This window comes from Phocoena sinus, chromosome 15 (genome assembly GCF_008692025.1).
Source record: "Phocoena sinus isolate mPhoSin1 chromosome 15, mPhoSin1.pri, whole genome shotgun sequence".
Taxonomy (NCBI): Eukaryota; Metazoa; Chordata; class Mammalia; order Artiodactyla; family Phocoenidae; genus Phocoena; species Phocoena sinus.
Genome location: NC_045777.1, coordinates 68,733,242 through 69,021,599, shown reverse-complemented (window position 1 = coordinate 69,021,599; position 288,358 = coordinate 68,733,242). Strand labels below are relative to the sequence as shown.

The 288,358-nt window shown below is 44.7% G+C and overlaps 5 protein-coding genes, 1 non-coding gene and 3 pseudogenes across 23 annotated transcripts; 4 read left to right on the top strand and 5 right to left on the bottom strand.

The window, feature by feature from the left end:
* The first annotated feature begins 15,820 nt into the window (after nt 1-15,820).
* Nucleotides 15,821-15,893, top strand: TRNAG-CCC. Its single transcript has one exon. It is a non-coding gene; the product is annotated as a tRNA-Gly (tRNA).
* A 4,965-nt stretch (nt 15,894-20,858) lies between these two features.
* Nucleotides 20,859-36,309, top strand: ZKSCAN2 (zinc finger with KRAB and SCAN domains 2). Of its 2 annotated transcripts, XM_032603796.1 has the most exons (8): nt 20,975-22,023; nt 23,053-23,239; nt 25,686-25,777; nt 26,109-26,235; nt 29,138-29,821; nt 31,742-32,233; nt 34,524-34,564; nt 35,657-36,267. In XM_032603796.1, the coding sequence occupies exons 1-8, from the start codon at nt 21,619-21,621 to the stop codon at nt 35,780-35,782; spliced, it is 2,154 nt and encodes a 717-aa protein (XP_032459687.1). In that variant the 5' UTR covers nt 20,975-21,618; the 3' UTR covers nt 35,783-36,267. The 2 variants fall into 2 exon arrangements, with proteins under 2 accessions (XP_032459686.1, XP_032459687.1); XM_032603795.1 differs by having other exon boundaries at nt 20,859-22,023; nt 34,524-36,309.
* Nucleotides 36,310-46,053: 9,744 nt separating this feature from the next.
* Nucleotides 46,054-54,463, bottom strand: AQP8 (aquaporin 8). The gene is made up of 6 exons (XM_032606423.1): nt 54,437-54,463; nt 54,044-54,297; nt 51,229-51,355; nt 48,941-49,155; nt 47,364-47,498; nt 46,054-46,128 (listed from the first exon to the last, which is right to left on the bottom strand). Exons 1-6 carry the CDS (start codon nt 54,446-54,448, stop codon nt 46,080-46,082), a joined length of 792 nt encoding a protein of 263 aa, XP_032462314.1. The 5' UTR covers nt 54,449-54,463; the 3' UTR covers nt 46,054-46,079.
* Nucleotides 54,464-66,195: 11,732 nt separating this feature from the next.
* On the bottom strand, nt 66,196-121,306 carry LCMT1 (leucine carboxyl methyltransferase 1). Of its 3 annotated transcripts, XM_032606746.1 has the most exons (12): nt 120,990-121,249; nt 101,517-101,608; nt 99,329-99,450; nt 98,627-98,659; nt 92,536-92,612; nt 91,574-91,635; nt 82,169-82,271; nt 77,805-77,925; nt 74,294-74,395; nt 72,781-72,872; nt 69,202-69,299; nt 66,196-66,417 (listed from the first exon to the last, which is right to left on the bottom strand). In XM_032606746.1, the coding sequence occupies exons 1-12, from the start codon at nt 121,094-121,096 to the stop codon at nt 66,395-66,397; spliced, it is 1,032 nt and encodes a 343-aa protein (XP_032462637.1). In that variant the 5' UTR covers nt 121,097-121,249; the 3' UTR covers nt 66,196-66,394. The 3 variants fall into 3 exon arrangements, 2 of the variants coding, with proteins under 2 accessions (XP_032462637.1, XP_032462638.1); XR_004345954.1 differs by lacking the exon at nt 98,627-98,659 and having other exon boundaries at nt 66,198-66,417; nt 74,485-77,925; nt 120,990-121,251; XM_032606747.1 differs by lacking the exon at nt 98,627-98,659 and having other exon boundaries at nt 66,198-66,417; nt 120,990-121,306.
* A 7,552-nt stretch (nt 121,307-128,858) lies between these two features.
* LOC116740482 lies at nt 128,859-133,779 on the bottom strand (annotated as a pseudogene).
* LOC116740481 lies at nt 133,776-134,783 on the bottom strand (annotated as a pseudogene).
* Nucleotides 134,784-135,923: 1,140 nt separating this feature from the next.
* Nucleotides 135,924-227,089, top strand: ARHGAP17 (Rho GTPase activating protein 17). 8 transcript variants are annotated; one of them, XR_004345609.1, is made up of 22 exons: nt 135,924-136,130; nt 171,164-171,203; nt 174,882-174,986; nt 180,536-180,609; nt 181,871-181,982; nt 182,215-182,291; nt 187,219-187,330; nt 190,513-190,581; nt 190,740-190,821; nt 195,769-195,896; nt 197,336-197,447; nt 197,998-198,079; nt 200,498-200,578; nt 202,455-202,568; nt 205,272-205,363; nt 206,494-206,653; nt 208,338-208,571; nt 210,902-211,065; nt 217,742-218,347; nt 219,491-219,538; nt 221,310-221,358; nt 225,351-225,489. XR_004345609.1 is itself a non-coding variant. In XM_032603810.1 (21 exons), the coding sequence occupies exons 1-20, from the start codon at nt 136,078-136,080 to the stop codon at nt 221,315-221,317; spliced, it is 2,505 nt and encodes an 834-aa protein (XP_032459701.1). In that variant the 5' UTR covers nt 135,924-136,077; the 3' UTR covers nt 221,318-221,358; nt 225,351-225,489. The 8 variants fall into 8 exon arrangements, 5 of the variants coding, with proteins under 5 accessions (XP_032459701.1, XP_032459700.1, XP_032459703.1 ...); XM_032603810.1 differs by lacking the exon at nt 219,491-219,538; XM_032603809.1 differs by lacking the exon at nt 221,310-221,358 and having other exon boundaries at nt 225,351-225,476.
* Nucleotides 183,572-186,828, top strand: LOC116739509 (annotated as a pseudogene).
* Nucleotides 227,090-232,858: 5,769 nt separating the features above from the next.
* SLC5A11 (solute carrier family 5 member 11) lies at nt 232,859-284,853 on the bottom strand. Of its 8 annotated transcripts, none has more exons than XM_032607135.1 (16): nt 284,716-284,853; nt 274,618-274,776; nt 270,531-270,602; nt 265,748-265,852; nt 264,487-264,546; nt 256,208-256,312; nt 254,974-255,079; nt 252,216-252,296; nt 248,627-248,832; nt 244,355-244,490; nt 238,219-238,326; nt 237,728-237,878; nt 236,028-236,196; nt 235,188-235,403; nt 234,340-234,508; nt 232,859-233,161 (listed from the first exon to the last, which is right to left on the bottom strand). In XM_032607135.1, exons 2-16 carry the CDS (start codon nt 274,750-274,752, stop codon nt 232,956-232,958), a joined length of 2,025 nt encoding a protein of 674 aa, XP_032463026.1. In that variant the 5' UTR covers nt 274,753-274,776; nt 284,716-284,853; the 3' UTR covers nt 232,859-232,955. The 8 variants fall into 8 exon arrangements, with proteins under 8 accessions (XP_032463026.1, XP_032463027.1, XP_032463028.1 ...); XM_032607136.1 differs by having other exon boundaries at nt 234,340-234,415; XM_032607137.1 differs by having other exon boundaries at nt 235,293-235,403.
* Between the last annotated feature and the right edge of the window lie 3,505 nt (nt 284,854-288,358).

The following is a 288,358-nucleotide window of genomic DNA, read 5'->3' as shown; positions in this document are numbered from 1 at the left end:
AATTAATTAAGAATAAATAAATAAATGTTTTAAAAAAAGAAAAGAAAGTTAGGGTCTAAATATAAAGCCAACCTAAGTGTGAAGTGATTTTTGAGCAATTGATGGATTCTAAGATAATCCACTTCACTTTGAGGCCCTGGAACACATACCTTCAAGCACAGAGGTTTAGCAACATAAGATCATATTTTCCTTTCTACAAGGCCAATCATACTACTTGGCTCTGAATTGAAAGATATTTACATTATCATAATATTTATAATATCATAATAATAGGTAGTATTTATTCATTTTCGATTTCTATACTGAATCAATTAGCAAAGTGTAAATATTATGAACTTGCAATGCACAGAAGTTGGGAGGCAGAGGAAAGTGAAAAATGTAGGAGTACTAATTTCTACATCTTTGATAATATCAAAAGATATTGTCTAAAGTTAATGGAACAATAAAGTTCATAGATCATATTTACTTTATAGGAATAATTACAAGAACTACAAATAATAAAGTAGCTAGCTAAATTTGGAGGTGGGACTTTTAAGTAAGACTACTCCTTTTTTGTTTTGTTTGTTTTTGCAAAGATTTATTCTCTTTATTCCTTTGTCTAAAGAAATTTTCTATAGGCTTGACAGTATTATCATCAGTTTCACAAAGACATTATGGCACTTCTTTTTTTTTTTTAATCTGGAAATATTTTACTTCTTTATTTTTTAAAATTTTTGTTTTATATTGGACTACAGTTGATTTGCGATGTTGTGTTAGTTTCAGGTATACAGCAAAGTGATTCAGTTATACATATACATATATCTATTCTTTTTCAAATTATTTTCTCATTTAGGTTATTACAGAATACTAAGCAGAGTTCCCTGTGCTATACAGCAGGTCCTTGTTGGTTATCTTTTTTAAATATAGAAGTATGTGTACATGTCAATCCCAATCTCCCAGTTTATCCCTCCCCCCCGCCACCTTTTCCCTCTGGTAACTGTAAGTTTGTTTTCTAGGTCTGTGAGTCTGTTTCTGTTTTGTAAATAAGTTCATTTGTATCTTTTTTCTTAGATGCCACCTATAAGCGATAGAATATGATATTTGTCTTTCTCTGTGTGACTTACTTCACTTAGTACGATCATCTCCAGGTCCATTCATGTTGCTGCAAATGGCATTATTTCATTCTTTTTAATGACTGAGTAATACTCCATTGTATATATGCAAGGTAAGACTATTCCTTAACTTTCAAAATAGAGCTTCAATAAATACTGTCTGTATATGATAAATTTGAAAAGTAAAAGTATAAAAATATTATTTGTTATGTAAGTATAATAATTCAAAAGGGAAATGGTTAAAAAGTAGATTACGCTGAGGAGTGGAATCAGGGGTAGGAAGTCTAGAAAAGTCTTGCTTTTCATGTTATGCCTTTCTGTATTGCTTAGCTTTTTTTTCATATTTGTGCTCTAATTTAGTAATGATTTTTTAATGTGTTAAAATATTAGGGGAACCACTGAAGAACAGAATACGATCTATAACTTCCGAAACCCAATATGGAAAAAATGAACCAAAGAAAGTCAATCAATGCAATAATATGCACGGGAATGGGCAGTGGGGGGAAGGACAAAGAACAAGGAAGTATCATAAACAGAAAACATAAAATATGACGGGGAAAAAAGATACAAAACTCTCGAAAGGCAAATGGGTCCAATGGTAAATCTATTGTATTAAAGGAAAACATATTAATTTAAGAAATAAATTGGCAAAGCGTTTGGATATATTATGTATGTCTTGTTAATAGCAATAAAATTCAAATTGTGAATGGAGGGAGGACCTTAGGGGGAAAAGACTTGAGAAGAAGAGAGAACAGAGGTTGTATATTCTTAGGTCCCCAGGAGTGAGGTGAGTGAAAACCACAGCTGAGTCCAGCCAGGTTCAGCCAGGGGGTCCAGCTGTGAGTGAATGGGGGCCAAGGCCATGTCTGACCACTCAGAGAGTGTTATGGGCTGAATTGTGTGTCCCCCCGCAACAAATTCATACGTTCAAGTCCTACCCCTAGTACCTCAGAATGTGACTATACTTGGAGATAGGGTCCTTTAAGAGGTGATTAAGTTAAAATGATGTCATAATGGTGGGCCCTAATCCAATATGACTGGTATCCTTCTAAGAAGTGGGATTAAGACACAGACACACACAAAGGGAAGACCATGTGAAGACAGAGGAAGAAGACAGGCATCTACAGTCTAGGAGAGAGGTCTCAGAAGAAACCAATCCTCCTGACACCTTGATCTCAGACTTCTGGCCTCCAGAACTGTGAGAAAATAAATTTCTTTTGTTCAAGCCACCCAGTGTGTGGTAGTTTGTTAAGGCAGCCCTGGCAAACTAATACAGAGGGTCTCCTTTTCTTGATAATGATGTTATAATTAGAAAACTCACATGCCAAGAAACAGACAGAATAAACAGTAATTATAGGTAGAACAGCATGTGGTCTAGCCAGTTCCACTTTGGCAGAAGGTCTGGGGTGTAGTTTGGGAGGTTTATGAGCAGTTAGCAAAGGATAAGAGGGGGAGAGGGGCTTGGGATGTAAACTCAAGGAACTGGGATGAAGCTGGGAGCTCAGGAAATTCTTGGCTACTGCAGCCCTACTCTGTCTTTCACTGACATGGTCATAACTTAGGTAGAAAATGTTTGTACATCCATGTTGCCAATTCTTTTATCTGATGACCATTGATCAGTGGAAGGAAAAACCCACACGAGTAAAAGCAGGCTCATTGTCCTGATGGCTTTGTGAACCAGCTTACTAGCAGTCGGACAGTCATCTGCCTTGTTTGCTTTTCTTATCCCTTGCTGTTGCCAAGAAAGATTGGGCCTAATTAAAGAAATAAGGATATATAGAAGGGAGTCAACAAAGTACATCAATAACCTCCAATTAAAAGACAAAGACTCAAAGTAAGGATAGGCAAATAGATGAATGGAACGGAACAGAGTCCAGGAAGACTCACACCTACTCAATCCATTTATTTTCAACAAAGGTGCCAAGTCAATGCAGTGAAGAAAGAGAAGAATTTTTAACAAATGATGCTGGCACAATTAGAAAAAAAATAAAAGAACTTCCACCTCTGTCTCACTCCATACACAATCATGAATTTGAAATGAACCATAGACTGAACTGCAAAAGGCTCAAAGCCCCATTTTTTAAAGGGCAAAACACTTGAACAGAAACTTCATGTACCAATAAGCACAGGAAAAGGTGCTCAATGTCATTATTCATCAGGGAAATGCAAAAGATAGAGACTCTTTGTTTCTTTGTCCTGCTACCCAGCTATGGACTGTACATTCCAAAAAAAAGGAAAACTCCCTTAAAAATTATGGGATATGAAAGGGATGGAAAATCAACTCTCATTCTTCATTAAGAACATAATTGGCACAGCTTTTTAGAGAGCAATTCGGCAGAATTTAACATCATTTTATACAATCATCTTTGACCCAGTGACATCAATTGCAAGGATAATCTAAAGAAAACTCACCCCTGTGCACACAGGTGCATAGACAAAATAGTTCACTGCAGATTTGTCTGGAGTGAAAATCTGGAAACTCTCTAAAATGCCCATTAGTATGGGGAAAGGTTAAGTAAGTTATGGTGCATCCATTACTCATATGATAGGTGCAATTGTTAAAATCACAGGGTAGATGTCTATTTACTGAAATGGAGTGATCTCCAAAGTATATAGACCTATTGCTAAGTAAAAAGAAAGAAGTCACTGAACAATGTAAATGGTTCTCTTTACATTATTGAAGACATGCCTTTAAGATGCACATTTCATAAATAAAGGCAAAGATAAATTTCTGGAAGGATATACATGGGAATGTAACAGTGTCCACCTCTGCACACAGGGAGTGAGGATACCTTTCATCACTTTTTACTCTTTCTATGTTATTTGAATTGTTTATAAGTAGGATGAATTTACTTGTTACCTATGTAATTAAAATAATATAAAAGCTTCTTATTAAAGTACTGAATATTAATTAATGGAACTAACACAAGGTTATGTCCCACACTCTGTGATAAAAAGGCTTACATACATTATCTCATTTAACCTCACAAAATGGGCACTGGTACTCATTTTTTGTTACATGAGGAAGTTGAAGCTTAGAAAGTTTGTTAGTGGTGCAACGGCACCTTAAAATCATCTGAGGAGTGGTTCTAAAAAAGAAATTCTGATGACTGGACCTCATCTCAGATCTACAGAATTAGAACGTCTGTGAGTGGGCGGGGGGGGGGGTCCAAGTATCTGTATTTTGTAGTTAAAGCTCCCGAAGGTGATTCTAACGTGCAGTCAGGGTTGAGAACCAGTGATTGATATTGATTCTTATTGTGAGGTCACATTGCTTGCAAATGGAAAAGGCAGAGGCTGGGATTCAGGGCTACACTGCCACTTCATATGCAAAAGATGATAGAGAGATAGAGATAGAGATAGAGCTGATAGAGATAGGGACAGAGACAGAGATAGAGACAGAGATAGAGATGGCATAGATGCAGGCAAAGATACACATATTGAATTTTTTTCAACTATTGAGGAAGAGCATCTCAAGCATAAAATGGACCATGCACTAGTTCCTCTTCTCCCTTTTTCCAGCAACCCATCCTCTGTATCTGTCTTCTGCAGAGGTCCCTAAAACTCCTGAGGGGTGATACTTCAAATAGTTAACAAGCAGATAGCACAGGCCCTGACCAATCAGAATGGACCTGGGACTTAGCACTGGAGCAGGAGTCAGGCTTTCACATTTTGATCACTGGATCCTGAAGAGGTGAAAACAGCAGTGGGATGCCACTTAGTGAGCTCAGGACAGTAGCTGTTTACTAACTGGTATGGAAACAGTTCAATATTTTGACAACTAGCACAGTAGCACCAGTGTCTGTCTGCACCTAGATTGAGGTCTGAGGGGGGTTTTTATTAATATTTTTGAGTATTTTTTAAAGGTTGTTCTAAGATGGTCTGCCTATCAGGCAACTATTTTATGTCTCTACCCAAAGACTGCTTGTGAAGTGTCAGGAAGAAAAGGAAGAGGCTGGCACACAATCTGTGATCCACACCGGGCTGCCCCACCAGCTGTTGTGTGCCTAGCAGCCCCTGCTCCCAGCCCGACTCATTCCCAGCTCCTAGAGGCTTTGTCACTTTGCTGGTTATTGCTATGTTTCCATCCTGAAGTGGCAGCTCCAGTTGTGTTTCCCAGATAATTTCCAAGATGCTAATTGCCACCTGCTGATTTCCTGTAAACACTGTACTTTACACATGTGATTAATCAGAGAGCTGTTGACTGTTCTGAGGGAGCGTGTGTGTATGCATGTGTATGCATATGTGTGTGTGTGTGTGTGTGTGTGTGTGTGTGTGTGTGTGTGTTTCATTACTGTGGTGGATTTAAATCACAGGCAATGTTTGCTCACAAAGCTGCATAAGCAAAACGGCAGGGAAAACAAAATTACAAAATACCATAAACTGCAAGTTCACAGACTGTGTAAACAACAACTCGAGTCAGCTGACAATTCACTGACTAAATTCTAGAACCGAGCATAAGGAAGGTAGCCTCTCTAAAGGAGTCTTTGAATCATAGGTGCTTATGTTTCTGGGAGAAAACAAACCTGAAAACATTTTCAAAGGTTTTGGGGAAAGTGTATTCTCTTTAGATTCTGGATCAACCTTGTGCCAAAGCCTAGCTCTCTCAGTGACTATCTGTAACCTTCATGCAAATTACCTGGACCTTGAAACCTCCATTTCCTCATCTGTAAAACGGAGATGATAATTTCTAAGTCACCTGAGATAACATGTAAAATGCTTATTGCATATATTAGTCAGAACTGCATTGGTTGTAAGTGACAGAAATTTAATTCAAAGTGGCTTCAGCAAAAAAGAAATTTATTGGCTCAAAATATTAAAAAGACTAGGGCCTCTGTTCAGGTCTATGAGCTCAAATGATGACTTTAGAACTCTATGACACCCTCTCCACTTTTTGGCTTTGCTTTCCTCTTTCTGGACCTCATTCTCAGGTAGACTTTACTTATGGCAAGCTAGTAGACTAACCAACAGCCCCACGCATATGTCTTATCCTGTCGGCAACCACAGAGAACTGGTGTAGATTGCACCCCACCTGGGAAATGACCCACTAGCCCATTCTCAGATCACATAGTTGGGTAGGGAAGTGTCTACTCACTTAGACCTACTCAAATCCCAGAGATATGCACATAACCAGCCTCATATATGAAGACTTCTGACCCCAAAACCAAATGAGAAGTTTGAATGGCAGCCAGCCCCACTTGACATTGTTCATAAGAGGGAAAATTGGGATTCCATCATCAGGATCTGAATCCCAGGATTGATACTCAACTTTCTGTATGAGCAGATATGGTGAGTCATGAGAAAGAGAGAAGTTTGCTCAACTCAGAGGAGCCGGTAAGCCCTTCCTGCACATGCTCACATGGGATGAGTTGACTTCAGTCCTAGGCCAACACTGGAAAGTGGGTAGTTTGCAGACTCAAACCCAGGCACATTTGGCCAATGTAATCATTTGCCATTTTCTGTTTCCAAGCCTCTCTGAAAGCTTACTGCATTTCCTACAAGAAATTCTCATAGTATTCCAGGCAGCAGTCCTGGTCTTGAAGGTATAGAACACATTTTCTACCTAATCACTTAGCCCCTTTATCCTGCCCTATCCCCACAAGTGGGGCAAGATGGGGTCCTCTGTCCCTTCATTTCCATTGTCCCTCCTCCTCCCTCCCCTGATGTGAAGAGGGTCTTTAGAGTGTGATCATGTATCAAAGTTATCCTGTGAGAGTTGATCAATACTAGCCACAAGATTTCATGGTCCTTAAGTATCCTGCTCTAAAAAAATGTGAGAATTAAGGGCAAATGGGTCTTATCAGGACAGATAAAAAGAGCAGGTGCACAAGAAGTCCAGAGCTCTTGTTAGAAAAGGATAGAGGGACAGATGCCAAGAAAAAGGGGACTTCCTGGTGTCTATGAAAGGCAAACTTAGCCTGACTGAAAAGTAATGCACATAAAACAGAAAGGAAATGTTGGTAGCAGCCTCTGGACTCTGACGCCCTTCCTGACCAGCTATGATGAACATTAAAGTCCTTTCTATAATGAGCTGGGTTTATTCGCCTTTCTGGTCACTGTGGGTTAAAGTAACAGATATAGCATAAAGTGATGGTAAAGAGCACAGCCTCTGATTCACACCACCTGGATTTGAACTCAGGATCCTCCACTCCATAGCTAGAATACCTTGGGAATGTTACTTAAGTTCTCTGTGCCTCAGTTTCCTGTTGGTAAATGAGGATAATGATAGCGTCTGCCTCCCAGTGTTGGCATGAGAAAGAAATTAATTAACATCTATATAGTAACTAATTAAAACTGAACCTGGCTCATAATAAAACTGAATATATTTAGCTATTCTACAAGCAGCAACCTGGACTCCCTTCCTTCAGGGAAGTAACCTCCTTGTCTACATGTACATGGTTGATTGGGTGATACCTCAGGACAAGTGTTGGGTCTCTCTATGGACTCACAGAGGCAAAGTGGGGGTACCCATAGGGATGTGGCTTGCACCCATGGAGCTCTGATTTCCTTACAAACTGCTACTTGCTTTCGTGCACTTGATGTTCTGAGTAGGAGGGATTTTTCTTCTGTTTGGCAGTGCTGGAGCAAGCTCCTCTGTTGGTTTAGTCTGAAAATGGGAGAAGGTCAGTAGCAAACTTCTTGCCCTCAGGATGAAAAGACTTGGCACAGTCAGCTACAAGAAGTGAGGTGACTTGGTCACAGCAGGGCATAAATGGACATCAGACTTTGTTAACACCTAGGTAGCAGCATCACAATGCAGTTAACAGGTGTTATCAGAACTCCAGAGGCAAAGGCTACAGAACCCAGAAGGGTTATTATCCAGGCATCAAGATGAGGGTAGAGATTATTCAATACGCTAGCTCAAGCAAATTTTGCCTGAAGGCTTGTTTGTAGCTGTTGTAGCTCAAGGTATCTTGTCAAGGTCATCTTTCCATTCTGGTATTTCCAACCTCCCTCTTTTAAGAAATTTATCCACTCGGGTCACTCTGGTCCATTGCCTGTACTCTATTCCCACTTACCTCTAGAACCTCTTTTCTTTATCAAGTCAATTCCTGCTCATTCCTCAAGCTTAACTAAATTTCAATCCCCTCCAGAAAGTTTACTGTGACCACTTCCAAATCCTCTGAATTGACAGCTCTCATTACCTGATACAATCAGGTGGAATTATACACTGTCTTATGACACCTATTATGCTAGAGCCTTGTAGGAGAGCAAACATCACTAGTTTTACCTGTATAGCATCCTTTATCCCTTCTTCTGGGAGCAATATCCACCCTATTTTTCTCTGGGGAAAGAAGCCCTTCCAAACTCTTGGTCCATATGGCTGTTGAAGGAGGTCATCAAAAGGATGTGATCACCAGTTGACCCTTGAGCTGGCCCAGGGCAACCAGAGGCTCCTCACCCCTCTCCCCTTCCCTCGAAATGTACATTCTGCCCACAGTCCCACAGTGGGAGCCCTTTCAAGGATGCGGCCTTGAGATAGTAATGTGTTGTTGAGCCCATCTAGACTGAACACATGACTGAATCCAGTTAAGGTCTCTATATAGACTTTTTTAGGATTCTGGCGGGTGCAGACACCTACTCATCTTGTGGCCACCCAAGACAAGCCTTGTATGTAAGTTCCCTCATGTGCTCCTAGGCCCTGTAGAATGTGGAGATCCTTCAAATGCTCCTGCCCCTCATCCTGGGGAGGGGCCTGTGGCCTGTAGAGAGGGGAGTGGGGGAAATTCCCGTTGATGCCTGGTATACAGATGGGTCTAGCTGGGGCAACCCATCCACATGGACTGCAGGCGCTATCCAGCCCAACACTGGAGAGAAACAGGAATGACCTGCAGCTGCCAGAGGGCTGAACTCAGCAGTTTGTTGATCACCCTTGAGTCCTGGCCGTTAACCTTTTGCACTTTCAGTTGGGCTGTTCTACAGGGATTGACCCTACGGCTTAGAAAATGGGAAGCTGAGGGGCGGATGATCATGAATAAAACCTTGTGGGGTCAGGATACGTGGAAAGACATTTGCCTGCAAGAGCCTGGCTCAGTCCTCAAGGTCCTCCACATTCCAGCTCGGAGGTGCTGACACCCCAGGCAACCAGCAAGCTGATGCTGTGACCCAGGTACAAGCCCTAGCAGCTGATCTTTCAGTAGATACAGCAGATTGGGCGCCCAGAAAAAGTGGCTACTGTGGTGCGTGAGTGCGGTGGTACACTGCCAAGGATGCCTGAACGCCCTTGAAATACAGTGACTGGAAAATACAGTGACTCAACGCAGTAAAAGCATGACCTGTGTGTTCTAAATAATACCCAAGACAACTGCCAAAGTCTAGGGTCATCCACCGGAGTTCCCCACTGTTGAGGGACTGGAAAATTGATTCTACTGGTCCCCCGCACTGAGTGAGGGCTCTCAGTATGCCTTGGTTTGTGTGGATACTAGGTCTGGCCTAAGCCAAACTTCCCTCTGTCACCATGCAAACCAGGAAGCCACCACTAGGGGATTAGAGAAACTGACTACCCTGTGCAGACACCTTCGTCAAATAAACAGTGATCAATGGTTACATTTCAAAGGTCATGATAAGCAAGACTGGGAAAAGAACATGACATCGAATGGAGGTTCCATCTCCCCTGTAAGCCACAGGCGGCAGCAGTGGTAAAAAGAAAGACTGAAATATTAAAGCAGCAGATTAAATCACTCACAGGTAAAACCACCTTGGCCAGGTGGACTAAAGTACTGTCCCAGCCTTTAATACATTTGAATGATCAGCCAGTAGGGCCTTTCACCCCATTTGCCAGACTGGGGACCCCTGCCAAGACACTCAGTACCCTAAAGGTAGGCAGTCGCAGGAGACAGACATTGCCCTGACTCCCACTGAGGATCAACATGCTGTGCTGCTGAGAACACCAAGCCCCATCACACCTGGGGAAGGTGTTATCTACTGGAATTTGCAATGGGACGTCCCACTGGGATGGTAAATTACTTCACACCCCTGGGTAAGGGGAAACTACTCAGTCTCCACCAGGACCCTGTTGTCTTGCTGCAAGCCCGAACTGCGGAAACACTCTCTACCTGGGATGGAACACGCACCATTGAAAGAGGGGAGAAGGTGGGGTCCTGGTCTGGCATATCCCACCCCCAGTCCATCTCCTCACGCCTGACAGTCTGCCTCCCCAGAAGCACGAGCAGGTCAGGTTCCTAAAGCTGCAACCACATTAACATCCAAGGGTCAGGCCACAGGTGTAGCTCTTATAGAAAGGGAAGACCCCCCCCATACAAGTTCCTACGACATATCTGTCTTTTTGACCTTAGACTTCTGCTGCTCCTGTGGTGTCCGGTCACGGGATGGGCACCTGATGGAGATACCTTTCTACAGTGGGCCCACTTGTATGCCCAGCAAAGGAGTCACTCCACCTATGAGGTATGTGGGCAGCTGCCCCTCTCAGCTCGTCAGGACAAGCATGGTGGGTATCATCACTCCAGGGAGGGGACTGGAAGGCCCTAAAGCAGTACATTAAGAAAGGGCAAGCCAGTAGTGGGAAGCAGCCACATAGCACAGGGAGATCAGCTCGGTGCTTTGTGACCGCCTGGAGGGGTGGGATAGGGAGGGTGGGAGGGAGGGAGACGCAAGAGGGAAGAGATATGGGAACATATGTATATGTATAACTGATTCGCTTTGTTATAAAGCGGAAACTAACACACCATTGTAAAGCAATTATACTCCAATAAAGATGAAAAAAAAAAAAAAGGGCAAGCCAGGACTAGTACTCTTAATTCATCTGATATCACAAATATTGATCCAGAACCCTGGCCTGTGGCACCCACGATCAATAACACTGGGTATGGGTACTCTTTTTCAGTCACTCAAACTACACAGGCAGTCCATCAAACTGGTGACAGGAAGGGCCCTAAAAATACTACCATCAGAGCCATGGGTGGCTGCAAGCAGATTTGGGATGGGTTCATGTGGGTCACCTCAGGTTGTGGACATTTAAGCACCTGGGCAACTCTATGTTGGTAACAGAAAAATCACTCTAAAAAGAACCAACCCAATTGCATCAGGAATAGGGGATGGATATCACTGGAACTGTGTGGTCACACCACCCAGATACTTATTGGGTGGCCCCAAATGGGACCCAATGGTTGTGTGGCTCACATCTTTGGCCATGGCTTCTACCTGTGGTTGGGCTGCTGCATCCTGGGTTTTCCTGAGCCCAGGGGAGAATCCAACCACAGTAACAAAAACTGCCAACCTCTCTCTCCTCAAGGCCAGATGGGCACGTCCTGTTTTCCACTGGTACAATCATTTGGCCTCCACCTTGTCCCCTCCATTGGCCTGAAGGACATCATAGCACACATAGAAGCCCTTACTAAGTTCACCCAGCAAGCTTTCAATGACAGCCAGCAAAGCCTGTCCTTACTGAACACTGAAATGTGTCTAGTGAGAAAAGCCATCCTACAAAAGAGGATGGCCTTGGACGTTATTGCTGCCTCACAAGGAGGCACCTGTACCATTATCCAAACAGGATGTTGTGTGTTCATACCTGATGAGTCAGCTAATGTATCATCTTTATTAAACCACGTGAGGACACAAGTGATTGCCCTGAGTGATCAGACCCCCAGCTTAGGGAGGTTAACAAATCAATGGTTCAGGTCATGGGACTCTCAGTGGAAAAAAATTATTACCTATTTTGGGAATCATTTTCCTGATCTGTTTTCTCCTGCATGTGCCTCTATGGCTGCTGTGGCATCTGCCTCCAGTGCAGCCAGACAGCCGCCCAATGAGCCACCTCCATGCTAGTGACACCCTTTTGCTGACCACTCAGGGCCCACTGTGGAAATAGGGGCCGGGTGGAGTGTTGGAGAAGGTCACCAAGAGAACGTGACCGCCAGTTGACCCACAAGCTGGTCCCAGGTAAGCACAGGCTCCTCACCCACTTCCCTGTCCTTGGATCCTTGGAATGTACATTCTGCCCACAGTGGGAGCCATTTCAAGGACACAGCCTTGAGAGAGTAATGTGTTGTGTTTTTTTAAATAAATTTATTTATTTATTTTTGGCTGTGTTGGGTCTTTGCTGCTGTGTGTGGGCTTTCTCTAGTTGAGGTGAGCGGGGGCTACTCTTCATTGCGGTGCACGGGCTTCTCATTGTTGTGGCTTCTCTTGTTGTGGAGCATGGGCTCTAGGTGTGCAGGCTTCAGTAGTTGTGGCACACGGGCTTCAGCAGTTGTGGCACATGGGCTCAGTAGTTGTGGCTTGCAGGCTCTAGAGCACAGGCTCAGTAGTTGCGGCACACGGGCTTAGCTGCTCCGCGGCATGTGGGATCTTCCCGGGCCAGGGCTCGAACCCACGTCCCTTGCATTGGCAGGCAGATTCTTAACCACTACGCCACCAGGGAAGCCCAGTAATGTGTTATTGAGACCATCTTGACAGTATTCATGACCGAACCCTGTTAAAGTCTCTATATAAACTTTTAAGATTCTGGGGGGTGACTTCAGAGATCTACTCATCTTGTGGCCACCCAAGATACGCCTCATATATAAGTTCCCTTGCTTGTTATCCCTGCCATCTACCAATCTGGAGTGACTGCCTCTTTTCAGTCTCCTTGTACAGGGACCAGTTTATGAACTAGGAGTGGCTCAGAGAGCTCAGCTCCAGGAAGGGACACGAGGCCCAGGCCTGACCAATCAGGTTCTCCATCCCCCCAGTCACAATGATTGGTTCAGGAATTGGCACATGACCCAAATCAACCAACGCCATGAACGTCAGCCCCAAAGTTTTTGCTGGAACTATTGGAAAAAAAAAAGGAAGGGGTACTCTCTTTCAAAAGACCAGCAGCTACCCATATGGTGACGAGAACCTTCACGAAAATAAAGCCAACTCAGAAGAAACGAGAGCTGGATAAAGGGAAGAATCAGATGCCTGAGGGCATGATCTGGAGCTGTGGATACAGCTATGCCTAAACTTAAACTTTCCTTGGACATTTCAGTTATATGAGAAAACAAATTCCCTTCACTCAACAAATACTTATTGAAGGCCTACTGTTCTGGACACTAAAACACATCAGTTAACATTTTTTTAACTTAATATGGTATAAACCTAGATTTCTTCATTTGTAACTGAAACAGCTCTTGTCAAAACAGACTTCATGTTGCTTAATTCTTGCACTGTCATTTAACATCCTTCATGTGGATGCCTCTTTTTCCCAAGTAGATCATGAATAGAGACCCTATATTATATTTCTCTGTATCACCAACTGTGATACGTACATAGTACATAATTAACAAATTATTTGTTAAATCAATAAAAGGCTATATTTATTTGGCATTACCCCTGGTGTTGTTGACTCAAATAGTATAACTCAGAAGAAATGTCCAAGGAGACTTGCCAGTGAGTTCTGATTAGACCCTGGTGATTAGGAGGTATCTGTGCTCCCTGAGCACAAACATGGCATAATGATGGAATCAACACTGATCCACAAAAAAATAATGTATCAGAGGACTGATTCAAGATGTCAGAACATATGCATATGCCTATCTGCTCTCAGTCCAAATTCCCAGAAATGACCCAAGAAAAGATATTGGTAAATGATAAATACATAACATTAATAAAAATCAAGAAAAAGTACAGCAAAGGACCATAAATCCTGAACAGAAGGAAAAGAGCTAAAAAATGGGCAGAAAGGGGCCTTCCCTGGTGGCGCAGTGGTTGAGAGTCCGCCTGCCGATGCAGGGGACACGGGTTCGTGCCCCGGTCTGGGAAGATCCCACATGCAGCGGAGCGGCTGGGCCCGTGAGCCACGGCAGCTGAGCCTGCGCGTCCAGAGCCTGTGAGAGGCCCACGTACCGCAAAAAAAAAAAGGGTAGAAAGGGATTAGCTGTGAAGATGGGCGTGGTTTCAGGGATGGTCCACATTCAAAACAGGAAGCAGTGGGTACCGAATGGTGAATGGAGTAATCGGAGACCTGAGTTCAGAGCAGTCAACTCACTCACTGAGATTCTTATGCCACCGGGGAGTAGGTAGCAACCACCTTTTCCTACAGAATAAAGCAGTGACTCTGAACACAAAGGAAGAAGACACAGGACATTGCCAAAAGTATCTTGCAACTCCCAGGAGAGACAAGAAACATTCAAACCAGAAGAAAACTACCAGCTCACTCTACCTGGCAGCACACCAAGTCCCTTCTAACATTGAAGATAAGCTGATAAATCAAAGTCATCATCAATAGGTGAATATCAAATGTCAATCTCAAACATGGAGGGGGGACAAGAACCCCCCAAAATATTACAAAATCTAGTCCATTCTAGTTAACTATCCTCCTCTTATTTAATCTCTCGACAGCCTTTAATAAAAACGGCCACTCCCTTCCTGAAACCCCTATTTTCCTTGGCTTCCATGACATCACACTCAAGTGGTTTTCCTTCTACTTTGGTGACTTCTACTTAGTCTTCTATGCTAGATTCTTCTATTAGTTAGCTAGCTGCTGTAACAAAATACCACAAACTGAGTGGCACAGCAGGTGTCAGCAGAGCCACATTCCCTCTGAAGGCTCTGTTCCAGGCCTCTCTCCTAGCTTCCAGCATAACTCCAATCTTCATGTGGACTTCTTGCAGTGTGTGTGTCTGTTTTCAAAGTTCCCCTTTTTAGGAGGACACCAGTCATAATGGACTAGGGGCCTACCCTAGTCCAGTATGATGTCATCTTAACCTAACTAATTACATCTTCAATGACCCTATTTCCAAATAAGGTCACATTCTGAGGTACTGGGGGTTATGTCTTCAACATATGAATTTCGGGGGGACATAATTCAACCCATGAAAATTCTCCTCCTCCACGGTCTGCTAAATGATGGCATGCTCTAGGGCATGGGCCTACCTTCTCTTCCCTTCTGTACTTATACTCTTTTCCTATATGTTCTCATCAAGTCTGATGGCTTTTAATATATGATAATGACCTCCAGGTTTATAGCTCCACCCATGGCCTCCCCCTTGAGGTATACCCACCTGTCTACTTGACACATATCTAATAGAGATCTCAAAATTATCGCATCCAAATCAGAAATAATCTTTTTCCCACCACCACTCCACTCCAAAAAACAGGTTGCTACCAGTTCTCCCCACATCAAAAACTGTAGTGCCATCAACCCAAATACCCTCAAACAAAAAATCTAGGAGCCATCCTCAATTCCTCTCTTTCTCTTATGCTCCATAACCAAGCTATTCCAAGTCCTGACAGTTCTACATTCAAAACATATGGAACACATCCATTTCTCTCCACCTGTGTTGTCACTCCTAAGTCCAAGTCACCATTACCTTTTGCCAGAACTAAATCCAGAGGCCCATATCTGGCCACACTTCCTTCATTCTTGCCTCGCTCCAATTCACTCTCAACATCATCCAGGGTGATTTTGTTAAAGTGTACATCAGATCTTGTCGCTCACTCGTTTAAAATCCTTAAATGTCCACTTTGAGAATCAATTACCGTGGCCTGCTAGGCTCTCGCGACATGGTCTGGCCCCTGCCCAGCACTGCATTTCACTCTGGTCCCATCCCTTCCCTTGCTCACTATGCTCCAGCCACACTGGTCTCCTGTCAGTTTTTAGAACACTCCACACTTTCCTGCCTTCGATGGCAAGGTCTTCATTCTCTTGCTATTTCCCCTTCCAGAAATGCTCTTCTACAAGCTGCACATCTATGGTTCCATCTCACCCTTCAGACTCCAGCTCAAAAATCAAACCCTAGGGGACTTCCCTGGTGGTCCAGCGGTTAGGACTCTGCGCTCCCAACGCAGGGGGCCCAGGTTCATTCCCTGGTCAGGGAACTAGATCCCACATGCCGCAACTAAAAGAGGCGGCGCAGCCAAATAAATAAACATTAAAAAAAAAAAAAAAAAAAAATCAAACCCTAGAGAAACGTTTCATTGATCAGCCTTTCTAAAGTAACCTCTGCCTAGTTACAGTCTGTCCCATCATCCTATTTATTTTCTTCTTAGTATTTATAACAACCTGATATTATCTTGTTTACTTATATGTTTCCTTGTATGTTATTTTTCTCCTTCTCCAATCTCCATCTAGAATGTAAGCTCCTTAAGGGCAAGACTCATGTATGTCTTTCACCACTGTGTCCAGTATTCAACACTTTACCTGAAACATAATTAGCTTCTATATGTGCTTAATGGATGGGTGGATGAATAGAAAAATTAATAGACCCTAGAAATCATCTTACTCAAGTTGCTGTATGCTGGGTACTCTCTCAGCATCCTCTTTCCATAGTGGATCTAGCCCAGGAGTCTATAAGGGAGAGAACTCTCCCAAAGATACAGAGATGCCCTCACCTTCCTACAGAAATGGGCACACTTTCTATTGCCTTCATCATTAAGTCCAAATTCTCTCCAGCACGCATGCACAACTTCATCTTCCACCACTGCCTTCCCCCGTGCTAAGTTCACGGTACACTCAACTTCATACCATTACGTGAAAATACCAGTCATGCTCATGACCTTGCCTCTCTTTGGAATGCCTCTCTATCCCCCTCCTGCTAAACATCACTCAGCTTCCCTCTATAAAGCTTTGTCTGGTAGCCAAAGAGGTTATACTCTGTACTATCACAGGCCTCATGCATCCCTCCACCACCACATTTATTCTAATATATGATAATTCTATGACTAATTTTCCCCATTTTACTGTTAATACTTTGAGTAAAAGGGTTATGTCTTATGTCTCTGTCTATCCCACTAGTGCCTAGCATGGTGCCTTAGAGAGAGATACAGAAAAAAAGTGTTGACTATTATATATGCATATTAAGAAATAATTTTTTAAGAGAATTTTTCATTATTGTATTGCTCAATGGGGTGAAAAGAACTGGAACATATTAATGGTTGTTATTCTGTCAACTATCTGACCACCATTAGTGAACCAGTGGAAGAGGCAATTTTTAATTTATGAAATGGAAATTTATTTCAATTAGTTATAATGGGGTTAAGAAATCACATTTGAAAATATTTATACTATGTCTGAAATAGACACACTAATACACACATACTCAACCTTTTCCCTTTTCACTCTCAGCTTGGATTTTTTTTTAACAGAGCATAAGCACTGACAGCACTTCTTGGAACTGCTTAATGTATATTTAATGTTCACTTTTATGGTAACCCTACATTAAATCCCATTGGCCAAAAGCAAGTTATAGCTCTTCTGGTTGCTGGCCAAAGGCTGGTGGATCAGCACCATGGACAGAGGGAAATGGTGCCAAAGGTCAACCTAAGGCTACTTGTAAAATAACAGCTGTGACAGCAGATGTACTACCAACGAGAGACTGGTGTGAATGTTCCCCTGGGGATCATGGGAAGAGCGTGACATCAGGGTTGGGGTCAACTCAGAGGATGGGGTCTTAAGAAAACAACCACTCCTCCAAGATGTCTCTGAGTAGCATGATCTGCTTCATTTATTGACCCATATCGATTTCAACAATTTTTCAACCATTTGCTCTTCTGTTCCCAAGGTGCCAACATTTCCAAGCTGAAGTAAACATAAATACCTAACTAGAAACTCTGAAGGACATTTGTTCTTTTTACCTGTCCAGCATCTATGACCCTTTTTTTCCTTTGCAAACCACCTTTCAAACAAATAAACTGTTCTTAAAAGATGACACTAAGGAATTGTTCATGCTATGGGGAAGCGTTTGTGATTATATTGAAGTTATGTTTAAGATGGGAGCCCCTGTCTTTTAGCAGTACATTCTGACAGCTACAAATGAAATAATATGATGTCTGGGATTTGTTTCAAAATAATCCAGGATCAGGGGAGTAGATAGAGATAAAGGAAGACAAGTTTGGCCATAAATTGCTAATTGTTAAAGCTGGAGCATGAGAACACAAGAGTTAATTCTCTCTACTCTTTTATATGTTTGAAAATTTCTATTAAACATATACATATACATGTGTGTGCATGTAACACTGAGAGGCCACAAAAAAATAAAAATAACAATGATTCCTGAAGAATGTATAATCCTGCACCTAAGAGATAATGCAGAGCAAGCTTTAATACCCTCTACTCCAAGAGGAGCTTTAAGGAGACTAAGCTATAACTGTCCCCTGCAGACTTGAGATTTCTGTCTCGCTCAAGATCATATGATGGACTAGGGAGTTCAGATGTCTAGGGATGTTCACTTTATTCTGGAGCAAGATGTCTCAGGAGAGTAGTTTCTAAGAAATGAAACCTCTCATGCACCTCCCCTGACAAGAGGCAGCTGGGGGCAGCTTGCAGTTGCAGGGGCTGAGGCTGAGGCTGAGTGTAGGGAACGGGTCCCTGGTTGTGATGATGGGCCCACGGTCAACACCTAAAGTCTGGGGTCAGAACTAAAACAACAACAAAGCATTCTTTAAACATAAGATGGGCTAGATAAGTAGAGGGAGTCGAGATATGATGCCAAGTACATAGGGAGAGGAGCTAAAACATGAAGAGGGTGGACAGGTACAAAAGGAAGACATACCTAAATATTTCCTGGATTGGGGGAGGGGGTTGGGGGGCTTTTCATGTAGTACCCACATCAGAAGCCAACACAAGACACTGGTGGATAAAATAAGAAAGTGAATGTAAATTTGCTTCAAAATCTGTGGAACTGTGCACATATGGCAAGAATTACTCAGAGCTTATGGACAGCAGATGAGGTTGAGTGCCTACTATGTGCAAGGCATTGCTCTAAGCACCTGGCACACAACAGTTAAGTAAATAAATAAAGTGCTGCTTCATTGAGCTAACAGAGAGATAGATAAATGTATTTGCCAATTATTTAAAAGTGTGATAATTTCACCTGGCTTTTTCCTTTAGAGAGAAAAGATGGCCTCCAGCTAGAAAAGATGGCCTCCAGCTCAATGCAATCCCCACTATTCCCCATTCCCTACTGTCTTTTTTAAAAAAATAAATTTATTTATTTTTGTCTGCATTGGGTCTTCGTTGCTGCGCGAGGCCTTTCTCTAGTTGTGGCGAGAGGGGGGGCTACTCTTCGTTGTGGTGCGTGGGCTTCTCATTGCCTCTAGAGCTCAGGCTCAGTAATAGTGGCGCACGGGCTTAGTTGCTCTGCGGCATGTGGGATCTTCCCGGACCAGGGCTCGAATCCGTGTCCCCTGCATTATTAGCAGGTGGATTCTTAACCCCTGCACCACCAGGGAAGCCCTCCCTACTGTCTTATACTCTACTTCACTCAATTATGTTGTTTGCCTGAGCCCTGCAGCCTTTCGAGTTTGTGACCCCTGCCCGTCCCTGAGGTGCTTGTGACACTTGCCTCTCCTAAAAACACCAAATGGCTCAAGGAGCATATAAAAGACCCTGTTCTTAGCCGACTCAGAATCGTGGGTTGCCACTTAGTCTAAAGTAACCTTGGGCAGATACATCACCTCACTGAGCTGTCGATGTCCTTAACTCTAAAACGGATGTAATCTTACCTGTTTTATAGGATTTCTGTGAGGATTAGACCTTGCCTAGTCAGCTCTTACTCCTCCTTTGGATCTCATCCCTAGCTTTACCTCTTCAAAGAAACTTTCCCAGACCTCCTAAGTCAACTCCCTCTAATATACACAGATTCTAAGCATCATGTACTCGCCGGCAGTACCTGCCGCAGTTACAACTGTACGCTAGTTTGTAGATTATTTGATTAACACGTGCCTCTCTCACCAGACTGAAAGCTCAAAAGTGGCAAAGGATGCTGTGTTTTTTGTTTGTTTTGTTTTTCTCACCACCTATCACCATGTCTAGCAAAAAAAAAAAAAAAAGTGACCAAAGAAATGAAATAAAGGAAAGTAAGCTTGTAGACAGCTGTGTAAAGACAACTTCTGGCATGTACTAGCTGCCCAATAGATTCTCACCTAATGCCTCTTGGCTGCTAGAATTTGCATGTCAAGTTTTAACTAAGACCTTCTCTAAGAAAAAAAAGTCACTAAGTTTTATTTTTTTAATAGTCTATCTACCCGCCAACCCCAGAACTGGGATTTTTGCTTTGTCCACTGATATAAGCCAAATGCCTAAAACTGCCTGGCACCTAATCAGTAAAGGGATGGAGGGAAGAAGGGAGGGATGGGCGGGCACAGTTCTGGGGTTTCAGAAGTTGAGAGACTGGACAGCTCCTCCTGCCACCACCAGGAGGAAGCTGGGGCCTGGTCGGAGGAACCCTGAGCCAGAGATGACATCCTCTCCCAACAGTTTTAGCTACACCGACTTCCCCGGTGCCCGGGGCAGTAAGAGCCCCCGAGGCGAAGAGCAGACCCCGCTGCTCCGCAGGCAACGGACGGGGGCATTCATGGATGGGGACATTCACAGATGCGAACATTCACATATGCTCCCCCAGAGGAGGGCGGGGGGCGGCACCGTGTCCCTCCGCGAGGGCCGCTGTCCCGCCGAGGGTCGCCGCCTATAGCAGCCCTTCCAGCACGCGACCGTTCGCAGCGCGTGACAGAAACCTCCGCCAGGCAAACGAGTTCTCACACCCCGCGTCAGAAAGGACTTCGCGCCACCTCCTCATTAGCGCTCCTCAACCTCACAGTCTCTCCCCGCCTCCCAGAATCTCCGACTGACGGAGAACGCCCACTCCCCTTTCTCACACTGTTCCACAGTCTCTTGCAAAGTGCCTGCAATGCGTCCGTCCGCCCCGGGGAAGAGCCGCCGCAACCCTTCTCATTATTAAAGTGTCTCAGCAGCGCGTCGGTGCGCTGCGCGCTCTCGCGAGAGTCCACCGCGCCGCCCCCTCCCCCCAGCCCCTCGCCGACGAGGAAGCCTCTGCTGAGCCCCGCGGCGCGCGGGCGCGAGTGGCGCATGCGTGGCTGCTGCTCCCAGCGCCCCCCGCGCAGTCCGGGAACAGAGCAGACGAGGCTGCGAGGAGGATACTGCAGCCGCCAGCCTACGAATCGTTGTTTGGTCCCCGCCGCTTTTCTCCCCTTAGGGACAGGACCTATTCGCGGCTTTCCTCAGCGTGTGGAGGTTTCCTGAGGACGGCCCGGGCCACCCTGGCCCAGAAGAGCCGGGCGCTGGCCTCGGATAACGTCGGCCCCCACCAGCAACCCGCAGCGGCCTGGGCGCGCTGCCGTGCCCCGAGCCTCGAACCCGGGGTCGGGCGGGGCCTACGCATCCGGCCCCACCCACTCGGGGGCCTCCCCTCCCCCGGGCCCTTACCCGGGTTTCTGACACACCCCTTCCCGGCCCGGCTGTCCGCCCCCGCTCTCCTGTCCGCGGTCCCCTTGATTTTCTCCCAGTCCTCTAGCGTTGCTCTTTCCGACATTGCACTAAAAGATGCACCCTGGAAAACCACAACGCGGGGACACATCTTGTTGGGAGAAGAGGCTGAGTTCTTGGACCTTAGGGTACATGTTCACCTTTTCAAGGGCCTAGGGTAGATTTGATTAATCAGCCTGGGGTACCCTGTTCCTGCTGACACTGCCGTTTTCACTTCCCTGCCTTCCCACACTTCCAAAACCATTAGCAGGGAGCTCTGGAAGGTTTGGTTTCTTAGAGTCTCCTTTGAGCTAGACGTGAGGTTGACCCCCGGGTGAGAGCATGGCTGCATCCCTGGACCCTCAGATAGACGCGCCCCTGGAGGTTGAGGGATGCCTAATAATGAAGGTGGAAAAGGAGCCCGAGTGGGCATCGCAGCCCATTCTGGAAGGATCGGACAGCTCTGAGTCCGAGACTTTTCGCAAGTGCTTCAGGCAATTCTGTTATGAGGATGTGACCGGACCCCATGAAGCTTTCAGTAAACTCTGGGAACTTTGCTGCCGGTGGCTGAAGCCAGAAATGCGTTCCAAGGAACAGATCCTGGAGCTGCTGGTGATTGAGCAGTTTCTCACCATTTTACCCGAGAAGATTCAGGCGTGGGCACAGAAGCAGTGTCCGGAAAGTGGAGAGGAGGCGGTGGCCCTGGTAATACATTTGGAGAAAGAGACTGGAAGACTAAGACAGCAGGTGAGAGAGGGTTTTCCAAATGTTTGTATTTAGCAAGAAGGGGGTGGAAAGGAAGATGGGCAAGGGATGCATTGCAGGAAATGCAAATTATGGAAGGATAAATGGTAATAATGAAAGACCTTTAAAGGGAATCTACTTAAAAGGGATCAGAATTTCATATTAAATAGAAAAAAGGCTTTGGTTGAACTGTTATCTTGCAAATGACACTAAACATTATGCATCTAAGTATTTGTTTTAAATCTTTGCGTAATGTTTCCCCAAAAAATTATATGAGAGAACAGTACATTATGCTTCACAGGATTTTACTTTTGTAGCTTGATCCTCAAGAGGGCTATTTTGCCCTGCCCCCCACCCAAAAAGAAAAGGAAAGAAAGGACTTTATCAGTTACCCCAGGGCCTCTTGTAATCCTTTAATATTCCAATCCGTGTCTTCTGAAGTGCCCTCAATGTCATCATCCTTGTCGCTCTTCTCCATTTGAATTGCTGATCCTTATTTGTCAGTGGCTTTGCATGCTCTTCTAATTGTTTTTCAACAGCCCTTTCAGTAACCTCATGAAATCCTGCAAGATTTGCACTTTCACCTTGCACAGGATTTGTGTAAAGATCTGACTATTAGCAAGTTGCTGTGTTGGTCAGAAATAGACACCAGATGTCGAGATTAATTTTCTAAGTTTTCAGTGCACTAGTGAATTAATTAGTGTTCTGAGAACTTTCATTTCTCTGTGAACCTAATAGATATGAGGACTCAAATAATGTCTAGTCTGATAACAGGGAGGCTCTGTATTTCACTCCTAAGAGATTTTGCCCCTCTGTATACTAATAAAGAGCACTCTCCTATTCCCTTATGCCCAGACTTCTGGACAATACTATTATCCTGATGCCCTCAGAGGTCCCATAGGGAATGGAGTGAAATTTTCATTCCTTCTCACATCTTCTATCCTTCTTTGATATCTTTCTTGGGGGAATTTGGCCCTGATCTAGCCCTCTTTAACTCCCTTTTCCCACTATGGCACTGACTTTATTTCCCAGGTTAGCAGTCCTGTGTACTCAGAGAAGCAAGCCCCACTTGGAGCAGCATGGAAGGTGGCAGACTTTCAGCCACAGCAGGTGGAGACCCAACCCAGAGTGATGTCTCTGGAGGGAGCTGAAAGCCTCCACTCAGGACACCAGGAGCAGCTGAACCAAAAGAGGGAGCTTCGGCCCTTACCCAAGAATGGTAAGAAGAACTCAGAGCATGCCTAGTGCAGAGACCATGGCAGATTTGTTTTGTAGCCCTAACACTGTGACTTGTTCAGCGTAGCGTCCCCTCAATACATATTTGAAAGTAAATTGAATATTGGGGAGAAAGGCTTCATTAGCTTCAAGACTTGGGAATATGTGTGACATAAGTAAAAGAGATCTTAAAGATGGAATCTGAGAAAGCATAGATTGCCCAGACTGGCCTTAAGGTCTCATAGTGTTATTTAAGAATCTCCATCCTGCAATCAGCTTGTGGTTTTTAGTCCTGCTGCATGTATAAGTGTGTGTGTTCTTGGCTGACTATATGCAACTTGGAAAAACTGTTAGAGGAAATGAGATTTTTTTTTCAAAAAGTGACTGACAGTAAGGCATCACGGAAGTGGCTTATGAGAGGGATAAACAATAAGACTTCATAGAGAAGAGACAACTGGTGTTCATATCTGCCCTAGATGTTAATGAATCAAGTCAAATACAAGGAAATGAAGACCCTGCCCTTCCCAGTCCACAGTGATCTCTCCATCCTCTGCAGCATGGTGTCAGGCTTAAAGAGAAGAGTGGAAAGATCACTGAACATACACTAGAAAGACATGGGTTTATATCCTTTCTCTGCCCCCTCCCTGTGTTATCTCGGGCAAGTAATATTAATTAATCTCTGTGTATTAATGCATAGAGATTAAGAAATTACGCTTTAGAGGTAGACAGTATGCGTTCAAAACCTACCTCTGCCATTCTTTATCTGTGTGGTCTTGGTCAAGTTACTAAACTTCTCAAACTTTCCATTCTGTCATCTGTAAAAGGAAAATACTAAGGTTGTTAGCGTAGATTAAAGGAGGCATCGTAAAAAGGGTCAGTGCGTAATAGTGCTCAGTAAATGTTAGTTTCCATTCTCCCATAATGGCATGATTATTTTTAAACTTCAAATCTGTCTGACTTACAGAACCCCTCATCAAGAGGCAAGATTCACCACTTCGGACCCCACCTCCTTATCCCTCCTGAAATTCATATTATGATAGAATGCATTGCAAATATTAATGGTTTCTGGATTTTTCATTGTTTGTTCATCAGCATCAAAGTTCCCTTGTTCACATGGATTATATGCTGTCAGTTACTTTACCTGATAAATTCATGGTGTTTCTGGATTTTGCCATCTCAGGTGATAAGGAATTCCTAAAGTAAGGTGGTTTTTTCTGTTGAGGTCCTTACTGGGGGTAAGGAGGACAGAAAATTTGAGGGATAGATATCTCAGAAAGGTGAATTCCTTCTAAAAGAAGAGATAGGATTTCAGCCATGTGTGCCTAAGGGAATAATGTATTTCTAAGGAAGTGATTCAGTTTGATTCCATAGAAAGTGGTAGATCAAGCTTTTGAGTTCTTGGTCACAGTAATATTTATTCTTAAAGTTTTCCTAGATAGTGAATTCTAGAGGAGAAGTTAGACCACAGACTGCCTTATCCTATATAAGCTTATATATCTTCCTTCCACCTTTCTGGGGGTATATTTCCCTGTAGTGTTCAGTACTATGTATCTGTATACGCTAACATTTTTTAGGACAGTATTCACTCAGGGAATTAATTTGTGCTAGAGATAGCGAACTGGTAACTCACGTGACAAATCAGATTGTTTTGTTTCACCTACAAGGAGTTTTTGGTTTGGGGGTTTTGTTTGTTTGTTTTTAGTTCTCAAGGTTTAAGACTTGAGATTGTACATAAAAGTCCCGCTTTCTGGCTTCTCTTGAAAAAGTTAGAAGCTCTGGGGCTTCCCTGGTGGTTCAGTGGTTAAGAATCTGCCTGCCAATGCAGGGCACATGGAAGATCCCACATGCCGCGGAGCAACTAAGCCCGTGCGCCACAACCACTGAGTCTGCGTTCTAGAGCCCGAGAGCCACAACTACTGAGCCCACGCACCACAACTACTGAAGTCTGCATGCCTAGAGCCCGTGCTCCACAAGAGAAGCCACCACAGTGAAGAAGCCCACGCACTGCAAAGAAGAGTAGCCCCCGCTCGCTGCACCTGGCGAAAGCCCACTCACAGCAACGAAGACCCAACACAGCCAAAGATAAAATAAATAAAACTAAAAAAAAAAAAGTTAGAAGCTCTGTGCCAGGGCAAAAATCTCACAATGAAGCATAAGCTGGAGCTGAACACTGGGTGTACCCTTTCAGTGGGACAGGTGCTCTCCAGTTCCCCACAGTCCCTACCTCTCCCCTTTCACGATGTCCTTTACCTGCTTACTCCCTAAAAGCATTTGTGTTTGTGCGCCCTGCTTTAGGGTACCGTGGTTTGGGGCATTGTTCTGAATTCATTGAGAAAATGACCAATTTATATTTGTCGGTTTTTTTATACATGCACATTTCATAAAAGGAGAAGCAGCATGAATAAGATGGCAGAGCCAACAACACTAATTGTTTCTTTCTCTTCCTACAGCTCGGCCTTCTCCCTGGGTTCCTGCTCCTGCTGTTGAATGGAACACCACAGATCAGGAAGTAACAGCCACACGAGTTCCTGTTGGGTCCCAGGTAAATTGTCATTGTTCTCTCTAGCCTAACTTCCTAGGATATTCAGTCACAATGATTTCCTCAAACTTTTATACCCCCTCCAAGAGACATTTTCCCCCTTGCTCCTTTTCCAGAAGAGACTGCACCCAGCCATCTGAGTAATGGGATTCCTTGCTGGATCATCTCTCTTATGATGCTTTATATTACCTTCTGCTTCATTTGGCACATAATATACACTTGGTTCTTTGATTTTAATTTTTATTTAGGGCCTTTCTGTGCTTCATCCATGATCATTCAGCCTTCAAAAACCCATGTGGTTATCTTGGTAGTCATTACTGTTAGTGTGTTACAGGGACCACTGAAAGATGTCCACATGGCAAGAGGTTTTTCCTACAAAAAGAGTGTGCGTCAGATTCCTGCTCACAGAGACCTCTACCGGGATATTAGAAAGGAGAGTATTGGGAACATGGTCTCCCTGGGTAAGGATTCTATCCCTTTTCAAATAAAAGATTTGGGGATTTCTAATATATTCACTTCTACCGATGATAAAATAGTTATAAATGTTATCACTTTAAGGACCTCCATGGGTTGTCTAGTCATTTCTGGCCTCTAGCATACCATGTTCTCATACCTCACTCATTCCTTTCTTCCAATTTATATTATAGATTTTTATACATTCTTATAATTTCGTGATTAAAACATTGGGGAGATTTATATATGATTGTCATATTATTGAAATATAAACTTACCTACATCCACTAGACTAAAAATTCCATAAAGTCATAAGGTCTTTTTAGGATTTGTTTTTGTTTAACCCATAGTAACCCCAACACTGTGCACAGAGCCTGACATATGGGCGGCACCCAGCAAATATTCACTGAGTGGATGGAAATCTTATAAACAGAAGGAAAAAAGTAATTTCAATACAACCTTGATAGCGTGTTGTGAATTTTTTAAATAGCACAAATTTTTACAGGCACACATAACCACTGAAATGTAATTTTACAAGCAAACTTTTGAAGAGCTATATCATCTGCTTTAACAATAGGGCTAAATATGGTTCATTCATATGTAAGCTACAAGTCAGAGATTACTTATGAATAAAATTATAGGCCTAAAACGTGCACCAATACACACTATAGATACTATAAACCTTTGTTGTCTAATAGAGTAGCCACTAGCTACACGCGGCTATTTAAATTTAAATTTATAAAATTAATTAAAATTAAATAAAGTTTAAAATTCAGTTCCTCAGTGACAGTAGCTACATTTAAGGTATTCATGGGGCTTCCCTGGTGGCGCAATGGTTGAGAGTCCGCCTGCCAATGCAGGGGACACGGGTTCATGCCCCAGTCCGGGAAGATCCCACATGCTGCGGAGCGGCTGGGCCCGTGAGCCATGGCCGCTGAGCCTCCGGAGCCTGTGCTCCGCAACGGGAGAGGTCACAACAGTGAGACGCCCACGTACCGCAAAAAAAAAAAAAAGGTATTCAATAGCTGTATTGGACAGCACAGTTATAGAACATCATCATCAAAGAAAGTTCTGTTGGACAACAATACATATAGACCCTGAAGTACAGAGTTTACAAAATAGGCCATGTCAAACTGAATGAATAAAGATAAACTGACAATTGTTTATAATCAGAAAGTAATTAAAGCAGTTTAAAAAAATGATCAACTTAAGATGACACACCAGTAACAAAGCACTCTTCCCAAAACAGCAGGACCCTTGATTTTATTTTATTTTTATTATTTTTATTTTTTTTTTATATTTTGGTCACACCCACAGCATGTGGGATCTTAGTTCCCCGAACAGGGATCAAACTTGCTCCCCCTGCAGTGGAAATGCAGAGTCTTAACCACTGAACTGCCAGGGAAGTCCCAGGACCTTTGATTTTAATTTTACTTAGGATCTCTGCACTTCATCACTGATCATTCATCCTTCAAAGACCTGTGTGGTTATCTTGGTAGTCATTGCTGTTAGTGTTGTTACAGGAGCCAGTGAAAGATGGCCACATGGCAAGTTGCCTACACAATAGCTGTTTCCTAGTGTTGCCTTGGATCACACAGCATCCAGACCTAGTAAAATGATGAATTATAGGTCTTAGTAAAATCTGCCATGAGTGGGTTAGAGACCATACTATGGACATTCAGATTTAGCCCAGTGCCTCCATGTATAATAATTACATATGGAAAGGCCCAGGCCCACAGACACCTGGCTCGGTCTTTTATCATAAATTGTAAACTAAAGGCTTATGAGTTTAGCCTACAAACATATTTGGGCCTTGCACAGAGTTTTAATATAAAATTAGTTTATAAATCTGGATTTCCAGTATCTCTTAAAAAAATCAAATGTCAGGCACAATGGGCCCATCTTCTCTCACAGCAGCCATTGACCACAGCTGAGTGGAGGAGCTCGTGCTAAAATGCCAGGGCTCTCACTCCAGCCACCTCACTCCTTCACTTTGCCTGCCTGGTCCTGGTAGATGTTTGAACTTTCATTGTCCCTACACTTACTTCTCTCATGTGAAACTGAAGAGCAAATCTCCATCCCCAGGGTTCTTTCAGCAAGGATTTGATTTGATGCTGCCTCCCTAGGAGAATTCTGTGAAACTCCTATGTGTGTTTTCTATAGAAGGAAACTAAATGTTATTACATACTTATTAGGCATTGGACGCTTTACAGATGATACTTTATTTAATATTCCCAGCACCTTGTTGAATAGATTATATTATTTCCTAGGAAACTGAGGCTCAGAGAGATTAAGAAACTTCCCTGGTCAGAAAGTAAAGTAAGTGGTGGAGCTCGGATTCCAATTTAAGACATGTTGATCTCCACCATATTGTAAAGTAAAAAATTAAGTTACTTTCCTATTCTTACGTCTCTTTCCCATTAACTTCACCAGAATGTCTCCAAAAGTTCTTGACTTCTCATCTCCCATAGCCCTAGTGTATGTGTGTGTTGAGTGGGGGAGTGAGGGGATGTGGGGAGCAGGTGTAAGCACACTTTATAAGTAACGAATACTGGTTCATAGGAGCACGCTCTGAACCTAACACAATGTTAGATACTGAGAGGGAATTGAAGGTAATGTAATACGTGTTTCTTACCCTTAAAAGTTTTCCTTTAAGAACTAGCTGGGGAAGGAAGTGGTACATATATGAGAAGTGAAACGGTAGTCTTAAGTTAGTAGATGATTGTGCCAAATAACTCGTGTAAGAAACTAGTGTGCATAATCGTGATTGAGGAAGACTTTAGAGAAGGAACCGAACAAGACCTTTAGAGGATAGGTGTGAACAAGTGTTCCAGGAGAGCGTACTACAGCAGGAGATTGGGGCATGCAGTGATGATCTCTCTAGCATGAAATATGTTTCTCTTACTCTAGGAAACACAGTGTCTACAGCTAACAAGATGGCACAGTTGGAGCAAAGAAAGGAGCCATGGACAATAGGTCGACAATCCCCCAATAAGAGGAATGTCCTACAAAGCAACTATATCAAGGAAAAATCTGTTCATGCTATTCAGACCCCTGCAAGGAATGCAGGGAAAACACGGAGAGAGCAGCAGCAGTGGGGTTTGGAAGATGAAAAAATAGCAGGTGTGCATTGGAGTTACGAGGAAACTAAGACTTTTCTTACAATTCTCAAAGAGTCTCGCTTTTATGAAACACTTCAGGCCTGTCCCCGAAACAGCCAAGTATATGGTGCTGTAGCTGAATGGTTGCGAGAATGTGGCTTCCTCCGAACGCCAGAGCAGTGTCGGACCAAGTTCAAAAGTCTGCAGAAGAGTTATCGAAAAGTGAGAAATGGCCATGTGCTAGAACCCTGTGCCTTCTTTGAGGACATGGATGTTCTGTTGAACCCTGCAGCTCATACTTCATCCACGGATAAGCCAAAGGAGATTCTGTCTCTCCCCAGACTAAAGAGAATTGGTATCAATGCTAAAGAACAGACCAATCTGGTGGAGGAGGAAGAAGCCGCAGAAGAATCTGATGGTGATGGAATGGGTGTTGAGTTTATCCAGAAGTCTGAGCTTCGTGGTGCTCCTGTCTTATTTCAAAACCTGAGTGGTAAGAGTGGTGCTTTTTTTTTTTCTGGTTTGAAAATGGATAATGTGGTCTTGTGGAAAAAGGAGCAGACCAGAAGTGACCAAACCCAGGGAATTCTGTCACACACACCTTGCCACTCATCACTGTAATTGGCCATGTAACTGAAAGTACTCCCAGGTGTTTTGTTACCCCCAGTGCAGTCTGAGTAACAGCCATGAAGGGTTCTTTTTTGGGTTAGAGCACAGCATGCGTTTTGAGTATTTGGGGTCTGTGGAAGGAAGACAAATGGAGTCCAGGGTCCTAAGGATCTAACATTATCTGAGAATTGTTACAACGCAGTCGATTGTATTAGATTGTAACAGTCAAGGATACATTATTATACTATCAAGGATAGTCCATAAAGGAATATGTAACTAACAACAACAACAAAAAAAAGAATTAAAAAAATAAAGAAATTCAAAGAGAAGACAAGAAAGGAAAAGAAGAATCACAAAGTAGATGCATTAAATGGAAAAAAATCAGTAAGATGATAGATGTAAATCCAAATATATCATTAATTACAAATTTAAAAGTCTAAGATTATCAGATATATATTTTAAAACTATATTGCTTACAAGAGATACATCTTTTTTTTTTTTTTTTTTTTGGAGCAGAGAAAGGCTTATTGCAGGGCCAAAGCAAGGAGAATGGGTGGCTTATGCTCAAAAACCCAGAACCACAAGAGATACATCTTAAACAATATTCAGAGATATTGAAATTAAAAGGATAAAAAAAAGATACTATGCAAAAGAAAGATGGTGTTGAAATTTGGGGCCTGGGACATGCAGAACTAAACCACCAGTTAGTAGCTATGTGACAGCTGACATATCATATAACTACTTTGAGCTTCAGTTTTCTGTCTAAAATATAGCTAAGAGTATGAGGGTAGTTGTTAGTGTTAAATGAGATAATGTAGATGAAGGCATTCTGCAGATGCTAAAATGCAGTAAAACACTGCCTGGTGTCACAGTTATTAGTAATGTTTCTGTACTCCACTTTATGAAAAGATGATAATTTCTTAGGTAGAATGGAAAAATAAACCAGGCCGGGAGATCTGAGACTGTACTCATGACTGTACCTATTCAAAACAAACAGATCTCAGGAAAAAGATGGGAAAATGCATTATACAGGTATTCATCATTCTGGAAATCCACAGACATGAGGGTAGGTGGTTTCAAACATGGAATCCAATGATATGACTGAAAGAGACCACCCAGTAAGACGGAGGCCAGAAAAGACTTTCCTACTAGATTATAAAACACCCAAAAAGTATGTTTAGCAAACTGTCTTCATACATATCCTGAAAAGCTTAATTCTGCTATAAAAGCAGGACATCTGCCTGTCTTACAGATGGTTTCATCTCTCAAAGTAGAGGACTCAGTAACATCAAAAACTACTCTGGACATAGTTCTGCTGTTCAAAGAAGACGGGCTAAAGAAATGATAGGAAATTTGGGGGAAAAGTTCCTGCTGGGTGTCCTAGCCCATTATTCCTAACAATTTTTAAAAGACAGACAGCTAAATCCTTAAGAACCATAGCAATGACAGATTTGGGGGGCTGCATTTTTATTCTACCAAGTAAACTTTGAGATCAGTTCATCAATTTTAATTTTAAAATCATATTGGGATTTTGACTTTATAGATTCACTTGACAATTGATATCTGTACAACTTGAATCTTCCTATCCAGAAACATAGTGTCTCTCCATTCTTTCTAGTTCTTTTATGTCTTTCAATATAATGTTATAGTTATTTTATATAGACCTTCTCATTTCTTGCAAAGCTTATTCCCAGGCATATAATAGTTCCAGGGAATGGAATTTGTTTTCTTGTACTTCTTATATTTTGTAATGTATAGAGGCTTCAGACACCTTGTATCTTTGAACTTTATCCTTGAATGGCAGGTGTGCACTGGGGCTACGAGGAAACCAAGACTTTCCTTGACATCCTCCGTGAGACTCGGTTTTATGAAGCACTGCAAGCCTGTCATCGGAAGAGCAAGTTGTACGGGGCCGTGGCTGAACAGCTGCAAGAGTGTGGCTTCCTCCGGACACCGGAACAGTGCCGGACCAAGTTCAAAAGCCTTCAGAAGAGTTACCGCAAAGTGAAAAATGGTCACGTGCTAGAGTCCTGTGCATTCTACAAGGAGATGGATGCCCTGATTAACTCTCGGGCATCTGCCCCTCCCACTAGCACCCCAGAAGAAGCCCCGTCACCCTCAGTTCAAGAAAGAGAGGACATTGAGATTGAACCCCAGGAACCTACGGGCTGGGAACCTGAGGAGGACTCACAGGAGGCAATAGTTGAAGATTCCAGCAGTGAGAAACTGAGTGAGGAGGAAATTGTGCCAGAGCCAGAATTCCAGGGACCTCCAGGTTTACTGCAAAGCCCGAGTGGTAAGGATCATGAGGGGCTGTGGTCTAAAGAAGGAGGAAGTGGGATTTACTGACAGATCAGAAGAGCTGGCACATCGCTCATGAAGGTCTATTCATTAAGCAGATATTCGTGTGTCCTGTGCCATTTGAGGAAAGGGGGGAGGTATCGATGAATAAAACAGAGTCCCTGTTCTTATGGTGCTTCTCTTCAAGGGAGGAACTTGGATTCTCGTGATTTGGTTTTTGGGACCTCAGCCTCGGTTTTGGTGTGTATGGGGCAGATAATGTTTAATATCTCCTAGAAATATTGTGGGGAAGAAGAATTTGGAATTAAACGTGAGAAAAACTCAGATCAAAGAGGTGTGTCAGTAAGCTCAAAATAGAAATGTCTCAGTTATGTGTGATGTGCATGAGAAAAAGGATAGGCAGAGAGAAAAAGACTTTATTCTGGTACTGAGCTCCACCTGCGGGTTTCCCGCTGACCGCCGGATGCCCTCACAGGCGTCTCACCAGCAGTCCAGGCTTAAAAATTTCAAAATTAAAATCAGCATCTTCCTTCCCACACTATGGCTCTTCCCTGTGTCCTCCCACAGGTCATCCAGACTTAAAAGATAGAGATTCTTTTGATGCCTTCTCTCTCATTGTTTACATCCAGGCAGATGATATGTTTTTTCAGCTGTTGTAGAACTCCCATCTGCCCCCCTCTTTAGTTACCATAACCATTACCCTAGTTTAGCGTTTCTCTGTCTCTTGCCTAAACTATTGTAAAAGTCTCCAAACCAGTTTTCTCCATTAGACTTGTATTAAGATTCCACAACCATCCTTAATCTGAGTTTGTCTTTCTAACCTTACCTGTTATTATTTTCCTTCCTGTACTCTATGCTTTTATTCAAAACAAACATTAGAAAAGGAAGTTCACACATATGCTCTCTGGTAGTATTTATACAGGAATTTGTTTTTGTATGGGAATGAAAGCTGAAATTATTAACTCTGTAACTGGAACTGTTAAAGTTGATAACTTTGGAAACAAAGTCCTTCTCTTGTGAATCTTGTTTTTTAAGGTGAGCTCCAGATCTGTCATCAAATGATCAGGCTCTGTCTGAGGCAACTACTAGGCTATAACTTCCTCCAAATCCCAGAACAATGTTGGACCCAATCAGAGTACTTCAGAAGATGACATTGTTAGGGCTTTTGACCTAAGTCAGTGGATTCATTGATGGCTGCCCTCCTCTTCCAGCCCAGGACACAGCCACCCCACTTAGGACTGAGGGATGTTGGCAGTTTCAGCTCAATATGTGGAAGGAAAGTAACGTTGAAATTAGCAAGTAGAAAAAAGACAGTACAGCAAAATGCATAAGAAGGGTTTGAGAATCAAGCAAACCTGGATTGGGCCTAAGTTACACAGTTTGTGAACTATTTATGGATCAAATAATACGATGTCTGAATTTACTTCAAAATAATCCAGGTAGAGGGAGCAGAGAATGTGTGGGAATAGAGATGAAACAAGATTGGCCAGGAGTATATCATTGGGTAAGTGGTTCATAGAAGTTCAGTTTATGTACTGTTCTCTACTTTTCTGTTTAAATTTTCCATAATAAAAAGTTAATACAAAAGCCACCCAGTTAATAAGTGGCCAGGGTGGAATCATAACCAGAGCTGTCTGATTCCAAAGCCTGTGTCTTCACCACATCATGCTCTCTGTTCAGAAGACTCCTCGGCAAAGCTGGATCCGAGATGTACTGTGGGATGCAGATGAAAGAGTGAAGAGAAGATAATTCTGGTTGTCGAGCAGTGAGAATTAAGATTTGAGTTAGTGTGGTCTGTGTGTGAGACTGCCAGAAAAACAAAGTGACAGCAACATTTGAGAAGGAAGAAATACTCTTGGATAGAGTTTGACTAGAGGTTGATGAGCTTAGAAGTCCATTGAGGAATTTGGACTTGATCATTAGAATCTAAACACTAATGAAGTGTAGTGTACTTTCATTATAGATGAGAAATTTTGAAAGCAGGATGAATTGTAGTGGAATTTCAGGGAGATAAACTAAGTTGCTCCCACGTTAATCAGGATACAGATTGGGGATAATGGCTTGGATTATAATTAAATTCTGAAAACATTTCCAGAGGCCTGCTTTGTGCTGGGTATTATTGGCTATTCGTGGAACTGAAAGAAAATAAGGCCCAGTGAATCAGAAAGATTCTCCACGCCTGAGGCCAGTGAAGCACACAGGGATCCTAACAGACAAGGCCTGTAGGCCATGTTGTTTATGTTGATACATGACTGGTCTGAAATGTTTATTGTCTTTTTTTTCAGATTTTGAAATTGGAAGTAGTATCAAGGAGGATGCAACACAGGTAATATATAAGGACGTGGAGCAGCATAGGGCACTAATAGAAAAGTCTAAAAGGGTTGTTTCTCAGAATGCTGACCCAGGTAAATATTGTAAAAGGGAATGCATCTCAGGAAGACAATGGGGCAACCTTCAAGGAGTCAGACAGGGAAAACTGATGTCTCAGCCTAGAGATTTAGGGAAAGCTGTCGTGCATCAGAGGCCTTTCATGGGGAAAAGGCCCTACCGACTTCTCAAATACGGAGAAAGCTTTGGAAGGAGTGCTCGCCTCATGTGCCGGATGACCCACCAGAAGGAAAATCCTTATAAGTGTAGTGTCTGTGGGAAGTGCTTTGGTAGAAGCAGGAGTCTAATTAGACACCAAAGAATCCACACAGGAGAAAAACCTTTTAAATGTCTTGACTGCGGGAAAAGCTTTAACGACTCCTCAAACTTCGGTGCCCACCAGAGAATCCACACAGGAGAGAAGCCCTACAGATGTGGAGAGTGTGGAAAATGCTTCAGTCAGAGCTCGAGTCTCATAATACATCAGAGAACCCACACTGGAGAGAAGCCCTACCAGTGTGGAGAGTGTGGGAAAAGCTTTACCAACAGTTCTCATTTCAGTGCCCACAGGAGAGTCCACACTGGTGAGAATCCCTACAAATGTGTGGATTGTGAGAAGAGTTTCAATAACTGTACGAGATTTCGAGAACATCGGCGAGTACACACTGGAGAGAAGCCCTACGGGTGCGTGCAGTGTGGCAAACGTTTCAGTAAGAGTTCTGTTCTCACTAAACATCGGGAGGTTCATGTGAGAGAAAAGCTTCTGCCATACCCTCCAGCGCCCTATGCCCCAGAGAACCCACACAAGGGAAAGACTGATGAATTCAGGCAAACTGTTTGATGAGGATCTCTTCTCTTCCTAAATGTCCCCTTAGCCATTTTACCCTAGTCTCACTCTTGGAAGCAATCTTTTCTTAGCTATAAAGTGTAATTCCCAAGATAAGGTTGAGAATATAAATAAAGACTTGGATCCTGTCCTCACCTCTGCCTCTAACTTGATGTCTGTTCCTCTCCTTCTATGTGTCTCAACTTTTCCTTTAATAAAATGAAGAAGATACAGTGTCTGAGTGCAGAATGGAATTCGCTTCAGTACGTCGAGGCCACTGCCATGGGATCGCTAAACCCAGCAACATCCAAGATCCTTCAGTGTATGGGAGAGTTGTTATCAAGGAGATAAAAAATGCTCAAAGTTCTTTTCATTCTCTACCACATGCGATCCCGGATGCAACTTGATCACAGAGTTTCCTGTTCGGGTAGAACTTTCAGGAGCCTGATGAGGACCACGTCAGATCCATCTTGGTTTTGAAGATATTCACAAAAGGAGATTGAAGATTTTATAGTTTCCATCAGAAGTCTGTTGCAGTGTACCTTTTTTGTGTCAAGAAGTTGATCTAAATAGCTATGGTAGATTCCCTGTATTGTCACTGAAATAATGCCTTGCCCTCCATAGAGATGAGAAGCAACTGATCACCCATCGTCCTTTGTAGACTAACCGTTTCTGTACCTGAAGACTGAGAGCCTCTCGGCTGCTGTTTCTCCAGCCTATAAGTAATCCAGTTCCTGTTACTGTTTCTCCGGAGTCCCACGCTTACCTCTTAATTGTTCTGGGTGCCCTTGTCTGACTCTTCTGCACTACCATGCCCTCCTCAGACTGCATAGCATGCGTGCTCATGGTGTGTCTCATTAAAGTAGAATTTCAGACACATTCTAGTTCTGAATGTGTGACTTCTCTGGTTTTTACCTAGAATATGACTGATAACGTTGGCATATTTTATGCCTCCCAACCCCACACTTCAGTATAATATTGTATAATTTTAGATCGTTTTCTAAAACTCTGAGATAGGGAAGGAAGTGAGGTAGAGACCTGAAACATTCAATATTTATAAGATCAGTTGGACTCCTTAGACCTGCTTTAGATCAGATAGCCACCTTGGTCCAGACCAGCACTCCAGAGCTGCTTGTTAAGTTTACCGTTCTCTTCTCTGAGGCTTCTAGTCCCTGTTCATGTGGTCATAAACCTCTCTGTAGAACCCTGAGTAATTTATACAGCTCTATACCTCAATGAGTGAAGGTGGAAATATTTACTGAAACTTCCAGGCCAGAACACTTTTCGTTTTCCACATTTACCAGTTGGTCTGAAAGATGTCTTTGACAACCCCCAGCACTGGCCCGATAAATACTGAAGGAAGGGTTCAGATGGGGAGACAGTTCACTTATGGACGTTGCAAACCAGGGATTTGGTCATCCAAAGCTGTTGAACTCCAGGAAGAGGCCAGTGGCATTTATACCCTTAAGATGAAGGTAACCTCGGGGGGCTTGGCTTTGGGGAGGGAGAAGTCATAAGTTTAGTGGAAAGATAACCAGAGTCAGGGCTGTAGATCATTTTTTTGATCTTCTCTCTCCTTTCCTTTGTCAGATGCTCTCTTATTTGAAGACATCTGAGTATGTTTGAATCTTTTGAAACTTGTTCAACAAAGTACCAAGGAGGGTAGGCAGTGTAGAAGGAAATCCAACTTACGGTGCCAGAATCGGGTGTGGCCTGTTGGAAGGCAGGTGACTCAGGTAAACATTGATAAAGTGTTTCGTACATTTGTTAGGAACGTTAGGGTTGTTCACGTCTCAGTAGGTTGATTTCCTCTGTGTTGTCTGAATTATAGACTTCTAATGGTAAGTGCAGTTTCATGTTGGTAGTGTGCCTAGCACAGTGAGGTGTGTGTGGTGCCAGTGGGCGTGTGCTTGTATTGTGTCGATGTTCTGGAATTCTAACTCTAAAGATGACGCACATTAATAGAAATCACCACTTAGTAATAGGTACGCAGGATTGATCATTATATCGAAGCATGATTCAGGAAAGTAGATGATTTACTCATAAATATTTATTAAGCACTGTTATGTGTAAGGCTGTGTTCTAGGCACAGTGAGGGATATGAAAATGAAAAAAGGCATGGTGTCTGTGCTCAAGGAACTTGCAATATGATGGAAGAAGTATCGCAGCAAAACGTTATGTCAATTATGTTCATGTCAATTACGGAACATAATTAGCTTATTAATGAAAAAATCACCTTCACTTGCAAAAAGAGTTTTTTTAATTGCCTAAAATCATATTCTCTACCTCTGTCGCTTCAATTTCCCCAGTGGTAGGAAAGGCTCAAGAACCACTCCTTCTCCAGTGGAATAAACTGATTCTGTCTGTCATATGTCTGGGATCAAGCTAAGGTGAAACTTGGGTTCCCTTACCTTTTCCCAGTTGTAAGTGGACTATTTGAACTTGTATTAAATTAACTTACTGGACTTTGCTTCTGAAGAAATAGGAAGTCCTACCCACCATCTTAGACCAAGGCAGTTTGTATTTTATCCTTTTTAAGGTGGAGCATGAAAGTCAAAATGAACAGTCATACTCTGATTACTGTGTCTCATTTCACATAAATTGCCTTTATGAAGACCCGTAGGAGAAGGTTTCTTCCTAGGTCTCAGTACCAGAGAAAGCTCTGATTCTAAAGCAAAAAAAAAAAATTTTTACCTTACAAACACTGATTTTTTTTTTTTTTTACAACTTACTGTTTTTCTTTCTTCTGGCTGCTGGAACAAAGAAACTTACAAAAACAGAGCTTACAACTCACCTCAACCAACTACTTAAATCTATATTTATCTAATACTGTATTTTTTCTTTAAAAATTACCCCAAATCCTATTTTTTTAAAGTGGTGCAAACAAGTAGTCATTTTATTCTCTTACCTCTTACCCGAGGCACTTTGGAACCTGGTTGTATCCCTGCGTAGGCTTATTTTGTTACTTCCACAAATGCCGTGATTCTTACTGGCATTTTTATTATACACGTACAACCTACTTTATTCATCTGGAAGGAAACCTTAGTGTTTTTAAAGAGGAAAACTTCACAATATGCTTAAACAGTTCGGGGCAGCCTGCATGTAGAATGAGCGTTAGACCAGAAGCCAAAAGACAAGTTTCATTCTTGTCGCTACCACTTTCTGAGTGTTGCTGGACAAATCAGCCTCTCTCTGGGCCTGATATCCTTATCTGAAGAGAAGTTGAGCATGATTGCCAAGACCGCTCTGGCTCTGATGTTTTGTGAGGCCATGGGGCATCATGTAGAGAGGAAAAGATTATAAGACCAGGCCACTGCCCTGGCTCGCCACCACAGGCAGCATTTCGGGCCGCACTGAATCCACCCCATAGCTTGCTCAGTGAGGAGAAAGGACAAATCATTCATGTTCAACCGCAGGCAGCCCCTGAGTCACCTCGACAGGCAGTGGCAGGTAGCTGCAGTGGAGAAAGCCTATTTTGGGAGCTCTGGTGCCCAGTGACAGACACGATTCAACTCTGAGGGAGCTGGGGAAGCCCCAAATGCAAGGCGTGTCTGAGTGACTTGTGTAGTGATGAGCCTCTACCTCTGAATGCATTCCAAGTATAAATGTATGTCTACTCATTGTTTTGTATTAATGTTCACTTAGATGTCTTCTTGAAAACTTGTATGTGAAATAAATGTCTAAAATAAATGACTCCCGTTGGCTTTTGCCATAATTTGAAGGCTGTCTTCTATCAAGGAAAAAGGGAACTTATCCAAGGGATAATAAAAGCTGATCCTCGTAGCTCAAGAGAATTTCAGTTTCTTTCCAGCCCACTGTTCTCCCCGCAGCTAGCAGGGATCTCTTGGGAGTCCACACCTATTCCTGTGCTGCAGTCCTCTGATAGTTGTCACTGCCATTGTCCCAGAAAATGTTTGGCTCTAATTCTAGAGTGGAGTTAGTCTTGGAGGCACACACTGTGTGTGTTCTTGGAGGGGCACTCAACCACAGCCTCTGCTGCTGGAACAAGTCTTGACATGATTTCCCCAGATACGGTGGTGCCTTTGGTTTACTATTTGATTTAAAGAGTCCCAGTGGCTTCCACTTAGCCCTTCTTCCCATAACAACTCCAACTCCATGGGTCATAGAGTCAGTGTAGAGATTTTGTCACTTGCCGAGGATGTATTTCCAACTATACTCTTAGAAACTGTAAGAAGAATCATAGGATGGATTTAGAGCCAGTTCACCTAGACATGAGGTAGATTCCAGACAAAGTGTATCTCTCACCTGGACTTTATAAGCAGCCAACTGCAATAGCACCCAAGGTTCTCAAGAATTATAACTGCTCAGGGTCAGTATCTGCGAGTCCCTCTACATCTTCTATATTTTCCTTGAGTAAATGGCCGCAACATTTTTAGAGGAAACAGAGACAAAGGCTCAGAATAGGGACTTCCCTGATGGTCCAGTGGTTAAGAATCTGTCTTGCAATGCAGGGGATGCCGGTTTGATCCCAAGTCAGAGAACCAAGATCCCACATGCCACAGGGCTACTGAGCCCACGTGCCACAACTAGAGAGAAGCCCGCGCACTGCAATGAAAGATCTTGTGTGCCACAACTAAGACTGAATGCAGCCAAAAACTAAATAAATATTAAAAAGAAAACAATGGCTCAATATTCATGTGCGTTGTTACATCATAATTGTTCCACAGGATTACCTGATCTTCCATTCCTTTATAGAGATTTAAGTCTGTGAACTGACCCACGTGTGGGAGTTAGATGAGAGACTTTAAATCTCTAAGGGGAAAAAAATCTCTAAGGCTACAAATTTTCAATTCCTATAAGCCAGTTAAGGCAATTAGATTTTAAGGGAGGAGAATGAATGCTTTGTGTTTCAAACACCAAAAGGAACAAAGCTAGTCACAACCTCCAAACACCATGGTGGGTCCAGGGACTCAGAAGGGAAGCAATGGTTTTGGGTCCCAAGAGAGGCGAATGCCTGAACCCACTTTGAGGTGGTAGGACTCTGGAGGAAAATGGCAGTGTGGGGATAGAGGGGATGGGGGCAAGACCCGAAAGGCCCGGCCTTAAGAGTTGCTTGGATACATGAGCATGGAGCCGGTGGAGCACACAGGTGTGCTTGGTGTGGAAGTGGTGGAATTGTCAGTAAACAACCCCTCTTTCTAGAAACCACCCTGGCCGAGACAAGTGTGACCGACTCAGCTATAAAATGGCAGCTGCAGCGGGCACGAAGTAAAAAGTTAGAGCAGGAAGACCATGGGCAGATGAATGGATAAGGGAGATGTGGTATAATATACAATGGAATATTAGCCATAAAAATGAATAAAATAATGCCGTTTGCAGCACATGGATGGACCTAGAGATTATCATACTGAGTGAAGTAAGTTAGACAAAGACAAATATATCACTTATATGTGGAATCTTAAAAAATGATACAAATGAACTTATTTACAAAACAAGAAATAGACTCACAGACACAGAAAACAAATTTATGGTTACCAAAGGGGAAAGGGTGTGGGGAAGGATAAATTAGGATTAACAGATATACACTATTATAGATAAAACAGATAAACAACAAGGACCTACTGTATAGCTCAGAGAACTGTATTCAATCTTTTAATAACCTAAAATGGGGCTTCCCTGGTGGTGTAGTGGTTGAAAATCTGCCTGCCAATGCAGGGGACACGGGTTTGAGCCCTGGTCTGGGAAGATCCCACATGCCGCGGAGCAACTAGGCCCGTGAGCCACAACTACTGAGCCTGCGTGTCTGGAGCCTGTGCTCCACAAGAGAGGCCGCGATAGTGAGAGGCCCGCGCACCATGATGAAGAGCGGCCCCCGCTTGCCACAACTAGAGAAAGCCCTCGCACAGAAACAAAGACCCAACACAGCAAAAATAATAACCTAAAATGGAAAAGAATCTGAAAAAGTATATATATATAAAACTGAATCACTTTGCTGTACACCTGAAACTAACACAGCATTGTAAATCAACTATACTTCAATAAAAATTTTTTTAATATTAAAAGTAAAATAAAGCGATTTCCCTAGTGGTCCAGTGGTTAAGATTCCATGCTCCCAGTGCAGGGGGCCTGGGTTCGATCCCTGGTCAGGGAACTAGATCCCCATGCTGCAAGTAAGACCTGGCACAGCCAAATAAATAATTAAATTTTTAAAAAATAAAATTAAAAGTTAGGACATGAAGGTAGAAGATTGGCATACTTCCCCTTTGGATTGCTTGAACTCTCAGAGTTCTTGGACAGTCTGGTGAGGGAAGATGCGAGAACATAATACTAGGCTTCTCAACAACACAGAATATGAGGACTCAAGCCGATTCTCACAAAAGGAAATGAATCAGTACTTGTGCTCCAAGGGTATAAAGCAGCACATGCCTGCTGCAGTAGAAAAATACCCTAGAGAGTGTGTCCAAGATCCTGGATTCTAATTGAGCTCTGCCACTAGATCACTGTGTGATTATAGTCAAATTATTTAGCTCGCCTCTCTGGGTTTTGGGATTGGACAGCATGAGTGCTTCCCAACATTTTCCCCTCAAGAGGCCCAAAGATCCTTATATGAAGATAGTTGATTGAGAAAATACATGCGTGCAAAGTCCGTTTAGAATCTTCTTGCCAGAGCTCCGCTCCCTTGCCATGATTCTGATACCTGCACATTTCAAAACCTTTGATTAGAGGGACTTCCCTGGCAGTCCAGTGGTTAACACTCCACTGCAGGGAGCACGGGTTTGAACCAAGATCTTGCGTGCCACACAGTGCCGGGGAAAAAAAATTTTTGATTAGACAATAATAAATATAAGAGCTATCACACTGTCCACTTACTAGGTATGAGGCATTGTGCTAATGCTTTACAAACACTTATCCTCACAAACATTCTGAGGCAGGTTTCCCCTTTTAAGGAAACTGAGGCTGAGAGAAGTTAAATAACTTCTTCAAACTTATACAGCAAAAAAGCCAATGTTCTGAGATTTAAACTTGGATCTTTCTCAGAATCCAAACTCGTAGCAACTGCTTTTTACTACTGCCATAGAGTTTCCAGCTCTAACATCCTAAAATTCTGTGACCTCGTTGTTCCTGAGAAGACAGGAGGTGGGGTGGAGGTAAACTTAGGTGATCTGGGTCAATTTTGGATTCTCCTCTGTAGGGTCAGAATGAATCTGAGAGTCCTTAGGACCCGCCTATGCCATTCTTTCAGTCAACAAGTACTCAGTCCCTTCCGTACAGCAGTGAGCCCAATAATGTGGAATCACAAAGAGGAATTAACATCGATCTTCCTCTTGAGAGCTTGTGGTCTAGAAATGGATATGAAGAGCGGGACTTGAAATCCAATTGCAAGTTAGGAGTGAGAGGAGTTATCATACACGTGCTTCTGTCCCCCTCTTCATGGGGGACTAAGGGGCAAGTAGTCAGGCGACATACTGTTCCTTATTCAGCAATAGTAACCTGTGATGACAAAGGTCATGAACCCTGCAGTCAAACGTACCTTATATTTTGGCTCCACCAATGTACTAAGTATGTGACTCTGGGTAATGTCATCTCTTGGGATCTCCATTTGCTCCTCTGGAAAATGGGAAGAGTAAGAGTGGCTACCTGTATTCATTTCCTGAGGCTGTCTCTAGAAATGACCACAACCTCGGTGACTTAAAAAAACAGGTATTTATTCTCTCACCATTCTGGGGGCCAAAAGTCTGAAATCAGGGCGTCAGCAGTCCACACTCCCTCCAAAGGCTGCGGGGAGAACCCTTCCTTGCTTCTTCTAGCTCTTGGTGACTCCTGCTGCTATCATGTGATACCATAACTCTGCCTCGGTCCTTCCATATGGCCACCTTCTCTGTGTCCTTTTCTGTCTCTTATAAAGGACACTTTCATTGGACTTAGGGCCCACCCTAATCCAGTATGGTTCGTCTTGACCCTTACTTTACTTGGGTCTGCAAAGCCCTTGTTTCCAAACAAGGTCACATTCTGAGGTTCCAAGTGGACATGAATTTAAGTGGGGACACTATTCAACCCACTACACTACCTCATGGGATTGTTGTGTGAGGACTAAATGAAATATGCATGGAAAGCATTCTGCACAGTGCCGAGCACATAATAAACAATAAACGTTAGCTGTACACGTGTACGCATGTGTGTGTATGGGTGTGTGTATATACACGTATATATATATGTAACTATTTTGTTATTTACTAGATTTACCAAAGGTTGATTTCATTATTTCGCCAAAGGATGTAGTAACTTTTAATGTTTTTCTCTCTTTGTGAGTTTTCTAATGTGTTGTTTCTGATTTCAAACTTTTACTGAACATTTACTGTATGCTAGGTGCCGTGTTAAGTCCTTCCCATTGCATTAACTCATTGGACCCACACAATATGCCTGCTGCTGAGGAAACTGAAGCTCAGAGAGCTTAAATAACTTGCCCAGGCAGGGTCACACAGCTAGTAAGTGTGGTGAAGCTGGGATCTGAACCCAGGTTCAGCTGACTCCAGAGTCCTACTTCTTAACTGAAGTAGGTCCATCAGCGCGTACGCTGGGTCTTGAATTTGCCTTCATTGAGTTCTTTGCCTTTCCTCTCTTCACTTGGGTTCTTTGAGCACATCATTTACCATCCTTTCCTATCAGCCTATTCATTTGATCTACTGGATAAATTACAAGTTCTTACTAGATATTCTTCCAGCAAAGACTCATCCTTTCCTGACTAACCCTAACGGCTCTTCCTATTATTGCACAGTTCCCCTGTTAACAATTCTGTTTGTTCTTAACCCCATGAGTTAATGTTCGCTCTTTGTCTTTTCTTTTTTTTTTTTTTTTTTTTTGCGGTACGCGGGCCTCTCACTGTTGCAGCCTCTCCCGTTGCAGAGCACAGGCTCCGGACGTGCAGGCTCAGCAGCCATGGCTCACGGGCCCAGCCGCTCCATGGCATGTGGGATCTTCCCGGACCGGGGCACGAACCCGTGTCCCCTGCATCGGTAGGCGGACTCTCAACCACTGCACCACCAGGGAAGCCCCTGCTATTTGTCTTTAAGTGCAGCTATATGTCTTAAGATTACATGAACAGTATAAGAGCCCAGACTCTGGAGCCAGACCACTGGGATTTGAATCTCAGCTCTGCCACTTCCTGAGTGACCTTGAGTAAGTAATTTGACTTCTCTATGCCTCACTTTCCTCATATATAGCATGAAAAAAAAATAACAATAATATGTACCTGTACAGTTGTGAAAATGAAATAAATTACCACGTTTCGAACACAAAGCAGATCCTGGCATGTAGAAAGTGCTCAATTAGCGTCAGTAGCTATTTTTACTATTACCTTCACATCATTGAACACAGGTTGTCTGAGTAGCTCTTCTCTTTAGGTTTGTTGTTATTGACATTTATTATTCTCTTTTTCTCCAAAATGTCTTGGATATTTGGGTAGTGACCATTTTCTCAACAGGCAATCTCTCATTGCATTGGTAATATTCTCCAGTGAGCATTTTCTTCCTTTTTACTCAGGTGAGTATTTTGCTTGTCTGGTAGAAGTGGGTGATGTTTTTGTTCGCTGTTGAGAATTATTTTTCCCTAGCACCCCTTTGCGGTGTTAGAATGATCACCTTCCATAAATTACCCATAGCTTCTTGTAGAGAAGATACACACTCTATTTTTAAGGTGTGAACTTCAGAACGTGTCTTTTTATTCTTTTTTTATCCTTAGTTATTCACTATACTCATATCTTCCATCTAAATGCCTCTGTCTCTCCAGACCTGTATTATGCCACGTTATATATTTCCTTGGGAAATCCTTGCAGCTCTGGTCCACCCCCATACCCACCCGCATCCCCAGCTGGAGTGCCATGAGTGGGTCAGTCCATGTCCTGGATAGCTTTGGGCACTAAACCATGCCCTGGAGTCTGCACTGGGCTCTTCTGCAGGGTCTTGAGGTCTGTGATCTGGAACTGATTCTGACCAGAGTCCAAACTGGACTCCAGAATGGAGTCCCTTGAGAGACTCCATTGGCACTCCCTGTGGCACTGGCTGAGAGGGAGACGGGCTTTGGGTTGGTCTGCACTCTGAGTACCTGCCTTGGCCCTGGACTCTAAGCTGGGCTCGAGCTAATTAGACTCTGGACACCTAAAGCTCAACCCAGACTTTTGCTTCCCCCCCCCAGTGGTGTCCATTTCTGAAAGGAAAGGCCAGCCAGTGGGCACACAGAAGGAAACATTGGACTATTTATTGCAAAGCTAGATTGACAGCACAGGCCGCAAGGAAAAAGACCAAAGAAGGCCCTTCTATAACAGAGGAATCGGGGAACAAGAGAAGGAGAAAGGGGAGGAGGGAAGTGAGCGGAGACACATAAACGGCCACCTCTTCCACCCATTCTTCTGCTCCTGGGACCTTCCCTGTCAAGAAAAGCTCTTCTGTTGTGCTTGTTGCTATCTGTCTCTGGGCATTGCTGGCAACACATTCCCCAGGCTGAGGTCTCTGATGAGCACAAAGGAATTCGAAAGAACCAGCACATCTGAAAAGCCAGACCCAAGTCAGGGGAAGCATATCAGTCACTTCTCAGAGCTCTGCCCCGCAGGAAATGCAGACCTGTCTGGTCTGCAGTCCAGGACAGGTCCACTGAGGGCCCCTAGGGCAGCAGGAATTCCACCATCTCAGCTTCACCGCCCCTTAAGTATTAGGCGGGTTTTCCCATCTCCAATGAAGAACCTACAAAAAAGGTGGTCCAGTGAGGTCTCTGCATCTCTGGGAGAGACCCAACCCTCCATCAAATGTCTCCAGGCCCAGAATTCTCCAGAGAGACGCCTTCCTGAGCCTCTCCAGCCTCAAGAGCCAGATCTCCCTGGGGAGAGGGAGAAACTCTTTCCTGTTGGGTCTCTAACCCTTTTCCTGAAGATCCCCATCTCCACCATTCTGAAAGCATCAGAGAATTACTTGTGATGCTTTTCATTAATCCATAGGCTAAGCCAGGACTGCAGACAGGCAGCGATGCAAGCAGTCTAGATCAGCTCAGCCCAGTGCCTGTCCTCGTCCAGACAGCGGGCACTGTACCTACTTGTATCCCTGCACAACCTGGAGCAGAAAGGAAGGACACTCTGGATCCTTGAGGTTCACCAGAAGAGAGCTGGAGGAGAAGCAGTCAAGCGGATATTATCCTTCTGATAACACTATCAACCTTCTTACCCATTGCCCAGCTCCAGGGAGCACTGCTCGCATTGTGTCTTACGTGATTGGCATCTCATGACATGCATGCTCTTGGGGACACCACTAACATGGTGTTCTATGTGGACAGGGTCCCTTGAGTTGTACAACACCCCTGTGGGGAGCTATTTCTCCCCTACTTTCAGTCCGTACAGTTGTTCAGGTGAGGCTGACCTCACCCCAACTCCAGGATAAGATTCATGCTCCAGACATAGCCAATAAGAGTGCCTGGCCCCATGGCTAGAGATCGATTCAGAGGTAGACATGGCCCAAGCTGGACCAGTCCAACTCAGAGAACAGCAGAGCCAGGACCTTTGTAAGAGCTGTTGTTCTGTTTCCTCTGTTTCCAGCTATTAACCTGCTAGGATGTAAGTCTGGAGTGCCTGGTGGGCATCTTTGCCTCTACTGGAGAGCCTATCCAAGCATGAAATCTACCCAGAGGACAGTAGAGCCTAAAAAGACCAAGCCCTGAAGACACTGTCTGAGCTCCCACCAAAGCCAGGGCCACTTGTGAACTTTTCAATTATGTGAGCCAACAAGTTCCCCTTTATGATGAAAGCTGTGTTCAGATGGATTTCTGTCACTTGCCACCAAAGGTCCCAGAGCCATAATCTTTGCCTCTGAAGAAGGCTTCCTCTTCTCTTCTCCAAACCCAAGCGAGACCCTAGCCCTCTAGACCTGGATGTTCTAGGAACTGTCAACATGCCCACCAGATGGGCCATGACCCTGTGTCACATTCCTACCTGATGAGCACTCCTACAAGCAGGCTGGCCAGGAGCGGGCCCAGCCAGTAGATCCAGTGGAAGTCCCAATGGTTGGCCACCACAGCCGGTCCAAAGGCACGGGCAGGATTCATGCAGGCTCCAGACACAGCTCCCCTACAAACACCCAGCCACAATGGTCGGCAGAATCTCAGTCAAGGAGCTCCGACTCACCCAAGTTCATTTCCCCAAGTAGGCCTAAGTCACACGCTACCCAGAAACCCCCTCTAAGCTACCATATCATGGCGATCTGGGAGGTTCCAAAGTGAAAGGCTTGACCCCCTCCCCAGAGTCCTCCCTACAGTCTGCCACTCCCCACACACCCTTCTAGAAGAATGGGCAGCAAGTAGTGCCTGTTCAGTGATGGCAGGAAGGAAGATGGATCTACTCCTCCTCCAGAGTTGATAAGGCAAAGTAAGCAGTTTTCAGCTATATGAACTTTGGGGTCAAGCAGACCTAGATTCAAAACCCAGCCCAGCTATTTCTAGCTATGACCTTTGTTTAACCTCTCTGTGTTTCAGCTGAGATGAAAGTACATACCTCATAGAGCTCATGTTTCTCCAAGTGCTAACTCTAATCTAGCTGACCTGGTTGAGGCCTTCGTTGCACCACAAGCTAGGGACCCAGCATCTCCCGAAGAGGGACTGTTCCCCAAGAGCACCTCTCTAGTCCCGGCGTCTGTACCTTGCCCCATTCACTCAAGCTGGGGTCCTCACTCAGGCCTCACCCCTCACAGACCCCACCTGTGGCCAGCAGCCAAAGCCAACTGGATGAGTCAGTAGGCTTACAAGTGAACCAAAAGCCACTAGGAGGCATCAAAGCACTGCCACAGCTCTGCACATGCATTTCCCCAGACTCCACCTCCTGAAGGATGACTTAGGGCTGGAGGCAGAGCAGAGAAAGGCTACACTTGGTCCTGTGTCCAAGAAGAAAGGAAGGAGTTGGCCTGTAGGAAGAAGCTCCCTCATCCCCTATATTTAGCAGGGGCCCTTGTCCTAGATCTCTCATTTAATTTGCCACTTCCCAATGACCTTAAATAAGTCACTTGTGTCCTCTCTGAGCCCCAGTTTCCTCATATATAAAAGGGAAGAAATAATCCTTTGTCTCCTTAATGCCTTCCCAAGCCTACTAAGAGGCTCTAGATAAATGAGACAACGGGTGTGGAAGCTCTTTGTAAGTCTGAGGCTAAAAACTGCCAGCTGCCTGCTGGCAGGATAAACACAGTCCACAGAAATGGTTTATTGATACTACAAAAAGTAGAAAATTCACATAAAAATCCAGTCTTCTGACTTCCCTAGAACGAAATTAGAAGGGTCGCCCCAAGCCCATATTCCCACACAGCGATAACTTATCAGAGGTGCGTGGTGGTGGCCTCCTTAGATGCCACAGTCCCCACCATTCCCTGTTGTGTGCCTCCCGCCAGCCCACTTCCCCCGTTTACATTACCTGTGTGGCTTCTATTGGCAACCCTCAGGTAAGCTCAGCAGACCTGCCCTCCTCCAGGGGCGAGCCTCAGCCCAGGTCTAAGCACTGTGGTCCCACAGCCAAGGGGCACTCACCCTGCTAGGATGTCCACGGTGACAGAGAAGCCGATGGAGAATGGGGCCAGAGGACCCTGCGTCTTTTCGTTTATGGTGCCCAGGCATACAGCCAGTGCCAGCAGTGCCGTCAGGATGATCTCTGCCACCACTGCCCCCGTCACTTGCCTGGGCTCCTGGACCGTCACGAAGGCTGCCCCAGACGCGTTCCAGAACCTCTCCTCGGAACTCACCGCCTGCAGTGAGCAGTGCTCAGCCTCATGTTGCCGGTGGAGAGACAGCTGGGAGCTGACGGGAGGGGCCCCATCCTTTTGAACCAGGGAAGGGTCCTGTCCAATGTGCAGTCAGACATATCTGGACCCACATCCCAGCTCCACCAGTTCCTACTGTGCGGCTTTGCCTGAGCTATTGGACTTCCCTAAGCCTCATTTTGCTCTTCTGTAAATGGGGATAACCCAGCGGTGGCTCCAGGTACTGTAGGCCTGAAGGGTATGTAACTTATATGACCCTCTTTGAGAAAGAATACTAAAATACCTTATTTTTACAAACTCTGCAAACACACATACCCAGGTAAACACATTACCAGCCCCCTAAAAGGCCACTTCGAAGGGATGAGAAGAGCCCTGAAGCTTAAGCCCCATTGGCTTCCCAGGAAATCGGCCTTGGGGTCATCACGACACCTGGGAAGGGAAGACTGCAGTGCAGACAAGCTTCTGGACCCGGGACTCAAATCCAGGCTCAGTTGCTCCCCAGTTCATTTGAACTTGGGCAAATTATTGCCTTCTCTGTGCCTCTGCTTCCGCCTCTGTAAAGTAGGCATGGTCATGGTAATAGCCCTGGGCCCAGGTGGGGAGTGCTCTTTAAGGACTGATGCAGGCTTCTAGTCAAGTTGGAGATTAAATGAGAGGATTCTACCAAGTGCTCGGGGAGGGGGGAGGGCACCCAGTGAATGACCACTTCTGCCCCACACTGGTCTCCACCATGTTGGACAAGTTTACAAGTGACCAGGCCTGAGGGAGAGTCCCAGCACTGCTTTCCACTGGGAATCAGAGCAGCAAGGTCCGGGCCCCGTTCTAAACAGACAGGGGAGCAGGGTCTCAAATGGGGGCACAGGGAGACCAGGGCAGGGACGACAGCAAGATGGGATTCGAGACCAAAGTCTGCAATGGGCAGCGCTTAGAGCCACAGACCAAACCCCAGGCAAGCCAACAGGGTGCCCCCTTCACCCCTTCCCACCTCCCCACTCCCTCCAATCCCACCCGCAACACAAGCCAAGCAAGGCTTCCAATTTGAAGGGTCCCTGGTTGAGACTTCAAAACAGCAGGAAGGAAAGAGAGAGAAGGAAAGAAGGAAACAAGGAAGTCAGGCAGGCAAAGAGGGAGGAGGGAAGTCCTTCCATGGAGTTACGTGTAGAGCTATAGAAATTCTGTGGCTTGAGAGGAAGAGCTAGCCTTCCTACCGCAATGGGAGGATTCCAGTAATTTGAGCATTAACTCCCATTTAAGGCAGAGTAGCTCAGTTTAAAGGCAGGCAAACTGGAGAACACACAGAGAAGTCAGCTCAGGAGTTTCTCGAGGAGAATAACCCTGTGTATCCTGTACCCTCAGACAGTGCTTAGGGAGATGTTTGTAGCATGAATGAAGTGAATGAATGAATGAACGAAAAAACTAGAATTGTCTAAATCCAGAAGTGGACTCAGGAACAGAAACCTTGAGTCCTGAATTCCGCTTCCTGGTCTGTCTAGGGAGGGCTGTGTCCAGACACAGACAGAACAGGGTGGGTTTGGAGGAAACCAAAGGCCCTTTGAGTGTCCCCTCCAAGGTAGAAAGGTCCACCCAATCTCATTGGAGGCAACAGGAAAAGAACTGGACAGGACTTCCCTGGTGGCGCAGTGGTTAACAATCTGCCTGCCAATGCAGGGGACATGGGTTCGAGCCCTGCTCCGGGAAGATCCCACATGCCGCGGAGCAACTAAGCCCATGCGCCACAACTACTGAGCCTGCGCCCTAGAGCCCGCGAGCCACAACTACTGAGCCCGCGAGCCACAGCTACTGAGTCCGTGCGCCTAGAACCCGTGCTCCACAACAAGAGAAGCCACTGCCATGAGAAGCCCGCGCACTGCAAGGAAGAGTAGCCCCCACTCACCCCACAACTAGAGAAAGCCCAAGCGCGACAATGAAGACCCAACGCAGCCAATCAATCAATTTTTTAAAAAAGAACTGGACAGTCCCCACTCCTTGCCCCTCGCCCACCCCAGCAGCCCCATCAGAACAAAAGCCCCCAGCCCAGCCCCCTGGGGGATCACCCACCTTGGCCAAGGCGGCCCCAATCAGCCCCCCACACAGCTGGGAGATCCAGTAGGGAAGGAGCATGATCAGGTGGAGGCCTCCGACCAGCACGGCTGCCAGGGACACTGCAGGGTTGAAGTGTCCACCACTGTCACCCACAAAAGCAGAAGGAGTCGTGAGGCCGAGGCCCAGGCACTGGGTCCCGGCAGCCCCACCACCTCCCCAGGTGGCCTTGAGGGGCCGGAGTCTGTCAAGGGCAGCCCAGGTAGAAAACAGGCACCAAATTAAGCCCATTTTCCCTGAGGTGCCAAGTGGTGGGGGAGAGCCTGGGAGGGGAGGGCAGCACCATTCCTGTCCTACACCCAGACCCCAGGGTGGCCCAGACACGAATACGGTGGGAAACTGTCCCTCGGCTCTTTCCAGAGCCCCTAAGAGCTGCATCCAGCCCTTCAGAGCCATGGCCACAGGTCAGAATGAGACCCCAGGCTTCAAACTCACAGCCCAAGACAGGTATCCTGGCCTCCCCTTAGAAGAAACCAGGCCCTGAACAACAGCTCCTGATTGGTTGAACTCAACCAATGAAATTTTTTATTGGTGGAACTCAACCAGTAAAATTCCTATTTTTGGTCTGAAAGTGTGACTAGTGTTGCCTGTAAAATTGAGATTAGAGGTTCCTGGAAATGGCACTGGGAATCAGGATCGAGGCTAGAGGTTCATGATTAAGTTGGGATTGGGATCTGGAGTTTGGGATGTGAAGGGGATTAGACCAAGTCAAACCTAGGCCAAAGGGCTGGTTCAACTTGGCTGGTCCTTCCAGAGGTCGTGGGCCAAGAGCCTTCCTTTTCACCAAGATGCTCAACCAGTCCAAGCCCCAGAGCCTAGAGGCCCCCCCAATGCCCTGCTACCCCCATTGGCATCCCATCCAGTCCCACTCAGATGAAGGAACTATCCTGAGAGGTTGGCTCACCAATCCCGCTGGTGCCTGGGATGGACACGCCCAATAAGAGGGACAGTGACCCCAAGGCCCCCCATGTCAACCCAGATGTTTAGAGCCCACCAATGCGCCTGCCCACCCAACGGGCACAGGGCACTGAGCTGAGACTGGACAGAGGACCCTGGCTCTGGACACAGGGACTTTGTCCAACATGCTCACACTTCAGGACCAGCTGCCCCAACTTGTCAGGTGCAGCTCTGTGCACAGGCCCTTGGGTGAGCTTCCTGCAGGATCAGGAAGCACCAGCTGATCTCAGACTTGACCGGCAGGGAGAGGGGCAGCCAGGCTTACTTGGCCTCAATTCAGGTCCATGACCAAACTTAGCCTGGGCTCTGCCAAAGCAGAGAGGTGAAGGTGGAGGTGGGGTGGCCTCCTGCAGGAGGGAGACTTAGAACCCTCTCGGCCATCAGCCTCGCCACCAGGTCCCGCAGCCCAAACGGGGAGAGACACTGTCACTCAGAGTGTGGTTCTACCAGAAGGCTGGGACACTTCACACTCATTAACAGTAGAACAATCAAGACACCACCTTAGCTTACTCATCCATGGCTTGCTCAACAAATACTTATTGAACACCTACTCTGGTGCTAGGTGCTGTGTCGGGCGCTCCAATAACCTGAGTCAGTGCTGGGCACACGGTAGGTACCGAATAAATATTTGTTGACAAAAAACAGATGGCTGAATAAAAGGCTGGCATTTCAGGTAGGCAGTCTCCTGCAGCGCAAAGTGATGTTCTCTCCTGCCAGCTGGCCTGGGTTCAAACCCTAGCTCTGCCACCGAAGAGCTGTATGACCGTGGGCAACTTACATAACCTCTCTGTGCCTCAGTGATCCCTACCTCATAAAGGCTGTTGCAAAGATAATTAATACATGTTCATATAGAGTGCTAGCATATAGTTAGTACTCAATAAATATCAGCTATTATTACCATCCCCTTTTATTCCACTGAACATGGAGAGGTTCAGCTAATTGCCCTGGTCACCCAGCTAAGCAGTGACAAAGGTTGCCTTCAATCCCAGACCCCGTCGTCGAACAGAAGACTCTGTGTTTTTCATCCCACCTGCAGCTTCCCTTAGATATTTAAAGAGAAATGTTAAAGTTCTCTTTCCATTCTGCTTTTCTAGGAAACAGTATTTCAATTTCCTTACTCAGATCTGTTTTCTGTGTGAGATTAAATACAGACCAACCAGGTTCTAGAGGCCCCTGACAGACACTCCATCCAAGACATTTGTCATTGTGGTTGGTTCTCCTGGGAGCCCACGACCTCCCGGTGGAGCTCCTGTCCAGGGGAGGGCTATGCAAGGGGAACTCTTCAGGCCTCCCTGCCCCGCCGGCGGGTTCTTCTGCATAACTCTGCCTTACCCTAGGCTGGAGCAAAATGCCCCGTCCTAAAGGTAACAATAACACAGCAACCAACAGTGACTGAGCGCTTACTATAGACTAAGCTCTTCACATCATTTCATTCTCGTGCCTTCCCCAGGAGATGCTGGGTTTAGGACAGACAGCTTGGTTTGCCTCCTGGCTCTACCATGGGACTCTGGACGAGTTACCCGGCCTTTCTCCTTCATGTGTTGGCTTGAGAAATAAGATTTAGAAAATACTCCCACTGTTCGCATTTCATAGGTGGGAAGTTTGGGTTTGGGGAGTGACTTGGTCAAAGCCACAGAGCTCATAGGCTGAAGAGCCAGGATTCAAACCCAAGCAGCCTGACCCCTCGCCCAACCCACATTTTGCCCACACTGCTTTTGGGATCCTGGGCATGTGCCCAGGGGTCCCTGCCCACAGCTCTGCTCCCTGCCTGGCTCCCCAGGTTGGCACCAGGTAGAGTGCTCAGAGCTGTTCCCACCTGATACTCCCCAGCGTGGCAATGACCAAGCCCAGGGCCAGCCCATGGGCCAGTGCCGGCTGCAGCAGCCCAGTGTCGGTCCCGTTCTCGATGACCGACAGGCAGCCGATGAAGATGAACAGGGCAGAGCCCAGCAGTTCAACCAGGCAGGGCTGCACAAACCGCTCGTACCAGCACCCACGCCACCTGCCCCCCTCGCTGGGCTCCTTCACCTTGACGCCACCAAACTCCAGGTCACACATGGATGCAGCTGCCTGAAGGGGGGGAAACGGAGGGGGACACGGATGGGAGGAGAGTCCAGAAAGAAGCCCCCCAGTGCCCCAATCTTGAATTAATTCTCAGCAACCGCTTGGATGGCCAGGCTGCAGAGGAAGAGGCCAGCAGTGTACTCACCTCTGCAGACATCAGGGCGGAGGCGACTCAGGACGGGACTCTGGCCTGCGCTGGCTGGAAAACCCGCACCTGCTCTCCCGGACAGGACACTCTTATCTCCAGGACCGGGGCTTCCAGCCCACTACAGGCTCTGCCCCTTTTAAAGGGCTACAGAGGCTCCCGAGGGTGTCAAGAAAGCAATAAAGCCCAGTAGGAGGCGGCCCTGAGGCCCAGGAGAGGAAACACTGTTTTTAACCTTAGCCAGGCAGGGCAGGGGGTGGCCAAGGATTGCTGAGCTTTCTGCCAGCAAAGGCAAAAGGCGTCGGCTTCGCTGCGTCACCTGGGGAGGGCTCCAGGTCTGCCCCAGCAGGAGATGGAGGGCCCTGATCCCCAGCTCCCTTGGTCACCACCGGGGCCCAGAGGAGACCCACGTGTGTGAGTGAACACAAGGAGGGTCCCGCCAGGGAAGTAACGGTAAACTCATCTTCAGTGATTTTTCCATGGACTTCTAAGGACACCTCCTTGTGTCTGAGGCCCCGGCACCTCCACAGACTCATGCTGATAGGCTGATCCAGGACTGAGGGTATAGACGGATGACCATCTCTGGAGATTGCAGAGGCAATGGTAAAGCCTGTGGACTTTGGAAACAGGCTGCCTGGATTTCAATCCCAGCTCTTCCGTGAACCAGCTGAGTAACCTTGAGCAGTTGCTTACCCTCTCTGCACCTTACTTTTTCTCCCATGCAGCATGGATGATAGTGGTGGTACCAATGACATCGGGTTGTGTGGCTTAAATAAGTTAAGATCATAAAGTGTTTATGACAGAGTCAGACACACGATAAGCACAATACCAGTGCCTGCTGATTTAGAATATGTATTTATGTGAATATTTACTGAGCACTTTCTAAGTACTGGTCTAAGTACCTTATATGTATTATCTCATTTAAACTTCACAACAACCCCACGAGGTAGGTACTATTATTACAGCCACTTTACAGATGAGGAAGTGGAAATTTGGGAAGGTTAAGTTTCCCAGGATCACACAGCTTTTGTGATTGTGGGCTAAGTCACAAAAGGACAAATACTGTGTGATTCCACTTATGTGAGGTACCTAGAGTAGTCACATGCATAGAGACAGAAAGTAGCATGGTGGCTGCCTTGATCTGGGAGGAGGGGAGAATGAGGAGCTACTGTGTGATGGGTACCCAGTTTCAGTTGGGGAAGACGAAAAAGTTCTGGAGGTGTTGCACAACATGGATGTACTTAATATCACTGAACTATACACTTAAATGGTTAAAATGGTAAATTTTGTGTTACACATATTTTGAATTGAAAGAAAAAAAAACCTGTGGGTAAAGCCACTACACTCACAACTGAAAGAAAAAAACTTTTGTGGGTTAAGCCTTTCTAAGATGATGGATGGATGGATGGATGGATGGATGATGGAAGAAGAGATGGATGGAAGGATCGGCAGATGGGTGGATGGATGGAAAGAAAGAAGGAAAGAAGGGAGGAAGGGAAGGAAAGAGAGATGGGTTTCCTTACTCATACATTCAAAGATGCTCATACATTCAGCAAATATTTACATACCTACTGTGAACCAGCCACTGTCCTAAGAGCTGGCAGGAAATGTAGCAGTGATCGAGACAGACAAAGATGCTGTTTCGATGTTCATATAACTATTATCTGAGCATTGTATGTAGAGATAGAGAAGTAATGTCAGGGATAAGAGAATTTTAATGAAAATTTCCACCATTTATTGATAACTCATTACCCATCTAACGCTGTGCTAAGCGCTCTGCACACGTTCACAACAGCCCTGTAAGTCCTATGACTTCTTATCCCCATCTTCAGATGATAAAAATGAGGCACAAAGAAGTTGAAGAACCTGCTCAAGATCGTGTAGATGAAAAGCATCTGCTTCGGGACAGAAGTAGACGCCTCTGGACAAGGGTTTGACAGTTTGCTGAGAGCTCTTCGCAGCTCGAGGCCCTGGAACGCAGCGTCTCTATTGAACATTTGCTATCTCAGAAGGTTTTGGGGCTGCTCTCTTGCTGGTTATCTCGAGACCTGTTCTCTCCCACCTCTGCACCCACAGCACATTGTACAAGATGTTTCTTATTCCCCTCCTCCCTGCAACGTAAGATGGTTGTCCAACCCTCAACTCCCCCATCTCCCTCATTCTTTGCCCAAGTTCTGCCAAGTGCTGCTCCTGGAATATTTCTCTCCTGTTTTCACCCAAGCCTTCATCGGTTCTTACTTAGGCTCTTGAAAACAAATTAAATATTCACTATACACCTGCCAACTGCAGACCCTGCACTGGACACCACACATGCATTCCTTCAATAATTAATATTCACAATAATCTATTATTTTCCCACTTCACAGGTAGGAACTCCCAGCTGGTATTACTACAACTCCTCATCTGGTCTTCTTGCTTCAACCAATTTCTTTTTTTTTCTTTAATTGAAGTATAGTTGATTTACAATGTTGTGTTAATTTCTGCTGTAAAGCAAAGTGATTCAGTTATACATATATATATATACACATTCTTTTTCATATTCTTTTCCATTATGGTTTATCACAGGATATTGAATATAGTTCCCTGTGCTAAACAGTAGGACCTAGTTGTTTATCCATTCTATATAAAATATTTTGCATCCATTAACCCAAATTCCCAGTCCATCCCTTTCCCACCCACCCCCTTGGCAACCACAGGTCTGTTCTCTATGTCTGATGCCTCACCCAATTTCAATCCATTCCTTTAAAACTGGCAACCAGCAGGGCACAGTTTGGCACTTGGGTCCAGGTTTGGGGATCAAGCTTCTCCACCTGTGCCCCCTAGCTTCTCTCTCAGCCTCAGTTTCCTTGTCTGTAAAAGTGGGCTAATGGTGGTACCCATCCCCATAGAATTGGTGTATAGATTAAGTGAGACAATGCCCTTAGTACACTGCCCAATTCAGAGCAGGTGCCCAACAACCAGTAGCTCTTATTATGGTTCTCATTAGTCAGAGTAGGTGCGTAACAAATAACCCCAACATTTCAATGGCTTAACATAGTAAAAATTGATTCCTTGTTCACAGAATAGTCCAGAGCAGGCCCTTCATCACATGGTGACTCAGGGAGCCAGGCTACTTCCACCTTGGAGATCCACCATCTAGGTCCTCAGATCATCTGCACCAGCCAGCCAATGGGGGAAGAGAATGTGGAGGACTGTGCAGGGGGTGGTTTGTGGGGTAGGCCTAGAAATGGCAAATACCACTTCCTTCCATATTTGATTGACTAGAACTCAATCACATGGCTTCACCTGGCCACAGAAGAGTCTGGGAAACACAGTCTAGCGGTGTGACCAGAAGGAAAAAGAAAGGCATTTTGTGAACGCCCAGAAATTTCTACCACACCACATGGTGGTTGCTGTTGTTCCCCAGCCTGTCAATCTAATCCTATCCTTCCCTGACTTCAAACTTTCTAGCACCTTCTGTGGCAGTCAATGCCAAACTCAACTCCCATAGCAGCCACACAGGTCTACCCTGGACTCAACTCCTGCCACATGAACCACCATAAAGGATTTGCCAGGTGAGCCCTGCACCCTCACCCCCTCCCTGCCCATGCCATCCCCTCTGCTTGAAGTTCTCTTTTGCCCTCTTGGCCAACTTCTACTGCTCACTCAAGTCTCAGATCCAGATATTTGTCGTCCCTGACTCCTGGGCCAACTAGCTGTCAGTCCTTGCTGCATGCCCCGCCCCCGCGAGAGCCAGGATTGGACTCAGTAGCTCCAAAACCAGTGGTTCTCCTGAGAAAATCTGAATGTCATTCAAGCAAAACAATGTATTTCCACAACGTGAGATTTTTGTGTGGCCTGATGTCTCCATATGCAATGCACTGGTCTCCCAAACCACCAGGATAACCAGTACACTAGGGAAATGATGTCTTCCTAAGAAATTGTTTGACTGGAAAACTTTTCAGCCTTCCAATCCCAGGTCTGGTTGACATGACCAAAGCCTCTAATTTTTATCTTTGTTTGCACAGAAACATTTTAAGACATCTCTGCATCTGTCGGCACCTGTCTGCCATCCACCACCAGGTCCAAATAGAGTATAAAAGCAGGTTGCATCTTATCCTGGCAAACCACTCTATCCTCCTTTCTCATATTGATGGCTGCACACATGTGCAGGACATGTTCACTTATGTCATGGTCCTGGCACCCATTGCCATCATTGTCATGGGCCTTGTTAAATTGTGCCAGGGACATTCTGAGCACTTGCAGAGTACTCTGCCCTTTCTCGTACTCAAGTTGGGACACCCTTAATTTTGTAACAGAAGAAATCAAAAACCCAGAAAGAAATTTGCCCCTGGCCATTGGGATTTCTATGCCAATTATGACACTCATCTACATCCTGACCAATGAGGTCTATTACACAGTTCTGAGCATTTCAGACGTCCTTGGCAGTAATGTCATGGCTGTGACATTTGCTGACCAGACATTTGTCATGTTTAGCTGGACCATTCCCATTGCTGTTGCTCTGTCCTACTTTGGGGCCTCAACACGTCTATCTTTGCTTCATCAAGGTTGTTCTTTGATGCACGGTTGTGGGAAAAATGTGATGTTGGTGCCATGGCAGCCACCTTGAGATCATGAGGTGCAACTTGCCAGAAGTGTGGATCCTTGATGACACCACCAAGGCCCCAGACAACCCCAAGACCAGCTACTCCAGACTTCTTGTTAAATAAACGTGCACTTCCCAGAGAGCACCCTAGAGAGAGTGAATTCATAAAGTGGCTGTGGGATATTTTAAATTTTCAAGGGAAATAAATTGATGCTCAATATCTGTCAGACAGGGTGTGAATTACTAGCTCAAGGTAGTTCACAGTTTTCTATTAGATGGCCCTACATTCCTTTCAATTACATCATATCTTTGCAAACCTGGTTTTATGGGTGTTGCCATATTAATAATAATAATTAAGAAAAACACGTGCTGCATGAAAATCAGTGTGGAAAATGAAGTGAGAGTGGCAGTGTCCAATCTGACTCCAAGGCCTGAGAACCTGTGCAGTGCCCCAAAGGCATACATATCCCATGGTAAGCAACGGTAGTATTTAAAAATGAAAGTTATTAAGAATGCAATTAAATTGAGTTATTTAAGAATGAAATAAAACAGAAATAAGATATTTTTCCTTTCAATGTATGCGTATTTTCTTAAATGGCCACTAAGTAGTTAGGCCATAAATACTAAGTGTTTTTTTGGACCTAACTAATAAATACAACTATTAGGTATTCCTTTTGTCCAAGGAACACCATGAACCAAGAAAGTTTGGGAGCCTCTGAAACAAATAATACATGTCCTTCTCTTTCAGGCACTGGGGGTTGAATTTTCTATCCTTTGCAGCAGAGAACATTTATGGCTGATAAGCTCCCTCCCAATATACCAAAGACACTGGGCTTTCGGTCTAATAATTTCTTCTTAAAACAAGTCACTATTTGTAGTAATGCAGATGCTTGATAATTCAGGCTGATGCTGAGATTTGTGTGCTGTGGACAGTCACAGAAACGTAAAGCAGAACTGTTACTGACCTGGGTTCTTGGACTCTTTAATCAATAGACACTGATAAGAGGCCAGACAAGGAATTCAGGCAAGGCTTTACTGGGACTCCTGCTGCAGCAGGAGGGACGAGCTGGTTCCATAAATAGGGTGAATGCAAGGGCGCACTGGTGGGTCGGGCCAGAGGGGTAGCTTAGGTCGTCTGCCCACCCCCTTGGTGGTGCTGTGTGCAGGACCATGCTCAGGACCCTGCTTTTGCCCCCAGCACCTCAGAAATGGCAGTTGGATTTTGGTCTTTTTGTATCTTGCTGTTCATAATTTGCCCCAACTGCACATACTCACAGTTATTTTTAGTCCCATATAGTTTCTTTGTATTTTGTTGCTCCAGGAGACATTTGTCCAGGATCAAGCACTGCAGCAAAGGATCCCAGGTCCCAGCCTGTCTCAGACCCCTCACTGTCTTCTGAAACTGGTTTATTTCTATCTAAACAGCTCTGCCATTGTTTTCAATGTATGACCACTCACTTGGAGCTCAGGGCAAGTTTGTTGTTGGAAATGAGTCTAGTTTTCACCTTTCTCACTGCTCAGATCACAGGTTTAGTTTGAACCTGAGCACCTTCCTTCCTTCCTTGTAGAAGCCACCAGCACCCTATTTTCTGCCCTGCAGTGTCCAGTTCAAATGCTGATGTCTTTGGAGTCACTGGTAACCAGACATCAGACATGCTGGCTACGTCAGAACTTATTACAGCCAAAAAGTCACTGGACTGAAGGAGCAGTCCACTAAGTCTCATCAGTAAGGGCTCATTTGCTCGCCATCTGCATGTTTGGAACAACAGTTAAAATGGTAGTAATAATGTCCACTATTTACTGAAGAGCTTGTCACTATGAGCATGTTTCATATGATAATCAGAATGTTCTCATGTTGTTGACTTTTTTTTGGGGGGTCTATCATTTTCTCTACTTTTGGATAGTAATGCTTATTACAATTAAATAGCTCTACAGAAGAGGAAATCCAAAAGGTCAGCAAACATGAAAAGATAATAGCCAGAAAAAATTCAAAGGAAAACAACAGAACAGAAAATTTTAAAACATGATTAACATCCAGTACCAACAAAGAGGGAGAAAATAGGCAAACCCATGCACTTTTGGGGCAAGTGTGCATTACTACAATATTTTGCAACACAGTCTTGCAATATTTATTAAATATGTAAATTCACCTACCCCTAGACCCAGCGAGCCTTATGTTTCAAAAATCGATCCTATAGAAATAAAAACTCCAATTAGTAAGAGTATATGTACAGGGCTTCCCTGGTGGCGCAATGGTTGAGAGTCCGCCTACCGATGCAGGGGACACGGGTTCGTGCCCCGGTCCAGGAAGATCCCACATGCTGCGGAGCGGCTGGGCCCATGAGCCATGGCCGCTGAGCCTGCGCGTCCGGAGCCTGTGCTCCACAACGGGAGAGACCACAACAGTGAGAGGCCCGCGTACCGCAAAAAAAAAAAAAAAAAAAAAAAAAAAAAAAAAGAGTATATGTACAGGGACATTGATTTCATTATCGTTTACTGGTAGAGAAAGCTGAGAACTATCTGAACAGTCATAATTATGAAAACATCTACCCCAGAACGAATGTCTATTTTCAGTATCCTGAACATCCCATTGTTCTACTCAGCATCAAGCCTTTGGACAGTCTGTTTCTTTTACCCAAACTGCTCCCTAATTCTGACAAAAACTTTCTCATCCTTCAAGTCTCAACAAAGATATGATAATGTTTTTAAAGGGTGTAAGAGAGAAAGTATCATGAAAATGTGAAGCACATGCACTGGCTAGCAATTGGATGAATCTCACAAACAAAGTGAAAAAAGCCAGATGCAAAAGAGCGCATACAGTGGAACAGAAAGTTCGAGAACAAGCAAAGCCGACTGTGCTATTAGCTTTGGGAGGTCGTGACTGGGACGGGGCAAATGGAGGCTTCGGGAATCTATCACTTTCTATTTCTTGATCTGGATGCTGGCCACAGGGTGAGTTCACTGTGTGAAAATTCATCAAGCCGATAACGATGTGTGTACTTTTCTGTGTGTACATTGTACTTCAATAAAAAGTTAAAAATAAACCCAATCTATTTTAGGAAGTTACCTTCTGGATATAACCAAGAGGAAATCTGTAGGTGAACCACCGGTACCTAAGAAGAGAACACTGAATTCAATCTCTAAGTTGTCACCTGTAACATTTTATCCCCATAAAATATAAAAATGTGCTAATTTAGAAATTGCCTTTTAAAAATCAGAAAGCTTTCACTCTGCTGTTTTTCACTCCAATAGTTGAATTGTCATCAATAACAATACAAGTTAACAGTCAGCAGGCCCTATCCCAGGGCTTGTACTGAGCATTTAACAAACATCACCCTGCTGGCTCCTCATGACAGTCCTGTGAGGTGGGTGTTGTTCCCATTTCTCAGATGAGGAAACTGAAGTTCAAAGATCTAGTGACTCACTAAAGGTCAGAGGTAATTAGGGTCAGAACTGGTTTGCTAACTCCAGAGCTCATGCTTTTACAGAAAAAATATCTCTATAAGAGGTAAAGTAGCTAAAAAAAGAAAACAGAAATATCTTTTGAGAGACTCATTTGGGTTTTTTAAAATTATTTCTAAAACAGCTCTATTGAGGTACAACTTATAGACAATAAATTACCGGTCAAGTATACCACTGATGCTTTGACATGCATATACACCCATGAAACCAGCTCCATAATCAAGACAGTGACCATGTGTATCATCCCCCAATTTTCCTCATGACCCTATTCCTGTTCTCAGGCAATCACTAATCTGTTTTCTGCCACTATAAATTAGTCGGAATTTTCTAGAAATAGAATCAAATAGAGAGAGAACAAACTAGTGGTTACCAGTGGGGAGGGGGGAGAGGAGCAATATAGGGTTGGGGAATGGGAGGTACAAACTATCAGATGTGAGATAGGCTACAAGGATGTATAGTACAACACGGGGAATATAGGAAATATTTTGCAATAACTGTAAATGGAGTGTGACCTTTAAAAATTGTGCAAAAAATTAAAAATTTAAAAAAAAGAAATAGAATCAAACAGCATGTGTTCTTTTTTATCTGGCTTCTTTCACTCAGTGTACTTATTTTTGATTCATCTATCTTGTTGTATGTCCAAACTTAATTTCTTCTGGTTGCTGTGTAGTATTCCATTTTTCTATACTACAAAGCTACAGTAATCAAGACAGTATGGTACTGGCACAAAAACAGAAATATAGATCAATGGAACAGGATCGAAAGCCCAGAGATAAACCCACGCACGTATGGTCACCTTATCTTTGATAAAGGAGGCAAAAATACACAGTGGAGAAAAGACAGTGTCTTCAATAAGTGGTGCTGGGAAAACTGGACAGGTACATGTAAAAGTATGAGATTAGAACACTCCCTAACACCATACACAGAAATAAACTCAAAATGGATTAAAGACCTAAATGTAAGGCCAGATACTATAAAACTCTTAGAGGAAAACATAGTTGTTTTTTTTTTTAACAATGCCATTTCTTCTACTAAATATTCAAAAGCCTCACTAAGATTTTTGGAGAAAAGGATCATTTTTCATCAATGGCACCTGGGACAGTCCCCAACCAGGAAATAAGCCAATGTAATAAATTGTGAAAATTTATCAGAAATAATGAAATGAGACATCAGGGCAACCACACCCTCAAGGAATGGTGATGGTGGGGAATTTTTATATGCTGTCTGGGGCCAGGGGAGAAGGGATATATATAATGTAGTAGTCAAAAGCACAAGTCCTAGAGCCAACCTGCCTGGTTTCAAATCCAGTTCCATCATTTACTGGCAGTGAGGGCGTTCCAAGGAGAGAGACGGTTGCCCATGTCAGATGCTACTGAGAAGTTGAGACAGCCAAGGACAGAGAAAGGGTCACTGGGTGTGATGGTTTCAACGTCACTGATGTCCTTCCCAAGGGCAGGTTCAGTTCAGCAGTGTGTGTAGAAAGGATTACCAGAGGTTTTAGATGAGTGTGTGGGAGAACAGGAGAGGCAGCGAGAGGCAGTCACTCCAGGGGGAAATGAGTTCCAAGTCCCAATTCGAAAAGCCAAAACCACACTTTGGAATGCATGTCTCAGTTGTGGGAGGTATGGGAGAGGGAGGGCATGAAAGCTAACCCTTGGTGAGATCCTCTGCCCCTGATACCCGCTACACTCCCGTGAGAAACTGTAAGGTTTCTATAATGTTATAAGATAACCATTCCGGCATGCGGTGCTTCTCAACTTCAGTATTTCCAAATACATCACCTCCCTGATTTCTGCATGTCCATACAGTAGCTCTACCATTATTTTCTTAGTAACGGTCTTTAAATGGGCTCGCTTTTAAAATGAAATTGACAGGTACTTTAAGGGATATTTTAGAATACAACCATCAATAGTAATGGCATATCATTAGCCTTGAACAGAAGGTACTCCATAAAACTAAATGCAAGGAAAAACAGAAATGTAATTGAAGCCAAGCAAAGTTTTAAAAATTCTAGCCAAATGCTGTTGCTCCCTCAGTTGGAGAAAACGCTGTAACACTCTGACCTCCACCTGTGATCAAAACCAATGCTAAGGGGGAAGGGGGGTTGGGGGAGGGAAGTATTGGGATGTAGGGATTGGCAGATGCAAACTATTATATACAGAATGCACAAACAAGAAGATCCTACTGGATAGCACAGGAAACTACATTCAGTATCCTGTAACAAACCATACTGGAAAAGAATATAAAAACGAATGTATACATATGTATAACTGAATCACTTTGCTGTACAGCAGAAATTAACACATTGTAAATCAACTACAGTTCAATTAAAAAACAAAACCCAAACCAAAACATTAGAAACAGTGCTAACATGGTAGTGTATACACACATAAAAATGAAACAAGTTACAAAAAAAGTACTCACCCTTACTACGGACGATGTGCTATGACATTCTCCATTCTAGTCCGTATCTTTTTAAAATAAGAGACTTGATTCCCTACATGGAGTCACCATCCATTAATGGCCTAGTACACAGTTTCAAAAACAATGGATTAGTAAATATGGCATTAGTGTTAAAGACACACCAGCACCAGCTTGAGATCTTCAACTTGGACTTCTTAAGATCTGAAAGGTCCTTAAGACCTTACTGAAAAGGCAGTAACTTTCTCACCAGGTGATTCAATGTCATTTCACGCTGTGTCACCACCCGGACCCCTGTCAACAGGCGTGCTGCTGTATAACGGGGGACAGGTCACACTGTAGGGAAAGCTGATCTAGAGACTCTGCAAGTCTCTAGTAAGGGGCCGTGATCTCTCGGACGGGAGAGGGCCGGTGGGCTGCCTCACTGCCGCTCTGCACACACAGGCTCAGGTTCACAGCCCCAGTCACATCACCAAAAATCTCATTAGGTGTGGACAGGCCTTATGTCTTTGAATTGGAGGCCAGGTCTCCAGGGCCCCTTTTAATCTGTATCATAACTGTATTAGTTTCCTACTGCTGCTGTAACAAGTGACCACAAACTCAGCGGCTTACAACAACACAAATTTATTCTCTTACTGTTCTGGAGGTCTGAAATCTGAAACCAGCTTCACTGGGCTAAAGTCGAAGTGTCAGCAAGGCTGGCTCCATTTGGATGCTCTGAGATGTTCTCTTTCCCTTTTCAGCATCTGGTGGCCGCCTGTATTCCTCCACTTCCACCCCTTCCCCACATTCAAAGCGCATCACTCCAGTCTCTGCTTCTGGTGTCACATGCCTCCTTCTCCTCCGACTCTGACACCCCTGCCTTCCCTTATAAGGAAGGACTCTTGTGAGGACATCCGGCCCACTTGGAGGCTCTTGGGTAATCTCCCATCTCAAGATCCTTAATCACATCTTCAAAGCCCCTTTTGCCACATAAGGTAACATGTTCACAGTTGGAGGGATCAGGGGCTCATCATTCATCCTGCCACAATGACCAAGGTGAAGGCGGATTTAAGCAGGAAAGGGCAGAAACGGGAGCAGAGACGAGCTCCAACATCTGGTCAAGGTGCCAAGTGCAATGTCGGGTGCTGCAAACGGGAGCACACAGGAGTAAATCCCGCAACGGACGAGCTAAGTCTGACTCACAGGGAGCGAGCCAAGGTCAAGGTCGGTTCCAGCTGACACAGCTGACACAGAGGTGAACCACAGCCCACCCAGGGGAGCAAAGGATAAACAGCAGAGGACCAACACACCGGCAATGGCAACTGAGATTTATTTAAACGGTAAAAGCCGACAGGAACAGGAACTGGTACAAGCACCTCGGTCAGTGAGGTCTCTCGGCGAGCGGGGAGACTGGTAGCCGAGGCCTAACCACCACTCAGGAAACTCGGAGACTCAACTCCGGAAAGGTCAGTGGCTTCAGCTCTGGCTCAGCACGAGTCTTGAACAGATCAGTAAGTTATTTCCTTCAAGCCTGGGAGGAAACACACAGAAGCTGTGAAGAGGCTCTCACGGATTGGGGCAAACAGCCAGCGGTGGGAGAATGTGACCCCCGGATCCCAGGCCCACAGTGACCGGCTCTGGGGCACCAGCCACACGTGTGATCACCGCAGCCCCGGCCTCCTGGTTGTGTAAGATGAGACTTCACAAGGCAACAGGAGGTTGGATGAGACTGTGTTTATGGGTGGTTTTGAAGGGATTGAGAAATGTTATAAGAGTTTACGGGCTCTCTGCAGTAAACCTGAAAGTCTATCCTTTAAACGCTGAACTTTTTTTTTTCTGAATAATACTTCTCATTCAGACAACTTGTTTAAGGAGTTCATTCTTGAGTGTTCTGCTTTTTACCTTAAACATTTAAAAATTAATATTGGCCTGTTTTTGGTGAGAAAGAAGCCAAAGGGCTAGTGACTAGCCTTAGCAATTTTGTTCACCCTTTTTTTTTTTTTTTTTTGCGGTACGCGGGCCTCTCACTGTTGTGGCCTCTCCCGTTGCGGAGCCCAGGCTCCGGACGCGCAGGCTCAGCAGCCATGGCTCACGGGCGCAGCCACTCCGCGGCATCTTCCCAGACTGGGGCATGAACCCGTGTCCCCTGCATCAGCAGGCAGACTCTCAACCACTGCGCCACCAGGGAAGCCCCACCCTTTTCTCTTTGAGTCAAATTCAGTGATAAAAGACTAGAGTAGGCAATTTATTTCTTCACATGTCTAGTAATTTTTTTATCGTACACTGACATGGCAGATAGCAAGCTGACGAGACTCTGAATTCTAGTGTCTTCCTCTGAAGAGCGCTGAGTTTTGTTCTGGCAGGCAATTATCTTATTGGAGAATCATCCTGATCTTCTACAGTCTTGGCTGCAGGGTTGTTTTAGTATGAATCTGTCTAGGTTTTGTACTAGAGCCTATTCTTTAGGACTTGGCCTTTTAAATGCTGAACTTCAAGCAAACACAGTTCTTTCTTCCCCACACACATATAAGTACAGTAAGTCCCCTACATACGAATGAGTTCCATTCCGAGAGCACATTTGTTAAGTCCAATTTGTTTGTTAAGTGCAACAAAGTTAGCCTAGGTACCCAACTAACACAATCGGCTGTATAGTACTGTACTGTAATAGCTTTATAATATTTGTCACACAAATAATACATTAAAAACAAACAAAAAATAAAGAAAACATTTTAAATCTTACAGTACAGTCCCTTGAAAAGTACAGCACTACAGTACAACAGCTGGCATACAGGGGCTGGCATCGAGTGAACAAGCAAGAAGAGAGAGTTACTGACTGGAGGAGGGAGAGGAGGTGGGAGATGGTAGAAATGAAGGATCGTCAGCAATGAGACGGAGAGCAAGCTGCAATTTCACTCACGCATGACGTTGATGGAACGCAAGTTTGCATCTTTGAAAGCTCGCACCTTGAAGGTCTGTATGTAAGGGACTTACTGTATTGATACAACGAAGCAGCCAGGCGCAAAGTGGGGAAAAGAAGCCCCTTACATAAAAATGCTCAATACATCGCTACTTTACAGAAACTAGAATTAACTCTGTGCTATTACAAACCACCTATATTTTTTAAAGTGTGAGAAACTTAAGTAAATTCAGACATAGCCTCATGACAGAATATTTATAAAGCCATTAAAGTGCAAGGGGAAATGCTTAGAATATTAAGTTAAAAAGATCAGGAATCAAGGTTACATAAATAGATAAATTCAACTCTGCTAAAAACAAAACAACATCTAGAAAAAGAATGGAAGGGAAAAGCTGCCAGAGGTTATCTCTGAGTGATGGGCACACGGGTGATTTTTTTTCTTTGCCATACTTTTTTAGAAGTTTCCAAAGTCCCTACTAAAAATTACACTGTTTTTAAAAGTGCGGGAGGACAACAGTACAAAACACACTAATAAACGATTTTTTAAATAAAAAATAACTTAAATGGATTTTGTGGGCTGAACTGCCCAGCTGGGTAAATTTATAAACTAGCGGAAAGATAAGCCCAAGGGGGATGATTAACAACCTGGAATTTTTACACAGGAGACAGTTTGTGACTCTGCCAAGTTCTTTGTTTTGTATGGACTACCTGCCTAAAGCCATGTGTCAGACACATCGATAGGAAGCTTAAGGGCACCTATGACATTAAAGGCCAGGACCGAGATCTACAATGGTCTCCACTGGCTGGAGAGCCGCCCAAGGGCTATCTCCCAGGGGAAGCAAGGTCAACAAGGGGCAGCTGTAAAGGAGGAACTCGATCAAGATCAAGGCAACAAGAAACACTGAGACAAGGCTCCATGCTCTGTCCCTATGGCCCTACTCTTCCAGGCCGGGGAAATTCATCTTAAATATAAGAGAAGAGAGAAATTCAACCCACAGCTACAGGGGTGTTGGAGAGATATAATGATCTGTGTGTTTAACATCTAGTAAACCTGGTTACAAGTTGATTAAAAAGACAATCATTGGGTCCTTTTATTAAGCTGATTACAAGACTCAAAGTCTCTTACCATCCAGCTGAGAAAATTCCACAGTCTTCTAAAGGGCTGTTGTTTTTTTTTCATATATGTGGTTTATTTAAACAGTTCTCCTGGGTTTTGTGCTATAAAAACACGGAGGATATAACAGCTGATTCTCTGGCTATGTTCATGGATCGGATCCACGTATATATATACGTCCCCTAGTTCTTCCTGGGTCAAAAATTCCCGTCAAGTCTTATGTTCTCTGGAGACAAAAAAATTCCCCCTTTCTAGGTTAAATCAATACAAGTGAAGTCACCTACCCAGTTCACTTCCTCCTTTGGTGGCCCAGCAAAGGCAGTAATGCTGCATCAGTTGTTCAAGAAGCTCCATTTCATCCAGGAATTCAAGGGACTCTATTCTGTGGAGAGAATGAAGAGACAACAGTACAAATGTATCCAATCAAAAATGAAGGTCATGACCCATGCTTATAGTCATGGAAAGGTGTTCAGGATATACTATGTGAAAAGAAGCAGGCTACAGAATAGTATGCATGGTGTGGGCCCATTTTAACTTATTTTTATTGAAAAGGAGAAAAAAATGCCATAAGCAAAGTCCAAAGTGACAAATGACAAACTAGAAAAAAAATGTTTGCAATAGAAATGACAAGGGGTAGATTTCGTTGTTATATAACGAGCTGTTACACTTCAATAAGAACATCTTTTAAAACTTATTTAAAAGATGGGTAAAAGACCAGTTCACTGGCAAGGAAAAACAAGAGCTTTTCAACCTCATTTATGTGAAAAGAAATGTAAATTAAAACACATGAAATGTTTTCAGCTAACAGTTGACAAAGATAAAAAAGGCTGATACATCCTTAAAAATAAATAAATAAACATTTTTTTAAAGGTTGATATACATTTTACCAAGGACATGGGAAAGAGGTGCTCTCCTGCATTACTAGCAGGATGACAAAATAGTATAACCTCTCTGGAGGGCAATTTGACCACCTCTATCAATGTTTAAAATGTACGCCCTTTCATTCTGCAATTCTGCTTTAAGAATTCACCCTATAGGTGTTCAAGAAATCTCACTGCAGCATCACAGCTGCAATGTAGTACAGCAAAAAGACAAAACAAAAAACAAACTTTAAAGTAGAAGAGATGGGTTGAATAGATTAAACACATTCATACAATAGGATACTGTGCAGCCATATAGGGTAGGTTTATATGAATTGACATAGTACATTACTATCTATGTAAAGAAAAAGTGGGGGATATATATGGTTATACATACATGGACTAATTTTGGAAACTGCAGAAGAAAGTGGTAATGGTGGTTGTCTCTTGAAACAGAAGGTGGCTGATGGTAGTGAGGGTGAGTAACCAGGTCTTTTGTTCTGTTTTCACTCTGTACTACTTTATTCTGGTTACATTTTTTCCCCATCATCTGCTTATATGACTTTTTTCCAAAAATCATTTTAAATGTAAACTTTTAAATATATAAACACACAGAGAAACATACGAAAACAGCTCTTTAAGATGTTTTCTGTTAAGATACGCACACACTGGGGCGGTGGGGACAACGCAGGCATTTCCAAAAAGAGTAAAGAAGAAAAATAAAAGGTGATCCATATTCCACTATTTACAGCCCTGTTAACATGCTGGTATTGCCATTTGTCCAGGCTGTGTGTGTCTGTGCTTGTGCACACGTGCGTGTCCATGAAAGTGTATAGATGTACACGCTTGTGCATGTTTCTGTATTTGTGCTTAGCTCCCACCCTGGTGTGCAGGCCAAAGAGTCACATCTGAAGTAAGGATGACTGTCCAAGGAGTACTCTGGTGGCTTCCCAGCTAATCTTAGCAGAGGACCTCAAGGCAGGCTTCCTACTGTGAGAAGGAACCAGCATCACGATCAAGGCTCCATCACCGTCATGACCAAGTTCAACTATCAGGACACACTAGACTGTGAAGCTGTTCCCTAGAAGGTGAACTCCGCAAAGGCAGGCATGACGCACAGTAGGCATCTGTTAAATCAACAGGCCTGCCTCCGGTTTCTTTTCATACGGAGTATCTGGCAAAAGCCCTTGACAAATGTAGACACAAACTATGAGGCATCTGCAGAGCTGGGAGGGCTGGTCGGCCTGGGGTGGACAGACCGAAGCCTGTCCCGCCTCTTTACCCACCTCTGTTAGGACAAAGGCTGCTGTTTGCAACATAACTAAATGCCCAGCTATAGACATTACTTTTTAATTACTTTAAAATTATTATTACCAAGGAAACAACCTAGGTGTCCACTGACGGATGAATGGATAAAATGTGGTATATATACTGAGATTTACAATGGACTATTATTCAGCCATAAAAAAGAATGAAATCTTGCCACATGTGACAACATGGATGGACCCAGAGGACATTATGCTAAAGGAAATAAGTCAGAGAAAGACAAATACTGTAGGATCTCTCTTCAGGTGGAATCTAAAAGAAAACAAACAAACAAACAAAACAATTGGTAGGTGCTGGAGGTGGGCGGTGGGAGGGCAGGCAGGCAAAATATGTGAAGGGGGTCAAAAGGAACAAACTTCCGGCTGTGAAATACGTAAGTCACGGGGAAGTAACGTACAGCATGGTTATTATAGTCAATAATGCTGTATTGCATATTTGAAAGTTGTTAAGGGTAAATCTCAAAAGTTCTCATCACAAGAAAAAAAAATTCTGGGAAAGTAGTGAAGATTGCTGCCATGTCCTGCCTGCCATTTGCTGCACACGGTGGGGCGTTGCTGCAGGACCTTGCTTCAGATGTGATGGCCTGCACTATGCAACCACTGGAAACTTCTTGCTCATCATTTGCCTGAAATCTTGGCTTGTGTTCACCTTTTTAAACAAAAAATATGCACCAAAAATGCCCACAAATTCAGCTACTAAATCTCCTTTAAAGATCTTCTTTAGAAGATCTTTTATTCTTTGGACTAACTGTGAAGAAACTGATGGAAGGTTTGTTTATTATGTTCTAAATGGAGTTTTGTTTACTACTCAAAATAAAGTGGTTCTCCTTAAAAAAAAAAAAAATCCTGTATGTGCAGTGACTGATGTAACTGGACTTATTGTTATCATTTCACAATATACACAAACATCGAATCATTATGTTGTGTACCTGAAACTAATGTTGTCTGTCAATTACACCTCAATTTAAAAAACTGTTATTAATATATATCCACACATAAATAACAGGTACCACTAAACAGGATGTGGTAACCCTGAACATCTTGACATGTAGAGATAAATACAATCTATTGTTAAGCTTTTGAAAGGATGGTGGTTTACAGACCAATACATGTAATATCAATCTACTGATTCAAAAAATATAAATCTATATATTGATAAATATTTATCTTTATATACACATAGAAAAAGAATACACCCCAGCTCTCTCTGGAGGGTGCTACAGAGCTCACAACTGCTCTATACTTCATGCACTTTACACTGCTCGAAAATTGTTTTATTAGAACGAGCATGTATTTCTTTTGTAATGAGAGGAAAAGTCCACTTAAAAATCCATAAGCAGACTTTTCCCCCTTTAGGAGCCCTTGGGCAATGTCATTTTCCTGCTTCTCCAAAACACAGGGATTGTGCAAGATTTCCACTGCAGAGGTGTAACTGCTTATTTCAACTAAGATAATCTGTTTGGGCATAAACCTTATCTTGGCTAATAGCTAATAAGTTACTCTCAAGGAGCTATCAATGTTTAATCTACATTAGCAGCAGTTTACCTTGTTTCAAAATAAGTCTAGTTCAGGGTTGAATTTTTTTTTTTGTTTTTGTTTTAAACATTAAAGGATACAGACAATGATGCCTTTAATTCACAGTTATCTGCCATGGAGCAAACTCTTGCCAATCCCATACCTGCTCACTTCGGCACGAGGTAATTTGCTGTACAATTCCATCATGTCGATGGCTGATGCCGATTCCCACCCACTCGACAGGAGCCGTTCTTTCTAAAATGTGCAGTGGAGAGAAAGGGAGAGGACAACGTGCTGTCATATGACCTGAGACACTCTTCACGCACACGGAATTTCCCTCAGAGGACTCCTCTTTCAAAAGCCCACCGTGGCCACTATCACCTTTCTTTTTTTTTTTTTAATTTTCCCATTTTCTATACTGAACACGCATTGTTACAATGGGGGAAAATGCATACTAAAGTATAATATTTAAAGAGAAATAAAGGAAGAAACTTTTCTATAAGCAACAGTTTTTTAAAGTACCCCAGTGGTAATGTGACACAAGCCATGTAAAAACTAATGTATTTAAATGGGGGCAGGGGTGGGAAGTGTCACTTTAGCAAAAAATTCTCAAAGGTGGGGGAGTGCTGGGGGCGGGAACTATTACAGGTTCCAAGAGATTTAAGGGATCGATCAGTCAAGTACAAAGTGGGAACCATGTTTGGATCCTGATTCAAATACACCAACTATGAACATTTTTTTAGACGACTGGGGAAAACTGGAGATGAATTGGGTGTTAGGTGCTATGAAGGAGTTTGTGTCGACTTGTAAGGTGTGATAATGGTATCATCATTATCCTGGGGGGTAGAAGGTCCTCGCTTTTTTTTAAAATTTATTATTTTATTTTTGGCTGTTCTGGGTCTCTTTTTGCTGTGCGCGGGCTTTCTCTAGTTGCGGCAAGCGGGGGCTACTCTTTGTTGCGGTGTGCGGACTTCTCATTGCGGTGGCTTCTCTTGTTGCGGAGCACGGGCTCTAGGCACGTGGGCTTCAGTAGTTGTGGCACGCAGGCTCAGTAGTTGTGGTTCTTGGGCTCTAGAGCAGAGGCTCAGTAGCTGTGGTGCACAGGCTTAGTTGCTCCGTGGCATGTGGGATCTTCCCGGACGAGGGCTTGAACCCGTGTCCCCTGCATTGGCAGGCGGATTCTTAACCACTGCGCCACCAGGGAAGCCCAGAAGGTCCTTATTGGTAGGAGAGTCACCTGAAGTATTTATGGGGAAAATGATATACTGTCTGGGATTTGCCTTAAAATATTCCAATGACACCATCAACAAAAATTTGGAGGCAGGGGGATAAATCAAACGATAATGACAAAATGTTATTAAATATTGAAGCTGGCTGATGGAATATGGGTGTTCATTTTAACTATTCCCTCTACTCTTATGTTGTTTGAAAAACGGCATAATAAGAAGTTAAGATAATAGGGGGTCGGAAATGTAAATCTGCATCTTCTATACCAAGATGGCAGGACAGGGCTTGGATTTCCCCCAGCACGATGAACCAGTAGCCCACGTGGAGCCCTAGCTGCCTGGAGGCAGGCACTCATGAGGGACTCTCACATTCTCTTATCTGTGAAGGGAGGGTGCCCTTTCTCGGTTGGCTAACGTTACAAGAGGATGTCCTGGTCTCTGCCCTCTGACCTGAGACTCTAACGACTTGCAGGTCTCCACTCCCGCCAGGTCACACTGTCGTCTCCGCAGGTTCTCAATCATGATCTGCCCAAACCGGTCATCCATGTTCACCTGGGAAGGGACAGAGGAGGCTGGGCACTGCCACAAGGATCTCTTTGTTTGTTAAATATGCAAGATTAAAACAACATCCTATTTCTAACCAGTCAAGGCTGATAATAACAACTGCAGGTCACAGAATCTTGAGTGCCATGCTGATGGAGTAGAGCCCCTCGAAAGGCAATTGGGCAGTGTCCATCCATTGCAAACACTCAGTCTGGGATCCAACAATTCCACTGCCAGCAACCTGTCCTATAGATAGACTCACACGTGAAAGCAAAGATGCAAGCACATTTACTGCAACATTATGCATGATAGGAAGAATCTGGAAAGAACTTAAATACTCATCATTTGGGGTTAAATTAATTCTGGCATGTTCATATAATGAAATACTATATAGCTGTGAAAACAGGAAAGGAAGATAGATAGATAAACAGATGGACAGATATGAAATGATCCCTAAGATAAACTCCTGAAAAGTAAGGTACAGAGGAATGTGTATAGTATGCTTCCATCTGCCCTTAGGGAAAAAAAAAAAAAAAAAAAACTCTTTCCACATTTATATATGCATAGGAAAATTCTGGAATACAGCAAGGTTGCTTCCCAGATTAGAGGCTGAGGTCTTGGGTAGATAAGAGACTTACTTTTCTTTGTCTACCCTATCGAACTATATGATTGTTTGTTTTATTCTGCATGTGGCATTACTTTTTGAATAAAAAACTGGTTTATAAAACATAATTTATATATGTGCACAATGTCACAAAACAAAATATTATGTACATGGGAATTCCCTGGTGGTCGTGGATAAGAGTCTGTGCTTTCATTGCCGAGGGCGTGGATTCGATCCCTGGTTGGGGAACTAATATCCCACAAGCCGCATGCAGTGAGGCCAAAAAATATTTATATATTATGTACATTATTGTATTGATAGCATATACACTGTTACTTTGTCATATACAAGGTATCTAAAATTCAGCACTTTAACAATATATGAAGTGATTCCCGGATTCATAAGCCAACACCAACGCCAACGCTACAAGACAAAATCCAACGTTACTCTTTTTTAGGGGGATGCATAAGGCTTATGTGGCACTGATGATAGGATTGCACACTATTCATTCAGGATACAAGCATATTTGTGAGCACAAACGCCTTCATTTTATTGCCTAGGCTTGAATCCTGGCTTGATACTTAATAGCTGTGAGGCTGTGAGCAAGATGCCTAACCCCTTGGTTCAACAGTCCTCTTACCTGTAAAACTAGGATAGTACTAGTACCCACCTTGAGGTTGTTGTGATGATTAAATAAGTTAATATATATGAAACTCAAAGAAGAGCGCCTGCTATACAAGTCATCAGATTCAAAGAATGTGCAATAATTATTATCATTACTGAAATAACCGTCATCCGTGTGGTTTTGTCATTTAACCACTAATTAAAAAATAATACATGTTATGTGAGCAATTGACAAATGTGAGGATGATGATTCTGTACTTGTTAGGAAAGAACTGAATTAAGGTAAAAGTTTATTATTCACAAAATGAAGGTGTTGGGTAGGGTTTAACCCCATCTAAGGACAGCTGTGGTCAACATATTGAAAACTCACATTCTCAGGCCTGTTCCAAAGTGACAGTGTCTCTAGTCAAAACTCACTTAACCCATTGTCTCTCATGTGATGTTGGATAAAGGTTTGTTGAATAAGAGAATACAAAAATGAAGCAGAGTGAATGAAATGGTACACATCCGAAATGTGTGGAAACATGGGAAGTGGAATTCCTTTTCCCCCAGGTATGGTATCCTGAAAGCAAAGATAGGTCACCAGGATTTATCCACATCAATACTAAAGACCGATGAGGCCAGCTACCATTATATCCATTCATTAGGACAGAAGACTCAGTCTGAGGAATGCCTCCAATTAAACAGAAAAGGAAGAAAAATCAAACAACCAAGAACCACCTATACAGGAACCTGGACTGGGTAAGGGGTGGGAAGGAGGCCAGGAGATCAAGGTCTAGCCTTAGACTTCTTCATAGCTACGTGACATTGGGCAAGGTCCTGTACTGCCCTTATCTGTAATAAAATATAAAAATAAAATAAAATGAGGTAAAAAACAAAATAAAATCAATAAAGCTAAACTAAAATAAACAATAAAAGTAGCTAAAGTGTATTCAGTGCTTATCATGAGTCCACTGCTGTTCAACATCTCATGAATTCCCATAATAATCCAGAGAAGCAGGTATTCTTTTTTTTTTAATGAATGCACTTGCCACATTTAATCTGAATTATTTAGACTTGAGAGGTAGGTATTCTTATCCTAGGTATCTATGTATCTAGATACCTAGATACCTAGGTATCTAGGTAGGTATCTCTCTCTATCAGAGAGATCCAAATAATAGCTAACTTAATAATAGCTAACTTAATAATAGCTAACTTAATAATAGCTAACTTAAGAGCCAGCAATGCTGTAAATGCTTGTGCACCTATTAACTCATTTATTAATTATGAAGTCGGGATATTATTATCCTCACTTTTCTGATGAGGAAGCAGGCACAGAGAGGTTAAGTAACTTGTCCAGGTCACACAGCTAGGCAGTCTGCCTCCAGAGCATGGACTCCCAACCACCAAGCAATTCTGCTCAGGTCACACAGTCAATAATAAGAGCTAGGGCCAAGATTCAGATCCAATCTGAATTATTCCGAAGCCCTAAAACATAACCCCTTTCGACACTGGATCAAAGGAGAAAAACAGGGAGCTCGTGGGCCAAGCTCAGTGATTTTAGAAAGTAGGAAATTTTACATTAAAATCCTGCATTTCTAACCTTTCTTGAAAAACTGGGAGTTCAGGCAACTCCAGGCTCACTGCACATGGTAACAGTTGGCTGGAACTGAATGGTGGGCACCCCATGAAATGGGACATGGATGCCCCAGTCCACCACAGTCCCCGTCACTCCACACTATATAACAGCTAACCAACTGCCTGCATCTGCATCACCACCTGTCTCTGAAGGCATCTGAGCTGCTACCCCTACACTGATGACAGCCACCTGTCTCTGAAGGCATCTGAGCTGCTACCCCTACACTGATGACAGCCACCTGTCTCTGAAGGCATCTGAGCTGCTACCCCTACACTGATGACAGCCAAAATTCCTTCCACCAAAATCTATGACTTTACAGGAAACACAATGATAGGAACTCAAACAACTTTCTTACAGGACAAGACAGAAGTTCCAAAAACTCTGGCTAAAAGTTGGCCGGCAGTCAAGAACTCAGGAGTACTAGGTTTGCGGGAACCGATTAATAAAGGAGATATGTGAGTGGCTGGAGGCAAAAGGAAAAGAGTAAGTGAAAACATTCCGAGGGTGCTCAGAGAGAGAAAGCCACCACTGGAGTCCCAAGCAGAAGGCAAGTTTCTCGTGCTTCCTTTTACCTGTTCGTAGTTTATGAACATGGCAGTCTCAAAACTCTTGGCTGCCCACTTGAGAAGGTTTGTAGATTGCTCCGGAGTCATGTAAACCAGCACACACTCAGCTATCAGGAGGGTTGGCAACCTTAACGAAAGAAGAAAAAGGCACATAAATATGTTTTCATCAAAATGGGACTCTCAAATTGCACTCACATTACAGGGAGGGCACTTCATACCCCAGGAAAACCAGAAGCACTAGTTTTCACATCAACAATCAGTGCACCGGGGCCCAAAGTTTTACACTGTAAAAAGGTGAGCAATCAGCAATGAGTTTTGTCTTGCTGGTGAAAATGTGTTAAATGTGTGTGGTAAACTATAAAAATAGCTAGAGTCTTCCCTACTGTGCACCCACAGTGCGGCGATGTGAACCCGCAGATTCTCCCACTCAGGAGGTGAAGCTTATTTCCCTTCCCCTGGAATCTGGGTTAGTCATGTAACTTGCTTTGGCCAATGGAACAGCAACAGACAGGATACAAGCAGAAGCTCGGAAATGACTTACACACTGGTGCTTGCTCTCTTGCTGCACTTGGAAACCTGAAACCACCATGTGAATGAACCCAAGCTAGCTTACCACTGGAGGGGAGGTCCTGTGGATGAGAATGAGGCAGCCCAGCTGACCTGCCCACTGTCCACACATGAGTGAACCCCAGGGCACATCACCTAAACCTGGCCCCCAGCAGACGAGCCACCCACCTAAGCCCAGGCCAGGTAAAGACGGCTATATGGGAGTTTTTTGTATTATTTTTGTAACTTTTTTGTAGACTTGAATTATTTAAAAATGAAGTTAGACATTTTTACAATATATTTTCTAAGAGGCAGCCATTAGCAATATTAAAAAAGAGGATTAATATTTTTCAAAATATAAGTGAAAGCAAAGCAAAGACAAGACAGTCCATAAAGGAAAACAGAATACAAATGAAACCACAAGGAGGAATACACAATTCGAATACTTGTCTCAACAATTGTTTTTCATCCATTTTATAGATCTCCAAAAGCGAGGCAAACTTCCCTATCAACAGCTAGCCCAATTTATACCCAATTACTTCCCTAACCTTCCAGCACATCTGCCAAAACAGATGGTTACTGCAACTATAGTTAGAGTCAGAGGCAACTGACTCAGGGTCTATCACGAGCCAATTCCTGTTCAACTGTTTTTGCATGCTGTTACTTGATCTTCAAAACCATCTTGTGAGATAGTATTTAGCCCAGTTAATAAATGAAACACTAAGGCTCAAAAAGATTTAAAAAAACAAAAAAACCCACTCCCCCCTATTAAACAACTAGTGAGCAGGAGAAGTAAGACAGAAACCCAGGGTGAGATTCTAAGACTCGTGCTCTCCTTATTCTGAGAGGGCTCCAGGCCCATCAGTATCAGCTTTAACCAATCTACTGCTGACTTCACAAATCCATGTGCCCCCAAGAAATCCAGTGGTGTCCTTGAAAGTTAAGACTTCCCTTCAGCTAAAAGAAAACACACTACTTGCTCAACATCGCTAATTATCAGAGAAATGCAATTCAAAACTACAGTAAGGTACCACCTCACACCGGTCAGAACGGCCGTCATTAAAAAGTCTACAAATAACAAATGCTGGAGAGGGTGTGGAGAAAAGGGAACCCTCCTACACTGTTGGTGGGAATGTAAGTTGGTGCAGCCACTATGGAAAACAGTATGGAGGGTCCTCAGAAAACTAAAAATAGAGGTAGAGTTGCCATATGATCCAGCAATTCCACTCCTGGGCATATATCTAGACAAAACTCTAATTCAAAAAGACACATGCACCCCTATGTTCATAGCAGCACTACTCACAATAACCAAGACATGGAAATCACCTAAACGTCCATCGACAGATGAATGGATGAAGAAGATGTGGTACATATACACAATGGAATACTACTCAGCCATAGAAAAGAACGAAATAATGCCATTTGCAGCAACATGGATGCAACTAGAGATTACCATACTAAGTGAAGTAAGTCAGAAGGAGAAAGACAAATACCATATGATATCACCTATTTGTGGAATCTAAAATATGGCACAGGGCTTCCCGAGTGGTGCAGTGGTTAAGAATCCGCCTGCCAATGCAGGGGACACAGGTTTGAGCCCTGGTCCGGGAAGATCTCACATGCCATGGAGCAACTAAGCCCGTGTGCCACAACTACTGAGCCTGTGCTCTAGAGCCCGCAAGCCACAACTACTGAAGCCCGTGCGCCTAGAGCCCATGCTCCGCAACAAGAGAAGCCACCGCAATGAGAAGCCTGCACACCACAATGAAGAGTAGCACCCGCTCGCTGTAACTAGAGCAAAGCCCATGCACAGCAACGAAGACCCAACGCAGCCAAAAAGAAATTAAAAAAAAAAAAAGGGCACAAATGAACCTATCTATGAGACAGAAACAGGCTCACAGACAGAGAGAACAGACTTGTGGTTGCTAAGGTGGGAGTGGTGGGAGGGACGGACTGGGAATGTGGGGTTGGCAGATGCAAACTGTTATATTGATATATAGAATGGATAAACAACAAGGTCCTACTGTATAGTGCAGGGAACTATATTCAATATCCGGGGGTAAACCATAATGGAAAAGAATATGAAAAAGACTGTATATACGTGTATAACTGAGTCACCTTGCTGTACAGCAGAAATTAATACAACATTGTAAATCAGCTATATTTCAATTTAAAAATAAATTTAAGAAAACACACTACATTCTGCAATCAGTGAACCACCCAAGGGTCTCCCCAAAGGAAAAAAGAAACACAAATACTCTTTACAGTGTATTGACCTTACTTCTGAACACCTGGTGAGACAGACTTAGACAATAAAGCTGGAGTGACAACACTGGGTCAAGTAGAGCTGTCCCTGACATTTGAGCCTGTGGAAATGTAAATCCTAAGAATGACAACCTGGTTGATGATTCTAGACTAAACACGTAAGCAAGAACTTCAAAATGTAGAGGTAACAGCCATCACTGTGCTGAAGTGTTAGGAAGACCACACTTTAACCCCCTATACTTCCCACCCCTCCATTGCCCAAAGCTCACCTGTATTTGCACCTGTCCTTACCCTCCTTCCTGCCCTCTCAGAATAGAGAGTGTTTCTCTTCCCTCAAAGGCTAGTTAACCTCAGTTAACCTCAGTCCATGCTCTACATACTCCCTTCCCTCTCCTCCAGCAATGATTTCCCTTGTTGCTAATTTCCTTCATCGTTTGCCACTGATTCTTTGCCTTCAATTTATTCTTTAAAATAACTTTCCCTTTCCCTTACCTGCCTTCCAAACCTCTCCCTTGAGTTACTCACCTCAAATATCCTTGAAAGTGTCACCTTCACCTATATTAGACCAGGTGGATATGCCTTTTCCTCCCACTAGCTCTTTATCCATTTGACCAGCATCACTGTGCTAAAACCACACATCTCACTCCCAAAGGTACCCACTCTCAAGAATTTGGTGTGAACCCTTCTGGTCCATTTTAAAAATACTTCTGTTACGTATATATGTAATCATGCAAATACAGTATTTGGGGGGGGTTGATGCTACACATTTGGTATCACACTGCAATTTAATTTTTAAAAAGTCAACATGAAGTTTTTGAGCTCTCGCTGAAGTCATGCATTTTACATAGCATTCATCCATTCTCCTCCTGGTGGACGTTTACGTTGTTTCCAATTTTCTGCTACTAAAAACAGAAGCTGCAATGAACATCCTCCTTGTACATACATGTAGACCTTCTCGGGGGGGACACACCCAACAATGGAACTGCAAATTCATATGGTACTGACAATTTTACTAGATAATTCCAGATCATTCCTTGCAATGGTCACACCAAGATCACTCCCACCAGTGGTGGACGACCATTCCTTTTCCCCCGATATCCTTGCCAACACTTGATACGGTCAGACTTTTACATTTTTGCCAACTTGGTGGTAGTAAAACAGAATTTCATCTGATTACTACTTAAGTTCAATACCATTTTAATATGATACCCTGTTTCCTCTTTGAGCTGCCTGGTGATCTATCCTTTGCCCATTTTTCTACTGGACTTTTTAAAAAATAGTAGGTATTCTTTATATACCCTGGATGCTAATCCTTTCTTTATATGTTACAATTATATGTTTCTATGCATACAATTATCTTCCCTCAAACTTATATTAGTAATCAGTATTTTACAAAAGCAATACAGGTGATTCTCATGGGAAAATAGACTCAAGGAACATTGCTTCTCAGAAAATTTCAGAAAACTACTCTAAGTAGCAATGAAAAAAGAATGGTACATGTTATCATGCTGTACCTCCAACTGGCCTTATCTCAAAAAGAGGTTAAAAAAAAATCTCACTGTGTATTCATGTTACATTTCTTTAGTTTCTCTTCCAGTTCAGGTATATCTCGGAGATCTGCTCCAATGATGGCATATCTTGTTGAATCCAATATGTGCCCATCTGTAAATGTAAGAAGAGATTATAATTTCAACAGAAATTGATCAAGAAGAGATTATAATTTCAATGGATGTGACTTTTTCAAAACTAAAGTAAATGTATTGTTTTCTCCATTATAAAAATGCATGCTCGCGCTTCCCTGATGGCGCAGTGGTTAAGAATCTGCCTGCCAATGCAGGGCACACGGGTTCGAGCCCTGGTCCGGGAAGATCCGGACATGCCACAGAGCAACTAAGCCCGTGCTCCACAACTATTGAGCCTGCATTCTAGAGCCCGCGAGCCACAACTGCTGAGCCCGCGTACCACAACTACTGAAGCCTGCACGCCTACAGCCCGTGCTCCACAACAAGAGAAGCCACCGCAATGACAAACCCGTGCACCGCAACAAAGACTAGCCGCCGCTCAATGCAATTAAAGAAAGCCCTCGTGCAGCAATGAAGACCCAACGCAGCCAAAAATAAATGAATGAATGAATAAATAAATAAATAAATTTATTTAAAAAATCAAAATCAAAATCCTGCTCGTTATGGGAAAAAAAATCAGGTAAGAGGGTGAAAATTAACTAAAAATCATACCTTCCGAAGACAACTATTAGTGTTTTAGTGTATAACATTCTAGCCTTTTTCCTCTGTGCTTAAACTCCTATGCACAACACGGACACATCCTCCCTCTCTCCCCCTCTCTCCCTCTCTGTCCCTCTCTGTCCCTCTCTTTCTCTCTCTCTCTCTCTCTCTCTCTTTTCCTCTCTCTCCCTCCCTCCCTCCCTCAAACGCACACACACACATACGCACACACCCTGCACAAAAAAAGATAATGGGGTCACCCAATACTTGTTCTGAAAGCTTTTCCTATTTAACAATAGTATCACGGACATCATTCTCTATGATTTCACCATGCTCCACGGAGTAGATAAAACAACTTACTTAGCCAATCGCTCAATATTAGACAGGCAGTATTTCCAAGTTTACTCCATCTCAGGCGAACATCCTTGTATACATGTCACAAAGGACTTGTCTGTCCAGTTATGCAGATTATGATGAGAAGAATTAGGAGATAAAAGAGTAAGCCTATTTAAATATTGGTACCAATTGCTCTCTAAATGTTTTGTCAATTTGTGAGCTATTATGTTTAAAAGAAAATAGTTTATGTACTAAAGTATTTACAAATAAAATATTTCCTTTAAAATACTCCACCAGAGGTTGGATGGAATGGTATGTATAGTAGTTCTCAAGCTTTGGCAGGCATCAGATTCGCCCAGAGGGCTTGTTAAAACAGACTGATCAGGCTCCAGCCCCTGAGTTTCTGATTCAGATTTTTCAAAAGTAGAAATCTGTATTTCTAACAAGTTTCCAGATGGGGTTGATGCTGTTAGCCTGGGACTACACTTTTAGAACCACCAGTACAGATGAAATGAGACTGGCAATAAAGTTAGGCGATGGGTACATGGAGGTTCATCAATCTAGTCACATTATTTTTGTGTAGGCCTGAAATTCTTTTCAATCTAAACTCTCTATTTTTAAAAATAGATTATAATTAAAAAAGAAATTAAATTGCTTGATTATTTACCTGAAGCCACTGTTCACTCAACTTCCTCAAAGTACAAACCACGGAAGAAGCTGGGACATTCTACAGCCATCCTACATCATTGCTAAGAACTCAGGTACCCTCCTGAGAACCCACAGCAAAAAGTGTGGGAAAGGTGAAACGGCATGTAAGCAGGTTCTCCCTTATTTTCTTGAGAACCCCATTCAGCGGGTTCAAATACACTTGGCCACACCCCATAAGCTACAAGAAATACCTCCTAGGAATCTGCTAGATGTCAGGAAACCACCAAAGGGCAAGGCTGGGAAACCCAGAGTCAGTCCCAGGCACCATAACACCTGAGTCCAGAAAAGAATATCGAGAATGTGAAGGCACTTGCTTGCCCTGCTGTGAAAACAAGCAGTGATTCCCAAGTGCCTGTGTGCCTTCTTACAAATAGCATATATATTCAAGACGAGTTTTTCCATACCTGACCACACACACACACACAGACACACACACAAAGAGACCATCAGAATGTTGAAGCATGTGGTCTCCTTGAACTGTGCAACTCATTCTGAGTAAGACATGAGTCACTCAGGGATGTGGATCTAAAGGTAGCACACAAGACAAAAGTGGCACATGGTCATGATTACTCTTAAAAATTGAGCACAAGGTCAAAATTGAGCAAGGGTCAATGACCTGGGGCATAGCCAGCAGTGGCCCATCCGTGTGCCCTGGCAAGCTGGCATACTGCCTGGGAAGTGCTGGATGTGATGTCCCCAAGGTCCCGTTAACGATAGATCTGACGCTCTAATAACGCACACCACACACCCATCATGATCCCCATGCTCCTCTGAAGTCAGGGGCTACTCAAGCTGTGTAGAAATAGAAGGTCTATTAACCGCCCTTGAAGGATGCCTTACCTTCATTTCACAAGAAACAGAATGCATTTGGTAGAGGATACAGGCTCAGGGCAAGTTTCAAAGGAGTTTTACTATTCTGGGAAGATATGCCATTTTTATAAAATCTAACTCTAGCAAGAGACCATGGGAACAACAAAAAACCCTTGATACCTTTGGAATGCTTCTGAGACTGGGTGAGAAAAAGACCTTGCTCACCAAAACGAGACCCACAATCCCTTCCTTCTTTTCTATTTTCTACTTCCTAAGAGAAAAACGGGAGAGGATTAAAAGCTTTTTGTGTGATACTCTTATAAGAACAACTTTCTAAAGGAATAGCCCATACTTGCCCAATTCTGGAAAGCCAATTAACATTGATTGAAAACATCCGAACTGCTACTAGTAGTTCCTTCTGTGATCAATCTTTAGAGAACTGACTTCTAAGAGGATTTAAGAGGGAGAACCCCTGAAAATATAACACCATGATGGGTTTTTAAAAAATTAAGAACCAATTTGTACATGGCCAGAATGAAGAGACAAGTATGAAAATCCTATTCCTCAGGCTTGGTCATCATTTCACTCAAGCGGCAGTTCTCAACCAGGGCAACCTTGTCCCGAGGGAACATCCGGCAGTGCCTGGAGACATTTTTGGTTATCGCCAACTGGGGGATGCTAGTGGCATCTAATAGGCAGAGGTTACGGATGCTGCTAAATATTATAAACTGTGCAGGGCAGCCCCACAACAGGGAATTATCCGGCCCCAGGTGTCAGGAGGGCTGAGGTTAAGAAACCCTGCATTAAACTTACACACAAAAATTCAAAATCACTAGTTGACGTTAAATTTTTAAAATCCTTAAATAGTTCTAATTATTCTTGGATAGGGACAACTTAACATGCCGTAGCTTTTATCCAGGACATGGTTCCCAAGATGAAAACTCTCTTTGGAGTACACCTGCAGAGGAATGGGCTTTGGTCTCAAACAGCCCTGACAGCAAATGTCTACTCTGCCAGTTCCTAGTCGTATGACACACTGCTCACGCCTACTTTTAAGTATAAAATGCATACAATGGCAACCTCATATGGTTGCGGCTAAGATTAAGGGCAATGTCAAAGTGCTGAGCTTCACGGATCCCAAACTGTACTGAGGTGCCCTGGGGCGGCACAACCAACTCACAAGGGCAGAACAGGATGTTTTAAATTTTTGAGGGAAACGCAGAGATACTCAACATGCACCAGACACAAGCAGACCATCAGCTCAAGGCAGTCACAGTTTCCACAGGAGACTTCTCTGCAATCCTTTTAATGACACCATATCTCTGCAAAGCTGATTTCTCAGGTGTGACTGTGATGAAAAAGCCACTACTGCTCAAACATCATTTGCAATATTGCAAGAGGAACAGGTGGTAGTGTCCAATCTGGCTCCCAGGTGAGGTCATAAAGGGCCCGAAAGGAGCACATATCCCATTAGAAGTAACTGTGGTTATTTAAGAATGAAATTAAGAGAGCATTTGTTCTTAGAATGTAAGTGGCTTTTTTTTCAAATGACCAAAAAGTTGTTAGGACATAAATACTTACAATGCTTGAACCCAACTTATTAATAAACAGAACTGCTGATATGTTTTTTAACCTAGAGTCATCATGAAAAACATACTGAGGCACTTAGTAAAGGAAGGTGGGCACGCACTCCTTGGCCTAACTCAGTGGTAGTACATCGTGGAGGTCTTCTGTGAAGACCAGACCACAGATGATTAAATCCGGGCAGGTGCTGAGAAGCTCCACACAGATGAACCCAACTCAGACTGCCAAGCTGCAGGATTGTGAGCTAAACAGACGGCTGTTTTTTTTGTTTTGTTTTGTTTTGCGGTACGCGGGCCTCTCACTGTTGTGGCCTCTCCCGTTGCGGAGCAACAGGCTCTGGACGTGCAGGCTCAGCGGCCATGGCTCACGGGCGCAGCCACTCCACGGTATGTGGGATCTTCCCGGACCAGGGCACGAACCTGTGTCCCCTGCATCAGCAGGCGGACTCTCAACCACTGCGCCACCAGGGAAGCCCCAGACGGCTGTTATTTTAAGCCACATGCTTTGCAGTGGTTTGTTACAGAGCAAAAGCTCATACAGGCTTTAATTATCTGCCTCATTCAGCTCACACCTATGAAAGGCAGGAGAAAGTGGAAGATTTACACAATGTAACATGGTAGTTACTTACTTACACACACACACACACACACACACACACACACACACACACACACACTCCACAGGGCATACAGGTCATGATCTCTTCCATCACCTCCAAGTCAGCATTTCAAGAGAGACGTGTTCCTACGTGCTACTGACCTGTAGTGAGTCCCATCAATCCCATTCATTATATGTCTTCAAAGACAGACTTATTATTAAGATTGCAAAGTGTTCTTTTAGATCCCCAGATTTTCCTAGAACATTCTAGCTTAAAAATAAAAAAGCTGGGATTGACATGTACACACTGCTATATTTAAAAAGGATAACCAACGGGGACCCACTGTATAGCACAGGGAACTCTGCTCAATGTTACGTGGCAGCCTGGATGGGAGGGGAGTCTGGGGGAGAATGGATGCCTGTACATGTATGGCTGGGTCGCTTTACTGTGCACCTGAAACCATCACAACGTCGTTAATCGGCTCTACCCCAACATAAAATAAAAAGTTTAAAAAATTAAAATAAAAAGCGTTGTAAATAAAGACAGCCTCAGGTGGATTTCTGGACCACACAGGAGTTTTGCTTGTTTGTCTGTCCATCTGTCCACCCAGGAATACTTACTGAGCTCTCATTATGTTCTGGGCACTGAGTCCTGGGAAGAAACTGATGAACAAAAAGGCACGGTCCTGCCCCCATGGAGCCTGCAATCCAGCAGGGAAGATGAAGAGTGGACAAGTGTGGGGAACACTACAAAGCGGGGTACAGCCTTTTGGGAGTGCATAACAGGGTCCCACCTCCCTTAGAAGAGAGTCCACACTACTTGGCCTGGCCGAGGAGATCCTGCATGATGCCGCCTCGCCTTCTTCAGCTTCATCTTGAGCCATGCACCCCTCCCCACTGCCAGCTCCAGTCACACTGGCCTTTCGGCTTCCTCGCATGCTCCTCCTTTCCCTAAGCTTGCCTTGTGCGAGACAATCTTTCCCCTACAGGGTTTGTCCTTCTTGCGGTTCAGCTGAGATACCTGACACCACTCTGCAATGCTTTGATTTGTTGCTCTTTTTACTTTATACTCAACCAGTTCCACATCGGAGTTGAGATGGATTACAAAGACACAAACATTCACTCATTCAAGCATTCAGGTATGTATTTATTCCATCAATAATCTCTGTGTGCCAGGCACTGTTCTAGGCGCTGGGGATATAGCAATGAACAAGATAGGAGAGGTCCCTGTGCTCTTGAGGCTTATTCCCTCAAGGAGGGAGAGACGGTGAATCATTAAACAAATGAAGAATCAAGATAGCATCAGAGTATTAAGAGCTATGAAGAAAATAAAAGAGGATGAGGGAAAACGGTGCCTAGAGTAGGAGGTGGCAGCTGAAGTGGGACATGGGTGATGAGATGGAGCCCATTAAGCAAAATTAGGGGGAAAGAGTTCCAGGTCAAGGGAAGAGGAAAGGTTTGAAGGTGAGAGCAAGCTTGGCACATTCAGAGGACAGCAGGAGGGCAGTGTGGTGAGATCATAGTTACTGTAGTCGAAAATAAAATCGGGGGACTTCCCTGGTGGTGCAGTGATTAAGAATCTGCCTTCCAACGCAGGGGACACAGGTTTGATCCCTGGTCGGGGAATTAAAATCCCACATGCCGCGGGGCAACTAATCCCGTGTGCTCTAGAGCCTGCACCACAACTAGAGAGCCTGAGTGCCACAACTAGAGAGCCCACGCGCTCTGGAGCCCGCACCACAACTAGAGAGAAGCCTGCGCACTGCAACGAAGAGCCCACGCACCACAATTAAAGATCCCACGTGCCGCAACTAAGACCCAATGCAGCCAAATAAATAATAAATAAAAATAAATATTAATTAAAAAAAGGAAAGAAAATCAGGAGGCATCAGACACCCAATTAACCATGTAAAGTTCAGCACTAGAAGGATTTAAGCAGGAAAGTAATAGAATCTGACTTACTTTAAGAACTCATCTTGACTTACTTTTCGTTGTGTGCTCATTTACATACTTTTAATTTCTTACCCTGTGCATAGTTCAGCTTAAGAAAACATCTATCATCAATTCTAAGATGCATATATTTTTCACATTTTAACATTTCTGAAACGTGGATGCATCTAACAGTCGATAATGTATCAGTTTAATTTGTCAGCACTTTTTCTCTCCTATTGATAAATAAATAGTGGTGATTCTTACAGCCCCAGGGGTTTGATGAAAAAGGGTAATTTTTAAATGAAATTTTTGTCAGTTTTATTATCATCTATCACTTTTCTCAGATTTTCATTCACGTTTTTATTTATTTTTATTCAGATTCCTTTCTCAGTATGATGGCAAGATCAAAAACTATTGATATAAAGGACAAGACTGGAAAATTTACCCACGTAACACACAAACACAAATTTAAAAAAACAAGCAAAAGACTAACAAAAAAATATACAATAAAAAAAGTTGACAAGAGACTTCCCTGGTGGCACAGTGGATAAGACTCCACGCTCCCAATGCAGGGGGCCCAGGTTCAATCCCTGGTCAGGGAACTAGATCCCACATGCATGCCGCAACTAAGAGTTCGCATGCCACAACTAAGGAGCCCACAAGCCACAACTAAGGAGCCTGCCTGCCACAATTAAGGAGGCCTGGAGCTGCAACTAAGGAGCCCAGGTGCTGCAACTGAGGACCCGGCGAGCCGCAACTAAGGAGTCTGTGAGCTGCAACTAAGGGAGCCCGCCTGCTGCAACTAAGACCCAGTGCAACCAAATAAATATAAATATATAAATAAATACTTTTTAAAAAAAAGTTGACAAGAGGTTTTTATCAAAGAACATATCTGTATGTTATAAAGCATTCCTATAAATTGAAAAAAAAAAGGCTGGGGGGAAACAACGCAACTGAAGAAAAAAATGGGCAAAGGAAATGAAAAGGCAATCTACAAAGAAATTCCTAAAGGCCAATAAAACTATAGAAAGATACTCCATCTTGCTGGACTCTAAGCATTCAAAGTTATATAAAATTTTAAAACAATGGGACATTGTTACAGCCCATCAGACTGGTAGAAATTTTTAAAAATGATAATATCCAGCGTTAGTGACGGTGTAGAGAAAGAGAATCCTCATCTACTCTTAATGAAAACATAAATTAATAAAATGTTCTTGAAGATCAGTTTGGTAGCAGCTATTAAAATTCACAATGTACAATTCTTTGAGCTAGCAACTCCTGCAAATACACACATATATATGTGTTTTCTACAACACTGTTGAATATAAAAATATAAAAAGGCAGCAATCTAAATGACCATCAGTAGGGAAAAGATTAAATAAAACAGAATTTCCATGCAGAGGAGTACTGCAAAGCCATTAGAAATAATGAGGTAGATTTATATATTCTGACATGAAAAGACAGCCATGATTTACTAGGACATGAAAAGAGCAAGTCACAAAACAGTATGTATAAATTATTTATTTTATTAAAATTACATATAAACCTATATTTATATATAGAAGTATAGATCCATTCGTTCAACAAATATATGTTACACTACAACACATATTTATTCAATGTGTATATACATTCATTCAACAAAAAATTATTGAGCCTTTTATGTGCCACGCACTGGATTATATCTGTGTGTGTACTTTATTATGTGTGATATTTACCTTTCTCTGGGTATACTGTTCACCTGCAGTAGAAAATACTCTGAACACTGGTTATCTCGGGTGGGAGGAGGGATTATGGAAAGTCTTTACTTTCTACTTCATATATTTCTACATTGATGGATCAGAGTCCTAGCAAAGTACTAGCACATTCATTGCAGATAATCATTCTGACACCAAATACATAGAAAATTACGGTAGCAAAACTGTACAGAAAGCAAATAGGCCAGCAAATGGCAAAGCCTGAACAGCTTCTACTCACAATTTGTATAAGGGAGACAAAGGACGGGGGAGAGATCATTTTCTGTGGAAACTTTATTGGGAATCTGATCACTAGGAGGATGACTAAAGCACTGTGGTTGTGTAAAAGAGGAAGCGCATCTAATCGTCTGCTGTTTGCTGTGCTATCTGTGTCGACCATCCGAGAAGGCCATCCTCTCTAAGCATGTTTTCTGACCCAAATTATTAATAAGGCCCTGGAACCTCTCTGTCAGATAGAGACTGAAAACAATGGAAGATTCTGGAAGAGTTTTACCATAATTCGAAAGGCTTAGAAATGAGGAAAGTGGTGTTGTAAACATTCGTAATTAAAACTTGAGGGGAAAAACTGACTGCAGGGGCCAAGGAGGTGCCATAAACCAGGAAGCAGGTCAGGTGTAAGACAAGAGGGAGTGGTGGGGTCAGAACTGGAGAAGACACGACCCTTCTAAATAAAGCGGCCACTGCTCAATGACTGCCATGTAGGAGCTAGATGTGATTTTTCCAAGCAAAACTGAAAATCAAGACTTTCATGAAAAATCTCCCATTTTTGAAATGTTCACAACTAATTTAAATTCTTTTTAAAGAGTGGGGACCTATGGACATCTAAGAAGAGTCACATCAAAACTGTTTTAAATTCCTTCATGGTAACTGTGGTGGAAGTGAAAATGTATCAGCAGAAGGATACGTGTATTCGCGCGCACGCACACACACACACACACCATCTTTAAAAATAAAAGGGGAAAAAGAGCAAAAATTGTTATATAGCCCAGGTTGTATTACTTAGGTTAAGGATACTTACCCATTTGAAGTGTGTCCTCTGAATGTAAGTCTAAAATGGGTTTTGATAGGAGAGGTTTCAATCTGCAGAAGGTGATAAAAAGAAAGGCGAGTCAAGCAGCTCATTTACTGCTAAAATGCAGACAGCCACCACAGACATGGCAAATAGGTATCACTACTATTCAAAGGCAGGGCCACGCCAAAGGGTCATCTGTTTAATCACATTTGACCCTAGGCACGTACAGTAAAAGTCCAGGGGATACAAGTCAGTTAGGTCAACTAAGCTTTACATGGAGAATCTGATATCAAATCACAAACTGATCATGACATACGTACTTAGAAACAGCTACAGACAGGCTAGCAAGAATTTTCCAAATGTTCCAGTGTTTTTAGTAACATTTATGTGATAACTCTCCCAATCAAAAATATGCAAGAAAACAGGGAATTCCCTGGTGGTCCAGTGGTTAGGACTCTGTGCTTCCAATGCAGGGGACACGGGTTCGATCCCTGGTCGGGGAACTAAGATCCCATAGGCCGAGCCCAAAGTAACTGATTAACTTCAGCCTCCCATTCATTCATTCAAAGAATATTTACTACACATCTATTCTGGGTCAGGCACCTTTCTATACCCTGACGATAAGTAAGCAAAATACACATAGAAATACAGATTAATACACAACATTGTTAATCAACTACAATCCAATATAAATTTTTAAAATTCTGATTATTAATCTACTCTAGGTCATTTTTTTAAATGTTCAGAGAAACTACATGAACGGATAGAAGAGTCACAAAGGAGGGTGTATTTCATGTTGAAGACTGCACGATATGTTCGAATGAGTGTCCCAGGGGCAAGAAAGAGGGAGGAGGGGATGAAAGGAAAGCAGTGCCCTAAAATGAGGTCTCCTGCCTCAGACCTGCCGTCTACCAGGATCTGGTTCTGAATCTCACCATGCTCTTGCTTCCGGCCAAAGCCACACTTACTTGATGCTGTGCAGCTTTCTCGTGACTATCATTGGAAAGTCGATTTCAAAATATTTACTTGGTAGAAGATCTTCATCCTGAGAAAAAACACACAGTAATCTTTCTATAATTATTTATTACTCATACATTTACCTATCATCTTCATGTACCAAGTGCTAGGGCCTGAAGAGCAATGGGATGCTTACGGATTTAAAATCAGGGGAATGATATGGTAAGAAATGTACTTTTCAAGTTATTTGGTCTCGGCATAAAGAACAAATGGAGGGAAAAAGGAGATTATTGTAGCTGTCCAGGAGCCAAGTGATGGGGAGCCTGAATCAGGGGAATGGTCACTGGGATGTTAAGAGGTAGACTGGAAGCAGGACATAAGAGTATTTCTCAAAAAAGCAGCTTGATATGCTCCACAACAAGAGAAGCCACCGCAACGAGAAGCCCGCGCACCGCGACGAAGAGCAGCCCCGCCCTGCCACAACTAGAGAAAGCCCGCGCGCACCAACAAAGACCCAATGCGGCCAAAAATTCATTCATTCGTTCATTTTTTTTTAAAAAGCAGCTTGGGACCTATTAGAGAGGGTCAAGAAACCAATGTGGTGGGTTGTGACCAGCAGTTTGGAGATGAACTAGAATAAAGTAGCAAATGTCAGAAAGCATCATGTGGAATGAGGGATACATTTATTTTTTTCTGTGATAGTGGAGAATAGTGGGGTGGTAAACAGCAGGCACTCTGGAGCCTGGAGGGACAAGGTTCAAATCCCAGCTCCACCACTTGTTTGCTGTGAGGCCTTGGGGAAGTCACTAAACTGCCTGGGCCAAGGTTTCCTCATTTGAAAAGTAGAGAAAATAACACCTCATAGGGTTGTGCGGATTAATGAGGAAATACGTGAGTGAACTCAGAACAGGGCCCGCCCTTAGTAAGTACCATGTGTGTGCCCTTATTATTTACAGACATAGGTACACAGACGTGGGTCCTGGCTAGGGATGTACAGTTATTTTTTACTGTGGCTGCAGTTTTAAAAAGTGTGAAACACACACACACACAGCCCTGCTTCCCCCTCACGCTTTTTTTTTTTTTTTTTTTTTTTTTCTTTCGGTACGCGGGCCTCTCACTGTTGTGGCCTCTCCTGTTGCGGAGCACAGGCTCCGGACGTGCAGGCTCAGCGGCCATGGCTCACGGGCCCAGCCGCTCCGCGGCATGTGGGATCTTCCCAGACCGGGGCACGAACCCGCGTCCCCTGCATCAGCAGGCGGACTCTCAACCCCTGCGCCACCAGGGAAGCCCCCCCACCCTCGTGCTTTTCCTAGCTTAGTCGGTGGCTACACCCCCATCCAGTCACCTACTGGTCATGCTAGAATTCTCCAGCTCCTCCTCCCTGTCCAATCAATCCCTCAGCCTGAATGTACACAAATGTCAGATCACTATGTAATACATACTATGCAACTAACATAGTATTATATGTCAAATCATATGATATCGCTTATATGTGGAATCTAAAAACAATGATGCAAATGAGCTTATGTACAAAACAGAAATAGACCCACAGACAGAGAAAACAAACTTATGGTTACCCAAGGGGAAAGGGGGGAGGGATAAATTAGAGGAGTTTGGGATTAACATACACACTACTATATATAAAACAGATAACCAACAAGGACCTACTGTATAGCACAGGGAATTCTACTCAATATTTTGTAATAACCTATAAGGGAAAAGAACCTGGAAAAGAATAGATATCTATATGTATGTCTGTATCTCTCTCTATATATATAACTGAATCACTTTGCTGTACACCTGAAACTAACACAACATTGTAAATCAACTATACTTCAATTAAAAAAATTATGTCAAGTATTGATATATTTCAATTAAAAAAAAAATCACTCAGCCCAGCTGACTATTCTCAAATGCATCCTCTCCTCCTCAGCTCTATTATCACCAGCTGTGAAGACTAAAACAACACCCCTTTCTGCCTGCAACAGCTCTTCACACCCCTAAGACTTAGCAAGAAACAAGGCACTCCATAACCTGCTACTCTTTTAATACCCTCATGCCCACCTGCACTTATATCCCAGAAATAGAGAGCTACTTATTTAAAAAGAGGAAAGAAAAAGAAAGTTGCTGATATCCAGAACCTGGTGGTGGCTTCTTTGGTGTAGGATGGGATAAAGAAAAAGGAGGGGTAAGGATGTTTCCTTGTTTCTGATGAGCAGACTGGCAGGTAAGAGCACCATTTACACAGACAATAACTAGAGATGAAGGACAGGTCGGGAGGGGCAGCAGATCCACCCCCCTCCCCCCACTGAGGACAGAATGATGGGGGCAGAAATCATGAGGAAGCAGTTCCTGGTAGGAAGGTGACCCCTAAGGGCAAGTAACAGAATTGGGAGATCCACCCACATGGAAAATGTTCCTCAGTTAAATTTTCAGGGGATCTGGTCTGGGGGAAGGAGGGGAAGGACAGAGAAGGAAGGAGGAAGAGAAAAAGAAAGAAACAAAACAAAGGGACAATACGGTTTCTTGACATCAGAGGAGACCTGGACTCACCACCTTCAGCTGTTCACTCTTGGAATTGCAACACATACCTACTACCTGACTGCAGAGCAGGGCTATGTAAAAGCTATCTGAAGATATTGAGAGGATGTGTTTAAAGGATACACAGAAATAACTTTCTCTAAGAAATTCTACAACACCTTTCAAGAACTTTTACTCACAAGGTATAGAGTGTTAAGAACAGTCTAAAATTCCAGAAGACCACAAGGACAATCAAAAGCAAATAAATGAAGGACAGCACAGTGTCCCACATCTCACACAGGACTTCTGACTTTTTTTTTAACATCTTTATTGGAGTATAATTGCTTTACAATGGTGTGTTAGTTTCTGCTTCATAACAAAGTGAATCCGCTATACGTATACATATATCCCCGTATCTCCTCCCTCTTGCGTCTCCCTCCCACCCTCCCTATCCCACCGCTCTAGGGGGACACAAAGCATCAAGCTGGTCTCCCTGTGCTGTGTGGCTGCTTCCCACTAGCTATCTATTCTACATTTGATAGTGTATATGTGTCCATCCCACTCTCTCACTTCATCCCAGCTTACCCTTCCCTCTCCCCGTGTCCTCAAGTCCATTCTCTACGTCTGTCTTTATTCCTGTCCTGCCCCTAGGTTCTTCATAACCATTTTTTTTGGATTCCATATATATGTGTTAGCATACGATATCTGTTTTTCTCTTTCTGACTTACTTCACTCTAAGACAGACTCTAGGTCCATCCACCTCACTACAAATAACTCAATTTCGTTTCTTTTTATGGTTGAGTAATATTCCATTGTATGTATGTGCCACATCTTCTTTACCCATTCATCTGTCGATGGACACTTAGGTTGCTTCCATGTCTGGGCTACTGTAAATAGAGCTGCAATGAACATCGTGGTACATGACTCTTTTTGAATTATGGTTTTCTCAGGGTAGATGCCCAGGACTTCTGACCTTTTAAAGAGCTTTCCCAGGCACTCGTGCACTTGATCCTTATGAGAATTCTGAATAAGGGGTAACCGAGGAAGGAAAGCTTACAAAAGGCGCACCTGGAACTCTTAAGAAACAGACATCCTCTTTCTCCACTTTCAGAAACGGGCAAAGTGGCTCCGGCAAGGATGCTTCAACTCCTTATTCCACGATTCTCTGCGGCCCTCTGACACTCCACTCCCAGGTAGCTCGCATGGCACAGGAGGCAGGGGAGATACCCAAGGCAGGGCACAGCCACCAGGGGGAAGCCAGGAACAGCCACGAGGAAGGGTGGCCCTCAGACTCCAAGATCCAAGGTAGTCGACCACTTCACAGGCGGCCAAAACTGAGACTGCTTCCCCTCCATACCCGACCCTTTGGTTGTACAGAAACAGAATTCAAGAGACACCAAGAAGTGAGGCCACTTAAAGGGTTTCACTCACCCTTTACTCTTTGCTCATGATGATACCAGCTTTCCCTGGCCCTGTTTTTGCCTGCTGCCTGAAGATGAGTCTTCGGCTGTCCAGTCTTGGGCCCCTGAGATTATACAGAACAAGCTCACACGGTAGTGGCCCCAGAAAGCCTGTGACTCGCAACTAAGTCTCTGCTGGTGCAGCAGGGGGGCCATCCCAGGTGGAAAGAGCACGAGACTATAAGATGGATGGACACGACTTCCCCTGCTCTTTTATAGAGGCACATACAGCTCTAAAACAGGGATTGACAAACTTTCTGGAAAGAGTCAAAAAGTAAGCATTTTAGGCTTTGCAGGCCATAATGGTCTCTGTTGTAACTACTCAGCCCTGCTGTGAGAGCCATAGATAAGATGTAAATAAATGGGCATGGCTGTGTTCCAATAAAACTTTATTTACAAAAATAGGTGGCTGGCCAGATTTGGCCTGTGCAACCTCAGCTCTAAAAGAGCAAACAAGGGAATTTCCTGGCGGTCCAGTGATTAGGACTCCGCCCGTCCACTGCAGGGGGACGGGGTCTGATCCCTGGTCGGGGAACTAAGATCCCACAAGTACGCAAGCGGCCAAATAAAAAATAAAAATTAAAGGCAAACATCAAATCGGGGGGAAAACTCACAACAAAATGGAAAAGACAAAAAATAATAATAAAAGAGCAGACAAGGGTTTCCCTGGTGGTACAGTGGTTAAGGGTCTGCCTGCCGATGCAGAGGACACAGGTTTGTGCCCCGGTCCGGGAAGATCCCACATGCCGCAGAGCAGCTGGGCCCGTGAGCCGTGGCCGCTGAGCCTGCGCGTCTGGAGCCTGTGCTCCGCAACGGGAGAGGCCACAACAGCGAGAGGCCCGGATATTGCAAAAAAAAAAAAAAAAAAAAGAGCAAACAAGCATAATTTTAAAAAAAGAGAAACTTTAGATTTTTAAAAATGCCTTTGGATCAATACAATTATCAATAAAACAAAAAAACTTCCACAAAGGACTTTAAGGCCCTGTGCTACTCCCCTTCCTCTCACCTTTGACAGAGAACCTTTTTCTTGGAAGGGGCACATAAGACTCGGTGTACCTGGCTCAGAAATTAAAATCTCAGATTTATTCATTATTAATCCACCTACAAGATGAGGAAAAAAACCAAACCATATGACCAAGTCAAAAGGGTAAAAAGGAGGGATTTCTCCAGCAGCCCCTGTAGTGCTGGCAGTGCACACACTCTTACACTACATTCTGTTCCAGTTGCTTCCACCACACCAGGGTCATGGCATTACAGAGGCACAATCGACCCACAGAAAAAACTCTCCCTGAACAACCACAGAGCTGTGTGCAGAGGAAAGAGGAAGGAATTGGGAGTCTGAAGAGCTGGAGCCAATGTTGGTTCCACGTCCTAATGCCACTGGCTGTCCAATTTGGGGGAAGACACAGACTTTCAAAGCCGCACTTCCCTCAGATGTGTAAGCTCCCCCGCCCAACACAGCTCTTGTGTTAACTAATGATGTCATATATGTAAACGCACTTCATAAATGTCAGTTATCTCATCTAGACGGAAGAATGCAGAGGCAAACGATACCAGGGCCATGTTGAGGACACTGATTCTCAAGTAACAGAAAGACTGGGAGCTCTGATGACCAAAGACCTTCTTATCAGGTGAGCTAATTAGGGACAAAATAGATAATGCAGGTGGAGTTATGCTTATATACTCTCATCTATCTTGGTCTACGCCTGCAAGAAATCTGGAGAGGGGCTTCCCTGGTGGCAGAGTGGTTAAGAATCCGCCTGCCAATGCAGGGGACACGGGTTCGAGCCCTGGTCCAGGAAGATCCCACATGCCGCAGAGCAACTAAGCCCGTGCGCCACAACTACTAAGCCTGCGCTCTAGAGCCTGCAAGCCACAACTACTGAGCCTGAGTGCCACAATTACTGAAGCCCGCACACCTAGAGCCCGTGCTCCGCAACAGGAGGAGACACTGCAATGAGAAACCCACGCACTGCAAGGAAGAGAAGCCCCTGATCACCACAACTAGAGATAGCCCGCGTGCAGCAATGAAGACCCAACACAGCCAAAAACAAATTAAGTAATTATTTTTTAAAAAGAAATCTGGAGAGACGCACATACCCATTACTACCACATGACTGACCTGATAGAAGAACCAAGAAAAATCTGTACAAACCTACAAAAAAAAGAAAAAGAAAGAAACTGCAATCAGTGAGATATTTGTAGGGAAAAGGTTTGGCAATAAAATCCAGCCCAGGAATCAAAGACCAGAACTTTAGTCCTGGTTCTGCCACTGACTAGACCCAAGTTTCCTTTCCTATGAGTGAGTATAATTACACCTGCCCTTGAACCCAAATAGAACAATTGAGGCATCAAATCAGAGAATGACTACAAAAGGGCTTTGCATCATGTTATCATTACCCAGCCTTGCAAACCTCCAAATGTTACCTAAGACACCGCGATGCCGACAATAAAATCTTAAGTTATCGTCAAAATTACAAACGCAAGTGTTCTTTTGTCTCAGCAGTTCCACGGGTAGAATCCTTGCTCCTTCTCCTGGTACACTGCCACATATGCAGGGGAAATGTACCCAAGAATGTTTACTATAACCCAGTTAGTAGCAGCAAAAGGTGAGAAACCACCCACATATCCTCACTGGGGCTCTGGTGAGATGAAGTACAGGGATGAAGGCAGTTGTGGGGCTGGAGGGCTGCAAAGCGAGGTGGGAGACAGGCTGCCACCGCACTGCATTTTAATCTTTCCTTTACGCTTTTGAACCAGGTGAATGTCTTCAACACATTAAATTTAAACAACTGGAAAGAGAAAATGGGAAATTTTAATTTACCTTTAACCTCCAGAAGGTGGTATCCATCCCAGCCCCGAGGTTTAGAATTTGACAATTACATTCTGTCTTCCGTAGAAATGCCTTTATAAGCTGGCTGACGCCATGGACTCGAGCAAAATATCCTAAGAGACAGACAGAGAAGCAAGCTATCACTCGGTGACGACAGAAATAATCCCTGCAAAGCCCATGGTGCTAGGGAGAGCAAAACTACACTTTGCCCTTCTTCAGGGTCAGCGTTTATCTGCAAACTTCATGGGAGAAATAATGACTTTCAAACTCTCTTCCATTTTTTTTTTTTTTTTAAAAAGCTGGTTGAACAAAAATAAGTACTAGCTACTTAATGGTGGAATTAACGATCTGAAGAAAAATAGTGTCCTATACTTTTACTTAGGAAAGACAAGTGTTTTATATCAAAACATCTGATCTAAATGCTTCTCTTGTAAATGTGCTTTTTCACAGCTCTAGGGAAAGCTAATTAGTACCCTGATAAAACTCAAAACTGCAAGGGCGTGTGGGAAATAATATTTTTAGGTCAGGAAATTGGGCAGATGAATGTCAGTCAAAGCAAAGAAAGCCATGCTTCTTATCTTGTTCCTTTCACCTCCATCTTGTCTGGGTTAGAGCCTCTGTGTTTATAAAATGGCATCGCAGACAGTGGGAGGAGAAACACCAGCAAGTGGTGGCCTAATTAATGGACTTGTTAAGCTCTGGGGTGGGGAGCTGGGACAAAGGAGATGGGAAACCCAGAAGGGAGACAGGAAGACAGCATCTGTCTTGTTCTAAAGGCCTGTTGCTCAAGGTGTGACCTTTTTTTTTTTTTTTACGCGGGCCTTTCACTGTTGTGGCCTCTCCCGTTGCGGAGCACAGGCTCTGGACGCGCAGGCTCAGCGGCCATGGCTCACGGGCCCAGCCGCTCCGCAGCATGTGGGATCCTCCCGGACCGGGGCACGAACCCGTGTCCCCTGCATCAGAAGGCGGACTCTCAACCACTGTGCCACCAGGGAAGCCTGAGGTGTGACCGTTTTAAGAACAAAATTTGAGAGTAGCATTTAGAAACTTTATTGCCATTTGACAGACAAATTTTATGTCTGGTGAGTGTGCTAATAAATAATTCAGGGAAATTCCCTAGCGGTTCAGTGGTTAGGACTCTGCGATTCCACTGCAAGGGTGCACGGATTTGATCCCTGGTCAGGGACCTAAGGTCCCGCATGCCATGCAGCATCGCCAAAAAAAAATTAATTAATTAATAAAATAAAATAATCAATTTGATAATCCCTACCTTATAAATAAATAAATAATTTGGGCTTGTGTCTACATTTCATTTTCCTAGTAAATCACCTTTATTGTATATTACAGAATATCATCCACAATGGATTCAACTTGGGAGAAAAAAATATGTCTTCACCAAAGATGTTTGGGAAGCGCTCTCCTTCTGGGCTGGAGGTCCCCAATCTGCAAACCGGGAGAGGAAGAAGGAAGGGGGGCTGACATGTTGCCTGGGGCACCGAGCCAGTTGCCATGGTGGGTCCCTGTCTCTGGAACATTCGCTGGGAAATCTGTCTCAAGAGCTGGGGAGGGAGGCTTAAGAAAGGCCTCTTAAGCAGGCCTTGCCCAATCTAACTGATGCCTGGATTCACCCTCAGCTCAAAGTAACTACCATGTCCTTCTTCTCAGGAACAACCATTTACAAATTCCTTTGCCCTTCTTATAGAACCCACCTACGGGACCCATCTTTAGGGCCTAGATTCCCCACACATATAAGAATTACGTTCATTGGTCAGTTTCTCAATCTAGCTGAAACTAAGTCATCCTCCTATCTCAACTCCTTCGACTTCCTTGATGGAAATTACTTGCAGAACCTAATAGTGTTACTAGCACTTTAACTGGGCAACAACAACAAAAATAATCCCTTATGTGAACAGACAGCTTGCAGTAAAAGATATATAAATGGCTTTTATAGTAAAAGATATGTAAATGGCTTTTATATTACTGTAAAAACCATTTTTCATGTATCAGGTGAACAAAGATGAAGTTTCATAATACACTGTGCTGGTGAGGAAGTTGGGAAACAAGCACTTTCATACACTGTTGAAGACAGTACACCCCGGAACTCTCTTTTTAAGAATGAATCCCTAAAACCTCAGGCCTCTCAGCTGATGAGATGTCGGGGAGGGAGATGGTCACTTGCCTCTGTTAATTTCCGGGGCCTTCCTCTCTTTAGATAGTCTCACCAAATGCTGGATGTAAGGGTCCTGCCAGTAGCCAACGCTCACTGCAAACCTGAAAGAGATGAAAAAGGAAGCAGGTGAGTAGAGAGTAGGTTCAGGCCAGGTTCCACGGCCACGTTCCCAGGAACCAGGTCAAGGATCCACAGGAAATTCATTGACCTCAAAAGGCTAAATCATGCAAGTAGAGATCATCATACTAAGTGAAGCAAGTCAGAAAGAGAAAGACAAATACCACATGATATCACTTACATGTGGAATCTAAAAATATGATACAAATGAACCTATCTATGAAACAGAAACAGACTCATGGACGTAGAGAACAGACTGGTGGTTGCCAAGGGGGAGAGGGTTGGGGGAGGGCTGGAGTGGGAAGTTGGGGTTAGTAGATGTAAGCTATTATATACAGAACGGATAAACAACAGGGTCCTGCTGTAGAGCACAGGGGACTATATTCCATATCCTGTGATAAACCATAATGGAAAAGAATATATTTTTTTAAATGTATGTATAACTGAATCACTTTGCTGTACAGCAGTAATTAACACAACATTATAAATCAACCATACTTCAATTTTAAAAAGGCCAAATCACATTTAATGCTCCAGCACAAGCTTAAACAGACTCATCCATCCACCTCTGCATTCACATACACTGCCCATCACATTTCCCACCACGACCATTTCTTACCTCTTCCCCCTTATCGCTAATTCCTTTCCCAGGACCCTAAACAGCAAATAACCTCACCTCATACTTCATACAGAAGACCTGCAACCAATTATTCATTCAGCAAACTCACTGGCCAGAGCTAGTCAGATAACTTGGCTCAACCAAAAGTTTTGTGTCCAGGGGAAGGGAGACCCAGAAATATTTGGCAAACATCACTAACAACTACCAAAGTATTTCTCCTGACTTTGTATTAAATACCTGTCCTTTCATGTCCCTTAAGGAGGTCACAGTGGGGAAACTGGGAACAAATAAAACAGCTATAACTTGGAAAATGCTAGGGTAGCCCAAACTCTCTCTAACCCAGTCTACACTACAAGCAGTTAAAGTTGTAGTGTTCCAAGCCTAGGAGCTGAAGCCCTGATTACCACTGGAAGTCTCCTGGCAACCATGAGTGGAACCAGCCTTAGGACAAATGAGAAGTCAGGGAAGGAAGCTGGATCCCTAAGGCCACGCCACACCCCTGTGGGCCTGGAGCCTTCTCTACCTGGCAACAAATACTTAGTGAGATAAGAAACATCTTTACCACTTAAGTCAAATTGAGTCAGGCTTCTGTTACTTGCAGTCTTAAGCATCCTAAGTGATATCCTGAATAATACATCCATTTCCATGTTGCTTGATAAATAAGCTGAAACTTAAGGTGGCTGGGTGTGTGTGTGTGTGTGTGTGTGTGTGTGTGTGTGTGTGTGTGTGGTGTCACCCAGCTAAGTTCTAAGCTCCCAGAGCACAGATTACATCTTTCCTTTTTTCATATCTACCAACAAGGCTTACTGCTGCCTTGACAGCAATAGGTGCTGAATTCTGCACAAACATGCCTCCTCCAGTCTCTCGCATCCATAGACACCCACAACAAAGCACATATGTTCAACTACTCAAGGCAGCATCTCAACACAGAAACACACAAAGTACTAAGGAACACAATTTGCTATAAGCCCAGACTGCCCAAGGAAAACAGCAGACCCACAGAGTTTTACAAACAAACTTGCCCAGTTGTCTAAAATAGTGCTTTCCAGGAATTCCCCAGCGGTCCAGTGGTTAGCACTCTGCGCTTTCACTGCTGAGGGCGAGAGTTCAATGCCTGGTCGGGGAACTAAGATCCGGCAAGCCACACAGCAAGGCCAATAAAATAAAATAAAATAAAAGAGTGCTTTTCAAACAATGAGTTGTGACCCATTCATATCATAAAATCGATGTAATAATTTGCAAATCTCCCTTTTAGAAAATGAAGTAGAACAGAGTAAAACAGAAAATAGCAGCATCATTCCACATTGTAAGAGTGTTTTGTGAAGCTTTTGTTTCAAGTGTGTGTTGGGGGTACAAGTGCCGAGAAAAATGTGCTCTCACTGTGGGTGGCAGTTTGAGGAACGCTGATTTCAAAGGAATCATCTCGCGCCATCTAGTGGTAAAAGCCATATCTGCAGTTGAAGCAACAACGGTAGACCAGTGATGAGAACACGCCTCGAACAATTTAAAGCTTGGAAGGGACCTTAGTCAAGCTCAACATCCAGAGCAAGAATCCTTTGGAAAACATGGAGCCACTGTTGACTACTGCCCACAGAGAAGGCACTCACCCCACTGCGAAGAAACTCGAACTGCTGAAAAGCTCATCAATTTGCCCCCCTCTAAGTGTTCCTTGCTGGATTTATCAGTGCCCTCTCGGAAAACAAGGAGCAGTTTCTATTCCTCCCAACTCTGCGTTATCAGTTGAGTTAATATTATTGATTTGGTCTAGCAATATTTATTGAGCGTCTGCTAAGTGCCAGGCATAGGGTTACAGTGGTGAACAAAATAGAGAAGGGACAGAGACAAAGACAGAGATTATGACAAACGAGGGATATAATGGTATGGCGGATGGAGGACCTACTTTAGAGGTGAAAGGGAAGACCTCTCTTAAAGGACATGGCTGAGTCGAGTCCTAGAGAATTAGGGAAAGGCAGCTGTGCAAAAGGCATTCCAGGTAGGAGGAAGAGCAGATACAAACACTTGGGGGTGGGAGTGCACGTGGAGTGTTCTAGTAGCAGGAAGTAGGCAGGGCAGCTGGAGAAGAGTAAGAAAACAGGAGAAACTGGAGAAGACGTTGGAGAGAGAAGCAGACTCAGGTCACACAGGGCCTGGCAGGAGCCTGGGATGGATCTCCACAACACACTGGACGCGGTCAGTGATGTGCAGCAGTACAGAAAGGTGGGGAGATGCCTGGACATAACACAAGGACCCCCGATCATTTGGGGATGTGTCTGGACATAACACAAGGACCCCCAATCATTTGGGGAGATGCCTGGACATAACACAAGGACCCCTGATCACTAGTTCCCATGACTCCTACTTCCTAATTTTTCCAACATGTGTCTCTTTGCAGTCCTCAAATCTAGATGACTGCCAGTGGTTTCCATGCCTCTGAGGAAAAAGGCTCACTGCTTTGCCTGTGAGAGTGGCCAAGATAAAAGGACGTACAACACACTGCTGCGAAGAAGGAAGAGGGTGCTGCTGGGCATTGCTGCTGGGAGCTCTGAAGGGAGGCGGGCACCACGATTCAGCCGAGCAGATTACAGGGCACCCACACAATGAGTACTAACCAGTCATCTGAAACATAAATTAGAAGAACTGGGGACGGCAAGAGGTTCATGAAACATAGGCTATATTTCGTTACATCCAGGACACCACCAATTGTAAGACTGAAAAAAGAAATTAAAGGGACTTCCCAGGTGGCACGGTGGTTAAGAATCTACCTGCCAATGCAGGGGACACGGGTTTGATCCCAGGTCCGGGAAGATCCCACATGCCGCAGAACAGCTAAGCCCATGCGCCACAACTACTGAGCCTGCGCTCTAGAACCCACGCACCACAACTACGGAGCCCACGCACCACAACTACTGAAGCCCGCATGCCCTAGAGCCCGTGTGCCGTAACTACTGAGCCCGCACTCTGCAACAAGAGAAGCCACCGCAATGAGAAGCCTTCACACCACAAGGAAGGGTAGCCCCTGCTCGCCGCAACTAGAGAAAGCCCACACACAGCAAAGAAGACCCAACGCAGCCAAAAACTAAAACTAAAAATAAATAAAGAAAATAAAGAAAAAAGAAGTTAAAAAACACTGCCAATTAATGTTTTTCTTATCGTTTAGAATTTTAATTTTGTGGTTACTGAAAAAGCTCCTTCATTGGGACAGGGTGTCATCATCTCTCTCTCGTACAGACAGAAAAAGGAAAAGGTGAGTGAAGTAAGCTGCTAAGACTTCACTTTCAGGATGTCTGTGCCTCTCGACACAATATCAACCTCCATGCCATCGAGGGTGTTAGCCAGGATACATTCCTTAACAGATCTCCACAATCCTCTCTGAGATTTTCTTCCAAGCAGCTAACCCTCACCCTGGAAGTTTTGATACTGGCTCTTTCTTGATCTCATTAGAAGGTATCAAGGGATGATTTTCAACAGCAATCAGGATCTGGGTTCTTTCTTCAAATGGCCCTTAAACAGTATGTGGACTAAAAGCACCAGGGACTGTGGTCACTGCTGCCCAACCATGCCATGCCAGCAGAAACAACCTCCATGCCTGCTTGCACAGGTAAGGACACCTCTAACAGACTTGACAGTGTCTGCAGGACACATTGAGAGTAAGTCACATCTGATTTCAGAGAAGTTAAAATGCAAGACCATGTGTGTCGCAAAATGGCTCAGATAGTATTGTCACATCTATACGTATAACTGAAATCACTTTGTTGTACACCTGAAACTAACACAATATTGTAAATCAACTATACTTCAATTTTAAAAAATAGTATTGAACTGTGAGGAACCACCATTGCCTATGATGGCAAGGGACTCGCCAGATGTCAACATTTAGCAATGGAATAGCTAACAAGGGAGGAATATTTGCCTTTTTTTTTTTTTTGGCTGTGCTACACATGTGGAATCTTAGTTCCCCGACCAGGGATCAAACCCGCACCCCCTGCAGTGGAAGGGCGGAGTCCTAACCACTGGACCACCAGGGAAGGCCCAATATCTGCCATTTTTAAATGATGTTATTCTATTTCTTTTTAAACTAAATTAATTATTTCCATCAAAAAGATAGAATTGTCTTCACAACAAGAGCAACAGTAAGTTTGGATTTCATAAACAAACATACAAGGCAAATATTACACTAGGAAAAATATTTGTAACAGGTCACAAAGTGCTAATATCCTCACAATATAAAGGACTCATAAATTAATATGGGAAAAAACTAATATTCCAGAAGAAAAAGAATGGGTAAAGGACAAAAATGAACCATTCACAAAAGAAGAAAAACTGACCAATGAACATACAAAAAGCTCAGCCTTATCAATGATTAAAAAAAAAGCAAAATGAAAATGAAAGCAAAAACAAGAGCGCAGTACTGCTCTTATCAAATCAGCAATAAAACTCTTTTTTAATAGAACCTGGCTTTGGAGAGGAATGAGGAAGAGGGCCCTGGAGCACCAATGTCCAAACTGGAAACTGGCACGGTCATGCTTCAAGGCACCGTGGCAACAGGTAGAAGAAGCCAGAATAACGTGCGAACACAATAGCCAAAGAGTCCCACTTCTGGGATTTTATCCTTAGGAAATAACCAAGAATGAACACAAAGTTTTTTTTTTTTTTTTTTTACAAGAACGCTGTACCTGGAGTTATAGTATCAGGTCGACAAAACAGGCCACAAGATTATACGGACAGGACATTCCCAAGTTTGTTAGAATGAACGTACACATATATATAAAGACTGCCCAGAGTAGATACCAAAATGTTAATAGTGGTTATCTCCACACCCCAATACTGTGCACCTAGTTCTGTCACTTCCACGATCGTCCTCTGTTTCCCAAATCCAGAGAACATCCCTTCCATTTGAATATCTTGATTTCATGTTTCAAACCCAGAATCAGAGAATCAAACATCTCAGATCTGGAAAGACCTGAAAGATTCACTCAATCTTCATTCAATCACTATTGCTTTCAAAATGTCCATGACACTCACATACCACCTGTTCAAAGTAATGTCTTTTTTTAACATTTATTTCATTGAAGTGTAGTTGATTTACAATGTGCTAACTTCTGCTGTACAGCAAAATGATTCAGTTATACATATATATTTTTTTTTCATATTCTTGTCCACTATGGTTTATCACAGGATATTGAATATAGTTCCCTGTGCTCTACAGCAGGACCTTGTTGTTTAACCATCCTATATATAACAGTTTGCATCTGCAACCCCAAACTCCCAATCCTTCCCTCCCACGCCCCCTCCTTCCCAATGTAATATGTCTTTAAATAAACTCAATTTTCTTAGTACTCAGGTCTGATGTGCTACCTAATATTTTCTTCTAACACACACTGTAACGAATACCTAACCATTAACATTTAAAACATCTATCTGTGTACCGCCTAAAACCATCTCACATTCCTCTCATGGGAAACAGCGATCTGGCCCAACCACCAATTCATTAAAGAGACATTTACTGATTCTGTCCTATTTACATAAGTATCAGCTGCAACAATGGGAAATTCATGTGAAGTTGTGAAACGCCTTCCAATAGGCATTTCTTCATCTGAGGATTCAGGGACCGGGAAAGGCCCTCCCTGGTCTCCCTGACTATGAGGGTCGAGGCTGGAGCTGGTTTGTTTCACTTCTCCTGAACACTGACTGTGTGCTTACCGCGTGCCAGGCATCATTCAAATGCTTGACAAATAGGAACACATTGAGCCCTTGTAACAACCCTAAAGTAGTTTGCCCAAGCTGTGGAACCTTTAGGGAAATTAACTGCTTTACAAACCTACCTACCCACCTGGATTTAGATCCCTCCCCAAACACTTTAGTGCTTAAATGATACATATCTATCGTGTGTGTGTGTGTGTGTGTGTGTGTGTGTGTGTATGTATGTGTATTGCTTAGCTGCTTATAGATACATATGTATCTGTATGTATGTAAATCTGTATATATGCAACTGCAGAAGTCAACCGAATATTCTCAGCACTAATTTTCAAGTTTGGGATTTTAACTGCATACTTCTTGTGGTCCTCTAATTTTTAATTTTATTGTTGTTCTTCTACATCTTTTAGTTTCGATTTTTGGTTTCTATTTCCTGTTGGTTTTATTCTTGGTTTATAAATGGAAGATAGGAAGCAAAGTCTTAAGGTCAATAGACTCTGTACCTAAACAGAGTTCGGATTTGCTTCCTTTCTTGGGAGCTCTTGAAAGCTTCTTTTTGTTTTCCTAAGCAGATCGGCAGACCTTAAGTGTTCAATCATCTAAAAAACTGGGCCTGAATAACTAAGAAGACTCACAGGCTAGTTTCCTCCCAAAGGAGACTACTGGTATTGCCTTTTGGCTTCATCTAACATCCAATTACTTTACAAGTAATATGATCTACAATCTACTGTCTCTCTTGTAAGCAGTCACTGAACAGTGGTCAAAGCGTAAACGGAAAAGGAACCTACATTCACAGAGAGTGAAATAAGTAGAAGAATCAAATCAGTCCCCTTGGTACAATGTCCCATATCTAACTTTTTAACCAAAAAAACAGAAAATGTAATTAATAAAATTAATACAGAACACAGTAACAGGATGCCATGGACCTGAATAATGCTGATGTACTTTTGAAAAAAATAAAACATTTAAGAACCTGTATTCTGAATATTTCCTCCAGTCTGAGGCTTGCCTGCTCATTTTCTCAGTTTATCTCTTTTTCCTTTGTAGTTAGTACTTTTTGTGTTCTACATACTAAATATTTACCTACCCAAGGCTGCCAAGGTATTCCCCTATGTTTTCATACAGAAGCTTTACGGTTCTAGCTTTCATATTTAGGTTTATGGTCCATCCCAAATTAGTATGTGTGTACAGAAGGAGGTCAGTGTTCATTCTGTTTCCACTTGAATATCCAGTTGATCCAGAATTATTGGTTAAAAAGACTTCACTTTTCCCCACTGAAATGACTTGGCACTCGGGGCAAAAATCAACTTACAGCACCGGTATAGGTCTATTTCTGTTTCATTGATCTATTTTTCTACCTTTATGCAAAGACCACATTGTTTTGATCACTGTAGCTTTACAGTGGGTCTTAGAAATCAGTAGATTAAGCAATGTAAGTTCCCCAACTTCATCCTTCTTTTGAACATTTTTTTGGGCTACTCTAGATTTTTTGTGTTTCCATATACATTTTAGAATCAATTGTTAAGTTCTTCCAAAAAGATGGCTAGGGTTTTGACTGGGATTTAGACAGTTGGTTTTTTCAATGCTATTGTAAATAATATTTAAATTTTTCACTTTCCTATATGTGTACGTATATTTACAACACATCTATCTGACAAACGGTTCCTATACAGAATATATAATGAACTCCAACAAGTCAAAATCAACATTATCATCATTAGTGAAAATGGGCAAGGGCTTGAACAGACAATTCACAAAAGAAGATGCAGGAATGGCCAATAAGCACACAATAAGTATACATCTGTCACCAGGGAAATGCTATTTCAGACCTTAATGAGATGCTATTTCACACTCACTAACAATGCTGAATGTTTAACAAGGATATGGAGCAACTGGAGTTTTGATACATTGCTGGCGGGAAGTGTAATCTGATAAACCACTTTGGAAATTAGTCTGGCAGTTAAATACATACCCACCCTATGACTAAGCAATTCTACTCCTAGATATCTATCCAAGAAAAATTCAGGCTTATATAAGAACGTTCATTGCAGCCTATTCACCATGGCCAAAAACTAGATACGACTCAAATGTCCATCATCAGGTGAATGGATGAACAAATCGTGGTACATTCATACAACACAAAAAGGAGCAAACTATTTTACCCTGACAAAGATTCTCTCCTCGACCAAACTCTAGCCAGGCTCCTCTGAGACCTCCTCTACTAGGCATCAACCTTGGCCTATAGTATAAAGACCTGAGCAAACATTAACATAGCTCCTAACAGCTCAAGGCCACACCACTAGGGTGTCTCTAGTGCCCCTTAGCATGCCTGCCTGAGAAAACTCAAGGCTGCCAAAAGAACTTACTGTTGGTTCCAGGCAACACCTAAAGATAGGGCCTCCCTGTCTCCCAGCTAGCAAATCCAGATGGTTTCTGCTGGACCAACACTCCCTTTTCCCATTTTCTGTATTTTTTTCTCTGATTCTACTGAATCCCTGCTCGCCCCCCTCCTTCCTCCCTCATTTGCCCTTTAAAACACCCTCTGTACAAATCAGAGTTGAGTTTAGTTCATGCTGGATTCTTTTCCCTGTTGCAATAGTTATTGTTGATTAAAATCTGACCTTACCACTTTAGCATCCAGCTTTATCTGTGACAACGGGTGTTTATCTTTGACAACGTGTACAACATGGATGAATCTCAAAGAACATCTTGAGTGAAAGACACAAAAAGAATGCATACTGTATGATTCTGTTTATATGACATTCAAGAATAGGCAAATCTACGGTAGCCTGCAACAGAAAATGGTTGCTGGGGGGCAGGGGAGTGGTAATGAGACTAACTAGAGATAAGGGAACTTTCTGGAGTTTCAGAAATATTTTGTATCTTGTTTCGGGTGGTGGTACATGGATATATGCAACTATCAACACTCATCAAACTGAACATTTTATTCTGTATAAATTATCTCCCTCTCCCCATTCCCCTTCTCTCCTAAGAATACCTGAGGAAATTCCAGAAGGAAAAAAAAAAGGTGAGGGATATAGCACATCCTCCAAGTTCCCTTTCCAATATCCATTCACCCTTTCTTCCTAAGAGGACCCCAATTTTGTTTGAGGCATCAATCTGCCCTATTGGAAATTCTTACCTCCCCACACTTTCCTGCACCCAGGAGTGGAGCCGTGTGTCCTAATGATGGCTAGTGAGAAGTACACAGAAGTCTACAGGGTTGGGCTTCCCAAAAAGCTACTGCTTTCCTGACGAAAATGGGCAGATTCAGACACATACATGGCTCTTGCTAGTATCCCTTCCTTTGCTTTCTTCCTGGAGCACAGCTGCTCAAACAGACTAAAAAAATTCTGATAACCCTGCTACAAACCTATCCTCACCCTGTGAAGCAAGCTGTGGGAGCTCTGAATCAATTCACAGCTGAGTAACTTTGTGAGTCGAAAATTTTCAGACATCAAAATGGAAAAAAAAAAAACAAAAGCGATTTCAACTGGAAGTCAAGAAATGACAACCAAGGACCTACTGTAAAGCACAGGGAACTATACTCGATGTTGTGTAATAATCTATAAGGAAAGAGACTCTGAAGAAGAATATAGATACATATATATACACACACACACATATATATATATGGATAACTGAATCACTGTGCTGTACACCTGAAACTAACATGATATTGTAAATCAACTATACTTCAATAAAAAAAAGAATGACATATGCACTGCTGTGTTAAAGTATATATAAGAATTTAGTATACAAGTGACATTTCAAATCAATTGGGAAAATAAGACCATTCAATAGATGATGTAGGAACAAATGGCTAATAATTTGAGACAAAATTAAGTTAAAACTGCTACCTTATAATGTCCAAAATAATAAGTATAGATGAATGATCTAAGCATAAAAGCCAAAACCATAGAAGTGCTAAAAGAAAACGTTATAAAGATTGAGAATGGCCTTTAAAAGCTTTACCCCAAAACCACAAGCCATAAAGTTAGATTGTCAGATTCTATACCCTAAAGCGTCACCATTTCTGTATTATGAAATGTACAGTACAAGCTATATTGAAAGACAAGCAACAGCTTGAGAGAAAATGCTGCAACAAATACCAAGGTAAAGGATTACTATTCCAGATACAAAAGGTTCTTAAAAACCAATAATAAAAATACAAATAACCGAACAAGAAAAAGACAACAACCCAGTAGGACAGCAACGTGGGAAAGAGGATTCACACAGAAAATATCAATGAGTGTGTGAGCAGTCAAAAAATGCTCAGTCTCACTCGTGATTTTAGGAATACAAATTAAGAACAGGTGTTATCTTCCACCTGCCAGTTGGTGAACAATCTAAGAGACTGAGAATGTTCCATGATTAGCATTTCCGTTCACCATAGGTTAAGAATGGAAACGGATTATCATCTCCTTGGAGGACCATCTTGCAGAAGCTTCTCCCCTGAAATCTGTCTCACGGGAAAACTCAAACACGTGTGCAAAGATGCTCATCACAGCATGATTTTTTTTTTTTTTTTTTTTGCGGTACGCGGGCCTCTCACTGTTGTGGCCCCTCCCGCCGCGAGGCACAGGCTCCGGACGCGCAGGCTCAGCGGCCATGGCTCACGGGCCCAGCCGCTCCGCGGCATGTGGGATCCTCCCGGACCGGGGCACGAACCCGTGTCCCCTGCATCGGCAGGCGGACTCTCAACCACTGCGCCACCAGGGAAGCCCCCACAGCACGATTTTAAGAACAAAATCATAACCACCTAAATGCTGACCAAAAGAAGAGTCAAATCAGGTACAACCACACTGTAGAATACTGTGTAGCCAATAAAAAGAATGAGGCAGATCTGGGCGAAGTTACATGTACGATACGTTCACAGTAGGCTCTTGAGTGGGGAAAAAGTACAGTTGACCCTTGAACAACGTGGAGGTTAGGGGTGCTGACCCCCATGCAGTAGAAAATCCAGGTACAGCTTTACAGTTGGCCCTCTGTATCCTCGGTTCCGCACCTGCAGATTTGACAACTTTGGATCGTGTAGAACGGTATTTAATGAAAAAACACTCTGCCTGCATAAGTGGACCTGTGCAGTTCAAAGCCATCTTGCTCAAGAGTCAACTGTACTCACCTTTCTCATTTAAAAAATTAAGCTTTTAAGAGAGGGGAAAAAAAAGATGTGATATTACTATTTGAGATCTAAGATCACTACCTTTCGCAAATGTTTTCCAAAATCTAATGTTTTCCTTTTATTAAAAAAAAAAATGGGGGCGATAAAACATCCCCAGTTTATTTGACCTTTTTGATGGGCAAGGTTGGCAGCTAACGTTATCCTCCACAGTATGTTCTAGTTCTAAAGTGACATGTCTTCTCTGGGAGTGGAAATTACCTTGGCACCTGCCTTCAAAGTATTTCAGATCAAAATCTTAGCCCTGCTCTCTGGGGCATAGCTGTGAAGATGCAATCAGTGTGCTGGAGAGGCCAGGGCCCTCGGGAAAACGCTGGCTTTCCTGAGAGGTGATCCTGTGTCCTGCTTTCACGACGGGGTAGCGGGGGACATCTGTCGATTCGGTTGAGAAATCAGATGAACGTCTATTATTTGCACAGTAGAATTTCAGCCTTACAGCCCCTGGTCTGGCTTCTAACACATACGGGCCACTGAAAACCAGTTAAACAGAAAACCAGAATTTTTAAGACCTCATCAGGAAATATAATCTTGAACATTTGCATTCGGGTCTAATCAGTTTAGCCATCCGACAGATAATTATTGTGTGTCTACAATGCGAATGGCACTAAGGTAGACGGGTCCCTGCTTTGTGTTGTTTTCATTCTGGTCGAAGGGACAGACATTAAACAGCATGTCTGAACTACAACTGGGCTGATGACCACAAAGGAGACGCACAGAGTGTTATGAGAACACGGAACAGAGGCTACGTCTTGTCTGCAGGGGCCAAAAAGGCCTCCTTGAAGGAGCCACACCTGAGATAAGCCAAAAATCTTGGCGTCATCTTCGACTCCTCACCGTACATCCAATCCGTCAGTACATTCTATGAGCTTGACCTTCAGTGTACCCAGACTTTAACGGATTCCCAGCACCTCCACCACCACCGTCCTGAGCCAAGCCCCCAGCATCTCTGACTTGGGGTATTCTGAGAGCACATCTCCCTGCCTGCATGCTGCCCCCTACAGTCTGTTCTCACCAGAGACGCTGAAGGGATCCTGTTCAAACCCAAGTCACCTTCATCTTCCAAGTCCCCCAGCGGCTCCCATCTCACTCAAGAGTGAAAGCTGAGTCCTTAAAAGAGCTTGTCTCCCCCTCACTCAGCCGGCCTTGCAGCTCCTGGGACAGGCGGGGCCAGCTCCTGCCTCACAGGGCCTTTGTACTCTGCCTGGGACTTTGCTTCCCCAGAAGTCCATCCTCAGGGCTCACTCCCTCCCCAGCACTGGCCTTCTCGATGGGGCCGTCCCTGGCCATCCCAGCTCACGTGGCCTTCCAACATTCCTACAGCATCGCCCACCATCTCACGTGCCAGATATGTTGCTCGTTTGCTTCCTGGCTGCTTCCTCCACTGGAATACATGCCCCATGACAGCTCCGCTTTTGTCTGTTTCATTTACTTCTGCATCCACACTAGAACAGGGTCTCCATAAACTGAGCAGGGTCTCAATAACGAATATCAAATGAAGGCATCAGTCTGAGGGATGACATGGAGCTGATCAGACAAGGAAGGGTGGGAGAAAGCATTTCGGGAGGGAATGGCCGGCTGAAAGGCCCCAGGAAAGACAGGAACGGGGCTCGCCTGAGGAACTGAGAGGACGGTGGTGAGAAGGGAAGAGCTGGGGGAAGCAAGATTGGAGGAGCCAGACGGAGCAGGCAGGGCCGGGCGGACCATGTGAGTAACTTCGCTCTTTTTCTAACAGCAACAAGAAGCCATTAAACTAGGGAGTGACAAGGTCCCATGTGCCTTTTGCAAACCTCTGGCTTCAGTGTGAGAACTGGACTTGGGGACGTAAGCATGATTGGGGAGCTCAGTTGGCAGATGAGTGTCACGGCTCAGACCACGGATGACCTGAGCGTGGACTGAGACGGCAGCCGCAGAGGTGGAGGAAAGGAGGCAGATTCCAGAAACATTTTTCAGACAATCTAAGGTCTCGGTGATTGATTCATAGATTCAAATTCATAGATGAATTTCACTTACAGGGGGTAAGTGAAAGGGCAGCTCCACGATGACTCCTACCTTTTTTACTCTAACTGAGGGGACAATGGCATCACCCACTGAGTTGCGAGGGTGGGGTGGCGTGGAGGAAAATTCGGGAAGGTGATCTTGAGCGCAGTTTTGGGAATAATGAATTTGAGATCATTCTGAGAAATCCAAATGGAGATTTCCAGCTGGCAAGGATCAGATCCAGGGTAGCGTGATCAGATCAGGAAAGGTGAGGTGTGTCGCTATTTATCTTGTAGCTGATGGAGAATCAAAAAGTTTCAAGTAGCAAAGTGACAGGATAAGATTTGTGATTCTGAAAAAATCACCCTGGCCACGGCATAAACACTTGGACAGGGGAGATGGCCAGACTAGAAGCAGGTAGAACAATAAGGACATGTTGCAACAGATCAGGTGAGCGAGGGCTGTGGCCGTCGGGAAGGAAAAGGGAACAGACTTTCCCTTTGTCACCAGCCCATCTGCTGCACAGCTGCTGGGGATTTTTCTAAAACACAAGCCCATATCATGTCAGTTCCCCAACTTAAAAGCCCTTGGGACCTTCCCCATTCTGTTCTCTGACAACCTCCCCAGAATTTACTCTTGCTACCCAGCGCCCATCCAAGGTCAAGTTCCCCTAACACTTCCCCTAAGAGCTTCGATCTCTATGTTCTTTGGCTCCTGCTCTTTTCTTCTGCCTGGTAAACACCTCTCCGTCTTTTTAAGACTCACCTCTCCTCCCCTGTGAAAATAAGAAAACCAGTGCTGACCGCTAGGAGTTGGCCTGGTACCACGAGCCAGGCTTCACTGCAGTTAGATGCTTGCCTGGTGCTCACAGAGGCCACGCTGTCCTTCTGTCGGACAGAAACAATCTCGCAGGACCAGCAGCACAAGGTCGCACCGCAACAGCGACGAATTGAGACAAAACAGGACCCCTTCATAATTTTGTCTAACAGACAAAACCAAGGTCATCATGCCAGCCACAGGGTCCCAAACACTCCTCTCTCCTGGCTGAGATGAGCAACTGTGGCTTCTTTACGAATCACAGAGTGTCTGACTCTAGAAAAGTCAGACACACCTCCTCCTAGAAAAGACTGAGCTACCCAATCACAAAATTGTCCCCGCCTCCTGTGAGCACCCAATCCCGGGCAAATCTCTGCTTCCTTGAACCCTCCCCCAAATTACCCAACTGAAGCCCAAATCCTGTAAGTTCTTTCTAACACCCCTTACGGATAGGCCCCAAAGCTCCCTTAACTTAAAAAGAGCCTCCTATTTTAACTCAGGGCTTTCATCCGCTTTCCTAAGATTAATAACTTTAAAGTTTCAAATTCATAGATGAAAAAGAAAACTTCCCACTGGCTGGAAAATAAGGCAATTCTAAAATAAAATGTCTGTCAACTTTTTTTTTTTTTTTTTTTTTTTGCCGTACGCGGGCCTCTCACTGTTGTGGCCTCTCCCGTTGCGGAGCACAGGCTCCGGACGCGCAGGCTCAGCGGCCATGGCTCACGGGCCCAGCCGCCCCGCGGCATGTGGGATCTTCCCGGACCAGGGCACGAACCCGTGTCCCCTGCATCAGCAGGCGGACCCTCAACCACTGCGCCACCAGGGAAGCCTTCTATCAACTTTTTAATGTTTCATTTTTATTACGAATTTTACACTCAAAACACTGGAGAATAGGAAAGTGAGCTAGCCAGAGAATCACGCCGGAATGAGCTGGTCCTGTAAGGGCACAGGTGAGGCTGGCTGACATGAAATCCCAGCAGTATGAAGCCACCCTGCTGTGTGATTTCTACCACCAGTATTCCGGGTGAAAACGGAGAGTCTGGTTCAACCAGGGTCTGGGTTTACTAGGATTAAGGGCAAGGGAAATAAAGCCATTGCCAAGAGAACTACTGAAGGATTGGCTATGAACTCGAAGCTCAGTTAAGACATAGCAGCCTACAGGGAAGTGTCTAAAGGCTGGAGAAAACCATGGAGGTCCTGAGGAGGAAGATGCTGAGGGCAGAGCAGAAACAACTGATCAAGCGTGCTGGAAAGAAGAGACTGGGGTTGAAGGGCGCTGCACTGTTCATCTGTGAGGTGGTGCATGCAGCACCGGGATGGAAATCCAGGGGGTCGTGGCGGGAACGGTGACAGAGGTGGACGAGCAGAGGTAATCACTGCAGATGAGGTGTTCAAGAAAATGAGCGTTCCCGCGTGTACACTGGGTCCTCCACACGCACGCTAGGAAGTCAGCTAGGATGACGGCAAGAACCGAGGCAGAGAGGAAGGCCTGTGGGCCAGATACCCAAGGCATCAATGAATTAGGTGAATAACCAGCAGAAGGTGAAGAACAGTAATATGGAGGAGAGGATGCTGGGGACGTGGGTCTCAAAGAAATGGGGTGAGGGGACAAAGAGCAGTGAGGACACAAATTCTGATCCTCCTGATTCTAGGATATTCAGGGTAGGAGAAAACAGAGGCATGACTTGGCTTCAAGAAAAGGATATCCCCAGGGAAGGGCCGACGTCAATACAAAGAGAGGGACGGAATGACTAAAGAGAGGCTAAGGAAATAGAGGTGGGGGATGATTATGGAGTGGTGATTTCAGAGGGCACAGTGGGGGCTGCAGGAGGGGTGCGATCAAGGGTAAAAAAGAGTGGGGAACTGACTTAGGGGCACAGCATGATGGGGAAGATAAGGAGGACTGAGGAGTGGGGTGAGTTAGCCATCCTGGTAAGTGCACTATAGATAGCTGTTGAATCAAATGGGAGTTATTAGGCATAAACCTAATATATCCAATCAGAAGCGTTCTAACTGTTGGACTGTAGGAGTGATGGAGTCTGTGCTGATGACGATGACGATGATGATTTGGTGACAATGGGGCAGTGACGATGACAACAACTACCAATTGTGAACACCTACTGTGTGCCAAGCACTCTTGGAAGCACTGCATGTTTAAGGCTCACAACAACCCTCTGAGACCGATCACAGCATTGTTATCTGCAGAGGGGCTCTAAACCAAAAGGAGAGAGCAAATCAAAACAGAAATAACGGAACTGTAGGAGCCCTGGGGAGCTAATCGACTTTTTGAACATTATTTTAGGGATCTTACAGCTGTAACTCGTGGCAGCAGGAACCAGCATGACCCACAGCTATTTCAGTAACTTCAAACAAATAATATTCAGACTGGAGGAAAAGTCAAAATAACAGTAAGAATTTATTGAAGGCTTCACTTTGTGCCAGATCCTGTGCTAACCTTTGCATGGATTATCTCATTTAATCCTCACATCTAAAAGGCAAGTTACCATTATTATCCCCATTATAAAGATAAGAAAACTAAGGCAGAAAGAGAGTAACATGCCCACAATTCACCCAAGGAATCCCTATTTAATAAGATGACTTCTTGACAAGACTTAAGGGTTTCATATGCTACAGTGAAGGTGCAGGTCACAGTATCAACAGAACTTGAAAGTTATTAAATCCTGCAAAATATCTTAAAACATTAACTTATGGATTCTTACCAGCTCTTTGCATGTTTTTTCCAGAGGAGAGAAAACCCAGTGCAAAATAAGCTTTGATGAAATGAATCCAGATGGCAAACATGTCTGGTTTTTACAGCCCGGGAACCTATCCCAGAAGATTCTGATTCAGCGGATCTAGAGTCGGCCCTGAGTATCTGCGTTTCTTTTAAAAGCTCCAAAGGCTATGCTGGTGTGCAGTTTGGGCTGGGAACTACTGCCTTAGATTCTCTGCAGTTCCAAATCCAAACTTCCCCTATGACGCTGAGATGTCTGAAGACACCAAGGGCATTGGAAACTGAGGCAGAGAAGAAGTGAAATTATAAAAACCATCCAACAGAGAGCCAAGGAAAGGCATGCTCTGGTTATACTATTTCTCTGTACTTTTGTGTCTGAACTATTTCCTAGCTAATTTGCTTTATTTTCTTAAATTAATTTTTATTGTAGTTGATTTACAATGTTGTGTTAGTTTCTGCTGTACAGCAAAGTGAATCAGTTATACATATACATATATCTACTCTTTTTTAAGATTCTTTTCCCATACAGGTCATTACAAAGTATTGAGTAGTGTTCCCTGTGCTAGACAGTAGGTTCTTATTAGTTATCTATTTTATATATAGTACCTAATTTGCTTTATGTAGGCAAGTTGGCCAAAAATGTTACCAACGAATATTAAATGAGCCAAGTATTACCAATAAATATTAAGTAAACCTAGCCCTAACGTGCTACTGAAAAGTATTTTATTTCTCTCTGGTAATTCTGATGGCACTTCTGATTCTCTTAGCAAACAGCAGTCAAATATGAGAAAAATTGCTTCTAATTCAATAATGCTACGGATGTGGTCAATAGAGATCAAAAGCTGGAGAAGAAATACAGTTGGGTATAATTCATTTAAGCTCACAAATTTCACCAGGGACTGCCTTCAAGCCTTTAATACTTATGAATGTATTTATCTATTTATTTAATCAACCACCACTAACATGTACTACATGCCAGACACTACATTAAGTGCTTTACTAATATTTAATATCATTTCATCTTTACAAGCACCTATGAAGTGGGTATTATTTTCATCCCCACTTTACAGATCAAGAGACTGAGACACAGAGTGATTTAGTCACCTGCCCAAGTTCACGCAGCTAGTGAATGGCCCAGCTTGACAGTCTGGCTCCAGAGTCCATGCTCTGAATCACTATGCTTAGTCTCCAAGACCTACAAAAAGTTCAAACCTTAACCCAAAACTTGTTTTCCCCACCAGGTCCCTACAAGGCCGCAGCTTCCAAGGCATTCATTCAGTTCCTCAAACAGTCCATACTCCTTCCTTGACCTGCCTGAACACCCTCCTATATCCCTACTTTCTTTCTTTTTTTAAAGTCATCTGTTCTCAGCTCAAACATTATCAACTAAATTTCAAACTCTAATGGCGCACTGTATTTCTCAGCATTAAACACAAAATTGTAATTATATTACTTCCTGGGTAATTATTTGCTTCCTGTCTTTTCCAACTAAGGGGTGAGTTCAGACACCATGTCAATCTTCTTCATGGGTTCTCAATCACTGAATACCCATCAACCAGCCAAAAGGAAATAAGCTCTCCATAATTTGGGTTTTTTTTTTTGTTTTTGGCCGCGCCGCCAGGCTTGTGGGATCTCAGTTCCCTGACCAGGGACTGAATCCGCGCCCTTGGCAGTGAAAGTACAGAGTCCTAACCACTGGACCGCCACGTAACTCCCTCAATAATTTTTGTTGAATGAATGAATGAGTGGCATACACTCAAGTCTCATGCTTTCTTTTTCATGCTTTCAGGTACGTGACACATACCTGTGCTCGCAACGGCCCCCCACATAGCCCCCACTACAGCCGCAAAAGTTCAGACTCCAATAGCACACAGGAAAGCTCTCAGGAAAATACTGGCTCTGCACACAAATATTATGTGACCCTTAACTGACCTGAGTTTCAGGTGCACAATGGGGATCACGCCAAGTCCCAATGGAGTGTAACCTACAAAAGAGGGAGAACCTGCACTTCTCCCCACAACCTATCAAAACTATAGTTATTACTCGCTTCAAGTGTGTTTCCAGCAAGACCTTGGCTCCGAGAAGGCCAAGTCCACGTCTGCCTGGTTCAGCGCCGTATCCCAGGCACGGTATCCGCGGGCTTGTACCGTGCCTGGCCCACAGCAAAAATTAGATAATGATGAGTTAAGTAGATGAATGCCTGCTCTGAGCATTTCACAGATGTCGCACGAGTTGACGGGTGACTTCTGGCGTAAAAGCGTATTCCTTAGACACAGGCCCGCCTCCCACCTAGGCCCCAGCCCCCCGGAGATGCCAGCCCCTAACCCCACGCCAGGCAGTCACCTCTTGCATATAGAAGCATCTTCGCAAGTGCCGCGCACGCCCTCGTCGTCCGTGTCGGTAGGGGAAGAACAGGTGGTGAAAGAGGGCCTCCTCAGGCTAGTGGCCATGGGTGTGAAGGTGTCGGGGTGCTGCGTCCACCGGTGACATGGAAGCGGGGTCGACGGACGCCGGGAGAATGAGCGATCCCCGGACAAGGTAGTAGAGAGGGACTGGGTTCTACGAGGCTCAGCTGGCGCGGCTCAGTGACGCCGCCCACGGCGGCTGCCCCAGCAACCTTCCCGCTGATTAGCTCCTTTGCGAAGACGCTCATTGGACAATTTCCCCGCCCCATCAGCCCACGGAGGTGCCCATTGGACAACTCCCTTGGCCCCGCCCACATAACCCGGAAGTACCCGGAAGGAGAAAGTAAACTGAAATTGACGTAAGGGAGCGCCGCAATGCTCTCCGGGAATTGTAGTCTTAGAGGCTTTGAGAGTCCCCTGCGTTTCTTTCTTTTTTTTTTTTTTCTTTCTTTTTTTTTTTTTTGCGGTACGCGGGCCTCTCACTGTTGCGGCCTCTCCCGCTGCGGAGCACAGGCTCCGGACGCGCAGGCTCAGCGGCCATGGCTCACAGGCCCAGCCGCTCCGCGGCATGTAGGATCTTCCCGGACCGGGGCACGAACCCGTGTTCCTTGCATCGGCAGGCGGACTCCCAACCACTGTGCCACCAGGGAAGCCCCGCCACTGGGTTTCTTATCGCTAGTCACGAAATTTTATAACTGTAGTTAACTCAGAGCGGAAGAGCTGGAAGGATTCTCAGCACTGGGGCAAAGGGCAGAGAATCCAGACGGAAAAACAAGTGTCAGTGTTACAGTCGGGGCTCAGTCTCATTCAGAAATTGAACAAGTATTTACTGAGTGCCAACTCTACCCCAGGAACTGGGCGATAGAGCTTTGCACACATAATCGCCTTTGAAATGTTGTGAGGGAAGGAATATGTGGAAAACGAATACAATGGAAAACTATGTAACAATGAAAATGAACGAACTAGAGTTACCAGTTACAAGCATCAGTGTCTGCATTTCAAAAACATGATATTCGGTGAAAGAAGAAATAGATAACATTTTTGTAAAGTTCAATCCAAGCAAAACTAATGTTATTTAGAAAAACAACATATATGGTAATAATATACAGAAAAGTAAAGGAATGAGTGGAGAAAAACAGAAGTTAGGCTCCTTGTGACCTTTAGGGAGGAGGGTAGGACACTCCAGGGAAACGAAATGGGGAAGGAATATATAGACACTTCAATAATTTCTAAAGCTGAGGTAGGTTCACGTGTGTTTGTTTCACTATGATACATATTCAAGATGTTCATATATTGTGTACTAGACTTATTATAAAACATTTTCTTTTCTTTTAACTTTTTTTTTTTTAATTTTTGGCTGCGTTTAGTCTTTGTTGCTGCATGCGGGCTCTCTCCAGCTGCAGCGAGCAGGGACTACTCTTCGTTGCAGTGCACAGGGTGCGTGGGCTTCTCACTGCGTGGCCTATCCTGCTGCAGAGCATGGGCTCTAGGCACGCAGGCTTCAGTAGTTGTGGCACACGGGCTTAGTTGCTCCGCGGCATGTGGGATCATCCCGGACCAGGGCTCGAACCCGTGTCCCCCGCATTGGCAGGCGGACTCCTGCGCCACCAATAAAACATTTTCTAACTAAAATTTTTAAAGTGTGTTTGCATGTTCCATTTCATTATCTGTCAGGAGCAGAGAATGGATATACTCAAACTTGAAGAACCTTGAGTCTTACACACACACACACACACACACACACACACACACACACACACACAAGCAAAGTAAACAAACGACAACAAAAACCCAGTACACGTATCCTGGGGCAAGGTCAGTTATCAAATCCTTGCTTAGTATTCAATGGAGGGACAAGAGCCCATTGATACCCAAAGTAGAAATGACAGTGGGGAAGGCTGAGGTTAGGGAGTTTTGCCAGAGGGAGTGGTGATGAGATGAAATACACCACTTTCTTTGAGTGATCCTTTGCCAAGAGGGTAATGCAAACCAGTGAACACGCATAGTCTCCCAACTTGGCAGTGTACACAGTCCATGGGTGTCAGTGGGCAAGAACAGTGGGTCAACAGCAAGCAGTAGTATAAGACATCAATTCCATAGGTCTGGATGGTGAGGCTGAGGGACTAGAAGGAGGTGGAGCCTTCTTCCTCTCTTGTTTGATGAGCAAAGAACATCTCTGATCTCTGCTGAGAGTTTGATTCAGAAAAACTGGTGATTCAGAGGACTTTGGTCAGTTTTTCACTGAGGGGTCACCCCAGAGGCTTCCTGCAGGCAGGGCTAGCTCATTCCACTTGAGCTCCTGGTCAAGGCGCTGGAACTTTATGATACAGGAGTGGAATCTGGAAATGGCAAGCTTAGCCATCTTAAGCTGCATAATACCTCCAAATATGAGACTACGCTGGGGTGGCCATGAACGATGTCCCAGCAAAAGTTCACTGACAATTAATCTGTATCCCCTGATAAAGTCAAGAAAAGAGAAACTAGAGTTTAAAAGCCCTGTTGAACATCAGTTAATATTGGGAGCAAATAGCTGGGCTCTAACCATGAAACTTCTCCCTGAGAGGCTAGAGTGGACGTTTGCCACTTTGGCTATTCAGTATCCTTTCTTCTGTAACAACAACCAGCGTTTATTATGGAGAACCGCATTCTCCTTTTAGTCCACATGGATCAGGTAAGGCTCTGTGCCTGACACTGGGGGTGGAACCTTACCAAGGCCTGGCCAATCATACACAAAATCACCCTAGCTACACTTCAAGAGTGTGTGTGTGATGTGGTGGTTGTGACCAGGTTGGTCCAATCAGAATGAATCCCAGGAGTTGAATGGGAGTTGTTAAGTCTATAAGAGCTCTCTTTTCTGGCAAACTTGAACCCGGGAGGCTGTACCTTTGAAGCTATTGAGGGCCATCTTGCTACCCTGTATAGCCTGAGAATTTTGCTATTGGGAAGGCTAATGTTGTCTGGAACACTATATGCTCAGTTAGGGGTGACCTGACTTTGTAGTGTGGGGCTGATGGGAAAATCACCAGAGCCTGTGATGGATCAATCAGAAGAGGCTGAATTCAGAAAGATGAAATAAACACCTGCAGCTTTCATCCTGATCTGCGTGCACACTATCCCTCCCCGCCCATCACTACCTGGTAGAACGTCAATCAAATCATTGTCTTCCTTCTTGGCTGGTCCAATTTTCTAAGTTTTTGGCCTGAGATTTCCTCACAAGCTTTCCATAGACAGCTATGGCCTGTTAAAAAGGCTATCTTTCCTGCTTTGAACTGCTTTTGCACAATTGTCAAAAATCAGTTGAGAGCGCTTCCCCGGTGGCACAGTGGTTAAGAATCTGCCTGCCAATGCAGAGGACATGGGTTCTAGCCCTGGTCCTGGAGGATCCCACATGCTGTGGAGCAACTGGGCCCATGCACCACAAATGCTGAGCCTGTGCGCCACAACTACTGAAGCCTGCACACCACAACCGTAGAGGCCCGCGTGCCTGGAGCCCGTGCTCTGCAACGGGAGAGGCCACCAAAGTGGGAGGCCCGCACACTGCAGCAGAGAGTAGCCCCTGCTCGCCGCAACTGGAGAAAGCCCATGTGCAGCAACGGAGACACAACACAGCCAAAAACAATAAATAAATAAAATAAATAAATTTATTTTTAAAAATCAGTTGAGCATATTTTTGTGGGACTATTTCTGTATTCCCTGTTCATTGATCTATGTGTCTACCCCTCTGCAAATACTACACAGTATTGGTTACTACAGCTATATAATAAGTTTTGAAATGGAGAGGACTGACTGCTCCCATTTTATTACTTTTTTCAAAATTATTTTAGCTATTTTAGCTAAAATAATTAAATAATCCCTTATCTTTCCATAAAATTTTAGAATAAACTTGCCTATATCTACAAAAAAAAAAGGCTTACTGGGTTTTGATAGGAATTGCATTAAATCTATCAATTTAGGGAGAATTAACATGTTTTCTACGCTTTGTCTTCCAATTCATGACCGTGGTATATCTCTGCATTTGTTTAGATCTTTGATTTCTTTTACCACTGTTGTAGAGTTTTCAGTATACAAGTCCTGGACATGTTTTGTTAGATTTACACTTAATTATTTTATTTTTATTAGTGACTGTAAATGTGTTTTAATTTTTGGTGTCCACATGTTCATTGCTAGTATCTAGAAATACAATTGTTGTCTTTATTTTGTATCCTGTGACATTATTGAACTCAATTATTAGTTCAAGGAAGAAATACTTTTTAATAACTTCTTGTGGCATGAGGCCTGAAATTAAAATTCAATATTGAGAGCTGTCTTAACATCTAGTAAAATTGAGAGGGCCTCAAATGCTCTAACTGCAATTCCCCACTACCTCTTCTCCCACATGTAAGGTCCCCTAGCTATATGATCCTTCTTATCATAGGAACCAGACACAGTGCCTGTTTATTCCCAAGTAGCAGGCTTCAATTCCCTATCAGCCCACTGAATTATCCAGACGAGCCCATCACACCCTCCTGTGGGAACCAGGGCTTGTCCTTACCCTCTTGTTACTACAAAGTCTGCCTCCCAAGCTCCTACTTGTTCACTCTGTTCCAAGTGTAATCCCCCACGTGGCCCTGCATGGTGAGTGGTGTCCTCTCTTGGGCTGTGGGTAAATGTGACTTGTAAACTGCTGTTCATCCCATCTTTCAGTGTAGAATGTCGTGTGTTCAGCCAACCCCATTAGTCTAGGGAGGGAATCTCTCTCTCACTGATGGACTGAAGAAGAGGTGAGTAAGACAACTGGCATCACAAACAGGATGGTCTAACCTCAGCTGAGGACACTTGGTCAGCTTTAACTACCAGCGCCTTTGCTACTTAACTGGTTTGTAAGGTAGCAGTTACTATCTGGGATGTAAGTACCAGTTGCTGGCCAACTTGGGCTTTAGCTCATGTTCTGTTATTTCAAATGGATGTTGCCATCTCTTCGCACCCTAATGTCTCATGCTTGCCAACAAGGCAAAAACTATTGTTAATTGACTGTATCCCAGATTGAGGTGCCATCAAGTGTGCCTTGTATGTGATAGGTGGTCTCTGAGGCTCCTACCTGAGACCAGAGACAACATAATGTCCTAACTGATGGGTGTTTGAGTTCCACTTACTGGGCATGGGCTAGCACTTTGGTCATTGTGTCTAGCCTGATAACCATCACTGGCTGCTTGGGGCAGCCATAGAGACTCTGTTTGGGAAAGTAACCCCCACCCCCCTGCCAACCACAGTCTTGGGGATGACCCCTTGTGTTGTTTGTAGAAAGGAAGGAGGCCATGACCCCAGGAAGATTTAAGAATGGTCCCTTGGTTGCCTCCTGAGTCATTGCTGTTTAGGTAAAAGTAGTGACCTTGTTCATCTCTCCTGTGCTGCATCTTCCCTTGGAGCAGTTGTGTGCTCTCCTTACTCCTAACGGTTTTGAGGTGCACATCCATGGCAGCCCATGGCCCGAGAACTGATGAAAAAAACAAAAGTGGGGGGAAGGGCTTCCCTGGTGGCGCAGTGGTTCAGAGTCTGCCTGCCAATGCGGGGGGCGCGGGTTCGTGTCCCGGTCCGGGAAGATCCCACATGCCGCGGAACGGTTGGGCCCGTGAGCCATGGCCACTGAGCCTGCGCGTCTGGAGCCTGTGCTCCGCAGCGGGAGAGGCCGCGACAGTGAGAGGCCCACATACCGCAAAAAAAAAAAAAAAAAAAAAGTGGGAGGAAGGGGCATGGCAGGGCCCTTCATGGTGTGCTGCGCCTCCTGTTTCTCTAGATCTATAGGCATAAAAACTTCCTCCAGGACAGTCATTTCTGTATCTTTGTGTCTTACTATACCTGATTAAAACAAATCCTGGGGGCTTCCCTGGTGGCGCAGTGGTTGAGAGTCCGCCTGCCGATGCGGGGGACGCGGGTTCGTGCCCCGGTCCGGGAGGATCCCGCGTGCCGCGGAGCGGCTGGGGCCGTGAGCCGTGGCTGCTGGGCCTGCGCGTCCGGAGCCTGTGCTCCGCGACGGGAGGGGCCACAGCAGTGAGAGGCCCGCGTACCGCAAAAAAAAAAAAAAAAAAAAACAAATCCTGGGTACCCTTGAAATACCTGGGATCCCACTAAATTTACATATGGTAAATATTTTGTTATTATAGATTTGACTAATAGGTTCCATTCAGTGCCTATTTCAACATTCTCTCAGCCTGTTTGCCTTCATCTCCAAAGGGACACAGTACACTTTTACCTTGTTACCCACAGGATGACTAAACAGCTCTGCTATCACACACTACCTTTGCAGACAAGATCTTAAATGCACCCACCTTTCTCCAGGAGTACAGGTATGACATTACCTTTGTGACATCCTCCTTTGCAGACGTTTGTTTGACACACTTGTTAAGGATACACGAGTCCACCATCTTTTAGTCCTTTCTGGGTTCTGGAGGCAACGTATTCCTGGTTTACAAATTTTACTTAACCCCATTTATGCTGTTACTTTTAAATGAGCCCACCTTGAGTGGGGGGCCCTCCAACAACAGGCTCTAGAATCTGTCTAAATCAAAATCAACAGGCACTCGCCTTAGTGCCCTCAGAGACTCCTTCAGTGAAGCGGCTTTAGCAACTTCCCCTCCTGCTTCCTGGAGTCTCTGGACTGCTCATGATGTCTGTAAGTTGTCCTTGGGCTTCTGATGCAAGAAACTGCCCTCCTTGGCCCTGCATCACATACCATCAGAGCAGGAATTTCTGGCCATGCACTGGGCTCTTCTGGAAATAGAGTCTCTCCCAAACCCCAAGCTTCCATACCCAGCTGCCCATTATTCCTTGAGTCATGGAAGCAGCACTCCCACAAGCTCAGTAGGGTTATCAAGGACTCCTTGCTACAGGGTGGAGCCAAACCTGAGCCCTCTAGCACATCCTACCTGTAGGTGGGTATGGCCTCCCGTCATCAGTCCATTGCCAGATACCATGGAGCTGGAAGATGTTCCCCTCCCCCAGACCCTTTGGGATCAACCAAGTGAACATCAATGAGTTCATACGCTTTATGATGTTGAGGACCACGTCTCCCTCTGGGTCAAGTGCCAACTTCACTTCCTAGGGAAGGACTTCACCTACTCCTTAGAATTCTCAGTCATCACCAAGGTTTAAATTGACGTCAAGCTATCAAAGAGTCAATTGTGGTATAAAGCCGTGAAATCAAGATTCACTATTAAGCGTTGCCTTGACATCTGGCAAAATTAGAGAAAAATATGCTCGGATATACACAAATCTGCATGTATTTCTAAAAGGCCTGAGAGAATACAGATTACCCATGGAGTGGTTTCCCAGGCAATGAAAAGAGGAGTGGGACTTAGCCGGGAAAAGTGAACTTTTATTCTTTTTTTTTTTATTCAAACAGAAAGTCACAAAAATTATAATCATCCTCATTGTGAACTTTCATTCTTAAAAATGTTATGCATCTTGTACTTTCGGGCTGTTCACCTTTTTTCTTATATGAAGAGCATGCACTTGTGTATTCTATCATTTTGAACACTAACACAAGTTAGTGTTCTAATTCCCCAAGATCTGCGTAAGTACCTGCTCCTTGTAGAACATGAAAGCATTACAAAAACCATTTGGAGCGTCCCTTGATCAGCCTTCGACCCCACTCATGCCCTTTCTCACAAGAAGTAACCGCTGTCTGAAGGTGGGTCAATATCTTTGAAGTCCTTAAAACACACTTTTTTTTTTAAGTATTCGTATTTTTATCAAGCAAAGTCAAAATACATGCCTTTTTCAGTGACTTGGTTTCTTAAAAGTGCCATGTTGTCTCTGGCTGAAGAATCATCTATGGCTTTGAAAGGTCTTTCCGCACAACTCCAGCCCTCTTGCCAGGTGACAGCAGCAAAGGTGTATATGTGGGCAAAACATCAGGAACAGCATTTAAAAGAAGATGCCCAGGGCTTCCCTGGTGGCGCAGTGGTTGAGAGTCCGCCTGCCGATGCAGGGGATACGGGTTTGTGCTCCGGTCCGGGAAGATCCCACATGCCGCGGAGCGGCTGGGCCCGTGAGCCATGGCTGCTGGGCCTGCGCGTCTGGAGCCTGTGCTCTGCAACGGGAGAGGCCACAGCAGTGAGAGGCCCGCGTACCGCAAAAAATAAATAAATAAATAAATAAATAAAAATAAAAGAAGATGCCTAGATCCATCCATTTCAGGTCTGGGTGGGTTAATCAGAGAGACAGCTGCAGAACGTTGATTCACATCTGGTTTTTTGGGTGTGGATCCCGAGGTAGTTTTAAGACTTGATGGTACATTTTTAGCTAGTTTTTTCTTTCCCGGTGAATCCAGAGGTTTTGGATCACGAGCAGAGGGTTTTAGTGGCGGAAGTGTGAGAAGTGATTCTGTTTCTAGAAATTTAACAAAGAGTTCTGAAAAAGAATTCTTGGGCCTCGATTGCTGATTTGGTCTCAGAGGTGTGTTGGGGACACTTTTTGATCCAAGCCAGCCAGTCATCCATCTGGTACCACCGCCTTGCTCTTCATTAAAAACCATATCTAGGGCTTCCCTGGTGGCGCAGTGGTTGAGAGTCCGCCTGCCGATGCAGGGGACATGGGTTCGTGCCCCGGTCCGGGAGGATCCCACATGCCGCGGAGCGGCTGGGCCCGTGAGCCATGGCCGCTGAGCCTGCGCGTCCAGAGCCTGTGCTCCGCAACGGGAGAGGCCACAACAGTGAGAGGCCCGCATACTGCAAAAAAAAAAAAAAAAAAAAAGATCTATTTCTTCCTTTCTAATACCCAGAATGTTGCCCATTATCTGTAGCACTTCATGACGTTGTTGTTTTGGTGTTTGAAAATACCCCAAGAAGAGGTTCCTCATGAGGCTCTTGTCAACTTTTCCTTCTGTGTTAATTAGTAAGTTCATCAGTTTCTTCTGTACATCATCCAGCACTTCCTGTTGGACCTCATTTTGTTTTTTCAGATCTTTAATTTGTTCTTCCTTCAGAGTCAAGGCAGCATTCACTTTCTCCTGATGTCCTTGTGCCGATATTAGTTTTCCTTCTAGATTATCTGCAACTATTTCCATCCATTCTGCGACTACCATCCTCACATTAGCTTAGTGCTTGTGCGTACTACTTTTCTTGTTCTTGGGAAACAGAAAGCTGTAGCCAAATGTCATCTCTCTGCTTTGTGACAACATTCAGTTGTTCCTTCAACGACTCTATCTGCAAACTGGCTTGCTGATTTGCATTTTCCCTCGCATTGGAAGATAGAAGGAGCTTTTCCTCCAATGCGGTGACTTTCATTCTTAGTTTAGTTGCTCTGTCTTCTGCAGCCAAAGCTTTGCGGTTATGAGACGCTTATGATTCTACTGCGTGCTTATGCGATCTCTCTGGCTCCTGCTTTAAGTGTAGTTCTTTGTCGTGTAAATGTTGAACCTCACTCTGGAGGGCACAGTTTTCTATTCGTTTCTGTTTCAATGCCAACATGGTCTCATTTCTGGCCTGTTGAAACATAACAGTCTTTTCTTGCATTGATGTAACTGCATTTAAAAACTGACTTAATTCCCCTGTCTTGCCGAGTTCTGTTTCTTTCAAAAGATGCTCAAAAGCAAGCACCTTCTCCTTCATTGCAACATATTCCAATTCTTTCTCTCTCCACATCATAGAAAATCACATCTTTGTCCCTTGATTTTGTTTCCTCTTCCCTAGATGTTTCTACTAATTTTTCATTTTCCTCTTTTAGTTTACACATATCCAGTTCAAAGTTGACGACTCTCTCCTTCAGGTTGATTACTCCCTGCCTCAAAAGTTCATTTTCACTCACTACATTAGTGAAATTTTCACTTAAAGAAAGTAATTCATCACTTTTTGCTTTGATTAAAAGCTCTTTTTCCTTAAGTAAGTTTTGCAAGTCATCTTGTTTCTCCCGTAGCTGCTTCATTTCTGAATCCATTTGTTCACGTCGTTTTCTTTCTAGTTCTGAATTGTCTGCAATGGAATCAGACAATCTATGATTACCTTCCTGGAGTGCTCTAATGGTTGCATCTTTTTCCTCCGTTAATTTTCTTAACTCTTCTGTCTCTTCTTTGAGCAATTTAGAAGATTCACTCAATCCATCAGGTTTCATTGCCTTCAGAGAGGCTGCTGACTCGGATGTAAGTGATTCATTGGAGGACTGTAGTAAAATAAGGCCAAACATCCCTAACAGAATATCTTTGGTATTGCAAAGCTGCTCTCGGCTAAACTGAATTTGCACTACTTGCTTCTCCAAGTTTTTGAGTTTGATTTCACTCCCATCATAAGTTTGATCAGGTCAGTATAGTTCATCTGTAGTTTAGAATTATTATCATTGTCAACTAAAACCCGTGCCTGAAGTTGTTGAAGCTCTTTCTGAAGATGGGGTGACCCACGCTGCATATTTTGTACGGTGGCCATCACGTGCTCTTTCTACTCTTCCATTATCTTAACTTGCTGTTTTAATTTATCACGTTCCTGTAGAAGCTCCTCAGACTGATCCATATTAACACCTCTCACTTCATCACCATTGCTGGACGTTTGCAGTATTGCCAGTAAAGTCTGACACCTCTGAGTTAAAGCATCAGTTTCCATATCTTTTTCTCAAATGATGTGGGACAAATTCTGCATCGTTTCTCTAAACATATCCTGACCACTGCTTTCAAATCTGGTGGAGAGTTTTGTATTTGCATCTTTGAGTTTCATGAGGTCTGCTTCTTTGGCAACAATTATATCCACATCATTCTCAAGTTTTCTCTTTTAAGATTGCTCTTTTCCCTAGTCTTCTCATCTAAAACAGCTAATATTTGTTCTCTTTCCAAAGAAGAGGCTCGCAATCGCTGTTGATTCTGTCCATTATCTTGGTCACTGGAGGAAGCTGAAGATACTTTCATGTGAAGACACAAATCTTTTTGCTGGATAAACTGCGTTAGTTTACCAATCTCACCTTTGGACAGCTGGTCAACCTGTTCAGTTAAAAGGGTATTCTTTTCAATTAGAAGTTTAATCTCCAATTTTTGTTCTTTTATTCCTTGTACTGATCTTTCAGTTTTGGCTTTAGATAAATCATGCTTTTCATTTCCATTTTCTATATTAAGACTCTGAACTTCTGTTACTTGAAAAGTATCAGAATGTTCTGTTGGCGTGTGCTGGAATTTTTCCAGTGGCTGGGTTTTGATTTGTTCTATTGCATTTTGCAAATTCTCCTTTTCCTCCCCTTTGGCCAGAAAGAGCTGATTGCGTTTAATATTCATTTGCTCGTGTTGGTATTTGGGATTTTTCTGTTTCTGCTCTTGTAAAGATTGAAGTAGTTGCATTTTACTCTGGTTTTGATCTTCAATTATCTTTTGATGAGGTTTAATCTCAAGATTATCTTCAACTGTTCTCTCTTGAGATACCTCAGATTCTAGTTCTGTAACAGTGTCTAGAGTTTTAGGGTCAACCATAGGTGCGGTTTGACTGTGTTCTTCCCTCAGTCATTCCAATTCTTTCAGGTGACTATTTTCTTCTTTCATGGATGCAAGACTTGTATCTTTTTCCTCTATGGTTTGCTGTAAAATTTCCATTTTTCTTAAGGCTTGAGTATATTGATCTAACTCCTCCCGAAGCTGTGAACTTCCTTGAAGTTTTTCAATAAATTTTTTTTCTCTCTTATGAGTTGTTTCAATTGCTTCTGCTCTTCTAAACTAGATGACAAAATTTCCTTAGTTTCTTTGTGCTCAGCAATCATCTGCTCAATATTCTTTTTGAGTTCTGATATTTCACAGTCTTTCTCTTGACTGAGTTTAATTAAACACTCATGCTCCAGCTGTAAGGCACAGCTGTCTGGGTTATCTGTACTTGACAGTTCTTTAATAGTTTGCTCATACTTCCTTTCTTCCAACAGTCTCTGTTCATCCTGACAAAATTCTGCTTCTAACTGTCCTTTTTCCATTTTTAAATGAATTAACTTTTCTTTTTGCCCATCTAACTCTTTAGTAATGTTCACTTTATCATCTTCAAGTTAACGAACTCTCTTTTTCTCATATTCTAGACCTTGTTTTACTTTACCGATGATGCTGTCTCCTTCATCTTGTTGTTCTGTTTGCTGATCTTTCATCAAAACCACGTGCATTGTAGTTTTTGGTTTTTGCCTGTGCAACTCTCCTAACTCAGAAATCAGTCATTTCTTTTAAGTAGTACTCTCATTGACTTTTCCTTCTTTGATTTCCCAGTCACATCTTAAATGATGTACTTCTGAATCCAAATCCATGTCTCCTGTAGCTGTTCTTTTAATGAGTTCATATTCATTGCTCAATTTGACAAGTGATCATTGAAGTTCTTCCTTTTCTTTATTTAATAATGAATTTTCTTTTTCTAAAACTTGGACTCATTTTTGAAGTTTCAGGTTCTCTTCCATGAGGTTTTTATCCTGCTTTAAGCTACTCAATCACATTATTTCATTTTCAGCAACAGACCATGGCTGTTGCTATCTGGACACTTCTTCCAGTGATGTACTCTGTGGAAGAACTTTTTCTTTTTCTGTCACAGCATCACTCCACTTCCTAAGAGAAGGTTGCAACTCACCTTCTTCAGTTCTTTTGTTCATTTCATTTATCTGGTCTTGTTCTCTAATGAAAGCATCCCTTTCCTTTTCTACAGAAGATAATTATTTTAAAGATATTTTACTCTAATCTCAAGTCCTTTGATTTTTTTGGTGGACTCTAGTTTTTCAGCTGCTAGGACTTCAATAGCTTTTTGCATATCATGAATCATTCCCTCATAGTCCTTTAATTGTTTCTTTTTTTTTTGCAGTACACGGGCCTCTCACTGTTGTGGCCTCTCCCGTTGCGGAGCACAGGCTCCGGACGCGCAGGCTCAGTGACCATGGATCACGGGCCCAGCCGCTCCGCGGCATGTGCGATCTTCCCAGACCGGGGCACAAACCCGCGTCCCCTGCATCGGCAGGCGGACTCTGAACCACTGCGCCACCAGGGAAGCTCCTTTAATTGTTTTGGATGCCTGCGACTTATTTCTGCCAGTTTCTGTTGATGAACTTCCTGCAACACTGCTATTTCAAGTTGATGGTCATCAATTTCCTTATTTAGATTCTGTTCAAATTCCTTGATGGTATTTTGCAGTTTGTAGATTTCATTTACATCAAAGCTATAGATCTAAATGAAATGCTGTAGAAGTTTGAGCAAAATGTCTCCAATGGCTGACATCAGCCTCAAGTCTTAAAACTTCTTTTGACAATCTATTTATTTCTTATTGTGACCAAATTAGGTCAGCAAAGTCCATATCATCATTCTGGAAACCTAAAGCATGCTGATAGATATCATAACCCACTGAAGAGGGTACACGAGTTGAGGGCACAAGGCCATCCTCAAGATTTACTATCTGGGTGACTGACTGCACCTTTAGCAACTGATCCTTTAGCGCTATCTGCCTTGCTTTAAGAAGTTTGATTTCTATGTCTTTCTGGTGTAATTGATGTCTGTAACTTGCAGTTTGCTGCTTTCATTGAAGCTCTGAGGCTTCATACTTCTTGTCTACATCACTACAAAGATTCTAAGTCTCTCAGCCTCTGATTTTAAGACTGACTGAGAGTCTTCAACCTCCTCTGTTGTAGAGTCAGGTACTTCTACATTTTCAGCTCCCTTCCTCAGCACATCTTTTGTGAAACTAGAAATGTGGCCTGTGAAAGATGCCACAGTACCACCCACTTGCCCCAGGGAATGGCCTAAGCAGGAGCCAAGGCCACCAAACTAGGAGGACATCAAAGCAGGTCATAGAACTGACCTGGTCCTCTCCGAAAAAAGTGTCCAGCACAGTCGGACAATCCCGCCAAGTGTCACTGCACTGCTGCCAGCGCGATGTTAAGAATCAAAGCACAGTGAGGGGTTTCTAGGCAATGTGGGCTGCGAGGGCCCCTCAATGGCCACACCTGCCTGGCAACGCCCAGGCCTGGCCTGGGACATAACAAAGGGCCCGTCTCCAGTGACCTGTCCCCTCTCGGGCCTCTGTTCATCCATGACTTCCCAGCGCTGGAGTTGGGCTCTTCTCCTCTCCTTCCGTGATTTTCCCAGTGCCCTGCACCACCTCGGCCCCCTGGACGCGGCCACCATCACAGCCGCACTGAAGATGCCATCTCTGAGCTCCTGTTTGTAGAAAACACACCTTGCCTCTGATTTTTTTTTATACAGAATGATATGCAAGGTAGATTTTAATCAATAAAAGAAAAGCAGTACTAGAGTAATACTTTTTGAATAGGAGTAAAATATATTTAATTGCCTTTGACTTTTTTACTAAGTGGCATCACACTGTCCTGCAGCTTGTGAGTTTCACGCAACCATTTTTTTTTCTTAAAAAAATCGAGGTAAAATGTACATAGTGACACGCATCCCTCTTAAGAGTACAGATAGGTGCATTTTGACAAATGTCTACACCTGTGCATAAGTACGGCCCTGCTAAAGACTTTGAACATTTCCATCGTCCCAAAGCTCCTTTTCGGGTCCACCTCGGCCCTCCTCCCTCAGCGAGCCCTGCCCGGGTGTCTAGTCCTGAAGATGAGTTTTGGCGGTTCTTGGACGGAGTCGCACCGTCTACACTCTTTGTGTCTGCTTTGTCCACCGTGTGTTTGAGATCTAGTCTGGGAAGTGAGTTAAATATCACTCGGGCGGGAGATCGCTGAGCGAAAGCACGCCAAAGTCCGAGTGGACCGCAGGGCCCTGGGCGGCCGCGCGTCGCGAGGCCCGGGGACCGCCTGCGGGCTGGGAATCGGGCGGCCCCCGGGCCGGGGGCGGAGGCCTGGCTGCGCGCCGCACTGGGCCTGGCGCTCCTCGCCGGACCAGACCCCGCGGGCCCGGCGGGCGGCGCCGCTGGAAGTGACGCGACGAGGGCGGGGCCGCGGGCCTGGGGAGCCGCCGCCGCTGCCGCCGCCGCCGCCGCCGCCTCCGCCGCCTCCGCCGCCGCCGCCTCCGCCTCCGCCTCGGCCGCGAAGCGATGTAGGAGCCGCCAGGCCGTCCCCCGTCCCGCCCGGCCTGAGCCCCGTGGGCCGCCGCCGCCGTCGCCATGAAGAAGCAGTTCAACCGCATGAAGCAGCTGGCCAACCAGACCGTGGGCAGGCGAGTGCGCCGCGCCGGGCCGCCCGGGGGTTGCGCGGGCCGGGGGCCGGGGGTCACGGACGGGGGCCGGCCGGCTCCTCCGCGGGCCCGGCCGCTCCGGGCCCGGCCGCCGCCCCGTCCGAGGCCGGCGGGGCTCGGGGCCGGGGGCGGTGCCACGCCGCGGCCTGGCGCCCGGCTCTGGGCCGCCGCCTGGCCCCCGGAGACCGGCGGGGCGGGCCGCGCCTCCCTGCTCCCACCCCTCAGGGTCCCCACTGGCCCGCGAAGCATCGCCCTCCGGGGACTGGACCTGTCCCCTGTCTTTCCCACCAGGAGATCGGGCCGGCCCGGGCCGCCGCCTGCGGCTGAAACTCCGATCAGTGGTGTGTCCGAGGCTGCGGGGCTTGGGGCGGCATTCTCAGCCTTTCCGGGTCGCCCCGCTGCCGCAAAGCCTAGCTTACAAGTGTATGGTGGCAGTAAAGAAGTAAAGGGTCATTAAAGCCCAGCGGATCTGCCTAGTGAGTTTCAGAACGCTCTTTGAGGGAATTTAGAGGTGGTGCCGTCTCCAGACCAAGGGCGAATATGAACGGGATGGCTTGACATTTAAAAAGTTGGAATTGGGAGAAAAGGATTCTGGAAACGCCTAGTGCCAATTTAAAAGGAAATTACTTTTTTTTTTTTTTTTTAAAGTCTTTCTCACTTTGGATTTGGAAGCAGATCCTGCACGATGTTTCTTTGGGATTCCTCGACTGCTTGACAAGCATTGATTCTGTAATGACAGAATAGACCAGAGTTTGTAGATGACCGGGCTGTTGGAACAGGACTGGTTTGTGGTTTTGAGAGCTTCTGGAGGTGATTGTCATGTGCTGTGTTATCTGGGGCGAATATTTCAAGGTCTTCCAGGGCAAGTTAGCTGTATGGTACGGATTTTGCTGTTTATTCTGGGAAGAGATATGAAAGTGGGAATTTTTCACAGCTTTTGCTTCTTCTTTCGGCAGTTGAGTCAAAGGGGGAGTTTGGTTTGGCCGGAGCACGTGGGACACTTCTTTTTTTGTGTGTGTATGAAAATACTTTTACTTCCTCTTGCGTTTTCTAAATTTGCTCCTTACTGTTTCGTTTCCCTCAACTTTCTGCTTAGTTTTGTTGTTTAATTTTTTTGGTACCCCACCCTGTTAGCTTGGTGTGCATTTATCCTATTTCCAGAGTTAATTCCTGTCTAGGCTAAAGCCTAGGTGTGCCTACTTTTCTGTTATTTGTGGGAGAATGATAGAAATAATGCTGAGAGAGAGGAAGGTAGACAGAGTATTAGTGACGGCTAATGTTTCAACCAAGAATCTGTAAATGAATTACAAGATAATTTCTGTGAATTTTCTGCCCCTCTTAGCGTTCTCAGTAACGTGAATTGTGGAATCAGTACTTAGTGAGTATCAAAATGTATTTGTCAGATAGTCATTTTGGCCTGTTTGTACATTGTATCAGGCAAGTGATTTTTTTTTTTTTTTAAACAAATTTCTGAGGCTTTAAAAGCTACAGAGCAGTTCAGGGAAGCTGTTCAGGGTGTCTCTGGCCCCTGCTTCCTCTGTAGCAGCTACTCTCTTTACACTTTTAAATTCCAGCCATACTTGCCTACTTTCAGTTTCCAGAGGAGGCTGTGCTTTCTTATGTTTTAGCATCTACCTGGAACTCTGGGAAGCCTCTTTCATCACACCTGCCCTAGGCCACCTCCTGCTCGATCTTCAGGTCTCCTCATAAAGATCTCTGCCTCTAAAAGGCCTTCCCTGATGCTCCAGCATAAATTGGATGTCCCTCCTTGGTGCTTTCATAATTCCACGTAGCACCTGTTTCTGCATAATGTAATTGCCTCTTTACTTGCCAGCGTTCTCCATTAGACTAAACACTTTAAGAGTTTTTGCCCATTCTTCTTTGATTCCCAGGGACTGCTGTGGTTCCTATAACATGGTACATGCTCAGTAAATATTGTTAAATGAATGTAAATCCAGTTCTCACTCGATTGCCCTGGGGGTGTGGGCCCAAGTATGGGAAAATGAGAATTGGATGGAGTAAGTGGTGTGACTCATCCTAGGGCTATAATTCTGGCCCTGACCTTTGACTCTGTTTGAAAAATCTTTATTGCTTGCTGCAGTGGAAGCTGCAGCTATTACAGAGCTATTAAGGGTATGGCAATTATGCACCTAAAGTCAAAACTGTTTTTACTGGGGAACCTGTTGCTTTACTGCTATTGATTTCCTAGAAATATCTGTATTTTTTTTTCCACTTAAGTAATTGCAAAGGACTAGGGAGAGAAAATGGAGGTAGGAGAGAGCCTAGAATTGTTATTGGGCAGAAGCAGAGGGTTGGTGGGCACCAGAATCAGGGTTCTGGTCATATTTGGGTCAAAACAAAGGCTAGAAAGCACACACGCACTAATGAATGAAGTTATTTGTGTGAATGGCTTGCCCATAGTGTGTACTATCAGTTTGTAGAGTTCTAGGTGGTGTCTTGTGATGAAGTATTCTCTTCGCAAAATAAGGAACTTGTGAGTAACCCCACGGTGAGGTTCCATGGGATGGATATGTGGGAGAATTAGTAATGGCTGGAAGGAGTGAGTTCTCATGATGCAATTTGTTTACAAGGGGTAGATGAGTCTGTTTCAGAAGATGGTTTGTGTCCCATAGGGTCAAGGCTTAAGAGGTGTTCTCCTGATATGGGTGTCCCAAATGAGAGAATGAGGATGGTTCCTTTCATCCCCCTGACTTTTGTTGGTTCATCCATTCAACAGACACTTGTTGGCCCAAACTGTGTGCCAGTGTGTGAGGTATTAAAGAGTCAAAAGTGAATACGACACAGTTTCTGCCTTGAAGGAGCTCAGTAGATTTGTGGAAGAGATAGGCAAGCAAAGAAATAATTATCTACCCTGAGCTCAGTGCTTATAGAAGGATGGCTAGTGCCAGTTCTTATTGGATGGAGAGAGGTAACCAAAAAACAGGAGAAAGTTTGAGCGATGACTTTGTTTCCATCTTCGAGCACTTCTTTCAAATTTCTCTCGTATTGATGAAGTCTCTTTTGATTGTAAGAAAACCCAAATCAAACTGCTATAAGCGAACATGGGAATTTATAGGCTTACATGTGCCCAAAAGGATCCAAAAGGAGTATGGCTGCAGGTTGGTCTGGATCCAGGGCTTCCACTCTTTAGACAAGCTGTGTCCACAAGGAGAACCCCCAGCCCCACCCCCTTCTTCCAGTCTCGTCCCAGAGGGACAGAATAGTTTTCTTCCAGTCACTGTTGCCAAAGACCCAAGATGGACTCTGAGTGCTTCTGACTGGGTCCCATGCTTTTCCCTGGAAATGGGTATGGAGTAAACCCTGTCTGAACAACAGGGACTGAGAGTGGGGGAGCGCTGGCTCCCCAAGGGAAACCGGGGCGCTGGTCAGGAAACAAGAAACATCATGTCGTGTCTTTTGTAGTCTTGCTAAGAAAGATATTTTGTTGTTTGGAAATCCTTGATGCAGATAATCCAGTGGATGCAGGTGGTGATTTTGGGGAGGTGATGCCCTGCATGGAGGAAGCTGTACACAGGGTGAGGAACTTGAGGAAAGTTCAGTTATGAGATCGAAGTGTCCAGGAGAAAAGGAAGCTGAAGGACTAGCCAGGAGAGTTATTACCTAGGTGAGGCTCTGGGAGGGAGTGTCTCATTGGGTGTGGGTTTCTGCCTTGATTGAAGTGCTCCCTGGAGGTTCAAATGCTTTCCCAGATAGTTCGCTTTAGATAAACCAAGGTTACAGACTCAAATGCCTAGAGGGGCCAGACTAGTAAAATAAATGAGTGACCGAGGCCAGGTAAGGGTTGGGAGCGTGCCCGCCCCCCCCACCATGATCTCACCAAAGGGGCATGTGGGAATATGGCCCCAGAGTGACTCAACCTTTGTAGCTTTCCAGAAAAGCCTGAAATCTGGATTTTAATGAAAGTTAGATGGCATTTAGCGCAAAGGAGACAATCACCATGGTACTGTGCGGGGCTAAACAAAATATATCGGTGACCAGATTTGGCGTGTGGGTCACCAGGTGGCAGTTGCTTGTCTAGAAGGACCTGGAGGTTCAGAATCCCTATGATTATTTTTCTTTTTCTCCCTGTACCTTACCCTGATATTACTGCATTCTCAGTTCTTTGGATTTGTTGAAGAGCTCATTCTTTCCTTTACCTTTAAAATATTTGATAGTACTAATCATCAACTTCTCTCTAGTTGGTTTAGTTTGCCAAATGCTGTACCTGACCACCTGGCTTGGTTCTCACCTACTGGCAATGATCATTTCTATTCTGGAAAGGGGGAAAATGACTTGCCATGATCGCACAGCTACTAAGTGGCCGAGGCACGACTTGGGTCCAGGGCTTCTGATTCTGGATCCCATGTGCTTCCGACTACAGAATTTGGGCTGCCTTTTCACCAGGGAAGGATTAATGTTTATTAAAAGCTTTTGGTGCTTATTAAGCCGCTGGGCTCAGTACTTTGCATAAATTATCTCACCGCATTCTTGCAGCAGCTCTAAGAGGCAATGTTATTTGTTCCTGATTTAATGATGAGGCAGCCAGAACTCGGAGAGGTCATCAGGCTAGTAAATGACAGAGCTGTGCATTCAAACCCAGGTTTCTGATTCCAAAGCAGCTATAAATCTTCACGTAGGTAACTCTTATGTGAAAAACCTGTTTTTGAGTCGTGAGTGATGCCTTCGTAAAATCCTGAAGGCTGAGAGTCCGATGTTGCTCTAGTCCAGTGGCTCTTACCAAGGTATGGTTTTGCCCCCCCAGGGGACATTTGGCAATGTCCAGAGACATTTTTTGATTGTTGTGACTTGACTGGGGGAGGGGTAGATAGAGGCCAGGGAGGCTTCTGAATATGCTGCAATGCACCTGACAGCCTCACCATCCAGGCTTATCTGGTCCCAAATGCCAAGACTGCTGAGGTTGAGAAACCCTGTTCTAGTCCTTCCAGGGTCTGGATGTCTGAAGTATCAAAACCAAAGCTCCACACTGCTTGCTTGCAGGCCAGAGATGTGTTCTCTTTGGCCTATTCAGTATTTATTTATTTTTTTACAATCATTGGCTCATATTTAAAAATGAGAAGTTTTCACATGAAAACCTGGATTTCCAGCTGCTTCTAAAATCTCGGAAGACCTGGCAGTGCCTAGCATCCCTCCCGAGCACCGGCATCGGGAGCTCAGCAGCAGCTGTCCCATCTGGGTGGGGCATGAGCCGTCCAGTCCCTACCTGGCTTGTTTAATTCTGTTACGTTCTTTGCCGACCCTCCCTGAAGGGCACAGGTATCTAATGACCTTCTACTCCAGGCAGGCAGCACTAATTCTCAAGGTGAGTCAAATACCCCTTACCCCCGCACACCCCAGAGCAGTCCTCTGGTGCCACATTGAATCCATCTTGTCTCTCTTCCATGAGACAGCCCTTCCTATGTTTGACAGTACAGACCGTATCCTTACTTTTGCCAGCATCACATTCTACATCCCTTGCCTACTCTGCTGCCTCATTTTACTCACACTGATTTCCTCTGAACAGTAATTCTGAGAAAGGGGAGGTAGCTGTGCTCTGCTTCAGTCTGAGTGGATTCCATCCAGTCTCTGCGTAGAGTGGGGGTGGAAAGGAGTCTGGTGTCTTTGCAGCTTCTTCTGAATCTGATCTTCTGTGGCCTTGTTATGTACTTTACATATGGTGAAATCCTAGAATAGCAAACAGGTTATTTATAGGTGAGTGAAAACCCATTGTTCACTGAAAAAAAAAAAACCCTAAAAGGATTTGGTCATAAGCATCATTTTCACATATCATACGGAGTATGTGAACGCAGCATGTTATTCTAATATGGAATTACCTTGGTGCCAGTGATTGCCAGTGTGTGCACGGCAGGACCCCCTCCCCCGCCCCAGGAATCAGCACTGGGGTATAGGGTCCTAGAGTCAGCATGTGCTCTACGTGTTCTTATCAGACTGTGATGGTTTTGCTTACATCATTCTATTTCTGTTTCTCAAATGTAGGTAGATGCCATTATAATTAATCCGGTATAAATCCATTTAAAAATATTATTACACTTCTATCTGCTTTGTGTATTGTTTTCTTAAACGTAGATAGTAAAAGTATAATAGGCCCATGGTCCTTTATCCAAAATCCCTGGGATCAGATGAGTTTCAGAACTCAGAATTCTTCAGATTTTAAAGAAAAGTAGGTACTTCCCTGGTGGCACAGTGGTTAAGAATCCACCTGCCAATGCAGGGGCCACGGGTTCGAGCCCTGGTCTGGGAAGATCCCACATGCCGCCGAGCAACTAAGCCCGTGTGCCACGACTACTGAGCCTGCGCTCTAGAGCCCACGAGCCACAACTACTGAAGCCCGCGAGCCACGACTACTGAAGCCCGCGCACCTAGAGCCCATGCTCCGCAACAAGAGAAGCCACCACAATGAGAAGCCTGTGCACCGCAACAAAGAGTAGCCCCTGCTCACCAGAACTAGAGAAAGCCCGTGCCCAGCAGTGAAGACCCAATGCAGCCATAAATAAATAAAATAAAATAAATAATTAAAAAGAAAAGAAAAGTAGTAATGCACATATGCTGTTATGTAATATCTCCAGTAGGGTCTGGGGCAGCAGCCTGTAATCATCATACATGTTATTATTTCCATAGCAAAATATATGAATGTATTTCACACTAAATGGAATCCTTAAAGATTAAAAATAGCTTCATGTTAGCTTAGGTCAAGTTATGTTGCCAAATGAGCTACAAAAAAACTTTTTTTTTTTAGATTTCAAAGTAATGGATAAGGGATTATGGACCTGTAATGTTCCTGGTGAGAGAGTCTGAACTTTTGCTTTACATAATGCCTCCCATATTGCAAAAAGTTGCAAACCACAGTTATACTTTGTAAGCAGGGGTCGCAAATCCAAGTGCCAGGGCAATTAAAAGTAATAAGTGGGCTTCTCTGGTGGCGCAGTGGTTGAGAGTCCGCCTGCCGATGCAGGGCACACGGGTTCATGCCCCGGTCCGGGAAGATCCCACATGCCGCGGAGCGGCTGGGCCCGTGAGCCATGGCCGCTGAGCCTGCGCATCCGGAGCCTGTGCTCTGCAACAGGAGAGGCCACAACAGTGAGAGGCCCACGTACCGCAAAAAAAAAAAAAGTAATAAGTGAAGAAGGAGATAGGTTCAAGGCAATAGGGGATGATGAGGACTGCAGTGAATTAGTGAGTACATGTTCATTTAAAGGGGAGAGTTGCTCTCAGCTCCAGCCAGTTGTTGCCATGGTGAAATGTGTGTAGTATAGTCACATCTCCTTATTTCTAATGATATTCCAGAATGCTGATTTCTTGATGTTTAATGTTGGCAACTAAAAAAAAAAAAAAACAACACTGCGTAGGCCAAAGAAAATGTATCTTCAAGCTTTATCTGGTCTTGGGCTGCCTGCTTTGATCTCTAGTTTAGAGACTAATTCTTATGGTATGAAAGTTGGACAGTGGTGTTTTAGTAATGAACTTCTTCACTTCTTCTTAAGTTGGAGACCAAACATTTGTTCTGTCATCATTCATCATACTTAATGCACATGTTATATATGTTTTGAGTGTAAAATTCATAATAAAAGTGAAACATTAAGAAGTTAATAGACATTTTATTTTAGAATTGCCTTACTTTCCAGCCAGTGGGAAGTTTTCTTTTTCATCTATGAATCTGAAACTTTAAAGTTATTAATCTTGGGAAAGGGGATGAAAGCCCTAAGTTAAAACAGGAGCCTCTTTTTAAGTTAAGGGGGTTAATGGAGATTAGGCCATAATGCCTCTACCGTTCCAGGACTGTAGTGACCCGAAGACATTGCCCATCTGCCCTTGTATTCGGACAAGGAAGTGCCCTTCATGTCCTCTCTTCTGAGGCCATTCCGCCTGGGTGATCTCAGCCCCATAACTGCCACCACCTGGCTGATGACTCAGTTTTATTCCTCTGGCCCTGGCATCTCTTCATCTCTAGATTGAACGTCTCCACTTAAATGTCCTGCTAACACCAAACTCATGAACTTCATCCTGAAATTGGCCTCCTTTCTCTGGATCCCCTAGTCTATGCGCTGGCAAACTTTGGCCTGCAGGCCAAATCCTCTCCACCTCCTGCTTTGTAAAAAAGGTTTATTGGAATGTAGCCATGGGCTGATGCAGCAGAACTAAGTAGTTTTAACAGTGCCTTCTAACAAGATAGCGCTATCATTTCACTTGCAGCACAGCACGTAATGTCGCATGGCAACGCATGTCACTGCGCGACATGATGAATGCCATGCCTCACCGTCACCCTAGTAGCACTAGACATTGTCTTTTTAAAATTTGCTACTTACTTTAATTTTTTCCACTAAGGATGAAATGACCATTGTCCCTATATTCATATTTCCTTATATGTTCAAGTTTTCTGTATGTCATTTGTTTATTTAATTGCCATGGAATTAATGTTCAGTTGTCAATTTCACCGTTCAGTTACCAGTTCAGCTCAACTGATGTCTATTGAGAACCTGTCAAATGCTAGGGTCTGGGGTTAAAAACATAACCGGTTCCTAGGAACTTGAGTGGAAAGATGGACATACAAGCAGATAATTTGAATATAGTCAAATGTACCTGTTCTAACATTTCAGGTGTTAATAATGAAATGTTAATGCCATATCTTGATTTATTCATATATTTTAATATAAACAAGTTGATATTCTTATTCTCAGATACATTACTTAATGAAAGCAGTTATGGAATCTTGAGAGAGCATGTCTATGACTAGGTGCAGATTTGATACAAGTTTCAGAAGATAAAGCAGACTCTGTTGAAAATCTAACCCTGTGATTTGTATAAGAAACTGCTTTTGAGTAGGTAGAGCCTATTTGTAGCAAATGATGTGAAAACAATATTCAGTTCACCTCAGCCCTCCAGGTTGTAAGACTTGTTTCCTGTGTCCTAATATTTCACATTAATTATGGCTTATTGATTATTTGCATAGGCCACTTCCTTTTAATTAGTCTTAAGATGTTTCTCTTCCTCTCCTTTCCCTCGGTTCTTTTTTAGGTGTCTTATCAGAGATACCTTTTGGTCTAGCAGTCAATTTGATCTCCCCTTTAATGTTTCATTAGCATTTCTTCTATGGTTTCTCGGTGTTCTTCCACATGGGTTAGCCAAGTTTAGGCCTCCTAAAGAGTTTAAATGATAAATTGTAGACTAAGTAAACAGGTGCTCAAATGAATACAAATATTTAAATATATAAATGTTCAGAACTGACAGAAATTCTTGTATGCAACTACCAGCTACCTGTCACCTATCAGCGTGAACATTTACACATCTACCAGCTTGGATTTCATGTGGTCATTGGATACTTTCAGATGCATGGGCTGGAGTGGCCACTTAAACCCATGCCCAGCTGTACCTTGGGGAGATACACCAGAGTATTTCTACTTCACTAGCTACAGTTAGTGCTAGGATAGATGGAGCATGGACTCAGGCATGGGGGCTCTGAGATATGCTTTGGGCTCAGTGAAGGCACCTCTGACATGTGACACTTTAGCAATCTCGATAACAGGCAGGAAGGGATGACAAGTGATTAAGAATTCCAAGAGGGAAGAAAAATTCTTAGGGAAAACCTAAAACCCTGAAAATTTATTCTTTAACTTAATATTTTTTTGTCTATAAAATGGAAAAAGACAGCTATATCTGACTATTAACAGTGGAAAAACTCTATCCAGCTCTTATTTTCGAATTAGATTTTGAAAGGTTATTAGGTAGTGAAAAGTTGTGTGTAGATCCACATGTTCTCAAGTCCAGAATGACTGTGGTATTTAAATTCACAAACCCCTGGATGCATTTCGATCCAATTGGAGGAGCAAGTTGGTTCCTCAAAGCTTTAAGAAGTCTTAAAACCAGTATATTCAATTTTCTTTGCCTCGTGTAGCAAAGATGGCCATCTTCCCCCCATTGACAATTTTGCTGTACATTGAAAGTCTATTGAGTCATCATATTTAACAGTGTAACTTTTAGTTTCTTTAATTTTCATTATACTTGTTCATCCCCTCTTATAACCTTTTCAGTAATCTCACTGCTTTTGCATTTATGGACATGCTAGGATTAATAATAATCCCCAAACAATCCCAAGGTGGCAGGACTAAAATACATGATCACCCATGACCATGAACACCAACCTTTTGGAGTCGGGCAGTATTGATTGGCTTTTGTTCTCCTCTGTGGAAGACCAACATTAGAAAGGCTTCTGTTCCAGTTTTGGGGGGATCATGGTTTGAGGACTACTGCAGTGGAACTGGGGAGCCCTTACATGCAGAATGTTGAAAAAATTAAGTGGGTGCTTTAGGAAGACAAGTCTGGCAGCAGGTGGAGTTAGGATTGCAGAAGAAGGAAAAGAGGAGAAGGTGAAAGGAGACTAGCTAGGAAACTATGGCCACAGGCTGAGAGAGGTGATGGCAGCCAGAACTAAGACAAGGGCATTTTAGGTTGACTTGAAAACATACTTAATACCATGATGTTTGTGGTGAAGAAAAAAGGTGTATGATTAGGTGTTATTTACAGAAATAGGTAACACCATGATTCTTCACTTTTCCATTGTTTTATAATGCTTCTCTTTTTTTAAGCATATAATTCATATACTTTTTTAGCTGGGCTTTCTATTCCATTGATTTATGGCTTTAGTGTGTGTGTATGTATGTGCACACCAGTACCACACCGTTTTACTAACTGTTGATCTGTAATGTGTTTTAAATCTGGTAGAGCTGGTTCCCTTCAGCTCTTCTTTTTCAGTTATTCTTTCCTGTTTCTGTCAAAAAATGAATTTTGGTGTCACTTCTTTTCTAGTTCCTAGAAGAATTCATTTAGGATTTCGATTAATTTGGAGCTCACTTATCCAGGTAATATTTATTGGGTGCCTGCTATGGGCTAGGTCCTGAGGATACAGAAATAACTAAAACCGAGGAACTATGGTCTAGTAAACCTGTGAACTAGACCCTGGGGAGAATTGGTATCTTTACAGTATGAGTGTGGCACATCTCTTGATAGACACAAAGCTTTTATGTGTTTCCTAAATATTTTGCTGCTGTTGTTCTTGTTGAGAATAGTGCCTAATTAGTGTAATTGGTAAACATGGGTGATACTGATGTTTGTATATACTTGTTTACTTTACAACTTCTTTAGCTACAATTGATAATTTTGTTACTTCTTTGACTTTTCTGTATACAATATTATCTGTGTTATGTTTCAATTCTTTTGCTATTATTTATTTCAATGATTTCTTTTTCTTTCCTTATTTAATTGGTTAGACTCTCCAAAATAATGTTTAGCCTTATAATTGTTTATAGCAATATTGTATAAAGGGCATGTGATTGCACCCCTATTGGGCATTCCAGAAACATGATAAGGAATGCTTAAATCCTGCTAAAATGCAAATGTCTTCATCTGAATGTTACCCAGAGGAAACCAGCCAGCATTTGCCCTCTCTTTTTTGAGCTGCATACCTTTTAGTATGTCTGATGAGCCTTTATTCTGTGTCTTAGTCATAAGATTGGCAGGTGATCTTAAGGGCAGAATGCTGACTTGTAGTGGTCCAACTGTATGGAGGAAACAATTGCCATACACTTAGGCTGAGGAAGGACTTGGAAGAAAAAGTTGAGAAATGGTGAGAGGAGTTTCAGTGGAGCATATGTGACTTGTCAAGTGGTCAGCAGGTCACAGGGTGATGGACTTAATTGTAGTCTCTGAATATTAGAGCAGTCTTTAGGAATAGAAACCTTGCTACCCACAGATTTTGATGGAGATTCTAACAGTCCTCTCCCCAGAAAAAAATCTCCGCAAACACATACTTGCATATAACTTCATGGACTTCACAGACATCCTCAAGCCCATGGATTAAAGAAAACCTATCTATATGGTCTGCGGCTCAAGAAGCCTACTGGTTATTGGAGAGATGCTGGGCTGCAGTTCCTGGGCTGTGAACTGGTCTTAATGTACAGATGGGTCCCTCACATGTCTGTCTGTGTGTGTTGTTCTGCTAGTCTCCAAAATATACCACTCAAGGTCTCTCAGGGAGCCTTCCCCACAAAAAAACAGAAATCTGGTTCTCTTAATGATGAGATGTGGTGAGCACATCAAATTACTTTCCCTTAATATAAATCAGCTTGTTGGGCAGTTTGTTAATTTAGTTATGTTTTCAAAACTTTTAGATGAGGGCTTAAGGAAACTAACATTGCTTTAGGGCAGTTGGGGTATAGTAAGAGGTATGCTGGACTCCAGTCTGAGGGAGATCCCGTCTATGCTGTTCACTAGCTCTCTTTCTCTGACCTTTGCCAAATCAGCTTCCCTGCTGTGTCGTCCGCCCAAGAGCAAGCCCTGGTATGTTTAGGAAGTTGGCAGGTGATAAGGACAGTAAGGAAACAGTATGAGACAATAGGTTAGTATTAGGAAAAATAGTCAGGTGAGATTTCACCTCACCACTATATGCCAAGGTAAATTACAAACAGGTTAAGAGTTTCATGTAAAAAAGCCATAAAATAAATACAAGGAAATGTGGAAATTACTTCATGCTCTGGCTTACAAATGCAGAGAACGAACAATAAAAGATAACCTATAGATTTAACCACATAATAACTAAAATTCTGTCATAGATCGTCATTAAAATTATGACAAATGATTAACTGGAAAAAATTGAGAGCAGCCACAACAGAGGGTTAATATCCTTAATGTATAAAGCTTTCTTATCGATCACTTTAAAGAACTCTTCTGTCATAAGCAAATCCCATGAACAGAAAGTCACAGGTGAAATACAGATGACCAGTAAATATGTGACTCTTTTTAAAATTACAAGGAATCAAAGAAGCACAAAGCTTCTAGACTCCATTTTTTATTTACCAAATTGGCAAAGTTGAAACTAATCCTGTGTTCCTGCCTTGGTAGAGGTGAGGAAGCCTGTGTCCTGCATTGCTGGTGGAAATGCAAAGTGGCTTTCTTTTCCAGAAAGAAGTTTGCCATTGTGTTTTAAGACCAACTTCAGTGTCGCGGAGGAGGGATAAACTGGGAGTCTGGGATTGACGTATACACAGTACTATATTTAAGATAGATAAGCAACAAGGACCTACTGTATAGCACAGGGAACTCTGCTCAATATTCTGTAATAACAAAATGGGGAAAGAATTTGAAAAAGAATAGATGTACGTATAAGTATAACTGAATCACTGCTGTACACCTGAAACTGACACAACATTGTAAGTCAACTATAGTCCAATATAAAATAAAGATTAAAAAAAAAAAGGAACCACTTCAAAAGTCTTAGCCCTAATTCTCTGTCCACCACCTGACTGCAGTCTATTGCTCTCAGATTTCTCTCCCATCCAGTTCCTCCTGCCCTGGATGAAGTCCCCTTCGTCCTCCGACTTAAGTCAAAAAAGCCTCTCTCTATGACATCACTTTCGGCACTCTGTCCAGCTGGCCTTTTCTTTTCACCTATTCTGCAGAATATGAGCCTGACTCCTTTATCTTCTTGGCATCTTCACTCTGATACCTGGGATGCAGGGTGTGACCTAGAAAGATCATCCAATTATGCAAGTTAGGACTGCCAAAAGTTTATGGCCTCCAAGCTCAGCTGGGCTTTTAATACTGCATTCCAGTCCTTGGCTGAGTTTCCCATCCCATTTTCCAAAGTGCCTTCGCCAGACTTTTACTTTTCTCAAACCCACTCCACCCTGCTCCAGACACACCCACTCTCCTCAGATGACATGCCTCCTAATTTCCAGAGAAAACTGGACGCTGCCCCCAGTTCTCGGTCCCTGATGCTCAAGCACATCGTCTTCGTGCTCATCCTTGCTGCCCCTCTGTCTCCTTCAAGGGGGCTTTTCCTTCACACTGGTCTTCCTCTGTCTGCTCTGCATTTTCAGCCTCACTCTCTCCACTGGCTCTTTCTTCTCAGCTGCTAACTGTGCTCAGGTTTTTCTGAGAAAGCTTTGCCTCTGCCTCTCCCATCTCCGCCCTGCACCTTGGCTTCCAGTAACCGTTCTCATACTTTCCTGTCCTCTCTGCCACTGTTTGCATTTTTAACCAGTCACTCTACCTTGCTTCACTGCCAGCTTCTTCTCTGCCCTCCCAGGGGACTCCTCTTCTGTTCCCTGCTTTGGCTCCTCTTCCATTGTGTGCACAAGTCTTCTGTCCTCAGCCTCCATTTTCCCTGCAGGATCTGCATTCCAAGTGAACTCCCCCAAATCCATGTTTGCTGCTCCTCTTTACAGGATGCTCTGAATTTCCCATCCAGACGCCTCTTCTGTGCTTCAGAACCGTACATCAAAAGACACAAAGGATGGTTCCACCTGAGCATTCAACAGACCCATTAAACTCAGCATTTCTGGAGCTGCCCCCATTGACCTGACCTTCGGATCCTCCCAAATCTCTTCTCTAGGTGAAGAGCTTTATTATCCAGTGAGTCACTCAAGATAGAAACCTGGCGATCATTCCTTCTCGCTTCCTCCCCACACCATGTCACCAAGTCCTGGTCACTGTACCTCTGTAAAAGCTCCCCGTCCCCTCCTCTGCTTGCCCACTGCTTTCTCACTTGGTGGCCAGACCCCCATCTTTCCTCACTTGGATCTCATATATTTGGGTCTCCTAATGTTCTCCTCACCCTCCAGTATGTCTTCTCCCTCAGGCGTGTTCCACGTGGTTGCCAGAAAGATCCTTCCAAAGAAAACTCATTGTGATAATGACAGCTTACATGTATCTGAATTCTTACCGTATGCCGGGCACTGTTTCAAGTGCTAGTCATATACCGGCTCATTGAATACCCAGCAAAATTAGTACCGTATTATTCCCTTTAACAGGTGCAAAAACAGAGGCACAGAGAGATTCAATAACTTGTCTGAGGTCTGAGGTCACAGAGCTAGTAAGTCTGTCTCCAGAGTCTATACTGTTAACTACCTATGACAAAACAACAACAGAAACCATTTGGGGGGCTTTCTAGGAATGAGCACCTTGCATATATTATCTCTTTCAATCCTTTCAAGTCTCCAAGTTAGAAACTCAGTATCTCCATTTTTACAGACGAGGAAATAGAGGCCCAGAGATGTGAAGTAACCTCATAGTTACACAACTTTTAGATGGTGGAGAGGGCTTCTTTTTTTTTAAATAAATTTTATTTATTTATTTATTTGTTTATTTTTAAATTTAGTTTTATTTTTGGCTGCGTTGGGTCTTTGTTGCTGTGCACGGGCCTTCTCTGGTTGCGGCGAGCGGGGGCTACTCTTCGCTGCGGTGCGCGGGCTTCTCATTGTGGTGGCTTCTCTTACTGTGGATCATGGGCTCTAAGTGCGCGGGCTTCAGTAGTTATGGCACGTGGGCTTCAGTAGTTGTGGCACATGGGCTCGGTAGTTGTGGCTCACGGGCTCTAGAGCGCAGGCTCAGTAGTTGTGGCACACGGGCTTAGTTGCTCCACGGCACGTGGGATCCTCCTGGACCAGGGCTGGAACCCATGTCCCCTGCATTGGCAGGCGGATTCCCAACCACTGTGCCACCAGGGAAGCCCAGGGTGGAGAGGGCTTTGAGCCCCAGCAAACTTGGTCCAGGCTGTCACCCTAAACCACCTCATCAACGCACAAGGGCCGGGCGGGGGGTACCTTCTGGACTCCCAATTTTATGCACATTTTTCTGTTCTACTTTCAGAATTGTAGGTGGCAGATGTGATATGCATGTATGAGGTGGTCTCACTAATAAGAGCATTTGTGGTGATAAAAGACCAGCTTCCTGTTTGAATGATATCCAGATATGATGAAATGTCACACTTGCCCAGTAATGCCGTAGAAATTCCTATGCTTGTTTAAAATTCTCCATTCCGACTGCTCCCTCTCTGCCTTTTTATCCACTGATTTTGTAATTGGGAATTTTTATAAACTCTTAGGGACACAACTGTCATAATAACATGTGACAGCACAATGGATTGAACGATCGTCTCCACTAGTAGCTTCCTGAAATTATCCATGGGAGGGAAATTCTCTGCTGAGGAGAGGAACTTAAGATATTACGGGAGACAGTTTAGTTTAAGACGATTGGCTGAACACGTTATTTATTTCTTCTCTCCCATTAAAATCCACTGAAATGTTAGAAGATATTTTTTAAAAAAAACCTTTTGGAAATTAAAAAAGAAGGCACTGAAAGCCATTCAGAAAAAGTCCCAGGTGACTTATTGAGTAGTAAGTAGCTCTACAGATGACTAAAGCAAGTGCAGTTTTATTTGTTCATTTGTTGTCTAAGGCAGGACAATAGTATGTAAAAAAAAGTCCTCAGAAAAGATATTGTATCCACTAAAAAAGAAAAGAAGACTACTAACAGAAAGATACAGCGTTCTTAGAAGTTAAAAAATATACTACTCTCACCAATTCATAAAAAGCCTCAAGGGACTAAAGAAATAGTCTTTAGAAAAAAAGTAAAGCAAGTTTCTATGTTCTTTCATTTTCCAGGACACAGGACTCCCCCAAATTTACATCAACAGGAAGAGCACTAATGAAACAAAAAAGAGTTATTTACTAGGTCATTACAGAATTGGACGAGCATCCTTCCTCTTCCTTCAAACTTCCGTCCCATTAATATGAATAAATTATATTGATCTTCACACAGAAAGACTGCCACCTTTTTGCCTTTCTGACAACCATGAAGATTCTTTCCGTTAACTATATGGTTCTTAACTGGGGGCAGTTTTGCCCCCCACCACCCCGACATATGGCAGTATACCAAATGGTTACTTGGTTGTCACCACTGGGATAAGGGGGACGCAATGCCACTGGCTTCTAAGCTGTAGGAGCCAGGGCCACTGTTAACTTTCCACAATGCCCAGGACAGCACCCCCAGCAAGAAGGAGTTATCCAGACCAAAATGTCAGTGGTGCCAAGGTTGAGAAATCATTAACTCTAAATTGCCTATAGCACACTTGTAGCCAAAACTTTTACTTTATCTCCCACGACTCCAGAGACATAAGAAGTTAAAATCTGAAAGCTGGCAGTCTTTATGTTAAACTATCCTAATACTTTACTAGAAAGTAGATGAAATCTCTAACATTTCCCTGTGCCTAATCTGCCTGCACGGTGAAACTAGGGTGTGACATTAAGTTTGACATTTAGCCTGGGGCAAAAATCTCCATAGTTAGAGTCTCTCTGCCACTCTGTCATTATCAGTCTGTCTGGTTCTCTTTCCCAGGGAGTTTGGGTGCAGCCTCACCGTGCCTCTCTGACTGTGGCTGCAGAGAGCCATGACTAATCGGAGTTGGCATGGGAAGGAAGAGCTCAGAGCTTTCCCCACCCCAGACTGGATCAGCAGAGATGTCTTGTGCCTAAGTTCTCTCCATCTCCCCTTGTCCTCCCCACTGCAATACTGTAGTGATGTCTTCAGAAAATGAAATCTTTTTAACCTTTGTATCTCTAAAAATGTCTATTTGCCTTCATCTTTAAGGAATATTTTCTTTGATGTAGAATCATTGGTTAACGGTTTTTTCTCTTACCACTTTAAAGATGTTATTCCATTGTCATCTGGTTCTAATGTTTCCTATTACAAGTCAGCCATCATTCTTATTGTTGCTTTCCTGTATGTGATGTGCTGTGCTTTTTTTTTTAGATTTGAAAGCCTCTCACTCTTGTCCCTTCTCTCTCTCTCTCTCTCTCTCTCTCTCTCTCTCTATCTATCTCTCTTTTTCTTTTAACTTTTTATTGGGATATAGTTGTTTTACAATGTTGCATTAGTTTCTGCTGTGCAGCGAGTGAAGTGGAGTTCCCTGTGCTATACAGCAGGTTTTCATTAGTTATCTGTTTTATATATATTATTTTATATATGTCAATCCCAATCTCCCAATTCATTCCACCACCCCCCTTCCCCCTTGGTGTCCATACGTTTGTTCTCTACATCTCTGTCTCTATTTCTGCCTTGCAAACTGGTTCATCTGTACCATTTTCTAGATTCCACATATATGCGTTAATATACGATATTTGTTTTTCTCTTTCTGACTTCACTCTGTATGACAGCCTCTAGGTCCATCTACTTCTCTACAAATGACCCAATTTCGTTCCTTTTTATGGCTGAGTAATATTCCATTGTATGTATGTACCATATCTTCTTTATCCATTCGTCTGTCGATGGGCATTTAGGTTGCTTCCATGACCTGGCTATTGTAAATAATGCTGCAGTGAACATTGGCGACCTTGATCTTTTTAGATATGTTTTTCTTTATGTTTATCCTGCTTAGAGTTCTCTGAGCTTGGATCAGTGGTTTGATATTGTTCAGTAAATTCGGAAACTTCTCAGCCATTGTTTGTTCGGTATTTCTTCTGTCCTATGTTCTTTCTTTTTTCCCTCAAGCGCTCTAATTACATATGTGAAACACTGATATTGTCCCATAGATCTCAGATACTTTGTATCTTAGCTTGGGTAATTTGTTTCAATTTCCAGATCTCTGCTGAAATCCCTCATCTACTCATGCGTTCTGTCCATCTTTTCCACTAGCTCCTTTAATGTATTTATCATAGTTGTTCTAAAGTCCCTGCAAGATAATTCCAACATCTTGGCTGTCTTTGGATCTAGTTCTGTTGACTGTATTCCATCTTGATAATGCATACTTTGTTTCTTTCCTGTGGTAAGTTTTGATGTGTCAAAACTGAGAATGTGTGCCTCTTCTGTCAGGCCATTCATATGAGGACTCAAGTCAGTCTAGTCTGTTGCTGTGTGACTCCAGGCTTTGTTGTTGCTTTTGATACACTCAGCTCACCACTGACTTCAACTTATTTGAAGGTGGGATGAAAATTTTCCCTCTGGCAGAGCTTGTCTAGCTCAATTTTCTTGCTTATCCCCAAGTTTAGTAGGACTTGTGTGCCTACATCAAGAGAGCTTTTCTCAGCTCTCCTGCCCCTCCCTGTGGTTGAGGACCACTGCCTGATACTCATGTTATGGCCCAAAGTCCTGCAGGTTTCTCTGCTTTCCCCTGCCCTTGAGCAGGCTCTGCATACCTGTGCCTTGGGTGGCTTCAGGGGGGATGTGCCCGCTCTCCTGCTGCCTCCCTCAGAGGTGGACTGCCACCACCTCCCACTCTGTGTGAGGCCCAGAGTACCAGAAGGTTTCTCTGGTTCTCCTGCTTTGCCCTCGGACTTCAGCAGGCCCCTGCACCTGAGCTAAGGTGGGCTCTCCCCCAGCTCTATCACCTTGTGTCCATTCCTCTCATCCCCTGTCTCTTAACCTCACTGCCTTAATGTCCTCTTCTCTATCTAACACCTGTGCTTCGAACTCCAATTCATCTATTAGGCCTCAAAAGCCATTGCTAGTTTCAGAAAACTTTTCTGGTATCTTCAGTCTGCATTAGATGCCCTCCCATTGCTCTGTAACCATTGGTAAGTTAATTAACTTCTCTGTTCCTAGGTTTCTCATCTGTAAGATGTATATAATCATAGTATTGATCTCATCATTATCTTGAGGATTAAATGAGTTAATACTTGTAAAGCACCTGGAAACAAGACGTTAAGAACAGGATCTCTGGAATGAAATTGCCCAGATTCAGAACCTATCTATGAAACCTTGGGCAAATCACTTCTCTGTTCATCTGTTTCCTCATCTGTAACATGGAGATGATACTCCTTACCCCACAGAGTTATTGTTGTACTTTTAAGGAATTAATTCATTTTTTTTTTTTGCTGTGCTGTGCGGCATGAGGCATCTTAGTTCCCTGACCAGGGGTTGAACCCATGCCGCCTGCATTGGAAGCTCGAAGTCCTAACCACTGGACCACCAGGGAAGTCCCTTTAAGGAATTAATTTTTTTTTTTTTTTTTTTTTGTGGTATGCGGGCCTCTCACTGTTGTGGCCTCTCCCGTTGCAGAGCACAGGCTCCAGATGTGCAGGCTCAGCGGCCATGGCTCACGGGCCCAGCCGCTCTGCGGCATGTGGGATCTTCCCGGACCGGGGCATGAACCTGTGTCCCCTGCATCGGCAGGCGGACTCTCGACCACTGCGCCACCAGGGAAGCCCAGGAATTAATTCTCAAAAGCACCTAGAACAGTGCTAAAGCACATGGTACAAGCTCAATAAATGTTAACTGTGGTGACGATGACAGACAACCACCCCTCTCAGAGTGCCCTGTGCTCCCCCGTCAGAGCATTCACTGCACTGGAGGTAATCGTTTATTTTCCTCGATAGTCCTCGAGCTTGTCAGGGCAGGGGCTGTATCTCTTACTCATAATGGCTCATGGAAGGGAACCCAACAAATATTTGTTCAATGACTAACCACATGGAAAGGTTAGTGGCAAAGTATGCATGACGGCAGTCTGCAGTTGAACTCAGCGATGGGCTGCAAGCTCCACTCAATTAACATTTCATTTCAGTACAAGCCTTTTGAGTAAAAGCCTCATTTGAAAAAATCCATTTTTTATTTCGAGTCATCCACAGCATCCTTTCATCCGTCAGGCTGTAGTGTTGGAACACTCTTGCCTTTGACCTTCAGAAAAGGGCAAGTGAAGATTGATGGTGTTCTCCACCCAGAATCTATCTGTCATCCCTCAAAAGCAGCTTCACCCCAGTTTTCCAGGTGAATGTTTTTTCCCTTCATTTTGTGCATCACGCTAATCATGGAACTTTCTGGGCTACATCTGTGATGCGTATTCCTTGTAGAAACCTAGCGGGTCCACACTTATCCAAATTCTCTGTATTATATGCCTTTAAAAAAATGGATTGTTGTTTATGGAGATGCATTCCTCTATTTGCATTTTGAAGGTTTCAAAATATTCTCTCATTTGCTGTTTTATTGTGGTCTTTTAAAAATTGTGGGAGATTGTTGATTCAGGTATAAATAAAGTGAGATACAGGAAGGTCAAGAGTGTGTTTTTAGATCATTTGGTTAGTTTGTGGTGCAGCTAGGACCAGCATCTAGCATGAAAATTAATTCAGAGAGACTCAACTTTGGTTAATGATCTTGAAACTGCTCTCTTCTGAGGGTCCAAAGGCTTTTGTTTCATTATGTAATTTATTTAATGGGTGTTTGCCTCAGTTTCTACATCCATGAAATAGGGATAATAAAAATTGCCCCATAAGGTACATGTAATATAAGCAAATGAAATAATATATGTGAAAGTGCTTTCATTTTTTTTAAAAAAAGAAGAAATAAATACAAAGTCTTACTTAAGTTTTAATTTAATTTAGTTTTGGAAATCTGGCGATTTAAGTTGGTTATGATCCATGAATTTTAGTTTCTGTGTTTGATTTATTTCTTGACCAGAGAGAGCTCCATATTTTATAAATTTTTCTTGAACTTTAAAAAGTGTTTTTCATGTTGTTAGTTGATAGTCAGTGATTCTGCCCTACTATTTCTGTTAAAATAGCAGCATGTCTTTGGCCAGGATAGGACGGTGAGGGCTGGGAATCTGTGTTCTTGTCCGTCTCCCGAATAACTGCAGAGGCCCTCCAGGTGTTCTCCTACCTCCATTCTGCACCCTGCTGTCAGAGTTGTCGTTCTAAAATCCAAATCTGGGTTTCGCCTTGCCACTCCATTGCTGAGAAACCATCAGCGGCTCCCCATTGCCCCCTACTTCCTTAGCAGGCAAAGCCTTTGTTTCAGCCAGGTCCCCTCACCCCGTGCTTTGTGCCCTAGTGTAGGACCGTCTCCAGACCGCTTTCCCTCACTCTCACTGGATGCTCTGTCTTATCTGAGATCTGCTTGGACGGCTTCCCCGTGAAGCCTCTCCCTGCCACGCAATCCATTACTCTTCTCTCTGTGCTCCCACAACTCTGAACAAACGTGTTTACGTTTCTGTCTTTCCCATCAGCTCCCCAAGGGTGAAGACTGTGGTTCGTTTCTCTCCTTTTTTTCCTCCCCAGTTCTTGACGTTTAGAGGGTGCTGCGTGAACACGGGCTGAATGAATGAAGACCTAAAGTACTTGCAGCAAGTCCGGTCTCAGGTGGTTTCTCTCTGGAGAGTTCTTTGGCCCCTCTGTGAACATGCACCTGAGGGCCACTGGTGCTGGCATTTTTACAGCCTCATTACCGTCCGTTGTGAGGCTCAGCAGCTTGAGACGTTGATCCTTGGGTGAAGGATTTTGCTAACTCACCACATACTTGGTCTCTAAGTTTCTGTGTACTGTGTGCCTGTGCTTCTCTTTGGTGGCTTCCAGCCCACACAGCATTATCACAACCAACCCTTTGTTTTAATTGACAAGCCTGCCCTGCTCCTGCTGTATAAGTGTGACATAGCTTTTTGTCTTTGTGTGGTCTGGGCTCAGCCATGACTTCTTCCAGGAGAAGCTACAATAGCTTGATGACTGCAGAAGGGTTTTTCTTAGATAAGACTTACTGGTCTGGATTTATCTGCAGGTGGTTGTTATTTGCTGTAATTCTCAGAAGGGCTAACACTCCATGAACCCTCACTAGGCGCCAGGGAGCAGGTTTATGAGAGAGATAAGTGAAATGGGATAAATGGCGTTACTGTATAACCAGTAAAATGGTGGTATTATTGTTATTATTATTCCCATTTTACAGTGGAGGGAGTGGAGCCTCCCGTTTGCAACTTGCCAGGCGACAGCGCTGGGATTCAAAGTCAGGTCTGTCTGAGTCCAGAGCCCTGACTCTCAGCTCCTATCATGCATGTTCTGTCTCCTTATCCTTTGCCTAAAACGAAACTTGGAATCTGCTATCCATCAGTTTCTTATCCCTCAGCTTACTCTGCCCGAGAAGGCAAGAGAGTAAAGTCACTTGTGAGTCATGCCTATCAGACCACATCCTGGGCGGTCTTGACCTAGAAGGAGGGCCTCTCTGGCCTGTTATCCAGTGACACTGCAAGCTCTCTCTACTGCCTACCATTTACTGCTGGACCCTCTCTCTACCGTGTCCTGGTACTTACCCTGCCACCCACAGCTACTGGTACTCTGACCCTCTAAGGCAGGGGTTCTCAGCCCTGGCTGCACTTTGGAGTGGCCTGGGGAGCTTTAAAAAAAAAAAAAAAAAAGCCAGGTCCCACCCCCAAAAGTTCTGATTCAGCTGTTCTCGGTTGGGGTCCAGCCGTTATTCTTTTTTTTTTTAACAACTTCACTGAGTTGTTGACAACTTTATATATCATAAAATTCACCCATTTTAAGTGTACAGTTTAATGATTTTTTTAGCCAATTTACAGAGTCGGGTAACCATCACCACCGTCTGATTTTAGAACAGTGGCATCACCCAATGAGATCCCTCTCGTACCCCTTTATGGCTAATCCCTGTTCCCACCCTTACTCTTGGCTGACTACTAGGCTTCTTTCTGCCTCCATACATGTGCTTTTTCTGGTCATTTCGTATAGACGGAATCACCTGCATTATTTTGAAAGCCCCCAGGATTGTAATGTGTAGCCATGGTTGAGAACCACTGTTATCTCCTAGTTTTTTACTACTGTTCCCTGGGTTCAGCTGACGGCTACCCACGAGGGCTGTCATTTAGTTTAGCTGTAAGTGAAGTGAGTCCCTCGAAGCGGGACTGAGAACGTAATGATCATTTATAACCTGCTTTCTATGGGAACATGCTTTTCAAAGTCCAAATGTGCTGACATAGGAAGAAGCCTTTGGAAGGAAGCCTGCACAACCTGTCTTCAGATGTGGAGTACCTCCCCGCCAGCAGCCCCGGCCCTGAGTCAGAGCCGAGCCCTTGACTTTGTGTGGCTTTGCCTTTGGCACTCTCAGTTTAGCTTTTTTGCGTGGCTTCTCAGCTCCTGCTGGCCTTTTGCCTCGCCTGGCGGTGAACAGGACACCCCCCCACCCCCGGAGGTCTCAGCTCCACATGCATTGTCCGCATCGCAGTGCTTTGCGAATTATTTCTCACTATTTTTGCCTGTTTGAGAAAGCTTTGAGATGTCAAACTTAGCTGCCTGCAGGCGCAAGCAAGTACTGTAAATGACTTGAGCAGGCCTGGGAGGGAGGGACTGGGACGTCTGACCGCCGAGGGGAGTCGCACAATGCGCTGGTGGCCGTGAACTTTCTTTCTGACTTGGCCATAAGCAGGAGTCCTCAGTGGAGCTTTTAGACTTAGCACATGGTTACAGCAGGGATAGCAAATAGATTCCATTCCATGTGCCGGAGGGGAAGAAAGCCAACTGACCAAACAAAAAGCTGTGGGATAAGCTTATGGGTGTAGGAAAATGATAAACTCAATTCAGTTTATTTTAACAGTCCATCTTAGTCATTGATTGGAATTCAAATAATATTACGGAGATTCAGTTAAGATTGATAGGGTTTGTTATTGTTATTTAAAGTAAAAAATAAATACTACTTAGAGCAGCTGTAAATATATGGGTAAAATTCCATCATTTGGGGAAATAAGGTATAGAACTATGAGACATATGTCGCCCATACTATTACCAAAATACTTTCTACTTGATCATTTTCCCTCTGATGAATGTCCTATTTCTTTTCAGTGTTATGTATGGAGATTTTTTTTTTTTCCCATACTATCCCTTTAAAGTTCTGTAAATGCTCTTTTAAGGCTTTTTAAATTACTTTGTGGAATGTGTAGCAAATCGATTCATTTATAAAGTGTCAGAGGGTCCTTTATTTTTAAAATCCAATTAAGTAGATTTGCAATTCCTTCCCAGAAACTTAAGAAGACAGCTAATCTAATGAGATGAAACAGGAAAAACTCACTCAGTAGTCCCCTGGCTCACTGTGAAATCAGATGAGTGAATCCAAACTCCCGAGCAAAGGCTCAAGGGGATTTTGTAAACACTTGTAACAGGAGATGACAGAGTTGCACAAAATCTTGTTCCCAGCGGAATGAAATAGACCACTTAGCCGTGGGTCTGGCTGCTGTAACTTCTCTGAGAATGCAAATTCCGGTGCCTGCAGTGCCATGCAGTGTTGTTGCCCATGTACGATACTGAGAATCCTCAAAAGATTGATCAGAGTTTATCTTACTCATCGAAGATGCATTTAGGTATTTGCAGATAACCAGAATTTAAAATCAGTTTATTAAAAATACTCTCCAAGTCCCATTTCTTTTTTTTTCACTTTAATTGGTATATCAAAATGAATGTATAAGTGAAAAACCAACAGAACTATGATCTCTTGTGTGAATTTGTAAATTAAAAAACAACAGCACTGGATCTTGGAGGCATTGGACGCCCTCGATATTGGATGATAGTACTGGCTTCTGGACCACTAATTTGCGTCCCTGGGTAGAGAGTGTACTGAGGGGTAGAGAGATGAGCCCCCAGAGTGGCTGAAGGGATTGAAGAGGAACAATCTGATGGAGTCCTAAAAAGCCAGTGTCTGAAATATATGTTGGGAAAGTGTAGAAATCCCCCTTCAAAGTCAGAAGAATTTGTAAGTGATTAAAAAGGATTGGAGTTTCATGGGAAACCGTATTTCGCTTGTACATGGATCAGAGGTCAGCAAACTATAACCTGTGGACCAAATCCAGCTGCAGTAGGCTCAGAATGGTTTTTGCATTTTTAAATGGTTGAAAAGAAATCAAAAGAAGAATAATATTTCCTGACATATGAAAATCATGTGAATTCAAATTTCAGTGTCCATAAATAAAGTTTATTGGAACCCACCCAGGTTCATTCATTTTTATGTTGTCCCTGGCTGCTTTTGTGCTACATGCAGAGCTGAGTAATTGCAGCAGAGACCATATGGCCTGCAAGCCTAAAATATTTATTATTTAGTCTTTCCAGAAAAAGTGTGTGATGCCTGACACAGACAATTGTATTTATTTACATCTTGTCCTGAAATATGTTTATAAGTAGGAATCAGGAAGAAAACACTCGTTATAATATGTGTTGGGGGGGGGGACGTGGGTGGGTGGAAGCGGGTAGGTGGAACAGAAACATAATTTCTGACTTTTCTCTGTCACCAGCGTCACCAGTGCTGGGCTCTGCCTCCACGTTTGAACAATACTGGCTGAGCCAGCCACCCCCATTCATTTTAGCAGCTGCTTCTCAAACACGAGACAGAGAAAATACACCTCCAGACCAGCCTCACACACCAGTTCTCAAAGTGATTCTCAAAAGCCTGCTGGCCTGGTTTGCACCACATGCTGTGAGCATCACGGCTACAGACCCCCGGGTGGTCAAACTTTTCCTGTAAATGAGCAGCTGGTATTTTGAGCTCTGCAGACCACACGGTCTCTGTTGTGACAATTCAACTTCTCTGCTGTAGTGAAAACAGCCATAGATAATACATCAACAAATCAGCCTGGCCGGGCCCTAAGAAAACTTGACTTGTGCACACTGAAACCTGAATTTCATATAATTTTTACATGTGACAAAATATTATTTATCTATTTGGATTTCTTTCAACCATTTAAAAATAAAATTCTCTTAGCTTGCTTGCTAAACAAAAATAGGCAGTGAACTGGATTTGACCAGCAGGCCATAGTTTACTGACCCCTGGTCATAGAGATGGTTTACTTTTTGTGTTTTTTTCATGAAAGAAAGATGAATTTGGAAGACAATATCACGTTTTAATTGTAGTCATTGTGGATTTTACGGTGGAAGGCAAATCTGTATTTATATTGTATGGCTGCTTTTCTGCCTTAGTGTTACTGAGTTTTTTCCTTGCTATCTCTTTTGAAATCTAGAAAATTCTTTTTTTCAAACCTTTCTCTGTCATAGTGACAGCCATTTACTTTGTCATTCGTTCATTCAGTGTATATTTACTAAGCGCCTACTGTGTGGCAGGCAGGGGCTAAGCTAGGTACTGGCGGAGGGGTGATGCTAAGGTAGACCTGGTCCCTGCCCCCAGGGAGCTCTGTTGAGCAGGGATGAGGTCAGTAATACTCAGTGCTTGGAAGACCACAGAGTGCATTGAAGATGTGGGCTTGAGCGTTTATTTCCATGGCTCCCATGGTACATACTTTAAACAGATGTCTGTGCCCTGGGAAGCAGAATGGCAGTTCACGATAGTGGAGTCTGGCATTGAGTGTCGTGATGGCAGAAACTCCTCCAGAAATCAGTCCATGGTTAGAGATGGAAATTATCAGGCCCAATTGGAAATTTTCCTTTGATCCTGTCTCCTCATTTGAGCATTTCTGGAAAAGGTGAACACATCACAACCCGCACAGCACTGCTGCTTTTAGGCTTTGGGAATTAGGAGGAAAAAATGTTACGCTTTACCAGAAAGTGATAAATAAATTAAAAATCCTGCCTGGTGTAAGCCTTGCTTGAATGACTAGTGAAATCGCACAGCAACTTGCATAGGAAAAAACAACCCCCAGAGTAAAATGGCGAGTGGGAAGTGCCTTCCTGCTTTGTATTGTTTTTCCAGTTACAGACAGGAAACATCAAGTGTGTTTTCAAGCATGGAACATTGGACACAAAGAAAGCTCTGACAAAGCAGAAAAAAACCCATATGCAAAAAGTTTAGGTCTGTGTAGCAAAATGTTTGATTGAAAACAATCCAGTTTAGTAAGTGTTGTTTTTATGATTGGATCACTTTGTCTTGATAAGTTCAATCTCAGTAAAACCAAGTTTCTTTGGCTTAGGTAAATGGCTTTTAAATGGGGACCTTGGCTGGTATCCTGAATGCTAATTGCTGAACTTTCCTTAGGTAAAAATTCCACATCTCTGGTAAAGATGAATGTTCCAAAACACTTCAGCATAGAAAGGGCTGAGCCTTGGATGAGTCACAGTGATGAGGGAAGTCAGGTCATTTGGACCGCATATTGGGGGAGGTGGGGACATTGATGGTTCCCTAAAATTAAGATGGGGATAACACAGGCCATTGGGGGAATTTTTGTGTGAAGGAGCTACCCCAATTTGTATATTACATTCCACAATCGTGATTTGTAACTTAAAAGTAATCTTTCATAGATATCCCATATTCATGGATTGGAAGAATTAGTATTGTTAAACTGTCCATACTACTCAATCTATAGATTCAGTATAGTCACATCAAAATTCCAATGGCGTTTTTCACAGAAATAGAAAAAAGACTCCTCAAATTCATATGGGACCACAAAAGACCCCTAAATAGCTAAAGCAATACTGAGTAAGAACAAAGCTGAAGGCATCACACTTCCTGATTTCAAACGATATTATGAAGCTACAATAATCAAAGCAGTATGGCACTGGGATAAAAACAGACACGTAGGCCAATGGAACAGAATAGAGAGCCCAGAAATAAACCCACACATATATGGTCAATTAATCTTCGACAAGGGCATCAGGAATACACAATAGGGAAAGGATAGTCTATTTGAAATGGTGTTGGAAAAAATCGATATACATATGCAAAAGAATGAAACTGGACTCCTACCTTATACCGCTCACAAAAGTTAACTTGAAATGGATTAAAGACTTAAATATAATACCTGAAACCATAAAGGTCCTAGAAGAAAATAGGGGAAAAACTCCTTGATATTGGTCTTGGCAATAGTTTCATATATGACACTCAAAGCACTGACAACAAAAGCAAAATAAACAAATGGGGCTATATGAAACTAAAAAGCTTCAGCACAGCTAAGGAAACAGTCTACAAAATGAAAAGGCGTCTATTGGAATGGCAGAAAACGTTTGCAAACCATATATCTAAACCATATATCCAAAAAATATATATATAATTCAATAGTAAACTCATATAATGCAATAGCAAAAAAACCAACTAACCTGATCAAAAAATGGTCAAAGGACCTAAATAGACATTTATCCAGTGAAAACACTTTTCCATATGGCCAACAGGTAATTGGAACCCTTCTGCATTGTTGGTGGTGTAAATTGGTACAGCCATTAAGTAAAACAGTATGGAGGTTCCTCAAAAAATAAAAATAGAACTACCGTATGATCCAGCAATCCCACTTCTGGGTATATATCCAAAGGAAGTGAAATCAGTATTTCAAAGAGATATCTGGGCTCCCATGGTCATTGTAGCATAGTCACAGTAGCTAAGATACAGAAACAACCTAAGTGTCTGTCAACGATGGATGGATAGATAAAGAAGTTGTATACACACACACACAGGAACGTTATTCAGCCACGAGAAAGAAGGAAATCAGGAAATCCTGCCATTTGCAACACATGGATGACGTTATGAAGGACATTATGCTAAGTGAAATAAACCAGACAGAGAAAGACAAATACTATATGATCTCACTTATATGTGAAATCTTAAAAAAAAAAAAAAAAAGTCAAACTCATGGAAACAGAGAGTAGAATGGTGGTTACCAGGGACTGGGGAATCAGGGAAATGGGGAGATGCTTGTCAAAGGGTACAAGCCTTCAGTTATAAGATGAATAAATTCTGGGGATCTAATGTACAGCATGGTGACTATAGTTAGTAATACATACTTGACATCTGCTAAGAGAGTAGATCTTAAGCATTCTCACAACTATAACAAAAAAGGTAATGGATGTGTTCATTAACCTGATTGTGGTAGTCATGTCACAATGTCTATGTAAGTCAAATCATCACACTGTATACTTGAAATATATACAGTTTTTTTTGTTTGTTTTTTGGGGTTTTTTTTGCGGTACGCGGGCCTCTCACTGTTGTGGCCTCTCCTGTTGCGGAGCACAGGCTCCGGACGCGCAGGCTCAGCAGCCATGGCTCACGGGCCCAGCCGCTCCGCAGCATGTGGGATCTTCCCGGACCGGGGCACGAACCCATGTCCCCTGCATCGGCAGGCGGACTCTCAACCACTGTGCCACCAGGGAAGCCCAAATATATACAGTTTTATTTGTCAATTATACTTCAGTAAAGCTGGGGAGAAAATAATCTTTCTTGATATTTGTCTTTCTCTGTCTGACTTACTTCACTGAAATTATTTAAAATTGCCTATAATCAGGAAAGATTATTTTCGCCCCAGCTTTACTGATGTATAATTGACAAATAAAACTGTACCTCATTGCAGTTTTTATTTGCAGCTGAGCATAGTAGTGCCTATGGACTTTTTGATTTTTCCAAAGTTAATTCTTGCTTTCTTTTTATATTGGCTTTGTTTTCTTTGTGGCTGTCTCAGTGCTATGCTCATATAACTGACTCTCAAAAAAAAACCCTGATTTGTATTACTTGCATTTGTTTGCATTGTATTAGATTTTTTTTCATTTCATGTTACCAGTGTGAGGTCACTGAACAAGGAGCTGGGATGAGATGCACAGAGTTGGTTCTCCTGGACCACTGAGCTGTTACTAAGTCATACCTGCTAAGCACCCTCATTGGGATTTTATTTTATCTTATTAATTAATTAATTTTTAATTGAAGTATAGTTGGTTTACAGTGTTGTGTTAATTTCTGATTTATAGCAAAGTGATTCAGTTACACATACACATATATATATTCTTTTCCATTATGGTTTATTATAAGATATTGAATATAGTTTCCTGTGCTATACAGTAGGACCTTGTTGTGTATCTATTTTATATATAGTAGTTTGTCCCTGTTAATCCCAAACTCCTACTAATTTATTCCTTCTTCCCTCTTCCCCTGTGGTAACCATAAGTTTGTTTTCTATGTCTGTGAATCTGTTTCTGTTTTGTAAGTAAGTTCATTTGAATCATATTCTAGATTCCACATATAGGTGATATCATATGATACTTGTCCTTCTCTGTCTGACTTTCTTCACTTAGTATGGTAATCTCTAGGTCCATCCAGGTGGCTGCAAGTGACATTATTGTATTCTTTTGTATGGCTGAGTAATATTCCATTGTTTATATATACCACATCTTCTTTATTAATTTGTTGATGGACAGTTATGTTGCTTCCATGTCTTGCCTATTGTAAATCGTGCTGCAGTGAATGTTGGGATACATATATCTTTTTGAATTATAATTTTGTCTGCAATATATGCCCAGGAGTGGGATTGCTGGATCATACAATAACTCTATTTTTAGTTTTTAAGGAACCTCTATACTGTTTTCCATAGTGGAAACTTACATTCCCACCAACAGTGTAGGAGGGGTCCCTTTTCTCCACACTCTCTCCAGCATTTGTTATTTGTAGACTTTTTAATGATAGCCATTCTGACCAGTGTGGTGGTACCTCATTGTAGTTTTGATTTGCATTTCTCTAACAGTTAGCAATGTTGAGCATCTTTTCATGTGCCCACTGGCCATCTGTACCACATTGGGATTTTGAAACTAAGTTTTCCTCTTCTATTTTAAAAATTTTGTTTCAAAAGAGGACATATTTGCTCTGAATCTATTCTTTTGAACTTGTGAATATTTTAATAGGCCTTGGTACTCTTCTCTGTGTATACTTATACCTACAGAAGGAGATTTCAGAGTGCTGTCAGAGGTGCCCAGGGCCCTATCCAGACCTTTGGGTTCTGGCCAGTGAAGACAAGGTGAAAGTTACATAGTCCAGTGGTGGTACTTTGCTTGAGGAGTGGCAAGGCTGTTGACTGAGAGGGAGTAGTGGTGAAGCTATGGCAGTCTCATGCCAGGTCTGTCCCTGCTAGGCCAACTGTCAGACTTCTTTCTGAGGCTGCTTGCTTGAGCTTATAGTCAGCTGGGGCCCTGCTCCACTTCCCTAACTGGCGTGACTACCTGGGTTTGGTGCTTCAGCAGTGCCTGGCACCACGTGTGCCAAGCGAGGGCTGGGATGGCATATTGGCTTGCTGCTTGCAGAACTTGTTCATAGAGTTGAGAGTTGACCTCTTCTGGAAGCTGGGACCTCGACCTCATCTCCAGGCTGGGCTCCTCTGGACCTGGGAGGTATTTGAGTCAGGTCAGAGTTCCATTTTCCTGCAGAAACCAATGAGTGAGCCACTCCTATAGGCATCTCCAAGTTAACTGGGGTACTGCTGTGACGACCAGTATTGGAATTCTCTGTGCCAACGCCTGGGTTTAACTTGACATGCCGTCTCCCAAGTGTGGGCTGGGGGTGTGGGCCACCGTACTTGTTGCGTCTCGTGCTGCTCTGAGCCTAGCAGTGTTTTGAGGTCATTCTAGGGGATCCCACCATTTTGGGCCAAATGGCTTTTCCTTCTCTTGCGTTGGTTCATGGGCAAGATCATGCAACCTTCCATGGTGCAGTGTATCTGATAAAAAGGCTTCAAATTTTCTGGTTCATTGATGCTCTTCCTTCCCCCCTCCTTCAATGATCAGAACTGAAACAGTTTTTTTCTTTTTCCTTTAAAAATTTCCCGGTTCGTTTCAATGGGAATTTGGTAGGGAATGTTAAATGACTTGGTTTCAATCACTATTTGAGCCAGAAATCCAAAATGTCACTTTGTAGTGATTCTGGGTATAACATTGTATGGCAACAATGCTGCCTTTTTGGACTGTGGAGAAAAAGTCTTTGTAAAAAATGATCGTGATCTGGCAGCTGAGGCTCCAACAGCTCAGAATGCTCTGCCAGTTAGAATGGGCATCATCAGAAAATCTACAAACAACAAATGCTGGAGAGGGTGTGGAGAAAAGGGAACCCTCTTGCACTGTTGGTGGGAATGTAAATTGATACTGCCACTATGGAGAACAGTATGGAGGGTCCTTAAAAAACTAAAAATAGAACTAAAAACTAAAAGTAGATTGTTGGCTGCCACATGGATCTTCTAGAAAGGTCCTTGAAGTCCACAGGAGTTCTGAAGCATAGATAAGGGAAAGTTGTGAAAATACTTTGGGTTTTTTTGTTTGTTTGTTTTGTTTTTTGCGGTACACAGGCCTCTCACTGTTGTGGCCTCTCCCGTTGTGGAGCAAAGGCTCCGGACGCGCAGGCTCAGCGGCCATGGCTCACGGGCCCAGCCGCTCCACGGCATGTGGGATCTTCCCGGACCGGGGCACGAACCTGTGTCCCCTGCATCGGCAGGCGGACTCTCAACCACTGCACCACCAGGGAAGCCCCACTTTGTTTCTTTTGAAAATAAAGATGAGATAGCTGAAGGAAGGAAGACTCAATTGTTGTTACTCATTGCATTAACGTTTCTGGATTTGTGACAGACTTGTTTGCTGTGAAACTCAGAAATGGTTATTTGAAGAACTGAAGTTTAATTTTCTCTAGAGCAGTCTTTTCTCAAAGTGTGGTCTACAGGCCTCCTGCCATGGAATTCTGGGCAGGGAGGGGCTTGTTAAAAATGCAGGGTCTCACACACCTATGGTCAACTAGTCTATGACAAAAGAGGCAAGGATATACAGTGGGAAAAGACAGAATCTTTAATAAGTGGTGTTGGGAAAACTGGGCAGCTGCATGTAAAAGAATGAAATTAGAACACTTCCTAACACCATACACAAAAATAAACTGAAAATGGATTAGAGACCTAAACGTAAGACCGGTCGCTATAAAACTCTTAGAGGAAAACGTAGGAAGAACACTCTTTGACATTAATCAAAGCAAGATCTTTTTTGATCCACCTCCTAGAGTAATGGAAATAAAAACAAAAATAAACAAGTGGGACCTAATAAAACTTAAAAGCTTTTGCACAGCAAAGGAAACCATAAACAAAATGAAAAGACAACCCTCAGAATGGGAGAAAATATTTGCGAACGAATCAACGGACAAAGAATTGATCTCCAAAATATATAAACAGCTCATGCAGCTCAATATTTAAAAAACAAACAACCCAATCCAAAAATGGGCAGAAGACCTAAACAGACATTTCTCCAAAGAAGACATACAGATGGCCAAGAAGCACATGAAAAGCTGCTCAACATCACTAATCATTAGAGAAATGCAAATCAAAACTACCATGAGGTATCACCTCACACCAGTTAGAATGGGCATCATCAGAAAATCTACGAACAAGAAATGCTGGAGAGGGTGTGGAGAAAGGGGAACCCTCTTGCACTGTTGGTGGGAATGTAAATTGATACAGCCACTATGGAGAACAGTATGGAGGTTCCTTAAAAAACTAAAAATAGAACTACCATATGACCCAGCAATCCCACTACTGGGCATATACCCAGAGAAAACTATAATTCAGAAAGACACATGCACCCCAATGTTCACTGCAGCACTATTTACAATAGCCATGTCATGGAAGCAACCTAAATGCCCATCAACAGACAAATGGATAAAGAAGATGTGGCACATATATACGATGGAATTTTACTCAGCCATAAAAAGGAACGAAATTGGGTCATTTGTAGAGACGTGGATGGATCTAGAGACTGTCATACAGAATGAAGTCAGAAAGAGAAAAACAAATATCATATATTAACGCATATATGTGGAACCTAGAAAAATGGTACAGATCAACTGGTTTGCAGGGCAGAAATAGAGATGCAGATGTAGAGAACAAACGTATGGACACCAAGGGGGAAAGCGGCAGGAGGTGGGGGTGGTGGTGTGATGAATTGGGAGATTGCGATTGACATGTATATGTTGATGTGTATAAAATTGATGACTAATAAGAGCCTGCTGTATAAAAAAATTAATAAAATTCAAAAAAAAATGCAGGGTCTCACTCCAGACCTATGGAATTAGAAACTCTTGAGGTGAGACCAGGAAAATGGCATTTTAAGACAGCACATCCTCCCCCAACCCCCTGGTGGGTCTGTGCATGCCCAAGTTTGAGCACCACTGGTCTCAATCATTTGTTCTTGTTTTGGGGTGCTATTCTCTGCAAACTTTCATTTGTTTTTTTTTTAAATAAATTTATTTATTTTTGGCTGTGTTGGGTCTTTGTTGCTGCACACAGCTTTCTCTAGTTGCGGAGAGCAGGGGCTACTCTTCACTGTGGTGTGCGGGTTTCTCATGCTGTGCGGGTTGCACAGCATGGGCTCTAGGGCACGTGGGCTTCAGTATTTGCAGCGCACAAGCTCAGTAGTTGTGGCTTGCAGGCTGTAGAGTGCAGGCTCAGTAGTTGTACACGGGCTTAGTTGCTCTGTGGCATGTGGGATCTTCCCAGACCAGGGCTCAAACCTGTGTCTCCCGCATTGGCAGGTGGATTCTTAACCACTGTGCTACCAGGGAAGCCCCTCATTTGTTTTTTTTCTTTGGTTTTTTTCTTAAGTTGCCCTCTGATATAAAAATTGGTAAAATTTGTCCCCTTGTGATCATTCATTTCTGTCTGTTTTGTTTTAAACTCCAGGACAATAATTACTCGATTTCATGAGTTGCTTTTTATTTCTGAATGTCTGATTTTGAACTTTTCATTTTTCCCACAGAGCCGAGAAAACAGAAGTCCTCAGTGAAGATCTGTTACAGGTAACAAAAGAAAGACTTTTAAAAGTGCTCTGTTTAAACAACAACAGCAACAAAAACCCATAGGAAGAACTGAAGCTTCTGGTTCTTTGCTTTTTGGGGGGTTTTGCCTGAAACAGAATTAGTGTGATTAGCATGGTTTTGAGCAGGAAAGAAAAGCAGTTGAGTTGTGCGGTGATCAAAAGGGGATCTGAAACTTGGGTGTCATGTTATGAAGTTCAGATGGAGCTAGTCCTGCGTTCAAGTGCCAGGTGTTGGGGTGAGCACGGGGGAGGAGCCTGGCTGGCCCGGCCGGTCCACTGGCACTGTGGCCTGGTCATGCGTCCTGGGCAGGCTGCTGCGCTGGCGACCTTGATGGGACAGGCTCTGCCAGCTGCAGCAGTGGCCCCACTGGTTCCAACCTAGATTTCAGGTTTTTTGCTCCCTTTTATGCTTCTTCCCTAAAACTGGCCTAAGTTGGGTCCTGAAGGACTCAGAGTCTCAGAGACAGTGACCAGATCTCAGAACTCCCCAGGGGCCCTAGTGTGGCCTCACACCAATGGGCCAGACTTTCCTTTCCATAGGGAGGGGCGTTTCCTGCTGGGGACCTTAGCCAGGGCCACTCACGCCATTTCTCAACAGGTTTCCCTAACTTTGGGGCTGGGAGTTTCTCCCAGGAGGGCCTGGACCCTTTATACACATCACTTTAGCCAACCCCACTCCGTCCCCACCCACACCGAATACTTTGTGAAGGACAGGACCCCTTCTGCACCTTCTCCTTGCCTCTCATTTCCATCACCTGCCTCTGGTGCACTCCAGCGAGTCCCTGGAGACCAGAGATCTGCTCCCAGGTGGCTTTCTGTCTCTTCCCATGCAGAGAAGGAGCTGCATAATTTTAAAAAAAGCTATTTCTGCCCCACCATGCCAAAACAGCCTTCTAAATTATGGCAGTCTTCTGCAGGTAGAAGATTTTAAGAGCACTTTTTTTTTTTCTACTTTTGAGGACTAGAAGTTTTTATCAAGGATTAGAAGGGTTTTTTCAAGAAACGATTTATTAAGGAATCATAATCTTTAAAAAAATTTTATTAAGGCATAGTTGATGTACAATATTATAGTTTAAGAATCAGATTCTTAACAGTATTTCCTCACTGGTTTTTATCAGATATTTCAAATCCATTTTCAGAATTTTAGAAATATTGTTTGGTGTGGTTACACTAGGTTTTCCTGTCAGCATTCTCCCACCTACATCCCACGTCAGTAATATACGTCATTCCATTTCATCCTTTAAGCCCTGCAAGGAGGCCAGAGGCCTTGCAGGCAGGTGGAGGATGGCAGAGATCGCACGGGACTCAGACAGTGACTGTCTGTGCTTGTCCCTTTGCCCAAACGTCCGCTGGGGCCTGAGGAGTTTGCTAGTTTCTAGGAGCTCCCTTTATTTTTAAATTTATTTTATTGAAGTATAGTTGATTTACAATGCTGTGTTAATTTCTGCTGTACAACAAAGTGATTCAGTTATACACATATGTACATTCTTTTTCATATTCTTTTCCATTATGGTTTGTCACAGGATATAGGAGCTCCTTATTTTATAACACAGATACTCCACGTCTGCGGCAATTGTTTTCCTGCTCTGATTTCTGGGTTTTTTTTTTAACCGTAAAGAAGGCGTGTAATGGTTCAAAGTGCTGAGTGCTGGGTCTGGTGACCAGCCACCTGGATTCCCATCCCAGGTCTGCCCCTGACTAGCTCGGTGGCCTCGGGAATTCACTTAACCTCCCTCTGCCTCAGTTTCCACTTCTCTAAAAGGAGGGTAATCACTGTATCACCGCATGGGTTTGTTAGGAGGGATTCATGGGTTAAACATGGTTAGCACTGGGAGTGGGGCCCGTCACGTAGTGAGGGCTAAATATTATATTAGTGATTTGTTGGTGTGATTACCACTGTCACAAGCCACAGAGCTTTTTTTTTTTTTTCGGTACGCGGCCCCCTCACCGCTGTGGCCTCTCCCGTGCAGGCTCAGTGGCCGTGGCCCACGGGGCCAGCTGCTCCGTGGCATGTGGGATCCTCCCGGACCAGGGCACAAACCCGCGTCCCCTGCATCGGCAGGCGGACTCTCAACCACTGCGCCACCAGAGAAGCCCCCACAGAGATTACTTTGTTTCTGATGTGAGACTTCCCTTAATTTGCTCTTTCTCCTGCCTCTTTTCTTAGATCTCTGGTAGAGCAGTTCAAGAGGCTGCCTTTTTATCTTGTTTGTATGGAGTTTACCCAGGAGGCTGTGAATCCCAGGAGGGTGGGAACCACAATTTACTTACTGTTGTTTTTCTAATACCTTGTACAGGGTATATACAATATATATACTTGTTCTTTCAACAAATATTACCTTCCATTTGGGCCAGGCAGTGATCTAGGCACTTGGGATAAATCTGTGAACAAAACAGACCAAGGCCCTATCCCTTTGGACTTTACATTCTAGTGGAAATTGGAATCAAGTGAAATGGAGTTTTGGGGGTTTTCTCCCCTCCCCCCCCCGCTTTTGTGGCAAATGAAGAATGTGTATTAGTTTTCCAATGTCTTAGAATCGGGTCATTATAAGATTTGGGGCAAGTAATGTGGCATCTGGCCCTAAATAAATGTGGCTGCAGATCGGGGTCCTGGGATGGGGCCTTGGTTGGATCTGAAGAAGGGCTGCTTGAGAAAGAGGCACAAAACCATCTCATTGGGTAAAATGTTTTGGGGTAAAAATGTATTCTGCTTTGAACTTGTTGATTTTTCTTTAAAATAGAAAGCATCCCTAAGGGCCTGCCCTCATTCTTAATGAGTCATCAGAATACACATTTTTGGCATTCCTTCCTGTAAAAAGCAGCTCTCTTTGCCATAAACAGCCATATCCCAGCAATAATATTTTGGGAAGCTAATCGTGATGTGTGGGCCCCCTAAGTCAGTGTTTCTTACTGCTGGCTGTCCATTCTGCTTTAGAGGTTTATTATTAAAAAAAAAAAAAAAAAAACCACCCCAAGCCCAATAAGGAATAATTTTGAAAACGTTGTTCTTGAGTTTTAGTTGTGGAACATTTTTTTTGATTCTCTGTCTGTTGTACCGTGTGTGGAAGGCTCCATTGCCATGTGCAGGAGAGAGCTGAATGTCCCTGTGGCTTTCCCACTTGGCCTTGGGCCTGAGGCTGGGCTTAGGCTGTTCATTTGCAGTTCTGCTGGTTGGACCTGGGACTTTGCTGGTGCTGTAGTGTGTGAGTTTGTCACCACTTATCTGATAGCAGGTTCTAGTCAGGGCTGTCCCCTACCCCTGGACATAAATTCAGCCTTTAAGGGATCTGAAAACTCAGTGTTTCTCAACTAGGGGTGATTTTGCCCTCTGGGGGGATATTTGACAATGTTTGGGGGCAGTCTTGGTTGTCACGAAGAGGGGAGTTGGGTGCTACTGGCATCTAGTGGGTGGAGACCAGAAATGATGGTAAACCTACTGATAATGCACGGGACAGCTGCCCACAACCCAGAATTCTCCAGCCCACTTATCAATAGTGAGAAACCCTGGTGTAGCTGCATGGGAACCATTTCCATTTACATCCAAGTGAAAAATTCAACGGCAGGATGCTTTTTCCTGCCTACATGCAAACACCACAGGAGGAAGAGGCTGAGTTGGCCTTGAGCCTTGCCAACGGCTCGTCTGTCTTTGTGTTGTCAGATCGAGCGGCGCTTGGACACAGTGCGCTCCATGTGTCACCATTCCCAGAAGCGCCTGGTGGCCTGCTTCCAGGGGCAGCACGGCACCGATGCTGAGAGGAGACACGTGAGTACTGGGTGGGACTTGGAGCCGTGGTTCTCGCCTCGTCTCTGAGAGGCTCTTCTCCCTCTATCAGTCGATTTTTCCCAAGCAGCATCAGCAGATTTGCCTGCAGACCTGTACCTTGTATCGCCATTCACGTTCACGACACCGGCCTTATCATAGCATTCTTTTGTGCTTAAGACATCCCTGAGCTGAAAGCCATATTCACACTGAATTCTCTCCAGGTGCTTTTAGAGATTTGTCATCATAAGAGAATGGACACATCAGTTAGGAATCCTCTGATGGCAGAAAGCTGCAAGCCTCTCATAACTTGACTGAGAAAGTAGAATTTATTGGCTTACTAACTGAAAAGTCCAGTAGTCAGGATGGACTCCAGGTAAGGCTTGGGCTAGGCTTTCGGTGATGTAACCAGGACCCCAGTTTCTTTCCTTCTCTCCTTCTCTCCTTCTCTCCCCTCGGCCTTCTTCAGTGTCTGCCTTATCCCTCATGGTTGCAAGCTGGCTACCAGCAGCTCCCATGGGCTACCTACTTCCTTGTGCATGTCCAGCAGGAATAGAGAGCGTCTCTTCCAGTAGTTTTTCTTAATGGAGTGAGAAGACTTCTTTTTTCCATACTTTTGGCAGGTAGAAATCCCTTCCCATTGCATTGATCTGCGTTGAGTCACATTCTCCATTACTGAACAAACCCCTCCCACAACCCCCAACCAGGACGTGCTGGCTGGCATACGCTAATCACAGCTCACCCCAGAGCATGGGCTATGGTCCTACCTCCAGCTCATAGGCTCCATTGAGACCAGGATAGGTCCTTAGGAGGACTCAGGAAGGATGGGCTCTAGGAAACAATCAAATGTCTACTCCAGGGTACGCTCAGAGCGTCCAGGTCCCCGTGTCCCACCAGCAGAGCACAGCAGCTTTGTTCGTCAGGCAGTTCCGCCCTTAGTTTTATGAGTTCCCAGCTTACGAGCATACCCTGACCCCCATATAACATTATGGTGGGAGTTTCCATGGTTAGCACAGGGAAGCTATGATTTCCCATATATATATTTTCTTAAATTTCTTTATTTTTGGCTGCGTTGGGTCTTCGTTGCTGCACGCAGGCTTTCTTTAGTTGCGGTGAGCAGGGGCTACTCTTCGTTGCGGTGCATGGGCGTCTCATTGCAGTGGCTTCACTTGTTGCGGAGCACGGGCTCTAGGCACGTGGACTTCAGTAGTTGTGGCACACGGGCTCAGTAGTTGTGGCTCACGGACTCTAGAGCGCGGGCTCAGTAGTTGTGGCACACAGGTTTAGTTGCTCCGCGGCATGTGGGATCTTCCCGGACCAGGGCTTGAACCCTTGTCCTCTGCATTGGCAGGCAGATTCTTAACCACTGCGCCACCAGGGAAGCCCATCCCATATTGTTTTATTTGCGACTAGATGTCTCAAAAGGAAGAGCTGGTGTGCAGACGATCTGTGTCACCCTCCTTTTATATTTCCTACACACATTTCTGGCCAACTTGACAACAGGGTTACTCCTCTCTTGCACAACACGTAGTTTCCGCAGTGGTGTATATCAAAGGAGCAGAAGTTTGCATGCACCTCCGATTCCAGGAAAGCTTGCTGCAGTTCCCATCCATCAGAACCAGGCCCAATCCACTGGTCCTGCCCCCTCTGCCCCTTTGCATTCTCTTGCCATGGCTTCTGCTCTGCCTGCCCTTTTAATATTGTTTCCTAAGCTTCTGCCCTTCATCTCCTTATTCTCGCCATCACATTCCTTGGGCCGCCTCCTCTCTTCTCATGGCGCCTAACTAATGTGTTTATTCAGACACTTGTAAACCATTTTCAAGGAAGCAAAGAACTTCCTCCCATAGTTGTCTATTTTAACACGCATAACCAGTTCTTCTGTGTTGACTCTTGGATTCTATCCACCCTAGTATGCAAGTTAGGTTATCTTTTTTTATGAGTGAAGGGCATGTGTTTGTTTTGTTTTTTAATATATTTATATATTTATTTATTTATTTATTTGGCTGCGTTGGGTCTTCGTTGCTGCACGGGGGCACTCTCTAGTTGCAGCGAGCGGGGGCAACCCTTCATTGTGGTGCGTGGGCTTATTGTGGTGGCTTCTCTTGTTGCGGAGCATGGGCTCTAGGCACGCGGGCTTCAGTAGTTGTGCCTCGTGGGCTGTAGAGTGCAGGCTCAGTAGTTGTGGCTCACGGGCTTAGTTGCTCTGCACCATGTGGGATCTTCCCGGACCAGGGCTCGAACCCGTGTCCCCTGCATTGGCAGGCAGATTCTTAAGCACTGAGCCACTAGGGAAACCCTCCCTTTTGTCTTATTCTCAACCTCCCATAGCTGCTTGATTAGCAAGTCCTGTGATTCTCTTTGTGACTGTTTCTTGAATATCTCACCTCTGCTCCATCTTTACCACCTTCGCCTTAATGCAAGACCTGATTACCTCTCATTATCTGGACTGTTGCAGTCACCTCTTGAGCTACATTTCCTGCCTCTGATTTCCTTTTTTTCCAGCCTTTCTTCAACCTGATCACCAGAGATGGTTTCCTGAAATACAAATTGATCTTGTCATCCTTCTGCCTAAAAAAAAAAAAAATCTTAAGCTTAGTTGTTCTCAACAGGGACCAGAATTACACTCCTGGGGATATTTGGAAATGTGTGGAGACTTTTTTGGTTGCCATAAGGTCTGGGGGACACTACTGGCATTTGGAGGGTGGGGACCAAGATGGCTGGAGGGATAGTTCCACATAAGGAAGCATCCCATAATACCACTGATGCTCTGGCAGGGACGATGGCTAGTTCCCATTGCCTGGGTTAAAATCGAAGCTCTTTTTTTTTTTGTTTTTTTTTTAATTGAAATATAGTGGACTAATATTATATTAGTTTCAGGTGTACAACATCATGATTCAGTATTTTTATAGATTACACTCCATTTAAAGTTATTGTAAAGTATTGGCCATATTCTCTGTGCTGTACAAAATATCCTAAAGTTCAAGTGCTTTAGATGACTTCAGCCCTTCATAATCTCATCACATTTCCCTTATCAGTCTCAGTATCTCCCGCTTCCTCCCATTCATGCTGTAGGCCATTGTCATTCACACAGATTGCTTGTTGTTCCGTTGGTCTGCTTTGAAACACGGCCCAGGTGTCACATAAATTCATTAAAAATAAACAAATTAAGTATTTATCAAACACCTACTATGTACAAGTGCTGGAGCTATATAATGAATTAGATGTAGTGTCTCCCTTCAAAAGTGCTCATAGCCTGGTGGGGGAGGCTTCCTCCACAAATGGATAATTATAAAAACAACATACTAAACAAAATATGCACAGGGTATTATGGGAGGACCAAGAATGGGCACCAGAGGAGGAGAGGGGTAGTCAAGGGAGGCTTCCTGGTAAAGGTGGTGGCCTAGCTGTAAAGGAGGAAAATGAGTGGCAGGTGATGGGCCTATTCCAGGCAACAGGGGCAAAGGTGCCTCTCCCTCATTTCTAAAACCTAATGCCTTAGGCTTCCTTTTCCAGCCTCGAACCAAAGTGCCCAAGACAGGGCTCAGAGGTTGTCTACGCTCTGCATGTGGGACGAAGAGTCGCCATGGAATAGATGATAGGTGACCACGAGAGGTCGGCAGTCTCTCACGCTCTAGAAAGTACAGGAGGAGCCTTGCAAAGGCCCCACCAGAAGCTCCCATGCGTGTGAAGAGGCAAGAACTTGAGAGAAGAGAGACAGGGCAGGTGGCCTTCTCAGCCCAAACTGTTGACATGGCATAGCTTATGTCGTGGTTCATATTAGACCTGGAATTGTTTCTTTTCGTGCAGCTGGCATGCCTTTTATAAATTAGGAAGCCCTCAGCCCTCTCCGTGGAGGAGTTTGATGTTGGTAGACAGCATGTTCGTTAATCAGCTCAAATGTTAAATGAGCAGAGTGTCCTTATTTCTGTACATCGGGAACCAGGATTGTTGATGCTTTGGAGTCAGGGCATGGAAACCACAGGTTAGTTACAACTGGGCACTTGAATGATACTTGTCAAAGTAAGCTCCTCTCTTTATGATTTTTTTTTGCCATAGAGCTCCAGAGTTGCACAAAGTATATTTCTCTTGATTACTGCACTTATCCTACATTAAATTCCCTTAGAAAGGCAGCATAAGTAAAAGGTATGAATTATCCTCTATTTTGATCAAAGCGCACTGCCCATTTTCTCATATCTTCCTGGTCTATTAATGTGGAAGCTGGGAACGTCTCCTTGTGGGGCAGATGAAGCCTGTTATTTATTTATTTGAACATAACCTGAGGGGGAGGAGAGATGGGTAAATATATTTGTTCATTATTTATTTTTAAGTTTCTGTGTACCATTTTGAATGGGCTGTCCAGCTACATGGTCAAAATCCATAATATGCAAAAGAACGTAACATGAGGTCTCTCCCAGCCCTGTTCCCCGGGCACCCAGTTCCCCTCTCCAGGACCACCAGTAGTAGCAGTTTCTTGTACAGCCTTCCAGAGATATTTTAGAAGTGTAACAGATGGAGCCCTTTGAAGGCAGGAAAGGCAGGTGACATGCCCGAGGTCAAGGCAGAGCAATGCCACGGCAAGGTGGACCCCAGGTCTTTGACATCAGTTCCCTTTCTACTGGGAAGGCAAAATTACATGGGGTACCGCAGCAATGAAAGCATTTTTTGTTAGCAGATCATGGTGTTATAACCAACCCACATGCTACTTTCCAGGCCTCTTCTGCCTATATTCTGAGATAAGCCATTAGCTAGTCACGGACAGACTCTGAACCGGGGCTTGGGCTTTTAGCACCGAGGTCTAGCTCTGCACCCTCACCGGGGCGCCTGGCCAGGCCATGTAATCCCCCTGGGCTTCACATTCCCCAGCTGCACAATTAGAACATTAATCAGATGATCCTTACGGTCATTTCCAGCTGAAAAACAAATCTCTGATAGGAAAGTGAGTGACTTGGTGCCTAAAAATTTTTTTTTAATTTTTTGGATATTTAGCTAGATATTTTCAGATCTTTAACTAAATCTAAATCTTTATGATTCCAGCCAATTTAAGAGCCAGTTTAAGAATGAGTATTCTAGCAAAAGTTTTTAAAATTGAGCACTTCATTGCATTTATTTGTCATGATAATCAGAGGGCACGGTGTATGTCTTATGTCCCCAGCGCCTGGGTCATAATGTGCTCTTGATTCTAGTAATTATAGTAACAGCAACGACAACAGTAATAATAGCAGCTAGCATTTACTGAGTACTTATCATGTACTCAGTAAATGTTACGTGATACATTTACTTGGGGTACTTGACCTTGAATATCTCCTTTAGTCAACGGACAGCCCTAGGACCCTTGCCCTGTTATCCCTAATTTCCAGGCATGAGGAAACTGACACAGAGCTTAAGTCACACAACTCATACCTTTGAGACCAGAACCTGAACCCAGACAGGATATCTCTTACCTGTGCAGTTTACCTGGAGGAGAAACCAGTGACTGAAGACCTGAAGTAGGTAATTGAGAATGGGTGTCAATTATAATGAAAAAAAAAAATGCATTGTCTTCTGCCTTCCAGAAAAAACTCCCTGTGACAGCTCTCGCTCAGAATATGCAAGAAGCATCAACTCAGCTAGAAGACTCTCTCCTGGGGTAAGAGTTGGGCTATTTCAGAAAGAGAGCCATGCACCCTGTGAGTTGGTAGAGGTGGATGGCTGGGTGGTGTACATGGCAGCCACATGTGTGACCAGAGGCTGAGGCCCCATGGGAGGCCACTGGGATGCTAGAGAATCTTCCTTTTAGTAGAAGCAAGGATAGATCATACAAAGGGCCAATAACAAAAGTAATTGATAAGGTCAATTATTTAATCTGCTGAGCTTGGATATAAAGAACTCAGTCCCTTCTGTGGTCCAGGTGTTGACTCAGATTTATAAGCCCTGACCAGTCCCATTTAGTCCTTAAAAGTCACTTCTTTTAAAGATGATCACTGTAATGTCAGTGGAGGTTGTCTCAAAATAGTGCCTTTTCTGAATTATGTGGATTTTTTTTTTTTACAATGAGCATGTATTACATAAATAAGTTTAAAATCTAATAATAAAGCTGTTTTCATTGTAAGAGGGAAGGTTGACCTTTCCTTCTACTTGCTTCTCTACAAGGCCAGTGTCCTTTGATCCTGTCTGCTCTCTCCTGCTGTAACATGGGCCCTCCTTTCCCAGCTGGATATGGCCTTTGGACTTTTCAGCCCATTTCCCAGGGTCTGCCATGCTCCACGACCTACAATGCTCTGTCGTTCTTTGAAGGACACTGCCTAGGCCGGACTTACTAGCAGACAGAAAACAGTATAGTATAATAAACGTTACATATGATTTAAGAGATTTTCAGGGTACTTTTGAGAATACTTCCTTTTCACCTGACCAGAGGACCTAATCTTTCAGTGAGTTCTCACCTCACTGTTTACACACATCCGCACGCGTACACACAAATTATACCTGAGATAGCCTTGTGCGTTTTATTTTATTTTATTTATTTATTTTTTTTTTGGTACGCGGGCCTCTCACCTTTGTGGCCTCTCCCGTTGCGGAGCACAGGCTCCGGACGCGGAGGCTCAGCGGCCATGGCTCACGGGCCCAGCCACTCCACGGCACGTGGGATCCTCCCGGACCGGGGCACGAACCCATGTCCCCTGCATCGGCAGGCAGACTCTCAACCACTGCGCCACCAGGGAAGCCCAGTCTTGTTCATTTTAAAGCACAAGTCTGTGGACTCACGCCCTAAGTTTATAGTACTTTCAGGTCTCTATTGTATAGCGCCCTAATGCGTTCCCATCGTATGGAGAGCAGAGCTGGCTCAGTGTGGGAATCTGGTGCCAGATTTAATGGACGTATGTTTGTTGTTGGGCATCTTGTTTTTAAAGGAAGATGCTGGAGACGTGTGGAGATGCTGAGAATCAGCTGGCTCTGGAACTCTCTCAGCATGAAGTCTTTGTCGAGAAGGAGATTGTGGACCCTCTGTACGGCATAGCAGAGGTGGGTGCTTTGGCGGGGGCTGGGTGGGGAATGGTTCACTTGTGTCTGAAACTTTAACAATAGTCAGTGGCTTTGGCATACACTTCATTTTGGAAATAAGGGGAGTAAGTTGAGGGTACAAAATCCTTTGCCTAAGAAAAAGAAAATGGTAAATAAAGATTGCACTTTCAGAGGTTAAACTGAAAACCCCGAAGCTTGTCCCATTTCATATGTGGTGTGTTCTTCTGTCCAGGTAGAGATTCCTAACATCCAGAAACAGAGGAAGCAGCTCGCCAGATTGGTTTTAGACTGGGACTCGGTCAGAGCCAGGTAAGATAAAGCTGTGAAAAATAACCAATAATACGGTTTTCTGTCACATCCCCAGCAACCATCCCTCTCCTCAACACGGATAAAGACCACTGGGTGCACAAAACAGACGACATCACAGATTCACACACTTGACTCACAGACTGAGTCACAGCCTACTTACACCTGCTTTCAGGCCTCTTTCTCCCAAGCATGGCAGCGGGATGATGTTAGGACACCCTGTTCTTAGTCAACCAACAGTGAAAGGAGACAGGGAAAAAAAAAACCTAAATAAGTGTATTCTGGGGAGAAGAAATGGTGGCAGACAGTTCTAAGAGCGTTGTCCTTGGAGTAGTGGAGTTTAGGAATAAATAGATCTGTGATCTTAGCAGCTGCCAAGCGTCCCACTGTGTCAAAAAACACCTGTGTGGTTAGGATCATTTTTCACAATCAAGAAATGCTGTGCTCAACAGGGAGGAACTAAGTAAGACCTAGTAGCCATCCCAGAGGGCTGATGTCAGATGACCCGTCTGTAGTGCTCCATGGCTGGGCTCCAGCCTCAGCTCCATCCGTGAGGGCATTTGTATCAATGACTCATATGAAAGGAGTAGGGAGGTAGCTGCCACGGGCCCCATCCTTTCTCATACCTTATACAAGCGTTGACAGACTTGTTCTGTAAAGGGCCAGGTACTAAATATTTTCAGCTTTGCAACCCAGATGCCCCCTGTTCCAACTACTCAGCTCTGCTGTTGTAGCATAAAAGTAGCCCTGGGCAATACATAAATGAATGAGCAAGTCTGTGTTCGAATAAAACTTTATTTACAAAAGCAAGTGGCTTTGCTGAGCCCTGCTTCGTTAACTCTTTTAATCCTCATTGCACTCTTGTGAAGTAGACATGATTATTTCTGTTCGGCAAATAAATGGAGATACAGAGATCATTTACTAACTTTCTACGTGTCAGATGCTTTTTTTTGGCTGCGTTGGGTCTTCGTTGCTGCGCGTGGGATCTCTCTAATTGCAGTGAGCGGGGGCTACTCTTGGTTGTGGTGCTTGGGCTTCTCATTGCAGTGGCTTCTCTTGTTGCGGAGCACAGGCTCAGTAGTTGTGGCGCACGGTCTTAGTTGCTCTGTGGCATGTGGGATCTTCCCGGACCAGGGCTTGAACCCGTGTCCCCTGCATTGGCAGGCAGACTCTCAACCACTGCGCCACAAGGGAAGCCCCGTGTCAGATGCTTTTATTGCAGATTTCCTTGTTTCTAAAATGTCGCTGAGTGTCAGATGCACCAGTGATTTAATATCCGATTTTGGGGGGGAAATGAAATAGAAACACCACTTTATTAAATGTACAAATCAATTGGTAAGACATGTCCTGACTTAAGAAAAGTTGAGATGATAAGAGGGACATCTAGGAATTAGCACATGGTGAACACGATCATTGCCACCACTTACTGGACACTTGCCACGTGCCAGATATCAGACTACGTATGTGATATGTCAGCTCTTTCGATTCTCCCAGCAATCTCTATTCATTTGTCCACTTGTGTTTTCACCAGACATTGAGTAGGTGCTTGCTGTGGGTCAGGCTCCGTGTTGGACACTAAGTGCAGAGGCCCTTCAGTGAGAGTTGGAGGGGACAGAGGTTAGGAGGTTACGTGACACCCCCTACTTTGAGAGGAGACTTGTTGTACAGACACTGGAGGCACCTGCACATGCCGTGTCTATGACTTGCTTTGCATCTTAGACATAATAAACGGCAGGGCTAGGATTCTGAACGCAGAGTCTGCCGTCTCCTTGTCACACGCACACGTGTGATTAGAGCCCTGTGGCCAGAACCAGGATCAGGGAGGGAGTGCAGGCCCCCCTGTGGTAGATTTTTGCTGAAGATAAGGAAAAATGTTCTAATAGTTAATTAAACAAGGCCGTGAGTGCGCTCTGGCTGGAGTTGGTTGAGCGATATTATAGATGCCAGGAATCTTACATCTGCAGCACATGTATCCCAGAGGAGATTTCAGCACTGATTCTTGGTCCTGCATTCATGGTCCTGTTCACTTAACAAATCAAAGTAGGTATTAGAGAAACTGAAACAGATCAATATTTCTTCTTTATTTGACTTATTCCTGTGGCTTTTCCCTGGAGGAGAATGGTGATAGCTAACATTAGTGGGGATCCATCATATTCACACACAGGCATATATATATTTATTCTCTCTTCTGCTGCCCGTGACAGTTCTGCCGGGCAGACGGTATTTGTTTCCTTAGTTTGACAGATGAGACAACCTGAGGCACAGAGAGGTGAGGCCGTTGCCAAAGGTCACATGGCTGATGAAGGTAGAACCGAGCTTCAGACTTCAGCCTGTCAGACTCCGAAGTCCATGCTCTTTCCGTTGCCAGCTTCAGCAGATTTACTGAAGCCTTGCTGTGGAGAAGTGCATCACAACAGCAACATGAAAGAGGGCAGGGCAGAGCATTCTGGGGGCAATGCAGTCATCTGGGAAGCTTGATAAGTTGCTAACATGGGCTTTCATGCTGCATCTATGTAATATCCATGTTTAAATTTAAAGTGCTAGAGAGTGCGTTACTTAACCTCGACTCTTAGCTTGTTGAGGACGGTAACCAGGACCCGGTATCCACTCCTGTTGCCTGTGCCTGCTGACCTGTAGCCACCATGCATAAGTGCATCTTCATCCATGTTGGCCAGGCTGGTGTCCAGATCGGCAGTGCCTGCTGGGAGCTCTACTACCTGGAACATGGCATCCAGCCCGATGGCCAGATGCCAAGTGACAAGACTACTGGGGGAGGAGATGACTCCTTCAACACTTTCTTCAGTGAGACAGGCGCTGGCAAGCATGTGCCCAGGGCATTGTTTGTGGACCTGGAACCCACGGTCATTGATGAAGTTCACACTGGTACCTGTCGCCAGCTCTTCCACCCTGAGCAGCTCATCACAGGCAAGGAAGATGCTGCCAGTAACTATGCCCGAGGTCACTACACCATTGGCAAGGAGATCATTGACCCCATCTTGGACCCAATTCGGAAACTAGCTGACCAGTGCACAAGTCTTCAGGGCTTCTTGGTTTTCCACAGCTTTGGTGGGGGAACTGGTTCCGGGTTCACCTCCCTGCTGATGGAACGTCTCTCTGTCGATTATGGCAAGAAGTCCAAGCTGGAGTTCTCCATTTACCCAGCCCCCCAGGTTTCCACAGCTGTAGTTGAGCCCTACAACTCCATCCTCACCACCCACACCACCCTGGAGCACTCTGACTGTGCCTTCATGGTAGACAATGAGGCCATCTATGACATCTGTCGTAGAAACCTCGATATTGAGCGCCCAACCTACACGAATCTTAACCGCCTTGTTAGCCAGATTGTGTCCTCCATCACTGCTTCCCTGTGATTTGATGGAGCCCTGAATGTTGATCTGACAGAATTCCAGACCAACCTGGTGCCCTATCCCCACACCCACTGCCCTCTGGCCACATATGCCCCTGTCATCTCTGCTGAGAAAGCCTACCATGAACAGCTTTCTGTAGCAGAGATCACCAATGCTTACTTTGAGCCAGCCAACCAGATGGTGAAACGCGACCCTCGCTATGGTAAATGCATGGCTTGCTGCCTGTTGTACCATGGTGACGTGGTTCCCAAAGATGTCAATGCTGCTATCGCCACCATCAAGACCAAGCGCAGCATCCAGTTTGTGGACTGGTGCCCCACTGGCTTCAAAGTTGGCACTAATTACCAGCCTCCCACTGGTGGAGACCTGGCCAAAGTACAGCAAGCTGTGTGCATGCTGAGCAACTCCACAGCCATTGCTGAGGCCTGGGCTCGCCTGGACCACGAGTTTGACCTGATGTATGCCAAGCGTGCCTTTGGTACGTGGGTGAGGGCACGGCGGGAGGAGAGTTTTCTGAGGCCCGTGAGGACGTGGCTGCCCTTGAGAAGGATTGTGAGGAGGTTGGTGTGGATCCTGTTGAAGGAGAGGGAGAGGAAGAAGGCAAATTCCCATTGCTTTCAGCCCCGCAGCATGTCATACTCAGACCTTCATCTTCAACATTAGCTGACAGGAGTAAAAGCTTTCTGACTAGATTGTCTTCACTTTCAACTGTGATCATGTATTACTTTTCCATGTGTACCTATAAGATTTTTCTGTCATGTCTGAAAGGTAAAGACTTTAAGAAAGGTAAATAAATAAATAAATAAAGTGCCATAGCAGGCATGTCCGTATTTAAACAGAAGGTCAAAACACACTTGAAAACCAAATAGAAATTGTTTTAGATTATTATTCCCCATTCACTTCCCCCGACTATTACTATAGTATAATTTTGGGGGAGGGGGTCCTTTTGACTTATTTATGAAGGGAATATAAACATTCCACATTATGTTTCAGATTTGCTGTAGATACTAGTATTTATCCTTACAAATGATTTTAATTCTTAACATGCTTTCACAGCTATCAATTACTAGCTCCATGACCGAAGTTCTGGCTTTCACTTACTGAAGGTAATCACAAGTCAGGATGGTAGTAGGCGGTGTTATAAGGGGTCCTGAAGAGCAGCAACTGACCCCCAGTGGCACAGGGAACATTCTAGATCAAAGCAAGAGAACAAGGGGGTGTTTGATGGGTAAGAGCCCAAGATTGGACAGTAGGGGAAGGGGTTCCACGGATTGATTTGCAGCAGTTGGGCTTGCATGGGACGAGGCGTGGCCAGCTCTGCTCAGAGCAGACAGCTACTCTCAGCACTACCACAGTCCCATCACAGCGGGAAGCCAGTGTCACCTTTGCCCGTTTCCATTCTTAAAGGATAAACTCCAGAGAAGCTGCCATCCTAGGTGCTGATACCTGTCCCAGGTAGAATCAGTTTTGGGGAATGAGTCTGTCTCCATTAGGTCCTTAACTCCATAAGGTTGAGCATATACAGCTGCTTCTCAAATAATGGCTATGCCTGTGCTTTGCAGATGGAACCAGGCTCACAAATCTTCAGGAACCAACTTTCAGGGGCTTCCATCAAAAATAGATACCCTAAAGGAAGAGATGGATGAAGCTGGAAATAAAGTAGAACAGTGCAAGGTAGGAGAATTCCCTAATGAATATGTACTTAAATCAATCTTTTGGTTTTTGCAAGTGATGGATGAAAGGTCAAATATTGCAAATTATTTAATGTTTTACATAATTCCTATTAGGATTCCCTGAATGATATTCAAGGTAGGTTTTATTTTCTTCTTCCTTCTTTCTTTATTTTCTAAGACTCTACATTACTTTATACTCAGAATAAAGCATTATTTAAAAATAAAATTCAGGGACTTCCCTGGTGGCGCAGTAGTTAAGAATCCACCTGCCAATGTCCACCTGCCAGGGACACGGGTTCGAGCCCTGGTCTGGGAAGATTCCACATGCCGCAGAGCAACTAGGCCCGTGTGCCACAACTACTGAGCCTACACTCTAGAGCCCGTGAGCCACAACTACTGAGCCCACATGCCGCAACTACTGAAGCCCACATGCCTAGAGCCTGTGCTCCACAACAAGAGAAGCCACTGCAATGAGAAACCCGTGCACCGCAACAAAGAGTAGCGCCCATTCTCTGCAACTAGAGAAAAAGCCCACGCACAGCAATGAAGACCCAATGCAGAAAAAAATAATTAATTGAAAAAAATTCAAGTAGGATATTTTTAAAAACTTGACAAAAACGTCTAAGCTTATTTAAAATGAAGAATGGGAGAATAAAAGGAGAAAAACTATAAAAACATACCATAAAATTACAGCAATTAAAACAAGGTGCAATAGGCACAAAAATAGATCCATGGAATTGTATAGGTTTTCTAGAATGAATGCTGTTATATTTAAGGGTTGAATATATAGTAAAGGGGTCATCATATATCCATAGAAAAGGGAAGGATTATTTTTAAAATGTTGCTAGGACAATTGGCTTCTAATTTGGAAGAAATGAAAATTTGTATCTCATAATCTAAATTCCAGACTAGGTGGTTATTCTCTATGCATCTATCTACAAAGATAAATGTTTATTCCAAATGTTATTTGAGGTGGTAAAGAAACAGGTCTTTGGTGAATCTTAGGATCATCGCCTGAGACTTTTCCTCCTCTTATTATTCATCATTTTCCAATAATGGTCTCCACATTCTACTAGGTAGCATTAAGACTGCTATATTTTAGTTTATTCAGGTCATGCTATAATTCACTTTTCATGATGGCAAACCTTGGGCAGTTAACTGCAGTAAAATGACTTGTTGAAAATAATATAGTGGGTAAGAATTAATACTGGACTCACAAAGTCATGCCATAGCCTTTACGTTTAAAAAGATGATAATCACACAAATGCTTCTGACAAAAGTCTTGCACTGGCTTATTCTTGTTCAGAAGAGTTGTAGTTTTGCCAGTGTCATTTATGCAGCAGTCTTCTTCATATCTGGTCTAACCTAGATCTTGGCTAGTGGCTCCTTATTGGATATAAATTTGTCTAGTAGTTTGGGGGTTTGAACTGGTGCATTATAGGCTAAGTTAAAAGAGAGACTTCTTTTTTTTTTTTGCGGTACGCGGGCCTCTCACTGTTGTGGCCTCTCCCATTGCGGAGCACAGGCTCCGGATGCACAGGCTCAGCGGCCATGGCTCACGGGCACAGCCGCTCCGCGGCATGTGGGATCTTCCCAGACCGGGGCACAAACCCACGTCCCCTGCATCAGCAGGCGGACTCTCAGCCACTGTGCCACCAGGGAAGCCCAAAGAGAGACTTCTTTTTTTTTTTTTTTTTGAGAGACTTCTTTTAACTTACATACCACAGCTTGTCAGAAAGTCAAATGGTAAAAACTTATGAAAATATTTTCTATTTCCTTCTCTCTTTATGTTAACTTCTGGGTAATTTCCTGAGATCTAAGTTCTGTTTCACTGATTCTCTCTTTAGCTATGTCTGATCTGCTGTTTAATTAACATTGAGTTTTGAATTTTGTTGGCTATATTTTTCATTTTAAAGTTCTAATTCTTCAAGTCTGCCTTTTTTGATAGTGCATTATTCTTTTTAGTATTTATTTATTTATTTATTTATTTATTTATTTATTTTTTTTTTTTTTATGCGTTACGCGGGCCTCTCACCGCTGTGGCCTCTCCCGCTGCGGAGGACAGGCTCCGGACGCGCAGGCCCAGCGGCCATGGCTCACGGGCCCAGCCGCTCCGCGGCACGCGGGATCCTCCCAGACCGGGGCACGAACCCGTGTCCCCCGCATCGGCAGGCGGACTCTCAACCACTGCGCCACCAGGGAAGCCCCTAGTATTTATTTTTTAATGCTTTTAATCATTTATATATACTTATTTTAAGTCTTCGTTAGTTAATTCTGTTTTCTGAAGTTCTCTATGAGAGTGGTGGGAGTTTCCTTTATGGTGGATTATTTTGCAGTTTTGTACTGTGAGCTCATTTTAAGAGGGACTTTATCTGTGGGACTTCTGGGGATTAGGAGTGAGTCTCCCAGAGAGTATTACCAAGCCATTTTAAACTAAACTTTCTCAGTTCGAGGATTCCTGGACCACACAGAGAATCAACTCAAAGTTCAAACCCTCATGAAAGCAGGTCTATATTTATTTGTGAACTCTCAGGGAAATGTTTTACTTTCCTAGATACAGAGGCCAATCCAAAACAGAAGGTAGTACATTAAAAAAATATATATGTATATATATGAATATGTATATGTATTTGAAAATTGGAAATATGGGTATATCCAATTGCCCAGTCTATCAGTTTTAAGCTAATTTTTTAATTCTTATGTAAGTAATTTATTTACATTAGTTCAGATATAAAAAGTATAAAACAGTATACAGTAAAGTCTTTCTTCTGCCCCTGTCCTCCTCCTCCTCCTAATTTCCACTGCTCTCAACAGGTAACCACTGTTACTAAGTTCTTGCTTTTTTCCCTAGGGGTATTTTTATACAAACATGGTGATAAAAATATTTCCTCTCCCTTTTTTACCCAGAAAATAACATACCATACCAGAAGTAGTGCTCTGTGCTTTGCTTCTTAACAAGGCATATTAATAATAAACCTTGGAGATCTTTCCATGTCAGTCCATAATAAGCTTGATTATTCTTTTCATTATCCCTGTGTATGATTGTACCAGTGAGTTGATGGACATTTAATCTGCAGCTGTTTCATTACAGTTTGCTCTAGGAGCTCACAGATCAATTCGTAGATGCTATTTTCTTTCACCTCATTTTTCTTCAATGACATATCTTCTCTTCCACTTGCCCAGGATCAACTTGCAGCGGATATGTACAATTTTATGGCCAAAGAAGGGGAGTATGGCAAATTTTTTGTTACGGTAAGCACTTTGCCCTGACAAGACGTTAAAGCATTGTAAAAGTTGAGTCATTTTAGCTTTTTTGCAAAAGATGTCATTTTTGGTTTTGCTCAGCCATTGTGTGTGTGTCCATCCAATGCTAACGTTACTTTTGTTTTTGAATGTGGGTCTGTTCTCAGTTATTAGAAGCTCAAGCAGATTACCATAGAAAAGCATTAGCAGTCTTAGAAAAGGCCCTTCCCGAATTGCGAGCCCATCAAGGTAACGTAACCTGCGTGCTGGCCTGATGCCTCCTTCTCGCCTCTGCCACCTCTGCCTCTGTTCTTCTTTACTCAGCTCCTTTGCATGCATTTCCTTTGGACAAAGCCTCTCTGCCTAGGCGGGCACTATTTCCCAGCACACTTTCATCTTCCCTTGCTGCATTCTCTAATTTCTTCCAAACGCAAATTAACATACTAATGGAACATTTGCAGTTCTTCTGAAATCTTCAGTTGAAGAGAAAGCTGCACCCTTTGGGGGAAGCATCTGTTTTTCTATCTTCTAAATAGGCTCAAAACATTCTAGCCTCTAATTATCTCTTTGCAAATCAGTTATTTGTTTCATAGGGCTTAATTCTAGCCCTGTGATTCCAAGAGCATACATCCTATGAAAAAAAGTTTGGACTTCCCAAAAGGAATTTTAGAAGCCAGTACCTGATACCGCATCATCAGGCACATAATCAGTGTGATTGAATCGTGAGACCGTGACCACCCCGTTCAGATCTTGTTCTCATCAGCACTCACTTTGCCCACCATATTTAAGCACATTGCAGATCCTACCCTCAACTTATGAGTGGACCAAACTTGCCTTTGATGTTTAGTTTTAACTCTTTCGATTCTAATTCTCTCTGATTTGCCATCAGAGCATCTATCCGCAGAGATCAGTAAATGATCAGACATTCCTCTGTCACCTTTGGACCTGTTATACTCTTTTGCTTATGGTATAGTCCTGACATTTGGAACTCAGGTGCCCCAGACAGAACCACTGGTCTCAAGCTGAAAGAGGATCAAGCCAGGTGCTGATCCTGTGATGTGAAAGCCAGGTGATGATTCTGTGATTGTGAAAGAGACTGAGCATGTGTGTGTATGGGGCTGGTTATGTCTGTGCGTACGCACTGGCCCCTCAAGAATACCACTCCTCCTCCCCTAAATTGCAGGCAATCCCAGCAGGGTGTGACTTTGTGCCTGAAAGTCCTTAGATTTTGGAATCAGAAAATTCTATTTAGGACTTCCTTGGCGGCCCAGTGGTTAAGACTCCGCGCTTCCACTGCAGGGGGCTCAGGTTTGGTCCCTGCTCGGGGAACTAAGATGCTACATGCCGCACAGCGCGACCAAAAAAAAAAGCAAAGAAAATGCTATGTCTTGACTGACCCCTTAGCCAGGTCTTTAGCCATCTTGAGTGTAGTGGCTCTGATTTGCTGGGCCAATCTTCAGAGGACGAGCTGCCCTTGCTTTCCAGAGTGATCCCATTTCCTAATCCATGGGTAATGGGGTTGAGTCAGAGTGCAAAGGAATGAAGCTGCTGGCGAACAGTCAGCCTCGCAAGGGGTCGACTCTTGCTGGCCCAGTTCAGAACACCGGGAGCCTGTGTTTATGGGGTACCTTCTGTGCACAGGACAAAACAGTAAACATCATCATCCTAGCCTTTGAATGGCTATAAGCCTGGTTTGGAAAGGTTGACTTAACGGGCACAAAAAAGAGAAGATTTAAGCAGCTCCATGCCCCCTTTTTTTAAACTCCCATTCTATTTTTACCAAGGCTATTTTCCCTAGAGCAGTATGTCAGAAAGTCATGGGGAACAGGCAGGGGCAGGGAAGAGGTTGAGGATGGAACAAGGGAAGCTGGTGTGTGAGGGGGAGTAGCCAGTGAAGGAAATGAGATTCTTCTTTCTCTCTAAGGCTGCCGCCTTCACCCAAGCCTTGGAATTCAACCCTTCTCACCTCTGCCTGTCTGCAAATCTGCCTCTCGTCTTAGTTCTGTCCTCCACTTCCTTCTTCTCTGTTTTCAGAAAGACTCAGAGTGTTCTTACGGTAGGAGAAAAAAAAAACTTGCCCGTCTGCCCCGTGCCCCTGTGCACCCTGGTCTCACACTCTCGGTCGGCTGGCCTTAGTTTGGTACCTGCCTGTCCTCAGCGTGATGCCCCATTTCATTGCATTCTCCTTCGTTTTCCTGGGAGGTTCTTCGAATGACTCATTTCCGTCGGCCACCTCTGTTTTCTAACCCCCTTCCCACCCCTAACACTTTGCAGTCTGGTTTCTACTCCCAGTCACTCTGCTATTAAAACAAACAGACAAAGAAACATTGCAAGTCCCAATGGGTGGATGATTCTGATTGTTACGTTCTGGCATTTGACGTGGCTTGAGCCGTCTCTTCCTTGTCAGTTTTTTTCCCCTCGTTTCACTCGATTGTTTTCTGTCATTGTTGAGGCTGTGTTTCCTTCATGTCTGTCCCCTCCTCAGAAGTCAAGCCTTTCCTGAGATCCAGTCCTTTCTCCTGTGTTCTTCTCCCTCCCTCCCACCTTTTCTCTCAAAATCCCCTCATTTTGGTGGCCTCCACTGACACCTGCATCTCTGTCCTCTCAGCCTCAGTGTCAGTTCCCTTTGATGACCAGCTGTCACCTTAAACTCAGCGTATCTCAAGAAGCAAACTGATGCTTCCCCCATACCAGCTGGCCTTTCCTCCCCGCCTCCATCTCCTTGGTACCTCCTTTCTCCAAACAATCCAGGTTTCAAACCTCGGAGCCATCTTTTCCTTCCTTTCTGATACCCTCTCGCCAGGTTCTGTGCCTTTTTCCCTCTGCTGTGCCCTCCTCGTCATTCTCACTGCCTCACTCTACTCCATGCCCCTGTTGCCCGGTGCACAAGTGTGGAATAAAGTGTCCATCCCCAGACTCAGGATCCCTGGTCTTTTCTCAGCCTAAGTCCTCCTGGTCTATTTAATTCCTGTCCATCTTCTAAGACCTTCGTCAAGCTCCCCTTCTTTGAGAAGCCTTCTCTGACAACTGAAGCCAACAGTGAACACTTTCATCTCCTGAATCACTCTAGCATTTATGGTCTACACCAGAAGTCGCAAACAGCCATATCTCATTAAAAATAAAAATAAATTTCTTTTTAAACTAACTGCCATCATTTAAAAATCACTCTTTTCACATAACAGTGCTAACTTCTGGCTTCTCTTGAAAGTCCAGAGGGCCTGGTGATGCTGGGTCTGCTTTCCCGCGTGGTGACATTGCTCTGACGCCAAGGAGCAGCTACTGCGTCTTGGCCGACCACGCCCTCCCCACCCCGATCCCGCACCTCCAGTGCCCATCCGGCCCCTGCAGACGATTGTGTTTGCGACCCTAGTCTATACCATTTTTCTGCCACGGCTTAGCAAACACGTCTTGTCTTGTTCATTGCTGTTGTGCGTTTGCCTGTGTGTCTTGTGTTTTCTTCACATGTAGACTGCTCTCATCCCAGGGGCGGGGGGGGCCGCTGTGAACTCTGGGTGCCTGCTGCAGGGCCTTGCATGTCAGAGGTCTGTGGTTTGAGGAGCAGCCCCTGCGGTGGAGTTTGCCTCTGGAGTGGCCTCTAGGTCAGCGGCTCTCACCTCCACCCTCTGCCAACCTTCCACCGAGGTGGGGGAGGGGCACCCTGTCCAGGGTTTACTAGAAAGTTCCAGCAGGAGTCTGGATTGTGCCCGCCTCTCAGCATAGTAGGGTCGGGCATGGGGAGGTGACGGCAGGAGTCGTTTGCAGAACTCCCCTGGGTGATTCTGATGTATCCGCCCAGGCGAAGGGTCAGCTGGCCCTTTTCTGCCTGCGTTGAGAATCATTGCTTTAGATAAAAGAGAGAAAGTATTCAAGGTAAGATCTGGCCTTTGAGAGGACTGTCGCAGAGCTCTGAGAAGGGCCAGGCCCTTGGATGCTTCTTGTGTTTGGAATTCCACTGACCAGGGCCGGGGCTGAAGCCAGGGACGAGGGGCCTCCGGACAGTTCTGAGAGTGCCTTCCGCCCTCCCCACCCCTTCCTTTAACCTTTACCCTACTTGCTCTTTCCATCAAGTTTTGACTTTTCACAAGCGCCCAGGTCTGTGGGTTTGTGGGATCTCACTTTCCTTCCTGTGATGGGCCCCACCTGCTCTCACGTGTAGGGCAGTGTCAGAGCCACGCTAGGGTTACACTGCCTGCCTGGAATCCAGGATTCGAATACCAGAGTGGCTGAAGGACACACGTCCACAGGCTGAGAGGGACATGAGCCCTTCCTGTCGCTGGAAAGAACCACGCTTCCCCAGTGGAGTATTTTCCACCAGCTGGTGTGCCCCCTTTGGCTTCTGTGTGCTTCTCAGTCAGTGCTGGATCTCTGCACCCCGCCAGGCAGGCTGGGCCCAACCACACCCCTCTTACTCTCCTTTAATACATCCATGTCCGAAATGCCTGTTTCTGTTTCCCGCTTTATTGTATGTCTTTTTGCTAAGCTGCCTCAAATCTTTTGTGGAACGAAGCAGAGCATATCACTGGAAAATAATAAGCAGTATTGCTTTGCTGCTGTCAGCACAGCCTCCAGCCTCAGCTGCCTTGGGGCTACATTCTCTCCTACTCAGAACCTTGGACTCTTTGGGGATATGGCACCAGAAGTGCTGCATGTCCTGGAGATGTCACCTCTAATAGGGGTTGGCATGGGCCCTCTCCAGTCCTGTATGACAATGCTTGGCCTGTGTTTAAATTTTTAAGAAATTATTTCCTTTTTTAATGGAAGGAGTCTATTTCTCGTCCTCTAGGTAGAAGACCAGTTATGCTTTTCATGGCTAGATAAATTTCAGTGAAAACAGTGTGCCTAGATGGACCATTGGTTTTAGCGCAAGGCAGCCCACCCGTCTCGGGTAAATGCGGGTGTGATGCTGGGCCAGAAGCACCATCGCAGCTTCCACTGGGCATCTTGCATTGGGTGCCACGTAGGCACGTCAGGGCGCTGATCCACTGGTCACCTCCCCAGGCTGGCACACATTTTGTACCCTAGTAAATGGGAACTGACAAAAGCGAAGAGAATAGATGCTTCCCCCTTTCCAAATCCTTGGCTACGGGCTTTAAAAAAAAAAAAAAAGAAAAATCCCCTTCAGTAGTTTGGGGGAGGAAATAACTTGGCAATGCCGTGAGGTTGTCTAGTGTCTTACTGAATGGTCTGCTGCTCTAGATAAGTGGGCAGAGAAGCCCGCCTTCGGGACGCCTTTGGAAGAACACCTGAAGCGGAGCGGGCGTGAGATCGCGCTGCCCCTCGAGGCCTGCGTCATGCTGCTCCTGGAGACGGGCATGAAGGAGGAGGTGAGACCCCGCCGCCCCGGCCGGCCTCTGCAGACCAGTGGCTCTCCAACCGCGCTCACCGTGACCACATTTCACGCTGAGACCCTGTCCGTGGTGCCGTGGTAGACCCTAAATGAAACAGGGTTTCACAGAGCAGTACTTACCTTGCCTACCTGCAGTACACTCTGCCTTTTTCTTGTTGGTCCCATTTGATTATTTCATTTTACACTGTGGTTGTGATTTGTGAAAATGAATTTCATGAGGTGCTGTAGAACCAGAGCTCCCATGAGCTTTAGTTTCTAATAACACGAATTTTATATTTGTGTAGAACTATGTTGTCGGGTGGCAGTGGGAGGGGCATTTACATACTTTATTTTGTGGAATCCTTACCCAGAAAACCCCATGAACCAAGCAGCGCAGGTCTCATTACTCTTCTTGTGTAGACAAGGAATTCAGCACACGAGGAATTCATGCCGGGGCAGAGCTAGAATCAAAACACAAGTCTTCTTTTAACCTTTGAAAGCTTAGTATTGAAGTGTAACGTACATATAGAAAAGTGCATGTATCATAAGTGAACAGCTTGATACATTTTCACCATCTGAACTCACCCATGTAATCAGCACCCAGATCAAGAAACCCCCTGGGGAACCTTCCTTGCATTTGCTTCCAGTCACGCCCCCACACCCTGACCCCATCAACGTGACCTCAGCTCCTAACAGCCTAGATGAGAGCTCCTCACCCAAGGCCAGTTTCACTGCCTCCGGGGAACACTTGGCAAGGTCTGCAGACATTTTTGATTGTCACAACTTGGGGAGCAGGGGGAAGAGTTGCTACTGTCTATCCAGGGGGTAGAGACCAGGGATGCTTCTAGACATCCTTCAGTGCACAGGACAGCCTCACAACAAAGAATTATCTGGCCCAAGATATCAGTACTGCTGAGGTTGGGAAACTGCCTAGATTAATGTTGCTAAAAGCCCAAGTCTTATAAGTGCTGGCCCAACGTCTCCATCAGGCCTGCTCCCGTGGCTGACCTGTCATGGGTTTTTCTCTGCGTAACATTTAGGGCAGTGAAAGTGACCGGTAGTCAAGCCTAACAATTTTTCTTGAGATTTCAGTTTTTAAAAAATATTCCTAAATTTAGAAAATCCATGGTGATCAACCTGGTGGAAGTATGAAATATAGCTTTTAAATAGATTCCTAACAGGCATGGTTATTTTGGCAATGGGGCAGGGCACGAGCTAGCACTGATTGAAAATGGTCTGCTCTCTGCCTGTCACTCTGCCCGGGGTACAAGCTCAGTCCTCTTTACTCCTCCCGGCAGCCCTGCAGCTCTCCTGGATAAGCTGTGCTGGAGCTGGGGGTGCGGGGTGGGTGGAAGGCTCTTCCATTAGATTTTTACTGCCAGTCAGTGTAAGGCTCACAACTTGAACTTGACACTAACGGCTTTTCGTTGTCTTCAGGGCCTTTTCCGAATTGGGGCTGGGGCCTCCAAGTTAAAGAAACTGAAAGCTGCTTTAGACTGTTCTACTTCTCACCTGGATGAGTTCTACTCAGACCCCCATGCTGTAGCAGGTGAGCTCCAAGGAGGCGCCCTCAAGGTGGTAACAGATCATCAGTTAAAGATCCAATATTAAGTGACAGTTAAAATTACATGGTCTCCTTATAAGTTTAAGTGACAAAACTGAAATGACAAATAAAACTGAAAAGCATGTGTGTGTACACTTACACATACATATCTTTTCTAGTCCTGTTTTGGGGGTTTTGTTTTGTTTTCCTGATTATTAAGTAAAGGTGAAGGTAGCTTATAATCCAAATGTTTAGAGGCGTGCTTTTACTTTCTTCCCTTTTACCCCCAAATCTCCATCTGCCTAGAGAGGTGATGTCTTATTAAGAAGATAGCTTTGAAACTAATTTTATTTTCTATTGATCTCTCAATATATTTTACGAGGGATGGAAATTGTTTTATGAGCATTTCATTCTGTAACCACTCCTGCCAATTCATGATTTATTCTATACATTGTGAACGGTTATAGTTGAGATCATTTCAATTTGCAAAATAATATATCCTGAGAGTTCCGGCCTTGCCCCTTGTCATACTCAAAGAGGGTGTTAATAATTTCAGGTGCTTTAAAGTCCTATTTACGGGAACTGCCTGAACCTTTGATGACTTTTAATTTGTATGAAGAATGGACACAAGTTGCAAGGTAAGTTTAAAGAACGCCTAGTTTTAAAAGCTAAAGGAAACGACGCAATACTCTGTCCCCTTTGTAAATCATCTTATCCTTGGGGATCATAAAAACAACATTAAAGGGCTTCCCTGGTGGCGCAGTGGTTGAGAATCCACCTGCCAATGCAGGGGACACGGGTTCGAGCCCTGGTCCGGGAAGCAGAGCAACTAAGCCCGTGTGCCACAACTACTGAGCCCGCGTGCTGCAACTACTGAAGCCCATACGCCTAGAGCCAGTGCTCTGCAACAAGAGAAGCCACTGCAATGAGAATCCCGCGCACCACAACAAAGAATAGCACTCGCTCACCGCAACTAGAGAAAAGCCCGCGTGCAGCAGCGAAGACCCAACACAGCCAAAAATAAATAAATAAATAATTTTTTTAAAATAATAATAATAACATTAAAATCGTGTGTTTAGAGCTGTGTGGGAGCTCAGCTGTGTAATGATATAATGTTACCATTATCAGTAACAATAGTTGATGTTTACTGAGCACTTACTGAGTTCTGAGTACCGTGGTAATCCTTATGCCCATTACTTCCTGTAGCCCGTAATTAATGACATAAAAGGCAGAAGTTGTTGTTATCCTCCTTTTACAGATGAGGAAACTGAGGCTGGGGGAGGAATGGCATCAAATAATTGGCAGAGCTGGAATTCAGACCCAGAGCTCTCTGCCCCAAAGCTGGAGTTCCTGTTGTTTATCCCTTCCCCTCCATTCCCAGCTTCCGTCTGCCCGGAAGTAGTTGGTTTAGGCAAGGCAGTCTTGTTGCAAAAGTTCTAGAGGTTTCTCTCCCGCCGACCAGCCCACCTCCTTGTCAACTTGTCCCTCCCGGTTCTCACTCAGAGGTGCCTAATTTCTCACCTGTAAGGGAAGAGGAACACATCTCCCCTGCCCTTCCACTCCTCCCCCACCGTCTTCAGATGCAGTCACCCGTTCCCATCAAATAAGCTGTGTGCTCCGACGAGCTTTATGTCGTCACCTGAACCAGGCATCTGAGCTTTTCTCCGTAGCTGTGGAGTGAGAGACTTTGTCCCTGGTAGGTGGTGAGGATTTTAAAGTCAGAGTAAGTCCTTGGTCTGGTTGTGTCCTTGGAACCCAGCCCAGGGCGCAGCCTGCCGTGAGTGCCCGTGTTTGTGGGGCTGAAGGAATGGAACCTGCCCTCAGTGTCAGGTCGGGGTTCTAGGGTCTCGTATTGGGTGGGCTCCTTCGCTTCTCCTAGGCCTTGACTCTTCTCTCTGTTCTGAGACTCCCAAACTCATCCTGTGAGGAAATAAGCTGTAAGGGAAGGTATCCGTCCACCGGTGTGTCGCTTCTACACTTGAGAACTGTCATCCCCTCCCGGTGACACGTCACCCAGCTTCTAAAGTATAATCATGTTTAACCCCTACCCGAAGCTCTGCAGGCTGGTTCAGTTGTGGAGGAGGTTTTAAGTCCAAAGGCATGTCGTGTGGGCAACTTCGAACACTGTGCTGCTGGTGGGCAGAGTTGACTCTGCTTTGCAGGCTCTTTGGGGCTGTGAAAGCTTGCACGTCGGAACTCTACAGCAGAAGACCTCCAGCAGTTGCTTCACAACAGAAAGGGCTTCTTGGCCTGGAGCCTTTGAGCAGTACTGAGAGCAGGGAGAAGACCCAGGGGTCTGGGTGCTGGGAGCATCTGGCTCCCCAAGGCTGTACGTGAATATACACATTTTCTAGACAGAATTTTCAGAATGTCTCCTGTGTGCCATGCATTGGTCGAGGGGGTCCCTCCTTGTTCTGCCTCTGAAGCCTCACGGTCACTTGGCAGAATTAACATTCTTATCCCCAGGTTGGCACATCAGGAGACTGAGTCTTGGCAAGGCTGACTCACTGCTCAGAGTATGTTAGTTAGTATTTGACTCCAAATTTCTTTCCCAAAAACTGGGCTTTTGGGCTTCCCTGGTGGCGCAGTGGTTGAAAGTCCGCCTGCCGATGCAGGGGACACAGGTTCGTGCCCCGGTCCGGGAAGATCCCACATGCTGCGGGGCAGCTGGGCCCGTGAGCCATGGCCGCTGAGCCTGGCGTCCAGGGCCTGTTCTCCGCAACGGGAGAGGCCACAACAGTGAGAGGCCCGCGTACCGCAAAAAAAAAAAAAAAAAAAAAAAAAAAAACTGGGCTTTTAAAAATTTATTGATTTTTAAAATTTTGGCTGCACCATGCAGCTTATGGGATCTCAGTTCCCTGACCAAGGCTTAAACTCGGGCCATGGCAGTGAAAGTACCACACCTGATCCACTAGACCACCAGGGAACTCCCGCTGTGCTGTTTTCCAGCTGTGCTTTCTCTGTCAGTAGAGGCATCGCTGTTAATATAGCAGATGGACACAGGTATTCCTAAAATGAGTATTAATAAATGGTTACGAATAATTTTTTTTCCTCAGTGTACAAGATCAAGACAAAAAACTTCAGGATTTATGGAGAACATGTCAGAAGTTGCCACCACAAAATTTTGTTAACTTTAGGTATGTATGATTGGCGTTCTGCAAATTAAGCCACCAGGCTACAGTGAAGAATGGTTTAATCCACAGCAGAGAGGCCATTAATTCAAGCATGTTTGGCACGTCAAAAAAATCCTCTGGAGAGTAACTCGGGCTTGCTGGGAATGGGTTTGGATGTATATCACTGTGATGCTGAAGCACATTGATTGTGCCTGGCATTAATAGGTAAGTTGCCGGATCATTTTATCGTTGCAGCTATTGGGGAAAAAAATTCTTGTGGAAACGTTGACTGACAGTATGTCGGAGTCTAAATTGTCCAGTATCTGCAAGGCAAAAATTAAACAATAGCTGTACTTTCTGTAATATCTTTCGTATATGCTACATAATTTATGTTAAGCAGAGCACAAATCATCCTACTAAATAAAATGCCAAGAAATGCAGATTCTGTATTAGTTTATGGAATGACTATGTTTTCAGGAAATTTTACCGTGGAATAACTTTCTAGGATTTAACCTCTGTTTTCCCTTTGACTTAAAATATAACTTTGAAGAAGCATAGAGAGAAGGGTAAAAGGTAGCCCCAGGTAACAAAGTCATTTAAAACCAAAGAAAGTGTTGTGAGAGGATGTGGTCCAAAATGACAAGTACTTGACTGGTGAAATTTCTGGTATGCCACTCGACCGTTAATTTCAGTCTTAGGTCCTGTCACCAAGCTAAGCTAAACATTCTCTTTTAACATCTTAACTCTCAATTTTGCCTTATGAGTGCATTGATATATATAATATTCCTTATTTGATTCATTTAACACATCCAGCTTGGAATTGCAGATACTCTTAGCCTATTTCGTGTCTTATGGTGGAGACTGAATTACAGTTCTTTTACTTTGGGATTTAGCCTTTTCTTTTGTTTAATTTACTCATTAAAATGTTTACTAATTGTTTTTTGAATAGGGAGGACATTCCCATGGTTCAAAGTTCAAAGATGTACATTGGAAAAAATCTCTCTCCTCTTCCTCTCTCCCAGCCACCCTACTTCCTCTCCTGGGACACAACCTATGTTTTCAGTTTCTCATATATCCTTTCAGCAAGAGATGATACATATAGAATCAAATATATATATACATATACATACGTACAAACATTTCTTTCTCTCACAGCTTTCACTTTTTTAAAAAAACAAATGGCAATGTATATTATATACATCATTCTCCTCCTTGCTTTCTTTGCTTAATATACATCCTGTAGGTTTGTCCATATTTAATCAGCCCCCTATTGGTAGATAGTTGAGTTGTCCTTAATTTTTTGCTTTTATAGTGCTGTTCTTGTACATAAGAGAGTATATCTATATGATAGATTGGATATCTTCATAATTACAGCCTAAAGCATTTTCAAATACAGTTTCTTTTAAGCAATATGACTATACTTCTGTTTTTTTATTATGTTTGTATTAAAAACATTGATCCCATTGTTAATCATAGTATAATCTATTTCGGGGTAGATAGGGCATAAAGGAGAAATGGATTAGAAATACACAGCAGAGGGAGGACATATGGGAACATATGTATATATATAACTGATTCACTTTGTTATAGAGCAGAAACTAACACACCATTGTAAACCAATTGTACCCCAATAAAGTTGTTAAAAAAAAAAGAAAGAAATACACAGCATATAGAGATCGAATCTTTGAGGTTTACGTTTGATCTGTTTTCACCTTTCAAGCCCTAAACTATCTGTTCCATGAAACAAAGAACACACCCCGAGTCCGATTTGGATTTAGTCATTTAACACCCTGCAGTTAGCACCTGAGCAGTCTGGGGCTGAGCGCCCCTCAGGCAGGGAGATACTATTCCTCCAAATATTTCAGAGTAGATGCTCTCCCCCTTCTCTTTTGTTCCATAGGTATTTAATCAAGTTCCTTGCAAAGCTTGCTCAGACCAGTGACATTAACAAAATGACTCCCAGCAACATTGCAATCGTGTTAGGCCCTAACTTGTTATGGGCCAAAAATGAAGGGTGAGTAATCATTTCCCATATCCTATTATTTTAACTTCTTTCCGCCTGATGGAAACAATAGAAATGTAACTCACCTCTGAAGTTGATCTTTCCCTTTAGCTGACTTTCTCGGAGCACTGCTGTGAGCTGGGTCCTGTCCCAGACGCTGGTCACACAAAGGTGTAGGAGACCTTGTCCCAGTCCTCAAGGGGCCCCAGTCCTGGGCAGCCAGGCAGGTGGATGGCTATAGTGCAGTGATAAGCTCCGCATACACGTCTGTGTATCACAGACGTTATAAAGGAGGAACACAGCTCAGGTTGAGAAGTTCAGGAGGCGATGGCACTTGAAGGGCTGATGGATGAATGGTTTCCCACGCGTGGGACCTGAATGAGCCCCGCACAGCGGGTGTGAAAGGGCCTGGTGTCTATATTGGCGGAGGGTGGGGGGGGAGCGTAATCACGTGGTCTCATGTAACTTGAGCACAGGGGCCATGAGGCTGTGGCTGAGGTTTATGGAGGAGCTGGACCCTGGTTAGGAAGGGCCTCACGTATCTTGCTGAGATGTTAGGAACTTATTTTACGGGTCATGGGGGGGAAGGGAGCATCAGAGTTTCTCAGCAGAATGACTTGATCAAATTGCATTTAGAAAGATAATTTGTTGGCATTGAGAGCTGTAGATTGACCGGAGGAGAGGGATCAGGGAGGTCAGCTAGAAAGCGTCTGGGAAATCGCTCACGTTGTTGTCTGCTCTGTTTGGTGGCATTATGATGATCCGTTTAATCCTCACAAGTTGTCTTTTGGAGTTGGTGCTTTTGTCCTCACTTTTGCAGGTGAGGATTCTGAGGCTTAGAGAGGACGAATAATTTGCTTAAGGTTGCACAGCAGGGAAATGGTGGGGCCCACAGGGTCTGTCCTTAAGCTTCACCACCCTTCCCTGCCCCCCCGCCCCCCGTCACTGCTGTTCAGCTTTGTAAAATCATGAGCGGTTCAGATTTCCATCAAAAAATGCAGGGACTTTCTGAATCAAAATCTTTCTATCTTTAATTCATTCATTCCCTCATGTATGCTCACTCTTGTTTCAGAAAGTATTTATAAGATTCTTTACAAAGATCCAATGTCATAAAGCAAATGAAAGGTAAGTGGATATAAAAGCTAACTACATAGTACGTCACATCTTATAGCAAATAAATTCCAGGAAGACCAAAGAGGTAAATATAAAGAGTGATGTCATAAATATGGCAGGTTAAAAAATAAATAAATAAACATAAACACGGCAGGTAAATATTTATTAGCTTTTGGGATATAAACGAATTTTATAAACAAAATCAGTTCTGAAAACAAATAGATTTAGCTCTATAACAGCTAGAAACTTCTGTAAGTCAGAAAGCTCCTTAAATAAATGGCAATTCACAAACTAGGAGTTCCTCAGAAAATATCCAGATATATAAAAAGGTCTTGAAATCAGTAGACAAACAGTACCTCCTCAAAAAGAAAAGTTTGCAAAGAACACGAGTGGACCGTTCCTCCCCAGTTCGAAGGTTCTAAGGTACGGGAGGGATCAGAATCCAGATGGCCAGAGGGAAGTGTGAACAGGTGGGGAGGGTAATTTACAGGCAAAGCTTGCATTTTAAGCTGGAATTTAAAAGGAGCTAGAACTTTCACCTGGTTGGAAATTGGGGTGAAAATGTTCTCCCCAATAGAAAGAGAGGTCAGAGTGATAAAATGAGGCGGGGAGATAGGTTTGGGGCAGTCAGGTGTGGGATCCAGCCTATCAGGGATTCAGTGTCTTCATTTATAAGGCCTCAGAACAGTCGCCATGTTGTAAAAATTAAATGCAGGGAGGAATCCGAGGCTCTGAACGTGGTAGGTGCTCAGTAAATGTCAGGCCCTTGCAGCTTGTCTGCTTTCCCGTGTTCTGACTCTGAACTGGATATGAGCCCCTCAACAGCAGGAACGATTCTTCTTTGTTTTCTTCCTTGTGGGCCCTGGGTATTCGGACACAGTCAGCTTCTGGACATGCATCTTGGGACCAGTCCACATACGTGCGTGACAGCCTTAATAATATGTGTAAATGCGGGGGTCCAGGTCTTCTGATGATGAGAGGCACCCTGAAACACTGCATACGCTTGGCTGCATTCTAGGCAGAATGGGTTTGTGGTAATCTGGAGACTTAGAAGATGACTCCCAGGGGAAGGACTGTGCCAGTGGGTAAATGCAACCCTGTCCCCAAACAACTGAAAACCAGCATTTTGACACACTGTTGGTCACTGACTTACACCTAGTTGTTATCACAACACAGACTAGGAAGTGACAGCCGAGTCAGGGCAATTTTTCTTCCTGGGTGATCACTGCCACACCCCTAGGCCAGGGCCTTGTGCATTTAATTTTTGCATTCGTACTTAAATGTTTTATCCTTTTGATATAAAAAATTGAATTGGGGCTTCCCTGGTGGCGCAGTGGTTGAGAGTCCGCCTGCGGAAGCAGGGGACACAGGTTCGTGCCCCGGTCCGGGAAGATCCCACATGCCGCAGAGCGGCTGGGCCCGTGAGCCATGGCCGCTGAGCCTGCGCGTCCGGAGCCTGTGCTCCGCAACGGGAGAAGCCACAACAGTGAGAGGCCCGCGTACCACAAAAAAAAAAAAAAAAATTGAATTGCCCTGACCCAACCTGCAGAAATCAGAGGCTGCCTAGGGGAGGTGTTTTAACTTTGTGAACTTCCTTTGCAGAACGCTAGCCGAAATGGCAGCGGCCACATCCGTCCACGTGGTTGCTGTCATTGAACCCATCATTCAGCATGCCAACTGGTTCTTCCCCGAAGGTAACTGCCACTCGGAGTTCACTGACTCCAAAAGCACAATAATATACAACAATAGTATAAAAAATCTTTTTGAAGAAGCAGATACTTCAGTAATCCCTTCATGATTACATAATTGGCTTCACTTTTTCACGTTTCTTTTTAGACTATTTGCATTCATATTTTGACAAAGCAGTAACCACATTACTGTGTATTTCACTTTGTTTCACTTAACATGGAGTCATTCATTCAGCCAGTGTATACTGAACACTCCCTAGGCGCATATGTTTGCTGGTAAGAAGACATGCTGTCTTCCCTGGAGGAACTTGGTCACTGGAGAAGGAGGCTTCATCATCAGAGAAATTGTAACACATGGCACATTAGAAGGAAGATGGATGGGGAATGAGTTGACAACTCATGCTGGGCCCAAAGTGCCGGGGATTGCTTTATAGAAGAGGTGACACTAAATATGCAGGGATCCTCAGAGCTTCCGCGGCTCCCTTTGCGGGTACTGGTTGGGCAAGTGCTGGGAGTCTGGACCTCCCACCCCAGCTTCGCCCAGAGCAGCCCTGCTGTCATCCTCTGGCGTGTAAGCTCCATGAGGCCAGGGCACGCTCATCTTTTCTTTACCACTGACTTTCACCGTCGAGAATCACGCCCCACTCATGTAAGGTTGTGCAGTAAATGTGTGATGGATGAATGAATATCGTCATTCTGTCCAAGATTTCCTTCGAGAAAACGAGTCTTCAAAATCTGCTATAGGCAGTATGGAATTGATGTTGCCTTTTATTTCTATTTAATATCAAGCTGTAAATATCTTATTTTTTATGATTCAGATGAGTATAACCCATGCTCACATTCCTCTTCTGTATTCCATGGTTTTTTTTTTTTTTAACAGAAAGGAAAGCAGGGGAGTTGTGTGACTTGGATTCTGAGTCATACCCCCTCCCCTATTTCTGGTTTTCTTATTTTACCCGCCACCCTGGTTTGGTAAACTGTCCTTTAGGAAGGTGAGAGTGCCCGGGGCTTCCACCTGTGAAATAGTGAGGGCTTCTGGATGGAAGAATGAGGCTCCTGTTCCAGTGGGGTGTCCTCAAGCTCCCTCAACCCCTGTGCCCTGTGTCTCATATACACTTGTTTCTTTCTTCTGGCAGAGGTGGAATTTAATGTATCAGAAGCATTCGTACCTCTCACCACCCCAAATTCCAATCACTCATCCCACACTGGAAATGACCCTGTCGACTCGGGGACCCTGGAGAGGAAGCGGCCTGCCAGCATGGCGGTGATGGAGGGGGACCTGGTGAAGAAGGAGAGGTGTGTGCAGAGCTATTGACTTTCACACCAGCGGTCGATGGCTCGGAGAGGAGTCGGTGGGCCCACCGTCCCTGGTCCTGCCTCAGTAGCCTTGCCATTGGGGAGTAGCCTGCACCCAGGCCTGTTAGAGTCCAGCTAGTTTCAGGAATTCTGCTTTAGTCCATTCCAAACATTAATCTGACCCCAAAGTAGGCGTGTAGCTTGTCAGTTAACAATCATACCTGACGCATCCGAGCTTTACTTGGTGGTCTCTGATAAGCCCTACACAGTAGCATCACACACATGTTACAAATTCACCTAAATGCACTTGGTTGGGGAAAAAGAAAGAAAAAGAAAAAAAAAAAGTTAGGTATTGTGGACGTCTGTCCAGGAGTGAATGTGAGAACAACCCATCTCTCACAGTGACATGTGCGAGTTGGTGTCTGAAGACATACATTCTTTGTATAACCTGGCCCCTCATTGGAAGCCAACCATAGAAACCTCAGTGTTTGTCAATTCTGGAATCAAAAGAAAAGCCTGTGTTGGACTAGTGAGAACCAGTACTAGTCTCTGTTGCTAGGCTCCTTGGGTGATTTGTGGGATTTTCAAAGGTTAAGGCTATTTGGGATTTTTGCCTTCAGATGCCTATCTATCCGACATGTGTGCTGAAGTGCCACTGTGTTCACCAATAATGCTGAATTAGAAGTCGTGTGCTTTTCTCGCATACGTGCAATAATGTTACTGAAAGTAGTTTTACATTAAAACTAAACAGCAAGCTCTTATTCTAATTGCCCAAACTTATAGTGTGGTCTGTTTTCTGTTTTGCCTTTTTTTTTTTTTTTTAAGCCCATAGAAAAGGAAAAAGCTTTACTTTTCTATTCTGTCACTTCTCTGAACCCACATTCCCACATTCAGAAGTGCTTCCTGATGACAAATTCTGTCCTCCACAGAATTAGCCTTTATGTATTTTAAGTTACAAAATGGAATGTTATGGGTCTAGTTAGCACACAATAAACAGTTCTTAGCCATCTTCCTGGATGGATTCCCCCCCGCCAACTGACCCAGCAGCCACAAGCTCAGGGAGCCATGTGTCTTTTTATTTTTTGAACTGGAAAAAAGTGTTAAAGTTCATACACCAGTGGGCTTCAGTGAAAAGTGAATATCCCTTCTAACCTGTCCTCCAACCACCATCCCCTTCCCAAAAGCAACTATTTTTCCAATCCTACACATCCTTTCAGATGCATTCTTTGCATACGCATAGACCAGTGTTTGTACGTCTCAGCTTAAGAGGCAGTGCGATGTGACAGCCTTACGTTGCCACTGGTGGCACTTCTGCACTCAGCTTCCACCTTGATGCCCAAACACAGAGGTTCGAGATAATCGCCTTGTACATCGTACTATGGAAATAAAAACACAAACATGATGTCACTTACTCAAGATGAAGCCTGCCCGTTTGCTTTCAGCTGCCCATACCCACTTTGAGAAAGGGCATCGATGGGTACCAGGTCCAAGTTTAAAGCCCACTTGAGTTGCTTGCCTGGGTAACAGGAGTGACCATTAATCTGGTCCTTGCCGCTTCATTGCATGCTGGGCAACTTGGGTGGCTGTCCCTGCATGTGGAGTTTTACACGCGAGGACCAATGGGCTTCTGTGTCAGTAGTCGGCTTGCATGGTGTGTTGTTGACTGTTTCTTCTCTCTGTGTAGCTTTGGTGTGAAGCTTATGGACTTCCAGGCTCACCGGAGGGGTGGCACCCTAAATAGAAAGCACATATCCCCTGCTTTCCAGCCGCCACTCCCGCCCACAGATGGCAGCACCTTGGCTCCAGCGGGCCCAGAGCCCCCTCCCCAGAGCTCTAGGGCCGAAAGCAGCACAGGGGGTGGGGCTGTCCCCTCCTCTGCGGGCATACTGGAGCAGGGGCCCAGCCCGGGCGACAGCAGGTAAGGAGGCCAGCATCTGCTGGCAGTGGGTGCCAGACACCCCAGCCTTCTTGCAGGCGCTGGCCTGTGGGCATGGCCTCCATGCCCCAAGGATCACTAGGCATGGCGTGAACCAGCTTTGCCTTCACTCCTCCGGTTGGCAAAGGATGGGAAAAAAGACTGCAAATTGCTTGCTTCCTTTCCTGTTTTCAAAAGAAAGCAACATTTGTTTGCATTCTTTACCATACTGCTTTGGGGCTGGGAGCCAGAAGCCGATGAGTGTCTAGCAGTCTTATAAGCCTCTCTTACCTGTTTGATGTGTACTCGTTGTTCGTGTACCGTTTGCTTGTTGTCATTCAGTATGCTAACTAGTAAACATTTGAATGCAACAAGTTAGTGAAGTTATATTCCTGGCACTCACTCACCCATTCATTCATCCGTCCATCCATTTATCCATCATTCATCCATCCATCCATCCATCCAATCAGATTTACTGAATAATATGTGCTGTCTCTGCTATACTGAGCATCCCCCCAACCCCCTGGCTTTCAGTCCTATAGGGCAGGTGATACATGAGTACAAGGTAGAAAATATGATGATAGGTTTTCTTAAAAAGCTCTTTTGTTGCTTCACCTTTTGGTTAACCACCTGGAGTGGACTAAGAATATAGAGCAACTTTAAGGAAAAATACCTTTGAAGTCGAGACCTTTATTTGCACAAATTCAGTTCTCCACTCTGACCCAGGCAGATGACCACCAGAGGCCACTTCAGGTGGTATCTCGGGTCGTGCAGCGTGTAAAAGATGAGCCCCTCTAGTACGTGCTAACATTTTTATTGCATTTGGTCCACCTTGGCCACCTATAAAGCACTAAAGGATTACATATAAAGTAAAATAAATGATAAAACAAGGATGGCCTGTTAATCGTGTACTTGTTTTCCGCCCAGAGGTGACTGCCTTGGGAGAACTCCCTCACCTCTTCTTTGGGTGGAGAGAGAGTGCCTCATGCTGTGTGAAGCTAGCTGCTTAGGAGATTGGAATCTCGTTAAATCCTTATAGCAGAACTCTGAGGACTTCGTGCATTCCTGAATACCTTTCTACCCACATAATTTGAGGAAATTCACTTTTTTGGTTAAAAATATCTAAGGCTTCAGACTCCCTAGTGCTTCACGTGCACGTCGTAAGCTCCACGTTGGTCTTTCTGTAACTGCTACCACACATGTATTCGTTTGGGCTTAAATCTTTTTCTTGGAGAAAAAAAAGTCTTAGCAAACTCTTACACATTTTCATTTACCTGTAGCATTCAATTTGTTTAATCAAGGCTAAATATATTATTTAAGATAATAATTAGTCTTCACTGCAGAAGGACAAATAGAACGTCAGTTATCAATTTGCTCTTTGTTTCTTTTGCTCTGTAGATATTTTTGTGTACATCTCACTAACGCCATTTACTCTTTGGTGACTTTGACAAATTGTAGCTATAAAGTTCAGTATAAAAAGTTCTGAGCCAGGGCTTCCCTGGTGGCACAAGTGGTTGAGAATCTGCCTGACAATGCAGGGACACGGGTTCGGACCCTGGTCTGGGAAGATCCCACATGCCGCGAAGCAACTAAGCCCGTGAGCCACAACTACTGAGCCTGCGTGTCTGGAGCTTGTGCTCCGCAACAAGAGAGGCCGCAACACTGAGAGGCCCGCGCACCGCGATGAAGAGTGGCCCCCGCTTGCCGCAACTAGAGAAAGCCCTCGCACAGAAACGAAGACCCAACACAGCCAAAATAAATAAATAAATAAATTTTTAAAAACTTAAAAAAAAAAGTTCTGAGCCAGGAATTAGGAAGCCTGAGCTCTGATCCCTACCCCAGTATTAACCAATGCTGGGCCCTGAGCAATCATTTAGCCTCTCGGAGTTTCTCTTTCCTGAAGTCCAAATTATTGATAATAATTGAGTGCTTCATAATTTAGAGCAGTGTTAGTATCTTGCTATTGCATTTGCTTAGTTTTGTGCAATGTATATGGCAAAATCGCATTATTCTGAAGCCCAAAAACCCTTTCATGTGTTTAAATACTGCCCAAGTTGAGTGCAAGCACACTAGAACTTGAAATGGCCTCTATCATGATATTTAAAGTGGCAGAGTAGTTGGAAGATAGTCTGATGCCATGAGTCTCAGAAAATATGTGGTCCTGTGTGGCACCAAATATTAGCTTCACAGACCCAGTGTGAGCTGTTTAAACTTTCAGATCACCTCCTTGCCCGCTGCAGTGAAAACTCTAGCTGGAATTTGATATTTTACAGCATGTTTAGCTTTTATAGCTGGGAATGCCTGACATCTAACTTGGCTTCTGCTTCCCTTAGTCCTCCAAAGCCCAAGGATCCTGCGGCTGCACCTGCACCCGGGAGAAACAGCAGTCAGGCGGCCCCTGGCCAAAGCCAGGCCCAGGCCACTGCCGGCTCCCATCAGCTCTCTGTGGGCCCTACGCACAATTCCGCCGGCCCAAGCCCTCACACGGTGCGCCGAGGTAAGTCACCACCTTTACTCTGCACCCTTGGGGAGGGATGTGCAAACCTTCCTGGGTCGGTGCAGGGGTCAGGTTGAGAAGCTTGTTCCGATGGTTCCATGTGTGTTATAAAATGGCAAGCAGAAAAACCATTTGTTAAGGAAAAGAATCATTAAAGGGAGATGGAAAAATGGAGAACAGAAAAGCAGACATTTAAGAATATGTTCAAGCTACAAAGCTTAACAAACAGTCATTTCTCCAGAAATGCCCCCCACTTTCCAGGAATCTGGTGCTCCAAGCCCTCGCTCTGTTTTGGAACTGCCACAGCCTGGCCTGTGTCCCAGCCAGGCTTCGTGAGTCTGGGAGCACTCGTGCCCTCTGGATTGGGATCAGGGCCTTCTAGTTCCCTATTCACATGTAATCTGAACTGCTCCCACTTACGCCCTCGTGGTCCTCCACCTAGCAGCCAGGGAAATGGCTGTTTTTTCTTTCTTTCTTTCTTTCTTTCTTTTCTGCGGTACGTGGGCCTCTCACTGCTGTGGCCTCTCCCGTTGCGTAGCACAGGCTCTGGACGCGCAGGCTCAGCGGCCATGGCTCACGGGCCCAGCCGCTCCGCAGCATGTGGGGTCTTCCCGGACCGGGGCACGAACCCCGGTCGGCAGGCGGACTCTCAACCACTGCGCCACCAGGGAAGCCCTCTTTTTTTAATTGAATGAAGGATTCTTTAAATTCTATATTGCTTTACAATTTTCAAAAGTTTCACACAAATGATTTCATATAATCCCATAATAACTCTCCTTTTTTTTTCCCTACTCCTATCTTGCACCTTCCCCCTTCCCTCTCCCCACTGGTACATTCCCTATATCTGTGAGTCCACTTCTTTTCTGTTTTATTCACTAGTTTGTTGTATTTTTTAGATTCCACACATAAATGACATCACATAGGATTTGTCTTTCTCTCTGACTTATTTCACGCAGCATAATGCCCTCCAGCAGGGGGTGGCTTTAAAACACAAAGCAGAGCGTGTCATCCTGGCTGAAGCTCTCCAGTGCCTTCCATGCAGACCTCCCACCACGCACCCTGCGTGGCCTGGCCACGTGGTCTGGCCGGGCCACCTGTGAGCCCAGCTCTTCCCCTGCACCCTCACTCACTTCAGCCTCGCTGGTCTGCACTCTGCCCCTCAGTGCACTAACCTTATTCCCTCTTTAGAGCTTCCACACGTGTTCTCTTACAGAACGTTCTGTCCCACGTCTTCACTTGGTTTCTTCTTTTTTATTTTATCGGGGTAAGAACACAACATGAGATCGACCCTCTTAAATATTTGTGTACAGTACCCAGTACTGTGCTCTTAAGTGTACAGTACAGTATTGTACTGTAGGCCCAATGAGGTAGAGCTGCCTGACATAATTGAAGCCTTATGCCTGTTGAATACCAGCTCTCCATCACTCCCCACCTCTCCTGTATACCCCCAGCCCCTGGCAGCCCCCATTCCACTCTCTGATTCTAAGAGTGTGACTATTTTAGATGCTTCATGTAAGTGGAATCGTGCAGTATTTGTCCTTCTGTGACTGGCTTATTTCACATGTCTTTAAGGTTTGTCCATGTTGTTATATATATGACAGAATTTCCTTCCTTTTTAAGGCTAAATAATATTCCATTTTATATATACACCACATTTTTTAAATCCAGTCATCTGTCAATGGGCATATGGGTTGTTTCCATGTCTTGGCTATTGTGAATAATGATGCTTCAGTGACCATGGATGTGCAAATAATCTCTTCAGGATCCTGATTTCAGTTCTTTTGGATAAATACCCAGAAATGGGATTCCTGAATCAATATGGTAGTTCTATTTTTAATTTTTTTTAGGAGCCTCCATACTGTTTTCCATAATGGCTGTACCAATTTACATTCCCACAAATAGTGTATGGGAGTTCCAGTTTCTCCATATTCTCACCAGCACTTGCTGTCTTTTTTTTTATATTAGCCATTCTAGCAGATGTGAGGTAATATGTCGTTTTTGGGTTTGATTTGCATTTTCCTGATGGTTAGTGATGTTGAGCACCTTTTTATATGCCTGATGGCCATTTTTATGTCATCTTTAGAGAAATGTCTATTCAAGTCTTTAGTCCATTTTATTTTATTTATTTATTTATTTTTGGCTGTGTTGGGTCTTCGTTGCTGCACGCGGGCTTTCTCTAGTCGTGGTGAGCAGGGGCCACTCTTTGTTGTGGTGTGAGGCCTTCTCCCTGCGGTGGCTTCTCTTGTTGTGGAGCACAGGCTCTAGGCACGCAGGCTTCAGTAGTTGTGGCACGTGTGCTCAGTAGTTGTGGCTCACGGGCTCTAGGGCACAGGCTCAGTAGTTGTGGCGCACGCACGTAGCTGTTACGCGGCACGTGGCATCTTCCTGGACCAGGGCTCGAACCCGTGTCCCCTGCATTGGCAGGTGGATTCTTAACCAGTGCACCACCAGGGAAGTCCCTTTAGGCCATTTTAAAATCAGGTTGTTCGTGAGACTTCCCTGGTGGTCCAGTGGCTAAAGACTCTGTGCTCCCAAAGCAGGGGGCCTGGGTTCAATCCCTGGTCAGGGAACTAGATCCCACATGCCACAACTAAGACTTTGCATGTCTCAACTAAAGATCCCGCATGCCACAACGAAGATCTCGCGTGCAGCAATGAAGATCCCTGTGTGCCGCAACTAAGATCCAGTGCAGCCAAATAAATAGATAATTTTTTTAATTTCTTTTTTTTTTTAATCAGGTTATTCATTTCTTTGCTATTGAGCTATAGGAGTTCTTTATATATTTTGGAAATTAACACCTTGTCAGATACATGGTTTGAAAATATTTTCTCCCATTCTGTAGGTTGCCTTTTCATTCTGTCGTTTCCTTTGTTGATTGTACCAAAGCTTATTAGTTTGATGTAATCCCACACATCTATTTTTGTTTTGTTGCCTGTGCTTTTGGGGTCATATCCATGAAATCACTGCCAACACAAATGTTATGAAGCTTTCCCCCTGTGTTTTCTTCAAGGAGTTTTACAGTTTCAGGTCCTATGTTTAATCCATTTTGAGTTGACTTTTGTGTATTGTGTAAGGTAAGGGTCCGGTTTCATTCTTTTGCATGTGGATATCCAGTTTTCCCAGCATCATTTGTTGAAGAAACTATCCTTTACCCATTGTGTATTCTTGGTACCCTGTCGAAGATCAATTGACTGTATAGGCATGGATTTATTTCTGTTCACTCTATCCTGCTCCACACATGGTTCCTCCATCATTCAGGTCTCAGCTCAAAGAGTACTTCCCCGGTGAACCCTCCTTGACCCCCAGTCTGAACTGATGACCACCTGCCAACCCCACCACTCATATAAATTATTCTCTGTCACATCACTCTATTTCTCTCAGAGCCTTTTCCTCCATCTGAAATTTTTAAATTTGTTTTTTAGCGTATTGCCAGTCTCCCCTAGTAGCTCTTAAAGAGCTGGGATTTTACCCGTCTCATGCACTCCAGTATTCCTAGCCCTTGTCCTGTGCCTGTCACAGAGAGGGCACTCAAATATGTGTGGTCTGAGAGCTCCAAGTGCCTCTTAGATCTAGAACAACTTGGGATGATTTAGCTGTCCCCCACCATCCGGGACATTTGGCAATGTCCGGAGACGTTTTGGGTTGTCACAGGCAGGGAGGGGAGTGGTATTGGCATCTAGCGGGTAGAGGCCCGGGATGCTGGTAAACATCCTACAATGTGCAGGACAGCCCCCAGCAACAAAGAACTATCTAGCCCAGCATGTCAGTACTGCTGAGGTTGAGAAACTCTGGTCTAGAAAGGGACATGATTTACTGAAAATGCTTCTAAAGCCAGTTAAATTCCATGTGAACCATGGTGCCCTGTCTTAACTCCCAGCTGTATTTATTGGAGGATGGATAATCTTCAATATGAAATGACATATATATTTTTAAATTTTTTGAATTTTATATAATTTTAGACTTAAAGGAAAGTTGCAAAGATAGTATAGAGAATGCCCATATAGTCTTCACTGAGCTTCTCTTAATTTTACTATCTCACAGAACAACTACTGAAATCAGGAAATTAACACTGATACAATATTATTAGCTAAACTTCAGGCTTTGACCAGATTTCTGAGTTTTTCCAGTAACGTTTTCTTTCTGTCCCAGTATCAATCCAGAATCCCATGTTGCATTTTCTTTTAAGATGTACAATACAATGTGATGACTTAATATATGTATACATTGTGAAATAATTACCACAGTCAAGTTAGGGGGTTAATATCCAACATATATAAGAAACTCATACAATTCAATAGCAAAAAAACAGATAACCCAATTGAAAAATGGGCAAAAGATATATTTCTGAGTCCGTATCACTTTAATATCTCCTCTGTAACCAGGACTGGGGAAATAGAATAAATAACAGTTTTGCTATTGAAAAATCTTAAGAAGGCTTTCCTCTGAGCCACCACCACCTTCATCTGTATCCCAACTGGTGCTCAAGGGAAATTAGGTCTTTTCTACCTGGATTCCAGGTAGAGCCCCTGCTTTCAGGTTGAGGTTCCTTCGTAGCCCCATTCGGAGTCTTTCCTGCTTCCTTTTTCATGCAATCATAGATCTCAGTTTGATCCTTTGTGTGCCATCCCCCACCCTGGCTCAGCCTCCCAGCACCTTCATGGTGGCCTTAGACAAGGCCTGCCTTGCTCCCAGCCTGGCCTCCACGATGGACGTGGCCAATGTGGGACTTGAGCCTTATCACGCTACTCTCATGCTTCCTCTTCTAATTCCCTCTGCTCCCTTAAATGTCAAGAATGATCTTTTAGGGCTTCCCCGGTGGCGCAGTGGTTGAGAGTCCGCCTGCTGATGCAGGGGACATGGGTTCGTGCCCTCCCTGGTCTGGGAAGATCCCACATGCCGTGGAGCGGCTGGGCCCATGAGCCATGGCTGCTGAGCCTGTGTGTCTGGAGCCTGTGCTCCGCAGCGGGAGAGGCCACAAAAAAAAAAAAAAAAAATGATCTTTTAGCCAATATGAATTTATAATTAATATTACTTAGAACAGAGAGCTAGAAACTTTTCTTTTCAAGTTGCTTATGATATCCAGAGTGTGGCTAATATTCCAGATTTCTTTGTCAGCTGGTTGGTTGTTTCTGTGGGAAACTGGGTCTTCCCAGTTCTGTGATCAGAAGTTCTAGGCCAATAGAGTAGACTTTATACTCCTTTCATTCCTGAATCCTGGCCCCTATGAGCAGGAAGCCAGGCAGTGCAGGAAGAAGGAAGAGGGAAAAAAGAGTCCAAGGAGTCCACAGGACATGGTGTGAGCCTCTGTTCTGCTCCGTACTGGCTGTGTGACCTTTTACAAACATTTGACCTCTCTGAGCCTTGGTTTTCTGCACCGTGAAATGGATATAACAATGCCTGTTTTGCGGTGTGCTTGTGAGACTTAAATGAGACAATCTATGTAAAGGGCCCAACTTGGTGCTGGTCATGTGTTAGGTGAGTGATACATGTTCATTTCTTCCCTTCGTTTCCCTCTCCCTTCCTTAGGCGATTAGTAAGATCTCAGCAGAACTTGAAATATGCTAAAGTCTCTCCTTTCCACCCAACCTCTCAGCCCAAAACCAGTCTCCAGACTTGTTTTTTCTACCTACCTTACCATCCTCAGTACCAAATTCCCACCCGCCAGTGGTGCTGATCTCAGCTGGTGTAGGGAGGAGACTGATGTGATTCAGCTCTCCTTAGAGCTGAATCTAAGGCGATCGTCCGGATCTGTACTTTTATCTAGAATATATCTATTAGCACAAGTGATTCTGGAATTCATAGAATTTCTGTTATAAAAAAAAAATCAAGTCCTCTAGGAGAAGATGGCTTAGAGCAAGGGGCCCATGGTCTGTACAGGCAGACCAGTCGTGCTTAGGGGTCCCCCACCCCACCACCGCTTAGCTGCTCTTGCTTCTCTGTGTCTCTTCTCATGAGAGAAGGTCGCTGTCAAGTAGGCTTTGAGCGGAGACTCCGTGTAGGCGGGGTGGCCTCCATTAACTGAGTTTTCTAATTATTCAGCTTTTAAAATGACAGGTCTGTAAAGACCTATATGTGTATAATGTACTTTTAAAAAATAACCTTTTGATTCTGGAATAATTTTAGATTTACGGGAAAGTTGCAAAGATAGTCTGGAGTTCTCGTATACCCCTGACCCACTTTCCTCTGTTAACATCTTACATCACCACAGTACATTTATCACGGCTAAGAAACCAACGTTGGTACATTAGTACTAACCAAACTCATTTTGTTCAAATATCACCGGTTTTCCCTCTAACAGCCGTCTTCCAACCCCTGCTGGCTCCCACCCAGAAGAGCACAGGGCATTTAGTCATCACGTCTCCTTACTCTCCTCTGGCCTGTGACGGTTTCTCCACCTTCCCTTGTTTTCTCACGGCCTTGACAGTTCTAGGGAGTACTCGCATTTTAAAGACAGTCTCTCAATTTGTGTTTGTCAGAGGCTTTTTTCATGGTTAGACTAAGACTGTGGGTTTGGGGGAGGAGGACCATGGTGGTGAGGTGCCATCAGCTGGTGTGGTATTGGGAGTGGGCGTGGGTGCTGATCTCAGCTGGCTTACACCAGCCTCGGTGCCCTGGCCCGGGGGGCGTTGGCCATCACCGTGCTGCTCTTCCTGAGAGGTGTTTTTCCTTCGTGCAGCTGTTAAAAAACCTGCTCCAGCACCCCCGAAACCTGGAAACCCGCCTCCTGGCCATCCCGGGGGCCAGAGTTCTCCAGGAGCATCTCAGCATCCACCCAGCCTGTCACCAAAGCCGTCCACCCGAAGCCCTTCTCCCCCAACTCAGCCACCCAGCCAGGCCCCAGGCCAGCCCTGCGCCACCTCGCAGCTCTCCGCACCCCGGAGATACTCCAGCAGCCTGCCTCCGATCCAAGCCCCCAGCCACCCGCCGCCGCAGCCCCCCACGCAGGCCACACCGCCGCCAGCGCTCACCAAGCCAGGCAGCCAGGGCCCGCCGGCCCCCGGGGCCCTGCCCGGTGAGCCCGGACTCGAGCAGTCCTCCCACACCCCTCCCCAGACGCCGACGCCCCCCAGCACTCCGCCCCTAGGAAAACAGAACCCCGGCCAGGTGGTGAGTAACCCCGAGACCGCGCAGCCACACGCTGGAACCTTGCCGAGACCGAGACCAGTACCAAAGCCGAGGAACCGGCCCAGCGTGCCCCCACCCCCTCATCCTCCTGGCGCCCACCCCGCCGGGGATGGCAGCCTCAGCATCGCAGCTCCCACCTCCTCCAAAATAGTCACGGGTAAGTGGGAAGTGGGTTCAGACATTTCCCCCTGTCCACTCTACCTGGCTTTTTACTGCTCCCCCTCATTTAGGCTTTCGTTTATATCAGGGGTTGGCAAACTACCACGCAGGCCAGATCTGGCCCTCAGCTTGTTTTTATAAATAAAGTTTTATTGAAACACAACTACGCCCAGTTGTTGACATATTCTTTCTGGCTTTCGTGCTAAAACAGCAGAGTTGTGTAGTCCTTTCAGAGGTCATATACTTCCAGAGCCTTCAAAGTTACTACCTCGCCCTTGAAGTTTGCCAACCCCTGATGTATAAGTTCACTATGTGTTTAAGAGCCATCTACATTTACATTTTTCTAGGTATAATGACCTAGTAATCCAGGTGGAAGGTATTGTACAACTTGAGCATGACATCCATTTCTTAGTGAATCCCTCATTAAAATGCTTATTTTCCTTTTAAGAGTAAAAATATCCATAGAAAGTGAAGCATTTCAGGTATAATCTTAAAAAACGTAATTTGTGCCAAATTGGATGCTCTGGGAAGGGAGATTTGGGACACGATCATATGAGAGTGCCAGCCTCTAGTGGCAAAGGACAGAAGAATCAGTATTTCCTCATAATTCCATGGAAATCTGTTTTGGGTATTGGTGATTGTACAGATTTTACCTACCTAATGGGGTATTTTTTTTATAGACAGTCTAGAACATGACCATTTTCTTTAATTATGATTCTTTTAAAAATTTCTGTCCCAAGTGCTCTAATTTACTATTTGATTTAAGGATGGGATGGATAGATTTTTTTTTAGTGTGTTTTCTTAAAATGGTAATTAGGAACTTTGAATCATATCTTAGAACAGCGTAGTTTTAAATTTTCCTAAGTGGAGCCATTTTTAGAGAAGTAGCCAAAATATACCTCTGGGCCCTCCAAGCGTCCTGAATGACATCTCTGCTGAAAATGAGCGAAGGATACACCCCACACTGGTACCCTAAGTGATGAGGGTTAACCGACTAGTCTTTCTTGGGATAACTTTTTTTTTTTCAGGAATATAATGCATGATTTGTGTGTGTTATAAATTGTTAACTTTTTTTCTGATGACAGTTCAGCTTTTATGTTTAAAAAAACAAAGCTACATTGGTTTGTTTGTTTCCCAGTAGATGCCCTTCCTAGCGCCCTCACAGGTGGGGAAGGTTTCCAGGACTAAGGTCTGTAACCCCCCCAAGCAGCTTCCTGCAGCTCCAAATGCTCCTGCTTAGCGGTGTTTTGCACACATGCTTTTGACTCTGTGCTCAGGAGCAGCCATCTGACCCCCTGCCACCCATTCTCTAGACATCACTTTTGTTTTTATCAGAAGCACTTTGAGCTGCAAATGCTTCGAATTCAAGAGGTAGATGTCTGTAGATTGCAAGCCCGATTTCAAGCCGCTCAGATAAGATACTAAGAAATGTCTCCTTTCTTTTTGGTAAGCCTTTCACAAGCATTCTGCTCTTTTCAGCGTGATTTCCCTCTCATTGATTGGCTCATCAGCATCCATCCAAAGAGGCCTCGGGTGCAGTTAGCACGGAAAATTGCATCCCTTGTGTCTTGAGCTTTAAGTTTTAATTTTATCTCTTAAGTGCAAGTTAACTGCATGGAGCTTCTTAATTTGGTGTTTGAATTTCTCAGGACCCGCCCCCCCCCCCAAAAAAAAATCTTCCTCCAAAGATCCCACACTAAATTTCTTTGCATTCTGGCATGCTTACATTTTGCTTTCTTAAACCATATGAGCTTTTTGAAAGGTACTGTGAGGCTCATCTGAATCTTGCCTTTAGGTCCACACTTAGACGGAATAAGGCTCTCGTTACCGCTCTAATCAGCTGATCTGAGCCTTAAGCCTTCAGTGGACTACTTAGCCGGCGTTTCCACATCTTTGGTCTGAGGAAGACTTTCTATAGATACCAGAAGGGGAAAACAAGAATGCGATCTTTACAACACAGAGGAGGGCACAGAGGCGTGATTCCGCCTTCCTGACTCCTAGGTGATGAACCCAAAAGTCTGTGGTTGCCCAGTTGGGTGTGAAAATCACAGAGTGAAGTGACTAAACCCTAATTAAGGCTGAGCCTTTTAACACTTCAATACTTGTGACACATCAGAATTTTATTCCCAGATCTTCCCTTTTATTTAGATGAAAGACTACAGACCAGAATTATGTCTGCTCTTTAATACCGTGTTTACCTGGGGTGTACTTATTTCAGAAGCTTATTGATCTGCTATAACACTGCAGTGCTGTGTACTTTGACAGTTGTCAGATAAGTGAAATTTGATATTATAAATACTTTTCTTTAGGATATTAGCTAAATATTTTAAAACCAATCTGCACTTCGAATTCTCCTAACTCAAGAAATTACAGGTCACCGCCATTATCTTTGTATTACAGAATTAATTTTTAATTTCTTAAAATCCCCTGGATTGCCATTAGGAGTACACAAAAGGCCAGCGTTTGGAATTTATGAATACGCTCGTGTTGTTCATGCTGCTCTTAAGCAATCTTGGATATAGCCATTGGGTATTTCAAGAAGAAAAAAATGTAACTTCCCTAGACAGGTAGTCCTTTATTGTGACATCATGTTTTCACTTGGAAAACTCTAGACAGACAAATTCCCGAGAACAGGCTATTCATTCAGAGCATTTAATCTTAAAAATTGAATTAAGGCCTGGGGATTAAGAGAAACTCGTGGGGGGGATTACTGCTGCTAAACAGGTTGGACAGCCAATTTGTGGCAGCTCAACACCAGCACCAGAGAAAGGAGGGATTCTGCTGTCATTTTGAATCTCTTCCTAATTTGTTACTCTAGAAAGCAGTAGGAAAAAGAAAGAAAGAAAAAGAAAGCAGTAGGAGTTTAGCTTTGCAAGGAAAAGAGTTTACATCTTGCTGTTTTTAAAGTAATAGATTTTAGCCAAGAGTGTTCTAATTTAACATTTTATTAAATAATTTAGATGTATGACCTGCCATATTCAGTAGGAACTGAAATTGGAATATTTAATGGTAAGGAAAAGGCACCTGATTGGCCAAAGCATTTTTGCTACTTGATGATCATATTTGTGCACTAATGCCTGATATTAACCGGTCACTCTAACCCTGCCTGCTTGCACCCCTCCTAATAGTGCATGTGCTAAAGGAAGCTGGCTTTGTTCATGCTTGCTGCCAAGTACGCTGAATACTAAGCGTGTTCAGACATGCAACACGTCATCACCAGGCTGGCCTTGTTACCTCTTTAACTTCCAGTCTTTTCTGTACTGGGCAGGCTTGAGGGGTAGTGGAAAGAGCACACACTAGAATCAGACAAGCCTGAATTAAAATTTCAGCCCACTCTGTGTAACAATGGCACGGCACAACCTGGCTGATCTGTAAAATGGTGACATTTGTGAGAATAACCTTCAAAGGGATTACAGTAGATAAAATAAGGAAAGCATCGTGCGGTTCTTAATATGCAGGGGGTCTAAGTAAATGGTAGCTATTTATTATCATTTCTATGGAGAAAAAAAAAGATAATACAGAGTTAGGTATTAGATTTGTATGTCACCATTTTAAAAACTCATGCCGGGACACAGACGCAGGAGGTCTGGAGCCCAGGCATCCATATTTTGATCCTGATGTGCCACTTGGTGGTGGGTTAAAAAGACAGTGCTCTGGAGTAGAAAATGTTCTTGATTTAGTGAGGCTGAGATTAATTTAGTGAGTCATTTGTCCACTGTATGGTGGTAGAACGAGTCACAATAGTGATCATCAGACACTTGGGACTTTGTTGGTTCTCATAGCCTTTGATTTTTAAAATTAAACTCCTTTTATATCATGAAAGTAATGCTTTTTTTTTTTTTTTTTGTGCGGTACGCGGGCCTCTCACTGTCGTGGCCTCTCCCGTTGCGGAGCGCAGGCTCCGGACGCACAAGCCCAGCGGCCATGGCTCACGGGCCCAGCCGCTCCGCGGCACGTGGGATCTTCCCGGACCGGGGCACGAACCCGTGTCCCCTGCATCGGCAGGCGGACTCCCAACCACTGCGCCACCAGGGAAGCCCAGTAATGCATTTTTAAAAATAAGTATGATACTAAAACAAATTGGGGAATTAGAAACAATAAGAAATCACCCTTCCATAATTGAAAAAGTCCACCATTCATATTTTATTTTTTCCTTCTAGTTTTTTTTTCCAAAAGGCAAGGGGATGCACCATCATAGTTATTTGGCATGTACAGACTTTGATTTTGCGGGTTTATCTTACTTTACATCGCATGCTCTTTCCCACGTTACAATGTGGTTTTTCAGTGACTGCATAATATTTCATTAAGCAGATGTATTATTGCCCGTAGTTGGACATTTAAGTGGCTTCTGCTTCTACTTGCACTTTATTTTTAATAAGTAGATGTCAGAATCATGTCAAGATAAACATCCAGTGAGACTGGGACAGAATCTCTCCTTTGACTGAAATAATAAAAAGTTGACTCAGTCTCCCAGAGATGAGTCAGCCTCTCACAGCCCTAGAAACCTGATGAGGACTGCAAGGAAGTCATTCCCTCAGACTGTAGTTTAGAGAAGGATTTAATGATCGGGAGGGGGCTGATTCACCCCGCAGCCGGGCCTGAAATGTTTGATTTCAACGAGGTATTTGGATCTGTTACCTGTCCAAGTGGCTATCAGAATAACCTTGGCCTTTCCGGAGGGGAGGTTTACAACCTAAAAGCACATATTCAAAATTACTGAAGTGACACACTTTCTAGGACCATACTCTAAATTGTAGAATGCCAGTTCCCACCCTCGCAGGGTCCACTCCTGGATAAAGATACTCAAAAAAGGAGGGAACCAGGCTACATCAGTCAGAGCCGCAGAGCAGTGGTGAACCACGTGGCATTCTGCCTGTGAGCGGAGGCTGTGACCTGGGCCTCTTCCTCTGCTTTCTTGTTTTTATTTTTGTTTTTTTTTTCCTCTTTTAATCTAATATCTTTCATATGAACTTAGCTCCAAGCCATATGCTCAAAGACCAGCCCTTCTTGGAATGCATATAATGAAAAATGATGCCTTGTGTAAATCTATAGCCAGAAAGTTTTAGAGGTGTTTAAAAAAATATTGAAGGGCTCCTGCAGGCACTTTCTAAAATAACCTTTATCTCCTTTGTGCTAAGATGAAGCAGAGTGTTTAAGACTCAGGCCATCATCTGCTTAGACACTGTCTTCTCTCCCAGGCCGCTCACCCAAGGGCATACGTCCTCCTGGGGTGGGGTGGGGGTGCTGGGGAGACGCCCTCTGCAGATTAAGAACCAGGCTCCAGAGCCCAACCAGTCTGGCTCTGCTTCTCCTTCCGGTGCCGGCTGTGTTGGAGAGCTGAGCCTCCCAGAGGCTCCCCTGCTTGTTGGTTTTACAAATATAAGACCTGAATTGTCTGAAATGCCATCCAGCACCTGAACTCTTTGACACCTTGGCACCTTCATAAACCTAGACGTTTCTCTGGGTTGTGGTGTGTAGGAAACCTCGACAGATGGGCCTTCCAACCCAGGAGTCACTGAGAGTAAAGGGACGCCCCAGGAAGTAAGTGGATCTCGCAGCTCAGAGCTGTGGGCACGTGTCGGATCAGGAAGCAGTCTCAAAGCAGTGAGCCTCCCAGGGTGCACCTGCATTTGCCAGCTCTGTCTGTGTGGGTGAGGAGAAGGTAAAGCAGAAGTACTGCCGAAAGCAGCTCCCAGCAAGGGCAGACACGGTGTACCTACACCACAGCAAGTACAGAGAAGCAGCTCTTAAGCATAACAGGGAGACCCCAGCACACCCACCTCCCACTCTGCCTCCCTCCGTGCTCCCTACATGACTAGCTCTAACCTGGCACAGTGAAACTACCACAAATCTGAACGTCTCCCTTCTCTCTTCCACCAGCCCTAAAATCCCTAACAAGGCTCATCATTTGCTAGAACTCACATCTACCAGAGAAACAAATTCTTCAAGACAGAAGGGCCTGTCTCCCCCACTTGGCTGTAGGCTTCATTAAATCTGTGTCTGGCTTGTTCACTGTTGTGTCCTCACCGGTAGAATGTGGGAGGTGCTCAGTAAGTATTTGTTTATGAATGAGGGAATCTGAGGCTCACCGTCTCACTAGGAAGAGGGCTGTGATTGGTTAAGGTGTCTTGTGAGCATGGGAGCGAGGGATGATGGCTTGAGGACCGTGTATTTACTGTCTTGCCGAAGGAGTTCCAGACAACATAATAAGACGTGAAAAAGGAATTGGAGTTATATAAGTATTGGGTTGGCCAAAAAGTTCGTTTGGGTTTTTCCATGTTACAGAAGAACCCGAACGAACTTTTTGGCCAGCCCGATATTAGAAATAGATGAGAAAATTAATATTTGTAGGAGATTTGGTGCTACACTTCAGTGATTGTTCCCCCCTCCCACCCCAGGGACATTTGGCAGTGTCTGGAGACATCTTTTGTTGTCACACTGTGGGAAAGAGAGCTGTGTGCCATCGGCATCTAGTGGGTTGAGGGCAGGGATGCTGCTAAACATCCTGCAGTGCACAAGACAGCCCCACAGCCCAGAGTGATCCGGCCCCAAATGTCACTAGTGCCGAGGTTGAGGGCATAGCGTTAATAACAGGAGGACACTCACCAACCTCGGAGGAGGGAACTTTTCCCACTGAAGCTCAGCTATTCCTGCAGCCCAGATGTCGTCAGGAGATTTCAGTCAATGTGTTAGAGACATTGGTAGGAATAAGGTTTCCTCTCCTCAATCACAGCAAGCAAATCCTTCCAGGGTTGCATCTCTGAGGACTGCCGTGCACTCACAGAAAGGACCACTAGAGCCAGGAGGTGGGGCTGTGCCACGTGGCTGGCTGCCCCTGGGGTATCAAAGGCTTGACTCAACTTCTCAGGGCTGATGGTGCCTCTAGTAAGGGAGTGTGCGTGCATGGGCTGACTCTCAAACTTTCCAGCTTCTCCTCTCCTCGGGTGGCCTCTTGGGTGTTACCGCGCATTGATACCATGTCTCCTCGTGTTTTTGTCCAGACACCAATTCTAGGGTTTCAGAACCGCTTCGCAGCATCTTTCCTGAAACGCATTCAGACTCAGCCAGCAAAGACCTGCCCGGCCGCATTCTGTTGGATATGGACAATGATACAGAAAGTACCGCCCTGTGAAGAAAGCCACCCCCTGCCCTTGACCCCTTCCATCCTGGCTAGTGGAGCAGGGGCAGGCAGACGTTAATCTTCGCAGACCAAACAGCGAGAAACTTTCAGTGGAGGGAAAGAGAAGGCCTCACCATGCAGGACATGGCCTTCTGACAGCCTGAGGAGAGAGCCGAGGCTGACACTTAAAGCTGAATGACCTGTGTCTTGAAGAAGTTGGCTTTCTTTACATGGGAAAGAATCATGCCAAAAAAAAAAAAAATTTTTTTTTTAAAGAAAGAAAGAAAAAAGAAATACCTGCAGTGGAAAGAGTATCATTGCCGAGGCACGTGTAGGAAGCATCTGTCACCGCTATTAATGCAGGCAGCGCCATCAGCAATTTGGAATGAATAAAAAGCAATGCATTAACTATCTAGTTAATAAAGTACATCCATTACACAAGTCACCTGCTTCCTGCTACTTGGGCTTTCGTTCTTATATATCACAAGGGAGGTTCCTCTTCTTCGGACGTACTGCAGAATCATTTTGTATGAAGTATGGTCTGTGTCTACCCAACTGCCTCAGAGCCACAAGCACTGGTGGTGACTGCTGGATCCGTCACCTCAGCAAACTGGATCGCCTTGGCCTCGTTGGATTGCCAGAATGTAGACGGAAATGTACTGTTCTTTTTTTTTTAAACAATGTAATTGCTACTTGATAAGGAGCGAACATTATTCTAGTTTCATGTTTAATTTGAATTAAATATATTCTGTGGTTTATATGAAAACTTCATCATTCTTAGAGGCAAAGCTGTGGATTGTGTGTACGCATGTTGTCACTTAACTACATAGAACTGGGGATGGGACGTCTGGGGGTCTAGCTGTGAATGTAGAAGTTTGAAAGAGTGGCGAGCAAGGTCACAGCAGTGAGACCAGCCACGAGGTGACCCAGAGACTGCCCGGACTGGCTGTCTCTTAGCGAATGTTCCATGGGCTGGGCTCTTCCTTTGCTCTCACCAGTCCTGACACCCTTTCTTGTCCGGAGACACTTGTCTTGTCTAGAGACACTTAGACCCTTGGAGGCCAACTCGCAGTACTCAGCCCCACAGGCCTAGGGCAGGAGTCAGAGCCATTACGTTCCAGGGGAATATCCTTTTCCAGTGACTGGAAGGCACTTCCTTCCCAGGATTGAAATACTTGGGAAGAGTGGGTGGGGAATTGGAGCAAAGCGAGGCCGACGGGCTGGATGGCTGTTGTGACGATAGCCCCTCCCCGTGGCCCAGGTTTGGCGTCATCTTTTGGAACACGTGCTGCCGTGTTGGCTGCCCTGGGCGGCTCCACTGATAGAACTGCTCGCCAGGTGCATCCGTGACCCAGCCCTTGCTCAGAAGCCCCTGGACCTCCTTCCCCTATGAATTGACTTAAGTTTAACTTGAAAAGGGCAATCGCTTTTTCCTCTTAACTCAAAGTTTCCTGTGCCCCAAAGTACTCCCTGCACTTCTTAATTACATTGACAATATGTACCTGTAGACCCATTTACCCCGGTATCTTAAATTTGTGTTTGCCGAAGGCTCACTCTTTCCTTCCTCGTACACCATCCCTGTTCTTTTTATATATATATATAAATTTATTTATTTATTTATTTTTGGCTGTGTTGGGTCTTCGTTGCAGCACGCGGGCTTTCTCTAGTTGCGGAGAGCGGGGGCTACTCTTCGTTGCGGTGCACGGGCTTCTCATTGCGGTGCTTTCTCGTTGCGGAGCATGGGCTCTAGGTGCACGGGCTTCAGTAGTTGTGGTGCGTGGGCTCAGTAGTTGTGGCTCTCGGGCCCTAGAGCGCAGGCTCAGTAGTTGTGGCGCACGGGCTTAGTTGCTCCGCGGCATGTGGGATCTTCCCGGACCAGGGCTCCAACCCATGTCCCCTGCATCGGCAGGCGGATTCTTAACCACTGTGCCACCAGGGAAGTCCCCATCCCTGTTCTTTTTCTCTGCTCCCCCTCCCCACTGCCCTTAGCTCTAGAACAAACCTTATAGAGAAAGCAGAGGTCTCGATGTATGTTGCTCATAAGCGTTGACCCCTTCTTCAAGGAGCCCAGCTGTCCACAGTCAGGCATCTCTGCAGACCTTGGAGATGCTTCCTCCAGGATGCCTGATCTCATACTCAGGAGGGAGCTGGGACGCAGTGCTTGCTGAGGAGACGGCATTGGTGCCTGGGGACATGGAAGGGCCGTGATGAACAAAATGATTCTGAAATACAGCAAACCCTACCCTCATTGTTTTAAGAACAGTGTTCCATTTTCGCTCTCCTATTGTTTGTAGCAATCTCCCTGCCTCAACAGCTCCGATCTAAAGAAAAAGGAAACCTCCTTGCCCCTGTACATGTGTCAGTGGCTGCTCTCCATCTTCTTGGATGGGCGAGCCGTAGTGTGGGTCGTGGCGGCTCAGTTGTAATTGCACCATGGCGGAAGCACCTCCAAGGTGCTGCAGAGATGTGATCACCCCTGCCAGGGGAGGCGCCATGTCGCTGTCACCTCGCCCTGGCTCTACACACGGGAGAGGGGTAGACAGCTCTGTAATCTAATTCTTTAAATTTACTTATGTATTCATTTTTGCCTCGCAGCTTGCAGGATCTTAGTTCCCCGACCAGGGTTAGAACCCGGGCCCCCCCCTCAGTGAAAGTGGAGTCCTAACCCCTGGACCACCAGGGATTTCCCGAGAAGTCTGTAATCCAAACTCATGTGGCCATCCCTGACCATCCAGGAAGGTGCTGGCCTCTAGGAAGATGCTGCTGGTATCTGCCCCTTCAGATTGCTTCCTTCTCTTCTCCAGAGAACAGTTTCTCCTGGAAACTTCAGTCCTGTGTACTCAGGCCTTCTGTTCCTGCTCTCCAACCCATAGCTACACCAGTGTCGGGGACATGTGCCTCTCACCACACACCCCTTGCAAGCAACACCCATCTAGCCTGATCTTGATCCAGCGCTTCGGAGACTGCAGGGGGTCGGGGCATCCCCCTGGCTGCCGTGATTGTGCTGGATTACCTGTGGATTCCCAAGCGTTCAGATGCAATTGGAATGACTGAATCCCTGTACCTCCTTGATGGCCTTGGTTCCCTTGGGGACCCTTGTCCCACTCTTGGGGCTCCAGCTCCCAGTGCTGTCCTGAGCCCAGTGAGTCCCATAAGTGCTCTTACTTGAAAGTCTTAAGACAAACCCTCTTTCTAGGTTCTCTACCTGTGGTCTGTTGCCACCATTCTGCCACCTGCGCCGTGAGCCTGGTGGTATGTAACCATATTCCGGAGCCTTCGCCCTCTTCTCACTGATGCCACTCTACCGTCTCTTTACTCCAGGGTCTCAAGTGGGCTCTGTGCCCCATAGTCTAGAGGTCTTGTGCCAGACTGGGCAGCACCCCATTGACAGATATTTCTAGACCAATGGCTTCCACTTTTCTAATATCGTAGTGATGGAGCTGAGGATAAAGATCTGCTGGCATAGTGAAGCCACTGGCTCCAATGCAACCAAAAGGCAAAAAGTGGTCATGGAAATTCCCTGATGGCCCAGTGGTTAGGACTCGGTGCTCTCACTGCCAGGACCCAGGTTCAATCCCTGGTCGGGGAACTAAGATTCCACAAGCCATGTGTTGCAGCCAAAAAAAAACCCCACACAAACACAAACACATTTATTATCTCAGTTTCTGTGGGTCAGGAGTCCAGGCACAGCTTAGCTGGGTCCTGTCCTTGGGTCTCACAAGGCTGCAGTCAAGGGTCAGCCAGGGCTGGGGTCCTGTCTGGAGGTCCAACTGGGGAAGGACCCACTCCTAAGCTCCCTCAGGATGTTGTCAGAAGTCATGCACTTATGCTTGTAGGGCCACAAGTTCTGAGGCCCAGGACTTCTTGCCATCATTGAGGGGTTGCCCTCGACTCCTAGAGGCTGCCTGCAGTCCCTGGTCACATGGGCTTCCCTGGGGAGGCTGCTACTTCGGCAAGCCAGCAAGGACAGCCCCTAGAGTGAGTTTGCTAGCAAGACAGAGTCTACATGCTGTAATACAATTACAGATGACATCTCATCACCTCTGCCGTATTGTATTGGTTAGAAGTCAGTTGCAGGTTTTGTCCACACTCGAGGGGACTATACAAGGGCATGAACAGCAGGAGGTGGGGGTCACTGAGGGTCACCTTGGGGTCTGTCTGCCACACATCAAAATGTCATTACAAATGACACGTCAGGGTATACTTGAACCAAATATATTTTTGGAAGAACCAAAACAATTCACCAGGGTTCTGTTTTTACCCTCTATATTTGTATTTGAATTCAGTTTTCATACACATCAATAAATTCTATTTGATGACCAAAATTTTTTTTTCACATCATTTCATGGTAGAAACAGCATTCTTGCTTTCATACAAGGATGCTTAGAATTGAAGCCATGGCTTCTAAATAATTCTGTGTCTCCTCCAGGGGAATACTGGCCTAGACCCTGGGGAGCCAACCTGAACCATACAGCTGTGGCCTCGGCCCCCAGGAAGCTTGCAAACAAATACCCAGGAAACAGAGACTGCGGAGTGGGGGAGCCGTGGAAGTATGTGGGAGGAAGGCCCATCTTGGTGGAGAAAGGAGGGGGGAGGTGGGCCCTCCAGATGCTAGGAATGGCTTGTGAGGTGAGCGACAGCATGGAATTAGACGGGGAAGCGGGCAACGGGCAAGGAGTGAGGCTGGTGAGGGAAGCAGGAGCTGGAGCGTGAAGATCCTTATAACTCATGTTTGGAGTCATCAAGGGGAGCTGCAGACACAGGAGTGGAGTGACTGTCAGATTTGTACTTTAGGTCCTTGTGGCTGCGATGCAGAAAATGGACTGAAGCGGGGGCAAGGTAGCAGCAGGACATCCCCGAGAGAGGAGCCAGTGGGGCCCCGATAAGGCAGAGGCAGTGAGCCCACGAGCGCAAGGTTAGGGAGACAGAGCCAGCGTGGCGTGGTGACTGATGGGGGCCTTTCCCAAAGGTGAGAGCGGGTCCTATGGGCAGCCCTAGAGACCATCGTCTGTGGTCAAGGAGGGTTTGGAAGTTGCACAGTTTCCAGAGGGCAGAGGATGGGTGATGGGTCAGCCATTCAGTCACCTCCACAAGCTCAGACCTCAAGGACTGACTTGATGCAGGAACAGTGGGTGTTCCTGGGCAGGGGTGGGCAGCCAGGCCAGGGAGGGGGTGTGGCTGGAGGATATGAGACAAGGAGCCAGACATCTGTGTTCTGGAGGTCCTCCATTCACCAGGCTGTGCTAGGCATCAGCGTAAGCCATGCCTTCTGCCCTCGTGGAACTTTCTCTCTAGTTGGGAAGATGCTTAAGCAATCAGTAATAAAGTGTGATACCTGCTTTGAAGATGCATGTCATAGTGGGTGTGGGATGACCGAGGAAGTCTTCCTGGAAGAAGTGATGTTTAAGCAGCGACTAGAATAAGAGGTAGCCAGGAAAGGAAGGGGGGGATCGTTTAGGCAGAGGGAAGAGCAGAAGCAAAGACCTACTTACTGGATATTTATGGGGCCCACTGGGTGTCAGCCACTGTGTTAGGCCCGCAGGTGGGACAGCATGAGTGTGGTCTGACCCTAGACTGTGAAGGGAGAGCAATCAGAGTCGAAGCTGAGAAGAGGCCCGGCTGTCAGGGGTCTGGAAATTCCCATCCAGGTGTGTGCACCTGATCCTGGGAGCAAGCAGAGGAGTGGCTTGATCAGATTTGCTCTCTCTGCCTGGAGCTGGAGAATGTACAAGATCAGAGGCAGGAAGGCCAGTCGGGACACTGGTGGCAGCCATCCAGGGGAGAGGTGGCAGTGGCCTAAGCTACCACAGTGACAACTCCCACCAAAACGCACTTCTGACCCCAACCTGTGGCAGCAGAGGTCTCGGCATGGCAGGGGGCTGGGGGGGCAGGCCTGGCTGAGGGGCAATTTGGGGAAGCCTTCTGGGCCTCCCACTCCCCTCCTTTGGCCCTTGAGAGGGTCACTCAGCCTCCCCTTGGGCCCACTTGCCCCAGACAGAAGCTCAGCCTCTTGCGGAGCCAGTTACAGGGTCTGGATAGCAGGCACATTAGCAAACAGCTCTCCATAGGGGCCCTTTCCTGGGAGGGCCAAGGGGCCTTTGTCCAAGCCCCAGCTGTCATCTGGATCCGCGTGGAAAAGCCAGTCCTCTGACTAGGATAGGTGTCGAGCTAATGCCTTTACCTTTGGACAAGGCTGGTCCAGGTGTTGAGGGCATCGAGTAGGAACTCAAAAGATGTCATGAGTGACTGCATGAGCCAGTGACTCCTCAGCCCCAGGGCTTCCTGTCCATGCTCCTTGGAAACTGGGCTTCCTTGAGAAACTACTCATTCTCCAGTTGCTAAGCCAGTGAGTGGTTCTAACCCATCCCGCCCCCCAGCCCCCTTAACCCCAGGACTAGGGTACTATCTCATGGCCCTGGGCCGCCCCAGAGTTGGTCTCAGGGCTAACCAACTCTGTTGGCTGTCCCGCCCCTGCTCTTAGCTGTGCGTGTGGCACACACGGCCCCTACAGGTCATCCCATCAGACCCCACTGGGGCCCAGAATAGAGTAATTAGGATGCCTGACTCTCCACAGAACAGGCGTGGCTGTTCTTCAGGTCAAAAGCCCTATTACTCCTCGTCCAGTAACGATTTATTGTGGAGTTGCCCATCCTGGCTACTTGTTTTAGGGAAGCATCATTGTGGAGAATCAAGCAAAGAAACCCAGGCTAAGGCAGAGCTTGGGACGTGCACACAACTCCCTGATTTTTTTATGGCACAAGATTCCAGGGCACCAACTCGGGTCTATTTCCCAGACATCATAGTTAGGGGCAAGTTTCACAATGAGAAAGTCTTTGGGCACCAACTATTCCTTCACCTAAAGCCAGCAACAGTGAAAGTCGGGAGATAGAATGCGGGTGCCATTCCCTGTGCTTGGAAGGTGAGCCGGAGAGAGTTCAAGTGCTAACAGTCAGCCCAGGGGATGTGGCTACCGGGGGGCTGGGCATCTCTTCGCTTGTCCAACCCTTTGAATTTGGCTATTAATGTTACACGACGGACAGGAAGAGTGAATAACTGGCCTTTTGAGACAAAGAAGCCTTTATGCCTCTCTCTTTTTCCAGCTTCTAGCCTTCATCCCCCCCTTTTTTTTTTTTGCAGTACACGGGCCTCTCACTGTTGTGGCCTCTCCCGTTGCAGAGCACAGGCTCTGGACGCTCAGGCTCAGCGGCCATGGCTCACGGGCCCAGCAGCTCCGCGGCACGTGGGATCCTCCCGGACCGGGGCACGAACCCGTGTCCCCTGCATCGGCAGGCGGACTCTCAACCACTGTGCCACCAGGGAAGCCCCTTTAAGAACAGGACTAACTAAATGTCATGTTGAAAGTGGCCCATAGACACCTTTGAAGCCTGGTGGTAAACAAACAAGGCTTTATTATTTTTTTCCTTCATTAAAAAATTGGGGCATTGATAGCAAACCGAGAGCTTGGACCCCTGGGTTCACCCCCATGTTAAGCAAAGTAGCCCCAGAGAAAGATGGCACAGCTGACGCAGATGATGAGGTTGACGTCCAGAAGGGTTTTCACCAAGGGGTTTTCATCCAGGGAAACTATGACAGGGTCTGTTCTGCTCGGCATCTCCTCCTTGCCCTTGTTCTCCACCCCACAGAGCCACAACATGGCTTTCACCACTTTGGACTGCTTTTTGGTCATGTCACCTAAAAAGAACCCAGCAAATAAGGGTCATAAGGATGGGCTGTGTCTCCCAGGCAAGAGAGAAGAGAGACTGGGTGTGTCCCACGCACTGTGATAAATACTTTATGTTCCTTTTCTGGAAGGTATTCATTAAGACTTTGATTCTGGAAGACTCTTTAGTTCTAGCAGATTGGTATTTTGAGACTTTTCACCATCTTCAGGTGCAGAATTTCAGATGAAAAGATAGAGACCCAGCCTAACTTCAGCAAAGCACACAGCCGGTTAGCAGAGGCAGAGGTGGGTTTAGGACCCGTTCTATCTGACTTCCTCCCTGTACTGCATCGCCTGCCAGGAGGCTGAAGAGAGATGTGCGCTCTTGCAGGGAACTCTCTTTCCCCATTCAGAGCTGGGTCTGCAAAATCAGCTGCGTGTGGAGCCAGGCGGGTGACGTGTGGGAGTCAGGGGAGCTGATTTTCTTATTAAACACGTCAGCTCTACCAAGAAAGATTCTCTCATCTTTCTTGAAACACAGGGCCTTCTGGATCTATCCTTGAGTTTCCCACGGTAGGATGACATGGGTTCATATCCACAATTATTATTTTTTTTAAAGCCATGTATGATGATTAATGACAACCACAGCCTTGGGTCATGGAGACTGTAGGGACTGGTGGGGACCCTGGCTAACTGTATATTCCAGGTCTAAGGAACAGCTGCTTTGCAGCTCCAGACGACTTTTGCCATGCAGACATATGGGCTCCATGTTGCCAGATATTCCAGTTTTTCAAGAGAAGATGGAAATCTGGAATTTTATGTGAAATATCACAATTTTTAAATGTTAACTCACATTTTATTAAAAGAGTAGGTGAGCTAAAGCAAAATATGCCTGCAAGCTGCCAGTTTAAAACCAGTCATTTAGAGAATGCCAGCAGTACCCCAGCCTACCACATGGAGTTTTGGGAGGATCAAATGAACCATGTTTTAGTAGGCACTCAACAAACACTGGCTCTAATTTTCCACCTGTTGAAAGTTACTAACCCTTCCAGTGGCCAGAGAGTGAGGGAGGACCAGACCCTGGGAGTCAGGCGATGCTAAAATTCCAAGTGTGCCCATTTTCTGGCTTGTGATTTGGTAGAAAAATTTCCCCTTAATTATATGATGCTTCTTGAGGTTCCTACTGTAACTGAAGAGCAAAGCAACTCACAGCTGTGGTTTTGGGGCATGTTTTCTTGGACAATCTCGAACTGGACGTTGGTTCTGCTGGCCTCTGGTGTCCTGTTCTGAGAGAGGGTAAGAGGCGAGGGAGTTGCCGGTGGCACCTGTTCCTTCTGAACCATGGGGTCATGGCGAGTAAACCAGGTCAAGCGACTGACCTAGGGAGCAGAGATGAACTGTGAGATGGGGTGGAGCGGTGACTTGCATCCCTTTCTCCCACCGCCTTCCAACCCCAAGCTCAGCCTTCACACCCGAGTCTCTCCCAGTCTTGCCCTCTCACTCCACCCTCCAGAAAGCTTCAGCTCCCAGCACTCTTCAAAATCAATGGATATTTCCCCCACTCAGTCCCCCATCTTTCTTGGACAGCCCTAATTCTCCAGTGGGGATCTCACCCTTCCTCACTCTAGTCCCCAGAGCTTAACCCTAGCCCGTGGGTGTGGGGGGAACCCTGTGATCACATGCAGCTCATCCATGTCTCTGGCCACGGGGAGTAAGTTGGTTCATGGGTGATCATGTGTCTTGAGCTGACTCCATCAACGGGCATCAGGAACTTCACTGGAAATGCTGGGACAAAAACGCTTATGCTTTTGCTTAATGAGAATAAGAGAGGATGTATCCCTAAAAGCTGCTGGGCCCACAAGGGGTCTGAGAACAGAAGGAGAGGTGAGAGATGAATTCTGATGGTCTTTTCAGTACCCTGAAATCAAGTTCTTCCCAAGACCCAGCCCTGGACTTTTCAGCTTTTTGAACAATCAGTCCTCTTCACTGAAGTCAATTGGGTTTTCTGTCACTAGCAGTGAAGGGTCTCAACGGATACAGTGTCAAACCCAAAAGTACCATCTCCTTGGAGGGCGGCTCTGTGAACCAGCTTACGACGGACACAGTGATCAGGGTGACGGAGGACAGAATCATGGAGAAGTAGAGGTAGTGGACATCCTTTACCACAGCTGGCCGCTCATCTGGCTGGTCACACCGAGGCTGCACGTAAATGAAGTCCAGAACCAGACGAACCAAGCCTAGGAGAAGGCCCAAGATGAGACCGAAGAAGGCACCCTGCGAATCAGAGCAAGGCCGTCTTAGACACGGGCAGGGCTGTGGGGCGTCCGGCACAGGCCTCCGGAAACCTCAGCAAGCCCCCTCAAGAGCGTGGCTTTCTAGCGACGGTCACAGCAGGGGTCAGTGATTCGAAAAGGGCTGGAGATACTTATCTGTTTATCTTTTACATAGAATTAATCAATGACATATAATTCCCTGTTAATTCAGCTTCCCTGTTTAAGGACAAAATGCATCAAAATAGAACCCTCATTGCTTTTTTTTTTTTTTTTTTTTTTTTTTGCGTTACGCGGGCCTCTCACTGTGTGGCCTCTCCCGTTGCGGAGGACAGGCTCCGGACGCGCAGGCTCAGCGGCCATGGCTCACGGGCCCAGCCGCTCCGCGGCATGTGGGATCCTCCCAGACCGGGGCACGAACCCGTGTCCCCTGCATCGGCAGGCGGACTCCCAACCACTGCGCCACCAGGGAAGCCCCCTCATTGCTTTTTTTTCAAAAGCCAGCTAACACCTGCCCTGTATCTTCCCACACAGAACTCATCCTCCCTAATGACACCTGATATCCTCATGTCCCTCTCCAGTCCCCTTCTCTCCCATCCGATGGGCTGAAGGGCTGATCCAGAGCTACCTTTTCGTTGGTCCGCTTCCAGAAACATCCCATGATGAAGACCACAGCCACGGGAGGCTGCAGGTAGGAGCTGATGGACTGGATGTAGATGAAGAGTTGGCCGCCCTGGCTGGCCTGGACCACAGGGATCCAGAGGATGGAGACCAATACCAGCAGCAACACAAACACCCTGGTGCCGGATGGAAAGAGACCCCCCCGCACCCATTAGTGTTTTATCTCCCCTGAACACTTCTCTCTCTTTTTTATAGCTTTTCGGAGGTAGAATTTATATGCCATAAGATCCACCCATTATAAGTATGCAATCCAGTAACTTTTAGTAAGTTTATAGAGTGGTGCAACCAACACCACAATCAAGTTTTAGAACTTCCATCACTCCAAAAATTCCCCCATGCCCATTTACAACTTATTCTTGTTCCCACCCTAAATAAGCACTTATCTACTTCTGTCTCTGTAGGTTTGCCTTTTCTGGACGTTTCAAGTAAATGGTATCATACAATATGTGGTCTTTTGCAGTTGGCTTCTTTCACTTAGCGTGTCTTAGCATGAGGTTCATCACATATCGCGTATCAATATTTCATTCCTTTTTATTGTTGAAAAATATTCCATTGAGTGGATACGCCATTGTGTACCATTGTTTGTCCTTCACCCATCAGTGGACATTTGGATTGTTTCTACTTTTTGGCTATCGTAAAAAATGCTGCTATGAACATTTGTATACAAGTCTTTGTACAGCCAGATGGTTTTATTTCTAGGGATGCAATTGCTGGGTCACATGGTAAGTTTATACTTAGCTTTTTAAGAAAATACCAAACTGCTTTTGAACAGTTGAACCATTCTACATCCCCACATGCAATGCACAAGAGTTCCAACTTCTCTGCCTTCCTGTCTGCCTTTTTGATTATAGCCACTCTAGTGGGTGTGTAGTGGTATCCTGCAGGAACTTTCTAGACTAGAATCTCGCTTTTTAGATTATTCTAGATGACAAGTCCTTTGTCAGATATATGGCTTGCAAATATTTTCTCCCAATCTGTGGCTTGTTTCTTTTTTTTTTTTTTAATGGATTATGCTTTTGATGTCATACCTCTCCCTAACCCAAGGCTGAGACAGCCCTTAGGTATACCTTCTTGAGGGGCAGAGTCCCAAGATGCTTATTAGCATATATTTTAAATAAAATGTACATGGCACTCACTTCGGTCATTTTCATCCCCCCCCAATTAGATATCAGGACTTTGCACAAGACTTGTTAGAGAAACCTTGCCCCCAACCCCCAGAACACCCTCCTCCCTTTTACCTGGCTAACTCCTATTCACCCCTCAGGTCCCAGTCCAAGTTGAAGACTTTTCCTCTGGCTCCCTAGGTGTCCTGGCTCCTCCATCATAACATTCACTGCGGTTATAACTACCTGTTTACTTATCCTTTTCTTCTTCTAGCTCCACAAAGGCAAAACTGAGTCTTTTCTTTTCACTGCTATATGCCCAGCACCTGGCACGTAGTAGGTGCTCACTGAATAGCTCTTGAATGAATGAATGCCTTACTCATCCACAGAGCCCTGATGTACTTCACCTTTGCCATCAGAGGAGGCTGAGACAGCCTGGAGAAGTCGAAGGCTGGACTTTCCCTCTGGGTGGCTCAGCTTTCTCCTCCCTGGGTTACCTGGACTTTTCACACCCCTGCCTGGCGCCAACCCAGTAAGACTTTACCTGCCCACAATCATGAGCTCCTTCTCAGAGGCCCGAGGCCGGAGATGATTCCAGAGGTCCATGGTGAAGATGGTGCTGGCACTGTTAAAGATGGAGGTGAGGGAGGACATGAGCGCCGCCACCATCACAGCCATCATTAGCCCGCGGAGCCCTGGGGGCAGAAGGGAGGTCTTTGGGCCTCGGGCTTTTTCTACCTTCACCGCTGACCCCATTTCCCAGGCCCATAGCCAGCTGGTCCAGAGAGGTTCAACTCGGAGGAGGCGGAGCTCAGGGGTGGGAGCCAACAGGAGGGACTCAGAGGGGTGGGTGGGGCAGAGCTCCCTGCGTAGCCAGGGCCGGAGCTTTATTTGGGGGCTTAGTTCCTCAGCCCAGAGCCCATTCTTTCCCACAGCCCTCCCATCTTGTCCCCCTCCTCAGATTAGAGCCCAAGCCAATGTCCTCCTTTCTGGGTGCCCTGGGGGGACTCAACTGAGGGGTGAAGGGACCATTACCTGTAGGCAGGAGTTCCAGCACAAGTTTGGGATACGCGATGTCAGAGCAGCCGGCGGGGTTGCTACAGACCTTCTGGCAGATTTCTGGGTCTGCGCAAGCCACTTGGTCTATGGAGGAAACAAGCCCAGAGCTAAGCAGACGGACCCTCAGAGGCCCAGGCCCGGCCCAAACACGGCCTGGCGCAGGCCAGCACCAGGAGACAGGGCTACTGTAAATAAGTGTACAGTCCAATTAAATAAAAAGGAGCCTAGACTTAATAAACCGTGGCCTTGTTACTTAACCATTCTGGACCTCAGTTGCCGTATCTGCAAAACTGGGACAGTAACAGAACTCTACTTCCTAAGATTATGGTGAGGATTAAATGAAATGACATACATCACACACTCAGCACAGAGTCTGGGACACAGGAAGTGCTGAATGCATTTCAGCTGTACTATTGTAACCCGAAAAAAGCCGAGACACCTCACGGCCAGTCCCAGCACAGTGCCCGACATCAGGCTCCCTAAGCCCCCCAAAAGGACACGAGCAATCTACATCTTTACCTAAGTTCATCGGAAGTGCAAAGGAGAATGCCATCACTTGACACATGGCAAATATTTTAAAAGTTCCTCTTTTCCCCATCTCCTTCTCAACAGTATACATAGTTCAACAGCTGTTCCTCAGTTTAGACTCATAAGAACCCAACCAGGCTCTGAATTTCCCTCTCCTCCTCTCTCTCCATTTCTGTATCAATTCTTTTCTCTCCTGAACAGCATTTTGATTTTCTAGTGTAAATCCATCCAGACTTCCTGGCACCTCTAGTTCTTCATCTCTATTATGATGAACACATGCCAAGCTTAGAAGCATAGACCTCCTGCTTGGAAGACAGAAGAAGAGATTTAAAAATTATACGAGCGTATGGCACAGAGTAGATGCTCGATACGTTTTTCTTGGGGAGAGACTAGCTATCTCATTATTAGTGTAATCTTTACAGAGGGGAAGGGACCTGGTTATAATCACCCAGCAAGGTCATGTCGGAGACAGAACGGGTCTCTCAATCCAGCGCAATCTCTCAGAGAAGGAAGGCCAAGTTTCAGTGGTCTGGCACGTGTGTTTGAATGATAGCTTTCTTGTTACTTTCTGTCTTCCTCATATCTGAGCTGAGCCACGCTCCTCACCACCAGCTCAATGCCAACACACCACTTACCCCCGCTGGACCACTTATAAATCCTCAAGTCTCTTTGGCCAGCTGCATCCAGGAATAATTCCCATAAATAACCCCTACACCCTCCCTCTGCTCAATCCAAAGGCTTCTGTCCTTCTTCCTCATTCTAACGAGTAACACTGCCTTCCGTCCCACCTTCTATGGCAAGTGGGAACGACGTCGAGCCTCAGTTTAGGGGTGGGCTTGGAGCCTTTCACTGCCCACACCCATCTCCTCCCCCGTTCTGATGCAGTATCAATGATCATGTAGCTGAGGCCTCAAATTCACAAGTGGCCTCAAATAGAGATGTTCGATAGTATCTCCAGATGAGGTGGTATGTCTAGTCTTTATATTTTTATATGTGTTAAAACTGTTCATTTAATAAATGTAAACATTTAAAGTACATCATAACTTTAAAATCTAATATTGTTGGGTTTTTTTAATTTAAAATTTTTTATTGAAGTATAGTTGTATAGTATAGATGTTTACAATGTTTCAGGTGTACAGCAAAGTGATTCATATATAAAAAGAATATAGTTCCCTGTGCTCTATAGTAGGTCCTTGTTGTTTATTTTATATATAGTAGCGTGTATCTGTTAACCTCAAATCCCTAATTCATCCCTCCCCTAATATTATTGATTCTGGTTTCTTTGGGGGTTTTTTTGCCACACCATGTGGCTTGTGGGATCTTAGTTCCCCAAGCAGGGATCGAACCTGGGACCCCTGCAGTGGAAGCGTGGAGTCTTAACCACTGGACCGCCAGGGAATTCTCGATCCTTCATTTGCTTTTTTAAGATAGCATAATACCTAAGAAATGGAAATCACACCAGGCCCCTTCATCCATTAGGAAGCCCAAGGACTATCTGGTCTTTGTAAAGTTTCTCCACTCACTGTTATGTCTTGTCAAAGCTGGGACCCTTCCCTCCACTTACATCCACCAATGGGAGAGGAAATGGGTGCTGTGGCCACAATTCATAATACAAGTAACAATTGCTATGGAATAAAAGTAGATGCCTCCAAAACTCTGATTCAGCCTTAGACAAAATTAAGACCGCAGACCAAAAATGATATTTGACAGGAAGTATTGAGAAGAAACAACCTCGTTGAGAAAAATGCTTTTGAGAGGTCAAAGCTCTTGGCTTGTTTATGACTTGTCTGCGGAAGTTTAGGAGAAGATTAGATAATAGTTATATTCCTGTGGCCAGAACATGGTATGGAGCCTCCCAAGCGGGGCGAAGATCTTGCTTATGTTCCAGTCTTGTGGGTTTGGACTCTTGTTGTCCAAAAGCTCCTCTCTTCAAGGGACACCAAGAAGGAGCAAGACTCCCCCTGAAATCATTCATTTAATGACCTAGTTTTTGTTTAACCTTCTAGGAATGCAACCTTCAACCATGAAACACATGACAGACACAAAGTTTATAAAGCATGTTTAGGGCAGAAAATTGTGTTTGTTCGTTCAGGCTAAAGAACATGTTCATCACAGGGAAACTAGTTGGCTCAGCTAAGTTATAAATGAAACCAACAGCCTTGTGATTGTTAACCCACCATTCTCTAATATCAGCTCACCTGTCTTGGGTGAATTAATCAACCATTTCATATATGGAGTGGATTCCCTTGTCAGGTCCTGTGATGCTTGACATAAAGGATGGCTCTAGCAGAGTCCAATCCAAACACAGCGCCAAACCTCCTTCTTCCAAATGCCAACATTCATGGAAGTTCACTACGACTCGGATGCCGCAAATAAACACTGTACATATACACCTTCTCATGTAATCTTCACAACTCCATGGGGAAGTTTTGCTATTATGCCTATTTCAGAGACAAGTAAACTGAGGCCCCTAGAGACTAACAACATCCCCAAATCATAAAGCTAGTATCGTGGATAGGATTCAAAACCTTAGCTTATTCCAAAGTTCAGGTGGAGATGATTGGCTTTGTAAACAGGAACATTTCTAGACTCTTGTGTTTCATTGTTTCGAGGGTTGTTTTGTTTCTTTCTTGGTTTCCACTAGAGTTCCTTTATAAGTGGGCGCTATTCCTTGGATGGACTAAATGGAAGAGGATGTTGTCCACGTTCAAGAGAGCTCAGGATCAGAGCATCATTTTAGGCAGTGCTGGACCCATTTGAAGATTCAGCAGGTTGCTGATGAAGCTGAGATGGAGAGAAGAGTGGAAGTGGGTAGGAACAGTGGCCCTTTAGACCAGGGCTTCTCAATCTTCTGCCAGGCATCACCCCCAGAGATTCGGATTCAAAAGGTCTTGGACGGGACCCGAAAGTTTGCATTTTTAACAAGTTCCAAGACAACCCTGATGCTGCTAGACTGGGAACCACACTTTGAGAAGCTCCAGTCAAGACCTTCAAATGCACCACACCTACCTCACCATCTCCACCCTACCTCACTCTCTTAAATTCCTTTCGCACTATTGCTAGTACCAAATGCTAGAGTGTCTTGATATCAATTTTCTCTTACTTTTTCACGAGTACCAGACTCGTCTGTTATGTTATAAACTCCCTAGGGGCGTGGAATGTGGCATTATGTTTCACTTAACAACCGTTATTGACTGGCTGACTGCTGAGAGTGAGGCTCAGGGTCTTGTTATTGATCATCCTGATACTGGTCCGAAGTACTGATGTGATTTCCTGAGAGAGACAGTAGCATGATTAAGAGTCAGGTTTTGGAGGCAGATGCCCCCGGATTTAAATCTTGGCTTACCCAGCCCTAGCCAAGTAACTTCCAGCAAGTCCCCTAACCTAGGAGTGATCTAGAGTCCTCTTTTTTCCTTACCAGCTTCATCCAACCCATCATTCATCTGGTTGGCTCCGCTCTAAATTATATTTTCAAACCATCCCCATGAATAAACTGTTGCCTCTTCACAGAGGCCTTCCCTGGAAACCCTGTCATAGGAGCCCCTGCCCAGCATTCCCTATGATGTTTCCCTATGCATTTTCCTCACAGCACTTAGCGCAATCAATGAATAGCTCACTTTCGTATTTTTTGTCTCCTTCACCACTAAAACGTAATCCCCCCCAACAGCAGGGATACTGTATGTCTTGTTCCCTTATGGATCCCCAGGCTCTTCTAGAAAAAGGCCTGGCAGATAATTGGCTTTCAAAATATTTGTTGAATCCATGGCAGAATAATAAATGAGTGAATCAATTAATTTCTCTGAGCTTTAATTTCTTCCTTTCTTTTGGCCACGCGGATTGCTGGATCTTAGTTCCCCGACCAGAGATTGAACCCACACCCTCGGCAGTGCAAGCGTGGAGTCCTAACCACTGGACTGCCAGGGAATTCCCTGATTTCTTTACCTATAAATGAAAATAACAATAGTACCTATCTCATAAGGTTCTTTTGAGGAATCAATGAGATAAAACATGTATAGAATAATAAAAGTGGCATGTTTACCATGTGCCAGGGACTGTTTTAAGCCTTAGGAAATATTATCCCCATTTTACAAGTGAGGAAACAGAAGCACTTAACAGAAATTAAGTGACTTATTCAAGGTCACAGGAGCCAGGAATTGTCAGAGCCAAGGTTCAGGCAAGGCATTTCAGATCAGTGTTCATATACATAACCGCCCCACTCTTCTGCAAAGCTCCTCACACGGGGACTGGCCCTTAGCACAATGAATGTTGGTTGCTTTAAGCCACTTTCTTTGTTCATATGTCGCCTTGCCCCTTAGCTGTATATTTTCCATCAAGTCACCATAAAACCAAGATCCCAGTTCTTATCCTCATCTGGGATTTTTCAAGCCTTGTGCCGCTTCCCTGGAAAGAGGACCGATGGCTCTGGGTTCGTCATCCATCAGGGCTGGAGAAGCGCAATCCCAGCATCTGGCACCACGGACGGCTCCCCATCCTTTCTCTTCCCCAAGTCCTTCCACCTAATCCATAGTTCTAAATTATTTTGACAAAACTTCTGGACTGGGGCTTCCCTGGTGGCGCAGTGGTTGAGAGTCTGCCTGATAATGCAGGGGACAGGGGTTCGAGCCCTGGTCTGGGAGGACCCCACATGCTGCGGAGCAACTAGCCCCGTGAGCCACAACTACTGAGCCTGCGCGTCTGCAGCCTGTGCTCCGCAACAAGAGAGGCCGCGATAGTGAGAGGCCCGCGCACTGCGATGAAGAGTGGCCCCCGCTTGCAGCAACTAGAGAAAGCCCTCGCACAGGAACGAAGACCCAACACAGCCCAAAATAAATAAATTAATTAATTAATTTAAACAAAAACAAAAAACTTCTGGACTAACCATTTCATCCTACCCTTTCTTTACCCCTGCAACGTCATGTAAGATAAGGCATAGGGGAGGGAGATTTCTGCCCGTTTGAGTTAATAACAGCTTGGGTCAATACAGGGTTAAACTTAATGAGGCAGAAAGGAGGTTTCTTCCACGCAGATCACCAGTTCCTGACATCACAGTGACTCCCAATAACATCCCCCACCCCTAGTCCTGTTTAATCCCCATGCTGCAAACCTCATCCCTCTACCAAGTTTAAAAAAAAAGAAAAAAAGGCTAAGACAGATACTCTAGAGGTTTTGATATCCCTGATTTTGTTAAGAAAAGGAACCCCCAAAGGGTTCTATTGGGCCGAAGTTGCCAAACCACTGGGTTCAAACATTGAAGTGTGAGGGGAGCCCTCACATGAGATTTCAGGGAGCTGACATCTGGAACCATGAGATTTTAGCCTAGTTTGTGGTTTCAGAAAATACATAGTTGAGGCGAGGCCCCAGATAGTTCTCCATTTGATTTGGCCTGAGACATTAATAGGACGTCCTCATTGAACCAATGTTGGGAAACAGCACTGAGTTAGTAGTTGCCGGGATGGAGACACCTCAGCTGAATCGCCAGGAAGGGACTCCAGCTGCATTCTTGAGGGGCAGTCAGTAAGATGTTCAGAACACTTCACAGGGTCTGAGACTCACAGACAACCTCTCCTCCCAACTGTCTTCTTACCTGGAAAGAGGACACGGCTGACCATACCAGGGAACACCATGATGAAAAGCGGCAGGACCTTCAGGTATGCGGCCATCAGAGAGCCTCCTTTGGCATGGGACAGGTTCTTGGCAGCCAGAGTCCGCTGAACAATCACCTGGAAAACAGTGGTGTGGTTGGAAGTTGAGATAGATTTCTCTTAAGGCCAACTAGGTGCGCATGGCTTCTTTGTAGGCATAGTAGACCCAGGAGCTCGGTTTGCCTGCCTTCTCTAAGGAAACATCTCTCCTATTCTCAATCCCTGTGATCCAGTGGTCCAGTTGGGGTAGCTATACCAAGGCAGAGAAATCAAGAACGGGAAGGAGGATAGAAGAGGAATGCAAATACTTTGCTAGGAGTGATGAGTTAAGAGAAAGAGAGGATCTGAGATATTGCTACCAACAGGATTGGCATGTCTGGACTTGTAGTTACTGCATACGGTGTGCCTAGGTCTTATCCTGACCCCCTTCTCTCTGTTGGGTGGCATAAGGTAGGTCTTGTTAAGATTTATCCACTTAGAACAGATTGGTGGTTGCCAGAGACAAAGGGTGGCAGGTGGGCAAAATGGATGAAGGGGATGGGAAAGTATAAATTTCAGTTATAAAATAAATAAGTCCTAGGGATGTAGTATACAGCATGGTGACTATAGTTAATAATACTGGATTGCATATTTTTAAGTTGTTAAGAGAATAGATCTTAAAAGTTCTCATCACACACAAAAAAGGTCTCGTCACAAGAAAAAAAATTGTATCAATAACTGATGGTGATGAATATTAACTAGATTTATTTTGGTGATGATTTTGCAATATCGAGTAACTAAAACGATTTATCCACTCAAAGGGAATGACATGTTCTAGAGTGTTTTCTGAGTAGAAGACTGGTCTCCCAAAATCCTGCTCCAGGCTTCAGATTGAATCTACATGAACTCAGAACTTTCTCTACTATTTCCTTAGGCTTTGGATCTTGAAGCATCTGGAGAAGTTGCAGAGGCCTTGGTGAGTTACTAGAGCTTTTATGAGTTGGTTCAGTGAACTGTGGACAAGAGGAGTGAAATGCCATTACCATTATGGTGCTGTGGTGAGCAGGACAAAGTGGGAATTCTTCCCATTTTTTTAAATAATGTTCATCAACGGCATAGGCTTCCCAGAGCATCCTGCTGTTTCTTTTGAAACCCATTCCCTCTCCACAAGGCTACCCTGTCATCTTGGGCACGGAATCTGCCTGATCCAGGGGTAGGCACCTGACTCACCCCATGCCAATCAGAGCCCTTACACAGGGTATTTGGATTTGGGACTTGGAGAGTTGTCAGTCTCTCTGCAGTTGGTCTGCAGTGAGAGACCATGAAGTCAGCAGGTAAGAGAGAAAGACAATGGAGAAAGAAACCAGAAAAACTTCCAGCACTTTCTGAAGGCTAGTTCAGCTTCCTGCCGTTCGTATTCCATGAGCTAATAAATCCCCTACCCTTTTCCTAAGCTGGTTTAAATTTGATTATTCTTTCTGTGACTTGCAACCAAGTGTACCCTCACCTGCACAGATCATTATTATTGGTTTGGATGTTGTCAGTGAAAGACTCTAAAACGTGGCATCAGCTTATGTGTGGAAAGATGAAGGAGCAGTGAGGATCCCTCTATCCAGAGCTGGGAAGTCAGCTGTTTAACTGTTACCTGTCATTTCTCAGGACTCCAAACACACACCTACTGGGCTTTCTAGAACACTTAACAATGTGATAGTTACATGGAACGATACAGCAACTATAGAATACTTTTTACTGCTTCATTAAGGTGCCAAGAAGAGGCATGCAAGCTTCAGTCCTTGTCGGTCCATCTGGAAGCAGAGAGGACAGAATTTAGAGCTTTGGAAAACCAAGCCCTTTCGACAGGAGCTCCAAAGCTGTGACTGAGCAGAATGCTGGCTTTTATTCCCAGGAAGCGGAGCCTCCAGCTGAGTAAGTTTTAAGAGACTTGTGCTGCTCAAAACCCCACAAGCCCCGGGAAGAGCGTGTCGCCCTGTACGGCAACCCCTGGACCCAAGTAATGGAGCATGACTCATAGGAATGTTATGAAAATCAATGAGTTAACATATAGGAAATGCTTATATCAGTCACTGGTAGATGGTCCAGCATCAATCAGTGTTTGTGTCATTACGATTATCGATTGTGATTTACCTCTTCCGTCTCTGCCCGGGAAGATTAGGAACATGCCCCCAGTCAGTGAACAGTGAAGGCTGCTTTGTCTTTCTCCTGCTCTGAAATGAGCTACGTAGGGCAGCACCAGCCCAAGGGACTAACACAGTCTTTGGACTCAAAAGAATTCAGCTCAGCAGCCGCAAAACCAGAAGTCGTGGGGTCCAAGGAGGGCTTGGGTTTCTGGCCCCTCTGGCCCTGCCTGCCCTTTGGAAGAAGATCAAGTCATCCCGGATTAATTAAGTCCCCAGGCTCTTGAACAATGCGAGGTGGGTTGGAGGTGGGCTTCAAGGGTTGCACACTGGAATCCCAGCTAGTAAGGGTGTGAGGCATCTCAAGGAAATATTTGTATAGATTAATAAATATAAGCTGTTGAACCATGTCAAGACCAGTAGCATGAAACCATAGCAAAGGGCTTCCCTGGTGGCGCAGTGGTTGAGAGTCCGCCTGCCGATGCAGGGGACACGGGTTCGTGCCCCGGTCCGAGAGGATCCCACATGCCGCGGAGCGGCTGGGCCCGTGAGCCATGGCCGCTGAACCTGCACGTCCAGAGCCTGTGCTCCACGACGGGAGAGGCCACAACAGTGAGAGGCCCACGTACCGCAAAAAAAAAAAAAAAAAAAAAGCAAAAATGTAAATGTTTTAAACAGTTTATTAAATGAGCCTGCAACAAAAAAGACTATGAGCAAATTCCTAATGCTCCCCTTTTTCACAATTATTAGTAACCCCGCTAATGAGGAAACAGAGGCTCAGAGATCTTAGACGGTGTGCCAAGGTTATGCCACCTGAACTTGATTCCAGGTCTGTTAAGGTTAAAGCCCAGGCTGTTAGCCTCCATCTGAGCTGTCTCCCAGGGTCTCTCCAGCCTGAGACTTGCTAAGGAAGAGGAGGGGTGCTCTCTCTTAAAGGGGCAGTATTGCACCCATCTCTAGCTCTTGGTTTCTAGGTCTTCACTCAGGAGTTCTGACCCTTGGGGTGACCTGGATTCACTCTCTGCAGTGTCCCCTCCATCAATTCAGTGGCCCGACTCCATGATCATTATTTTATTTAAAGTCTCATCAGCCCTGAATATGAAATAGGGCTTCCAAAATGGCACACAGATCTCTGATCATTAATGTAATGGAAAAAGCCATTTCAACAGATGATATATTCACAGGGTTTGAAACCTGAGAAAGTATAAACAGGTGTGCAGTGAAATGGCTTCCATCCATCCTGGCACATCTGCCCACCTCCCTGCCCACAGGTAACTGCTCTTAGTTTTATATACATCCATCCGGAGTTTCCTTCAGCACATACAAGCAAATGCAAATATGGATTCTATCCCCCCACACACACCTTTTAACACAAAAGGGCTTATTATACACACCACAGTGCCTTTTGCTTTTCTCATTTCTTTCTTCACACCAGTTATATATTTGCTTTAAGGGCTTTGCTTTGGCGGGTCCCTCTGCCTAAAACTCTCCTCCCCAACAATCACCAGAGCCCACTCACTCTCCTTAGCTCAGAGGTCACTTCTTAACCATGACTCCCCTAATCACTCTATTTTAGATGACACTCCCACACCCTCCATTTCTACCACCCCCGCCTCTGCTTGTTTTTTTTTTTAATGACAGTTATCACCTTTTAACATTCCCCATAATTTATTTATTGCCTGTCTACCTCCACCAGAAGAAGGTGAGCTCCAAGAGCCTGTTTGATTTGTTTACTTGTGATTTCCAAGTGGCTGGCACATAGAGGACACCTAGTGAGTATTTGTGGAGCAAATAATACCTATACCAGTTTTAACCTCTCTTTAAAATGTTTCATCTCTCTTGCTTACTGGATCCTTCCAGACACCCAGCAGGATGTATCAAGCTTTCCCCTTTGCAAATATCAGTAGCTTTGGATTTGCTGTGACATGAATAAGAATAAGAAGATAACACGTAGAGCAGTAGAAAGAAAGAAGTTCTCAAGGATGTTTGGGGAGAAATGCAAATAAGAGAACAGATAGCGGGAGAAAAGAACCCAGCCTCCAGATACTCCAAGGAAGGAAGCGTCCCCGAGAGCAGCTTTCTCAGCCTGCTGCCCTGTACCTGATCGGTGCACCAGTACCAGAGGGATGGGATGGACATTCCAAATAGGATCCCAGGCCACGGGAGATCAGATGTCAGTGGGTCTCGGAAAATATGGAAGGCGTCTTCCCGGGGCAGCCCGCAGCTGTTGTTCCCACTCCGGTTGCTGGCCACAGCCAAGAAGTATTTCTCTTCCAGGCCTTCCAACCCGCCAACTGCAGCAAAACCTAGTATTCAGAGGAAACCCAAATTTGCCAGGCACTCAGACTGATCCACAGCAACTCATGAGGGAATGGCTGGAGATTGGTGAAATCCTACTTAGAACAGAGATACCAAGGAAGTTAGTTGACTTAAAGGTTCTTCGTCTTTTTTTTTTTTCATGCCTTTGGTAGTGACTATGGATGGCTTCTCAGAATAATATTCCTAAATATACAATACAAAATACATAGATTGTAAAGAAAACCAAATATGTTGAAAGCACCCATCAAACCATAAAAACTCTGATGTAGTAATTTATTTATTTGCTCCATTAAGTAGAAAGACCCCACAGTGGGTCAAATAACAATTTCGTTTTAAAATAACCATGGACACAGTGTTTCAATACATCAGAAGCAACTGTAAAAACATTTGGATAAAAACCTCGGGGGGTATATTTTGGTATCAAAGTCACAGATATTGCAAATTTTCCTGTGGTTTCTTGCCTACACTAATCATTGAAAGATGCTAATATGAAAATAGAGATGAATTTCTTTCCCATCCAAGATTCACAAAACCCATGAATTCTGTCCAGGTTAAGAAAGCCTGCCTTAAGGAAACATTCTTTCACCTCTGAACTTCTTCTCAGCTACTCTCAATTCATGGTATCGCAAGAGTGGTCCAAGTAACTTATGGCCTTGAGCAAGTCACTTCCCTGTCTGAGATTCGGTTTCCTCATCTGCAGGTGGGGATAATGTAGCACCAACCTCATAGGGCTGGAAAAAGACAGTGAGAAAATGCACAGCATCTGGCACAAATGTGTGTTGTCCTTAAAAAATAATAAAGCACTGCAATTTGCAGATAATTTGCTTCTTTTCATTAATTGAACAGATTCAAGGTTATCCCCAAAATAACATTGCTCTCACTGGATTACGTTCTGGAAGGTTGTGTTTGTCTTTTTGTTGTTGTTTTGTCTTTTTCTTGTGTTTTATTTTTGGTGTTTTGTTTGTTTCTTTGTTTTTTGGCATGGAAGAGAAGGGGTTGGTGTTACCACTTGAGTAGGAATGATACGTAATCTGCAGCCTGGCTTATTTTTGCTGAAGGTTGTGGTGAACAGTGGCTACTGGGGGAAAAATACTGTGATGATAAATTTTTGTCATGCTTTTTTTTCCCTGAAAAATTATTTTGTGGTAGTGGGAGGGAGGGAATTTTTATTAATAATTGGACCTGCCCATCTGAGTGTGTAAAGCACATACATATAGATAATAGCAGGTAGAAAGGCTGAGAAAAGAATCACCCCAGGATGGGTGAAAATAAAGTAGGCAGAGCATCGTAAACTTTAATGTACACACAAATCGCCTGGGAACCATTAAAAAGCATATCCTGATTCAGCAAGTCTGCAGTGGTGCCTGGGATTCTGCCCTTCTAATGGGCTCCCAGTTGACACTGATGCTGCTGGTCCCTGGACCACAGTCTGAGTAGCACCCATGTAGGAGACATCAGGGTACCAAATGAAATTTGGAATCCTTTTGGTATAAAGGAAAGTGGGGGATCTTGATTTCAGTCACTTTAATAAGCTCCATTTTAGGTCAGTTTTTCAGTTTCTCTTTTTTGTTTGTTTGTTTGTTTTGGGGGTTTTTTTTTGCGGTATGTGGGCCTCTCACTGTTGTGGCTTCTCCCGTTGCGGAGCGCAGGCTCAACAGCCATGGCTCACGGGCCCAGCCACTCCACGGCATGTGGGATCTTCCCGGACCGGGGCACGAACCTGCGTCCTCTGCATCGGCAGGCAGGAAGGCACAATGTTAAGGTAAAAATTCCTGCCTATACTCTTTGACTCCTGCTCTTAGACTCTTCCCACAAAAGTTATTACCACATTATCTCCCCACTATTATCAACAGGGAGTATGATGGGGAAGGAAGGGTATGAGATCTGAAGTCAGTCTGACTGGGTTTGAATCCTGGCTTTGAATTCTAACTTTGTGACCTTGAGCTAACAGTTGGTGCCTTAATTTTCTCATCCAACAAAAGGGGTAAAAATAATACTGATATCATTGGGTTGTTATGAGCATTAAATGATAAAACATCTGGATCACTAGTGTTTTAATAGGTATTCATTTATGAACTTTTAATTTTGAGATAATTATAGACATACAGAAGAATTGTATAAGTAGTACAGAGAGTTCCCATACACCTTCTCCTAGTGTCACTGTCTTACATAAGCAAAGTACAGTTACAGAAACTAAGAAATTAACATTGGTGCCTTACTATTAACTACAGTATGGGCTGTTCAATTTGCACCACTAATGTTCTTTTTCTCTTCTGGGATCCAATCCAGGATCTCACACTGTGTTTATTTATGCTTCCTCCTTTCTCTGTAGTTCCTCAGTCTTTCCTTATTTTTCATGTCCTTGATACTTTTGAAGAATACTGGTCATTGTAGTGTGTAAAATGTCCCTTAATTTGGGTTTGCCTGATGTTTATTTACGATGAAGTTGAGGTTATATATTTTGGCAAGAATGGCACAGAGGTGATGCTGTGTCCTTCTCAATGTACCATATCAGGAGCTACATACTGGTACGTCTGATTACTGTAATATCAGTTAATATGCCTTGATCGCTTAGTTACAGTGGCACGTGCCATGTTTCTCCACTGTAAAGTGGCTATATTGCCCTTTGTAATTAATAAATATTTTGGACGTGATACTTTGAAACCAAGCAAATATCTTATTTCTTCATAAACTCTCATGCGCTGACTTCAGCATTTATCATTGGATCTTGTCTATAGCAATTATGACTGTGATGTTCTAATAGTGATATTCTATTTCCCTCAGTCTGTCTTCATCTATTAATTGGAATTCTCCTGTAAGGAAGAGTTTTCCTTTTGCCCCCTTTTATTTGTTTATTTATCCACGTCAACATAGGAGGATCTATTAACTTTTCCTTAAAAAACAGTAAGTTTCCTGGGCTTCCCTGGTGGCGCAGTGGTTGAGAATCTGCCTGCCAATGCAGGGGACACCGGTTCGAGCCCTGGTCAGGGAAGATCCCACATGCCGCGGAGCAACTAGCCCCGTGAGCCACAATTACTGAGCCTGTGCGTCTGGAGCCTGTGCTCCGCAACGAGAGGCCACGATAGTGAGAGGCCCGCACACCGCGATGAGGAGTGGCCCCCACTTGCCGCAACTAGAGAAAGCCCTTGGTAGAGAAACGAAGACCCAACACAGCCAAAAATAAATAAATAAATTAAAAAAAAAAAAAAAAAAGCAGTAAGTTTCCATGATACGCACAGCTCTCTTCCAGCTAAAATGACCATGCCTCAAGCAGGAATCCCCAGCTGGGTTTGAAACAGTGATGAAAGCAGATGTCCATGCTTGAGAGAGGTGCTGTCATCCACCCAAATGACCCTGGCACCCCACTTACTGTAGCCCATCAGGGTGAGCGCTCCTATAAGCATGATCAGAGTCTGGAGAGCATCCGTGTAGATCACAGCAGCCAGGCCACCTAGTGGGAAGATGAGCACTGAGGTGAGGGTCAGGTACTCTGGGGGAGAGGAGTTACTTGGGTGCCAGAGGCAACTTGGAATTTCAAGACCTGACGGGGGAGAGTTCCTAGTGTTGATTGTTTGCAAAGATGGCCACAATATCTCCTTCCCAGGTGCCTGCCCATTTAGTAATGTGGCCTTGCTGCTCCTTTCACGTTGAGGTGAAGATTTCTCTTCTTCTTAAATATGGTTTGGCCGAATGACTTGCTTTAACCAATAGATACGGTGGAAGTGATGTTGTGCAGCTCCAAGTCTGGTCCTCAAGAGGCCTGCAGTTCCTGCTCTTGTTCTTGTGTTGCCCCGAGAACACTATGCTTCTTTAAGAAGCCCAGTCTAGCCTCATGGAGCATGAAGGGCCACCTGGAAGGAAAGCCCAGCTGACAGCCAAGCTAACCACCAGCCACCTGAGTGAGACCATGTTGTTCCACCCAGCTGTTCCAGGTACCATCTAACTAGTATAATTCAACCGAGCCAGGTGAGACCAGCAGAAGAACCACCCAGGCAAAGCATGGAATGAATTGTGGGCGGAAATAAACCATTAACTCCCTAATGGGGGGTAGGTGGTTAGTTACACAGTAATTTCTAACTGACATGGGAAGTGATGCTTGGGCCATGGTCCCCAAGCTCTGAAGACCTTTAAACATTGGAAAGAGGATGTGAGTACTAGGTATTCAGAGTCTAATAGGCTTCCCAAAGAGGGTCACAGTGGTTGGCCTCAGTGGATTCTTATTGGTCTTGCCACCTAGAAAAATCTTTGTAATGACAATCATGGTAGCAAATCCATCAGCATCTGGACAAAACAATCTTTCCAGTCTCTTCCCTATCCCTTTCTCCTTCCTCTTTCCCTACAGAGAAGGGACACTTATCTGACATGAACAGATTTACTCATGGGTAAAGTCACAGGACACTAAAAAAGCCAAACAGACATTCATGTGGGTGTGTTGTTCTGTGATTCCTCCTTCTTTGCCCCAGGAATAGGGTCATCTCACAAATGGAGAGAGAACTGGCTTAGCATCTGGCCCCAGTTCTCTGCTGGCCCCACTCAGGCAATTAGTCAGCCTGAGTGTGGTGAGATCCTGAAGACTGATACCACTGAAACCCACCCACGTCTCTATACTAATGTTTATTGGGCATTTATCACTCACCAGGCACTGCATCTAGTGTTTTATTCAATCACTCACCAAACATCTGGTGAGCGCCCAACCTAGTTCTACGTGGTAGGGATACAGAGGCAAACAAAACAGCATGTTGCCTGTCTCCTCAGAGCTTCTAGTCTAATGGGGGAGACACCCCCAAACAGAGAGATAGATTGGCAATTGCGACTAAACCTTTCCTTTCCCTGTGCCCCAGACACGTGGCTTCTGTTAGCGCTGAAAACTCAGCCCAGGTCTTTCTGCATCAGCGGGCTTTTGTATTTCTGAGAACTGGTCACTCTTCTGTCTAGAGCCTCCAGTGGTGTTCCACGGCATTTGGGACTAAATCCAGGCTCATCTGATTTCCTTCGAGGCTCCGGTGCCTGCCCTTCCCTCCACTCCTGTCTCCTCCCATCAGGGCTGCAGCACAGCCAATGCCGGCGTCACCACTGTCACTCCAGCTTGTATGAGTGGCCTCCTCCACAGCTAGACAGGACTCAGCCTCAACACATGTGCTCGCTCAGCTTCAGCCACCCTGACCCCCTTGCTACTCCTCAAACAAACAACACGGGTTCTCATGTCAGAGTCTTCCCTCTATCTCATTTAAATCTGGTCCACATATCACCTTAGAGAGGCCTTGCCTGAACGTTGGATGGAAAAGAATCCTCCCACCATTATTCCCCATCTTGTTATAACAGTATACTCTGACATCACTATTGGCTTCCTTGTTCATTGTCTGTCTCCCCTTCCCCACTAGAATGTAAGTTCTTTTGGAGTAAAGATTTTTTCTGTCATGGGAATTCCCTGGTGGTCCAGTGGTTAGGACTGGGTGCTTTCAATGCCGTGAGCCCGGGTTCAATCCCTGGTGGGGGAACTAAGATCCCACAAGCTGCACGGCCAAAAAAAAAAAAAAGATTTTGTCTATCTTGTTGACTGCTATGCCCCATTTCCTAGCACGATGCCTGGTATATAGTAGGTGATACATAGATAGATATAGATAATTTGTGGAATGAATTACACCAAGAGGAGGCAGAGAAGGATGAAACTGGAACAGAAGATGAGAAGGTGAATATTCAAAAGCAGATACATGTCCAGGTGCTGCACTCCACCAGCCACTCTTCTGGGATGCGAGTCTGAGGGGGAAAGCTGAGGCTCCCAGGCCTCAGGCTCCAGAATTGCAGTGGTTTATGGTCTAGCTTTGTATAGTGTGTGTGAATACCCATGCTCAGCAGTTAGTAGGTTCTAACGAATAGTTCTTGAATAAATAAATGGAAAATAGCTTTATGCAGTTGTGGTCCCTTTAAAAATCCTCCCTTCTATCAGGCATCCCTCTTCCTTTGGACGATGACCAAGAGAAATCATATTATCTGGGGTGATGGACTGAGGGTTCATGAAGACATGGTCTTAGCACACTGGAACATCAGAAGACGAGCCAGGAAAAGACAGGGTGGCCCACAGCCCCTGCCCACCACCTCTCCCAGAATCACCCCTTGTTCAGTCGTACCTGCAACAGTGTATAGAGCTGTGATGGCCAGCAGCCCGACTATGGCCAGGTAGAGATTTAGGCGCAAAGACTGCTGAATGAAGATGGCACCTGCATACATGTCTACCTGGAGAGACATGAAGTTGACGGGTGAATGAATGGATGGACGTTTTAGCACAGTTTCCCCAGGCTCAGACCCTAGCCTTGATTCTGGCAAACACAGAAACATCATATGATGTCCTTTCTTCATCTCTTCCTAGATCAGGGGTCTCAAACGGGAGCCCTACGGGTGACTATGTTTGAGGCCCCTTCACTGGGCTAATACAAGCGCCTCAGTCGTCTTCCTGATTCTATTCTTGATCTGCCTACTCTCCATCCTCCACACTGCAGCCTTTATCAAATACCATCATGATCATCTCATCCTCATCAAAACTCTTCAGTAGCTCCCTACTGCCCCCAAGATGATGCTCAAATAAGTTAGAGCTGTATACCAGCCCCTCCATGGTTTGCCTGCCACTTGACCTCATTTTCTTGACTCACTTCATGCTCCCAGACGCACTGAAATACACCCGTTTTCTTATTCTGTCCAGCCCTCTGGAATGCCAATCCCCCTTTCTCTGCATCCTCTCTACATCCTCCTCAGATGTAACTTTCCTCGGGAAGGTTACCCCACATCTGTAGCTTCCCACCAGAATGAGAGCAAGCATTGTCCTTCTGCCTTTCACATCTGGAGCTGGCCCAGAGTCAGCTATGGTTGTTTGAATTGAATGGGAATTCCTCTGCCCACCCCCCTCCCCCACATAGGACAAGGTTTCCCCCAGCTCCAGATGGAAGAGAAGAGGGCATCGGTGTGAGTCAGGCTGAGCAGCACGTACTGGAGGCTGCAAAGTATCTGCTCTGGCTGCTTTCCAGAAGACCTGCCCATCCAAACGTCAGGGTGGGGCAGGCTCAGTGGGCCATCAGCACATATGATTAATAGTTGATAACTGCCTGATCCCAGGAGGAAGATGACAGACCCACCTGAGGGCTCTCAGAGTCCCATTCAGCGATGGGCACCATCCCAAGATGTTGCTGAAGAAGCTTTGGCAGGAGAAGGGGGAGGAGTCCTTTCCTCTACCTTTTTTCTGTACTTCCTCTGCCCCAGCTTAGCCTTTGCCCCCACCCCTCCCAACTTCCTTGAACCTCCCAGAAGCTTCCTCAATAGGGGAGGGACACCACCAGCTGAGCTTCTCACCAGGCTGTGTCCCCACCTTACCGAGATCTTGGTGAAGATGTAGATAAACAGGTAGAGCACAGCCAGGATGATGGGGATCCTGTTGCCGCCAAAGCGTTTCCTTAGGTATTCTGGCATCGTGGTGACCTGGGGACCAGAGTTGAGATTTTGCCACCCAACAGCCCTTCTTCCCCCTCCCCGCTTCTCCCCAAACTCAGAAGCACAGATGGTCTTCTTGGGATTCTCAATGGGAGACTTAAAAGAGAAGAGAAAATGGAACAAAGGGGTAGGGTGAGGATGGACTGGGGTTCTGTGCAGAGTTAGGTACCCAACTACCATATATCCCAAATGTATACGCCACCCCAATTTTTGCCCTCTCCTGTGTTATTAATGTTATTACATAAAACTTATTAATATAGATGTTACTATTATAAAACTTAATGTTTTTCTTTAAACCAACTCATGTTTATATTGAAGTAAACTTATCTAAAAAGAAAACTTCAAATCACCACTGTAAATGAAATATCAATCCTAAACTTAAGGGAACCAGCAAAAATATGCACATGGATAATAAAATCACTCATTCATGTTCTATTCTTCCCTGGCAACTTCCTCTTGCACACCAAAAACCCTGGACCGAGAGCTTACTCATTCAAAAGAAGTCAGGAAAAGTGTTGAACAGGTGTTAAATGCTCACTAACACCAACATGAGACTTCACCCTTGAGCTCATTGAAAGATGATGGAAGAGGAAATAATTTCGCCAGGTGATTCAGTGTATTTGGCTCCATGTCTAACACCTAAACTCATCTCAAGCATCTCCATTTGTCCATGTTCTAACCTTTGGGGAAGTTGCTCTCATGTAACCCTTCAGCCACGTTACCAGGAGCAGAGAATCCAGAGACAGCAGAGAAACCAGGGAAGCACTGAATTAGGTCCAGATGGGTGGGCCAAAGCTAGGTGCCATTACCATATAAGGCACCCCAGGGGCTGAGCCATACCGAGGAGAACCATTATTTGGGTGGCACTTTGGGGATAGCATGTCCTTGCCCAGTCTCCTCACTGTACCCGCAGACTTGGGGGTTGAGACAATGCCTTGTCTAGACAATGGAACCTCAAATGCACAACTGTTCTTCCATGAGGTCCCGGATGTTGGATGGGAAAAGACAGAGTAATGATTATGTTTGCAGCCCCTCGTCCAGGCTGTTGCTGCTTGGGTGTTCCTTAGTCTAACCCAGGGAGTAGACTAATAGGTACCCGATCATGAGCTGATAAATGGCAAACCATCCATCCCAAGGTCAGATTGTGAAGGTAGAAGAAGTTGGGAGTGGAGACTGGGAGAGACTGGATGGCCAGACTTGATTCAAGAATGGTAAGTTGTTGGGGCTTCCCTGGTGGCACAGTGGTTGACAGTCCGCCTGCCAATGCAGGGGACACGGGTTCGTGCCCTGGTCCGGGAAGGTCCCACATGCCGCAGAGCGTCTGGACCTGTGAATCATGGCTGCTAAGCCTGCGTGTCCGGAGCCTGTGCTCCGCGACGGGAGAGGCCACAACAGTGAGAGGCCCGTGTACCGCAAAAAAAAAAAAAAAAAAGAATGGTAAGTTGTTAATAGTAGAATCTGGGTACAGTATTCAAGACTATAAGAGTGTCCAGTGTCAAATTATTTCAACACTGATGTAGGTTTGAAATTTTTTTCATAATAAAATATTGGCCAAAAAAATTGAACTCTAGGAATAAATAGACACCTTAAAATTAAAAAGAAGCATCTCTTTCCTCCCCCTCTCCCCAAAAGGGCAACTCAGGATTCTGACCCTCATGAGTGGCTTGCCTCAACCCTCTGATTTGTTGCAAGGCAAACACAGCAGGGATTTTCCAGAAGCACATTGCACTGAGATCTGACACTCTACCAGGGAATAACACACGGAAAGATTCAATCAAACCATATTGAATGGACACACTCTTGGTGATGGTATGAAAGCTAATTAGAGAGAGCGCATGAGAACTTCAGCCCATTCAGATAAGTGGACCAAGGAAGATGCTGCTCAAGAGGATTCACTATCTCGTCTGTGAATGACAGCCACCAGCTGGTCTTGGTGGGGAGCAAGACTCTTATCATTGGCTGACAGATTTTTTTTTTTTTTTTTTGCGGTACGCAGGCCTCTCACTGCTGTGGCCTCTCCTGCTGCAGAGCACAGGCTCCGGACGCGCAGGCTCAGCGGCCACGGCTCACGGGCCCAGCCGCTCCGCGGCATGTGGGATCTTCCCGGACCGGGGCACGAACACGTGTCCCCTGAATCGGCAGGCGGACTCTCAACCACTGCGCCACCAGGGAAGCCCAGGACTGACAGCTTTTATCATCAGTTGACCTCCATTACGATCTAGAGAGCCACACAGCCTGCCACATGCAGGAAGTTTCTGATGAGCTAAGAAAGGAAGGAGGCATGAAAGTCATCAGAAGGCGAGCAGTACTGGTATCTAGAAATCAGACTCTGGGGAGAAATGTGAAGCTTGCTGACAGACGGGACACAGAACCTAGGCTGTTTGTCATAAAGTAGCTAAGAAGGCAATTTGCCATCAAGCGAGGTTGAGAGAGACAGAGACAGAGAGGTGAATGACTGTTAACACAGGAACCACCCTCTGAGTGTTGCTGGGTGAATGTTAACAGGAAATAAACGCAGCCAATGACAACTGCCCTGAGAGGGGACCGCCCAAGTGCCTTGGTCTGGTGGTTCCTCATCTCCTGGGGGTGCAGGGCAGTGAGGGAACTTCAGCATCTCTCTTACTCTCCCTTGAATCACGTCCAGACAGCCACACTCAGTCCTCATGTAAAACCCCTCCCTCTTCCTCGGAAACCCATGCCATCCGGCCATAGCAACTTCTGCCCACCCCAAGCCTCCCAGGAACACTGTCCAGCAGCCAATGAGAATTCAGCTCCTCCACTGTCTTCCCCTCTTTCTAGACTTTCCCTGAGTCTGGAAGCAGCTTCAAGGACAGTGACGAGCACCCACTGGGACATCTTGTACAGTGTCTTTGTTTAACCCCAACAGATGGGCATTTCCACTCCAGCAACCCATTTCTCTGGCCAACATCCAAACCTCGTCATCTCCAGGACCCCATTCACCTCCGATACCCCAAATTTTCATCAGTGCAACCCTTCCGTTTGCCCACTCTGATGACCCCGGCTTTGGGACCTGACCAAGACTTTCAGTCCCTAATTGGTGCCTCTTCTTTTGGGTGTCAGCTCATCCTTCATTTCACTTCCTTCTGAAATCAGGGACCCCGCTACTGAGCAATTTCAACAAATATTTTTCAAATACCTACTATGTATCAGGCACTGTTCTAGACACTGGGAGAAAACAGAGATAGTTCTTGCCCTCCTGGAGCTTACAATCTAATGGGAGAGACACACAGTCTAGTGCAGTGGCTCTCAATGGAAGGAAGAGATTTCATACCTCCCCAGGGAACATTTGGCAATGTCGGGAGACACCGCAGCTGCCACAGTTTGGGGGGGTGCTATTGACATCTAGTGGATAGAGATCGGGGACGTTGCAAACATCCTACAATGAACAGACTACCCCTCACACACGCATAAAAACACACAACAAAAAAAAAAAAAAAAAACACACAACAAAGAATTATCCTGCCCCAAATGTTACTACTGCTGATGTTGAGAAAGTATAATGGGAAAAACACACAGTCTAATGGGAGAGGCGTATTCATTTAATAATCACACAAGCAAAGGCAAAACGGCAACTGTGGCGAACACAATGAAGGAGGAGACGTCACCTAATCAGAGAGGTCAGAAAGGGCTTCCTGGAGGAATAGTTGCTTGAAGTAGGATTTGGATAGATGATAGGAGTTAACCGAATCACAAAGGAAAAGGAAAACTTTCCAGCAAGAGGGGAAAGCACTGTAAAGGGCTGGGGAAGTAGAGAGCCTGGTAAGGATGAGGAACTGTTAGACCAGTGCCTGGAATGCAGTTGGCATTCAGCTCAATAAATGCTTCTTCAATGAACAAATAAATGAATGAACTGACAGGAGTAAACTGGTGGTTAGAGAGTAGGGTGGGCCTCTAAAGAGTAGAGGTCATTTTCCATATTCATAAGTAAAACTGGTCTGTAATTTTCTTGATGGGTCATATTGGCGTTATCCTATTCTCAAAATATGGTAGACCAAAATTACTTCTAGGTGGATAATTGACTTAAATGTGAAAAGTTCTAGAAGGTAATATAGGAGAATATCTTTATGACTTTAGAGTAGGAAATATTTTTTAATAAGACATAAAAGATAGTAATTAAGGAAAAATGATAAATGGAACTACATTAAAACTAAGATCTGTTAAAGGGAACCCTCCTACACTGTTGGTTGGAATGTAAGTTGGTGTGGCCAGTATGGAAAACAGTATGGAGGTTTCTTAAAAAAATAAAAATGGAGTTGCCATATGATCCAACAATCCCACTCCTGGGTGTATATCCGGACAAAACTCTAATTCAAAAAGATACATGGGGACTTCCCTGGTGGTCCAGTGGTTAAGAATCTGCCTTCCAATGCAGGGGACGCAGGTTCGATCCCTGGCCAGGGAACTAAGATCCCCCATACAATGGGGCAGCTAAGCCCATGCACTGCAAGTACTGAGCCTGCGTGCTCTAGAGTCCATGCACCACAACTAGAGAGAAGCTCGCGCACCACAACGAAAGATCCTACATGCTGTGACGAAGACCCAACACAGCCAAGTAAATAAATAAATATTAAAACAAAACAAAACCAAAAAGATACATGCACCCCAAGTTCATAGCAGCACTATTCATAATAGCCAAAACATGGAAACAACCTAAATGCCCATCAACAGATGAATGGAGAAAGAAAGACAAATACTATACAATATCACTTATATGTGGAATCTAAAATATGACACAAATGAACCCATCTACGAAACAGAAATAGACTCACAGACATAGAGAACAGACTTGTGGTTGCCAAGGGGGTGGGGGGTGCAGGAGGGATGGATCGGGAATTTGGGATTAGCAGATGCAAGCTATTATATATATAGAATGGATAAACAACATGGTCCTGCTGTAGAGCACAGGGAACTCTATTCAATATCCTGTGATACACCATAATGGAAAATAATATGAAAAAGCATGTATATATATGTATAACTGAATCACTCTGCTGTACAGCAGAAATTAACACAGCATTGTAAATCAACTATACTTGAATAAAATAACTTTTTAAAACATCTAAGATCTGTTCATCAAAAAACACCATTAAGAGAGTTAAAAGGCAAACCACAGAGTAAGTGGGGAAAAGATATTTGCAACACATATAATCACCCTAAGGGTTTGTTTCCAGAATGTATAAAGAGCTTCTATCAGTAAGAAGAAGCTATATAACATAATAGAAAAGTTGGCAAAAGTCCTAGACAAGTTACTTCCCTAAAGAGAAAGTTCAAATGGCCAGAAAATATATAAACAGAATTTTCAGTGGAAAGAACAGTGAGTGGGACGTCCCTGGTGATCCAGTGGTTAAGAATCCACGTTCGGGCTTCCCTGGTGGCGCAGTGATTGAAAGTCCGCCTGCCGATGCAGGGGACACGTGTTTGTGCCCCCGTCCGGGAAGATCCCACATGCCGCGGAGCGGCTGGGCCCGTGAGCCATGACTGCTGAGCCTGCGCGTCCGGAGCCTGTGCTCCGCAATGGGAGAGGCCACAACAGTGAGAGGCCCGCGTATCGCAAAAAAAAAAAAAAAAAAAGTGTTCATAGCAGCATTGTCCATCATAGGCTAACATTAGGAGCAACCTTGTTTATGTGCATCAGGACATGTATAAAAATGTTCACAGCAGCGTTGTCTATCACAGGCCAACATTAGGAACAACCTAAATGCCCACGAACAAAAGAATAGACAAATATATTGGGGTATAGTCATACTACAGGATACTACATAGCAATGGAAATGAACATACCAGCTACATGCAAGGAAAGAATGTAACCCCCCCAATTCTATGTATATTTCATTCCAGAAAAGTACAATTAAACCATCTTGTTTAGGTATATGCCCAATTAAAACTGTGAAGAAAAGTAAAGAAGGGAGTCCAATGAAAGTCACTGTGAAAGGAAGGCATCTGTGATCTGCTAAAGGCAGGTGGGGGAGTGTTATATTTTGTGTCTTTTGGACGCCCCATGCAGCATGTGGAACTTCCCCGACCTAGGATTGAACCCGTGCCCCCTGCAGTGGAAGCACGGAGTCTTAACCACTGGACCGCCAGGGAAGTCCCTGTTTTGTGTCTTGATCTGGGTGTTCATTTTACAGTAGTTTGTTAAGCTGTACATTTGTGCTTTACCACTTTTCTCTGTGTTTATTTTATTGCCCAATAAAAATAGATTGGGTAGCTTTTTATCTTTTTTCAGCACTCTGGCATTTATTATCTAATATGGGCTTAATCTTCTCTCTGAATAAGATGTTGCCCAAAGAATGTCTAGAGTCACAGGAATTTTTTATTGAACAACAGAGCTTGGAGATCCTTTCACAGCAGCACAACTCTGTCCGTTTCAGCCCTTTTCACAGCATGATATCCACAGTACAGATGCCCAGTCCCCTAATGAGCGATACTGGGGTTGTCCACAGGTTTTTCTATTACAAACTATAGAAGTCATTTCAAATCTTCATGCCTCTTATTAACCTTCGACCACACAAATTCCTTCCTCATTCAGCAAATGACACTGTCTTCTACTTCCCAGAGAAAATGGAAACCATCAGCTGAGAACGTCTGGCCACTCTACCTATGAATTAACCTACATCTCCACCATCCTTTACTCTTTCCTGTACTAGGTGCTCAAGAAATATCTGCTGATGCTTTGGCCCAGAGATCCTCAGTCCCAGTCAGTGTTGTTCTATCCCAGAGATTTTGTCTATGTGGGAGCTAATCACAGGTGGGTATGGGCAGAACCAGGTCCCTAGTCACCAAAAACCATGCTTTTAGACTATTATCTCCAAGTGAGGTTATTTATCCCTACATCACTGCCCTTTGCATAAGGTTGCACTACTTCTGCTACGGAGTGATTTTTTTTTTCAATGATTTCTCTGATCATTAAGTAGTTCTTTCTACTTTGTGTATTTTTTTTAATTTCTGTAATAAAAAGTTAAAATCAGTTATTGCTTGATGAATAACACTATGATATTGTATGATATCTTGCCCTGTGTAGTAGAATGTCTAAAATAGAATTAAGTCTAGATGGTATGAATGACAGAAAACTGTCAGTAAGATCACAGGTGATTTTTAAGTTTATTTTTTTATTTTATTTTTTGGCTGCACTGCACAGCATGTGGGATCCTAGTTCCCCCACCAGGGATCGAACCTGTGCCCCCTGTATTGGAAGCATGCAGTCTTAACCACTGGATTGCCAGGGAAGTCCCTAGAAGTGATTTTTTTAACTTATTTTTCAAAAAGTCTAAAGCAGCATTATTTTGTAACAAAAATTTTGACATATCACATCAGCCAGAAATAACTCAATAATTATGGTTTTGGGTACAAAGGAAGAAAAAAAATCACTGAATCGCGCGCGCGCGCGCGCGCGCGCGTGTGTGTGTGTGTGTGTATGTTAAAAGCAGTAATATGTTGTGGCTTAAACATTTAGAAAAGACTGTGATTTTTACATTTGTGTTTTGGCATTAAAAAATTTTTTTGAGCCTACGTTTCTTCCAGCTTCTGAAAGCCCCTGCCCCCCATGTATCTTTGATGTCCATCACTAGGTGGGAAATGCTAAGGACAGGGTTCCTAATTGTCTCAGCTGTGCATCATCCCACGCTAATGCTGGGACCTCTGAGGGACTAACGCAGAGGCCCCCAACCCCCGGGCCGCAGACCAGTGCCGGTCCAAGGCCCATTAGGAACCGGGCCGCACAGCAGGAGGTGAGCAGCGGGCGGGCCAGCGTGGCTTCATCTGCCGCTCCCCATGGCTCCCCATCGCTCGCATTACCTCCTGAACCATCGCTCACGTTACCGCCTGCACCATCCCCACCATGCCCCCTTCCCATGGAAAAATTGCCTTCCGCGAAACCAGTCCCTGGTGCCAAACGCACTGCAATGGAGAGTGGCCCCTGCTCACCGCAGCTGGGGAAAAGCCCGTGCGCAGCATCGAAGACCCAATGCAGCCAAAAATTAATTAATTAATTAATTAAAAAAAAAAAGTTTGGGGACCGCTGGTATAATGGATGTCCGCAGGCAGGAGGGAGGGAAGGATGCTGGCGGGAGGGAGGGAATGCAAAGCTGACCCTCCCGAAGGGTCTTCCTGTTCCATAGCACCCCAGCCCCCCTCAGACTCACCTGACCAGCGATGTAGATAGGGAGGAAGATCCAGGCCAACATCAGCACGGAAAATAAGCCCTGCCGGGGAAAAGCGGAATCAGGATTCAGCTCCCACCCAGACTGTGGTGTCAGCACGGATTTCCCCGTGTCCAGATGGAACCTGGCCTCATCTGCCTCTGGCTCCATCTCTTACTTACTGAGTAGCTCACCCTCCCTGGGCTGTCACATTTTCATGTTTACATAGGACACAGGGATGAAGTAGGGCAGAATGGAACTAGAAGCTCTTTGTGGCCCCCAGTGCTGTGTGTCCTAAACCTTGAGTGTCCCCCTTCGTCCCCTTGTGTTCCCTCCCCTCCTTGGGCTGGGGTTAAATCAAGCCTGTGAGTTCCGGCAGGCCACTCTGATGATCACTCTGGTGATGCTGGAAGAGTTTATACAGGTCTCTGAGACTCACTCTTCTCACCTGTGAAATGGGAGTAACTGCCCCCACCTGGTTGTTGGAAGGAAATCAGTGAGATGATGCTTACTGAGCACTTACGATACACCAGGCATTCCTGTGCACACTTTATAAGCATGAATTCATTTAATCCTCTCAATGACTCGATATGGCAGGTATCATCATTATCTCTGTTTTATACATGAGGCTCAGAGAGATCTAGTAACTTGCCCAAGGTCACACAGCTTATAAGTTTTAGAGCCCAGATGTGAACCCAGGCAGTCTGGTTCTAGTCTGTAATTGAATCCTGTAATATGATGATGTATGTGGTGTACTTAAGTCTGTGGCACAGAGTAAGTGCTTAAAAAATGTGAGTCATTATGAAGATGAAGATCACTACTACTAAGTGCATCCCTTCCCACTAAGTGAAAATCATCCTGCTACATAGAAGAGTGTGTCTTATCTCTTGGGTACCTGTGGGGTGGCAAAAGGATCAAGAACCACTGAACCACAAAGTTTTGTGATGGGCAATTGATATCTAATATACAGAAACACCCTCCAGTCCCACAAAACCTTCTATCTTCTGCATCCACGTGGGAGAGACTCTGAGCCTTCTTCACACATGTATTTGCCTTATGGGCTCCCATCAAGTAAACACAGGGAGGCCTGGGACTTGCAGATCAAACTGATTTTTGTTAACTAGGGGTGCCCTTGATGATTCCTGTTTGCTTTTTCATAAAGCACCACTCTATTTTTAAAAGAGCAGAGCATGCATACAACTGCTCCCTGGGATCTACCTACTGCGTAGAGGGTGGGCTGTCCATGCCCTGGTAACATACGTACATTAAATTCATAAGCAGTTACAGAAAGGCCCGCAGCAGCACCTGACCCTGCCAGGCCAATGAAATGTCCACTTCCAACATTGCTGGCAAACAAGGATGCACCCACCTGTGGGGAGATGATAGATCAGATCTTGGAGCCAAGGCCTGGTGTAGCTTCTTCCCACCACCAGTTCTTCCCATTCCCCAAAGAGACCAAGACAAAAGGAGAAGTGGAGAAAGCAGGGCCATCCCTAGCCCATCTAAGCAACTTTTTAGAAATCAGAAGCCTCTTCTTCCCTAAGACTATTTTACTTCCACCTTTAGAAAACTGGCATAACAAATACACATATCTATGATGCCTAAGATGTGAACCGTGTCCCCTCTAGGGTTGTGCAGTGCACAACTTGAACAACTGTGTGCAGCATCCCTGGGGGGGAGGGAGGATGACAGGTGTTGTAGAAAGTGCTTCAGGATGAGAATCACGAAGCCTGTGTTATTCCCCAACTCTGCTTCTAACTTAGCAAAGAAGAGAGCCCTCCTTCTAGTAGAAATCTAAGTGGCCAAGACGGTAATTGATGACCACAATCCCTGGTCTCAGTTGATTGCATGAGACAGGCCTGGCCCAAGCTGGGCCAATTACATTCTCTCTCCTGGGAATCTGGAACTGGGAAACCATATTTGCTGGTCCCTTAGGCTGGGGGTGTGTAACCCAGGGAGGTGTGTGTGTAGCAAGGGGATGGGGGAGGTGAGTAGCATGTTCAGCTATGCACTCATCACTGCCACTCTGCTGAGAGAGAGGAGAATGAGGTAGACTTGCAGAGAAAGGCAGATCAAGAGAGGACAGAGCGAGATGGAGACAGAGATAGAGATAGGTGAGGGAAGGAGGGAGAAAGAGACAGAGAGGGAGCTATCTGTGAGAGGACTGTTGTGCCTCCCATTGACTTTCTGGTCTCTGGTTTTCATCTGATTCTATTCCATTGATCTATCCTTATACCAGTATCACACTCTCCTGATTACTGTAGCTTTGTAGTAAGTTTTGAAATCGGGAAGTATAAGTCCTCCAACTGTTTTCTTCCTTTTCAAAATTGTTTTGGCTATTCTGGGTCCCTGCATTTCCATCTGAATTTTAGGATTGGTCTGTCAATTTCTGCAAAAAAAGAGGAGGGGATGCAGCTGGAATTTTGATAGGAATGGTGGTGAGTCTGTAGTTCAGTTTAGGGAGTATTACTATTTATGTTAAATAGATACTATCTAGTGCACCATTTTAATTCCCTTATTGCTAGCTCAGGCGGCTACAATGTCAAACAATTGCCACTGATTTTTTTTAAACTAATGCCTCTGGGTAAAGGGCTGCTCACACTAGATCATCACTGAGTCATATCAAATAAAGACAAGTTGTGCAAGGGAAGCTTTCCAGGGAACTGCAAGGTGGGTAAAATACTGACAATAATATGAGAATGGGACTTTGAAAGAGATCCAATCCTGTTCTAACCAGTGGCCTTCAAGACTACTGCAGAGCTGAAGAGAAGGGAATGAGAATAGAGCCAGGTAAAACCCTACAAAACTTCCTGTTCTTACTGAGATTCAGCTGTTTTTCTTGAATTAAAGCTCCCTGGATGGATACTAGCATTAAGTCAATTTCCAGAGTTCTGAAAATGATGATTTTGACAATTTTGCCACTGTTCTCATTGCTTTTATGCAGGAGGAGATTTCAAAGATCTTTATTCTGCCATTCCCAATGACACCATTCTGCATGCTCCTCTGATTCTCCACCCTTCCCATAAAGAATCTGCGCTGGCCTGTGGCTTATTAATGTGGTGAAAGTGACACTGTGTGACTTCCAGGCCAACACACAACAGCTCTGCAGCTTGCATTTTTGCCCTTGGAATCAGATGCCTTGTGTAAAACCTTGGGCCGGGCCATTAGATGATGAGAGGCATATATAGAGAGTGAAGTCCTTGCCTTCTAGCCAGTCTAGCTCCTGCCAGAGCTCCAGATTTGTGATGAGGCCATTTTGGACTTCCAGCCCTTCCCAGCCACCAGCTAAACGCAGCTCCACGAGTGACTCTAAAGAGCGGGGGAGGAACCACCCACTCAAAACACGCAATCATTAGAAATAATACACTGTAGCTGTTTTAAGCCACTAAATGTGTAGGTGGTTTGTTAGGCAACAACAGCTAACTAATGTACATGTTCCAAAGCCTATTCTCTCTCTCTCTCTTTTTTTTTTTTTCACTTAGTAATTACAGAGAAAATGGATTTATTAATCAGGGGCAGACCTGGATTAACAAAACTCCTAAGATTTACACATAAAAGCAGAAAGCTAATTGATTTCCAGTGAGACTTACAACTGGGTATGCAACCAGATATTCAAATTGTCTAGCCTCTACAGCCTCTCCATGTAGATAAGCTACGTGAGAAGCCAAACTATAATCAGAAGGTTGCTTTGTGGACTAGAGCAGTTCATAATGTGATCCAAATGTTTAGCGCTATCAGACTCTGTCTACCAGCGACAGACATCTGCTACTTGAAATGAAATGATGGGATATGCACAAAGGCACCTGCCCCCTGGACAGTGTTTAGGTGGGCCAAGGCTGTGACAGACCACATAAACCTCTATAACCAATTCTTATCAGAACTAGTATTGATTTTCTATAGATGTTAACATTTTATCAAGCCAAAGCCCAAACTCTTAACCACATCTCCTTCACATTGACATCATTCTCCTTAGGTGAAGAAAGCAAAAAAAGCTCCAAAATTTCCCTTTGCTTCTTGACCTGGGGAAGGGTCATCCAAGGAGTATGAGCACAGAAATGGTCCCAGAAGTGACATGCGAAAGCAGGCATACTTAGGTGGGCTGCTGTATTGCTACTGAATTTTAGGAACTCAGCATCACTCCTCATAGAGACCACTAGGGCAGGATTTCTTAAAACTGTCGCTGAATATTTCCTTTGTAGCCTTCTCTAAGTTCACTGTACCTGCACTGCTATTTACTTAATATTTTACTTTATATTGACTTCTTCTTTAACTCATATACATGAATCACATTATTTAGTCAATGTATTAGATATTAATACAATATATTAGTAATATAATAGTACATGCATATATATATGCACCCACAGCCTTAAGTAGAAAATCAGTATCACTTGCTCTACATAGAAGAGATATATGCATAGAAGAGATATATGCATTCTCTTTTAAACACAGAGATTAGGGCTTCCCTGGTGGCGCAGTGGTTGGGAGTCCGCCTGCCAATGCAGGGGACGCAGGTTCGTGCCCCGGTCCGGGAAGATCCCACATGCTGCGGAGCGGCTGGGCCCATGAGCCATGGCCGCTGAGCCTGTGCGTCCGGAGCCTGTGCTCTGGACGGGAGAGGCCACAACAGTGAGAGGCCCGCGTACCGCAAAAAAACAAAACAAAACAAAAAACAGAGATTAGCCAGTGCTGGAAGGTTGGTAAAACCATATTAGTACCAAACTTTGTTTCTTTTATGTAACCAAGAGGATTAACAGAGAACAGGAAAGGGAATAATGTTCTCACTAAGTAATTTGATGTTATTTAATGCTCTGTCTGTGCACAACTGAAAAATCATGGGGCACATGTTACTTATATTTTGGGAAACACTGCACTAGATTACAAGCTCCTTGAGGGTGAAGACGAGCTCGCTAATGTCTCCTGTGTTTGGCACACTGCTGGACATATTCCTCAGGGAATTTTTTAAATGAATTCGTTGAATATATAATCCAGAGCTCATTTTTGGTATCTTTTGAGGACACTGTAGTCATTGTCTTTAGACATCTCATGGACCAGAAACTTATATACCTGTTATCTCTGCATCTTACATCCTACATCTTTTGGACTCCCTGCAAACGGGAGATGTCTTCTCTCTTTTTAGTTCAAAGATTTAACACTTATATTAGGAGATCAAGAATAAAGTTATTATTCCTGATCCCCTACTCAGGGCCCAGGAAGCAGAGGTCTGTGTGCATGTGTATGTTGTGTGTGCGTGTGTATATTTAGTAATGCCTTTAGCTACCCTTGAAAAGAAAATACTAATTGGGCTGTTGTATTTGTTATGTATGTTCTCAACACCCATTCCACCTTGTCCCAGCCATGCTCTCCAGTTTTCCTTCAGAGTCTAGCCCCTCTCATTTCTCATCACATATGCCTCAGAGCAGGCTCCATGCCCCACAGCTTAGGCACTGAGTGTGTGACCCAGTTAGCACATCATGAGTCAGTTAGCACATCAAACTACCTTGGTCACAGTGATTGGCACAGAGATGGGCAAGGGACACAATCAAAGATGGGATATTTTCCAGGGATACTGCCATGGAGGCAGGTGCTCTTCCCTTGCTAGGCTGGAACTTGAGAGGATGAAAGGTCTGGAGCAGTGGCCACCATCTTGTTGACATGAAGTTGAGCCTGTTTGGGAATAGCACCCATCCAGAAGAAGAGAAGCAGATAGAAATAGATAGATGATAGATAAATAACGGATAGATAAATGGTGATAGATAGATAGATAGATAGGATCAACAGAGGGAGAAACCAGGTCCTACTTATCACTTGGGCCCCTATACTCTGCCATACCTGAAACCAGACCAACCCTCAGTTTTTCCCTTAGGTGAGCTGATGAATTCTTTTTGTTCAAACAAATTTGAGTTGGAGCTAAGCCTTCTCTAGTCTAGACTGTGACTTCCAGACAACATGGAACCAGACAGTCCTGAGTGAGCAAAGGTTAGACAGAATATCAACACTTGAAGAGTCTTCGAGAAGTAATTTTAATTGAACCAAAGACTACTTACTGGCCACCACACCATGTCCCCTCCAGCTAGAAAATAGCCTTTCACCGTGTCTCTTTTGGTCTTCACTGTGGACTGAAACAAAGAAGAGGGGTGGGTGAGGGAAATGTTAGCAATCAGACACCTCCCAAAATGGTCTAGGCCACAGATTATAACCTGGGAGTCCAGCAGGCCAGACTCAGACATCAAATTTATTTTGGTTTTTTTTGTTTATTTGTTTTTGGGTTTTTGTTTGTTTTTGGTTTTTTTGCAGGAGTCCCTGAGCGATACTTCCCATGGACATCGTTTGCCTGAAATATCTTACTTCACTTTTTTTTTTTTTTTTTTTGCCATGCGGTTTGTGGGATCTTAGTTCCCCAACCAGGGGTGAAACCCGGACCCTCGGCAGTGAAAGCACAGTCCTAATCGCTGGACCACCAGGGAAGTCCCTCAACTATAATTAAAAAAAAGATTGAGGGACTCCCCTGGCAGTCCAGAGGTTAAGACTCCACGAGTCCACTGCAGGGGGCACGGGTTCGATCTCAGGTCAGGGAACTAAGATTCCACATGCCCCGTGGCTCGTCCAAAAAATAAAAACTAGAAATATTTTAAAAGTACAAAACTCTGAGGTCCTTTAAAAAAAAATGACTTCCCTGATAGTCCAGTGAATAAGACTGCGCTCCCAGTGCAGGGGGCCAGGGTTCAATCCCTGGTTGTGGGACTAGATCCCGCATGCATTCTGTAACTAAAAGATCCCACATGCCGCAATGAAGACCCCGCAGCCAAAATAAATATAAATAAATAAATAATTTTTAAAAATATAGTTGATGTGTGATATTACATAATTTACAGCTATATAATATGGTGATTCAAAATTTTTAAAGACTATACTCCATTTTAGTTGTTATAAAATATTGGCTATATCCCTCTATTGTACAATATATTCTTTTTTATTTATTTATTTATTTATTTGGCTGCATTGGGTCTTTGTTGCTGCACGTGGGCTTTTCTCTAGTTGCAGCGAGCGGGGGCTATTCTTCATTGCGGTGTGTGGGCTTCTCACTGGGTGCTTATCTTGTTGCAGAGCACAGGCTCTAGGCGTGCGGGCTTCAGTAGTTGTGGCTCGCGGGCTCTAGAGCGCAGGCTCAGTAGTTGTGGCGCACAGGCTTAGTTGCTCCGCAGCAAGTGTGATCTTCCCAGAGCAGGGCTCGAACCCGTGTCCTCTGCATTGGCAGGCGGATTCTTAACCACTGCGCCACCAGGGAAGCCCTGTACAATATATTCCTGTAGCTTATTTTATGCATAATAGTTTGTACCTCTTAACACCCTACCCCTGTATTGCTCCTCCCGCCCTTCCCTTGCCCCACTGGTAACCACTAGTTTGTTCTCTATATCTGTGATTCTACTTCTTTTTTGTTATATTCACTAGTTTGTTTATTTTTTAGGTCAAATATATTTTGTTTGACCCATGGTTTTTAAGAAGATTTTCATCTGAATGCCCTTAAAGGAGACATAAACTCTTCAGGTCAACACAGCCCCTACCACTCCCTGCCTCACAGATGTATAATAACCCACTAGATCCCCCTAGGCATTTGAGTTTTAGACTCATGGCTTGTATAGACAAGCCACAATGAGCTATAGATAGCTCACAATGGATATCGTTCATTGAGTATCAGTACTATGTGACAGACACTATACTAGGCATTTTGAAGCATCATCTCATTTTAATCCTCACCAACTCCTATGAGGTTGGTGTCATCAGGCCAGTTTAACAGATGAAGAAACTGTGGCTTGGAAGTAAAGTCATGTATGTAGTGCCAAATTTCTACAGAGCAGAAGGCTGGGAACTCAAACCTAGGTCAGCCTGATTTCAGAGCTCTTTAGGAGTGAGCTTCCTGGCATTAAAGGTGCTTTAACAGAGACATTTTAACCACTAAGTAGCTATTTGTGATCTTGGATAAGTGGTTTAACTTCTCCCAGCCTCTGCGTGCAGGTGTTGGTGAGAGGAGTCTTACTGGATGGGAGATGACATGAAATGATATCTTTTCATCCCTGCAAATGATCTTACTATAGAAAACAGACACTATGGCTCATTCCTGCTGAACCCTGACACAGGAAGTATTTTCCAAGAGTAAAGAACTCCTCGTGCTAAAAGGGATCGTCTAAATCCATGACTGCAAAAACTAGTAATACATCAGAGTCTCCCAGTTCTCTTGTGAAAATATAGATTCCCAGGAACTCTAACCCGCACCCTAACTCTACCCCTACACCTAATCCTGATCTCAAACCTGTCTGAATCAAAAGCCCTGACTCTTGGGAATTCCCTGGCGGTCCAGTGGTTAGGACTCAGCACTTTCACTGCCGGGGCCCCAGGTTCGATTCCTGGTCAGGGAACTAAGATCCCGCAAGCCAGGCAGCATGACAATAAATAAATAAATAAATAGATAGATAGATAGATAGATAGATAACTAAAAGCCCTGACCCTTAACAACATCTCACCCATCTCAATATCAGATCCATGGTCTTTGGGATGGCCAGTACTTTTATCCCCTGATTGATCTGGAGCAGGGAAAGCTAAGGGGTAAGAGTAGAGAAATGATCTACAAATAGTCAAACTGAAGTGGGGACACCTCAGTAGGCTACAGTTTTCAAGTCATTTGACCTGAAAATCAGATAGCAGCACCTCCTCTGCACTATCCTTTATCCCAAAGTTACTGTCTCTTTAATAGGTAAAGCATTCCTAGAAATTGATAAGAATAAGAGCAAGAACTTAATGAAAATGGGAAAAAAATGAAGCCATACTTCACATAAAGGAAACAAGTAGTTCTTAAACATATGTAAGGATGTTTATTTTAGCCTCACTGATTATAAGATAGTACATTGAGATATTGTGTTTCCCTGTCAGTTTGGCAAAAATGAAAAAGTTTGACAATGCAGTGTTGCTGTGGATGTGAAAATGTGACTTTCATACGTTTAATGATTTTGTGCAGATTGGCACTAAACCTAAGGAGGGCAATTTGACACAAGCTATCATAATTACAAATACATATATCCTTTAACCTGACGATTCCACTACAGGGAATTTATCCTACATTATAGTTGTATACATCCAAAATAATGTGTCCAAGACTTGTTCATTACGGCATAAATTTTAGTGTTAAGAGATGGGGAAAAATCCAAATGACCCTCAGCAAGGAACAGGTTAAATAAATTGCAGTATCATCATCTATGGAATACTGGGCAACTTTTTTTTTCAACACCTTTACTGGAGTATAATTGCTTTACAATGGTGCGTTAGTACTGGTCAACTTTTAAGAAGATGCAGAAGCGTCCATATACTGATATGAAAAGATATCCAGGAGACACTGATCAGTGAAACATATCAAAGTAAAAAACGGTATGTATAATAAGCTACCTTCTATTTAAGAATGAGGGAAATATACACATTAATATTTGCTTGGATTTACCTAAAGAAACTCTGGAAGAATACACTAATGTACTAAAAAGTTAATAACAGTGGTTGCCTGTGGAGGGAAGGGTAGTAGTAAGACTTTTCACTGTGTGTCATTTTAAGTTGTTCTTATTTCACTGCCTTTAAAAAAACAAAACTACTTTTTAAAGAGCATGGGCTTCAAAAAATAAAAAAAAATAAAAAAAAATAAAGAGCATGGGCTTCAAAGTGAAGGATATGGATTCTAACCTCAGCTCTCCTAACTTACTAACAGAATAAGGAACTTAAATTCTTTGAGCCTCGGTTTTCTTATCTATAAAATGGGGTATAGCAATAGTACCTTCTTCATAGCGACCTGTGCAAATTACAAGAGATAACATGAATGAAAGTGCCTAACAAGGTACTTGACACACAGTTGATACTCAACGCATTCTTTAAGTATTAAAGTTCTGATTAGGAAATTTCCTGGCGGTCCAGTGGCTAGGACTCTGCGCTTCCACTATAGGAGGCACGGGTTCGATCCCTGGTCGGGGAACTAAGAACCCACATGCCGTGTGGCACGGCCAGAAATAAAAATAATAAAAGTTCTGATTACCGTGTGACCTTGAGCTAGTCTGTCACCACACCCCAGCCACTTCCCCTCCCCCTGACCTGGCTTACCCATAGTCCAACGGCCAGGACAAAGAGGAAGTACAGAACCAGCACTGCGATGTCACCTGGTTCCAGAGTCCTCTGGGGAAATGCCTCCAGGGGATCTGACGGCGTGGGCTGAGGGCTGCTGGGGCTGCTCTCCATGGTCCTGAATGAACTCTCTCACCCCTGTGGAAGCGCAAATGTGTGTCAGATGCCAGGACCTGGTGCCACTCTTCTCACCCTTTCCGTGGCTGCCTCCTTGGGACATCCAAGCAAGAGGACACACGTGGAGGAGACAACCTCGGGAAGGCAGATGCATCCACCCACTCACTCACTCAGCAAACATTTACAAGGAAGTCACGTCAAATCTACAGTTAATGTTTACCAATCCAACCACTCACTTGGCAAAATACAAAGAAGAATACACAATTTAAGTAGTACAGATGTTTCACCACCCTCTTCCACATACCCGGGAGTGAGAGAAAAACAAGACACCTGCGTCAGTCTCTGTTCCCCAGGTACCTCACTGCTGGGTGAAAGTCAAGCCAGCAATTTTGTCAGAGGCTCAGTGAGTCAATACAATCTTGTTTCACTGCTGGATATGCCCATAAAATGCATATATTTAATAAACACTTATATAGTACTTACTACATGCCAGGCATCATCCTAAGTGTTTATAAACCTGTGAAGTGGGCACTGTTGCTATCATACCATCTTACAGCTGGCAAAACTGAGGCACAGAGAAGTTAACTAACTTGCCTAAGGTAACACAGTTCAAGTGGTAGAGCTGGGATTTGAAGGCTAATAATCTTGCTCCAGAATCCATGTTTTGAACCAGTATCTTAAAGTATTTCTCAGTATATTGCACTTCCTTGGGCAATTTAAGGGATTCCTGTGGTGGGTAGAATCATGTACCCCTCAAAGATGTTTACATCCTAATCCCCAGAGCCTGTGAATGTGTTACGCTATATGACAAAGGACAATTACATTTGCAGATGTAATTAAGGTTGCTAGTCAGCTTCCCTTTTAATAGGGAGCTTATCTGAGCAGGACTAATGCAATCACTAGGGTCCCTAAAAGTGGAAGAGGAGATTAGATGAGAGAACCGGAGAGATGAGAGTGTGAGAAGGATTTGGCGTGATGTTGCCGGCTTTGATAATGGGGTAATGGAGCCATGAGCCAAGGAATGCAGGTGACTTCTAGAAGCTAGAAAAAGCAAATTAATGGATTCTCCCCTAGAGCATCCAGAAGGAAGTGAGCCTTACTCTCACCTTGACTTTAGTGCAGTAAGACCCATTGAGAACTTCTGACTTCCAGAACTGTAAGATAATGAACTTGTGTTGTTTGAAGCCACTAAGTTTGTGGTAATTTGTTACAGCAGCAATTGGAAACTAATACAATTCTCAAGGGTAATTTTTTTACTATAAGCGATTTGGGCTTTGACTTACTTCTGTGTTAAGATGACTCCACTCTGGAGGTGTCAGCCTCTAGGGGTTCAGGAATGAAAAACTCAGTCCTGCCCTCTATGATGTGCACCCCAATAATGGGTAAACCCACTCAGATAATAACACAACGTGATGTTTCATACAGTGGAGGTACATAGAGGTAGAGGTATTAACGATTCAAGCTTAGGAGTCATCAAGCTGGCTCCCCCACTTACCGATCCTGAGAACTTGGACAAATTCCCTAACTTCTCAAAACCTTAGCATTCCCATCTGCAAAATGGGGCAATAAGAGTTTACATTTCATAGATTGCTGTGAGCTTGTACCTGTGAAGTGTTAAGAACAGTGCCACGCACAGCTGTGTTCAGTAAATTGTATCTGCTATTATTAATATTACTAATTTTCTACAATGTACAATGAGGTAAAGACCACCTAATTTTACATGGAGAAATCCAGATGGTAGCATATGAGCTGGGTTTTGAAGAATGAGTGGGTGGTCCTACACAGCATAAGCGGGTATGAGAGAGCATTCCAGGCCAAGACAATAGTATCTACAGACATTGAGGTGTGAAAAAACATGTCATGCTTAAGGAACCATCAGATTCTTGCCTGAGTATTAAGTAAGATTGGAAGGAGGGAGATGGGCAGTGAGGCTCGTATAATGCTATGAAAACATTATACCAGGCCTTTGATGTCATTCAAAGGATTCTGTAAGGTCAGTAATTTTCAAAGATAACATCAGTTGTCATCATCTTCAGATATCATCCCGTTTTTATGTTTTTAAATTTTTAATTGAGCATTTTAAAATTTATTTAATTATTTTTGACTGCGTTGGGTCTTCGTTGCTGCACGCGGGCTTCCTCTAGTTGTGGCAAGCGGGGGCTATTCTTCGTTGCGGTGCGCGGGCTTCTCATTGCGGTGGCTTCTCTTGCTGTGGAGCACGGGCTCTAGGTGAGTGGGCGTCAGTAGCTGTAGCACACAGGCTCAGTAATCGTGGCTCATGGGCTTAGTTGCTCTGTTGCATGTGGGATCTTCCTGGACCAGGGCTCAAACCCGTGTCCCCTGCATTGGCAGGTAGATTCCCAACCACTGCACCACCAGGGAAGCCCCATTCTCTGTTTTTATAACAAATATTTTGTAATATTCCTTTTACTGAAAACGGAGATGAACTTCATAGTTAGTGTTACCTACCTACACACATAATTTTTTTAAAAATCAATACAGTGCTCTAACTCTATTATAAAAGAGAAATAGAAGCAATTTATGATTAAAATGATGGATAATCCAAAATGTAACTGCTCCATCTGACTCCACTGCAAGACTCAAAGGGACAGTCAGATCACTTTACCTATTATACTGAATAAATTTTTAATTTAAGAGAAATAAGAAAATAGGAATCCATTCTATTCCAGAAGCACAGAATAAAGCATGAATTTACAGAGGAACACCAGAATGTTTAAATTTGTGAAAAATGCTTTGTGATTTTAAATGTTATGAAGAAGTCCAAACAACTCCCACGATATACCATGCTTTTAACTTAAGATAGAGCCCTCTGAGAAATATCAGAGACAGCTTGGTGAAAATAAAAAGCAGGTACATTTTTTTTAAACCATTTTTTTAAATGAAGTGAAGTTAATTTACAATGTTGTGCTAGTTTCAGGTGTATAGCAAAGTGATAAATATTCTTTTTCAGCTTCTTTTCCATTATAGGTTATTATAAGATATTGAATATAGTTCCCTGTGCTATTTTTTGAATGTAAAAAAAAACAACAGCCAACACTTTGTGTTTTGTGCAAACTGGTTCTACTCTCGGATAATTGTAAGCATGTTTTTCGCCTGCATGAAGGTCAGGTGGGACATCTGAAAGTCCTGGTTGCTTGGGGAAGTTCTGTGAATTTCAAGGTGTCTAGCACCTCTGGTCTCCACCAAGCCATGGTACCCCAAGTCATTGTGACAACCAAAAATATCTGATAAAATTTCAAAACATCTCCCGCTAGGCAGCAATGCCTCTGTGGCACCCCTCTGCTCTAGGTTAAGAAATGCTACTGAAGAATTTTGAACAAGGTGGTGGAAGTGGGGCAGGGCAGGAGAGGCTTGACTGCAAGCAAGAAAGGTGGGCGGGAAGGGTATTTTGAAATAGCCCAGACTTGAGATGAAGTATATGGAGGGTGAGAGAAAGTGCATTAGAGAAATAATTTGGGTTAGAATCGGTAGGACCTGGAGATTAATTAACAGGGTAAGCGAGAGAGAGGGGGAGAACTGGGGATAGTTTCCTACTTCTAATCAGAGCTGCCCAAAGACAGAATGGCCTGGTCACCTGGGCAGGATGTTCCTTGTTCTTAGAGTTTTTCATCTGCAATACTATTGGCATTTTAGATCACATAATTCTTTATTATAAAGAGCTGTCTTGTGCATTGTAGGATGTTTAGCAGCATCCCTGGTAGCTACCCACTAGATGCCAGTAGCACCCTTCCCACAGTTGTGAGAGCCACAAGTGTCCCCTGGGTTGAGAACCACTGCGTTTGAGCCCTAGAAGATTGGACAGTCGCTTAGAGAAGAAGCCTCAGGGGGGCGCTCAATAACTTTTAACGTCCCTTCTCATGCCAAGTACAGAGAATGCTCACAGCTTCTCAGACCTGTGAGAAGACTCAAGCAATCACTGATCCATAGCTCTCATCCAGAGATGAACAGACAAGAGAAGGAGGGAAGGAGGGAATATAGACTTGCCAGTATCAGGCAAACCCAACTCACTTACCCCACTCGAATGCAGGAGTGCGTAGTGGAAGCCCCAATTCTACCTCAGATCACCCCTCAGCCCTCCCTGCCTCAGTCAGGCCTAGGTGTTATGATCATTGTTGTCTGTCCAATGGGACGGTAATAACCTAAACGAACCAGAGAACTTGTAGGGAAAAAGTAGAAAGGGAAGACTGGTGCTGGAGACCCTCCCTAGGGTGGAAGTAGAGGTTCATAAATGAGGGTCTAACCAGGAGACTGATTCTGGAGGCTTGGGGAGGACAGGGTAGATGGTCCTTAAGGCTGACTCAGGGGTGAAGCGCCTGTTAGGTAGGTAGTGTTCTTATTGCTATTCCACAGCCAAGGAAGTGGTGTCACATGACTGAGTGCCCAAGGCAGGACTCAAATCCAGATCTGTCTGATTTCAGAGCCTGCGTTTTCTTTCTTTTTTTGCCATGATTTTTAAAAAATTATTAAAAGGCTTCCCTGGTGGAGCAGTGGTTGAGAGTCCACCTGCTGATGCAGGGGACACGGGTTTGTGCTCCGGTCCGGGAAGATCCCACATGTCGCGGAGCGGCTGGGCCCGTGAGCCATGGCCGCTGAGCCTGCACGTTCGGAGCCTGTGCTCCGCGACGGGAGGGGCCACAACAGTGAGAGGCCCGCGTACCGCAAAAAAAAAAAAAAAATTATTAAAGTATAGTTGATTTACAATATTGTGTTAGTTTCTGGTATACAGCAAAGTGATTCATATGAGTATATATATTCATATATATATATATATATATATATATATATATATATATATATATCTTTTTTCAGATTCTTTTCCATTAGAGGTCATTACAAGATATTGAATATACTTCCCTGTCCTATACAACAGGTTCTTGTTGTTTATCTATTTTATATATAGTAGTGTGTATCTGTTAATCCCAAACTCCTAATTTCTCTCTTCCCTTTCCCCTTTGGTAACCATGTTTGTTTTCTATGTCTGTGGGTCTATTTCTGTTTCGTATATAAGTTCATTTGTATCATTGTTTTAGATTCCACATATAAGTGATGTCATATGATATTTGTCTTTCTCCAACTTACTTCACTTAGTCTGATCATCTCTAGGTCCATCCATGTTGCTGCAGATGGCTTTATTTCGTTCTTTTTTATGGCTGAGTAGTACTCCATTGTATATATATACCACTTCCTTATCCATTCCTCTGTTGATGGACAATTAGGTTGCTTCCACGTCTTAGCTATTGTAAACAGTGCTGCTATGAACACTGAGGTGCATTGTATCTTTTCGAATTAGAGTTTTCTCTGAATATATGCCCAGGAGTGGGATTGCTGGATCACATGATAACTCCATTTTTAGTTTTGGGGGAACCTGCCTACTGTTCTCCACAGTGGCTGCACCAGTTTACATTCCCACCAACAGCGTAGGAGGGTTCGGAGCCTGCATTTTCAAACAGTCCAACTGCTTTGAAGTACTTTGCTGCTTCTAAAACAGGGGACTTGGGGAGGATGAGGCCTAGGACTGGAGGAAGCAATTTAAAGTGTTGAATTAAGATGTTGAAATGGGGAGTGGGGCAGCTTGTTCTAGAACCCCACAGGTCTGAAAGGGAGGAAGGGGAGGAAGGAAGGAGGAAGGGCAGCAGAAAGCCTGGTGACACTCCCTCCCCCATGTCCAGCCCAGCTCCCAGCCGCCCCTTCCAGGCCTCTGCCTGCCAGGCACCGAGAGGGGCGGGAGCAGATAAACAAGTCATTCATCACCCGCTCCGGGCAGGCTGGCACCAACTCCAGGCTCTTCCTGAGTCCCAGGGAGTGGTGGGGGGGACCTGCCGGCGGCCAGGAGGGACAGGCTGTGTCTTCAGGGTGGGAGTAGGAGCTCGGACAACAGACCAGAGAAGCTGTGGAACCCAAGTGCTGCTGCCTCGGCCACGTGCTCCCAGGCGGAGCCCTCCACGTGCCCTCGTTCAGTAAAGTCACACTGTCACCGTAACAGGGATCATCTCTAAAGCTTAGTGAGCACTAGTTATTGAAGTGCCAAGCCAGGAGCTCGCTTTACATTGGTCCTCTTATCTCATCCTTGTCAGCCCAGTGAGACAAACACATTATACCTCCATTTTACAGGTGGGAAATGGAGCCACCAAGAAGTGACAGCGAGCTGGGTTCAGGTCCTGGCTGTGCCACTGGCCTCTGGGTCACACTAAGTGTCAGAGGTGGGATTTGAACCCAGGCCCTGAACCGAAGCTCATTGTTATCCAATACTAGCTGGTATGTCTCTTTTTCCTCCCTTCTTCCTGCCCTTCTCTCCTTCTTTCTCTCCTCCTCTCCTTCAGTCCTTCCCTCCCTCTACTTGTTTCTTTTCCACAAACATTTATTAGGCACCGGCTGTGTGCCAGGCTCTGTGCTAGGCATGGAGGACAAAGTGGTGATTACTGTGGATGTGGCCCCCCCATCCTCGAGAGATCTCACTCAGCCCCTTGCAGCTCCTTGTGTGCCCAGAGCCACCAGTTGCACTGCCCCGGGAGGGCTTCACCTCCTGGGAGGGACCCTCCCCTGTGGGAGGCCAGGGTTGACAGGAGTCTAGGTAAAGCGGGCGTTGTAACAACGGCCCTGTTTGCAAGAACACCTTACCCTTGCAGTTGCCCATTGGCTAAGGAACACAGGAAACTCAGCAAGCAGAGACGGCTGCTCACCCCTTTCCTTTCAGCCGCTTACATAATTTGCCAGAGCAGATGTGGAACTTTTCCCCAGTGAGAGGCAGGGATGGGGAAGCACATCCACAGCAAGGTGAGGGGTCTGACTGTATTCCCTGCGTTCGGTTGCTGAGGCCGTCTCCTGCGTGTGTGTGCGCTGGTGGGGCTACAGTATCCTCTACAACATGTATGCATCTGAAACATTTCATGATCGAAGAAAAAGGAACAAGCGGATAAAGATTTACAGCATAAAACCATATGTGTATATTAAATACATTCTGAGACAGAAAATAGTACCAACTATTTTGCCAGGATGCAGGCCTATTTGCTGAAGAACAGCAAACACATTAGCAGGGACAGAAAATGAAAGAGACAGAGAGAAAAACCAGGGAAGGAGTCTGCACTGGCTAAAGATGACAATGACCACCTAATTACAAAGTTTAATTACAGGCAAAAACTCCCCGGGAAATAGATGCACTGCGATCAAGTGTAAAGATGTTAGCACTGCATTGCCCGGTTCAAATCCCAGCTCTGCCACTTACTAGCTCCGTGATCTTGGGCAAATAAGCTCTCTGAGGCTCAGTTTTCCCATCTATAAAATGGGGATATTAATCAGACCTATGTCACAGTTTTGCTAAAAGCATTAATCGAGTTCGTTATAGAACGTGATCAGGTCCAGAATACTTGGTCTGACTCCATCCTTCTCGGAGGAAAAAAGAAAAAGAGCGTGGACTTTGTGGTCACGCAGACCCTGGCCCCTACGTGTGTGAATCTCACTTTAAGCACACCGCACCCCTAAGAGGTCAGGTCTCTGGTTAACCCCACTGAACAGGTGGGGAAAACAAAGCCCAAGCTGGGGCCCCAAGGTCATGCCACTGGTAAATGACTGAACCGGGGCTTCCAACCGGGGCTTGACCTGCAAGTTCCTAACCACTGCTCGGCACGTTCGCCCTTGGCAGGGAAAATTCCAGAGGTAACAACAAGGGCCTGCACAGGGCCGGCAGACACTCACACCCTTTCCTTCCACTCCTTTGTGGAGGTAACTGCCTCCTTCCTCAGCCACAAGCCTGGCCTTTGGCTCAAGTCCAAGATGCCCAGAGAGGCTGGTGGTAGACGGAGCCCAATCAGAGGGAGGGGGTCAGTTCTGTCAGGCTGAGCGGAGCTGTCAGAGCCTAAAACTGCAGAAGCGAGGGCCACAGGAGGACCACCTCTGGTCTGCTCAACCGGCTGATGTTATGTGGTTCATTAGGAATGGGTCTCTAGAAAAAAGGGCCAGAGGACAGATTCCAGGGGTCTACTGTGCTGAAGCAGAGGCTGGGACTCTCCCAAGCCTGTTAGAAGGAGCCACCTCTCCGGTCACTAGGAAGGAAACAATGGGCACGGTAGGGTCTGGCTCAGGAGGTTAGCGGGTGTGAGTACCAGGGAGCCAGGTGAGGTTTCTCCTCCACCCGCCTCCCCCTTTCAGTGACGACCTTGTCTCTTGATTCCTAGAGAGAATAGATGTCACAAGAACACCTTCTGAGCCCCAGGCCTGTCCATCCAAATGCCGGCGTGGAATCTCTCACGGATGCCCAGTCGGCATCTCAAACGTAATACATCCAACTCGGAGACCACAATCTTCAAGAGCAGCCAGTCTTTCCCTTCTCACTAAATGGCTACCTCATCTACCCTGCTGCTCAGGCCAGAAACCCGAGAGTCATCCTTAGGTCTTGCATTCATTCATTCATTCATTCACTCATGCAATGGTCTGTGAGCACCTCCTACGTGCTGGCCACCATGTCTAAGCACCAAGGATGCCGGGGCTCGCAAACATACCATCAAAGACATTATGGTGTCTCTTGCTCAACTCCCAGAATCTATTGACCTCTAATCCCGTTCTGTTCTACTTCTAAAGCAGAGCTGCAGTCTATGCATTTCCCCTCACCTTTACTTTTATTGCTTTCATTCAAGCCACCGTCACTGGAAGAATCTCCCATCTTGCCTTCCCAATGACACTCTTGCTTCCTTGGAATCCACTCCCCTTACGTGGAAGTCAGAGAGATCTTTGAACATAAATCAGATCAGTTCCTTTTCCTGCTCAAAGAATCAGGGCCTGCTGATGTGCTCTGCTGTGGCCCCAGCCCCATCTCACCCTGCTCTTATTTCTATCCCTGAGCACTAGTTCTGCCTCAGGGTCTTTGCCATTCCGCCCACCCCACCCGCCTTTGCCTGCAACGCTCTTCCCTGCACTCTTGGCTAGACGAACTCGTACTCACCCTTCAGATGGCACCCTACTGTCACAGCCCCAGAGGAGTCTTCCCTTGGCTTCAATCTAAGTTGGATCCCTAAATGATTTGCCATCATAGCAAACATGACTTCCCATAACCGTTGAATCAAGCAGGACATTTGATTTGTACGATTCTCTCATTACCTCCCGTTCCCACTCTACCGTAAGCTCCGCGAAGGCAGGGACCCTGTCCGTCTCGCTCACGTTGTGTCCTCAAAGCAGGCACTCAATAAACCCTTGTATAGCAAACGAATGTGGAATTTTCTCAGCCTGCAATTGTGACACACACCCCCAAACCCCACCACAGCCAAAGTCATATCCTCAGGTTGCCCTTTTGGAGGAGGGCGTCTCTCTTGGTCGTTTCCCCGGAATCGGTTATCAAGACATCATTTGAAAAGCAGACCTTGTGTATAAGCTCACGGCCGGCCGTGGGAGTTGGGTCTCAGCTTTGCCTCCCCGCTACCTGTGCAAGCTTGGGCACGTTTCTTAACGGCTCTCAGCCTCCGTCTGTGAGTTACAGTGGCTGGGCCAGCCAGACCAGGCCCAGGATGTGAGGCTCTCAGCACGTGTCTGGCATATTTGCTTTGCTTGGCAGTCACACATCCCCCAGGCTTTTGTTGTTCTTTGTAGGTATTTTTCACCTGCTTATCTCTTGGGTCCTCGTGAGTCCACCACACCTGTGGGCTGGGCTGTGCTGAGGTTCACGTTCTCATTTGACAGATAAGGAACCGGAGGCTAAGTGAGGTGAAATGATAGCTCCACGTCTGTGAACTCAGTTAAGTGGAGGCGCTGCGAGCCTCGCATGCCTGGTGCGCTGGCTGTACCCACACCGCCAAACACACTCCGTTTGCCTCGACAAGCCCTCTCCCGAGGAGAGGAGCTGTGCACCCCTCACCCCGTCCTTCCTGCCAGCACTGCCTCCGGTCCCCAGACCGGCTTCCGCAGTTTGCAGAATGGATATCAGTTTGCGGGGCTGGGAGTAGGGAGTCTTACCTTCCACTGGATGCAGGGCCCACCTGCCCTGGTTCCTGTCGGTGGCGTCTGAGGCAGAAGGAGAGAGAGGTGGCTGTGAGGAGGGAGAAACTAGGCTCCTTTTCCCTCGCGGCCAGAGTTTGGAAGAATGGCAGTGGCCCTCCCTCCGGCACCGCCTGCTAAGAGAGGCTCCTTGCAGGTCAAAATCCAAATTCCAGCCTGGGCTACAGCAGGGCTTAGAGAAAGCGTAATGATCTCCTTGGGGTAGAGGAGAGGTCCCGGGCCAGCCCTGAACCCTGAACTTGAACTTGAACTCTGAGCAGGCCCCTGCAGGGAAGATGGGCTGACCTGAGCCCCGCCCACATGGCCTCCCTCCTCACCTGGTGGGGGGCCCATGGCTGGGAAGGGGAGGGGAGCTGTTGCAGCCCAGGGCACCGTCCTGCTCCACTCACCCACTGGCCCGCCTCCGCGCTGGGGACGGGCGGGCTTGGGACGAGCTGGAGGGCGGGGGAGGGGAGACGCTGGCAGGGGAGGACGGGGACAGAGGAAAGTCCCAGGAGGGCACTTGCTGCGGCCCTACCGCTGCTGCAGCAGCAACAGTGACCACCTTTGTTCGGCTCCTTTTCCGTGCGCTCTCCAGACCAAGGCAGGACAAAGACAGGCGCCTGGAGCCCAGAGGAGTTGTCAGGAGTGACCGAGCCGTGGCCGGGGGCCCACGTCCAGCCCACAACACCAGGACAGGCAGTGGGGGACAGCAGAAGACTTGCACTGGATGCTCAGAGCATTCAAAATTTTAAAAAAGGGAAAAAAAAAAAGAAACAGCTACTAGCCTTTGCAAAATGAGAGACTGAATAACGCTCTGAATTTCCCACTTTACTAGAACAATCTGAAGATCTGGCCAGACCAGGCCCACATGGACACAGGACGGCCACTGGCTAGAGCAGAGGCGTGGCCATCCCTCCCCCGTCCACTACAGACCCCACCTCCAGCCCACCTCTCTCCTTCCCTTGACCTGCCCTGGCCCTGGGCGGGGGCAGCCCCTGGCACCGAGTAGATCAGAAAGCATGGTGAGAATCAATATACTCCTGGTTCTATTCTAAATGTTTCCATGTCTCCGCTCACTTGGTCTTTCCAACAAGCCTCCGGGACAGATCTTATTATTATGTCCACTTTACTGATGAAAAGACAGAGGTAGAGAAGGGTGAGTAACTTGCCCAAGTCACCAGCTGTGAGTGGCAGAACCAGGATTTGAACTCTGGGAGTTTCATTCTAGAACGCTACAGGGCCAGTGGGTGTGGCTTAGAGACACGTCCCACTGGACAGAGGGCACCCTGGATACACAGATACTCAGCAGTTGGACTGATGTCAGCATGAACTGGGGCCTGCAAGGTGGTGGCCTGCCTGGGGGGACAGATGGACAGAAGGAACAGCTAGAATTTGGAGAAAGGGGATGGGTGGACAGAGAGCCAGGGAATGCACGGCCTGAGCCTGTGATCTGGTGCGGAGGACTCAACACCAGGAAGGCAGAAGATGCATTGCTCTACCAACCTGGGGTCCAGTCCTGATTTCTTGGGGGCATGTCTGGGGGACCACGGGCACGTTCCACGGTCACGGTGCTACAGACAACGCACACAGATGAGAGAGGTGGGCCAGATACGGCTGTGGCAGACAGGAGAGCTACATCCCAGCCATGACTCAGCTCCAGCGGGGGGAACACAGGCCCAGTGGGCCAGACCTTCCAGTTGTCCTAGAAAAACGGGAAGTCCAGAATTCTTGAGCCTCATGGTTATTCATCTGTGAGGGCTGACTGTGGCCCACTGGTCACTGGCATGTCACCTCCCACACTTTCTCTGATTGTCAGGCCTTCTTGGCCCTCTCCTAGTGCTGTAAAGAATAGGAGAGAAGATGGTGCAACCACTCTGGAGAATGTTTTGGAAGTTTCTTATAAAGTTAACATACCCCTACCTTATGGGCCAGCAATTCCACTCTTAGGTATTTATCAAAAGAAATGAAAACATAGGTTCCACAAAGACTTTACACACATGTTCCTAGCAGCTTTGCTCACAATAGCCCCAAGGGGGAAACAACCCAATGTCCATGAACAGATAAATGGACAAACCGTGATGCCTTCATACTGTAAGCAGATGGGTTAGGGGGTCCCTGGAGAAAGAGAACCAGGCATGGCTTTCTTGACGTAAGAGAACCCATTTTGGCTGAGGACGTTTTTGTGATCTATACCTGGCCACAATGCTTACCCTTGAACACAGTATTTAATGATCTTAAGGGAACAAAGGAATGCAGGAAGAGAAAAAAGGCAGTCAAACAATGGCGCTGTGATAAGGCAGGGTCCTGGTTCCTCAAGGAATATACATAATAATATACCTTTGAGTTCTGGAGGAACTGAGGCCCCCAGACTGTTGGAGGATAGAAGGATGATGCGACCCTCTTAACTTCAATCAACTAAAGCTTGGACTCTGTTGACCTTTGTCCCAATTCTATGCTGAATTCTCCTCTGTTCAAGTCCCCTCATGAAGATGCATGTACCCTTCCCTTAAAACTTCCCCAATTTTGCTGTTCTGGGAAACACCGCTTTGGGAAGGATCCCCGGTGTTCTCCCTACTTGCTTCAAGAAATAATAAATCCTTCCTTCTTCCGATCTTAGGCTTGGTTGTGTCTACTGACACCATTAAGCTGCAAACCCGTTAGGGGAATGAGTGACTGAAACAGCCCGCCCTGGCCAGGCCTGATAGTAGCCACTTGCATGTGTTATCTTACAACAGGAGGTCCCGGTAAGGAACGCAGAACTAACAAGCTACCACCAACTGGAAGAATTTGGGAAAGGTCAAAAGGAGAGAGGAGACACCAGTCCATATGTCCTACCAACCTCCCAGAATCCTTCTCGCTGGAATCCAGCTTGGCTGAGCGATGCTCGTGTCACCAGGAAGGACCCTGAGTCAGAATGATTGGCCAGAGACCACCCAGCAACTAACCCCATCACCATAAAACCCGAGACTGTGAGCCACATGGCAGAGCAGTTCTCCCGGGTTCCCTTAGCCTCCTGCTCTCCACCCGGGGGCCCCTTCCCAATAAAAAGTCTCTTGCTCTGTCAGCACATGTGTCTCCTTGGACAATTCATTTCTGAGTCTTAGACTAGAGCCCACTCTCAGGCCCTGGAAGGGGTCCCCCTTCCTGCAACAAGCCCAGTTTTGGGGTAGCCAAACTCCATGGAAAACCACATTTGTTTTCAGTAGGACAAACTAGTGACACATAACGCCATGCATGAATCTCAGAATTATGCCAGATGCAAGGAAGTACACACCTTATGATCCATTTATGTGAAGTTCAAGAATAGGAAAGATGAATCTGTGGTGATAGAAGTCAAGAGAGTTGAAAGCATTTTCTGGAGAGAGGAAAATTTCCATATCTTAACTTAGGTGGTAACTATATGGGTATATACCACTGTTCAGATCCATTGGACTGAATAAGATTTGTGTGTTTGATTACATGCAAATTACACCTGAAAAAATAAACAGGGCAGAAAGTGTGAATGATGAGTTTGGCAAATGCGGCTCTTGCTTCTCTGATGGTAGAGACTGTGGTCTTTACTCAAATCTTACCTCCCAGGATTTAGTTCCAGCCCATTGTCTCCACGTAAGAACGTGGG

What these genes read in the sequence shown, in the direction of transcription:
- ZKSCAN2 (XM_032603795.1), top strand. Translation starts at nt 21,619, where the DNA reads ATGGCTGCATCCCTGGACCCTCAGATAGACGCGCCCCTGGAGGTTGAG. An exon ending in TCGGCCCTTACCCAAGAATG is followed by an intron (nt 23,240 to 25,685) that starts GTAAGAAGAACT and finishes CTCTTCCTACAG; the next exon opens with CTCGGCCTTCTCCCTGGGTT. An exon ending in GAGTTCCTGTTGGGTCCCAG is followed by an intron (nt 25,778 to 26,108) that starts GTAAATTGTCAT and finishes AGTGTGTTACAG; the next exon opens with GGACCACTGAAAGATGTCCA.
- AQP8 (XM_032606423.1), bottom strand. An exon ending in GCCACGCTGGGGAGTATCAG is followed by an intron (nt 51,356 to 54,043) that starts GTGGGAACAGCT and finishes TGTGGGTGACAG; the next exon opens with TGGTGGACACTTCAACCCTG. An exon ending in ACCGTGGACATCCTAGCAGG is followed by an intron (nt 47,499 to 48,940) that starts GTGAGTGCCCCT and finishes GGGTGTTTGTAG; the next exon opens with GGGAGCTGTGTCTGGAGCCT.
- LCMT1 (XM_032606746.1), bottom strand. Translation starts at nt 121,096, where the DNA reads ATGGCCACTAGCCTGAGGAGGCCCTCTTTCACCACCTGTTCTTCCCCT. An exon ending in GCAAGTCGTTAGAGTCTCAG is followed by an intron (nt 72,873 to 74,293) that starts GTCAGAGGGCAG and finishes TGCACATTTTAG; the next exon opens with AAAGAACGGCTCCTGTCGAG. An exon ending in CAAAGGAGGAAGTGAACTGG is followed by an intron (nt 66,418 to 69,201) that starts GTAGGTGACTTC and finishes GTTTCCTCCCAG; the next exon opens with GCTTGAAGGAAATAACTTAC.
- ARHGAP17 (XM_032603808.1), top strand. Translation starts at nt 136,078, where the DNA reads ATGAAGAAGCAGTTCAACCGCATGAAGCAGCTGGCCAACCAGACCGTG. An exon ending in TGGGACTCGGTCAGAGCCAG is followed by an intron (nt 182,292 to 187,218) that starts GTAAGATAAAGC and finishes TGTGCTTTGCAG; the next exon opens with ATGGAACCAGGCTCACAAAT. An exon ending in TTATGGGCCAAAAATGAAGG is followed by an intron (nt 202,569 to 205,271) that starts GTGAGTAATCAT and finishes CTTCCTTTGCAG; the next exon opens with AACGCTAGCCGAAATGGCAG.
- SLC5A11 (XM_032607135.1), bottom strand. Translation starts at nt 274,752, where the DNA reads ATGGAGAGCAGCCCCAGCAGCCCTCAGCCCACGCCGTCAGATCCCCTG. An exon ending in GGGACATGGTGTGGTGGCCA is followed by an intron (nt 265,853 to 270,530) that starts GTAAGTAGTCTT and finishes ATCTCCCCACAG; the next exon opens with GTGGGTGCATCCTTGTTTGC. An exon ending in GCTCACCCTGATGGGCTACA is followed by an intron (nt 248,833 to 252,215) that starts GTAAGTGGGGTG and finishes TCTGAATACTAG; the next exon opens with GTTTTGCTGCAGTTGGCGGG.